The sequence below is a fragment of the Paroedura picta genome, chromosome 10 (assembly GCF_049243985.1).
Source record: "Paroedura picta isolate Pp20150507F chromosome 10, Ppicta_v3.0, whole genome shotgun sequence".
NCBI classification, from domain to species: Eukaryota; Metazoa; Chordata; class Lepidosauria; order Squamata; family Gekkonidae; genus Paroedura; species Paroedura picta.
This window is the reverse complement of record NC_135378.1, coordinates 50,273,738-50,562,095: the sequence shown is the minus strand read 5'-3', so window position 1 is coordinate 50,562,095 and position 288,358 is coordinate 50,273,738. Positions and strand designations below refer to the sequence as shown.

Genomic DNA, 288,358 nt, shown 5'->3' with positions numbered 1-288,358 from the left:
TTGCCACGGGCACCATCGGCAGCCATTATTGGGCCAGGCCCTGTCGGGACTTCCAGGCCCTGCTCTTCCACAGTCTACGGTGTCCTGGCAGGGACAGAAAATGCCCCATTTGGCTCTGCAGTGCTTTGTGGCAGCACAGAGCCAAACAGGGTGGGTTTTTTTTTACTTCTACAAAGGTAAGTTAAAGGTTTGTGTAAAGGTTAAAAAAAACACTCCCATTGCAGTGAAGTGTGGTGGAACTTTTCTGCCCTGGTTGGGTATGTACACACAGAAATTCGGGGTGGACCATGTCTGGTGGGGATAGTCTTCTGCCTTTCATACTCAAGAAGCAGTGGAGCATGCTGCCCTGCAAAACTGGCAGTGGCCCAGTGCAGCCACCACTGTGCATAATATGTCTAGGTGAGACTTGTAAGGAACTGCTAGAGCAGGAGTTCCCAAACTTTTTGTGCTTGCTGTCATCTTTTCAGAAACAGGAAGGCAAAGTTGTGCACAAAATTACTCTACTTCTGAAAGCAAGCTTGGTGTAGTGGTTAGGAGTGCAGACTTCTATTCTGGTGAGACAGGTTTGATTCCCCACTCCCCCACATGCAGCCAGCTGGGTGACCTTGGGCTTGTCACAGCGCTGATAAAGCTATTCGGACTGAGCAGTGATATCTGGGCTTTCTCAGTCTCAGCTACCTCACAGGGTGTCTGTTGTGGGAAGAGGAAAGGGAAGGTGATTGTAAGCCTCTTTGAAAAGCCTCCTGGTAGAGAAAAGTGGCATATAAGAACCAGCTCTTCTCTTCTTTTTCTCAGGAGGCAGGGAGTGAGCTTAGGTATAACTCTAATAGCAACTGTCTTGGGTCCCAGTACCTTTTGTCTCACCTGGAGAGTAGCAGACCACAAGTTGAGCAGGGGTAGTGTTTCCCACCCTGGAAAGCAGCATTCCAGGCACAAATGAAGGTCAAACCAATGTTTTATTATCAAGGTAAGGCAGTAGTTCCATTAATCCAACCTCTGCTTCAAGGCAGAAAACATCTCTTCCACCCCCCCCCCCCATCATATTACAACCTTTAAAGTTTATCCCTGTAGTTGGTTCCTCCCTTGAGCATCATTCCCACGCGTCTTCCAGACCAGTTGGGCCCTCTCATGCCTAAGGGCATGCCCTCTGGAACCAGGGCATTTGACATCTGGATCCAGCCTCACCCAACTGAAGGCATCTCAGGCCAGACCCTTCTGAGGGGGGAGGGGGTTCTCATGCTTGTGTGCTCCAGGCCATCATGAAGGTCAAAGCCTGCACCTACCCTATAGGTCCAGGACCACTTGGTTCTGACAAGCCTTCCTGTCTAGTAACCCATCAGCATTTTGGGCAGAAGCACTTCCTAACAGGATGCCCTTTAAAATGAATGTATTGTTTAAAGTACCCAGCTTGCTGGGGGGTAAACGGTAATGACTGGGGAAGGCACTGGCAAACCACCCCGTATTGAGTCTGCCATGAAAACGCTAGAGGGCGTCACCCCAAGGGTCAGACATGACCTGGTGCTTGAACAGGGGATACCTTTACCTTTACCTTTTATTGTTTAAAGTATTTTCTTGCATATACCCAGCTTACCTTCAGTTACACATTTGAGATTTTTTTGGGGGGGGGGGGGTGGGAAACTGCAAAGATTTATAAGTTAGAAATGTTAATGCTTGATATTCTTTAAAATGCCTTTTGTTCCAAGTGCAGGGACAGCTCAGCAAAGTAAATTTCTAAGAACACTATTATGGGAGTAAGCCCCGTTGATTAATCTTGAGTAAAATTCTGAACAGATCTGCTCAAAATTGCTGCCTAGGATTATCAGTGCATGGATAACAGCGTGGTTTGGGGAGTAAGTATTCAGCTTGGTTAGACACAGGGGACATTTGGGGATAACCTAACCTGGTATAAAAGAGGTGGCCCTATTTGAATCAAAATGGGATCAAGCTGCCAGAGCAACACGGAAAAGGTTATAGAGCAGCTTTTAATCTAATTCTTGAGGAAACATGACAAAAACTGGAGTGCATCATATTTGGGATGAGTCATTCTAGCTGCCATATCTCAAAAAGGATACCGTAGCATTGGAAAAGGTGCAGAAGAGGACAACAAAAATGATTGCGGCATTATAGCACCTTTCCTATGAGGTAAGACTAAGGAGTGTGAGGCTGTTTAGTTTGGATCAAAGATGATTAATGGGGTATGACAGAAGTTTATTAAATTCTGCATGGGATGGAGAAAGGATAGAAAGGTATCAGTTTCTCTACCGTCCTTAATAAAATAACTCATTATCACCCAACAAACTTGTGCTTTTTGAGATAGACAAAAGCAAGTATTTCAAAGCATAACTAATGATGGTTATTTGTATGGTTTAATATAAAACATAACACATTGAGTTACAAACACCTACTATTATTGAAAGAAGTAAGATAAGCTGTAACATGACTGATATAGGGAAGCAGAGACAGAATTTGAAGGGGACAGCAAATGGGCTGTTCAAACTATAGTGCATATCACAGTAGCATGTGTCTGTAAAATGCCTTTAATAGGAATGGGCATGAACTGGGAAAAGTCAGTTTGGTTTATGGTTTGTGACATGCTCCATTTGTGAACCACAGACCAAACTGAATTTTTGGCTTCCTTGTGAACTGGTTTGGTTTGTGGGGTGGTACAACACTCCCCACACACATACCAGCATGTTAGAGACACCAAGCTCACAATCTCTGACTGATTCTCCTCTACCTGACTCTGTTTTATGCACTTCTTAACCTCCAAAATCTGCAACTATCAAAATAGTCATTTTAACCAGTGCAAGTTCAGAAGTGTATGAAACAAATCCTATGCCATGTAAAGACATCAAAGTCATGGGGAACCTTCTCTGGATGCTCCTCTACATGCCCTCCAAGTTGTTGCTTTGAAGTTTTGTAAACAATTTGATTGAGTGGAGAAAGTCTGTCAGGAAATGTTTCCACTCATGAACTGGCATGAACCTCCATGAAGAGCTTGGAAATTCAAGGATCACTCATGATGGTCGCCCTTCCACAAACTTGACTTCATGAAGCATTAACCAGCCAAAATTTGTCGGGAACTTTAGTTCATGAGTCAGTTTGTGCCCATACCTAGCCATCAAATCACAATTGATTTATGGCGACCATTATAGGTTTTTACATCAAGAGATTAACAGTGGTCTGCCATTGCCTGCCTCTGCATAGAGACCCTGGTATTTCTTGGAATTGTCCTATCCAGCCAGGGCCAATCCTGCTTAGCTTCTGAGATATGACAAGCTCAAGCTAGCCTGGGCCATTCAAGATATATCATACAGGCTGTATGATGTCCCCTGTAGTAGCGATCCCCAACCTGTGGGCTGCGGACCACATGTGGTCCTTCGACTAATTGGAGGTGGGCCCCGAAGGATGCCTTCTCCCCCCCCCCGGCCCTTTACTTCATCCCCCCCAGCCCTTTACAACACACTTCATTGATGTGGCGTGTCTGTATCCTATTTTGAAGGGATGTTTAAACATTACCATAGCGATCAGAGAGCGTTAGGGCAGTGGTTGAAAGTAGAAGAGTAAACTACCCCCCCCCACCAGGCCTCAGTAAAAGGCGTTGAGTGGTCCCCGGCGTTGAGTGGTCCCCGGTGATAAAAAGGTTGGGGACCATTGCCCTGTAGAATATTCTTCATACATGCTGTTGAATCATTATTGCTATCTTGTTATCTTTTGGAGAGAATGTAAGATGCTTTATTTTATGTATAAAATACGTAATGGCTTATATCAGTTAGACCTTTGTGGTCCCATCCTTCTTGTATGCATCATGTACTTTCTGCTGTCATCCTTAGATAAAGGACACTTGTTAAATATTATCCAAACACTGAGTTTCAATAATGGCTAGTGAGCAAATATTTTTAGGAACTTTACAGACCTCTTTTTTAAACTGAGAATTTCAAAACATATAACTAGATTAGTAATGCAGTCATAAATGGAATTACACCGTTAGAAACCCATTGACTTCAATGGATTTAGAAGAGTGTAATTCTTAGGATTAGGGCTGCACTGGTTACTATAGTGGTTAGCTCTAGCAAAATTGGTTGGTCTTATATAATCATAATCATAATACTTAAGACAATTCCATTTTAGGGTGATTGTCAAAGACATGAGTTTTGTTAAATTACTATGATTACATTGGAGTCTGTTTTATTCCAAAATCTGATTAGAAAAGTGCTTTTTATCAGTTTGGGAGAATTAAATACATTACAGACCTAGAATGCTTCTCGGTTAAGACACCTTGAGAATTTAATTTTAGGCAGGAATACGAAGATCTCCACTAAGACTTCTCATAAATTTCCAAGATTATAGATTCCCAGGATGCCGCTGGAGAAGCCAGAACAATTAAAGCAGTTCCAAAGCTGCTTAAATTTGTGCTGGGAGATGGACAGGAGGATGCCTGCTTAGAGGAACTGAGGCACCTAATGTTTCCCTTGACAGCTCTGTTGCCTGCCGACACCAGATTTATAGACAGAACTGGAATGAGGAGCAGTGCAGTGTTCTGAAATGTACTCTCTTGTTAATATGTCAGTGTGCCCTTCCTACTCTATTAAAGGTAGTAGCAAGCTTGACCAGAGAAGACAGTGCCATGAGTAATGCCAGGACTACCATTCTTTTATCCCTCATTATGTGCCATCAATGAAAAAAAAAAAACAGAATTCCCTATAACATAAAATGTCTGCACTTAGGCCAGGCTGCCTGTTATTGTTTTGAAAAACCTCTTTTTCTCTGGCTCACTGCTACCTCCATATAAATGCAACAGTCCTATTTTCCAGTTCTTCCAAGAACTTATGTGTACAACCTATTCCTACGCAAGCAAACAGACAGCTACTGTTATTGCATACTGTTTCAGGCTGAGGACTGAGAACTTTTATGGTACCCATGAATATGCGAAACTGTTGTTCTGAACCAGATCATTGGTTCATCTAGCAGTGGCTGACAGGGGCTCTCCAGGGACTCAGGCAGAAAAATATCTGTCAGATCACTAGCTACCTGAAATCCTTTTTTAAAACTGGAGATGCAAAGGAGTGAGTCTGGGACCTGCATGCAAAGCAAGTGTTCTGCCACTGAGCCACACCTCCTCCCCTGAAGGGGTTTTGGGAATCACTGCAGCAATTTTAAGTGCCATTTCTTGGACAAGACAATCCATGGAACTATTTAACAGCTTGTGGTGTTCTTCACATTAGAGGAAGACATTTGCTTGAAAGACAGCATATTTAATTCAGTTCACATTTACAGAAGAGAACCATAATTAATAAAAGTATTATCATGTTATAAGTATTATCATATATAAGAAGATGTACATAAGAAATTACAGAGGTTAGCTACAATTCCTCCCTTCCCTGTATATTTTTATATATTAGCAAAGCATTCGGCATATTAGCAGGCTAGGAAGAAAAACAGCAGCATGGCCTTGTTTATGCATTTGCTCTTTGCTGTATCATCAAATCTCAAGGGAACATAATTTGGTTTTAGTCTTCTTTTCTCCTGTTACAGATAGCCGTGGACATATATGAAAGTGATGTAGCAGATTGTAACCAAGGACAGAATTCTGGCATTGTTCTCCAAATATTCAAGCTCTAGTACTATCTCTCTGTCTGCCAGTGTGTGCAAGTTTGCTGCTGTTTAACTGCCCCAGTGATAGTGGTGCCTCTCTCTGAATATTTTATATGTCAAACAGGGACAGCATTTGAGAAAACAGAATAACAAGGAACCAGGAGTCACTGAGCTTATGTAGAATCAAATCAAGTTTCCCCCAGACCAGCAGTGTGATTGATAGGCAGATCTATCGATGGCATCATTTCTGTTGCAACGTTTATGTATAATTCTGCTGATCTGTAAAAATCATGTATAATTTGAATCACAGTTCTATCACTCTTTTCTCTCCATCTCATCATCTTGAACTTGAAGCCAGATGGCTGGGTACTGGACTCATGGTCAGATCCAAAAATTACTTTTTCAGTTCAGAAAATAACCATATTAAAGAATGGGATATTTTCATTTAGTTTTCATCAGTAAATTACTATTAAGCACACGTAGGCAGGCCTATTTCCATGGTTTTGTTAGTGCCACTTTTCAAATGTGTAAGTCAAATTTATAACAAATAAAGACATGCTGTCCCTTTTTCAGAGCAGACAACCTTTCTTTTGAATTGATCCACAGTATTCGGGGTAAGAGGAGACAACCTTTCTTTTGAATTGATACACAGTATTCGGGGTAAATTAACATTATTTTAAATTTACCTGTAGTAATTTCAGATGAGATCACTGTTCAAGCTATTAATTTTCTTTAAAACATTTTCAACTGCAAAATTTTGGAGAAAGCGGGCTGGGAAGGTTTTCATAGTATTCTTTGGCCCTCTTTGGAGCTGAAAGCAAAGAAAAAACCAACATTCAATTATTGGACTGTTAATATGATGAATATATGGAATAGATACAGAAATTGTCACCTATTCCTTCATTGTTGAAATCTCCAATAGAGGCCTACTTCAGCAGAGTACAACAAAGAAGATTAACCTGCCTAAAATATAAAGACTTGGTGACACATTCAGGTGTGTTAAAGAATCTGCAAATATTAAATAGAGAGTTGAAATGCAATGGTTAGAATACAACCAACCCTCTTCCAGGTTTAAATCTGAATTTCCAAATCAGGCTGATGTTAAATCCCCACTTTCAGAATTTGAGAATATCCTATTTCAAGGAAAACCACATCTTTGAGACCAAAACTTTAAATTGTTTTTGAAATATGAAACAGAAACTGAGCAGGTTAAGAAGTGTATGATCAAATGGATGCCTAATATAGAGACTAATATTTCAATGGAGGATTAGGAATGTATTTGTGTTAAGTTTCCTAAACTAACAAATTGTCAAATCTTAAGCAAAAATTGGTATATTTATTTATTTTTCAATTTTTATACACTGCTCTCCAAAGGTCTCACAAGATAATAAAATACAGTAAATTCCATAAAAACCCATAAAAACACCCCTTATCACAATTAAACAGATGGCGATCACTTCCTAAAGAGAATTCTAATCTCCCAAACTCCTCCCCGTTCAACCCAAAAGCTAAGTTCTCTTCCAATGGGAGCAGGGAACTATATCTAATCCTGTATTACATTACATTAGGGGATTCTCTGATGGCAATGCTGAGACTCCACCCTAGCCTCAACCATATGCCTGGTGGAAGAGCTCCATCTTGCAGGCCCTGCAGAAAGCTGGTAACTCCATCAGAGCCCTCAGCTCTTCTGGGAGCTCATTCCACCAGGTTGAGGCCAGGACCGAAAAGGCCCTGGCCCTGGTCGAGGCCAGGCAGATGTCCCAGGGGCCCAGGACAACCAGTAAGTTCATACCCACAGAGCAAAGAGCACTGCAGGGGATATAAGCAACTAAGCAGTCCCACAGATAAGTGGGACCCAGGCTGCATATAGCCTGAGGTCCAGGTAAGTGGAACCCATGCAGCATATAAGATGTTTTACAGATGGTACATTACACGCAAAGTACTCAGTAGATTAGCCAATGGGTACAATGTTTTATGTATGGTTTTCTGTTATAATGTAAACCGCCCTGAGCCTCCAGGGAGGGCGGTATAGAAGTATGATAAATAAATAAATAAATATAATGATGCTTGTTGGAAATGCAATGACAAAGTAAGTTTTTTCTTTCATCTGTGATGGAGATGTGGCAAAGTAAGAAAATTTTGGATAAAAATTCATGATCTTTAAGAAGTGATGTATAATGTTGAATTTCCTTTGCAACCAGCAAATATGCTGCTAAGTTTAAGTCCAGAAAATTTACCATCTCAAGCAAGGAACTTTTAATTTTATGCAACGACAGCAGTGAGGTTGGTTCTAGCCAAGAACTGGAAACTATCAGAAACACTACCTTTATTGACTTTATTTTCAAACTGGCTGAACTCCTGAAAATGGCTACACTAGCCAGTATAAACAGACCCTCCCCTCCCCCAGAGATATACTGACTATCTTGCTAAATAGAGATTAGAACTGGAGCAAAGACTCATCTTAGGGGGGAAAGGAATGGGGGGTTTCAGGGGAAGATATGTACTTAATAGTCTAAACATGTTATTTTATTTATTTATTTATTTCTAATTATACACACACACCAGATTTATTATTTTTAAAAGAATAGCTTATTTGAGAATAAATTCCCAAAGGCCTCTGTAATGAAGAACCAAGAAAAGAATTCATTTGGTTTGCCTGCAATATACCTTTGTCCTTGCGGACTCCTTTTACATCTTAGTTGTTTAATGGCCCTACCAGTTTTCTGACCAGCTTCATGCTTTCAATGAAACCTTTAAAAGACTTTGCTTTGTTTATTTTGCCTTTAGTGAATAGTTCTGTCATTGATCTCTCATTGTTATATCTTGACATTTAACTAGCCAGAGTTTATGCTATTTGGATATGACTCAATATATATTTAAAACCCCGAAACCACAGCTTGCACCAGAGCATGACCTTTTGAAAGTCACTTTCTCTTCTTTAGGCCTCCAGTCCTCATCTCTTCTTGTTCTGATCTTCCTGAATAGCTCTGGTTTCTCAGTTGCTGCCCCCTTGTTGGAAATATTTAAAGATTTTCAGTGTGCTGGTTTGAGGGACCAACCTGTACCTTATGTGAGGTATCTGTGATTGTTTCTCCAGGTACTTCTTTTAACAATAAAAATGGCTGGGGAAGGGCATGATTTGGATTAGGGTCATGGCACTGAAGCAATGTAGGGGAGTCCAATCTTCTTCTCATACTATTTCTATGTAAAAAAAACCTCCCTTCACCCTGAGCTCCTAGCAGCAGTAGGGACAGGTGAGGATTCATGCTCATATCTGTCTTCTCCCCACTGTTGCTATTAGCAACTCCAGTGTATGATTTTTAGTAGGGAAATAACACAAGGGGTAGGCTGTGGGCAGGATTAATTTCCCCAACGATTTTTAATACTGAAGAAAACTTTGGAAGATTCAGTCACAATTTACCATGTAATGTGCAGTTTCACAATGAATGCTAAATGACTGATACACCATTTCATACATAGAAACCATTTCTTTTGAGTTGTCACCTACGTGCACAAGTTTCTGGTAAGGACCCAAGGTTAATGATAGCTGTAACATGTCAGTTACACATTTGCAGAGCAGAGCAAAATCAAGAAGATCATCAGAGTTCAGATGGAGAATAAATTGCAGCTGCAAGAAATTGCGTTGGAAATCATTGCTGGACAAAATGCTATTTCTACGTCTTTCATAAATGGGTCTGTTTCAGTTGGCTTGGGATTCAGTTGAATAGCCATTTCTATTTTAGATCAGAAGTCACTGAATTATGCACCATCCTTGTGGTTGCTGTTCTCTGTTTCCAGCTAATATTTTATAGTCATATATTATAGCAGTTGCCATGACATTATGCCTTTTTGCCCAGTTGGTCCAGATGTATGGGTTAGGGCAGGGGTAGTCAAACTGCAGCCCTCCAAATGGCCATGGACTACAATTCCCATGAGCCCATCACTGGCATGGGCTCATGGTAATTGTAGTCCATGGACATCTGGAGGGCCACAGTTTGACTACCCCTGGGTTAGGGTGTCATCAATATGCAGATAACACCCAGTTCTATCTCTTGATGGATTGTTGGCTGGATCTCTCCCCAGAAACATTTGCTAGTTGTTTGGAAGCAGTGGCTGGATGGATCAGGAAGAGCCCTCCAAAACGGAGATCCTCTGACTGGGTCAAAGGGTGCAGGATCAGGAAGTACATCCCCCCTGCCTGGATGGTGTATAACTGTCATCTGTGCCCCAAGCCAGGAATTTGGGAGTGATCTTGGATGCCTCACTCTCTGTGGAGGCCCAGATCATGAAGGTAGCCCAGACGGCATTTTTCCATCTGTGCCAAGAATAGCTACTAGCGCCCTACTTCTTCTTGGAGCACCTGGCCACTGTGATCCATGCAAAGGTCACTTCTAGGCTAGACTTCTATAACTCATTCCACACAAGCCTAGCCTTGTGCTTGATTCAGAAGTTACAGCTGGTACAAAACACAGCTGCACGGGTCCTCACCAGGTCATCTTGGAGGACCCATGTCCAGCCTTTGCTGAGGCAACTGTATTGGTTACCTGTCTGTTTCCAGATTAAGTTCAAGGTTTTGGTTTTAGCCTCTAGACCAGTGGTTCTCAACCTAGGGGTCGCAACCCCATTTGGGGTCACTTCCCCCACATGCGGCCAGCTGGGTGACCTTGGGCGTGCCACGGCGCTGATAAAACTGTTCTGACCGGGCAATGATATCTGGGCTCTCTCAGCCTCACCTACCCCACAGGGTGTCTGTTGTGGGGAGAGGAATGGGAAGGCGACTGTAAGCCGCTTTGAGCTCCCTCGGGTAGAGAAAAGCAGCATATAAGAACCAACTCTTCTTCCTCTTCTTCTTCTTCTTCTTCTTCTTCTTCTTCTTCTTCTTCTTCTTCTTCTTCTTCTTCTTCTTCTTCTTCTTCTTCTTCTTCTTCTTCTTCTTCTTCTGTATTTTACATGCTTGTAAAATGCTGCGAAGAGCCTCTTGTGGCACAGAGTGGTAAGGCAGCTGTCTGAAAGCTTTGCCCATGAGGCTGGGAGTTCAATCCCAGCAGCCAGCTCAAGGTTGACTCAGCCTTCCATCCTTCCGAGGTCAGTAAAATGAGTACCCAGCTTGCTGGGGGGTAAACGGTAATGACTGGGGAAGGCACTGGCAAACCACCCCGTATTGAGTCTGCCAAGAAAACGCTAGAGGGCGTCACCCCAAGGGTCAGACATGACTCAGTGCTTGCACAGGGGATACCTTTACCTTTAAAATGCTGCGAGCCAGTTCACTGAGAGTGGCACTCATACAAATCCCAATAACAAACAAACAAACAAACAAAAAAACAAAAAAAACAAATGGAGATCTGAATATATTTCAGGACAAAATGAACATAGTCATCTCTGGACACACAGCTTATATAGTTTTTTTTAAGCTTCAAAAGCTACAAAAAATTGATTCGAGGGAATAGTGGTATGAAAGACCATGGGCACCATGGACAGTGATGGATCTACCAGATCATCTTTATGCCTTTTAAAAGAACCATTTGGCTCCAACCATTGAGGGTGAGTTGCCTCACAGATCTTCATCACATGCTAATCATAAATTTAGCATGTAGACCAGCACAGCAAAAATCAAATCATGTTGTTTGCCACATTCTCTATGCCCCTTTTAGACCACTTGTAGGGCTCAATAAGATTTTTGTGAATTGTTTCATGTCTTATTATACATGCCAAGTTATAAATGCAGCTGGACAATCATTAGAACCTGTCATTTCAGAAAACTGAATTGCTTTTTATTAGCAGTCACACTGTATGAAGCCTTCCTAATTTGTTTTAATGCTATAGCCTCACATTGGACACTTAGAAATAACTGGGCTCAAGGAATATCAGCAGTCTGTTATGTAAATCATGGCTGAAATTTCATTGAAAGCCTCGACCAAGTTTACCTTTCTGTAAAAAGGAGAAATAGTTTCTTCTCTTTCATCTTATTTCCAGCCAAGCCTCTCTGTAAATTTATTAGAAACTGCCTGGCAGGGTAGTATGCAGGCCAATAACAAATCAAGCCTTTTTCTTTGGCATAAAACAGGTCACAGCTTTATTAATCAACACAAACTGAGGGTTGGCCTGGCACAAGGTGTAGAGTAACCCCTGTGCAGCCATCTGGCTGCTGACATGGGTTCAAGAGCCACCCCAGCCGGGAGTAGGGATCCCTTGCCCCTTGATATCCTCCTCTGGGAGGAGGTCAGTAGATGGTTGCCGGGCATCCACCTCATTCAACCACCCCTTCCTCCTGGATCCGAGCCCTTGACCTACCCAGCGAGGTAAGGCCATGCTTGGTGTTAGCTAGTCTCTTATAGAGACCCCCACCCACAGGGTACCAGCACTCAGGCTGGTCCCTGGCTACCTCGTGCTCCTATTTTGCTGCTTAGACGATTTAACAAGCATGCAACCCAAGAACAGGGTGGGAGGGCAGGCTGCAGTCTCTCTGCTCTTCTGTGGCAAAAGGGCCGGGCTCACACTTGTGGTGCCTTAAATTGCTGCCACCCAGAGCCTACCCCTCATGCCACCGACCGTGCGAGCTGCTGTAGCGCGCCCACTCTCCCTGCCGGGCTGACGTGGCTACGTCTTCTCTGGCCCACCCACTCACCATGCGAACTGTGGCCTCCAGTAAGTCGTTGGCCGCTTCTTAAAGCAACTCAGTGTTATTTGTAATAGCTTGACTGCATCTTCATTAGCTTTGTTATTTGTTCTTCTAAAATTTACCTCTTATTATTTTTCTTGCTGTTCTAAGCTTTGGACATGCTTGAAATGATGCCCTACACACTGCTTGTGATTCATTAGTATTCCAAGTGTTTGTCTGGTTGATATTTCAGTATCCAAAGTCTTACCCAACAAAATAGTCCAATATCACCCTTCTTAAAAGGTCATCTGTCTTAAAGCTTTGAAGAGAAGATTTTGTTCTGTAGTATTTCAGACGAGGGGCAGAGGAATGGTTTCTCCCTTTGTATTATTACCATATTGTTGTAATCCAGAGAAAAGAGTTTTGCTTTCAGATAGTAATTTTTCTATGTTTACTAATACTCTTCTAATTCTGTTGTGATGGATCACTGCCTTCAGGTTGCTTTTTCAAACACAAATCCTTACAGCTGAGCAGAAAACATGCTGTCTTTAATTAGAGCTTCTCTTTGCATCATCTGCAAAGCGTCTTCAAAACTTATGCCCTCTTGAATGCTCTTTTATTCTGTTTTGAATTTATGTTCAGATAGTGCCAAGTCACCACTGGTCTTATTTGAGAGTTAGTGAATTGAAGTCAAATCTCTGGTGAAAGTTATTACTGCTGGCAGTCAGCCTAACATGCCACGAAAAAAAAATAGCCCTATCCAGGGTTCTGGTTTCATTTCCTTTTTCCGAGGCCACACTTAGCAGCCCTGTTTTTGAGATTTCTTTCCCCCCTCTTCAGTTGTCAACAATGTGGTATGTTTTTTCTCAGTGCTGAATTTTAACTCGGTGAACCACTTCTTCAAATTGATTCCTTTTTACCCATTCCAGCTCAGTTTTGCAGAGGTATTTTCTCTCTAATGTTTCCAGTCTTTTATATCTTTATATGCTTTATGGATATACTGCAAATAGAGACTTCTGCCTATTACGCAGAGTCACCACATGAAGTGTAAGTTTTTGTTGGAATATGCAAGATCTGTAGTGTGCCTGACTTAACAGCATAAGAAGAATATCATGCAGGGGCAATTGAAGGAAATGTGTGTTGAGCATAGTTAGTTTATGAACTTCCTGGTGTTTTCCAAATAGTCTCCTCCAGTTACTGATTGGCTTATTGGAGGCTTCCTGCTCCTTTGAGCACACTTCCTGCCTGCTTGATTCCATGATAGAATGAAGACAGAAGGACAGCTAGAGAGCTACAATTTAGAACTCCCTCATTCTCTCTCCTTACAAAGTTGCCTTTCTTATACATAAAACTGTTTTGTCTTTTAAGCAACCTGGTGCTCAACACCTTTCTGCATATTTAAACTCTTCCAACATTTTTTCCTCTCTGAAGTGAAATGGTTCAGCACAATGCTACCAAAATAAAAATAAAGATTGGCCTTTTTTCTTGAATTTCTTTGATAGTACCAGGTGTGGCAAATCCAAGTCAGTGTCTCCTAGTCCAAATTAGCCCAACCATACATATGGTGTAAACCAATAAAATATTAATTTCCTGCTGAAGTCTGTACCAGATTGATTCAGTCCCTGCCCTCTACACAGAATATGATTTCCATTTGGATTTGGGGCGATTTAAATTTTCCTTCTGCAGAAAGAAGGATTGATCCAGAGTGACCCTACCTTTATTGTGAAATATCTTGGAGTGCTTTTAATGCTCAATATATTTTAAAATCTGGATTGGGAAACCAAGCTCCATAGTAGAGAACCTCTGATAGGCCACACCTGGTCACGTGACACGCTTGCCTTAAAGGAGAAGCCCCTAATTTCTCTCAACTTCTGTCGGTCCTGGATTTTTCTTCCCTCCTCTGCCTTTTTCGATCTTCTCCCCCTCCCCTCCAAGAAAAGAAAGAGGCTCCCTGCCTGGCTCCTCTCCCCCCCCCCTTCAAGAAAAGAAAGAAAGAGGCTTGGCTCCCCCCCCCCTTCTGAATTACCCTAACCACGTGCAGAACACTTTCCTGTTTCAATGGGGGGGGGGAGAGGAAGACCCGAGTTCAAAGTGATCTGAATTCAACAGGATTGACAATGGAATAAACAAAGTAACTGCAGACTCTGCCCAGGTTTGCAATAAGATGCCCTGTCCATGCCTGACATATTGGGATATAGGGGGTGAGGGCTAGCAGGAGCAAGTGAACACACTGATTCTGTACTCTGTGAGTACCTGAATGAACTAGCCTGCTGCCATTCAAACTGTTGGTCAGGAACTAAAAGTGACTCAGTTCAGTTTAGCCTGGTGGTTCCTTTAGTCTGTAAGTTTCAACAATGCACCCATATGTTGCAGAGGTCTAATGTTAGGCACTCTCTCTTTTAGAGGTAGGGAAGTCTTGACATGCTTGTTGCTGTTGTTCTGTTTCAGTTTGATGTAGTTGTGTTTTCTGTTTGTATCACATTATTTTAATGTTTTCTGATAATAAAATTCAGATTTCTATTGTGTAATAGTCTGATACTGAATTAGAATTGCCAAGCAGTGCCTGGGCAACCAGTGGGAGGAATAGCATCCTGGGAGAAAAATTAAAAGAAAAATAAAACCTCCTCTACTAATGAGATTCTGAACATAAAGGTCCTGATGATTTCAAGAAGTATCCTTTGTAAATTTTAAGTAGATCTAGGAATTATCAGGAACTCTATGGTCAGAACTTCCTGGAAATTCATGAGGTCTTAGTTTTCTTTCTGTTTTTCTTTCCATGCTCCCCCTTTTGCCCCAGTTTCCATTCACTTACCAAGTGAGCAGGGTGGGGAGCCACAATTACCTTGAGGTCTCATGCTGTGAGTGGGCAAACGGGAACCCTATACTTAACTGATTTTTTTAAAGAAAGTAATTGATCTGAAATGCTAGGTCTTTTAAGAGCCCTACTTTCTAGAGAATGAACCTTAATTCCTAGGAGATAGGTCAAGATGGGTACACATATTTGATGGTAGCAATAGAAAATGGCAAGAGTCCAGTAGCACCTTAAAGACTAACAAAATTTGTGTCAGGGCATGAGCTTTCACAAGTCACAAGATACCTGTATATTTCTTCAGGTATCCAAAGAAGTATGCAGTGACTCATGTAAGATGCCACAAATTTTGTTAGTCTTTAAGATCCTACTGAACCTTTGCTTTTAATGTCTAGGTTATTGTGGCTGTTCTTGGGGTTTTTTTGTGCTTTTGACTAGAAGCCATTTTCTTTGATAGCAAGTGTTAGAGTATATGATTATTGACTGGGCATATGGACTAGGAATAAGGCTCATATTAATTCCATTTTCTTGCAAAGAGGCCACAACTTTATTAACACCATGTGTTGGCTGGCAAGGGAATATGGAGCTCTCACACAGTTCACTAATCTCAGCAGTGCCCCGGGGATCCCATCCTGGTCCCCCGCCAGGCCCACAGATCCCCTTGCCACTAGGTATCCCCCACAGTAGAGAGGATCAGGGAATGCTTCAGGAAGCATAGACCTCCTTCCACCCATCCCCTTTCATCTGCTCTACGGGTGAAGTCCTGGCCCCTTCCCTTCCAGGTCGGCCCACACCAAACTGAGCCTTTCTAACAAAGGCACCTTATTTGGGGAGTACTTCAACCCCCCTCCCCGTCTTCTTCCCCCCTTTTTGCCAGCTCCTTCCCCTTGCCACCCCATAGTTGTGACAATTAACAAGCTTAAATAACCAGTGTAACAGCAAATGAACAACCATTTTTTTTAACATAAGAAAATAACCACAACAGAAGACTGGGTGGGAGGGAAGCTCTCTGCTTGACTGCCGCAGGAGAAGAGGCTGGCCCCAGCTCACGTGGTGCCTTATAAAGACCCTATGTGCCTGGCTTCTCCTCCCTGCTGCAGGGCACATGTGCCCTGCATTCCCTTCCCTGACACTCCACACTTCCTTTTCCACCCACCACCACTTCAATGGTGGACACCCAGTAAGTTGCAGCCACTGCAGCCCAGTAAGTTGCAGCCACTTTCCCCCTTAATCCGGCAAAAGCAACGAACAAGCGATGCTTGTTCAGCTGAAATCCCTCCACAAGCAATTGTTAGTAAAGTTTCCGAGCACAATGCAGCCCCCTGTTCAGCACTGCCCATAATTTTGACCAGAAATTGCATGGGGGAGGGAGATTTTTAAACTTGAAGAGCGTGTAAACGATTAAGTGCCAGCTCCTACACCAGCGAAAAAGGTCTTTCTGATACATCAAATGAACAAATATGCGTTGCTACTGGTGTTTTCGGGTTTTTAAAAAACAGTTTTTAAAGGAAAGCACGGACACAACAGATAATTAGCTGACGGCCAGGGGCGGAAAAATATTGCCTCCTTTGTTGCGATTTCGGCAAGACCGGAAACTTGTGCATAACAAGAACAGCCCTAGTGGGAGAGCCTTTTTTACCAGAAAAACGGCTGTGTGCGTTACCGAGACCTGCCACTATTGATTGCAGCGCTTTTCAATAGCGCTCAGATTTAGCAACATTGCCCGCTGTGTGGAATGGCCCCTAATTTTTTGCAGTTGGTTCATTAGGAAAAGTTGCTGACAGTGCCTCAGTTCCCCATTTGTAAAAGTGGCTTAATATTATACTATTTAGACTAGCATAATGAAGAATATAAAGCACTTAAATTAACAGCAAAGGATAAATTATTGAAGGGGTAGCCCAACCAATATATTAATGGTAACTTTGGATGTACTACTTACCTTTATTTAAGTCTCTGTTATAATCTCTATTTTCTTAATATGATAGGCTCTTCTTATTGTTGGTGTATTGGCACAGGAATGCTATAATTCCCAAATCCGGTGTTTCCCTTCTATTTTCTATTTTATACAGCCTGTATCAGAGGCTTCTTAATATGTACTGTGCACCGTTGTCATTTTTCATTCATGAAACCCTTCAACCCCAAGTTTTTTTTGCCTTCCAAACTGGGGCCGTGAGATTATCTGCTGAAAGTCAGTTTGGAAATTATTTTTTAATGAGGCAAATATTTGACTGTTTCACTGCAGTAAAGTTTCCAGAAGATGGCCTTGAGACACCCACCTCTCCTCATACCCACTGAGTTTCACCATGATGCTCCAGCACATACATATAAAGGAAAATAACCTTAGACAGAGAAAGGTCAGTGTATCATCCTTTATTCCTTTTGTAGCTGTTCTTAGCAGTATCTTTCTCCCTTTTTTAAAACAAAGTTTAGTTTTAGCAATATTCTTATAATAGACTTCTTTTCCCCCTCTTATTCATGTATTTTGTTGGCTTTATTTCATTATTTGGTCCAGCAGAAATCTTTGGAACAAACATTAGATGCCATTATGTGGTAGATGCCCTTATGTGGGAAATATGCTTTCAGTGCCAGTGCTATTTTGGCTCCTGTTATCAATGTTACATATATATTTTTGGAAGGAACTCCTGTTTCTTTGCAATGCTGTGTGTTTTTTCTATCTTTGCAGCCTCAGTTTAAGTTTACAGGAGACTTCTGTTGTCTCACCAACATAGATAGAGCTGCTAATCCGGCAATTTGGAAATCCAGTCTATCCCTTATAAAGTTCTTAATATTGTTATGCTCTTCCATCCTCCCCTGTGTTTACTATTCCACCACTGCTAAGTGGTAAAACTAAAGGAACATTAGAAGAACATGGCAGGATATATTTATTTATATTTATTTTTCTATGACCCCCCTCCCCCAGCAAGCTGGCTCAGGGAAGTCTACATCAATATCCCATAACTCAGAATAAGTTAAAACAATTAATTAAATTTTAAAGATAAAATTAAAACTAAACAAATTGAGCAAGAATACCTGAAAACAACTGTCTAAGTTGTTAAACATGTTCAGTTTTTCTGGAGCTAGAATACAATCAGGGGCATCAGGTATACTTAAGATGTTTGTTTGCTTCTTTATTATCAGATTTCTTTACTGCCCTCCCATATGGCTCAGGGGGGTTCACATACAACATTGTAGGGGTAATACATAGAACAGTATGAACATATAACACAGTCACAAAATAACACATCAGCAACAGTCCAACAGTGGATCTAAATCAACAGAACTCCAATAGCTTTGGTCAGCGATAACAATTACAACTTAGACAAACCCCCAGGGGGCTCAGGTTGGTTCAGGTCATGGAGGGGGTGTCTGAGGGGGGACCCATGGACATTGTTGGGCTGGTCAGACTCAAGCAAATGCCTGGTGGAGGAGCTCCCTTTTGCAGACACTGCGGAACTGTGGAAGTTCAGGTTTTCTAAATGCCTTGGGGGGAAGGGGCGGCCATGTGAAGTCTGTTTTTTGTTGTGTTGTATGGCAGCTCGCGCTATATTACAAGCTTCTTGTGCATTAGCTCCTCACAAGGGATTATTCCAAGGAAGCTCAAAAAAGGAAGACAAGGTAGGAGAAATCAGACATGTATTTATTGGAAATATAGCTTCTATGCAGAAATTACCACTAATGATCACAATTTAAAACAGTTTAGAAGATTATAGGAAATGCAGAAGTTATGGAATGGTGCTAAAGTATTTTGCATTTCAGTTTATTTACTCACATTATAGACAAACAAGACTTTTTTGCTGTTTCGAAATGTAGGTTAGAGCCTTCTAATTTCCACATAAAAGTTTATCACTTTTAGTTTTTCCATCCTGTGTCATGTGTGTTGGAATACCTGGTTACCATTGTAGAGTTTGCCAAGTCATAGACATATTGAGCACATACTGAGTGCTGTAAATAAATCTCCCAAGAAGCATATTGCAAAAAAGAGAAATTTATAATGATTCATGTAGAAGCAGTTGACATTCATGTTGCAATCAAAAGAAGAGAAAGAAGCCTAATCTAAATAGTATTGACACAAATAGCCAATTTATCTGGCATAATATGTATGGGAGTATGAGATTACAGGAGAGACCAGCAAAGATGTCTTCACAGAAAGCCTTTTGGAGCAAGAGAGAACAAGACTAGTTTAAAAGGACTGCAAAAGAAAGTGGGGAAACAGCTGAGATGCAGGGAGAGTGCTCCCTCCATCTCAGCTCTCCCCCATTTAAACCAGGTTCTCTGTATTGGGCTCACTTGTGCAACCCCTTTACATAGGGGTTGTCTAAAGGGACTGTATAGGCAGCTGACCAGTAGGGAGATGGCTTCCTATAGGCTCAGTTGTTTTTTGGACTGCGTTTAAAGAGATTGCACAAGACAGCCTGAAACTGCTGAGCAGCAGGGAATAGTCTCCCTACTGGTCAGCTGTTTTTGCAGCTTTTGCAGGAAGCAGAAAACAATGGTTTAAGTCAGTGGTCCCCAACCTGCGGGCCGCGGCCCGATGCCGGGCCGCGATGGCCATGGCGCCGGGCCGCGGCTCCCTCTCCCCGCCCCCCCCGCAGTAAAAAACTTCCCAGGCTGCAAGCTTGCGGCCCGGGAAGCTTCTTACTGCGGGAGGGCGGGGAGAAGGAATCAGGGCCGGGGCGCGGCTCGCGGCCGCGGCCCGATGTGCGGGCGCGACTCACGGGGTGCGGCCCGATGCACGGGCACGGCTTGCGGGCGCGGCCGATGCGTGGGCGTGGCCCACGCGGGCCGCGGGCCGCGCCCCAATGCCCTGCCGGTCCCCAACCTCAGAAAGGTTGGGGACCACTGGTTTAAGTGACTCTGTGCTGTGCAAGTACCAAGTCATGTCTGACCCTTGGGGTGACGCCCTCCAGCGTTTTCATGGCAGACTCAATACGGGGTGGTTTGCCAGTGCCTTCCCCATTAAGTGACTCAGAGTCCCTTTAATCCCCTGATTTCTGCTCCATCCCTGAATAACCACAAATTGCCATGAACTGTTTAAAAGTTCATGGAAGTTCATGTTGGTAGACCTGACATGAACTTTTATTTGTGAACCACGAATAGGACAAAATTCATGATGAGTTTTCTTTTGTGATTAGGTTTGTGCAATTCCCATTCAGGCTGCAGTTGAAGGAAGAGTAAGAAACCTAATCTGAAGAGTAATTTTCCTGTCACAAATGGCCAGCTTGTCTGTCATCATGTATGTGGGAATATGAGGGCATTGAATCTACAGAAGGGACCTGTAGAGACATGTGTCGCTATATAAGGTAATACAGAAAGAGACAGGATAAAGTAAGGGGAGGAGATAAAGTGTCATTGCTCACAGGTTAAGACCAAGGCCCATTATGCACGGGCCATAATGCCCACGCTGGCGGCAGCAGTGCTTCGGTTAAAATCACCAATAATGCTTGCTGCTGCCGCCAGCGCAGGCGCCTCCCATTCCAGGGCTATGGAAGGCCCGCGTTAAGTGAACACAGGATCTTCCGTAGCTTCCTGGGTAAGATGGAGCTGCGGCAGGCCCGCCCAGCTCTGTCCCTACGGTGTTCCTGTAGGGACACCGTGCGCCCTTGCAGGCTCCCCAGAGCCCCGGAGCTGGCAGGGGTGACCCGCTGCCCCCACCTGGCCTTGCGGAGGGGGCCTGCCCCCCCCACTCCCCCGGGCCATCTAAACCTCCCCCCGCCATGCTGGCTTACCTTCTGGCCCGATGTTCAGCATGCGTGCTCACGCTATGCTGGGGCAGCCCAGCGTGCCCTGCCCCTGTGTACACACAGGGAACTGCGGGGCATCCTGCCCTGCCTCAACGACTTAGCGGCAGCACGCAGTAGCTCCCGCCATGCATAAGAGGCCAAAGAGAGGCATGTAATTCAAGGAAATTATACCTGTACACATTTAGAATGAAGTGCCCCACCCCCCGGATTCAGGCATAACCAATTATGTGCGAGTCACATCACCCATCCTTAGCATCACTCCATACCCAGACTCCTATGCATTCTCTCACCTGTGTAAAGCATCAAAGAATGACCTGAACAGGGATGGACAGACCATAAAGACCACTGAGAAAAGGCCTAGTAGGTTGGTGGGTGGGGGCTGCCTCATCCCTCATGATATTATCATGGCACCAAATGAGGGGTGGCTACAGCCCTTATCCTGTGTGATGCATGTGACAACTGCTGCCACCATAGGAAAGCCAGCCTTCAGCTGGTGGCTGGTGATCTCCTACTTTTACAGCTGAACTTCAAATAATAAATATAAGTTCACCTGGAGAAAACAGCTGCTTTGGAAGGTGGATTCTATGGCATTATGTCCATTAAAATCCCTCCTATCTTCAAGCTTCATCCTTAAAATCTCCAGATATTTCTCAAACGAGAGCTGCCAACCCTACACCACCATGAATAAGTGCCACTCAACCCATGCTAGGTGGCAGTCCTTGTGAAGCCATGCCCCACACTGCATGGGGAATGAGACATTTGGGCCAGCATGGGAAGGAAGCGCCTTGTCTAGCAGAGCTTTCCACTGTGCTTTGTTGCACTGGATCAGAATCACTTGGCCTATCAGCTCTTTATCCCTCCATCCTTCCTTCCTTCAGGCATGGGGTGGGCCAGGGAGAGCCAGGGCTTGGGCCCTTTTCCAGGGTTGTGTTTGCATCCTAGTCTGCCTCTAGACATGAGAAATTGGAGTGGAGTAGTACAGTAGTACAGGGACCACTGTTGTTATATATTTCAAGTACAAGTGTGGCAGAAAGAGAAGCATCCCTAGTACTGACAGGACAAAGAGAAAGCTTATTTGAGGCAGTGGTAAAGGCCAATTAAAGAGTGGGTAATTGTTTTTGAATTTCATGTGGGAATTACCAAGTGTGCTTGTTGTAGGAAGTTGGGGATAACAATGCTTAACCCTGGTTCTCCCACCCATTCCAAACAGTCAGCCTACTTACAACAGCTACCTTTATAAAGGAGTCTGGAGAGGCAACACAAAAAATCTTATTATATAACTGAGTGTGTGTACTTTTGACAATGTATTAAATGTTCCAAAGCCTTCAGGCAGAGCCCCTCCCATGCCTGGAGGCTTTGGAACATTCAAAACACAACCCTCCCCTTTGCAGGCAAAGCTTGGCCTGTGAAGGTGGGGGCATTTAAATGGAGCCTGCTGCCTCGTCACAGCTGATCATGACTGTCATGATCAGCTGTTAATGTGTGGCTCCCATCCCTTTATATGCTTCCTGTCTGCCTTGTTAGCCTGGCAGAGAATGTTTAAATGGATCATTCTCAATGTTAAGGCTGTTCAAGACATCCCACAGGGCTGTCATAATCACCTGCAATGTAGGGGTTTGGGACCAGCTGCCTTTAAATGTTCCCCACCTACACTGGGGCTGTTATGATCAACTTTTTTACTTTTATAGCCCCCCACCCCACCTTAGCAGACTGGAGATGGGATAAGAAAAGGAGCATGGGCAGCCTAGAACCTGTTGTATTTTTTGTATAATGGGCTTTACTGCTAGTATATCTAAACAAGCAAACAGCTGAATGGCTTTCCTGCAGTATCTTGTAGTCACTCTATTCATGTGTGTTTTATTCTGCTGATCTATGACCATAATAAGCAGTTGACTGATTGAAAAGACATGGAGTTTGCACATACATTATTTTTAAAAGTGCTGAATAAAAGGAATGTCTTCCACAGTAAAATCTTCAAGACACTGCTCAACCAATTGCTCTCTCCTGTGAACACAGAGAAGTATTCACTTCACCAAACTTACAGCCAGTTCTTCCCTGAAGAGCTCTGTCATTTCATGCTGTCACTACGATCAATTACCATTTTACCAGTATAATCCTGCTGTCTTCAGTAGGATTATGTCAAGTGTGAAACAGGCCTGAATGCTCCTGACAACCTAGTTTTCATATAAAGTAGTGTACACTAACCAATAGCCTGACCAGGGACATACTCTGTCAGAACATAAATGCTCAGCTGGAGGCAGTGCATTAGAATAACTGCACAGGACATGGACAGGCCATTGATATCAGATATGCTGACATTAAATGCTTTGGTTCCACATTACACTAAAATTTGAACACAGGAGCAAGGGGAAGGTTGAGAGGACTAGCATCTAGCCATGAAATCATCTGGAATAGATATTCAGTTTTTAGCAAAGTATTGTCTACTTTCCCTCTGGAAATTACAGCTTAGCAACACAAAGATACAAGGGGGGGTGACTAAATTGTCATTGGAATGGAAATGGTCAAATAATGGCCATGTTCAAGGCAGCTGCCTCCTTAAAGACTACTTCTTGGGTTTATATTTTATTTGCTTAGTCACTGCCATTCGGATAAACAGGACCAATGCCAGGCTTCATTTCCAGGATCTGTCTGACTGTTCCAGTTTCCTGTCATCAAAAAGGAGCACTTTATAGAGCAATCAATTCCATTTCCCAGTTTTTATCTATTTAATGGACTAGTGAAAAGCAAGCTAATATGTTTTGGTTTTCTTGGTAGTGACAAATGTTTAGCTACCACATGTGACAATCAGTCTTTACTCTCTAGCTGCCTGCTTAGACATAGGTTGTAAGTACATTTATTTCTAAGACTGAAGCCTGGTGACAACATTTCTTTATTACATCAGTTCTCAGCAAACATGTAATAAAATTACTAATTTATAAATGGTACACAGGAGACAAACTCTAGATCTCTTAAGCCACGCTTGTCCAGTTTTCCATTCAGTGGACCATGGCTCTAGTATACCATATAATACCAAGCATAGGGTATCCAACAGTTCCATCCTAAGCAGAGTTATACCCTTTTAAATTTCACATCTCCAGTACTATCACATGAGTTGTAGGAGAGCCCCTGCTACCCAATCAGCCTGTAAAATTTATTCCCGTTTCCTGAAAGCCAGAATTCACTAGTTCATTATTCCTGCATGATCCATCATGGACTGAGAATGAGGGCTGGTGGGACTGTCACATGGATGCAGCTTTCCCTTATGCAAATTTTGGATGATGTATTTCTGTCCTTTTTGTCTTGCTTACAGTGCATATCAGAACAGAGCCCCTTAAAATGAAATCATATATTATAAATAATGTACTTTTTGTCTGTATAGATTTTTAGTGAATTTGTAAATATAACATAAATGGTATCATAACATAAATTGTAAAACCAGTTGCAGATATATGAAAAAATCAAGCACAGACTCCAAATAATACTGCCACCAGTCAGCAAAAAGTCAAATGGAACAGCAATGTCACACATCTCCTTTGAAAAGATAGGGTGGGGGAAAATAAAAATTTTCAACCCCTGTAGAATTCTGAAGACAGGGCAGGATATAAATCCCACAATAAATAATTAGAATATATAATCTCCTTGAGGAGGATCCTCAGAGGATGGAAGATACTGAGGGTGGGAATTCATAGAATAGGCTTTCTCAACCAGGGTTTCATAAAATCCTGGGTTTTTTTTGACAGCTCTGGAAGACCATTTACACATTAGGAACCTCACTGCCCCAGCTTCCATGCAGGAGCACAAATCAGGGGCAGATGAGGTACACCAGGCCAAATGCTCCCCTGCGTGGGTGCAGGAAGAGGTCAGGCAATCTGCCGCAACTAAAACTCCAGCCTGCAGCTCAGCATGAAACCTCCAGTGAGTAAACAGTCGAAGGGTTTCCCAAATGAGTGGAATTAATTTTTAATATATTTTTAATGTGTTAAAGTATTATTGGGTAATATGATCATATATGGTCAATCTGCCCCCACTCCCAAAATGGCCAATGATGGGCCTGTAAGAATTTGGAAAGAGGAGGGGCCCCAGGTGGGTGTATACACAGCTCTGTGCCACTTCTGGGGTTTCTCAAAGCCTGAAGAATGCTTCAGGGGTTTCACAATGGTAAAAAGTTCAGAAAGGCTCTCATAGAAGGCGTGAATTCTTTCTGCCATTGATCTTATCTCTTTAAAAAATTGTAAAGAAGGGTTGCTGACCCATTATTAACTGGTGCATGTGCACACACATATGCTTATATTTCTGTTCCTGGACATGATGGGGTTTAATGGTTAAAACCAGAATTCTAAATTGAGTCAAGGAACAAATCAGCAGCCAGTGCAAATGGCCCAGAAAAGATGGATTAATTACCAGTTCAAATTTCCAAATTACATTCAAGGGCAGCCCCAAGCAGAGCACATTATGAAAACTGTTGTTAGCAACAGTTCCTAATATACTTTTCAAAGAGCAATGCCAGACTGCCTCTAGTTTCTCTACCTGGTTACTTTTATCACTTTCTGGGTGGCATGACATACTAGGGTCACATCCATCTTATCTGATTCAGTTTTAAGTAGGGCACAAACTGGGAAAACACAGTTTGGTTCGGTTCGTGGCGGATTCCTGGTGGACCTACTCAGATGTTAAGCAAAAGCTCTTCCGTGAAAACAACTGAATCAGGACTGATATGAATTTGCTTTCAAAAGAGAGTTAATAATTAAGTGGGGGCAAATTGACCATATATGGTCATATTACCTAATAAAAGTTTAACAAATTTAAAAATATATTAAAAATTAATTCCACTCATTTGGGAAACCCTTCCAGAGCTGTCAAAAAAACCCAGGATTTAATGAAAACAGCTTAATAATTAAAACAAAAACAGCAAGCAACCAAAGGCTCGTATCACACACTGAAATACATGGGACGAGTGAAGAATAAAGTTACTTGTGTGTATGCTGTGTTGGCATGTGTAGTAAAGAACATTTGAAGAGACAGGTATGTTTTTGGTATTCAAAACTAAGACAAAAATGGAAAAAGAAAGAATATTGTCTTTGTAAAAGGGAAAAGACAGATTGCTTCTGAATTAAAAGATAAAAGCATTTTAAAAATATTTAATGATGATCTTAGAAAAGAGTGGCACTAGTGAAAGAGGAGCCTATCATTCCATACACAACAGAGGGACCCATCAGAATTTGCATCTCCTTCCCCTCCCCCACTATTTCCTTTTTGATTTCATGAAAGCCTTTGTAGTCTCTCACCTTTCCCTGCTTCCTTCTTTCCTTCTCATTCACCAGCCAATCTATTTTTATCTAGCCCTCTCTTTTCAGCTTTGTCTTCTTCCTTCCCTATGGCAGATTCTCTTTGGAAAAACCTCTTGCTGAGTTGTATGGTGCTGACTGGGCTGGGCACAGTTATGCAATAGGGAACATGTAAGGACTTATGGGAGGTACTTCACTTTTCCCTCTAACCTTCCTCAATGTATTGCCTTTTTTTGTTGTCCTGAAGGACCCCTAATCCTGATGGACCCCTAATTTTACTGCTCTCTTTTCTCTGTCTTTGCATCCATGGTCCCAGTCTCTGGATTTACATATCTACAGATGGGGCCATATTGAGAAATAGATATATATTTTAATATACAGTATTTGCTGGCGTATAAGACTACTTTTTCCCCCTGAAGAACATGCCTCCAAGTGGGGGGGTCGTCCTATACGCCGGGTGCACTTCAGTTGGGATAGACATAGCTGCCCATAGTGGCCCATAGTACTGTATTTTGAGTGGAAATGTTGGGGGGAGGTCGTCTTATACACCCAGTCGTCTTATATGCCGGCAAATACGGCACTTGCTATGATAGTTCAGTTTTACAAAACAAAGAGTTGCATCTGCAACTGCCAGGTAATAATATAATTGCCCTGGATATCCAAAAGTATTGATTACACATAAATAACTGCACATTATAGGGGTATGATGTTGTATCCTCAAGAAGGCAGTTGGAAGATGCAACTGTAGGTTATATTACCAAGGCAGTTGAGGCTTACCCTCAAAAGCCTAAGATGGGACTTGACCCTGCAAGACTAAATTTTTTCTTAAATCTAGAGGAATGGAACATGACACCCTCCCAGTTCCCAACCATTTTATTCCTTTAAAAACACAGCTCTGATATTTGCACACATAATATTCAAAATCTCAAGTTATGTCAGCTGTTTATTTTGCTTAGCTATATTTAAGAGCATCACAAACAGCTAATATAACACAAATTATTTTACAAACCTTGCTAGTTACTATTTATGCATTTAAAAAAAATTCCAATAGAGGAAATCCCAGCAATGACATAAATTGTATGTTATAATCTCTGCATAATTTCTGGTCCCTCAGTCCTATTTCACTTTATTGCCCTTGCAACTAGGCATAATCTATAATTTATTAACTGCTTTATTTTCTCCCTTTTTCCCAAGCTGAAACAACATTATTTTCCTCACTTGTAATTTTCATGGCTACATTGAGAAAAAGCAGTTAATCACTTCTTTAAAAAAATCTATAGTAGATCACATTGCAAGAAGCACTGGCAAAACTAGCAAATATTGACCCTTGTTTTAGCATACTCATGAATAATCCAACTGAAGTCATTTGAGAAGATCATGAATTAATGAACATGATTTTACAATCTAGGCAACTTCATTCTTTATGAATTTCAATGTGTGGCTCACTTTGGTGGTGTCAGAATGCACCATGGCTACCCACCAGGGCAGTTCTTTCATGTGAGGCAGGAACTTGGCTTATCCTGCCACTAAGAGCCAAGTTCCTGTCTCACGTGAAATACCTGCCCTGTGGTAGCCGCTTAAATTTGCACAGGTATGGATCTCTCCAGAAAGCCATTCATGTGCTTCAACTAGGGACATGGATTGCGAACATGTATAACATGTTTCTATTGATTAACTGGAGGCAATTACTTATATTGCAGTTTATTTTATTTATTTATATTTATATACCGCCCTCCCCAGAGGCTCGGTGTGGTTTACAGGAAACAGAAAAAAGCTACAGATAACATATGGTAAAAACATGTGATAACAGCAATAACATTACAACAACAATAACCTTAACATGATAACAACAATAACATTAGAGAATGATGGAACTGTAAAAGAGCCTCAGCTCAACTATTACTGGGACCCAGTGGGTTAGGTAAATTGGTAGCAGTTGTAGGAGGGGCTTGGGGGCCATTTGGAAGCAATGGTTTGGGTTGACCTCAACCAAATGGATGGCAAAGGAGCTCCCCTTTGCAGCCCCTGCGGAACTGTTTATTAATTGTATACAGGCTTTTAAAAATATGTCCAAATTTTTGTTAAATCACACTGTCATCAAAAAAGCAACTAGAAGCAACATTTTCATTACTTGTTGAGAGAGAACATTTTTACTACTTGTCTTTTGGAAGAAATAAAATGGTCTTCTGTTGACCATCAGAAGCAATATATAAAGATAGATAAACAGAAGACTTTCACCCACTATAAAAGTAGATAATGGTTCATTTAGGAATTAATATACTAGATAGGAAAGAGGAGATACAGAGACTGATTCTGCATGGGAGGAAAAGGCCAGGCCAGTGCTCATATCGCAACAGGGTTAATCCCTACTTCAATACAAAATTGGCACCATTCCATCCCTGACCTGGGCCTGGTATGCTTTAGGCACTCTGTTGCCCTGCAGGAAGGGAACACAGATATTTTCTCAGTCTGCCACAGAGGCCAATGGAGCCTATCCAGGTGCAAGCTCATATGTGCCATAGGGGCCATCAGGGCCTTCCAGGCCCAGCTCATCTCAGCCTACAGAATCCCAGGCAGGGACAAAAAACACCTCAGTCCGCTCCACAGTGCTTCGCAGTGGTGTGGAGATGGGGCATTTTTAAAATTTGAAAGGTGGGATTGCTTTGTTATGCAATCCTACCTTGGTGCAAATAACCCCTATTGTCCCGTCCCCCTCATGTGGTGGAATCTTTCTGTGTTGTGTGAACACAAAAATCTGGAGCAGACAGGATTCGCTGCCAAAAATGGTCCCCAGAATCAGCCTTCTGCTCCAGCACAATGCACCGGTGGTGACTTGGAGTGGTGCCACTGGTGAGGAATCAGTAAGAGATAGGTTCCCAACTATATCTCTAGCTGAGAGATGATTCAGTGTGGCACATCTGAAAAGGAGGAAATTGCCCTAAGACTAGCAATCTGCAGACAGAAAAGGAATTATATTTACTGAGAGAGAAGATGCTGACCTCACTATCCTAGCTAATTGTCTTCTTGTTGCTCCTGCTATTGGCCATTGCCACATATGCTTTAAATTTTTTCAGCACTTCACTTATCTCTTCAAATAGGTAGGTCATAGTATATCTTGAAATGTCATCAGATAAAAGTCAGCACATGTTTATTCCCAGTAAGGGTTTGAGTTTTCATTGGTCCACAAACATCACTGTGTATCAGTTCTAGGGATCGCTGCATCTGGGTTGTCTCATGCCTTTTGTTAAAACTAGGTCTCACCCCCTTTGTTTGAATGCAATGCATACATTTTCCTTCAACAGCACATTTGCTTATCTGCATGTCTTTAGTTAAATTCTGGCTTTCAAATTGATTAATTGCATAATTGTCTCTGTGTTCAACCCATCTCTGCCATAGTCAAGAGCAGTTCTTATGATTACAAAGTTTGATAAAGTTTGCTTTCTGCATGTAAGTCTCAAGAGCATATAAATTCTGATGTACTTTGTTAGTTGCAATAAACTGTCCCCTCTGTCTGATATAGCATTTTTCTCCAAAAGATGTAACCATGTCTTTCTTCACAAGTACTCTCACCGAAGTAAGTTTATTTGCCAGTTCTGGGACATCAAGGCAGTTTTTAACAGGGATTTGAGTCTCTCTACTCAGAAGTTTGTATTTTATGGTTCCTGACCTAATACCTAGTGCCAATCCATCTCCGCAACACTTAATTTCTCTTTCTTTTGTATACCTAACATTTAAAATAAATTGATATGTGAGCACGTGTGAGTCATGCAGTCACTGTCCATATACCAAATATGCCCTTTTGGGGCTCCCCATGTTGATATAAAGCATTTCTTTAATGACAACTGTTTGGAGTTTCCCCCTTTTTTTTCTATGGGAAAAGGCATCTCTTTGTTTAAAGGCAATGCAGTTCCTTCTTAATGTGGCCTGGCTTCCTACCGGAGTTGACAAACAATCCCACATTTGTAATTTACATTCAAAGCCATCTGATCAGCATTCAGTTTAAATTCGTTGTCACACAGTCTGTGTTTGTCTGTTTCCTCCAACTGATTTATAACTTCCGTGAGGACAGATTATACTTAGATTCAGTCTGAGACACTATATTTTCATATGACTCTGGCAGGCTTATTAATAGTAACACAATCAGATCTTGATCAACAGTTTTCTTTCCTGAACTCAATTGTTCACCCAACCCAATCATCTCATTCCAAAGATAACAAATTACCCCCCTCTTTCATCTTAGAGTTGACTCTTTAACAAGTCTTGTTGGACTCTGCAGGCCAAGGCCAAGAGGCTGAGAAGCAGCTCCACCTTCTGAAACCTACCTTCTGGATAGAACAGGACTCACTGCAGAATTCTCCTTCTCAGTCCCAGTCCAGAAAGGCAGTTCAGAAGTATACCATTGAAACATGTTGAGACATCCAGCAATATCAGTAGAGTTGTTCTTCCACTGTCCATTTTCTGGCACACATGACACAACAGGTGAACAACCCTACATTTTTCTACCTACACTGGTTCCCAATTTGCCTCCACACCCAATTCCAGATGTTAGTATTGATCTTTAAAATACTGTACAGATTGATCTAAAGCCCAGCATGCCTAAAGGACTGTTTATACCCTTAGGAACTTGCATGACCATTACAGCCATCTTTGAAGGTCCTGCTTCAGGTGCCTCCATCATCATCATCATCATCATCATCATCATCATCATCATCATCATCATCATCAACCTGAGAATGGGCCTTCTTGACAGTGGAACTGAAGTTGTGGACTTCCTTGCCCAGGTAGATTTTTTACTCTATCCCTATCTTTTGATTCCAGTTTGGTCTTACAGTCCCTCAGGACCCCTTGTTGATCCTCCTCCTTGTTTATGTGTTTGTGCATATGTATTTATATTTCTCTGTTTTGTTGAAATTTGTGTGTGTGAGTCTATCCTTATAATCACATCTATCAATTATGATGTTTTCATTGCTCCAGAGGTTCCTAAATTGGGCCCTCATGAAAACATTTAAATTTAATAAATGTCTAAAGATAATATAACTGAGACAGGATAGAATTCTGCAGGGGGTTAAACTAGATGACCCCGGAGGTTCCTTCCAACTCCATGATTCTATAGAAAGTTATTAATTCTTTTGTACAGCATTTCATTTTGATACCTGACCATTCTTGAAAGGCCATGGAAATGTTCCAAGGAAAGGTATGACACCAATAGTCAAATATTCTTTAGATCAACATGTGTTTACAACGAAGGAGGAATGAATGGCAAAGAGGTTTAAAGGTTGAATAGCAAAATAAGAGGAGGGATTGATCAGAGCAATGGTTCTGTGTAGACTGGATAGTGCCACCACTATAGTGCATTTTGACTGTAATTAGCAGTACCTAATGAAGATTGCCAGAAGACACAATCCACCAAGAATTGTATATACATGAATTACTTCATCATTATTCACAGGTGTATTATTATCTTGTACCTTCTTTGCTCTTTGAATTTTCTATTGTATGTCTTTGTCTTCTGTTTCTATAACCTCCTTTATCTTCTGGTAGTTCTCACGGAATGATTGCCTGTGTCTTGTCAACAGTTCTGACCTTTGTATTTGGGGGCCTCGGCTCTTGATGTGGCATAGCCCTCTGGTCTCCCCAAATTCCAGCATCTAATGACTGATCTGGTGCATCGCCTTCCTGATCTTTCCTTTCCTATTGATTGCTGGCACAGCATTTGAATTGTGACCCCAACATACCAGACAATTACTGTGTGTAGAATCCCAAAGAAAAACATATAATTTGAAAGCAGATCTATCTTTATCTCTAGACAGTAATCACAGCTTATATACCACTGTTTTACTTTTAGTGCCTGTAGGTATGATGATTGAACAACATTAGTCATCATCTCTGTCGAAAAAGTGCGTCCATGATTGTACGTATGTGTGTGATCAATCAAAAGGGCTCTGCTGTGGGGAGTTTCTGCTGAGCAGGCATTACATTATTCTGCAGTGTAACACACTGTATTTTAAAATAAGGTTAAACTCTTTGACAGTTTTACTTTTCATATTCTAAGCAAGAAAGTCCTATCAATATGCCATATTCAATTCCAATAATACTGCATGAAGCAGCATTTGTACTAATAGAACACTTAATCTTGTTTACCAGTATACAGTGAATCCTTTGAAAATTGACATTTTACAAAGAGACAACACAGGAGCTTGGGAAGCCGTAATGTAAAAAATTCACTCAGAGACTCCGGTATATTTTGTCACAAGCTTTCCAAGTTGAATTAATCCTGTCTAGCTTGAAATGATCTGCTTATTTTTCCTTTCATTTTCTAAATGCAGAGCAGATATTTTTCAAGTTCTAAAGCATTTAAATGTCTTGAATCATTTATTAAGATAACAATACTACTCCAGAATTATTAAAGCTACTTAAATAATTTACCATAAGCCATATCCTTTAACCCATAAGGGAGAAGTTATTTGTTCAGCAAAGCTATTCTAGTTCATTCCAGGTTTGTTCTGAGAGCCAATGTGATGTTGTCAAGGAGTCCAGTCTTGAACCCTGTAAGTTACCAGGGCTGGTATGCACAAGAAACAGACTTTTTAAATATGTATGTAAAATTTATTAGAACAAATTTCAGAATAATTATTAATAAGCAATACAGGTCTCTAAAAGCAAGAAGCTCCGAATAAGATTCAGGTATTGTATTGGATGGCACAGTCATACCGCCATGAAAACATAGGCCTCAGCTCAAGTCTTCTCTACAATTTGGCCCATTTGCAAATAAGCAGATCATAGTTGTGGTAGAACCTGGGGATCCTCTGGAATTATAACTCATCTCCAGACTAAAGAGAGACATTCCCCTGGAGAAAATGGCTTCTTTAGAAGGTAAACTTCATAGCATTATAGTCCACTGAGGTCCCTCCTTGCCCCAAATCCCACCCACTCCCAGATCCATCATCAAAGTCTCTAGGTATTTCCCAGCCCAGAGCAGGCAACCCTACTTTACCCCATCAGAATCCAAGCTAGTCCCTCTTTTTTCAAACCCTTAGGCCACTTACAGTTCTTGGCCACCTTATTACTCCTGATTCTCTCCCTCCCATTATGCAGCTCCCGGGTTCTCATGAAAAGAACTAGCCCCTTCCATACTTTGACCTTGAAGATAATAAGACATCTGCACATTGAAAGGCCAATACCCCCTGCAAGATCAAACATGTTAGTTACTACACACATTAACCCTTGAGGGAAGGTGTAGTATTTAAAGAGACTAGGAGCTGGAAGACCCAAGTTTGAATCCCCACTCTGCCATGGAAACCTGTTTTGTGACCTTGGGCCTGGTCACACAGTCTCAGTCTAACTTACCCAGATCTTAATATTGGTAAAGCGGGACACCATTGACTGGGGGTGTTCTTGATTAAAAATTTGGTCTATATGGAGCAATGAAAATTTTAATAGAATGCATGGACTGCAAAAATAGTATTGTAATACAGTGGTCCCCAACCCCCGGTCCGGGGACCGGTACTGGTTCATAGATCAGTTGGTACCGGGCCGCGGTTCCTCCTCGTCCTCCTCCCTGATTGCTGCCTTGGGGGCTGCCCTGCCACTCTGCCGCCAGCTCACCTTTGGTGCTCTCCAGCAGCCACCATGGCTGGGGCTTCCCCTTGGAGTGGCACTGCGCGGCTGCTGCTGGCAGTGCCCCCCAGCGGGTGGCGGAAAGTCAGGGGCACTGGCGGGAAAGCAAGTGGAGTAGGGGCTCAGGCTGCGGCGGTGACGTCCTTCAGCAAAAGACTAGCCCCCCCCCCTCCGAGCCTCAGTAAAATTGTCAAGCGTTGACTGGTCCCCGGTGATAAAAAGGTTGGGGACCACTGCTCCAGGCAACTCAAAATTGGTTTTATTCATGAAGTTTTTGGTTGACTGGCAGAGAGTTTATTTCTGGCTTTTGCATGTTGCCATTATTCATTGATTGATTTTAACATTTTTGACAATGACATTAAGCTCATTTTTGTGAATAAAGACAAAATATAAATTTTCAAAAAAAGTAAAAACTTAGAATCGTAGAATCATAGAATCATAAAGTTGGAAGGGGCCATACAGGCCATCTAGTCCAACCCCTTGCTCAACGCAGGATCAGCTCAAGGCATCCTAAAGCTACAGACACTCAGTCATTCATACTTACATTTGGTAATGTATTTATATAATATCTTCAAGAAAACTGGCACCCTAAGAATAAATCTGAAGGGGAAATTTGCAACATAAAGTTTCTAAAGAAGCAAGTCAGACTACAGAGTATTAAAATGTCTAAATTATAATGAGAAAAAGAAGTGCAGTGAATGTTTATTCAAAAGTTAGTCACATAGAATATTATGGAACCTCATTTTATTTTAGGAAATTTCTGTCTACCTGTCATGAACCAAGGCTAGTCTCTTAAAGGACCAGAAAAGTCTGAGACATTTTTTAGAAAAGGGATCAAAGTTCTTTATTGGGTCCAAGAGGGTGCTTCTGGAAATACCATGAAAGTGGAAAAGATCTATTGCTAAGAATAGCAAACTCCTACAATGCCAGACTAGATATAGGCATTACCCTAGTCCCCATCTGTAATTCAAACTCGCGCCACTTACATCTCCCATGGCCAAAAGGCTTTTATCTTCAGGTAGGATAAAATGAAAGTTTCAGTTTTTTAATACCTGGCACCCAGAAGGTGTTCAGGCATCAAAGACATAACATGCAAACTACAGCTAGTATTGCAAAGGACACTCTGCATTTCCTGGGAATAGGAGACATGTTGGCTAAGGACCTAGTAGGGGAGACAAAATGGCTGGGGGGGAAAGGAGAAAACAAGAGCTGCAGAGGCTCTCGAGACTCTGGTTCAGCATTGGCCTCAGTGAGATAGTATGGAGCACAACACAAAACCATCTTTCTGTTGATTTGTAGTGCAGGAGTTCCAAGCTAGTAAAAATGTATATAACATGTTGGCATTAAAGAGGCCAAAACTTTATTGCAAACAGTCAGATAGGGTTGGCATGGCAGGAGGTTAGGAGCCAACACAGTCAACCGGCTTCCCATGGCAACGGGTTGTTCACCTCCTGCACCAAATGTGGGAATGTGGGCCCCTGGATGTGTCCGCCCTGGATGCCAGAGGAGGTGCAAACTTCTTCTGGAACCTGCCCAAGGCTACATGCCCCTGTGAAATCTGTGCCTCGCCCAGCTGGGCTTGGCACCCGCTCACAGTCAGCCACCTCTTTAAATAGGCCCCTTTCCTGGAGAGTAAGCCATGCACGGCATACTCCCCTCCAAACCAGCTCCATCCTCTGCCAACCCACAAGTTGTGACAAGTAAATTGCTAAACAACAAGTAAAGTCCTGTGCCCTCATGCCAACAAACCCCGGCAAACAACTGCCAACCGAATACCAAGGGAGGGTGGGAATCTCCTCCACATCCTGGCCAGGAAAGAACTGGCCAGGCATGAGGTGCTTCACAGCGCCTGGGCCCAGCCTCCCCTTGGCCAATCTCTTGCAGCCACGTACTCCCTGGGCTTGGAGCTCATCTTCTCCACAATTTCCTGCCTGCCCTGCCTACCACATCAGTGATGGCTCTGGCTTAATCTGGGGTCACGAATTATTAAAATAGCAATCATAGCTGCTCAAAAGAAGATAAAAACAAATAAAATCAATGAAGAACAAAATTAGAAATTTAAGCAAGTAAAACATTAAAAAAAATAAAGCAGAAGGAATATAAACCAGTGAATGAAGTATGAGAGATTCCTCATCTATCAGCAGACATATTGTAGGAGGAGTGAAACTAACCGATCAAGAAAACAGGGGAAGGGGGAATGCTCTCTACGACAAAACTCACTTAGACAAGTTCCAGAAAGCTATGAGGAAGAGGACAAAGTAAACTTCCTGGAAGAAAGAGTTCCATGACATGGAGATAGTGCTGTGCTCTATATGCTCGAACCAGCAACATCATACTGGTGGCGGCATTTCTTCAGCCATGTAGGTTTTAAACCTCAACACAAGCACTTTGAAAGTCTCACATTTCATTTACTTCCAAGTAAATTACCTAAACTGATATTCCATACACCTGGAAATAAACTCCCTCAAAGTCAGTGGGTTTATTTCCAAGCATATATGCATAAGATTGGGTTGCTAGTGTTGCAGAATAAATCTATGCAACTCAAGAGGCCTGAACTGCTCAGTAAACATGCTTGGCACTCCACCAAATATTTTCTAGAATGTGACCAAAGTTCATGTCACTTCACTTCTAAATTTCTTTAGCTGTATATTTCTTTCATCTTTAGTAGCTCCCCCTAGGCAGCTATGTAATGTTTTTACAAATAGGGTATAAGCAAACCATAGTAAAGTGAGTAGATAAATGTCATTGAGGAAGATGTTGTTCTGTTTTATAAACTATATATTAACAGGGCTGTGAATGTCTCTTAACCTAGCCTGTAAAATGTGCATTAAAGACTTACGGATCATCCTTTCCACAACAAAAGAATTGGTTGGATTATCTTGTTACTGATTATACCCAGGTTGCATCCATGCAGGAAGAGCAACTGCACAGGATCAGGATATTAGAAATGATGCTTCCCTTGTGGGCAGCTACAATAAACTCTTGTTTCTGCTGCTTTGATTTACAGCAGCAAAAATCTCCAAAGGAATGTGCCTGAACACTGGAGGATTATATTCCATTTGCAGTACAATGGGGGAAATATTCTGAGACTCTCTATAGAGATCAATATGTGATTTCAATTTATTAACTGTGTTTAAAATGGAATCTTGCTGGAAGCAATTCAGTGAATATTAAGTAGGAGCCTATTATGGCGTACATCAGATTAGGGTATAGGATATTTCACTGTATGCTTCACCAAGCCTTCTTATCTTAGTCAAAGAGACATAATGGGTCGTGTTCATTTTTGGCAATGGATTCCAAATTCTAGATTCCAGCACGGACTGTGAGATGATAGAGCAGTGCTGCTACAGCCTCCACTGAATGATTTATAGAGCAGTATTCACATTGGCTTCAAAGCAAAGCCTTTTCTCTGCCTGCCTGGTGAACAGAAGGAACTGATGCAAACACAGGCATCAGCAAGGGGAACAAAATGGAAAACGTGACAAGAAAAGAAAAGAACACACTGCAGCTAAAACTGAGTTAAATACTTTCTCTTTCATATTGATGCAAGATTTACTTGTTGATCTATATGTAAGCCCACAGAAAATTCATAGATGTTTTATAAATCAGGCAAAAATATTAATTTGAATATATGCCCTCTTTATGCTCACTTATGCAAACTCATTTACAGTGCAATCCTACACCGCATTATACTCTTGTGAATAGGGCTGTCAATCTTCAGACCAGAGTGATCAGTATCCCTGGAGAAAATGACTGCTCTGGAGGCATTATACCTGGTTGAGGTCCCTTCCCTCACCAAATCCTATTCCCCCCAGCCTCCACTCCCAAAAGTCCAAGTATTTCCCAACCCAGAGTTGGCAACCCTGCTAGTAAGACTATTGGGCTTAGAAGGACATACCTCTGCTTAGGACTACATTGTTAGAGCTCTACATTTAGATTTCTATGTATATAAATTGACTATATAAAAATATAGATTTCTGTCAACATTTATGTGTAATGTCTTTGGGATCACTAGTTCTAAATCCGGTTACTTTTATACACATTACTGTTGTATTTTTTTTGTCTGTTCTGTCTGTGTCAAGCATACTCCCATCAGGGAGAGGTCATGGGTCACTGGTAGAACATCTGCTTGACATGCAGAAGGTCCCAAGTTGAATCCTTAGTGTCGCCAATAAAGATCAGATTGTGGATGATATACAAGACCTCAACTTTAGGGGCCATTCCGCATGACTTTAATATAGCACTAGTCTTACATTTTGTTTTCGCCACTAAAACTGCGTTCCGCATGACGTTGTGAGCAATCTGCAACACTCCTGCAACACTAGCGCCAAAATCACTTCATTGTAGCGATTTTTGGGGAATCGGGCAAAGTGGATTCACCCTCAGAAAATCGCTACATTCTTGCCAACAACCTGCAACACTTGCAAAAAAGACATGTGCGTTCTCAATGTAGCGGTTGCAACAAAGTCCTGCCCCCTGGCTCTCTCCTCCAAACTTCCGGCAAAGCGATTGTCATTTTTTTCCCCTCGGAGTGGGGAACCCAACAAACCAGCGAGGCTACATTCACCCAGAAAGGCTTTTCCGGCTACAATCCCTCCACAGAAGTGCTTTAAAGCTTCCCTAAGTCCCCAAGCACAACACAGCCCCCTGTTCGCCAGTTCCCTTTAATTTTGGCCAAAAATCGCTCCCCTGCGGGGGGGGGGATTTTTTTCCCACTTGGGGGAGCATGGTAACGATGCCAGCTCACACGCCAGCTAGATGGGTCTCTCCGTTGCAACAAATCAATGCATATTCATTGCAACGTGTGTGTGTGTTTTTAAAACCTGTGCTTAAAGGGAAAGGGGCTTTTTATCAAGAGACTTTTGTTTTGTTTTGCACATCCCCAGTAGTTGATATTGCCTATTCTCTGTGGTGCTATCAAAGGTAAAATAGCAGCTAAACAGGTAGTAATATTAACTGTAATAGGTGGAAACAAATCAGGAGAATAGAAATAAAGCTGAAGACTATAAAAGTTACAATAGAAATTATTGAACAAAAATGTAAAAAAATAAAAAAGGGACAGCAAAAATTCCCATGAAAACCATTAGAAATGTAGAAAAGAGAATCTTTTTTTAAAAAAAGGTGAGCCCTACAAAAAGTAAAGAAAGATCAAGAAGAATGAACAACTAATAATTATTCTGTTTTCATGAATACGACATTTTAAAAAATGAAACATTGAGCACTTGCCTTTGAACTGAGCACATTAAAATCCATAGTATTTTGAGTGGCTTTGTGTTATTCTTTTATTTAGATAATTTGTTTGTCACTTCTCCATAAATATGCCCAAAGTGACTTGCAATCAAAAAATATTGAAACATACTAAAATAATATATAGTGATACTAGTAAAATCCCAACATAAAATAACAGCATGAAAAGCTGAGCAAATTCAATCTGGATTTCAAAATACAACCATCTCAGCAGGGGGGTACATAGCACAGACAAAAATATTTTCATTGTTAGGTGCCAGGCAAAACTATGTAAAGAGATTCTTGCACAAGTCAAGCATTACCAGTGAGTAAACCTTGTGTCTAAGTGCCACTCACCTTACTTCAATCAATGAGGCACACAAAATTAGGCATGGTGAATTGGCATGGGCGATGTAGTTTTAAGATTGGCACAATGTGTTCTGTATAATGAGTACCCCAAAAAGCCATGCTGCTGCATTCTGTTTCATTTCTAGCAGCTGTGCAACACATCACTTTCAGCATGTCAACCAGACAATAAACTTATCTTCTTCTAGACACGTGGACCTTTACCACATGGAAGGCTCTGTGCTGGGCTGCCACCTGATGTTTGAGCTGTGGCAGGTTGCCCCAACTCTTCCTGCTCCTGCATGGGGTAGCATTTGGCCTGTGATACCATGTCCACCTTGGATGTGTGCTTCTGCATGGCAGCCAGGGTGGCAAGATTCCACTGCATTGCAGAGCAGAGTTTGCCTTTTAAAAAATGTTAGGAATTAGCAGAGCCACCTGGGGCATTTTTTGTCCCTTCTAGAATGCAGTACTCACAGCCATGGGTGGGGATGGCCCAACTCTTCCCTTCCAGGTGGTCCAGGCCTGACAAAGGCCCTATTGATGCAAGGGGGGAAGGGGATGTGAATTTATCCACTTTCCCTTGCCACAGGGCAAATGAGGATCTGAGTTGGGCCAGGCCTGGGATGGCCCCAGGCTGGCACTGACATCATGTGGAACCAGAAAATTTCCCTGCAACCAGATGATTTGGCATGGAAATTCCTGGCACGGAAAAGGTCTTCCCATGCCTCTGTCCATCTTACTTTGAGACTCCAGTACCTCTAAGGGAGGATGGTATATAAAAATAATTAATAAATAAATAGGCTGCTTCTTCCATAATATTATTCCTCTCCTTGGCACCTTTGATATTTTCTCTTCCATTGCCAAACCATAGAAGAGGATGGTATCACTTCATGGGCATCACAACCTTCATAGACATCACAAAGTAAGGTTGGCTGTATTGGGATATTTAGGCAGTGTTTTACCAGTCATAGGAGCGTGATATCACACACAATAAATAAACCTCTTAAGAACTATGTTGCAAAAGTTAAACATTTATTCAAGCAGAACAAAGTTTGAATCCACGGGCACCTTTAAGACCACCAAAGCTTTATTCATGATGTGAGCTTCTTTGTGCATGCACTGCAAATTTGTTGGATATTTTCATAAAACTGTTTATTAATTTACTGCTAATTTACTCTCTCCTTATATATGTAGTCTGTATTTTCCATTTCGTTGTCTGAAGTGTGCATGCACATGAAATTTCACACCTTGATTAAAACTTTGTTGGTCTTAAAGGTGACATTGGCCTCAAACTTTGGTTTGCTACTTCAGACCAACATGGCTATGCACCTGAATCAATTTATTCCAGTAGATTCAGTTCAAATTTAGGTTGTAGTTAAAAGAAAAGACAGAAGCCTAATCTAAAGAATACTATCTCTATCACAAGTTTCCAGATAATCCAGCATCATGAGCATGGAAGTGTAAGGGCACTCTTTCCACAGAAGAGACCTACAGAAACATGTGACTCTATGACGAATGATACAGAATGAAGAGCATAGAGGCAGCTCTCAGGTTAAGAAAAAAAGAGGCATCCGATTCAAAGAGGTAACATTTATACACACCCAGAGTTGTGTATAAATGCTATGGCTTAGGATCATATGTCATATACTAATAACCGGATGAAACACACTATTCCTCTGGTTTGCCTTACTGGCACTTGTAAACCCTCACAATAAAACACTCATAAAATATAATCAAAGATAGTAAATGTCACAATGCTGGTTCACACCCATTTGTTTATTTCACCGGATCTAAAGCTTGCAATAGATCTGGAATTATTAATAAAATAATGCATTTTAATGGTCACAGCACTGCACACTATTGCACACATATAAATCTTTTTCTTTGAATGAAGCATGAGCACATAGCATTGTGTTCAGAATCCCAGTTTATAGTAGGCAGTTTTAGTGGCTCAGGTTATCATGGCCTGCCAAACTGGAGTAGATTGAACTCAAATTGAGGTGCTTATTTACTGTTCAGAAGTATGTCTGAATATCAGTTATTGTAAGTGGCAATTACCAGTAAGGATCTAATTGGACAGTGCGTAGAACAGGATGTGGGACTTGTGGTCTGATTTCACAGGGTTCTTTTTCTGTGCCTAGTTTCTTACTGGCTGATATCAGTAATTGTTCTTTTTTCTGGGTCAGTTAGGTCACTGCTACTAGTTTTACAGTCAGTTGGCACAATGTTCCACTGAGATAAAATTTTGGTAGTTGTGGTGACAATGTCAATATGGCTGAATTTAATACTTTAACACAAGGGAAATTTTTTATATCAGTGGCAGTTAAATTTCAAATACCTTTTTCAGGGTCCTATACACTTTTACAAAATATTGTATTGATCTTTTTACACCTCAAGTGCTTGACCTTTGTTTTTCCCAGGTGGAATAACAAGCTTGGATATTTGCAGCACCTGCCTCGTACCAGTATTGATATTTTCCTAGGAATAGTGGTGGAGGCAGCAAATGGAGGTTTCCCACTTTTTTCTCTGTTCTATATATTTATTTCCCATTTGGCTCTATTGATTTATTTCTCCCTTGACAAAAACTACAATGGGAATTTTGAAGCTGTAATATCTTGTACTGATCATTGGTGGAAGATCACATGTACAGTACATTAACAGCCCTTAATCAATGGTGCATTGAATTTTTATTTTTGTCATGATGATCCAAGATGATTTTTACAAACATGTTAAAAAAATACCGACTCCCATTTTGACATCCATCACTTTGGAATATTCACTACAGGGAAATCTGAGATCTCCAGTGTCATTTTGCTCACTTGAAGGTATCTAAATTGGGATTAGGTGTCTTAGAATTCCAGGTCTACACAAACTTTCCCCCCTCTTGAGTAAAAATAATTAATAAATAAGTATTTATTTATTTATTATTTAGATTTATATGCTGCCCCTCCTGCCAAGCAAGCTCAGGGCAGTTAACAATGGGGAGAGGCGAGTAATAAATATAAATAATAATAATAATAATAATAATAATAATAATAATAATAACTACTTAGAAGTTAAAACTTTAAACAAAATTACAGCATTACTTAAACAACTAAAGCATTTCTGTAAGATTCCATTGCCACAACAATATCTGAGGAATTGCCAATAATATTCTTCATTTCCAGGGAGGTTCATCGTAGTAGTGGGCCAACTCAAAGACGATACTGGATATTGACCGCTGCCAAATGCCTGGAAGAGCTCAGTCTTTGAAACTGAGCTAACTTTTTGAAGAGCCTACGGCCCATTACACCAGGCAGGAGCCAGGTCCTGGCCCTGATTGAGGCTAAACATACCCCGCAAAGGCCACAGACTGCCAGCCTGTTGGTATTGGCTGAGCACAGTGCTTGTTGAGGGGTATAGCCAATCAGGTGGATCCCTAGGTATGTGGGGACCAGGCCACATATGGCCTTAAAGGTTAAAACCAAAACCTTGAACCAGAATTCAACCAGGAGCCAATGCAGCTGCATTAGAACAGGCCTGATATGGGCTGTCCATGGTGTTCATATGAAAACTTGAGCAGCTGCCTTTTGGACCCATTGCAGTTTCTGGATCAGGGACAAGGGCAAGCCTGCATAGAGCAAGTTGCAGTACTCCAACCTAGAGATGACCGTTATGTGGATCACTGAGGCTAGGTGCTCTAGGGACAACAAGGGTGCTAGTAGCTTTGCCTGGCATAGGTGGTAGTGCCACTACTACTCTAGTGACCTGAGCCTCCATGGGTAGTGGGCATTAAAGATCATGCCCAAGTTTCTAGCAGACTGTGCAGCCATAAGCTTTAGGAACCACATTGATCCTCAGTTTCAATTGTAAAGCTATATACACACACACATGCAAGATATACACACATTCATTATAGCATGTGAACGGGTGCTACAGTGTGCTATAGTGTGCTCCTTAAAGCTGAGCCTTAAATTACATGGCCATGTTTTGGGAGAATGAATAAATGGGGAAGAATTTTTACTTGAATCATATACTGAAAGGTTTTCAAAAAGGAAATGCACCAAATTATACCTCCTGTTGCAATATACCAGTCTTCATGTAATTTCTAAACACAGTATTTTTTTTCTTTTCGGCCCACACACTCATTTGATTTCATTTTACACATGAGAACAAACTCTTAATTTTCCATAGGAAGTTAAGTATACAGTATCAAGAGCATGTTGCTTAGCAGATTTATTCTCATCAATTTTAATCTCACCAAAAAGTTAGTTACTGAAATAGCAAATACTTTTCTCTGTCAACAGTGATACATAGGCTTTCATATCTATCTTACATGGGCAAACTGTATAACAACAAGCAGCAAGGCTGGGAAATTATGAAATAAATGTTCATTACAACACCTATTGTGGGGAGAGAAAAGGGACGCCGCTTTGAGAAAAAAGCAGCAAGGTGCTTGAGATGGAGAACACTCAGCTGGAGGCAATTAGTCAGGCTTCCGGCACTGACCATTCTGACTCCCCCTTTCCCACTTCATAGGTGCAGACAGAAACTTAGAGCGGCACTGCAGGAGAGGTGGAGATCTGCTCATCTGCAGTGTTGTTTGCAGGGCACAGACTCTGAGTGATTGCAGAAGCAATCCCAAATGGCAAATTAAATTAAATTTAAGGCATCTTCAGGAAGAATGTGTCTTGGAAGCAAAGTGCATCAACTGTGACAGCCTGACTTCACCTGCATGCCTTGAATCTTCTGACAACCCTGGGCTGGAACCCCAGTCTTAAACTTGGGAACTCCCTGAGTGGCATCTTGATTACACAGCTCTGATATGTTGGCTTGCTTTTGGACATTTCCAGCTTTGGTAATTCTCTGGTGTTGACTTCTTGGCCTGTCTATGAGTCTGCTAATATGGACACTTTTTATTGCAACCCATGGTTGATGGAACTCCAGTTACAGTTTAGCAGCTGCTCCAGCTCAAGGTCTCTCCTTTGAAGCAGCACTGCTGCTATGGCAGCAGTACACCAGACACATCTGGCCAGCTTAGGGGTGGAGCTTCAGGCGACTTTGTTGGAGTCATTCCATCATGACTCCCAGACAACTGGCCAAGGATTCTGGTGGGGTATTCAGCCTGCCACTCATAAACAGCTAGAGTTGTGTGTTGTCTGCATACTGATGACACCCTAGCTTATATCCCTGACCAAGCTGAGCTAGAGGGTGCATGAAGATGTTGAGCAGCATCAGGGAGAGAATCATGCCCTGTGGTCCTCCACATCAGAGCTGCAGTGGGATGACTGCTCTTTCTCTATAGCAGTATACCTTAAAAATTATTTCTAAAGCACTTTTCTCCAACAGCTGAGGGCCACATATAGTAAACACGGCACAAATAAAACATAAAATACAATAAGGTATAAGTATAAACACAGTGGCAGTTCAAACAAAACCAGTTCAAACAAAACCCTCAGAGTTTCTTTGTTTAACATTTCCCTGTTTAAAGAGAGCTACACTTCTTTGGGAACAGAGGAAAGCATTCTGGGTCATGTAGAAAAGTGTAGAAAAGTGCAACATGCTAGAAGGAAAACCATGATCCTGGATGGACATGACCATGTGACCCTAAGCAGTGGTAGTAGCCCAACTGTGAAACCTTGCAAAGTACATTTGAATAGGAAATGTTTTTACTACAGAACCATTCCTGCAACTCTATAATTTAACGTTTGCATTTTCTCTGAAGTGTTTTAAATAACGCTTTGAAGCTCAATGCTATAAAGGAATTATACAAAACGGAACAAACAATTCCTTAACATGTGATTCCCCCCCCCCCCAAGTTTATCAGCTTGCCAAAATTAAGCTGCTGGATATCTCTTTTATAAGGAGAAATAGATTCCCCTTCCCGCCGACTCAAGTAGAATGTGTGAGCTGCTTTGCCAGTCCTTTCCAGCGGCTCTTCATGCAGATTGCCATGCACCCAAATACCCTTCTCTAAGATTAGGAGTGACCTAAAATGCTTTCTAGGCCCACTCAGTCCAAGAGATGCAATGAAGGGAAAGAATTCGGATATTTGAATGGAGGGCTGAAACTGTTGAAGCTGCAGCTGTTGACAGGAAATTGATGTTGAGGTTGCTATTTACCTAGCAAAAATTATTCCCGTCTGATCAGCTTTATTATGAGAAGAAAAAGTAAGCAGATTCCCTCAAGAGGCTTTAAAAATGCTGACATGTAGAATATCATATGCTTCTTCCCTTGTCATTTTCCCTATACTGCTTCTTGAACTTTTAAAAAATGGTACATAGAAAGAGGGTTGTCTCACAGAGAATTTGCTAGTCCATTTTAACTTAAAACCTAAAAATGTTACATTGACCTCCAAAACCTAAAGAAGACTCTTCAAGACTCTTCAAGACCCCCCCCCATTATTTCTACCAAATGCTCCAAACAAAATGTAATTAAATAAATAATTAAAAGTACGTAACACTTCTAACTAAACGGTGATGACTGGGGAAGGCACTGGCAAACCACCCCGTATTGAGTCTGCCAAGAAAACGCTAGAGGGCGTCACCCCAAGGGTCAGACATGACTCGGTGCTTGCACAGGGGATACCTTTACCTTTACCTTTAACACTTCTAACTACACATATGTCCATGTTCTCCATGAAGGAGCCAGTATTTGTTGTCTTCAGCATTCTGGAATTATCCATCATCATTAAGTTACATTATATAATGAAGACAGTGGCGTCTCAAGGGTAAGAGTGCAGTCCACTCCAGGTGCAATTTGATGAAGTCAGAATCATGCTGCATCCTGATGAACCTCATTGCTTTTATTTTTAAAATGTAGCTCTGGCTGCAGTCAGATGTACAAGGAAGTCTGAGCATACCAAAGAACACTTTGAGATCAGCTAGACTTCTCCAAAACTGAAGCAAACTTGCTTCACAACAACAAATCCAGCATGCTGATAACTGCTACAGTAATGGCCAGCCTGTAGGTCATTTTCTCCAATAATCTTGCTTTTTTCTCTTCCCTTCCATGTACCCACTACCCAGCTCTGTCAGAGCTTGCAAACCAATAGTTAGGGTGTTGCAGCAAGACAAAACAGCCTTTCTTGATTTATCTCCCTCTTTTTCACACTTTTCTCACTCATTTACAGATTACAGGTTGGTTTACCATTGCCTGCCTCAACAGCCCTGCTTGGTCTTTAAGATCTGGCTAGATCAGGCTAACTAGGTCAGCCTATCCTGGGCTTATCCAGGTCAGGGCTGAAAATAATGTGACTGGCCCAAGATCATGCAGTATGCTTCCATGGCACACAAAAGAGGACCCAAACCTGGATTTCCCAGATCCTAGTCCAACACTAACCACTGCACTGAGATGGCTCTACTGATGGAATAGCTTTTTGGAATTTAATTTTTTTTACTGGCATGATTATATATGAAGTTAAATAAAAGTTTCACTGTCTGCCTTTCTTTTGTAGCCATTTTTATTATTCATTTAACTTATTACTGGTAATGATTTTGTCCTGTTGAGCAGGGGTAGACAACCTGTGGTCCTCCAGATGTCCATGGACATCTGGAGGACCTCAGGTTGACTACCCCTGCTGTTGAGGATAGCCCCAGGATAGCCTGATCTCATCAGAAGCTAAGCATGGCCAACGTAGAGGTAGGTAATGGCAAACAACCTCCAAATGCCCCTTGCCTTGAAAACTTTGTGACTTAAAGGCAAGCAAAGAAGGAAGGAGTTAAAATGTTATCCGCCCTAGGTGCCAAATAGGCTAGGCATGCCACTGAATAAAGATCTAAGCAAAGAGTAGCTATGCTCCAGACAAAAGTTTTTAAACATTATGACTGATAAGTACTATAAATACACCATAGAATATATACAAATAATCTTTCTTGCATATGTGAAATTCAGTTTGGCTAATTTTGAAACCTTACACAATACTACTAAGTGGGGAGGATAGCTAGTGAGGTGCAGAGTTGAAAGAGGTCTTCTTCAAATGTACAAGAAGAAATAGTAGTTAGGTTACAGTTGCTGAGTTTTTTGCTGTCAAGTCACACCTGTCTTATGGTTATCCTGTAAGGTTTTTGAGATAAAAGACAGCCTGCCTCCACATCACAACCCTAATATTCCTTAAAGGTCTCCCATACAAATCTTAGCCAGGGCTGACCCTGTTTAGCTTCCAGGATCTGACGAAATGAGGCTATTGTCATGGCAGGTTATAGCTATGTCACCAGTATTGCAGATTGAGTGGTCAATGATACAGCATACTAGATATAAATATTCATAACGTGAGTAAGAAAACAATATCTAATGCAATGAAGATGCAAAATCAGCCATAAAAGAAAATTAGCAGGAAATATCTCCAAGCAGAAACAGGCAGGCTTGATTAAGGGCAATCCTCCTCAGAAGGGAAGGGAAAAAATTCAAAAAGTGGAAGTTATAAAGGAATAAGATGTGGCTTTTCGTGTGTTATAATACAAGGGTCAACAATGTATCTGTTGGCCTCTGTAAGAGTGGGAAATGTTATGTTTCTTTAACATTCCTTCTATTCTACATAGACCTACACCATTGTCTGATTACAGCTCTTACCGGTACCTAAAGTATCTTGTTATTGCATTACATGTTTAAAGCTGCTAAACCATTGTAACCCTGTTCCATCTTCTGTTACAAGCTCTCTGAAATATCTGCAGTTTTAGAAAACACGCCTTTTCCCTGAGTGCAAGATTTTATTTCTTTGGAAGTTCGCTGTATCACACATCTATTTGGAATTTGTTACATGGCAATTCATTAAATTCAGCTGCCCAGGGACAATGAATCAAAGTTAACAGCATCAAGGGAAATGTTGCTTCAGATATGGCACACAAATGGGTTGGTTTATCCTTTCTCTGGACCTTTGCATCCTCTGATCATATTGCAGGAGACCTCTCTTAGCCTTCACGGGTGGCCAGACACAGGGAAATGTTGTCTAAGTGTATGTGTGTATCAAGTGAATGGCTTTGTCATGTACTCTTGCTGCATTTTGACAGATACTGTCCCTAAAGAAAGAAGATAAGGATGATCAATTACGCTAGTAATGGAAGATGGACACATTCTAGATATAGCCAAGTGATGTGATAAAAAGAAGGGAGCCCACATTGTCAGCCTTAAGAATGATGCATCCCTACAAGTTTTCGAGTTGTTGAAATAGTGTGTGTAGGAGGGGGTATGTCATCCATGTTTCCTAAGACATTGGAAAGTAGCAGTCTCAGTTAGGGCTGCTATCTCATAAGCAATAATGGCCCAAATTTCAAACCTGCAAGAATGAATTCTGATTTGAATATAGAAATAGAGGATTTATGTGTTTTGTTTACAAGACCCTTACACAAAACACCTTCATATGCTATGCAGGGAAGGAATCTTCCCTGTTTAATACACTTAAAGGTACCAGCTACATACTGGCTTTGTTATTTGGTTCCATACAAAATACACATACTTGTATTTCTTATCACATTTCCTGTTTTTAGCACAAATACTAGGGCTATGTGTGACATTTCTTCATCATTCATTCTAAAACACAAGGGATGTTATTCAGGAACACAGAGAAGATTACATTTGTGCCTTCTCTCATCTTGAAGAACTTGTATGTATGAGGACATGAATTGGCTTGACAGAACAATGGAAACTGGTTTCCTTGCCAACCAAAATGAATGAACCTAGGGTTAAGCATAATGTTTCATAAACACATATTCTAAATGAATGTGTATGTATGAATTCTTGGATTTGTTGGATTTGGCAGTACTTAAATTCTCCCTCTAGTTATGCGAGACCTTTGAACATACTCCTGTTAGAGATATATTGTCTTTAAAATTATCTGTGTGTGATTTTTATAAATGTACAGATGAGAATGGTGACACAAATTACAGCTAACATTCTTGAACTTTGTTTCTGAAAGAGCAAGGTATGGTACCCAATTTGTTGAGAATTCATGCCTATGCCTTATACATTCTGCACTTCACATGACTGAGGGCACCAAGTATAGTCATTCAGTAGTACTAGAAAATAACTGTGCACATACTTTAGATTTATTTTTTCTTACTCTAGTATTTTTTAAAAGACAGTTTCTGTATTGTCACTCTGTTTTAAAGTTAGTTATGTTTCTAATTCTACATTGGGCTTCTATTACTTTGGCTGGCTAGTCCTGTCACCTATTTGCTTTAATTAGGCTCTGCATTGATTACAGAGACTTGGCGTTATTTACAGAAGTAATTAATGTTCCTGAATGCCTAACTACAAGTTATTTTTTCCTTGTGTCTTCCCCAGTCAGAAAAATTTGACATGTACAATGAGTTACATGGTCTTGGTGAGCAAGAACTGATTTTGAATCGGGACTATGGCACATAGTAAGGGCTTAAGTCTCTCCAGTACCATTTTTCTGACTTGAAATGGTTCCAGAGATGTAATGTGCTCTGATGGGCAGTTCAAGTGGACTGATGGACCACACATAAGTTTCTGTAATGAGAAAATATTATCCCAATTATGTTTCGAGTTATGGATAAGACCCAGGACAAAGGCTTTAATCCCCAACTCCTTGCAAACCACGATACCAGTACAAATTGTCCCCCATGCATCTGGGAACTTTGAGAATGGAACTCACAGCATGTATCCGATCACCAGAAGCTAGGGAGGACATCAATAAAATGCATAATTAGGCCCTGAGGTTTCCAGTTGTAATGTTTATGTAGATATTTACCATCTGACAAAATTTACAAGGTTGAAATAATACCTGAAACTGTGAAGCCCACTATCTGTAGATTTGATCTTTAGCCTGCTTGGCTTGTAAAATCTGCCCAAAGTGGATTGATCCAATTACTAATATAAATAATTAATATATTTATGCCTGTACGTTTAAAGATGGTTGTGATCAAACCATTGTTTTTTTTTAATTAGATGTGCATTCAGGAATTGAAATTCTTGAAAGGCTGATATATCTCCAGGTATTGCTTGATAAGACTGATCCTTTTTCATTTTGAGTTCCAGCTGAGGCCACTCCCGCCCTCTGGAGACTGGAGCCAGCCTCAGGAGACTGGCAGAGGCAGGGCCAGCCCAGCAAGACACAAGGCGCTGTGCCTTGCTGGGCTGGGGCCACCTCTGCTATGCTTACGAGGATCCCCCTGCCCTCTGGAGAGCAGGGGAGCCTCAGGAGACTAGCAGGGGCAAGGCTAGCACAGCACATGCCAGCAGGTAAGGGGAGGGGTGGGGGGAGGGGCAGGGAACAAGGTTTATCACCCCTTATGTGGATGTTCCACAGAAGAGGCAAGAATCCTTGTTGGTTGATTTTTTTATGATGATATCACTATGACTATAAAGGGAGATCCTGTTTCTATAGTTCTGGCATGGACTTGTGTTGAAGATCCTCCTGCCTCCATTAGTCAGTGAGAGTGACTTGGGGGAGCTGAATAGGCAGGTTCCTTAATGAAATCCATGTTGTTTTTCATAAATAAACGAGTCTGGAGTGGCAGATCCAGCAGTGGGTTTTCCATTTTGCTTTCCTAGCATTCATAAAAGGCATGGGAAGGACTAAGAGGGTTTTTAAAAAACACTCCTGTAGTTAAATCTAATAGAAGAGAACAATCCTGAACTCCCAGACTATATCGCCCTGTCAGCATTTAGGAATGTAGCATTTCTCAAGAGCAGAGGAGCGAGAATTCTTATATAGTAACAGAACAAATCATTGGCTAGGCTTAAAATAAATGGATGTGTGTGACAGAGACAGGGAGTAGGACTGAGGAAGGTACACTATATCCCTTCTTTCATGAAAATTATTTTCCCCAGAAGCATAAATTTAAACTGGTATGAGACTGAAAGATGTTAAGTGGTTTCTATGGTAAATCAGTATTTTGCAGTGATAAACTGGCCTCTAGAGAGCCAGTTTGGTGTAGTGGTTAGGAGTGCGGACTTCTAATCTGGCGAGCCAGGTTTGATTCTGGACTCCCCCATTTGCAGCCAGCTGGGTGACCTTGGGCTCGCCACAGCACTGATAAAGCTGTTCTGACCAAGCAGTAATATCAGGGCTCTCTCAGCCTCACCTACCTCACAAGGTGTTTGTTGTGGAGAGAGGAAAGGGAAGGTGAGTGTAAGCCACTTTGGGACTCCTTCGTGTAGAGAAAAGTAACATATAAGAACCAACTCTTCTTCTTCTTCTTCTTCTTCTTCTTCTTCTTTACTAAGAATTATGAGATATAATCTTAAATTGGGAACTTCAAAGGCTCATGTTGTCATAAAATTCAGACTATGATGTCTAAACTAGTTCACAGAATTGTATTGTTACTGTTATGTCTGTGGGCATTTGGCCACTGATGCAAATGAGGGCTCCAGCCAGCCAAGGAACTAACCAATCAAAGGAACCTGATCGCTCTTCTAGAGCCAATCTGATTGCTTTGCCTAGGGTCAATCCGATTGCTCTGCTTAGGGCCAATCAGATTGCTCCACTTAGGGGCAAATCGGATTGCTCTGCTTAAGGGCCAATTGGATTGCTTAGATTGCTCTGCTAGGACCACTCGGATTGCTCTGCTTAGAGCCAATCAGAGGCAGCAGCTGGCTGCCTGAAAGGTATAAAAGTGCATGAGTTTGCCTGTTTTTCTCTGTTCACTAGTTGTAGTCTGTTGTTGGAGTTGCTAAATAAAAAGAGCTGTTCTGAAGACGGAGTCTGTGATCACTGAACCCGCAGCCTTAATAGTTACCCTAAATGACACCCTGAATTAGGGATGAGCATGAACCAAATGATGTTTGTGGTTCGCAAATGGGAGTTCACGACAGGTTCACCATCATGAGTGTTCACAAACCTTTACAGCAGTTCATGCACTTTGTGGTGTCTGAGTCCCTTTATTTCTGCTTTCCATGAAAGCTGCAAAAATAGCTCAGCATCAGTGAGGCCACTCAGTTTTTTTGGACTGTCTTCTGTAGTCTCTTTAAACTTTAAAAGGACTACTGACGACAACTCAAGACACATCTGTGGGACACCATATTTCCCAAGTACATGCCCATCACTACATGAAATTTCTTGAAGAATAGGTGGGCTATGGATATGTATTTTGGCAGTGTATATGCTGTTTTCCTTAGTAAATGATGTGAATAATGTCTGAAAATATAAAATTAAAAATTATAATAAAATATACCCATGAAAACAAATGAAATAAATGGACTCTGGGGAATGGTAGAGGACAGGAAGGCCTGGAGGATCATTGTCCATGAGGTCTCAATGGATCGGACATGACTTTGCACCTAACAACAACAACAACCAAATGAAAACAAAGCCACATTAACATATATTCCTCAATCCACTGAGGGCCACTGACATAAAGGAATGTAACTTTGTTTAGGATTGCCATGTGTAAACAAAAAAGATCACCAGGTGAAAACTATTATTTGAAGTACTATAGAAATAAAAATATTTTCCATTCCCCCTAGAACACCTGAAGACAGGGCACCAATCTAACCTAGAGAGAGAGGAAATTCCATAAATTGTAGATGGGGGGGGGGGGACTGAAAACAAACAACTACTACAAGTAGTAGTACTACTACTAGCTTTCCACTTAAAATAATTATAGAAATAGGAATGCTGAAGGGAGAACATTACAAAGATTTATTAATGACAAATGATATTCATATTCTTGCATTTGCCTTCCAGTTTTATATGAATATGTAAAAACGTTGACTGTGCATGAAGCACAAGATGATTTCCATAATGTGAATCTGTCTGTTTTTATTAGTACTTAAATAAGGATTAAAGGAAGGTGGCCTTAAGAAAGCTAACAGAGAGAAGGCAGCCAGGTGAAGAAAAAGAGCCTCTCTAATTCTTCCTGACATTAGATTTACCCGATTAGTGGCCACTGAACACGTACAGCCTAGAGTCCCGAGGAGATACCTTTGCACATTCTGCTTTTGTGATGCTGCTAAAATATATCTATAAAGACCTGCTTATCTGATTATTATAACATTGATTTTTATGACCATATATTCTGGTTTCCAAAAGTGGTTAATTTCTAAAATGTGCTGTAGTGGGGCTAAACCCTGCTTGGAAATTATGTCGTTTTCCTTCTTAGCTATTTTGCCAGATATCTGGGGACTAAGTGTGATGATTCCTCATGAAAGCCATTTGTCACATGCTTGAAAAAGCTCATTTTCATTTTGATTTGCCCTATTTAGAAGCTGTTACTCCAACACTCATGCGTGTTTCAAGGATAGAGACTGGATTCTCTACTAGAAGAAGTAGAAAGAACTAAGAATTAACCTACAGAAAATCAGGTGGGATCACTTTTGGATTAAGGTGGAATCAAATGTTAGAAAATTCCCTCATGTTAAAAAAAAATCCCTCCATAAAAACAACATTGTGCCTTGTGTTTTGTGTTGTATTTGTGTTTTCTGCTCCTTCTCCTTTTCCTTGTGTTTTCTGCTCCTATTCCTTTATCTTCCATTCATGTTTTAGTTTGTTTGAAGCCAGGTATATAAAAGAGAATCTAAGGACACCACTCCAGTATGATGGTAGCAGGACTTAATGCATGTCCAGCTGATTACTTCTAAGTTGGAGAGATGGGGGAACTGGAAGACTGATTTAAAATCCAGGGTGAATGTGAGGTTACGTAGAAACATTCTCCATCTCAAATTAGTAAGTTTTTAAATATGTTTTTATTAAAATATATTGTAGCTATTATTTATTTATCACAGAATAACACTAGAGCAAACATCAAAAACAGTACAGTAAAATACTTAATAAAAAGCTTGCCACTAAATTACAAAAAAAGAAATGAAAAGAAACAAGTTGTTAGCAATTGGTAAGGAAAATTGAAAAAGCAGTTTTGGCCTAAAAACTAAATTATCTAAATAGCAAGTGGAGAAATAACCTTAGCCAGTTTAATGGGGCTTAACAAGAATACAGGTAGATTTTCTCAACTTTTCAGTTCACAGAGCATGCCCTATCAGTCCCACAAACTCTATGAATTATCAGGCAGAAGTTGGCTACTGAGTCGGTAATCACTGGTGATTCATCAGACAATAGTTTGTTAATTATGACTGTGTTGTTTATATCTATTTGCCCTGACCCAAATGTCACCAGAGGGGAGATGAATCTAGCCTTAGCATAAAAGGGGGCAGCTAAGGAGAACATGCTCTAAGTCTTCTACTTGGCCAGAGTTTCATGGGCATAGGCATATATATAAACTATGACGTCCCAGGGTGGGGTTTAACCACCACCAACCAGCTGGATTGAAAACTGTCCTCTAAAATTAGTGATAAAAGTCCACATGGGTTAAAATCAACTTTAGCCAGAGACAGAAGAACATGAGACCTTCACTCCCAATTTCATCATTCCTCTCTTCAACCGGACCAAAGAATTTGCCACGAATCTGGGAGTTTGAAGACTACTCTTAGACTACTCATAGACTACTACACTTTGCTTGTACCCATTCAAGGGGGGGATAAACAGGTGGCAGGGGGACCAAAGAACACACCATAAAGAAGTTGAACAAGAGTCTTGACCTGGAAAACTTTAAGGGTGGTGAGGACACAATAACCATCCCATCTCCAAAGGAATATTATATGTGGACCTGGTTCCAAGATTTGCAATAAAATATATTAAACGTCACCAATGGCAAAGAAAGAGGAACAACTACATATCAAATATGTACACTGTTGAAAGATTTAACCATTATATACTGTCCTCTTAAGAAATAAAGCAAGGATACCAATGCTGAGTGACTTAATTTTATATCTATTCTGTAGCTGTTCCATCCTCTGTTGCATTTCTAATGATAATGAGTTCCATCTGGATACATCACTGTTTGTTTTAATAAACTGTTAATTTTACCAAAAGTGGGCCTCTTTTTCTTTCAAAGGTAAATTTTGAATCTTGAGCTTTCTTTTCTTTTCACTTCCAATTCCCACCAAAGAGGAAAAATAATAATCTGAAGATCTTTAGTGATGTCAGGTATGTAATTTATCAGTAGTCTCTAGTTTATAGGGAATTTGTTTTCCCAGTTTAGTTTATATAATCCCCCCATGCTTCCTATAACTAGAGGCATATTTGCATATCTAATTGGTGTAGTGGTATAGTAGTTAAGAGTGGCGGCCACTAAGAGGTGAGTTTTATTCCCCAGTCCTCTGTATGCAGCCAGCGGAGTGACCTTGGACTAGTCACACTCCCATTAGAGCTATTCTCACACAGCAGCTCTGTCAAAACTCTCAGCCCCGCCTACCTCACTTAGCTCACTGTATGTTTGCTGAGGGGAGAGGAAGGGAAGGCTATTGTAAGCTGCTTTGAGACTCCTTTGGGTAATGAAAAGTGGGGTATAAAAACCATCTCTTCTTCCTCTGCTGATGAAAAGTTTAAGAGCATCACCAAGAAAAGAATGGTTTGAACACTCATAGTTTTAGAAATAAAGCTATGAGCAAAGGGTACATCTCCCATTCCCGGGCTGCATTTTAAAGAAATTCAGCATTAGAACCAGCTCTTCACATAGGTCTGCTGCTGTCACATGTGGCTTAGTCCCAAATACTGCATTTTGAAAAGCACATAGATCCATTAGACCATTTGGATTAAATAGCTAGATGGATAGAGGTTATCATTTGCATTTAAAATGACTGTTTCACATGTCAGATACCCTGACAGAATTATTCAACAATGCTTGCTTGTTTTTAAAGCTACAAAATGATACATACTTCAAAAAGCTTCTTGTGTCAACTCTGAGACCAATCTTTTGGCAACCCCTGTCCAGAAGGTAACAACAAAGGAAATATAGAGCAGAGATGTAGAAAACTGAACTGTAATCAGACATTGCCCGACCAGTAGCATTAGGAGTAATGAAAATGGCCCTGTAACAAGCCAAGCTATGTTGTCATATATTGTTTGTTTGTTTTCCACTACTCCAAGACTAGCTGGCTCATGGCCGGTTCCATAGTAAAAAATAAAAACAAAAACAAAAAAAACAATAAGACCCCAAGTAAAAGCCACCCTTATAGTCACCTAAGAAAGAAACAACTGAAGAGCCAATTTGGTGTAGTGGTTAGGAGCACGTACTTCTAATCTGGTGAGCTGGGTTTGATTCCCCACTTGCAACCAGCTGGATGACCTTGGGCACTGATAAAGCTGTTCTGACCGAGCAGTAATATCAGGGCTCTCTTGGCCTCACCCCCCTCACAGGGTGTCTGTGAGACTCCTGCGGGTAGAGAAAAGTGGCATATAAGAACAAACTTTTCTTCTTCAAAACTCCCAGCCCCTTCTCCTCCCATGCACTCCTTCTCCTGATGCACCTTGGGGACCGTTTACACACTGGAACTTTCATGCCGAGCTGCAGGCTGGAGTTTTAGTCATGGCAGGTTGCCCCACCTCTTCCTGTACCCACATGGGGGAGCATTTGGCCTGGTGTGCTTTGTCTGCCCCCAATTTGTTTTCCTGCATGGGAGCTGCGACAGTGAAGTTCCCAGTGTGTAAACGGTCAGGGTGATGTTAATAGGGATTAGCCTGATGGTCTGACTATGCTGAGGAGGGGCCCACAGATTTTCTCTGCACCAACCTCAAATGAATGCCTGGTGGAAGAGCTCTGTCACACGGAACTGTACAAACTCTGACAGTGCCCTTAGTTCTTCCAAGAGCTCATTTTACCATGTTAGGGCCGGGACGAAAAAGGCCCTGGCCAATTCCAGCTGCGCTTCTTGTGGGCTGGAAACCACCGACAGATTTTCACCTGCAGATTTGCACCTCAAACGCAAAGAGCCCTGTGGGGGGCATAAGGCAATAGGCAGTCCCTCCGATGTGTGGGGAGTCTATGAATGGCCTTGAAGGTCAGAACCAGAACCTTGAACTTGGTCTGAACCATTGCATGGTCCTACCAGTGTTGAAGGGGCTGTTTACCCTTTACTTCCTCCTGAAAATGTGCAGCAGAATAGGAAAAGAAAGTTGGTTGACACCAAGGACTATAGCTGATGAAGAGTTTAATCCAAGTGGCCTCTAAAGCCCTGGAAAAGTTGCTAGAGCTTGGTTATGTTTGCTCCTGGCCAACAGCGGCCCTCCACACTGGAAAAATTTCTTGTAGATCAAATGGCTGATCCACCGCTGAATATTATGCTGAAAAATATTATGGGAGGGAACGATCTTTACCAGGCCTACTCATGTTCCTACTTAGACATGTTCATTGAGACTTACTCCAAGGAAAATGTTCTTAGGGTTGCTTCAATAAAGTACAGTGTTGGGAAGTAGGTAGCAAAAACTCATCTTTTCCCATACATGTATTTTTATCCCCCAAACTGTTATTTATATCTAGTCTTGTTCCCACTTGGAAATAAGTGGGGGGGGTTAACTTACAGAAGCATTTTATTTGCAAAATGGGCCACAAGAAATTATACAAACAGAAATTGTACAAACATGAAACAACATTGCATCATAACATAGATGACAAACAGGTCAAAAACTATAATGAAACTAGTTGGCCACTACATAAAGATTTTATTTTTAGAAAAACAAAACATATCCAGGAGAAGGATCTGGTTCCATCTGCCCACCCATTCTACACTTTAAATACCCCTCCATGTCTGCATACCTTACTATATGGAGGTTTGTTGGGAACCCTGTCCTGACACAAAGGTCTGTCATCTTATTAAGTGATGCCCCACAAATCAGAATGCAGAGGAATGTTTTGTAGTGACCATGCAGGTGTGGCTTAATGCCACATGGCTGCTAGGAAATCTCTCCGTATACCCAAGCTTAGAAAATCACCTTTGTTTGCAGAGATGAGATGCATAATAGAAGCAGCCCTGGGGGATGACGCTAGAGTTGCCCTGCCAAAATCCAGGGGGATGAAACCATTTCTGGATAAGCCAAAACTCAGCATTGCTTGAGAGCTAACCAAATCATGTGCCCAGCAGTTTTCCTTTCAAGTCTTTTCAGACTGGACTGGGGCAATTTATTTTGGTGAGGCCAGCTGAGCCAAGGCGGAGTGTGTCAACATGGTTCAAACACAGCACACATGTGGTGCAACAAACTTGAGAAGGCAACAAAAAGAGAGAAAATTACAACTCTGGCCAATGTCCAAACCTGCTTGAGATTTCCCAGCACGAGCTGCTTCTGATTGGACAATTAGCTCATTGCAGCTACTCTCTGTTAGCAGACTTCTGAATGAGTACAACACTTAATTTTATTAGCTACAGAAGATACATCCTTTGGGGATAGATGGATGCAGGGCACAACCGTTCCTATTCTTGGATAAACAGTGCTCTTTGAGTCCATTATCTTCATGCTGACAAATTCTCTCCCATATACTGTAAGTAGTTTTAATTACATCTCAGGCAGCATTTAATTGTCTGGTTTGCCGCTACTGATGGCGAGGCAGGCTTGTGCACATAATCCTTCCTGCAAGTCCTTGTGGGGGTGGTGCTGGAGTGCAGGCTGTATGTACAACATGCTATAGGTTAAATATCCTACTTGGCTCTGCCATTTCCCAAACCACTAGCAGGCTGGTTAGAACAGGTGAGAACAGCAATTGTGCCATGCAAGGGTGAGCTAATATAAAAGAGTACCAAAGCATGAAGTATAAATACACAGCTAGTTTCTGTTTGTCTTCTTGTTAGAACTGCTGTCAAAGGAGAAGTAGGGGCTTTTCTGCATGTGATAAAGATAGCGAAATGCTTACCTTGTGAAGATTCTATATTCTGGCCATGACGTCGCCAACCTCCCGCATCTAGCCAGCAAACTGCTTGCTACATTTGCTATTTCAAAGCACTAATTGGGGAATCGCATAAAGTGTATTCCCCAAACTAAAAGTACTTTCCCCAGCAAACAACCAGCACACTACATATGAAGCTCATTGTGTGAACTGGGACCAGATTCTTTCCCTCAAGGTGCTGTTAGGATAAAATGAAAGAAGAAAAGACTGTGTGTCACATTGAGCCATTAATGAAAAACAGTGAAGTGGGGGAATAAAATGAATAGACAAATACAACTATGGAGATCCCACATCCAGCCTGCACTCCAACAACTCAGCTGGCTCCCAGTTGAATTCTAGATTAAGTTTAAGGTTCTGGTTATCACCTTCAAGGCCATATACAGTCAGGGCCCAGTGTACCTGAGAGACTGCCACCCTGCCTATACCTCCTGTGCGTAATTGGAGGAGCTGGGCCTTGATGCCCGGCTCCTCCCCCGGCCTACTGCATCCCTGCAAAAACGTCTCTCACTCCTGCAGCTTTGTGGCTCCACAGAGCTGACAGGGAAATTCCCCCACATCTGCCATGGTGGGAGAGCAGCATGCTGCTTCCCACCATCCTGCATCAGGCCCCCCCCCCAGACCCTGATCCCCCTCCCCAGCCGCCGGCATAGCTTACCCGTGCTCCAGGCACTTCCGGCTCCATGTTGTGTGTGCGGGGCTGTTGCACTGCAGTGGCCAGTGTGAGACTGGGATGCCCTACCCCCATTCATACTCGGGGGACAGCGGGGCTTTTTACCCTGGCTCACTCGAATGGCGGCAGCCTGGCGTGGCTGCTGCTGTGCACAATCGGTCAAAGAGCCTTATGCTTTACCACCTCCAACTGGCTGTGGATCCCTGGCCCCAGAGAAGCATGTTGGACCTCAACAAGGGCCAGAGCCTTCTTGGTCCTGTCCCCACCTGGTGGAACGAGCTTCCTGAAGAGATCAGGGCCCTGCCCGAACTCTCATAATTTCACAGAACCTGCAAAAGGGAACTCTTCCACCAGGCATTTGCTTGAGGCCAACCAGCTCTAGACATCCCCTCCCATGAACAAAGAATCTGACTAACTGAAAGCTGCGTCAGTGTTCCTGTTTAAATATTGTTCTGGTTGACATGTTATGTTATGATTGTTATATTTGTTGAAATGATCTATGTAAGTACCTCATGATGTTATATGTAAACCGCCTAGAGACGTAAAATCTAAATAATCTAAAAAATCTAAATTAATAATAATAATAATAAAAACAACTCTGGACTCTGCTGTGATCATCCCAACAAGGATGCTGGAAACTTGTAATATCTTCTCTTGAATCTTTATAAATATAAACACTTCTGACATGGTGCAGAATGAATTAAAACAGATTAATCATAATCCCCTTAAAAAATAGTATTTATAATGGAAACTGCTACTAATCTATTTATTCTTAGACCAAGAATGTGATGAATGTGATGCATTTTATTTATATATTGCACGTTGCATTCGTCAGATTGTTTGCAGCTTAATCTCTGTGAAAGCTATCTATTCTATTTAACATTAAAGGTTACTTGGTATCCTGCCTGAATTGTAATGCAGTCTTCAGGTGAAGAGAGTCAAATGCCATGCATAGCTATGCATCACTGCATAGCTGCATACATGAAATTGTTTGTGCAGCTTGGAGTGTATTATCACCATGTCTAATGTTACATCCTGTTCCTTTTTAACAAACGCTTGTGCCTTTCTTTCTCCTCTTTGAAATCACTGCAGTCGAAGAAGGGCGAGATTGAGATCCATGTCCATGATATTTCTCTATTAAAGGTTTCTGCCTCATATACTAATAAAATGACATTTGCTCCCTTTGAATATCACACTGTAAATATATCGGTGACAGACCTTTAATGAGGAAATTGAATAAATGAAATGCAGGATGTAATTAATTATATAGATTAAGCAATAAAAATGACATACATAGTCCAATTATATTTGTTATTCTCTGGACAAGAATCTTAGGGTATAATTCTTAACAAATTTAAAAGTGAACTGCAACCTTTGATGAATTAATCAAGATGAAATTTTAAGAACACTCCCAGTTAATCAGGTATGATGATTTCAACATTAGATGGTGAACATCTCACCAATGCCTTCAGTGATGTCCAGTGCAATCCTAAACAAAGCTATATCTTCCTAGTCCTATTTACTTCAATTGATTTAAAAGGGTATCACTCATTATATTTAGGATTGTGCTGGTGGGGATCATAATCTCATTTTCAAAACTGGCTTCTGTGCTTGGAAGTGCAAGTGTTCAGAATAATGAGCACACTTCTGGGGTACTGGTTCCATATATGAGATTCTGGAAATGCTGTGCCTTGATGTTTAATAGATCCTTTAAGGGGCCTTTCTATCAACTGCAAATGAGACTGAGCTGGAAGACTTCGTGATCTTCAGTGAGGTTAACAGCATGAAACGTAAGCCCTCATTTAAATTGTGATGCTGACTGCTATGGTTCTAGCCCCTGTGATTTCCAGTATATGAACTTGCTAACACAACAGAATTAAAGGATACATACATTCATTCACCTTATCAGCTGCACTGAGCATTTCTCACGCTGTGTAGATGGGGCTGAACTGGTATACATAAAGTATAAATAACCCTATGGCTATTTTTCCTCAGAAGAAAATGTTGGCAGTGTTGGCTCTAGAGCTTTATTGCACATTAATGTATCCACTACAATAGGCTGATGCAATGGCTGATGCAATTTCATCCCAGTATCTGGCCATGATAGGCATACACTCAGGTAGTCTGGCACTTGGTATGTGGTCTTCTAGCCAAGTACTCACACTCCCTGCAGTCGGCTATTGTCTCTGTAAATTGGGGGTGATATTCTGAAAACATAGCTGGTAGGCTCCATATCCTTCCTTCCTTCCTTCCAAAAGAATTTCTCTTTAGCCATCCAAATCCACCACTCATAGAAGTCTTTATGCATATATATTTTAACAAGTAACATAGAATCATAGAGTTGGAAGGTTCCTCTAGGGTCATCTAGTCCGACCCACTGTACAATGCAGGAACTCACAACTACTTGTCTACCCACAGTGATCCCAATTTCATGTCCCAGTGATCCCTCCACCAAAAAGCTCTAGAATACACCTTGGCCTTGCAAAAATTCACCTACCATCCCACAGTAGTGATCAGTGATTCCCTGGGTACTCAAGGAAGGGCCACAAGAGACAAACACTGGCACATCCTTTCCTGCCCACCCACTCACAATCTGCCTAAGTTCATAAAATCAGCATTTCTGTCAGATGACTAAATAGCCCCTGCTTAAAATCACAGTTTTATTAAAGGTATGTTTCATAGAACATTACTGATTTTTTTTTCATTCTAATATAAGATGCATGGTAAAACCCATAGCTATTTTCTTTTCAGAAGGAATGCCACAGATGTTACAGGTTACAAGCATCATCATCATCTCTCTCTCTCACACACACACACAGACACACACACTCCAAACTATTAGGTTACAAAATGAGTATCAGCCATGGCCCAATTTAACATCAGTGCAAGGAGATGTTTTAAATTCTGGAACGGCCCTCAGCCATCTGAGACACTCATGTTGTGTAACATTTCCTTACGATTTCAGTTCTTGTTCCATGCACAGCTGTTACAAGGTACAAAATACATTTATACCATCCAGACTCTGGCACCTGTTGTTGGCAACTTGAAATGAAAACAAGTTGTGGCTACATTATAAGACATATGAGCTGTGTCCACTCAAAGGCACTTGTTGAGTGTTTCATTCAACAACAGACACTTTGCAGACATTCTCTTTCACTAATTTTTCGGTAAACCCTATTTAAAAGGTAGTTAGCAAAACTAGACTTTTGTGGTTGGTTGTTTTCTTCTTAGGTTTCAGGTTTCTACATCATAGCCTCCTTTTCCTGCGAAAGTCAACATTTATTCTGCAATTTTTAGTATCTACCCCCTCTCTCTTTTGCATTGCTAAACAGTTCTGAATTGAGTTGTCATTTGCATGGCTTGCTTGTACAAGACAGCTCTCAGCTCTTCGATAAGCACTGCTCAGTGCATTTATTTTATGTCTCTGGGCCAGGCTCACCCATTTTCTTTGTTTCTTTCCTTTAGAACATTAATCTCATGCCCTTCAGCTCTTGTGAAAGTGAGTGGGCAAGAAATATTTACCCTTGGAAGTGCGGTGGATACCCAATTAAAAGAGCAAATGACAGGTTTAAAACAATCAAAATATTTTTTATTTCGCTAAACAGTTGACTCTGCTATTAAAAAGCCATCAGTTGACTAACACTGTATTGAATTTCAAAAAAGGACTAGACAATTCGCATGGGTGATGTTAATAACAGCAGCTATTTTCTCAGCATATCAAACCCAACATACAGAGGCAATAACTGACTGCACCGAATGCAAAGAACTTGCTTAGACCATATGGTTGTACCAAGTGGTACCTACATGTGGTGTCTATAATGGCCAGATACTGGGATGAAATGCATCAGCTCATTGTAGGTGATACATTCTTATGCAATAAAGATCTTGAACCAATACTGCCAACATTTTCTTCTGAGGAAGAATATCTGTAGGGTTATTTATGTGCCAAACCCTTGCAATTTCCCCCTATATACCCATGTGGTAGTTTCTGTTGTTTTTTTATCTTCCCCGGAAGGTTGTGAGATATGCTTCAGGCAGAGGTCAGACTTTTTCTATTGCTGGTCCAGGAAGTGAGTTCAGAATATTATTTGGGGCAGAACTATATAAACAAGCTGTGGTAGCCTGCTTTTTTAAAAGCTTAGAAATGCTGTACAAACAACTAAAGGTCTAGGGCTAATTCTACACAGAAACAATGAGCCTTGAATGACAGGTTGTTCCAAGAGATCTGATTAGTTAGCATCAGCTGAGCAGAGAAGCACTTCTGAACTGGATGTTGAGAAGGATTCAATCTGATTTTAGTCCTAGCTGAGAAAAGTTAAGTACTGACAGTTTTGGCATTTATCTCTGACTGAGAGCAGTTTAACACAGACAGGAGAACTAGGGAAAGTTTGCAAGGATTAAGTGGATTGTTGATGTGAGTTTTCCATTCAGGTCAAGGAAAAGGAATAGATCTTCTAGAGAGAAAAGAAATTGCCCTACCCATCAAACAAGGTGATAACTCTAAAGACTACAAAGACTCCTGGTCTGGTGTGATTAGAAATTGCCTTTAGAGAAATTAAGAGTCGGTTAAAAACTCAAAACTAGTAATGGTGTTTCAAAAGAAGGGATTTGGGTATGAAAAGAGCCTTCTAGAACCCAAAAGAGTTGTAGAATACTCAAGGAATGTAAACTGAGATGTTTGGGGAAGACACTGGAACAAAAGTCTCTCAACATAAAGATTTAAGTCACTGTGACCGTTTACACACTGGAGGTTTCATGCCGGGCTGCAGGCTGTAGTTTTTAGTAGATATTTTTCTAGTAAAAGGATACATTGGAATATCCCTTTAATTTTGCTGCCTCAGGGCAGAAGCAATATCTAGTAACAGCATGCTAGAAAAACACAGATCTAGATGCATTTAACATTCAATACAAAATTGCTTATATGATAGCAATAAAGACATAAATGAAAATAGGGATTTTTTTTAAAGAAAGAAAAGTGAAAGTGATTTATACAATACAGGCAGACACTTTTATCTTGGCCTGTAGATCTATCATGGTCTTCATTTTTAATTTCCCCTTAGTCCAGCTTTGGCTCTGTGTATTTGGGACTTCTAAGGGGAGTGCAATGAAGAGTTAGCGCTGAAATCAGACTGATCTGGGAACAGACGCAGAAATAACATTCATGAGCAACATTATTTCAAGAAGTTCTACTGCATCTGTTGAGGCTTCTGCAGTGAAGTTCAATGTGTTGTTAGAAGAGCTGTTTTTTGTACCCCACATTTTACTACATGAAGAAGCCTCAAATTGACTACCTCTCCCCACATCAGACACTCTGTGAGATAGGTGAGGCTGAGAGAGCCCTGAGAACTGTCACTATCCCAAGGTCACCCAGCTGCATGTGAAGGAGGAGTAGAGAATCAAACCCAGTTCTCCAGATAATAGGCTGCCAATCTTAACTACACCAAGCTGACTATAGTTTATAAATTGTGGTTGATCAGTGAATTAATTGTCTGAATGCAGATGGTACAACAAGCTATTGACTTCAAATTGAGATCTTAAGATGGCAGATCATTAGTTTCCTGTCTACAGAGATGGCAGTATAGGGAAGATTCCTCACTGCTGGGAAGAGAAGAAGCAAGAAATAGACAAACTAGGATTTCAAAAGAGGAGTCCAGTAGTACCCCAACAAAATTTATTCCAGTTATTGTTACCATCCTTTGGAAATTGGGACAGGATCTAGAATGCCAGTGTCATGCCAGTGCACTGGCATTACTTACAATAAAACCCAGAAGTGACATCACTGGATGCACTAGAACTTAAAAAAAACACCCTATGGTTTTAATACAGAGTTTTGTCAGGATAAAGAGAGGGCTCCTGGTATAGCATCTGTTCTTCCAGCATAAGCTTTTGTAATCCACAGCTCACTTCATCAAATGTATGAAGATCCATTAGGCTGCTGTATTTATGTTAAAGGAGAGAAGTATGTTTTTTTTTCTGGTGCATCTAACACGGCTGCCCATCTAGAAATACCAGACTGGGTCTTTGTTGTATACCCCCTGGTAGACAAACCAGAGAATGCCATAGGTGTCATGGCTTAAACAATCCACAGCTTCTTATGCTGCCTGCACTCAGGCCCATTATGCACGGAGTGGAAGGTCTGCATTCGTGGTGGAATGGCAGTGGCTAAAATCACCAATTATGCATGCTGCAGGCGGCAACCGGGCGCAGAGTCAACATATGCTGTCGAAAAAGCAAGATGCAGAAGAAAGTGGAGCTTCCCGGAACCAGGGCACAACCAGAGGCAGCTCTAGAGTAGCCGCGTGCATAATAGGATACTCTGGGTTTTGCCGCCATTGCGTCCCGTCCCGTGTATAAGCAGTTTGCTTTGCTTCTTCCTCCTCTGCATTCTCCATGCCGCCGTTTCAGCAGCCGTGCATAATAGGCCTCAGTTCTGATCTCTCTTCTCACAGCCGTCATCTCATGACACTGCACTCCCAACTGTTCTGGCTTCCTAGATCCCAGAGCTGATTGCAGACAAGTCCTATCTCAAATGAATCATGGCAAGGCAACTCCGCACACATGTGCACTTAATAAGACAGCAAGTAAATCAGTCTTGTATTGTCCTTTACAGTTTGGATCCATTTATGGTGTTAAAATTGCTTTTAAAATAATGTGTCAATTAATGACACAGATTGGGTTGATCATCTTATTCTTTTTCAGTCAATCTGACAGTATGTGAGCTTTCCCCAAAGTCCCCCCCCCCCCCGGCTGTCTTTTTTTTAAATAGAAGCAATAGCTTTGGGTATCCATATTATTAATACCACTCATGTATTGTATTTTTTACAGAAGGAATGACACTTACTTGGCAATTAATATTAACTGGTTTTAATGACCATAAATATGCATTCTAAATGAAATATATGCTTGTGTATAATCATGCTTCAAAACACAGCAATTAATCAAGATAAGAAAAGATAATGGGGAGGGGGGCTGTGTGAACTATAATTACCATACTTCACAAGAAAGAAAATTCCACAATGTAGAAAGTGGGTTGGTCTTGTCTAGCTAACACACAGTATGATTATTTTGGGTGATCCACATCTTTTTATGTTTTGCTTTAGAATACTTGGAATGAAACAATGCTTCTTTTCCTAGCAGAAATGGAATAAATGGGTCCCAAGAGGATTTGTCAGATGCATTTGTCACTCTCTATTGATAATCTTTGTGTTTCATTATCATACCCAGCTTGCAATTTGTATGCAGACAACACAATCATTTATGTTAGTATATTGTGCTGGGTGAAATCTTAAAATTATCTTCATGCTGATTTAAATGAGCCTTAAGATCATCTGGCACAATCTAAATTACTCTTAAATATTAATGAAGCAAAGATCATGTTATCTGGCACAAAACAAAAGTTGAGTAAACTGAACAACCGGCAGGCAAAGTGACCTTGGAGACAGTTAGCAAATGTTGGTTTATAAAAGAGTTTGGAACTGGTGACTACTTTCTCCTCCTACCACTAAACGATTGATTACTGTGAGGGTTTGAAAGAAGGCCAGAAACACTAAATACCATCATGGATTTGGTTTGGGTGGGAGAACAGATGAAATTCTCTTCACACTCAGGTTGTGTTGTGTACTTTGGAGTTTGAAGGTTGCCGCAAACATTTGTTAGGGAGGATAAAGCATCTTTGTCTTGGTCCTTTAAGCAAATTTGCTTTAAATTATACATTTCATCAACACTGCCGACTGTCAGTACTGCAACAATTGAGGGGAAAATAACTAAGTGCTAATTTTTCCTGGGCATGTTATTTTTCTGCCATTGCCTCTATTGTTTCATTACATTATAGTCTCCTGCATTTTCTGAAAGTATAAATATTAACAAGGAAATTAACATTTGATAGAGGAACTCTATAAATGAACATATTTTTGTAAAGAATAATTGTATATTTTTATTCTGTTAAGTAGCTTTATCTTGCATGATAATGGACAAATCCTGGAAGGGTGTTGAGTTCTTAAAGGCAAAGGGGCTTTTCTGGAGCATGGTAACAACCGCCCATTGGCTGCTCGTTTGATTGACGGCCAGGGGTGGGACAAAGCAGGGCAAAAATCACTTCCTTTCTAGCAATTTTTGCCAAGACTGGAAACCTGTGGGAAACGACTGAAACGCAACTGGATTCCACTACAAAGGCAGGTACGTGTTACACCGAATTCCACTATTTTAAATTCCATGTTTTTTTCCCGAAAGCAATTTGCCACATTGAACCTGGTGCAGAATTTCTTGTAGTAGCAATAAATGGTTTGATCTACTTCTGTTCATGAGATAACCATTAATGGGAATAAGTTGTATTATTGTTTTATCAAAATGGCTCCCATCTGCATTATTTCCTCGGGACAGATAGGTATGCTAACCTCAGCAAAAGTGGCTCTTTCTTTTCCTTAAAAATTCCAGCTTGGATGCGAAGTTGATTTATCACTCCATCTACCATTCATATCAATGACAGCTACAACATAATTCTGGTCTTTCAGTGGAAATAACGTATCTATTACAGGCTAGAAGGCATATGTACATACTTTTATGTTGTTATCTAAGCATAGACTAAAAGAATACCAAAACATCTGATGTTATAAAAGCATTTTTTCTTATTGAAGCTGTGTACCATACTATAATCATGTTTATCCACTGCTCTATAAACTTAGCTGCCTAGACAACCTTGCAGTAGAAAGGCAGGGCATAAATGTTCAAAACAAATAAACAAGCTTGAAAATGAGTTTTGAATTATCTTTCTATTGCTTTTAATGGTTGGAAACAGATACTTTCATGAAATTGTTAGATATCACAAACTAATCGAATATGTATTTGGAAGCTTATCACACCAGGATTTTCAGGAAGATGCCGAAATAATGCATATGGTCAACTGCAATGGAAAAACTGGGAGGCTTTTTTACCTGGGTGACAAAAGGTACCCTTCTTCTACAGACTGTAAGGGAGAATAACACGGCTTTAAAAAATCTCAGTACCTGTGTGAGTTCAACAAGCTTTACTCTAACTTTACTTTCATCTCAGACCTATTTGCATGCTCACAGCCAGCATGTCTACTATTGCCAAAGAAAGGGGCAAAGACAGCCATGAACAAAATGTTTTGAATCAGCAGGTAAAAAAAAAAAATGTAGTGAAGCAACAGTCAGCTCAGGTGTTCTCTCAAAACACTACTGAGTGTATGAGATGAAGGAGTACATTATGCAAGGAATGGACAAACAAAAACACAACCTCCTCACTATGAAAATATCTTTTTCTAGCCATCTCATTGGTATCATAGCAGTTTAAACATATTGACCACTTGTGTTAAGAGGTTCTTTATTATGAATTGTACTCCTGTTTGGTTTTAATTGCTTTTTTCACCTGGCATTGATTTTATATACTTGAAGTTACAAAATCAGAGAAGAATTATTTATGTTAAGTTGAAAGAAAGAGGACAGGCCTGGGGATGCAAACAGGGATATTAAACAGCTGCTTATGTTTCAGGTGATACACTCAAAGGCAAGCCTTTTTAAATCAATATAGTCACACTGGGATTCTGCTCTTCTAAATACAGCAAAATGCAGTTAAAATAAATTCATTTGAGACAAACTTTAAACCCAGATACTGTTACTGTACATGGTGTGTTTAGAGATTTTCTTAAATAGTGCATGGTCAATAAACTGACTGGGTTCTTGACTTTGGTAATGATTTCTTGTAAATATAACTGACATGGATCCCACAGTAAAGCTCTGCTACTACAAGAAAACGTTGATTATTGTTGATCTCCCATCTCTGCTGCAGCCTTCCAGCTCCTTCTCATGTGAATCCTGAAATCCAGCTGTTCCCCAGGCGCAGCTTTTCAGTGTGCAGTGGGAGAGGACAGGTAAAGAAATCCCATGAAATTAACAGAAATGGTTTTTCTTTACTGCTGATCCAAGCCACTGAACAAACAAGTCACTCTTATATCTGTTATATGTAGGAGCTCAGCTCACAAGAATCTCAATAAAAACAAACACTCCCAAGAATTCTGGAAATAACAAAAAGTTGTCTCCCAGAATTTAGGCTGTTTCTGGTTTCAGAGAGCAGGCGCTTCCCCCAATGCCCATTTAATTCTTTTAGAGAAACATGGTAAGGAAGGCATGGCTAACTGGCTTTCTAGAATCACATTGCAACCACTGGCCCTTCCTTCTCTGGGCTACTGCAGTTGAGTCTGCCTGGGCTCCAACAGCTGGAGAATGGCTGCTGCTAAGCCACTGGGCTGGTATTCAAACTTCTTGGTTGAACAGTGTGGCCACCCAAAATTTTGTGAGGTTCTGGAAGTCTTGAGAGACTGCCAGGCTACAGATGGCAACCAGGAGTCTGTGCTAGCCCAGAGACTGGCCCCAGACAGGCTCAAAGACAGGAGCCTACAAAAGGCCAGGCAGATGAGGCAAAGATCTGTTCAGGCTTCCATATCTGGGTTTATGACAGTGAGGCCCAGCTGATTTCCTTTCTTACCACAGTTGAGTATGATGCTGCAGCTCTTCTCCTCACCCAACATCCTCTTGGTTCAACTGCTTTCCCAATTAAGAGAAAGAAGAGTCTGGATGGGGAGGTTGGAAGCACAGGGAAGAGCTGGAACTCTGAGTATGCTTGGTCTCTGAACAATGCCAAATTATGCCCCCAAATAATTCCCAAAACGAAAACAGCTCCCTGAAATTCCAGCATACCTTCTAGGAAACCCAAATAAAAAAATTAAACCAGAAGTTTTTGCATTGCACACAGTTTTTTTGTACTAATCTTTCTTAATGAACTGAAACATGGTTGTAATGAATGGGTCATTTGAATTATCCACTACCAGCATAAGACAAATGTGCACCCAAGTAATTTGTAAAGTTTTCAAGGCAATATAAATCTTCAAATTCTGCTAATGGTAACTGATTCAGACAGGCATGTGCTAGTCTGTGAAAAAGATGGGATCAAATGCAAGGGGATCAAAGGCTGGATTGGGGGGAAGTGGCCTACCTGTCTCCAGCAGCGTCAGGTCCTCATGGGCCGGGAGCTGTGGGGATGCTGGTTGCGGGCAGGCCTGAGGCGGCTGGCCACATGGTGCGTCACGGGAGTGGCGGCCAAGGTGGCAGGCCCCGGCGTCGGTGGTGAGGAGAAGGCGGCAGGCCCCGACGGCGATGGTGAATTAGTGGCAGCCTTCTCCCGGCCGCTGGAGCGGCCTCGCCGCGTCTGTGACGCAGCCGCTCCAGCAGCTGGGAGAAGGCAGAGTTGTGCGGTTGTGCGGTTGTGTGGGTGGAATGGAGCAGGGCCGCCGCGTCTTTGACGCGGCGGCCCTGCTCCTTTCCCCGCATAGAGGCGGAGGCAACGGCGGCCAAGGAGGAAATGGGGAGGTGCGCTTTGCGCGCCTCCCCATTGCCTCCTTGGTCCAGGATTGACACTCAGAGGAGTGAATCAGGAGCCGCTTTGCGGCTCCTAATTTGCTCCTCCGAGTTTTTATCCCGGACAGAGCCCGCCCTAACTCCTCCCCACCAGCCCTTACTGCTTTATTTAGTCCACGGCGCCCATGGCGCTGCAGGTGGTTTAAAGATTTTAATTTTTAACGTTTTGGCCTGTTAAAGTTTTCTGGTGAACTTGAAAACTTGCACAATGTTTTAGTAAATTTGATCAGTCTTATCACAGCATTTGAATAAAGCCACCATTACCACTAGACTCATTTATTTTAGCCTGCACATAAAAGAGTGCCAAAAGGTGTTTAGACTGATTTCTATCTCCTTACAAGCTGCTTCAGCTACTAAGGGCTTCATTGATGCCTCTCAGCCAGCAAGCAAACATGCTCCCCTCCTACCCAGCTGTTCAAGCCAATGACAGGCTAACATAGGAGCAGCCCAATATGCAAAAGGCTCAAAAAATCCTGCTTGGATCCAGAAAGATAATCAGATGATTTCCACAACATTCATAGGAATGGTAGATGGATGGCAGTATTATAGCTTTGCTTCCATTTCTCCCTTGGGTGTTCCATATTAGGCAATATGTGGCCCATGTAAAATTATGCCTCCTTTAAAATTTGGACTGGTTTAAAGCTTGGAACTGAAAATGAAATTCTCATCACAGTTAGCTGTACAAAGAGACGATCTATCATGTCTAGTAATGTTACTCATCCTCTAAAACTTCATGGTGTCAAAATATGGACAATATGGATTCTTATTACCAATAAATCCATTGGTTCATGGTCTCAGTTCACATTTTCTTATGTTCATCATTTGATAGCACTCAATTTGAATTACAATTTATTATGACACTATCACAAATTATGGGTTCAATTCAACCATCTTTTCTGCTAATTAAAAAAAGGAAGACAGGGTCTTTTTTTTGACACTAAAAAGGACATACTGGGTATTATGATATCAGTATGAGCAAAATAAATGGGATGGGAGCTGTAGTTAAAAGAGAAATTTGGCGCGATCGAGTGGGAAGTTTGGTGGGATCAAAACCTATAGCCACTATTTTGCCTAATATTTGGTGTAGTGGCATAGCTGTGTTTTTGTGCAGAATGACATATGAACCATACCAAAAATTTCATATCACTAGAAAAAAGTTTTCACATGATCATACATCACAGGAGAAAAAATTCCTTATTTTGTCATCTTTACTTCTTCCTTTTCAAGCAACCCTACAATGAAGGATATTCCTAAATTATTGCACCAAAAATCAATAGGGGAAAACAGACATTGCATTAAAATAATTATACTGTTAGCTTTGTAACAAACCAGATGTTCAGCTAACAATTATTATTCATAACTAGGAATAAAATTTGATTATTTACTGCTGCTATTCTCCCTAGACACTGTGGAAATGAGAGATTACATCTCAGAGATTGTATTCCTGATATTTTTTATTAAACCAAAAGCAAACATGGAAATGAAAATTATTTTCATATACACTGTACATTGTATGCAAGTAGATGTTTCTTGGTCGGGTAAGACACCAGAGGCAGGGGCGGGGGGTGTGATCCATTGGATGTCATCCTTTAGGGGTGATCCATTGGATGTCATCTTTGTTTGAGGGGATTTTCTACAGGCCTTGTTAGCAAGAGTACGATCTACTAAGGTACGAAGGTGTTTTTATGAGCACCATTAATATAAATGAGAGCTATCCAAGTTCATGCTAGTTTCTGTTCATTTCAAAATTTGTCTTTATAGTCCTGTATGATTTACTTTACCAATATCTCATGAAATGTTTAGAAAGTATGTGTTCATTCTAGATACCATTGGTATGCTCAATGAATTGGCAGAGATACAAGTGAGTTCTGCTGGCATGAATATATGCCAATACAGTATTAGAGGAACATGGTTGCCATAATATACATGACAATTTTCCTGGTTGTCTTTTATGAGCATTAATTCCAGTCCTTTACATATATGCTAGTAAAGTTGTCATTGCCAAACTCCCTCTTATCTGATTTTGTGTTGACAAAAGCCCAACTTTTCAAGGATTTGAAGGAGTAATCACCAAGAACTCCATCACAACAGTTACACAGAAAGGTATGAAAGTTGTACATCTGCATCTTTCCCATATACCACAGTTAAAGCTGTTAGGTGACAATTTAACAAGTGAAAAGTGACCACACTCTGTGCATAAGCCATCATTTGGTAAGATAGTTAACTATACCATTTTGCAAGTTATAAGAATTATTTTAACACTCTGCACATTCTCCTTGACAGTTGGCAATACAATACAGGTAAGAAACATACCAAATAGAGTCCACTGAAATATTTTACCACTTATTATTTCATAGGATGTGGCTCATTTCTGTTCAGAAAAAAAATCACCATAAGCTCAGTGGACAGACTGCAGCAAACTTTTATGCCTCTCTTCTCCCCTGAACATTATTTGTTTATTTCAATATCCTGTCCTCTCGACTGTTCCTTTCATTGCCTATTTATGACAATAACAGCCTCTCACTTGTGAGCTTTAAACACTTGTGAGCTTATTTATATGAAAACTAAACATTTTTCAGATTGTTGAAACTTGTTCTTTTCTATGTGGAACACTTTACTTGTACTATATTATCAGGTGAATACTGAATGGAAATGTTGCCTGCTTGTCTAAGAGCAAAGTCAAGAAGTCATAGAATAATTAAAAATCTAAATGGTAACTGAAGGAATATAATCGAACAAAGCCTTTATCAGGAGACTCCCTGACAGAGAGGGTTAATTTATCACAGCAGTTCCAATCACTTCATAAAAAGCCAGTGAGGATTTGGTTTACTTTGATGAGGTTTATTGCAAGATTCCCAAAAAATCAATTTTACTGTGAGCAATATTAGACCCAAAGGAACATAAACACTATATGTACTACACATAACTTTTTTGTTATTACTCAGTGGATCACTGGGGAAATTATATGCTTACCATGAAGAAGGGTTATTGCTACATCCATTGTCTTGTGTAATTTTCAGCCTATCACAAATGAATAAAACAAAAATGCTAACATTCCAAATCAACCCTTCACCTGTCTTCATGTGACCTGAGGACTATAAAAGCTCAGCAGTTGCGATTTGATTTCCAAAAGGTCTTTAAACAACCACAACGTGGCACACTGCTGCTTCTCATTCCTTTAAAAAAATGGTAAATGCAGGCACTCCATGCACCACGGCTAGTTCTCAAGGCACTGGTAACTTCTGCTATCTACTACAGCCTTGGGTTAATTTAATTTGATTGGATTAATACTCTGCCTTTCTTATTGGAATTTAAGGTGGGTTACAACTATGACAGAACTATTTAGTTAATCCAGAAGCCAATTATAATGAATAAAATTTGTCTAATAAAACAGCGTAATGTAGTGGATCTGTTATTAAATAACTAGCAGGGAGGGGGGTTATCCCCTATTATAGTGGTTCCCAACCTTCCTAACGCCATGACCCTTTAATAGCGTTCCTCATGTTGTGGTGATCCCCAATCATAAAATTATGCAAGTGTTCTTTCACAGAAATCAAACCAAAACTTACCAATGGTGTGAAGATCCATTGTTCATGATTGCATATAAATTGTTCCCCCCCCCCACCCCGGGTTTTCTCAGTTCAGTTCTGCCTCTTGTCCTACCATGCTGATCTCGCTCTTTTCTGCTGCTCCAGACAGATGAATGCTCTATCTTGATGTATCCCATAAGGCTGTTGTGTGGATGGTGCCCCACCCCCCGGCCAAGCTGTTTGCCCTGCTGTGACCCCTGTGAAAGGGTCATTTGATCCCCAGAGGGGTCCCGATCCCCAGGGTGAGAACCACTGCTCTAGTAGATATCTCTAACAGAGATGCCTTTTTCAGTTTGTTGAAGGATATGTCTTGTCACTTCAGCATTCTAGTGACTGTATTTAAATATTCAATGATATGAACAACTCTGCTATCCTACCACTATATATTTCTGGCAAGGGATTGAAGAAGGAGCTGTTCTCATGGCTTAAGTGCCACTCAGCGCTTAACACCCACTCAGGGCGGCTGACTTGAGTGCCTCCTCCTCCAACCGGCTTGCCTGTTTGTCCAGCAGCCAGCTAATCACTTTCTGTCCCCCACCCCTGACCATTCCCTCCTTCTTCTACTTCCCTCCAAGGCTCAGAGGCTGCAGATCCTTGGCACGTGAGAGCTGACCCTACCAGTGAGTTCCTTTCCCAGGGGCCTGCAGCCTTTCCAGGTCCTGAGGGGAGGGAGAGGCTATCTTCAGGGTTCTTCAACCCCACCACCCCAATCTAGCATCCATTGTATTCCTGAATGCAATGGGTTTTGTCCCTAGTTAGAATATAATTACATATTCAAGGACTCAGAAGTCCCAGTCACTTGTGCGAGGGGACAATTCAGCCTGGAAGAAAAGCATGTGACTGAATATTTATACTGTTCCAAGTTCCATTGGAATAATTGGGATTTCCTCTACACCTCCATTCAATGGAGTTCATGTATTTTTTAAAGGAACAGCTATGATGTGACATATGGCAATGCTATTAGAACCAGATGTCCCTTTTAAAGACATCCATGCTGCATTCTATCAAGATTCCTCAACATAATTTTCAAAGTCTATGACCTTTCTTTTGCAAACATGAAGGATTTTTATTGTCTGCTGTTAAAAAACCTACTCCAGCCATTAATTGGTATTATTTCTTGATGCAGCTCTACAGACAGCATGGATCTGAATGGGATTTTGGGGACTTAAATGAGTCATAGGGAATAAGGGAGCCAAATAATATCAGATTCTTGGGCTGGGGGGAAGTATCTGAATACCAAACCTCTATTTGAAATCAGGGAAACCGAGAACACTGATGTTTTTTTCCTCCATATTTGAAAATTACTGATTATTTTCAAACTACACATTCCTATCAGAAAATCTTTATCTGAATCTGTATTTAACCTGAGACATTTCTATGCAAGCACATGCTCTATTACTGATTACACTTAATTTAGGTTTCCCAATACTGCCTTAAGAAATGCTGGGAGATTTGAGGGCAGTGCCTGCAGGGCTAAGTTAAGGGAGAATGTGATGTCACTTCCAGGTGAAATTCTAAGCTTCCTTCCCTAGTTCCTATGGTCTTTGCTAGAGACTAGGGGAAATGCTTCATCAGTGGTTGAAACCTCCAATACTCCCAAAACAGTTTGTAGTATCAAAGGTAGCGAACTCCTATCGCCTTTCCTTATATTACTATTGTTAATATTTTAGGATCACTAGGCCATAGGCTCTGTAATGTACTGCAGGGAATGCTAGTCAACGACCACGTTTTGCATGCATCTGTTCTCTTCAATGGATAAATGAATGTACATGTATCCTTCATGATATAATATAATCAAAGCAAGAACTGACTTTAAGTAAATCACCGTTTTTCATTTGTTACCAATTTTCGCACAAAATAACAAATACAATTATGCTAAACAAATTATGCAATATCATGCACTATAAATATTTTATGTTTCAGAACCCTGAAGCCATTGACAATTCTAAGTCTGCATCGACCTTCATTATACCCAGATGAATTCAGCCCCAAATAAGTTTCTCTTTATTCTGAAACTTTACTCTTGGCGGCATTTTTGTTTTCAGACTGCTTTCTTCTATAATATTAATGAGATAGTCTCAAGGGACTTTATGCAAGACAGGAAAATAGATCCTGTACTTGGTATTCTTTCTAGTTCTGCAGAACACTGGGAAGTTATTCCCTATATAGCTTTTGAATTGATTTTGAAATTCTCATAATCCCATGAAGTGAAATGATGTGTGCAAATATAGGAATAAGTAAAAATGTTTTAAATATCTCACATGTTACAGATAAGGTGTATTTCAAAATGGCCCTGCAGGCATCTCTTTAAAGTACCAGAACATGTCCTGATATTCTCCTCTCAATAATGATATATGTGATGCAGGAGACCCCAGCTGAGGTGTACAACTGTGAGAATGCAGATTGGAGCCTGATAAAGAGGGAGGCCCATCTGGGAAAATGGAGGAAGTAATGAAAGGAAAGGAGTCTGCCATGGGCAGGCCAAGGGAAGGCTTTCCTGAAGGAAACTTGCTCAAGGAAGGAGTGGAGATGGTGCCCAAGGCAGATAGGAGCCATGGCATGAAGGTGAAGAGGATCAGGCAGTAGACAGTAACTCCAGACAGTGGTGCTCCCTAGCTGAGGTAGGGCCAACAGACAAGCTCCAATCCTAGGGAAGGGCCTGAAGACTCAAGTTAAGGGAACAATGTTCCTTAGCTATATATAAAAGAGGGAAAATAAAGGGCTCACAGCAACTAATGGCTCACTATAAGCAAGAAAGGAAGTGATGTGCCCCTGATCCTTCAGGTACCATTAGACACAAGTGTGACATTATGTATGCTAAATAAAAAACATGAAAAATATACTTCTGGTCTGGTCTGTTCATTGAGGAAAAATATTTTTTCGTGCAAATTTCATAGTTCATTGCTTAATCTCAGGTGTATGAACAGATTTTTAGATATTTCCTTACATTCCCATTGATTTCAAATATATTTCAATAAAAAGTTGCTATCTATGAGTAAATCACCCATGAAGTAATAAGACAATGTTGAATGGATGTTTATACTTCATTTAATGATATGATCATTCCAGGGGCAAGTTTCCCTGAACATTTCCAACACTTTAGGAAGTGATCTGGGTTTCTGTGCCACATTTTTCCTATACTCCATCATGATTCAATTACACATCACCCTTTAATGGATATAAAATGTTCTAGAGGGTTCTGGATGTATGTTGATATGATGAATTACAGAAAAAGAACACGAACACATACATAACGGCTGTTTTTCCCCATTCAGAATCACAGGGGGGGATTCTGTTTGGTGTGTGCATATGCATAGAAGATTTATTGCTCTTGGGTTCAGTGTTTAATAGTAGTATCTAGTATTGGAAGCTCACATCTTTACCAGTTGACCTTGAAGTCTTTGACCCTGCCTGGCCATATCCTTTTATCCAGGTATAATCAATATAACTGGAGTTGAAGTTTTAATAGTTGCATTCACTTGGATCATATTTACAAATCCTTGTTAAATGGGGAAATTGTCAATAACTAGTTTTTGTCAATTGCAAGGTTGGGTTCTGCCCATTTTGCTTGCTTTGTTCAGATTCTTTACAATTTTTAATATCATTATGGCACATATTCAGAGTTCTTAATCAGTTTGGTTGTCATTTCCATTGGTTTCAGTAGGAAAGACAAGTTCACCTAACTATTTCTCCCCCACACACACACAAGTTGGGATGAATTTCTTAGAGATTAATTTTTCACCTCTTGCTATCACCCCCCCCCCCCGCCCCTGCTGCTGGTATCCTTATGTATGCGGTGTGTGACCATTTCCACACAAGGCATTTGCCCCTGCCCAGCCTCTCAATGTTTGCGGGTTTTAATACTGCTTCCTCATGATGTCGGCAGTGGGTGGTGCAAGTTTTTTCCTTTTTGGCACATTATGAGGGGAAGCGGTAGAATCTGCTTCCCACTTTCTTGTTGTGCTGCAAATCAGGGTACAAACAGAGGCAAGCCTGTCTGAAAGGAGAAATGTGCAACAGTCTCAGTAGTGTTTTGCCCACCCTCACTTCTGCCCTCCCCTATCCATTTCTGGATTGCAACTTTTTAAAAAAAAGGCATGGTGTGCATTGCTATGGGCCCACAAAGTAATGTGCTGTCAGTTCAAATAAAATGTTCTCTTCAGTGTGCATAAAGAGAGACCATTATACAAAGAATCCCAAAAGGAGATTGAAATAAATGTTTTATTGTTGTGGCATGATATCGTAGCAACACGGAAGTGTACGTTTTTTTAAAAACCTGTTTTACTGTTGTGGCGTGTCTCTGTGGCAAAATGGAAATGTATTAAAAAAAATGTTGGGACTCAGGCGAGATGGAAGTTTGAGTCCCCAAAACCTCCACTGTGAAGGGATTGGTGGTTTGCATTGACTGACAACCTGAGGAGCTGGGGGGGCGGGACTTTGGGTTGTCCAAGCTTCCAACTTCTCTGCCACCTCATCGGGAGGCTAAACCACAACGGGACAGCAGGATAACACAGGAGGGGTCTCCTGTCAGGAAGCGTGCAAATGTGCAGTTTACTATCGCGCATTTGCAAGCAGGAGATGGCACGTGTTTTACACCTCTGTAAGGAAATGATGTGTGTACTTTTGAACAGAAACAATGAAGGACTGTAAAGTCTGTTCACATGCCACAAACTTTGCTAATTTCATTCATTTCAACATGTTTCTTTCCTCTCTCATCTAACCCCTGACTTCTAATGTAGACTGGTATTTTGTCCACATCTTCTGTAGTATGGTTCTCTTCACACAAATTGTGGGCAACAAGAGGGCAAAGGGCTTCATCGCTGCTGCTGAGGCTGCTGTGCTTAAATGTTCAGTTGCATTTAGTTGCAAAATCTGATAAGCAGCTGCTTTTGTTGCTTCACAGCAGCTATCCTGGAGATAATTAAATGTTTCTCATGGCAAGATGAGGTGCAGAAGGGCACAGCCTTTTCTTCCCTTGATCTGCATGCTTCATTAGAAAAATTAAAAATAAAACAAACCCTGTTTAGATGTGGACTGGCACACAGGATTCCCTCAGGGCAACTATTGGACAAGAGAGGCTCCTCTCATACTGTGAAACCTGGTCCTCCTTTTGACTTGCCAAGGCTGCGTGGGTGAGTGAGCAAGTGAGTGAGTGAGTGTTCCTTCCTTTGGAGAAGTAGGATCCTCATCCTTCCTGCAAAGTGGGCAAGGCGCCTGTTGTCAGGAAAGGGGAAAGAATGAAGCAGAGGGAGGATGACATATAGCTAAATATGTTGTTTGTTGCTTCCCACCCCTGCTTTTAACTAATGGAAAGTGATTTCTTTATACACTTTCTCATCTTATGGGGAGGAGCCCTATTTAACAAATCTCAGCTACTCATTTCTTTTTATAGCATTGGCAGAAGTTGTATACATGCTGTGGGTCTTCTCTTCTTGCATGTCATCCCCCCCCCCCAAAAAAAAAGGAATCCAGATTAGAAACAAACTTGTGTCTGGCACTGTATGAATTTATTCCTGTTGTCTAACCAGAGTTTGTCCCCCCCCCCCACACACACACAAACACATACATGGTTCTTTGTCCAGAATTCAGAATTGTATATCAAAAGTAATCAGTGTTAGTTTCTAACTAATAATGATTTGCTTGATTCTGTTCTAAGCAGGAAAGGATGAAGGAGATGCACAAGCTGGGCCAACATTCCAGATTCATGGTTGAGGATCCCCCAGAATTACATCTCATCCAGTGGCATACCTACCTTATTTTGCACCTGGGGCAAATGGAGGGGTGAGACTTGACATGGGGGCTAGGGAAATGCCCACCCCAAACCAGTGCCCTCCCTAGTGACTGACATCCCACCACCTCCAACAAAGGTGGCAGCAGAGGAGCCAGCCATCTTGGGTCACAAGTCCCTCAGCTTGACCTTGTTGACAGGAAGGTGGGACAGGGGCCTGGTGGCTGACAGGGGTGTCCCACATGGTAATTGCACCTGAAGAAAGGCTGCATGGGTTTGCTCTGGGCAGCTGTCTGGCATTGCACAATTTTGAGTAGTTGCTGTGCCTAGGCTGACATCTATGGTGTCAGGGAGCTAGGCTGCCCATGAACATTGCACTTGCTGCCAAGCTGTCTTCCACCTACCAGGGTGGTTATCATTGGGTATGGGCCAATCATGGGTTGTGACTCTCACAGCCCATGGGGGCTTGACAGGTCACAAAATTGAAGACAGGCAATGGCAAACTACCTCTTGCCTTGAAAACTCCATATGGCAAAAAAAAAAGTAGAGAACGGGGGTGCTAGTAAATTATCTGCCCTGGGTGCCAAGTAGGTTAAGTATTCCACTGGAAATAGTCTGAAATATAGTCCATTCCATGTCAGTACCATTAGATACAACTTTCTGGCCACAAAAACCTGGAGTATTTGGAATTTCAGCAACTGTAAGAGATTGCTTTCAGAAGAGTTGCCAAGTTAGTCTACTGCAGCCCAAACAATGAAGGCTCCTGTGGTATTATAAAAATGAATGAATTTGTTATGGCATAAATTTTCACGGCTCAGATCCCATTTTGTCAGATGTAAGAAATGGCCAGCACAGCTGAACAGCTACAATCCAACCAATCAGATCTGACCACATATACATATCTTCATTTTGGCTGTGGACAAGGGTTAAGCCTGGGTGTTCAAAGACAAATCATCAGGAACAATGGGAGCATGTCTGTTGGAAACTGGATAGACTGATTTATTTTTGAATTTCTAATCCTCCATTCCCCCATAATATAGCTGTAGCTTTTTCACAAATGTAATCTAAATACAAGAATAGTTAACCACATTACAATACCTAAAATGACTTCATCATAGTAACTTATGGTGCAATGCAGCAAATTTTGAGCATATTGTGTTTCTATTGTTTACTCTGGAACTGCTTTTGGACTGATTCATTCCAAATTCCCAGTGCAACCCAAAGAAGAGAAACATCCTTCTAAGCCCATTGAATTTGTTATTCTGCAGTGATAGGATGATTGGAGATAACCCGGCATTAACTTCACTAACTCAAAAACAACAAACTATTACACATATGCGTCAAGACCCAAATTCTTCTCATTAAAGATTTATTGTTAAACATCTTTATCAAATGTTCTTTTTTTCCCACAACACTAAATGAGAGAAAAATGCTAACACATGACAGATGTTACTCACATGGCTTAATGCACTGCTGGAAGGTGAACAGATAGTTCCTTAAAAAGAGCCATGGAAAGCATTGTGTAGAACACTGTTCCCTATAACATTAAAATGTACAAGGTATCAGTGGTAAGGGCATAATAATCAGCAAAACAAAATGAAAAATTTTGGCTGCATATGAAATATCCACACTCAAGCCAAATGCATAGTTATATTTCTGCACTGGCAGAGAGTTTTAAAGGTGCATTTATCTAAAAACTAAATTATTCCTATAGCTAGTTGTTTATCAGTAATGTGTTTAGGTGACACCTTTCTCTTTTGTACATATGTATGGGCAACACCTGAAATGAAATTTTCATCTGCTCTATTCATTATTTTCATAACCTCAGAGACAGATGTAATAGTGGCATCAAATGCATTAATGTAAAATGCTTATTCTGAATTATTAATTAGTATATTACTAGTTGGTTATAGACGCAAGGGCTGATAATGAAACTAAGATTATTCTCTCTGCTATGCAGAAGGCAATTTTGCCCACAGCAATGCAGATGCTGATATACGGGGTTAATATGTCCTCTGTGATGCACCCTCTGAACAGTCATCAAAGACTGCCCCACACAGAGTTAAATATTCAAGTATTACAAGAAATTAAGAATTAGTAAAGGAGTCTGAATGCAGCCTTTTTTACACAGCAAGAAATCTTATACAATAAAGACCTGTTGCTAAGAAACTGCAATTACAAAATGTCAAGATGAAGCATTTTAAAATAAGAAATGTTTATTGTCAAATGTACTTACCTTTGAGATATTTGCCAGCTTGTAATGCCCAGTTCTTTCACAGTATTACACACTGAGTTCTAGAAGAGCCAGAAATATCCTTAGGTCCATACAATACACATTCATTTGACTATTCTGTAACTTCAAAACTTTCAGGAAGTTTAAAAAACTGTGAACATGTACAGAAACAAAATACTTTCCCAAGTATTCCAAGGTCACAAAATGGATCTCGTATGTTAGTGAGAGGGAAACATTTATAGCTAGGACTAGCCTTATACCCTGATTTTTAGCACTGGCCCTGGGTCTGAGCCCTGCCTCAGGTACAAGAGTACCCATTGTACTGTTCAACCATAGTCCAAGGGTCCAAATAACAATATTCATGTCATGGAACTTCTGACTCCCACCTTCCCATAGCATCAAACGACCTTGGACAACCAACTTTTTAACTCAGGAGACTTTCACAAATGGTTATGTAGCATGGAGAGCTAGCCTTGAGTCGGGAGCCCTGTAGAACATGAAACAGAAGAAAAAGAAGAGTTGGTTTTTATACCCTGATTTTCACTGCCTGAAGGAGTCTCAGTGCAGCTTACAATTGCCTTCCCTTCCTCCCTCCACAACAGACACCCTATGAGGTAAGTGAGAGTGAGAGAGTTCTGAGAGAAACTGTTCTGTGAGAACAACTCTAACAGGACTGTAACTAGCCCAAGGTCACCCAATTAGCTGCATGTAGAGGAGCGGGGAATCAAATCCAGCTCACCATATTAGAAGCTGCCACTCTTAACCACGACACCAAGCCTTGGGAACTATCAGGATCATGCCCATAAAAGAGAATTCCAATCTTTGACCTCACTCCTATGGCATAACACTAGTGCATGGGATCTTATGCATGGGTTAGAACCAGCAGAAGATTTCTTATATATGGAAGCCCTTGTGCAAGCAGAAATGTACGGAATCACCCATTCTGGTAGCTTGTGCTAAGCTAAACTTATGTTTCCACTTGGGCAGGGCATTGTGTTTGTATTAGCTATTGGTCTATTTTGCAAAACAGCACTCCACCCAGTTGCTAGCTCATCCGCATGATGTGAACTCATGTGTGACCCTTCCCTCCCTGTGATCAACCACATTCAGAAGACAATTACAGGGAGGGAACACATATGCAGACTTCTCCTCTGCACATTTACACCATGCAGATGTGCTGGGTATCATGAAGAGGTAGGGGTGAGGCTGTCTCAATATGCAGAGGAGGGGTCAGGTGTATGGAGATGCTGTTGATCTATGTCCACCGCAAGAGTCTTCTATCAAAAAAACATACATGGTATTAAACATTTCAAAAGATGCATAGGAGCTTCAGCAATATAAGGACAAATTATTATGTAATCTTTGAAGTCTCCTTTAGGAATCTGACAGTGATACATAGAGAAGCATTATGCCAAGAGAACAAAGGAGACAAAGTATTGATATCTGCAGACATAGTTTAGAGATCCAACAGTTCTCCTTCATTTGAGCACAGTTTCACTAGATTAGGCAAATCACATCAGTTTTATGACAAATTACAACAATGCACTGAATGGGAAGGAACCATAGCTCCTTCTGCTTCAAGTACAGAAGATTCTAGTTTCAGTCCCTGGTATCTCTAGCTCAAGAACCTCTGGTAGCAGATTCCAGGGAAGCTTTTCTCTGCCTCAGCCTCTAAAGAGCTGTGAATAAAGATTTTGGCAGAAGGGGAGGGAGGATTGGAAACAGCTGGAGTATCTTCTCTCTCCCCCTCCCTGCCCCATACAGTAGCTTGAAAAGGAAATTACTGGGCAGCCTACTTGGCTCCAAGACAAGAAAGAATGCAGTTCTCCTTACACACTGAATACAGCACAGTCTATGAAAACTGGCATCTGTCTCTTAGGTTTGTGGCTAGTCATGAGTGTAGGTGGTCAAGTGGATAAATCATGCATGAAAGGGAAAAAGCATTATTTCAAGGTGATATGGTCTGCCTCTGGTGGTCTAAATGGACAAGGTTACGTGCTAAAAAGGTAATGAAAAATCTAGCTCCACGGCACATAGTTTAATATATAAACTGCAGAAGAACCAGCCTCTGATGAGGCATGAGATCTTCCGTGAACTGAGTGAAGTGCAAAATGAAATAATTCATGATTCTGAGGGAAAATATCATAATGAGTTATTATGCCCTGTCTAGGAAATACTATACTTTCACGTCCTGTAATCAGCTTAAGGCAAGATATAGGCGTGCATCTTAATAGCTGCAAACATTACACAAATGAGAGTATCTTGATTAAATTTAATAGAAATGTGTTACTAGCATTTTAAGAAATAAAGCATTTATCACAAAAGGACAATTTCTCCAGTTAAGCTCATTAGGAAATCACACATCAATTCATGCATAATTACAGGGGAATTTCTGCCTCTCACTACAAATCATTACCATATTAGCTTAAAGTTGAGTTAATTAATCTGTGATTTCAAAAAGGTGATATCCTAAATAGAAAGACTTGGCTTATACAAATGATGAGAGTGTCAATGCCACTTCAAAAGACGTTCTCCCCCCCCCCTCAGACAAAGGTGTGTCTTTTAAAGCTTTTGCATGAAAAGCTTGTTCTTCTCAGTGAGTACTAATGCTTTTTTTCCCCGTGTCAGAATCCCATATTATGGATCCAGTGCCAGGTACTTAATGAATCGTTGATAGTCTGGGCACGTTTACTTGCGCCAGACATACTCATTGTTTTTAATGATCGTTGCAGTTTGAGATTGAATTGAAAGAGAGAGGGAGGCTGGGAGATGAGGAAGAAGTAGTTCCGAAAGTGCTGGGAAACTAATGCCTCAGCAGTACAACAGAAAAAGAAAGTGAGCAAAAGTGTTTTGTGTATAGGCAGTAAAGCTCCTACAGCTACTGCCTTGTTACAAATGGTTGCCTTGGACAAGCATTTTCAGCCTACATTTTACATTTGTCACAAATTGCTATGACATAATTTCAAATAAAGGTTTCACACACAAAAAGGGCCAGGTCCCCAGGAGGTATATGGTCTTGCCCTTGCTACCTAGTGTATAGTCAAATTTGTTGTTGGTCTTCCATTGACTTCACATTCTGAGGCCTCTCAAAAGGTTAATGCCTCTCCCTGGCCACATACACAAACACAAACCAAAGCCAAGACAGTGTACATTAAAAATGGCAACATTTACCATGACCTCTTTCAGTATATTATAGCCTGATCTCCTAAGGCCATGGGAAGTGTAAAAATACAGAATCTTCAGGATCTGGAGTATAGATTAGGATTGCCAAATCGAGGTTAGGAAATTCCTGAAGATTTGGGGGTGGAGCAACTATTTCCTCTAGATCTCCAGATACGTACCTGGAGGCTGACAACCCTAGACTAGATCCTAGGCAGTTGCCTAGCAATGTATTTGCTGGGCAAGATTATGGATTTTCCAAATATATCAGAAAACACTGCATAGTTCCCAGAGAGTTTGAAAGGTGCCTTGTGGTCCTCCCCCCCCCCCCCCCAACAACCCAATCTGATTTTTCACTACTATATTGCTAAAAAATGCTTATGCCGCATGATCTTTTTATACTTCCTTGCTGGATAACTTTTTGGCATCACTCATTCTGAGTGATCTGAATGCTGATGGATTAGCAGCCATTTTCTCCACAAGGATGATTTGAGATAATGTGAAAGATCAGCATACATTTTTCTTTACTGTACAGAAGAGAGGAGAACAATGTGGATTTTACTCCCCAGTTCCAGTCCCGTCATGAGAGAGGTTTGATTAATTATTTCCTTCTTTTTACAGTTCAAATAAATCCTTTGAGGGCTCTGCAAGGTCCCGTAATATGTATAAACCTGTAACTCAACATTAAAGAATCTTTGTTAACATATTTTAATAGAGAATTGCCCTTTAAAGCCACCTCCAGGAATCTCATTGAAGACCAAGAGACAGGTATTCATTTATGTATAAATGTACAGATTTCATTAATGACAATTTGTGTTTAATTGTCAAAGACTTGCTGCAATATAGTGTCCTGTACTATAGTGACGTTTAAAAGCATGATAATTTTTGATAATTTCTGCAACTTCAGCCACAAAAACTCCTTACCCACTCTCAAAATTAATGTCACATACACAACTGTACTAATTTTCTTGGATCGCAGTAGTCCTTCAACTTAATTCTATCATTTGAGGTAGAATCCTGATAACAGAGGTTAGCACCCTAGCCTGGGAGTAGGTTTTTCACCATAACACTTTAAATTCAGGTCAATTTGTACTTTTTTAATGGGCTTTACAAAAAAAATAGACGTGCCTCATATTCTGTAGGAGTTCCCTGTTATTGTTTTTAACATAGAGCTATTTTTGGAAGAGCGTTCATTGACATGTCATTGCCTTTGCCAGTGTAAAGCTCATTACTCACTTATTTGACTATACCAGAACACATAATTTGATATAGCGCTCTCTATATGAGTGAAAGCGCTGTGTATTATGCAGGTAAAATGGAGAGCTCAAAAAGAATGCCTTGGAATACCACCCAAGCATCCAAAATGACAATGAATCAATTCATAGTATATTTTTTAAAAAGGCTCAGAGGTAACTGTAGCTGTGGAATCATACTGAATAATGTGACATCAGTAAAGCAGAAAAGAAATCATGTGGACTTCTGTTTTATACATACATAGGTACCTCTCCTTTGAATTGTTTTCCTCTGGCTAGGAGCACTTGTCATCTGATCTGGTGCTTTGCCAGCAGAAACCATTTTCCTTGCCCTTAATCTAACTATTTGCTCGTGGCCAAATGTGTTTGCTCTGAGAATTGCATTTAGCCCCTAGTCACGTTGCCACTTGCCTTCATCCTGCAAATGCATGCCATTTATCACCTGCAATGGCTGCAACATGCATTTGATAAAGCTGCAAAGAGAAGCAATACATCTTGGAGCAGAGGATAATGTATTTAACAGGAGAGGGGCAACTCTGGGCAGGGGTGAGGAAGTGGTAATGATTTCTAAAAAAAAAAATGCAATCCCATGAAACAAGCCGTTCACTCCCTTGTATCGAAATGAATTGGCTTTGCATAATTGATTCCAACATACTGGTAGCCGGAGGTCTAAGCTGTTCAGACCCAGAACTTATTAGCCATGCTAGAAAGACTGAAGAAAACGGTGCCATCTGTTGAAGGTTAGGGAGAGAATAACATTACCAATACACCACAGGCACTCAAAGTAGGGCAGAGCCAATGAAGTAGAACTCCGTTATACATCCATGGCGACTAGCCTCTCTCTCTCATATTTACCTTATAAATTGCACTTTGGAGCTGTTTGGAGGATACTGAACACTGAGCGGTATAATCTTTACATTTAATCTTCCCATTATAAGGATAGTTCAGAAAAAAAAGAACTGGGAGGAAAACTGGCATTATGAAGATGTCATTACAAATAACAGAAACTAAGCTACAATTGTAAAATAAATTGCACTCCATTTGTTGCCAGTAATTATTTAGGATTTGTTGAATTCGGCTGTAATACATGCATCTGCTCACCTGTTGCCAAAATATAGGAAGCCGTTTATATGCAGGAAAAGAGACACACATCATAGTCATTGCTGAAAATCAAAATTCATAGCTGGCCATTCATGCATATAGCATCATCTGATAAAGCAACTATAAACAGCCCTGACATAAAGCTGAACTGTGATTTCACAGCGAAGAGCTCAACATCCATTTCCCATCAGCTCTCTGCCTTATTTGTTTGCATATTCTTGGCTTACCTATGAATACATTCCTTAGGATGCCACAAAAGCATATTGTGCATATCATTGTGTGGCATTTCTGTAGTACTTCACAATCCACATCTTAAAAGCTGCTGTGCAGTAACCCATAGACTTTCATTTTAATATCTAGCTGGCAACATTTCACAGATTAAAACAGGGGCATTATCCAATATGAGATTTCTTTTTTTACTTTAATTCTTTTTTTAAAAAAATAGTTGCTTAATCTTACAGTAGATTTGGTTAAACTTTACAAAATGGCTGCAAAAGTAGGAATGTTTAAGGCGTTTCATAGGCCCATTATGCACGGCCGCCAAAACGGCGATTTCGGGTCACGTGGAAAACGCGGAGGGGGAAGACGCGACGCATACCGGTTATGCACGGGGCGGGGCGCGACGGCGGCAAAACCCAGAGTAACCGATTATGCACGCGCCGATCCGGGTGCCGCTTCTGGTTGCGCCCCGCTCACCCGGAAGCTGCGCTTTCTTCCGCGTTTCACTGACGCGGCTTTTTCGGCGGCATGCACCGAAGCTGCAGCCGGTTGCAGCCGGCTCCTTGCGTTATCCGTGATTTTAGTCGCCGCCATTCCACCCCGAATGTGCGCTAAAACCCCCGTGCATAATGGGTCTCAATGGTAAAAAAGTTGACAAAGACTGCAATAGTGAAGGAATCAGATAGTATTGTATTATGTTACAATGTTAGGAATAAACAACGGAGAAGTTCAGAAGACCAGAGATTCCTCATTTATCTATCTTTTCCAATATCATGGGGTGAGTTGCAATGTATGTAAAAGTTAAAAACAGAAATAAAAACATGCAACTAACTACAAAGAATACAAAGTATGGTACCAAACATTAAGACAGCAGCTACTAATACTACTACCATGTTCAGGAGTAGGCCACTGGAAACTGTTTAACAGTCTTAACTTTCAGTGGCTATTCCCAGTTTTGGTCCTTGTAAGAACCGTCTGACTTCAAAGCCTTTTGCAAAAGTCTGACCTTGAGATTTACAAAGGGTATGAAAACAATCTACATCATCTTGTACCAGGGAATCTCCTTGGAAAGGCAATGTGATGACTCATTGCTTTTTTTTTTTGTTTAGTTTCTAAACCACTTAAGCTTGCAAAATCCCTTACAACAAAGAAATTAAGTGAAGCTTCAAGAGACCCTTTTTGATAGATTTATTGATCAAAAGGAGCCATTTTTTTAAATGTCTAGCCTGTGCTGGTAAAGCCACCAATTTGCTCCTGTGTTGAGTCATGATTTTCCATATAAATGCTGACATTGCTGAAGGAGAAAATATAGGCCAGCTATGAGTGGCTTGAAAAGCATCTCAATATTGTTCTTCTGAGTGCCCAGTGGAAGCCAGACATCTGGCAGCTCGGCTTGTCTTTTGCAGCAGGTTTGACAGATAGTCAACTGAAATTACCATTAATAACAGCAATCATGACATGGTGCTTGAGGACCAGGTAGGACCTGGCATTTCAATCTGATTTTTTTTTAATGGAAAGGAGAAAAAGGACAAAAATATTTGCATGTCAGTTGATGTAGTCCACTTTTATAACATAGTGGTGGAAGGTGAACACACCTGACAAATGTACTACTTCCATTAACAGGTTGGCACTAATATGATTCAATAAGGTAAAATTCTTTTGCTGTTACAATTAACAACATGCTTGAGTATTACATCTGCAACATTCTGATTGGGAATAAGAAGTGAGTTTCTATAATAATTTAGAATCCTATAAGATTTACAGCATCAATACTATGCCACCAAAAAGCAGGATGGGGCATAGATACTTTAGCAATAATGTTCTAGCATGTGCTAGATGAAGAACATATGAAGCTTCCTTAAAACCTTATGTAATAGACCATCAAGGATTAATGCTTAAGAGTCTGAAAACCTTTGAGTGACAGGCTGTTTGAATGGATTTCTGTCATTAAGGAATTGTAGTTATTTCATTGGTTCTGGCCACATACTGCTTTGCTTTATTCCCTGATTTCTGCTTATAATTTGATGCTTTAATTTTAGCTTTTTTGTTCATTTTTGTTCTTTCCTGGGGGGGGGATTATTTCATGTGAGACCAATTTTACCCCAGTCTTTTTTCTGGAAGCATTATTTTGGTCACCTTTATCCTCCCTCATGCATAATGTTTTGTCAGTTTCCTTTGTCCTGCCCACTCACACTCACCTCCAACATACTTTTTACTGACTGGACTGTTGTCATCATCATACTACTCCCTCTCCTTTACTGCACTGAAGATGAGTGATTCATTTTCTGATTTATTTTTAAAAGACAGTACATAAATAAATAAATAAATAAAATAAATAAATAAATAAATAAATAATAGGCTTGAAAGCTCCCTCGTAAGAGCGGGCTTTAAAAGGGGGCCCTGCACCAGTGGCCCCTGCAGCCCCCCAGGGACCCCCCATGCGGGGACCTGGCCACCCCCCTCCCTGGCAAGTCCCCAGCTTCTCTGTGGGTCTCAGAGCAGACCTGCCACATTCCCGAGTCCCCAGCTTTCCTGCCGGGCCTCAGAGCAGGAAAGCCCCCCTTGCCCCCTCCCCTTTGAGTGCCCGGCTTCCCTGTGGGCTTCAGAGCAGAGAAGCCTCCCCCACCCATCCCCACCCATCCCCCTCCCGCCCTGAGTGCCTGGCTTCCCTGTGGGCCTCACAGGGCTGCCGCGTCCGAGGTCTGCGGGGAAGCCGCTCCATGCTAAACTCCAACCAGTCAAGTGAAGCACCTTCTGAATGGCCCCTTACATGACTGGCTAGAACTCTTGTCTATCTAGGTGAGGGGCCAATCGGAAGGCACTTTGCGCCTTCCAATTGGCCCCTCACCCGGACTGGCCTTGCCCACTCTCTGCTCACCTACCCCTTAGTCAATTATGAAGACACAGCGGCACACTGTGTCATGATATATTTTTGAATCTATACCCTACCCCTTCCCACAGGCTCAGGGCAGCTGATATATCATTGTAATGATAAGTTCTGCAGGTTCCATGAATTCCCAGCTTTCAGTTTTTAAAAAGTAAGCCTTTAGCCATTTTGCAGGAGAGATATGCCTTTTCCCTTATCTCTCCATGAGAATAAATTCAAATGGGTAGCCGTGTTGGTCTGAAGTAGCACAATAAAATCAGAGTCTAGTAGTACCTTTAAGACCAATAAAGATTTATTCAAGGTGTGAGGTTTCGAGTACAAGCACCCTTTGTCAGACTATGATCTTCTTACATTATATTCGCTGTCCTGTAAGAAGATCACAGTCTGACGAAGGGTGCTTGCACTCGAAATATCACACCTTGAATAAATCTTTGGTCTTAAAGGTGCTACTGGACTCTGATTTTATTGTATCTCTCCATGAAGAAAAGCATTAGTGATGTACTGGGTTTTAGATGAAAGCTAGTATATTGCTATAGCATGCCAGTATTTTTGTGTCTTTTTAAAAGATGGAGCCACAATATTGATATATGTGCAAAAAATAAAAGGAGGGTGTTGTGATGCCACTGGTGACAACACCAATGGTGCCAGCATTCTCCATTGAAAATCCTGATTCTGTAAAGCACGTGCAAAAGAAAGTAAACTTATTCAACAACTGTGAAAACACAGAGAATGAAGACATGGGGAAGAACCATGCTCAAACCAATTCCAGAGATTGTGGATCAACTGCCAAGAAAATCAGGAGTAAGTTGAGCAGGTGGAATAGCCCTAATAATATGGTTGTCCCCTTCGATTATTTTCCAAGCCATGAAATAGTATGCATGAGCTATCTACGATGATTTCCACATTCTTTGGATTTTGATCTCTTCAGTAAATGCAGTGTTGGTTATCAAGGGAGTGTGGAGACAACTGAGCGGGAAGGATATGGGACACTAATGGGCCAAGAAATGGTATGGCAAGAAAGGTGTTGGGGAAGCTGATTGTTCTAGTGGGTGGACAAGTTGTGCCCATTTCATTCTTCCATTCTCAGCTTGGTATTGAGATGTTCATAGGTTCAAAAGAGCATGGTTCTTCGCCCTCTGGTGCTGCACATCCCTAGCAAGTAAGCTACAGGCTTGGAACCAAACTATGAGGGGAGACAAGGATGAAACATTTGAAGTCACTGGTCTGTTAAAATGCCTGGTTTGTTTGATATGGGATGTGCATTCCCAAGACTCAGGGCAGACAGGAAACTGAATAGGTCTATTTCATTGCACGACAGACTGTCAGAACAAGCAGCCTGCAATATTCTCATAGTCTTTAAAAACAAAATAGAGACTCTAGAGATTTGTGAGAGGAGCTCTGGAACATATCTTTCTGACTTTTGCTTTCTTGCTGCAACCTCCTGGGTCCACACAAAAAATGTCTTTGGGAATGGGATGCAACGCAGTGCAGAGGGCTGTAGCTCTAGAAGGGGAACTGCAGAAATGACAGACTTCTCTCCTTCTGTCTTCTGCCAGTGCAAAGGGTGGTGGGTCCAGGCTAGTCCTTGAACTATGTGGGCGGTAGGTAAAGTTTTGGCAGCATTTTTACTTCCAAAAGAGTGAAGTTCTCCCTTGTGACAGTGCTTGCTGAGTTATTTCAGATGTGACAAAATCAACATTTTCTCTCCACATCAACAAAGCCTTCTTTGGGCTTTCTTTATACTGGCAGGGAAATCTTATTGTGTTTTAATCAACCACTCTCATTCACTGTCTCAGGTCATTGCTGCAAGATGGTTTGAATTCTGCTATAATTGAGATATAATTCTGAATAATAAATTTGGCACACCAGCCTCATTCTGGTGTAGCTTACATGTGCAGATATCCCAAGGTAAAAAAAGAAGCACTCTCCCTTCCCAATCTGAAAGAGGACTTAATTATTTGGAGGCGTTTCCTACTTGTTTTAGCTTTGAGTTGTCCTCGATTGCTTTAATAAACCCCAAATAGGCATTAGGGTATCACAGGTTAACCAATCATGTAAAAAGGCCTTTAAAATAACCTGCAGAGGCTTTACTATAATTCAGAAAGAGTATCACTGTTTTTAAATATGTGTACATCTGCTCGAGTAAATCCTTTTAGGCTTTTTGTGCACTGGTGGGTGAATTTCTCCTGAAGGGAAGAGTTTCTCCACTCTATCATTATGTACCATTTTATTCTACTTCAAGTTTTGCTTTGCCCATTTCAAGACAGGAAAATTGAGCTTAATAAAAAAGAGAGAGATGTGCACCCCAATTAGACTTCTGCTTCTGTTCAGAGTTTGGCCCCACACTGGCAGCTTACTAATGTGCTATTCTGAGGCCAAGACGGGCTGAGAGTCAAGCCCAGCCTCCCAAGACCAAGGCCAGAATTTCTAATTAGACAGCTCTTGCAAGGAATGGTTGGGGGAAACAAGAGAGAGAACTTTTCTCTTGCTGTTTGCTGAAGATCAGAATAGAAAGAGTTCCCCTGGCAGCAGCTGCTCCACTATTGTTTGTTATTCATCTACCCCCTTATTATTTCCTTCTTGAACAATGCAAACTCCAAGCAAAGGCATCTTACCTCCAGCAAAGACTGTAAAACAGAACAGCTTTCTCCACATGCTAAGTCACCCTGAGAAAACTGAATGGGGATTGCTAGTGGGCACTTTGCCTTCCCTTCATCTGCTTTTTTAAAAATTATGATTGAATACAAGGGGTCTAGGACCTGAAATGGAAACTTTGTGTCTTAACTTAAAGGTAAAGGTATCCCCTGTGCAAGCACCAGGTCATGTCTGACCCTTCGGGTGACGCCCTCTAGCGTTTTCATGGCAGACTCAATACGGGGTGGTTTGCCAGTGCCTTCCCCAGTCATTACCATTTACCCCCCAGCAAGCTGGGTACTCATTTTACTGACCTCGAAAGGATGGAAGGCTGAGTCAACCTTGAGCCAGCTGCTGGGATCGACCTCCCAGCCTCATGGGCAGAGCTTTAAGACTGCATGTCTGTTGCCTTACCACTCTGCGCCACAAGAGGCTCTTAACTTGGGAAGGCACAAAAGGCTAGCAGGCAAAAGCTGCCGGCATGTGACATTACCACCTCTTTCTGGTGTCATGGTTTTATGGCCATGACACAAGACATTCATTTACCTTGGCGGGGGCAGGGGGAAGGAAATAGATGGAGTTATTGAAAGCAGGTAGAAGATTGCCTTTCTTTGTACTAACTTTTGAGATGGCTTTATATATGTATATAATTAAGATTTACAGAGATGATCTCTCAATTATTATAGAACAATGTCTTTTTTATTAAAAAAAAAGTTAACTAGTTTCTGCAGCTGATTAAAGATTGCGTGTTGCAAGCAACACAGGGCTGTGTCAAGTTTATTCTTCCGTTTCATGTAGTATAAGTTGCCCATTGTCATGTCATACATTTTCCCACTCTTGTCAGCGGAGAGCCAGTGATGGGAATCTATGGGGACACGTGACAGGAGGAGGAAGACTAATTCAAAGCAGGAATGCTATTATTTATTTATTTTCTTGTTTGTTTGTTTATTTATGCTAGCTTTTATTAACCGCCACTCCCGGACCCTGCTGGTTCATAGCGGTTTACATTTGAGTCACAAAAAACCCTCATCAAACCCTCAGATGCAATTACAAATACTGGCAGCAAAATCCCATTTCATCCTCCCGCCCACTTGTCCAAGACCAGCAACAACGCACTACCACTGCCCCGGAGGGTAACTCCTGCCCAGATGGCCGGCACATAGGGCTTATACAGGGAGGGACCCGATCTTCCTGGCCTATTCTCAACTAAATGCCTGGTGGAAGAGCTCCATCTTGCAGGCCCTGCAGAACTGTGATAGTTCTGTCAGGGCTCTCAATTCTTCTGAGAGCTCATTCCACCAGGTTGGGGCCAAAAAGGCCCTGGCTTTGTTGAGGCCAGTCGTACCTCTCATGGGCCAGGGACAGCCAATAAATTCTGTCAAAGCCTTGTATTTCTTATCCTATCTATGAATTGCCCAAAGCACCTAATTGCTGCACAATATATAGACCCAGGGCCAGTGTCTTTGCCTTCAAATTAGGAACATGTTACAACACTGGACTTCAAATTAAGCTCAGTATCTGCCTTGTGAAGTACTACCCTAATGTTTTTGTACTGCCTGACTCTTGCGCATAGAAAAATAGAATTTTGTAACATCCCTAATTCTCATAGCACTACATGTAACTAGCAAAGCTGCTAAGGAATGCTTTCACAGCACAGTGGATATTCAGAAGTACTGTATGATCTTGGCATTGCTATCATTCCAGAGATATTCCCTGTAGCCCATCTCACTGTCTCACTTCCTTAAAACCTTTAGCACAATCCTTTTGAGACAGGGGTTTGTGCTTTTACCCAGGCTAGTGCTGAAAAGGGCATTTTCGGAGTCTCTGGGCCAAACGACATGATACACCAGGGGTAGTCAAACTGCGGCCCTCCAGATGTCCATGGACTACAATTCCCAGAAGCCCCTGCCAGCATTCGCTGGCAGGGGCTTCTGGGAATTGTGGTCCATGGACATCTGGAGGGCCGCAGTTTGATTACCCCTGTGATACACCTTTACAAGCTGTCTGTGGATTCACTGCTTTGATCAGTGTTGTATCCTTAATTCTAGGCATCAACATAATGAGGTAGCATAGTTTCAAACAAGAGAATGATTTAATAAATCCGGTTCTTTTTATGTTTGGACCTGCAGTGACATCAACTTCCTTTCTCCGTGTTCCTGCTCCCCAAATCCAAGGGTAGACTAGGGCTGTGAGAAACACTGGCCAGATTAAAAGAACAGAGAAAACCCTTGCTCCAAGAATATTGCTTCAAAAACCCAAGATTTTTCTGTCAACAAGTAGCATGGAAGAGGGGAAGGCTCCTGCTCTCCCACCCACCCTTTTACCTGAGCCTAAAGAACCCCTTATGAGAACTTATTTGCATAATTCTGGAGCACCAAGTGGTTAGACTACTGCACAGGGCAGCTACATAGTCATGTGAATCATGAAGAAGCGTGCTTGCCTGCAAAAGCTTATACATTGAATAAAACTTTGTTGGTCCTAAAGTTACAGTGGACTCAAACTTAGTTCTGCTGCTTCAGATCAACACAGCATACCCAACTGAAAATTCCCATTGAAGGTTATTTAGCCTCAGGCAAAAGGCTGGAGGGATACAGGAAGCCTGTCCTCTACCCATGCTGCCTATCATCAGCAAAATCAGCTTCTTGGATTTTTAAGTGACATTCATGGAGATGACTCTAATCCAAATGGTGAACCCAGAGACAAGTTGTGAATGAACATATTGTGCTATGTATCCTTATGGTGTCCAGAAGAGGCATGTGTCTGCTATGCAGGTGCCATTTCTGAGTGTTTAAAAACCTATATTAAATATAAGAGAATGGAAGTTAAAGAACAAAATATAAAGAAAGAGCTATTTAATGCACATAAATGACCAAAATCTTAGATGGAAAATCAGGGTATTGTTGGGAGAAAACAGGGATTATGAAGGGAAGGCTAACCTCTCCTGTTAGCTGTCTCATCTGTACTACAAATTGCTCCCCACTCTAACATTAATCCAGTTTCCTCATGAAATGCTCATCCTAAACATCTGGCTTGGCTGTTAGTACATAATGGTGAAAGGTGATAGAGATGAAAGGCCACCCTAGCCAAACTTTCACACATTAATCTGTATGGTTAATCTATGTCAATTTTCACAAGGGTGTGGAAGGTGATACGGCTGAGTAACTTTGAAGGCCAAATTATATCCCCTGCAGAAACTGCAACATGTGCTTTCTTCATGATGTGCTTCTACTTTACAGAGATGTTCAGTACAGCTGTGAAAAGGGGAAGAAGGGAGGATCTGAATATGCATTAGTAAGACTTCCAACATACAATAATTGCAAGTATCTCTTCTCTTTCTGCATATCTCCACTTGTGTGAGAGATTAAGTACAATCCTCTAGCGACTAATGGAAAGAACATTAATTAAAGAATGAGTGCAGAATTGCTCTTTCAGATGGGACATTCCAGTGAGCATGGTGCAACTATGTGAACAAAGTAGAAACATTATCTATGAATTTCCATTGATCGGTTACAATGAACTATTGTGCTCAAGAGGTATGCAGCAATTCACTTATCTGAAAGATACGGTTGTTAATAAATGCATCCCTTGTCCGCAAATAACTTGGATGACTTCCTGAAAAGTATCTTCCCGGAATCATTTTCATCCTAAAATGAAATTTGTATAAAGTAGCTTCCCTATGTATTGGAAAAATTTATTTACAAAGGATATTAGTACAGAATATATAGACGAAGGGTTTTTTTTTAAATACCTTGTTTTTTACTACTGAAGGAGTCCCAAAGCAGCTTACAAACACCTTTCCCTTCCTCTCCCCACAAGAGGAGGTAGGGATTGAGAGAGCTTTAGGAGAACTGCTTTATAAGAACATCTCTTAGAGAACCATGACTAGCTTAACATCACCCATCTGGTTGCATGTGGAGGACTAGGGAATGAAACCTGGTTCTCCAGATTAGAGTTCACCATTCTTAACCACTGCATCACACTGGTTCTTTCATATAGGTTTTTTAAGCACTCTGTGACCTCCATAATATTGATCCAGAAATAATTTTGAATCTTATTTCATCAAAAATAGAAATGTTGCAAATCTTTTCCCACAGGAATTGATAAGAAGGAGGCCAGCTACTAAGACCGGTCACTGATTCTTGGAAGATAAAATCTTTAGGGATGCAGAGGAGAAAAGACAAATTTTCTAAAGCTCAGTTCAATGAAATACAACAACATTCTACCTAAGCATGGGATTTTGTTTAGGAAGAAAATTGCTAAGTCCTGTCACTAGGCAACACAATCCACTTCATCGTCCACTAACCCTATATCTAGCATTCAGCCTAGAATTAACTTGTATCTTTAGTGCTGTAAATTCAACAAATACTACTGAGCCATGCTTTTTGCTAGGTATTTTCCTTGTTTGGATGTTTTGAACCTGGAAAATATTGGTATTTCCTTATATTCCCCTGTATGGTATTTGGATTCAGTAAATATTTGGGATTCCTGAAATTTTCTGTTTCCATTTTACCCCATGGGGACCTTATAAAAAGGCTTTTAATTGAAGTGGAGAAAGGCAATTATAGGGAACATGGTCCCTTTAAATGCCTTCAGCAATGGAAGGCTTACTGCAAAGTTGTTTAAAGGGCTTGCAGTACCTTTTAAATGCCTTCTTCAAGTTGTGGATTCACTGAGAAGGTGCTTAAAGGGCTCTTTAAATGTCCCCTCCAAGCTGTGGATTCATTGTGGAGGCATTTAAAGAGACTGCAATCGGTTTAACTACCATTGAACTACAATTTTTCAGGTGAAGTCATTTCAGATAGCCAAATAAATACCCCCAATGTATAGTAGTCTAAACATATATCCAGAAAATACCAATAAGGTTTTAAAAATATTTTCGGCTCGGTATTAACCAAATGCACACCGCTATTTTTTGCTGGACCTTTGTACTGGCCTTTTACTGGCCTTTGGTTGGGGCCAGTGAAACAATAATATCAACTGTACCCTCACTACTAGAAAGAGGCTTCCTGAAAACCCTCCAGTTCCAGAAGAACTATCATTAACTGGGACTGCTGATGCTGCTAGTTGGTATGAAGACCTAATACACTATTACTGCTAAACCAATTTTAACTGTTTTAATTGAAACAATGAATAGTTTTCAACTATTTATGTAAATATCTATGCTGTACACCACTCTGCTGCAAGGGTGGTTTAGAAATTAATTAAATAATAATAACCAAATAATAATAATGCTAGAGACAGATCCAAATAACTGCTGGGCTTTATGTTTTAAAAGAGAGAATATTCATCCACCCTCAACATTGTATGTACATCAGGAAAATCTTTAAGTTAATTCATTCATTAATTTATTCACTTATAAAAATAAAACACCATAAAGCTATTAGGGAGGTTTGAACATCTGCCAGTTTGGCTCACTTCCCCTCTACCCATAGTGATTGGACAATTAATCAGCAGGCTGTTGAGCTGTTCAACAGGAGCAGGTTACTTGTAATCATCAGAAGCCAACTTCCCTGCTAGCAAATTTCCTGTGTACACAGCAATTTTTTTTAAGGAGAAAGGATCATGAGCAGATATCCAGCCAGAAACTGGGCTCTTCTGATCTCCCATCCTGGAAAAATCAGCTGCTTCCCAGACTGGCTGGGTTGCAGAGAATTATGTCCCTGGAGCCAAGTTGATTTCCCTTCTCTTCCCCTTACTCCAAGATGTCTACTTGGGCTGCTGAGAAAATGAGAGAAACTAGCCTTTTCTCCTGCTTCTGTTCCCACCTGGCTTGGATAGAATGAGAATACTATCTTTTGCAATGTCACTGTGTAGTTTTTGGGTTAGAGGGCAAGATGCATAAGAACTCAACTCCCAGCTGATCTTGGATCAGTTCAATTCTAACCCAACAGGCAGCTATAAACTTTGTATTAATAAAGTATTCATACTGGTCAATGCAATCTGAAGATATCCTTAATAGGTAAAGCAAGTTCATCTATTCACTGAGAAATTTGTGTCATACCTAAAAGTTATTAACAATTTACAAACTATTAAAATCCAGCATTAAACACTGAGCATCAAAAGCCCAACATTAAAACCCTGGCCAGAGCACAGAAGCAGGATGAAACATTTAGTAGCATAAATCAAATTATAAAACAAATCTGAGACTAGAAGCAGTCTCTAAAAACAATTGTATAAGATCATTCCCATAATTAAAAACTTTGACAAAAATGAATGTTTTGGCCTAGCAACCTTAGAAAGAGGAGGCTAGATACCAGATGTGACTCATGGAAAGGACAGTCTGCAGGACAACTCCCACTCCTCAAAATGCTCTGTCTCTGGCTGCCACCCAACTCACAGAATCATAGAATCAGAGTTGCAAGGCACATCCAGGTTCACTTAGTCCAACCCCCTGCACTATGCAGGACACTCACAACTACCTGCCTACCTATGGTGAACCCAGTTCCATGGCCAAATGATCCCTCCACAAAATGCTGTCCATCTACCGTCGGCAGCAGGGGCACAGAGGGAAGTGCTTGTGGCTATTCACTGGTAGGCTGGGTGCAGTGCAGAATGCAATCAGTGCAGAATGCAATCAAGAGTCAATAATACATCCTCAATTGTGTGAGGATTTTCATTATGGCCAGAGAGAGAACATTTTCAAAAAAGTTGAAACCATAAAAAAGCTTCCATTTCTGGGAGTAGGACAGAAATTAGAGAGTGAGTGTGTGTGTGTGTGTGTGTTGGGGGTGAAATATAGGCAGTGCTGCTGCTGTCTTTTTCTTTTGGTAGACCTATATGATTATATGCAAATGTTGTCATTATTTATAGTCATGCCCATCTCAAGGCAGATTAGTTCTGGATTTGCACTTACTAGATGTATTGGATTGACCGGAGAATGTAAAATACCCGCAAATTTCTCTAGCAACTCTTTGGATGAAGTTGCAAAAGTGTGCTAGATGATTAATATTCATCTGGAATTAATGAAATCCACACTCCTGCTTGCATAGGAAGGCACTTTAGTTCATTTAAAGGAGAGGGACCTATTATTTTCCTGGATTCTGGTGTCCAACACTGATCCCTGTGGCACATCCCACACTCTTGTCTCTGGAGTGTCTTTCAATGTACACAAGGGAACTGCACTCTAAAATATACAGCAAGAAAGCTTTTTTCCATGAGTATCTAGGGGAAATGTGTTATTTCCTTGCTCTCGCTCTCTTCTTTAATTTCAGCCTTGACAGAAAAGGGCATTAAGGAAGGCTAACCTAGATGGCAAAGATCTTAATTCTAAGATGTGAGGCAGTCTTGTACTTCCACATGCCTGGCTAACAGGAATGTAGTTATACAGCTGGGTACAGGATTTTTTCTTTCCTCAGATTTACGTAATTGGTTAATGCTAAGCATCTTCACTGTTGTTTTCCATTCAGCAGAAACAAATATTGCTGCAAGACAGGGCAGTTAAATTAGGCCATGAATGTCCTGTTGCCACGTCAACCACATCCCTCATTGGTGAAAGTATTAGTGAAAGTATTCACGGAATGATGTGCAGTGATGATCAGTGCAGAATGCAAGTTCTTCCTTGTATGTTTGGAGGGAAAGGTTCAAGAAAACAGTGCTTTTAGAAGTATCAGCCTGGAGCCTTTTGTTACTAGGCTGCACGCCACTCAGCTTGAGGTGGAGTTAGCACCCTTAAAAGATGGTTTCCTGGGATTGTGTCAAATAAATCATCCCATTCTGTTGATGATGAGGTCATGGTATTTGCTATTTTTAGTCTGAGTTCCTCTGTGTCTATCTGAGAATACAGAATTCACACATGTGTAAGTGACAACAGAACAAGCACTTCAGTGTGTACAAAAGAATGCCCTTACTAAATGTATAGGAAAAGGGGAGTCACTGGAGAGTTCTTAAATAATTCAAATCTGAAATGGTAAGACTGTTAACAAAAATCTTTTGTTAAAAGCAATCACAAGTTCTGAGTGTGGAAACCTTGGAAACAGTAGATTATCTTCAGAGCATTTTTCCATATATAGTGCTAATATCGATAAAACTACTATATTTACTATGATGAGAAATGGTTATCATAACTTATTTAGATTTTATTCTATCCTTAATCCAGTGAGTTCACAGCAACATAGATGACCCCCCACACACACACATTACCATTTTATTTTGACAACAGTCCTATGAGGTAAGTTGAGACATGGTCTATGGTCATGCCAAAAGTTTATTTTTATTTATTTATAATTGTATTTGTTTACCACCACTCCCAGCCTGGCCGGCTCAAGACGGTTTACAATAAAAACATTAAAACCCACATAAAACCCAATATTGGCAGTGAACCAATATTATGTAACCAATATTGGCAGTGAAAACAATCTATAAATAGCAATTTACAAAAATTCCTCCATCCCAACCCCTCATACCCTACTGCAGCAGTCACCACTGTCCTGAAGGGTATTTACTAGCGATGTCCAGTCTGGGGCCTATAGAGGGAAGGACACAATCTTTCTAACCTGGCCTCAACCAAATGCCTGGTGGAAGAGCTCCATCTTACAGGCCCTGTGGAATGTTGATAGCTCCTTGAGGGCCCTCAACTCTTCCAGGAGCTCATTCCACCAGGTCAGGTCAGACTGCATGCTGCAGTCTGTGTTTGTTTCACAATGGACTGTAGATGTAGAGTACTTCAAGGCCAGGCGTGCCTCCGGGGGGCCGGGGACAACCAGCAAATTCATACCCACAGATAGAAGAGTCCTGCGGGAGACATAAGGAGACAAGCAGTCCCTCAGATAAGTGGAATCCAGGCCACGGATGGCCTTATAGGAAGCCAACTGGTAACCAATGCAGCTGCCTCAGCTTAGGCTGGACATGGGCCCTCCAAGATTACCGTGTGAGGACCCTAGCAGCCACATTTTGAACCAATTGCAATTTCTGGGTCAGAGACAAGGGAAGGCATGCATAGAGCGAGTTACAGCATAGAGTGAGTTACAGGTCTGGAAGTGAACGTTGCATTGATCACTGTGCCAAGTGTTCCGGGTATAGGTAGGGCACTAGTAGCCTAGCTTGGTGCAAGTGGGAAAACGCCATTTGTGCTACCTTTGTGATTTGAGTCTCCATGGACAAGGAGGCATCAAAGTTCACCCCCCAAATTCCTGGCCGCAGGTACAGCCATAAGCTGCACCCCATCCAGGCAGGGGAGGCATGCTTCCTGATCCTGTCCCCTTCTGTCCAGCCACAGACCTCTGTCTTGGAGGGGTTGAGTTTCAGACAACTCTGCCTGAGGCATCCAGACACTGCTTCTGGCAAATGTTTCCGGGGGAGAGTCTGGCTGGCCATCCATTAGGGGTTAGAGCTGGGTGTCATCCGCATACTGGTGACACCCCATCCCGAAGCCCTGGACCATCTATGCCAGAGGGCACATATAGATGTTAAAAAGTGTTTCATAGCTAGGTAGTTTTTCAACATGGGATCCACCAACATGGGATCCACCAGAGGGCTGATTGACATCCTGACCACCCTACTGGCTAATTGAAAGAAGTACAGTCCTTCAACAGCTTGTTATGCTGCCAACCAGCAAGCAAGCAGGCATCATTCTATGACTTCAGGATCTTTTAGAAACCTCATGAAAGCTACTCAGGAAACAGCAGCCATGTTTGCTATCTGCATAGCTAAAAGTTCATAGGATTCACTATTGAGAGATCAGCATGTTTTCATAAATGGTCAAAAGCCAGCCCATTTATTTTCAAAATTGATGTTAAAAGGATGTCTGCTATAAAATGAATTAGCAACAGAACAGTGACATCATGTTTAACAATAGTGGAATCATTCTAAGTCTTCATAGCATTTTCTACTATGATGTATTATTCTGGCTGGTTTGTCCAAAGGAAATAAGTTACCAAGTCCCAGCAGAATGCATCGTTGGCTCATTCTATTTGCTGTTCTGTAGGCATCAGCTATAATGGGATTGTAGTTTCTTTCTTTCTCTCTTGTACAGAAAGAGATTGAGATGTCTCCCAGGAACATTTCCTCCACTGACCTGCTGTGGAACGTTCAGAATTAATTTTGACAAGAATGTTCCAGCCTCAATGGCTGTATTCAGCAAAACAGAGATTAAAAACAAGAAGAAATGCCACTTCCCAAAGCGTGACCATAGACGGCTTGTTCTGATACAAAGCATTAAGCAAGGCCACTTTTTCTTGAAGTATCTCACTTCTTGCCCAGTTTCCTTTCTCCTTTTTTTTTGGGGTGGGGGGAAACAAGTAGGAAAGGTATCCTCTACCCTTTCCCCCCAATCCACCCCTTTTTATCTGATAGTCCCTCTGCAAAAGCACAGTGTAGCACTGATTGCAATGGAACACCCTGCAGCTTGGAGATCCCTTTCTCCTCACTCTCACCATGTTGCACTCCATGTGGAGGAAAATTTCTGTGAGGAAGGAACTTTGGGGAGAAAAAATGATTCTCTGCTAAAGAGCCAGTTGCATTCATAATTTACACAAAGTTTTACAATTCAAGTTAGTTTTAGTAATGGTCCAGAAGGCCAGACATCCCCTGTTCTTGTTTGAGATAGTCCATTCATTCCAATGAATACAGTAGAACTGAAGATCTTCAGCATCTAGTAAGGAATGGGGAAGCTATTGCAAGTGAAGCAACACTGTGGTAAATTTAGAGAGAGAAGCAGGGGACCTGCAAAGACTTGTGAGGGCCATCTCATTTCCCCACTCCCACTATTTCCTCCTTCCCTTCTTTGAAAGACCCCCCTATAGCCTGTCCCCTTTTCCTACTTCCTTCGACTAGCCAACCTACCTTTATGTAGGCCCCTTTATGTCGCCCCCTGCCTCCAACTTTCCCTCCTTCCGTCCCCTGTCAGCCTCTCCCCGGGAAATTCTGTAGGCTCCAGCCATTGTACATACTGCTCACCAGTCCAGGTGCACAGATCCAGTCACTGGGCTAGGCCCAGTTATATAGTAGGTAGCCTGCAAGGCCTTGCTATGAGTCACCCTGTATCCCCATCCTTACATTATTTCTTCTATCTTACCTTTCAGCCCCCTATACTGAATATCCCCTGCTTCTTTCTTCCCTTCCCACCCACCCACCATACCTTTACCTATCTTTCTATATTCAGGTATACTTATTTGCTTAATTTATAATCTACCTTTCTCCACAATGGGAACTAAAAGCAGTTTACAGCATTCTCCTATCTTCCATTTTATCCTCACTGCCCTGTGAGGTAGGTTAAGATAAGAATTTATACCTGACCCAAGATCTCCCAGTGAGCTGCCATGGCAAAATGGGAAGTCGGATACTAGTCTGTGTAATGCTAACCACTATACTGCGCTGGCTTTTGGGGAGTGGCTGCTGTTAAACAGTAGGTGCAGCCAGGTGAGTTGTTTAAGTCAGATGGTAGCAAGCTATGGGATCTGACCCTATGAATCTTCCCTGAAAAGCCAAAACAGCCCTGTCCCCTCTGCCAGCTTTATTTATTTATTTACAGAAGCCAAGGCTGGGAGGCTTGACAATTCTGTTGTGTCTGTGTAGTAATGGCCACCCAAAAGAATTCATTTCTTCATGCTTCAGGCACTGCTTCTATTATTGGGGGGGAGGGCTTAGCCCTCAGTTTATTTTGTTTTTAAATTTCAGATTTTTTTTTTGCCAACCTGGAGATTTTCTCAGATGTATAGAAAGGTCTGTCCTGTTTTTCCATGGCTCCAGTCTCTGGACTTAAATATACAAGGATTCAGTCATGTTGAGAATTAGATTGATAGCTCACTATATCAAGGTATCCATTTCAAAATCCCAGGTCTCAAATTCATTTTAACTTTCTTGAGAACTGGAAGAGCTGCAGTATCATTCTAGAAGATGTTAATCCATAACTTCTGATTTAATTTTGAAAGACTGACTACTGTTGTATTGACTAGGGAGACACTCTTGCTACCTTGTTTCACAATAAGCTTTTCTGTATTGCTCTGTAGCCTAGTCCTTTGTCTTCTCTTCTTTGTCTTCTTCTCTTCAAGGATGTTCTGTCTTTCATGGCGGTTTCCCACTTGCCATTCTGTAGATGCTGTGATATTTTTGCCAATCTTCGCATGCTGAAGTCTGTGTTTGTTTCACAATGTGGAGTACTTCAGGTCACCTTCCTAACCTCATCGGTCCACCCACACATGAAGCCTCACAACCCCTCTTTGACATAATCTTCCTGGCATTAAATAGATCTTTCCTTCTGTTCTCTTTACACTGTATCCCTTGCAGATTATCCCTCTCTTTTTCTCAGTATGCTAATAAACTAGTTGATAAGCAAGGGGTGAAAAAAAACACTGTTCTGAAAAACAAGACACAGTGGCTATAAATTCAAAATGTGGAAAATAAATAATGTTAACCATTTGAGTATGTGATTTACCTTGCACAGTTCAGTGTACAAGTTTAAAAAGCAAATACAAATTAGACATAAATTGTCCCATCTATTATTCACTGCGTTTGCTGAGCTGTCATTAACTGAAATACATGGTGTTTTTTTTTTTACTCTAGTAAGAGGTTTTGCAGTCAGGGCAATATTAAAATGAAAGCTTTCCATTCTTCCTCAAATGTCTTATTTTATCTTTGATTTGCTAGCCTAGATATTATTAAAGAACGTTAGGTCGGAAACTGAAATATTCCCTATAAAACAAATTAGGCCTATAGACAACATTCACTTACAGACATCCCCCCCCCCCAATATCCTTGGCTACTTGTGTAGAAGAGATATTTCACAGGTAGGCCTCACTTGTCTAAAGAATTGTCTTAATAGATGTATTGCTAAGAGCATCATCTGTAATTTATGAATATAGAAAACCCACATTCTCTCTTTTTGTCTTTGTGGTGCAGATGTGCTTTAGGGCAAGTGAGATGCTTGGATAATGGAAAGGCAGAGCACTAATAAATCTCTCAGCTATGAAGGCAATGTTACATCTTCCCTTTAAAATAAATCCAAAGCTCAATTCCAAATTACATCTTTAGAGATCACTGATGCTGTTTCTTCATGTTATTGCTATTGTTATATTGAATGTTTCCTTGGTAATATGCAGCAGCTGATGTTTGATTTAAAATGGATCTAATTAAGTGGAAAGCATCTGACATTTTTTTTTATTTTAACCCAAGCAAGAATAAAAGTAGTAAATCACTGATACCCTATAAAAATGTTCTCAGCTATTCCAGATTTGACACTGGAATAATTTTACTATCTAGGATAACAGCAGAACGGCTGAAACTATTACAATATGCTGTGAAAATTTCTTCTCTGGTATAAATAACTTGATCCCAATCTGTGCAGACTGTGAAGAAAATTAAGAACATCGAAACCGATGCAGCGGAACAGACCAATGATCCATCCAATCTCATATCCTGCCTCTGACAGTGGCCTGGCCATGGTGATCAGAGCAAGAAATACACGTAGCCAGTTGTGGGATACTGTACCAGAGGGAGACATTTTTGCTTACACCCAGCTGGTGATCAGTATCTGCTTTAAGGCATGAGGATAGATGGCAGTTGTAAATTTCATCCTACCTAGTACAACCTAAATTGGATTGCCACTTATTGTCCCCAACCTGTCCTTCACCTGTTCGTTTTGAGTGTACAGTTCTGTTGCATATTATGAAGGAAAAGATTTCTTTTCTGTCTGTGTTGTACTAAGAAAGTTTTTTTCCAATTTTCATTGCCTGATAAAAGTGGTGTAAGTATATTTAAGATTAACAGGCAGTGAAGTGGTTCCTTTATTTATTGAATGACTGATTATGTAGTTTTTTATACCACCCTTCCATACGGCTCTGGGCAGTTTACATAGAACATTGCAAATGTAACAAGTATAACAATCATAAGATAACATGTCAGCCAGAACAATATTTTAACAGGAACATTGACACAGCCTTGGTCGGATTCTTTGGTCATGGAAGGGAGGTACTTGGGGGGGAGCGGGCGTTTTTGGGTCGGTCGGCCTCAAGCAAATGCCTGGTGGAGGCCCTGGTGGAGGCCCTTTTGCAGGCCCTGCAAAATTGTGAGAGTTCGGACAGGGCCCTGATCTTTTCAGGTAGCTCATTCCACCAGGTGGGAGCCAGGAATTAAACTAAAAATAAAAACTACAATGTATATCATAGGAGCTATGAATGCTCTCTCTTCCATTACCCTACTCCCACCCAACAATTTCCTTTTTTGCAAAAAGCTCCATCACAAGGCCCTATTCTTTAGCACTGTTACCACAGTGCGGGCTAAAACTGGTTTCTTAGAGGTCAGTTAGAGAAAAGACATGGAAGGACCTTTCTCTTTAGTTTATTTTAGACACAGCAATGCAAAAAGAGAAATACGATATATCCAATCAAAAGATATATGAGATACATACATACATAACATAGTTTTGAGTTCCTGCATTGTGCAATGGGTTGGACTAGATTACCTTGGAAGCCCCTTCCAACTCTATGATTATAAGATTATAAGATTGAGATGTACTGGGCATCTTAAAAATCAAAAATAATAAAAGGGGCATTTGTAACTTTAAGCAATGAATTGCCTCAGTGGCTGTTGCCAGGCAACCCTAGCATTCCGGTCTCCAGTTTCTGCCAGTAAAAAAAGGCAGGGGAAAAGGGGCGGGCTCTTTCTAGGCTTATTTTGGCCTTTGAGGTAGGGTTCATGGGGTGAAGACTGATTGAGGTGATCAGCTTGACAGTGGGACATTCCAGAAGATTTTGAGGTAGTCTGAGGAGTTCAGGGTTTGGTGAGGGGATAGTATGGCATAGTTCACCCTCCAAAGCAGCCATTTTCCCAGAAGAACAGATGTCTGGAGTTCAATTGTAATTATGGAGGATCACCTAGATTGGCCACTCTAGGCTGGGCAACACCCTCTCATTGACTTGATACCACCTTGCATGACAGAGGGGGCAGATAAAGGTAGGTAGGCTATTGGGTGAGAAGAAGCTAAAGTTACCAAGTCCAGTTAAGGGAATTCCTAGAGAATTGAAGGATGGGGCTGGAGGAAAGTAGGGTTTGAGGAGGGGAGGGACATCAGACAGATATAATGCCATAGACTCCACCCTTCTAAGCAGCCATTCTGTTCTCAGGAACTTACATTGCCAAACTCCAGGTGGGGGCAGGAGATCACTCAGAACTACATCTGTGCTTCAGATAACAGTTCAGTTCCCCTTGAGAAAATGGCCACTTTGGAGAATGTAGACTATGGTTGTATATTCTGCTGGGATTATTTTCCTCCTCAAATTTCACCCTCCAAAATCTCAACCCCCACATCATCAGGAATTTCCCAGCCTGAAGCTTGCAACCCATTACTGCTGCTGTGTGTATGGGGGGCGGAGTATGCGGAGAGAGTGATGGGCTGAAAGAGAGAGGAAGTGACAGGCATGGAGGGGAGGGAGGTAGGCAGAATGGGATAGCTACTCTTGCAGGTTTCTTACTGGTCCTAACTGTAATTTGTGATTTGTCAACAACTCAAAACAGAGACAAAGAAGTCAACGATGAAGAAGATCAGCTTTATTCATTTGGTATTTATGTCAATCTAAAGGGCTGGAGCCTACCCAAAAGCTCTGCACACCAGAGTCTCAGCCTTCACAATGCCCCTGTGGATCCCCACCCCCCAGGAACAGAATTTCAAGAAGCAATTTGTGCTGCTCTGGGGGGAAGGATGGGAAAAACTGTGCTTCCATGCATGGAATTCAAATGGGACCCAACCAAAAGTATTGGCAGAGAGCTTAGACAAAAGCTAAAGTGTAAAGTGCCATTAATAAAGTGTTTTTTTTTAATTCCCTCCAATCCAATAGAAGAAAGTTAGGACAAATATTAACCCTTTTGCAATCTGAGACAACTTCTGGGAAGTCTTGATCACGGTATTGTCTGCCATTTAGGCACAAAACCTTGAGAATAACAATGAACATACAATATATTTTTTTAAAAGACAAAGGCCAACATGTTATTGTTTTCAACTTTAATTTATTCCTTGGTACAGCGATGTTCCTTAATAACATATATATAACATGTTACCTATATGTCATAGCATAGCCTTGCTCATAACAAAACAACATGAAACACTGTATCAAGTGACACATTTCATAGAGTTGTCTGCAGGAACTAAACAGAACATATTTGTTGTTATTCTCCATAAGTTTCTTTGGGGAAAAATATAAAAGTTACAGTATACTTTGAGCGGCCATATATAAAGATACCCTTGGAGAATTTTGTTTTTCATTACCTTGGCCTGCCTTATAAAAAGAGAGAATGGGGTTGTGTCAAGCAGAACAGCTAATAGGGATCTGAAAGGTCTAAGAAGATATCAAATGTTTGATTAAGCTTTCTTGTGAAGGGAATTGGGTCAATTGGTGTTATAGTACTGTGTAAAACATCCCACAACTCTTGGTTATTAATTTTACCTCAATTTGATTGTTTACTTGAATTAAGCATTCTGGTTCAGTTTTTAGAAGCAAACCATGTCAGATTTACCTCAGTTAACAATACGGGCTTGAGTATGCACAGATCATAGTATCTCAAACTGGTTTACCTCTTAATTTCATCCTGGGAATCCCAGTGCTGTTTATACCCACAGGAAATCTACACTTGTGGATATAGGGATCCTACATGGATGAGATGTGATGGAGGGGTGGGGAGAAGAAAACAAAACATCAAAAATCAGTGGGTTGTATCCTCTGACTCTCTTCTGCTAATTTTCCTTCAAGTAAGACCCAATTCACTGGATAATGATTTTTCTTTTGATAGTGAAAGCCTTCCTCTGATGGACAAAAAGCCTTTATTTGTCTCAGTTGTATGCTGGCTGTCACAGATCAGCTGTCACAGATAGAGCTCTCATCCCTAGGGAAGTGTTATTCTGTTAATGCAGGTCAGTTTTTCAGCTGATAATCTTATCTCTTGATAACTACCACTTCGCATACTACTGTGTGCGGTGGGCCTTAGAGCCATGTAAACTACCAAGTACCATCCCACCTAAGCTATAATGTGGAAATATGTGGGAAATTGTCCTGAATTCTTAATATTTTTTGAAAGTCAAGTTGTAGAGATTGCTTTCATCAGAAAATGACAAATAAGTGACTTTCCCGGCTGAGAAAGGATATAAATTATGATAAAAATTGGCTCTAAAACTACCTTTAACCAATTTTGGAAGACTGGGGTGGGTGGGGGTGGCATTTGTGCCTGGATGAAAGATGGGGAGCAAGGATGATTTTGGACAATTGGGCCCAGCACTTGCTGTCAGCCAGTTAACTCTCAAGTGACTACCTGTGGCTCAACCCAGAGGTTAGTCCACCAGGAAATAGGTAGGGCATGCAGACCTGTGGCTTAGAGGCTATTCTCTGGCAGTTGGGAAAGTACTTGGGCTGTCAACTGTACCCATTGTCCCCAGCCAATGCCAGGAAACCTGTAATCATTAAATTTGCAGTCTGTGACCCTTTCTGTACTTGTCTTCTGCCTCATTCTAATATTGCTCTCCTGACTGATTATTTTTTTTATTTCTGCTTACCAAGTCATTTTCAGCTCCCCAAGGTCAGTTTTCTTGCCTGATTCTTAACCATATCCACAGCCAAGAGTTGCCAGCACACATCTGCTTGCCTCTCTCCCCATGTTGTTTGAGAGTTCTGTTGACCCAATTTTTGGAATACATCTGTGTGCCAAATCTTTTATCCATTTTCCCCTCCTGTTGGCCATTTCTCAGCCATTCCTTTGTTCTGCCCACATTAGGCCACCCCCAATAAGAATCTCCACCCACTGAATCACTATGAACATCCTTCCTGCATTTCCTCACTGCTTCAATTACCATTTTGGAGTCCCAAGTCCCAGTGAATGCATGAATGAAATTCTTTGACCAGAACTAGGCCCCAGTACTTGCCTTTTCCTTCATTGTCAATTTAACTAAAAATGGTGCTTGATCTCCTACAGAGGGGCTTCCATGAAGGGATTAGTGTTCATTTCTTTACATGAATGGAACCAGTGGGAGACATGCTACAGTCTTTTAAGGTTTAGCTAAATTCTCTGCTTTGATTTGCCAGCCCCTCCCCCATTTTATTTAGAAAACTTCCACAAATAGAAAAGATGAGAACAGGAAAAATGGATGCATTTTGCATTTTGTCTTCTCTGAGAGCATTTTAACTGTTGTTTCAACACAGAGCAAAAATGGAGAAAAGGTTTCTCACTATTTATGTTCACTACTCTTTATTCTTGCAGAATAGTTCCAACAAAAGGAAGAGGGAGGTCAATGAGGATTTGGGAGGAAACAGGGCACCCCAAGTAAATGGGAAATAATGCCTATGTAAACAACCAATAAGCACTGACTATCCCACATACAAACTCCCAACCCTCAAAAACTGTTTTTCAGGTTTCTCTGCACATCCCTCTGCTATTTCTAACTGAGGTGCAGAAGAGTATACTATGGCATGGTAAGAAAGCAAAACCATATCATTTGCATATAAAAGCAGTGGAAGATGGATTGAACCGAATATGGGACGGTAACATAATTATCTATACATAATAGTGATGGAGCAAGATCATACATAAAAAATTTAAAAGGAAAGGCACTAATATACAGCTGTGTTTTACTCCTTTCAGTCCTGGGAGTTAGATTCCCAACTGGGGTATATCTAATCTGACAACTTGTCTGGGAGTTTAACTTCCCAGTTAAGAATAATAATATCCTGTCCATGTTCATGTTGGCCAATTTTGTTTCAAAGTTCTCTGGGTATGGAATCAAAAGCTCTCTTAAGATCAAGAAAAGCTGTAAAAAGGTTAGATCCCTGTCTTTCACTATATTTATTGATTAAATGAGTAAGAACAATAAAATGGCCTAGGGTAAACATTCCTTGATAAAATCCAACTTGTACAAAACCTAAAATCATGCTTTGTCATCCAGGCATCCAAGCATTTAACAGGTGCCTGGCATACAATTTCTTGTATGCCACAAAGAGCAGGCTTATTGGTCCATAATTAACTGGTTGGGTAAAATCCCTAAGAGGACAAAATATTTGTACAAACAGTTTTTAAAAAAGAAATTAAGCATGGTGGTAGAGTGAGCCCTAGAATCTGTTATCTGATCATTCAGTACATTCATCTGCCTCAACAATAAAACTGGTGAGAACTTTCTACTCCACCTAAGGTCGCCAACCTCCAAGGGCTGAATTCATATAGAATTAAAACTGATCTTTAGATTATGAAGATATATTCCCCTTGAGAAAAATAGGAGCCTTGGAGTATATCATCCTTCCCCAAACCCCATTCCCACCCCAGGTTTGCACTCCAAATCTCCGGGAATTTCCAGGTAATTCTACCTGGAAGTCACTGTAAAAAAACAAGGGATTTTGTGGTGCATTTTTTGAACAGTATTTTCTTTGAGCATATGGAACACCATGTCTCTTTTCACCCTGCCAAAAAAGAATGGCAGATTTTGGCTCCAATTTCAGATGAAATCCCAAACAGAAACTAAAATCATTATTGCAGTAAATATAGATTTAATAAATAAATAAAAATCCATAAACTCTGGATTTGGAATATATATATATATATCTTTTACTTTTTCTCCTCTCTCTGTGTTTCCTGAAAAAGCAGACTGGTACTCTTTTACTGGTTGAAGCTGCAGTTAGTAGGTGCTTTGCAACTACTTTCATTTTTGTAAGAAACAGTTGAATAGGAGACTTTGGTGCAAAGACTGAAAAGCTCAGAACTAATCTCTAGCAAGAGAGCATATTTCTCAGCCTCATTGTTGGGGGAGGGGAGGTGATAAGGTGGTCTCAGATCATTTGCAGCCTCTAAAAATGTGAAAGAAAGGATTCAAATCACTTGCTGACACCTGAAATTCCATGAGAGGCTACAAGCTAGCCACCTACATTTGGGAAGGCAGTCCAAAGAGAAGTGTTTAAGATGGCATCTGGCAGCCTGAAGAATTGGTTTAGATTGAGGATATCATTTCAGATAATGCCACCAGACCCTTTTTTAAAAGTACACTCAAGGAAATAAGATTCTTCCCCAAATAATAATTCTTTTCCATCAATGATATATTATGAACTTATAAAAATAAAAAAAAACAGGGGGATGGTCTGTAATAGCACATGTTACTGTAAATGAACATATATCCTGCATGTGTATGTGTACATCTGATTGTAAGAAATACCCACTGTGCACTCACATTGCAATTCAAGCCAAGGATCAGCACCTGGATAAATGTGAGGTTTGTGTCACACATTCAGCTGTTGATGTGTTGAGTTTAAATAGAGAATTAATTAACACACTCCTTTTTTAATTAATTAGCATACTCCTTTTTTAGAGATCAAGTGTTTCCTATACATGGATTGTAGGTGCATTCACAGGGCTAAACACAAGAAAGGAACATGTTGCCCAAACTGGGCTCAAGTAAAAATTGCCACCCTTTGTTCTCCAAATATACCATACCCTTAAATAAAGTTTCCCTGTGTGGTGTGCTGTTCTATGACTTTCTTTTCTGCTTCCAACGTGAAAGATATTTGATGGTAATGTGTCATACTTGGTGGTCAGTAGTGGATTAAAGATTTAAGAACCTATAGACTAGGGACTAACTCATAACTGCATTAGTTTTCATGTGGCATATAGGTGTTTTCAATATGTCCCTGTCACATTCATATTAGTATAAATTACTATAATTTATGAATGCACATATTGAAATCTGCAAAATTCCAGCTATACGAACACGCTACAATTCACTGTGATCGGTCATAATGTACATAAAAGATCAAATCCCATTTCTGTCCTGCTTATCCTTGAGCACCATTTGAATGATCTTATTGTAGGAAATAACCACAAGTGTCAATCTCTGGTATTTCACCTTAAAAATTAATAAGACTTCTCTGAGACAGCCTCCCTCAGCTGTCAAAACTGTAACAGGGCTGAGCGATGAGGCCTGGAGGGGGTTGAAGGTATACATTCCTCAGCATAGGTGCAATCGTTACAATGTCAGCTCAGCAAACATAAAAATGTGCTGTCAATTTTAAATATCCCCAGAGAAAAAGGGCTTCCCTCCATCATTGCACAAACATAGTCTTTTACCTGTTTATCCTGTTAAAGAAGTACTGACTTCATACTTATAACAAAATGGAGAGAGGAGAGCAAGGGAGAAATAAAGCCCAAAGGAAAGAGATTTCTCTTTCTCACAGATAGTAGTCCAGCAGTTGGTGGGAGACATGAGAAATTAGGAGGCTGGCAGTCCAGGAATCTCTGCTTCCCATGTTTTCCCCGATATTTATAGGTATTTGGTGGCCAATACCAGTTTACCACCAAAGTTGAGAAAAATGAAAGAATTTATACAAAAGTTTACCTAATTCTTGGCAGATTTGCATATTTAGGATTATAAAACACTGTCGGTATACTTCTGTGAAACCACAGAAGGATAATGATGGTTGTAGTTGAGTGTGCTCTTCTTTCAGTATCCCAAAAATATTCTTTGGAATATCACGAAAGACTTTGATTGTCTCCATATAGTTCTTTTCCAGGTCCAATTATTCTAAGATGAATACAATTATTCCATACTTAAATGTCAATCTATTTTAATTTCATAGGAAAAAATACTGCTCTAAGAGTAAATAACTAATACGATACAGCTCCCTTAAAAACAGGGTACAGAGATTGTGTCATGTGGGTCACATTATCTTCAAAAGGAAAATTGGTTTTGTTATCAATATCATAACTGGTGCCATGAAAAGGGTGGTGGACTTACCAAAGGTATGCAGAAGTAAGTATAGGCAACAGAATGAGTAACAGCTTCCACTCGCATCAAGATATAGCAAGGTCAAGTTAGAGGCCTAGAAATTTGAGAATAAGAAAATGGGAGCTAGAATATCTATAGGAAGTCCATTTTAGCCCAGTTTATGTGGTTGTTTCTTCACTGTTTTCTCAGTAATTATTTGAAGTGAAACACACAATGAACCACGTACCAGATCAACTTGTCCTTCTGAACATTTTTCATTGGACAGCATCTGTTCCACTTTTCTAAACTAAGGGTGTAACCCATTTACTTAAGAAGAAGACTCACTGAGCCCAGCAAGATTCATTTCTGAGTTTTTTGGGTTTGTTTGTTTTTAAAGTCAAGGATTGGGACAGAATAATGACATCATGGCAACCCTCCCTGCTAAATAATAGATTAAAATAAAGGCCTTACTGCTTGTTTGAATTATCCCCCACACATATGATATGGGATAATGTCTTAAACCCACTGTGCTATACTTCATTCCCTGATGCATGCTGAAATGCAGGCAATACTTTTTCAGTTCTGTGTTTTGACACAATACGGGGAAGGAGACCCATTGGCCTACTTTTGTGCATCAGAATGTGCATTATAAGGGCCTTTGACCCAAGGGTCTCAGTGGATGCTTTGAATGTCCACTATGATTAGATGGAATTTGTATGGTGCTTGCAAAATGCAATTGCTGAATAGTTTCAGCACTGATTGCAGAGGGGCAATCTTAAGTCCTTGAACACTAGGAAACAATTAACGAATGCATTGTGATTAGAAATGCAATTAGAAAAACATTGTGCCCATAATGTCCCAGGTGTCTCTGATGTAAAGATAATGTTTTTTATTAAAATCTTCTTTCAGTATTCCACACAGCAGAAGGCAGGTGCTTGCATTTTGGAACTTAACAGGCAGCTTGATGAATGGCTGGCCTACTATTCCAATCACTTTGGGGACAAACAGTGTGATGGTGTGTTCTCCTCCCATAGAACAAATGTTTCTATTAGCATAGATGTTGATGTGAGTGCCTTTGCACTTTTCTTTTGCATCAACATAAAATGATTTATGTAATGGATTCTTTATTGCAAAGTGTTTTCTAGCTGCGCACCTGATTTAATCATGTCTGTCTGATAGGTAGCAATCCTTAGATATTATATAATCTATTATTCAATATTTTCTTCAGACACCGAAATGTTATTTTGCCTCCCTGAAATTTCCAGTCTTGTTTTAATACCCGATTGGTTTTCCTGCTGATCAACCAATGATATTTTCAAAACTAAAATACGTATTCCCACCTGCAGATATGCAATTCCATTTCCCTACATTTACAGGAAGCCCATTTTAAAGAACCTTGGTGGATGCTTCCTACACTGTGCTTATAGAGATTTATAAATTATCTATATAGCACAGAAATTTAAGATGGATTGTCTGCAAACTGAGAATGAACACCTATCCTAGCCACTGTTTAGATTCCTGCCATAATCCACACCAATGATCCTAGCATGGAAAGGTTCTTGCACACTGGCAGACAGCTACATATCACTATTGCACATATTGTACCACTGCATTACATACAGTAGTGTACCACAATCACCTGCCTCCTGGAAGGAAATCTGCATTTGTCATCACATGTTATAGTCCCTGATGCTGGATCAGGAGCTTCACATGAAGCAGATCAGATGTGGATCTAGCTCAGAGGGTCTCCACTCTTTTTGAACTTGTGAGAACCTTTTGAATTCTGACACAGGGTGGTGGGCACAACCAAAAAATGGCCACATGAGAGCCAATGCCAGCCACACACTGAGATAAACCCAAGTTTAAGGGATAAGAGGAGTAAATTTTAAAAATATCTTGGGAAAGAAGAGTCAACCTTCTAGTGGCAGCTGTTGCTAAAGCATTAATTTTAATCTACACAACCAATCAGATCTTAAATGGGCAATTAGAAGCCTTGCTGAGGAGGAGTCCCCACCCACTTTCATCAAAACCCTTAGCACAGGGGTAGTCAATCTGTGGTCCTCCAAATGTCCATGGACTACAGTTCTCATGAGCCCCTGCCAGCAAATGCTGGCAGGGGCTCATGGGAATTGTAGTCCATGGATATTTGGAGGACCACAGGCTGACTACCCCTGCCTTAGCAGACACCAGGAAAGGGGTTGGTGGGAACCATGGCACCCCCAGGCACCACACTGGGAACCCCTAATCCAGCCAATGCAGTCTTTCACAATACAGCATACATGGGAGCTTGTTTCCTTTTTATGTTTTTAAAAATCTGCTAAATCAAAGGACCCCAAATATTTCAGTTTCTTTGTGTTGTTTGTCATGTTTCCCACCTCCATAAGCCCACAAATAGTGGCATAAAAAAGGAAATGCACCTTCCAATGCATCGGTTTTTGCTGCATTAATATTATATTATTTTTTGGAAATCTTTGTAAATGGTAGTTTTGTACAAGTCCAGTTTTTCTAAAGTGGGCGGGATGTTTTCTCAGAGGGCTAAAAAATAAGGAATTCTTCATTTTTTTGTGCCCTCTTGTAAGCTGCCACCAAATATAGTCACAAACTTTCTGTTCTCAGCCAGTATTAGCTTTACTTTGTGTCCTGGGCCTACCCACATAGAAGTGCCCACAACAAAACAGAATTTAAATTTTCTCTCTGCTGGGAATTGGGTTCTCAGGCTTTAAAGGCTCTATTTTTGCCCTGTTTTTGTCAATTGTATCTTGATTTCTTCTCACTCTGTTGAATGGTCATCGACAAAGGCTTATCTGGGTTTCTTTGCCAATTCTGTTGATTTTCTTTCTATAGTTCCAGGGCTTTCTGTGTGGATATTGGCATTTTCAACACCACAAAATAACACTGAAAATGAGTTACAATCTAATAAACACAAGTCTTTAAAAACAAGAAGAAATAAAGTAGGTTTCCCTGATATTTCTTACCCATGAAATGTGGTAATATAAACTAGCTGTGACACTGACTTTTGTCATGGTTTTTTCTCAGGAAGGCCTTTTTTCTAGAGAATCCCTTCTCAAGTGGTTAGCTTGGTCCTTTCCACATATGCTGGAGTATGATTTAAGTCAATTATTGGTGACTGGGAATAATTCAAACAGGCTCCTACATTTGAAGATGCATCTATGATGTAAGGGCATGACTCAGTTCCATTTCCGCTAACTGGATGCACTTCCCAGACAAAGTTGCTACCAGAAGGATGGTAGAAAGGACATACAAATAAGTAACCTCAGGCTTATGTCCACCATGGAACTCAAGCAGGAGGGCCATGTTTAGTAATTTCTGCAGTGACTGGATTTCTCAGAGGAAGCAATGTGCAGACCACAAGTTTGTCAGAATTGGATTAACAGAAAGGGCCCAATTTACTTTTATCTGAATTATTTGTTTCTAGCTGGTTTGAAGTGGGAGTTGTTTTCTGAAGGGATTATGAGAATAATAGAAAGATCCCCTTTCCTGTGTTTCTCAAGAGAGAGATACCCAGAGTTTATAAACATCTATTCACATATTTGGCCTCTGACATCAAATTGTAATGACGTGGACACATGCCAATATGAAGCCTTATTTAGTTAATTCTATCTGCCCAATAAAGAGCTCTGCTGGTAGGCTTGATGCTTTGGGAATGAGGCCATCTCTCACACAGTAGAGTAATCTGAGGACAAAACTGTTATGGCAAAATTCAAACTTACGTTCATCCAAGAGGCACAAGCTCCAACCAACACTTAGGTCCATTCCGCATGACTTCAATGTTGCAAAAGACTTGCAAATTGTAAACGCTACTAATTTGCAGTTCCGCAAGACGTCACACACAATCGGCCACACTCCTGAAACAGTCCCGCTAAAAGCGATTTGTTGAAGCGCTTAAAGGGAAATCGAGAAAAGTGGATTCACCCTCCAAAAAGCACTACACTCTTGCAAACAATCTGCAACACTCACGAAAAAGACCTGTGTGTTCCCATTGTTGCGGTTCCAGCAAAGTCCCTCCCCTTGGCTCTTTCCTCCGAACTTCCGGCGAAGTGATCGCCATTTTTTTTTCTCGGAGCGAGCAAAAAGCAACGAACCGGCGAGCCTTCATTCACCCAGCAAGGCTTCTCTGGCTACAGTCCCTCCACAGAAGTGCTTTAAAGCTCCCCTAAGTCACCAAGCACAACACAGCCCCGTTTGCAAGTTCACTTTATTTTCAGCCAAAAATCGCACCTGTACAGGGGGGGAGGATTTTTCTTTTCACTCGGGGGAGCGTGGCAATGATGAATCGCCAGCTCACACGCCAGCTGCCAGCTAGATGGGTCTCTCCGTTGCAACGAATTAACGCAGATTCGTTGCAACGTGTTTTTTTTTTTTACTTTTCTTAAAGGGAAAGGGGCTTTCCCAAAGCATGATAACAACCGCCCATTGGCTGTTCATTTGACTGACGGCCAGGGGCAGGACAAAGCACAGGAAAAATCGCTTCCTGTCTAGCGATTTTTGCAAGACCGGAAACCTGTGGGAAACGAATGAAACTCTACTGAATTCCACTAAAAAAGCAGGTATGCGTAATGCCAGGATTGCACTTTTAAAAATAACGTTTCCGCTTTGTGGGACCAATTGGCAACATTGGTCCTTGTGCAGAAATACCCTTAGTTTTAGAAATTGTATTCAATATAAGAGGTTCTTTCTAAAACAAGAGAAACAAAGGACCCTATGTATAACGCTGAACCTTATCACAGCATTATACAAGCCAGGGAAAGGGGAACAGAATGTCTATGGTTGTGAACATTGTTGGATTCCACATAAAATATTGGCCTATCAATCTTAATTTGGTTGCTTGCCTTATGACTAATACACAGATTGATGTTATGATGGCCCTGTCCACTTCCCTCACCCATAGACAAGATTTCCCCCCTGTTTTTCTTCCCCTTCCTGATTGAGCCACTTTACTGGTCAGTTTTCTTCTTACCTGAAGAACTTTGGCCATCCCACCCTGTGTCAGTATGATGCTCTATAGCTGGGCCAGCCCAGGAACCTAAGGGAAGGGTTCAGATCACCCTTTAAATTAAACCACTGAAAATGGCATTTGAGACATTTTTAAAGTTAATAATTAACACAAGAGTTTATTCAATACAGAGAGGAAAGGTCAGGTAAAATCAGGTTTGAGGTTTCTGAGGTAAAACCAGTACATGCACAGACTTTAGTTAGAACACTCTTTGCAATACCTAAACCCCTTCTCTTGAAACACTATACTCATCTTGAGTTTTTGACTGACTCTTGTTTCTACAGGCAGTTCCTAATTACGCCAGACTAGGGATCTCTGCACTCTTCAGGGATAACTCACTACTTGACGAGGGCAGAGTCTGCACTTACTTTCTTTATTCCATTGTCAATCCTGTTGAATTCAGATCGCTTTGAACTCGGGTCTTCCTCTCCCCCCCCCCCCCCATTGAAACAGGAAAGTCTTCTGCACATGGTTAGGGAGGCTCAGAAGGGGGGAGGAAGCCAAGCCTCTTTCTTTCTTTTCTTGAAGGGGGGGGAGAGGAGCCAAGCAGGGAGCCTCTTTCTTTTCTTGGAGGGGAGGGGGAGAGGATCAAAAAAGGCAGAGGAGGGAGGAAAAATCCAGGACTGACAGAAGTTGAAATTAGGGGCTTCTCCTTTAAGGCAAGCATGTCACATGACCAGGTGTAGCCTATCAGAGGTTCTCTACCATGGAGCTTTCTTTCCCAAATGGATATTCAGGCTTAAAAGCAGTCTGAGATATCGCACAATAAAGGTAGGGTCACTCTGGATCAATCCTTCTTGCTACAGAAGGAAAATTAAAATCGCCCAAAATCCAAACGGAAATCGCATTCTGTGTAGAGGGCAGGGACTGAATCTATCCGGGGTTGGAATAAAAGCTCTGTGCAGTTTACACCTGGGTAGAGAAATTCTCTTCTCTCTAGAAGATCTATTCCTGTTCTTTGGTCCACATGGGAGTGTTTGCCTACTTCCCAAACTTCCTTGCCAACTTTCCCCCAGGCTGAATTCTGAAACTCAGTACTCAATTATTCTTGGTCAAGGCAGAACTCTGACTGGCTGTCTCCTCCGCATGCAGCTGACAGGGGCCTAGCCATGGATGGGCAGGAAGAAATTTGTCCTGTCTGACCATGCACCTAGCTATTAGTCTTGTGGTTGCTCTCAGGCCAGAGTTGCTCAGTAACCAGTGCTGTGTCCACCTCATGCATTGCTGGCCTCCTCCACTGTCGCCGGTGCAGCATGAGGAGGAAAAGTCTCCCCACACAGGAATCCAGAGGTGTGAGGGGACAATACAAAAGACAGCCTGTCCTGCCTTACTACCTTCAGCCTCTGCTTCAATGTTGTAGCAGCATGATTCTTGGCCTAATCATTGCTGTGCCCAGGATATTTCAGGGGTACCAGGCTTCATTCTTTCAGTGTATACTTTTCATCTTCCTTCCCAGCTCCCAGATCCTGTCTGCTTGGAGACAGTGTAGTGCATGCATGCCCACACACAAACACACACATTTATGATCCTGGGGATCAATATCAAGAGCTCCAAGTTGGCCATCCACATTCAAGATGCCTTCCTGGCTGCTGGAAGTCTGTGTTCTGGCTTGGGAAGCAAGCAGCCCAGAGGTCTCCCTTAGACTCACACTTTGTTCTATCTGCACATGGAAGCTTCTACCTGGAATAAAACTTTGTTTAAAGGTGCTTCTGGACTCAGTCTTTGTTCATTTTGTGTTGTGTGTGTTTTTTTTTACCCAGCTTGTTCTGCCACGTAGATCCGGGTTGAAGGATGCAGTGTTTGCTATGATCCCAGGCATGCCGACCAGTACGTTCAGTGGTGCTTACTGCCAACTTAGTATGGGTAGGGTTGTTGGTCTTAAAGTTGCCACTGGATTCAATTTTTTTTTCTACTTTGTTGCTTCAGACTAACACAGCTACAGAACAGATAATGCTCCGACAAGCAAGCAAAGTTGAAATGATGCTTTTTAGTCAGGAAACACAGAAATCATTTGGTAGTCATTGTATTAACTTTTAACTGTAACTAAAAATGTTACATGAGATATAATTTGAATTGGAGGCCAAATTGGATAGTTCTGCTTTGCGTTGCAGTATTTTATGCATAATGGTTTGCTGATCCATTTGTCAGATACTTTTATTTAGCTGTATGATAATAGTAGAAAAGTGTTTAAGTGTGTGAGCTGTATAATAATAGTAGGAAAGTGTTTAGGGGTGTGTGTGGAGGGGTGTAATTTCCATCAATTCTCTCTTCCTTCTGTTTTCAATTTGTGAAACATTTTTTAAATGCATAACTCTGGCTTGCATATTGGGTTATTTGGCAAAAGTTAAATAACTTTTATATTTTCTTCTTTTAAAACGGTCAGGTTCACCACTAGAGGAAGACACCAACAATCACTTGACGTGAAGTGCAGAACAGCCAAAGAGTAGAAGTAGAAGCACGGCCATTCTGTACTGACACATAATGGGCTGCTGCCCACTTTACTGCCACATTACCAAAAATGTGCCCATCTAACAAAAAATATCTGCCTCCTACCTGGTAAGCGGATGCTAACCAATCTATCTTTTGGAGCAGGCTGTCACTCAAGGCTGCCTGTGAAGAATTAACCCTCCATAGTACAGCAGTCGTAAGATTGTAAAAAGTGTACATATATCTTCATCAAAGCCTTCAAAAGTCTTAAGACAAAAATGTAGGCTTGAAGAATTAAGCATTTTAACAACAGTTGGTCAAATTAAAAAGTACTGGCATGGATCCAAATCTCCCTTTCCATTTGAACTCATGGAAGAGAAAACAATTTTGATGCTTCACTGCAGCCACCCTTCAAACTAATGTTGTTTCTGCAGGTTCATGAGGGCACAATTTTGGGGGTCATAGAAGGCATCACTGAGAGGGGAGACATGTCACACAGCTCCGCGTGCCCTGAACAGGATCCAAACCATGTATTTTAAAAATAAGATCAAGGGAACTGTTGTTGTTTCAAGGGTGGGAAAGATCTCATCCACTGAAATGCTCAATTTCCCTTATTTCTTTGTTCTTCTTTGAGTTTTATTCGAGTCCCTGTCCTCTAATACCTTGAATGATTACATCACCTAAGCATAAACAGAAATATTTCTTTGGTAATGCAGGCTAGATTTACAATGCTTGCTGCCACTTTGTAAACGGGTCACTCATTTTCTTTCTACTAATGATACATTTATTTTCCAGACACAGAAAGGCTTCTGCCAGTGATTCCCTTTGCCTGGATCCCTATGCAAATATATTCTGTCAGAGTGTCTTACCCTTGTCTGGCTCTCTTATGACCTCTCATACTTCATCCTGGATTCCATCATGCTGTACTGTATGTTTACGTCTGAAAACAAATGTTATGGACACCACATTCTATTCTGAGACAAAGAAGTCACTCAAGAGCAGTATGATCTGGATGATCCACAAATGATCTGGATGTTATTGTACATAGTAGATTTTCTATCTTCCCTGGATTTGAAAATCCAAAAAGCAGAAGCAGCCCTGTTTTGGATACAGCCCTCTCCCTCCCCATATCTGCCTTTGTGTATAAAAATACCCTTTGAACCTGTCCATAGAGTTTTCTGTTTTTGGTAGAGGACAGGAAGGCCTGCAGGATCATTGTCCATGAGGTCGCGATGGGTCGGACATGACTTTGCACCTAACAACAACAACATAAAAATGCACAATCAAACAAGCAACGCGATAGCTGAATTCATCGTCTCTACTGTTCAGACTGCCCTGACTGAGACAGGCTAGCCTGGTCTTGTCAGCTAAGTAGGGTAGGTCCCGGTCAGTATTTGGATGAGGGACTACCAAGGTTGCTACCAGACAATCAATAGCAAACCACCTCTGCGCAGCTCTTGCCCTGACAATCCTATGGAGTCACCATAAATCGGCTACTACTTGATGGTAAAACAAAAACCTGTTCGGACTAGAAAAATATGGGCACTGGGACAAGCACCTGCATCAGAGTTCTGAAACTCACTGTCTTCTAGCTTGGTGAGAGATCTTCTGGTTTCCTGATGGGGACGAGTGTGAGGCTTTCTTGAATTCCTTTCCATACAGTGCTGCTATGCAACTTTGGGGGAGCAAACCATGAACTTTTTGAACAGGAAGGAAGGAAGGAAGGAAGGAAGGAAGGAAGGAAGGAAGGAAGGAAGGAAGGAAGAAAGAAAGAAAGAAAGAAAGAAAGAAAGAAAGAAAGAAAGAAAGAAAGAAAGAAAGAAAGAAAGAAAGAAAGAAAGAAAGAAAGGCCTTTTTCTATTTCCTGCTTTTTGGAAACAGTTTCCTTGACAGACACTGAGTGTTTCTCTCTGTCATTCATATTCCCTTTGCTTACTTGGCTGTTTTGTCACATTACTGAACCAAGCACAGCAGTATAGCGATTGCAGTGTGCCCATTAACTCATACCAGGCTGCACTGTCAATGCATACTTAAGAGGATTCCAACTGTGGTGCCTACATTTCCTTTGCTTTGAGAGGGGTTAGTCCCACTCCAGTTTTGTTAGCGACAGGAATTGCCTTAACCTTTCTTCTGGATTGATTTATTGAGCCAGGATAGTCACAGAAAGTGATTTGGTCCCACAGTACACCCCTTTTAAGTTAGCATCAAGTGTGAGTCCTTAGAAAGTTCCTCAGTTCCAGTATATATGGGAGGTACAGAAGCAGGTAACAGAGCTCCACTGAGACTGCACTTTTCAGGGCTTTTCAGTTAAAGGAAAATATCACAGTCTTACAAAATATAGTATAAAACAGGAGCTTAACTTCTAAGTACATTTTAAAAGGTGAGGCTAGCCCCTAGGGTGTGCATACACACATGATGACAAACCTGAAATAGGTCTAGGTTATGATGTCTGCGGAGAAATGTATTTTATTTAGAGATTGGCGTGATAAAACCTGCATGGGGAGTTTTAAAAATTGTACTCTTTCCCAGTTGAAGACAGGCAGGGAGAAGAAAATTAATTGGTCCCAAGCTTGAACAAATACCAACCTCAAACCTTTGGAAATGCTAATGGCCTTCCTGAACAAAGAATGAAATGGTCTGTTCATACCTTAACTGGGAATCTGACATCTAAAAGAGACTTTATCTTTCTGGAGGTTTCAAGAAATGGCCTTCTGACCCACAACAAGGTAGGAAAACAGACGAGATAAAATCCCATCTTCATTGATTAAACCTGGAGGAATGAACCTAATTCTGCCCTGATGGCTACCATTGTCATGTGGAGCAGACAAAGGGCTGACTAGACATAGATTACAAGGTAATAAGAGGCTTTTGCAACTATAACCCCTAAGTTAAAAAGCTTGCCTTTGAATAAGATCTTCTAGGTTATGAACACGGCAAAGAATTTGTGTGCAGGCATTTTACTTTTAATTTTTTTTAACTGTTTTGAAAGCTGGTAGTTGTGGTAAGATCACTGGTAGATAGACTTTCACTGTTTGAACACAATATTCAAAATTTCCACCAGGGGAAGAGTTACAGTAAATCACTGAGCATTTCCGCATGGAGGGGTAAAACATGGGTGGCTTCCTGCTTGCAAACACGGGATGATTCCCTACTCTTCCACATGTAGCCAACTGGATGACCTTAGGTTACTCACAGTTCTCTCAGAGCTGTTCTTACAGAGCAGTTCTCTTAGAGCTCTCTCAGCCATACCTGCCTCACATGGTGCATGTTGTGGGGAGAAGGAAAAGGTGTTAGTGAGGTACTTTGGGACTCCTTTGGGTACTAAAGAGTAGGGTATAAAAAGACAGCTCTTCAGCTCTTCAACAAAAATAAGAACCCTGAAACTACATCGATGAACATCTTAAGTCCTCACCAAATGGTCCAATGCATTCTAATCAGTAGAAGGAACAGTTCTGTTAGCATGCTCTTAATAAAAGGCAGAGCTACTTACCTTGCTATTCAAGTAAAGTAGAAGATCAAATCACGAGTAAATGAACTTTGTATATTCACTTGGGCACTCTATTATCTTGGCCTGTATTGGCCTGTAGCAGTGAAAATCACAATGGGATGGAGACTATAGGTTGTGCGCAGTAGAAGAAAAGTTGGTTCTGCTTGCAGAAGGGAGGGATGGCAGCATCTCCCATTCCCATCCTAGTCGACTCATACACATGCAAAGTCCTGGCTAAGTAAATTTGCCTTTTAAAGCAGCAGTGGGAGTCTTGTTCTTCTATCTCCTCTGCATTAGAATGCTTGGCTGCAGCTTCTGCATCCTCCACACAAACTTACGAATTCCCAGTTCTGTTTAGTAGAGCCTTATTTTCACTGGTTCAGTGAAAATAGTGTAAGATCGCAATAGTGTAAGATCTAGAGAAGACATGGCTTCCAGGTTGGTTGTTTTTGTTTTTGAAAAAAAACTGCATTCCTACTTAAACCTTTCCTACCGAAGAAAGGTTTATTCAAGGTTATCTCTGTCATTCCCATGAACTAAGATATGCTTCCTGCTCATGTCTATAATGGACTTTAGACCATTTTTGCTTTTACTGTAGGTTTGGCCACATTCCTTTGGCATTTCTGTTACGAACTGCCCAAATCTTTGCCCAGATATACGTGTGTTGCTTTAGGTATCACTCACTAATCAATCTTTTAGTGTCTATGCTAATAGGGATGAGGGGGAGGATAGCAATATGTTTATGCTCAGCATATCTGAGAGTTCTGCTCCCTGCAGAGGATTTGTCTATTGAGGAGGAATGAACAGAAGAGACCATGTTTATTTACTGGGGGAAAAACAGCCATGTATTTTGATTGGTCTTCCCGGAAAGATAAAATAGAGTACGCCCAACTGAAAATGTAAATGTTTAATGTACTCTTTGCTTTTAGGTTGTGCAATAAACCGTTTGCAATAAACATGAGAATTACAAACTTAATTTAAAAAGTCCTTTAGTGTCAGATTTAGACTATAGGGTCTTTAGCCATTCCTGATGCATAAGCTACAATTGGACGGGCTTCTGTTGACTCATTAGCACTTTCTCCAGATCAGACACTTGTATTTTGAAGTGTTCATTCTTTAAAGCATGTCACAGTGGGATGCCCTTGGAAAGAATCAAAGGGCTTACAAGACTGAGAACTTTCGCACATCCAATATTCTTTCTGATTGCAAAAAGACACCATTCTAAAGTGCAACAGCTCTTAACGTGCGTGGAGCTTGCAAAGTATAACTATGCAAGATGCGAATTTCAAATCATCATCTGAGCTACGATTATAAGAGAGTCTTCCTAGGGAGAGTCAGGAGCCCCTGCAAAACAACGCAGCGCCACTTCTGCCCTTTTATATGTGCTACTATTCTGCATCTGGGTGTAACCCTGCTGTGCCAGGACGGATTTGTTCACCTGCACAGTATCTTATCTGCCAGCAGCACAGGCAAATAACGTTCTTTAGGGGATTCTGTTGGCCTAACAGAAGAAAGACTGTGTGATTGGTCACTTAACCATAGCTGCCCCTTAGCTGAAGTAACCATGGGATATTGGCAGGATATTATTGCTAGTTTCACAAAAACTCAAGCGGGAAAGAAGCTTCACTGATGCAGAAAACAAATCAGCAGGTACAAAATGAAGGGACTCCGCCACAAGATAGAGTAGCCATGTATTTAATGTGCTAACCTCATTGCGGTCTGTTTATTCCTATTTTCAGCATCTTGAGTGTGTCTGTTTATCCTCCTGTACTGAGGTGCTTTACATAGTATACTTGTAAGAAGTGTATCTGTTGCAGATATCATTTTGTTAACATTTGACATATGTGTATATGTTTGTATGTACTGCAGAAAAACGGGTAGCAGGATCAGCCAACACATTTCCCAAAGACATTTCGGTTGCATAAACACAGTGTTTAAAAATGCTGCAGAATTTGTTTTATTGCCTAAACAAGGGTTGTTGGGTTGTGTGTGTGTGTGTGTTTTTGCCAAATCCTGTCCTTTAGGGTCCCTAATGAATTTCATCCTCCCCAACCCTCATTGTGTGCTCTTTCCATCTGCCTCTCAAGATGGTGCTACCTTTCCCATATGAATATTCTCAGCTGGGTTTGGGATGGGTCAGGATATAGCAGAGGAAACTTTCCCCCATGCTTTCAGTTCCACGCAGGGTTCTCTATTTGTTCTTCACTTCCAGTATGACAGATGTTCTGCTATTTCAAAACCCTGACCTAGAAATAAGCTCAAAGATTATGTGCAATTAGTGCTTATTGACCTGGGGAGGGGAAGGGGCAATAAGCATTCCCAGCACTAGCAAGGTACGGAGAGAATATTGACGGGCATTTAATATAATTTAGACCTAGAATTTTCTGCTGTGCTCAAATGAAAAAAAGATGCATTTCATGGTTAAATTTTCATGGCTGCTTCTTCCTCACTGGCCAAAGCTAGAAAACAGAATCAAGGCAAAACTCATTAATGGAAAAAGGTTCATTGAGGCAGAAAATGTATCTTGAATTGGCAGGAAGAAATGAAGGGACTCTGTCGCTAATTAGAGAGGTGGATATTTCAAAAAGGCAAAGACAAAAGAAACTCCTTCTATACTTCCTGTTTGTGTGGTATAATAGTAAAATGCCTTGCCTAATGCTGAACTGTTGGTGGTTTCACACACAGGGGGGAAAGCAGCCTGGAAAAAACACTGGCGATTCTCACAGATACATCCAGCTTCTTAGCAAGATTTATGCTAAATGAAAGGACCTGCCTTTGTTATTGTGAACTGTGGGAAAGATTCTAATTACTGTTACCACTAGCCTTTCTTTATGTATTTTGATACATGGTGATGATCGGCCAAGCCACGAGATTACTTTTGGTCATAAGGGATTGTTTCACACCTCAAAAATTAAAGATATATGCAAGCAGCCATCATTTGGGACTTCTGCCATGCATCTGGGATTTGCATCCGATTTAATACAGCTCCCTCAGTTCTAAACCATTTTTTAAAAAACCTTTCACTGAAGGAGAACTCAGCTCTACTGCCTCACTTGTAAAAATCAGGTGATGACGATTCCTGCTAATCCATCCACACATCAGTTATTTTCTCCATGTTGTAATAACAAGAAATGAGCTCAGTGAGCCCTTGGAAGGTTCTCCTTTCTTTATTAAAAATCAGCATGTTTTTGCTTCAATGCATGCAGGACAAAGTGCTCCTCAAGCTTTATGACCAAGCGATAACAGGTTTTAGCAAGTGGGGTTACTGAAAGCGACTGTAAAGTAATATTAGGAATATGACAAAGACAACAGTAGTTAAAGAGTATTAGAATCTGCCCCCCTCCCCCATTCAGCTGGGAGTTTCTCTAATTCACCATTTTGTTCCTTTGTCAGTTTGTGTCACTCTTAATATTAACGTGAAGCCTTTTCAAATTCCATTCCATTATTTTAAGGGCATTACATTTAAATCTCTTCTCAGTTTTATGTGTTCATTTGAGTCTCCTTTGCACTGGAAGTCCATCAACCAAGTGACCAAAATATATCTGACTTCAGGGTAATACATACAGAACATCCATTGGCTGAAGGACTATTGCTGTGTAAACTGTCATGGCATATTATGCATTCATAAAGAGGGTGCACTAGATTGTCTCAGGCAGGTTTTCTAACATTATTTCTAATGCACCCTGGCAGCCTGCACCATCCCAGCTGCATGATATGTCAGTAATTCTGGAAACCATGACAACTGCTTTTGTTGTGTTTGTAATATTGTGCCTGATGGTTTCCCCTTAACTCAGTGGAAGTTTTTGTAATTAACAATAGGAAGATCTCAGAATGAAGGCCATTCCGCACAATTTAAATGTAGCCAAAGTCTTACCTTTTGAAAACGCTATTAATTTAACATTCCGCATGAGGTCACAAACAAACCACAAAACTCCCGGCAAACTCCAGGGGGAAATGCAGAAAAGTGGATTCCCCCTGAAAAAACTGCTACACTTTTGAGCACAAGCCGCAACACGTCAGCGAAAGACATGTGCATTCTCAAAATAGTGGTAGAAAGAATGTCCCTCCCTAGCTCTCATCCCCGAGCTTCCGGAGATGCGATCGCCATTTCCCGCCCCTTAAACCATCGAAAGCAACAAATAAGCAAGGCTTCTCCAGCTGAAGTCCCTCCACAGAAGTGCTTAACAGTAAAACAAAGCTCCCTTCTGTAATTGTTTTTAAAGTTTCCAAGCACAATACAGTCCCCTGTTTGATACTGCCCGTAATTTTGGCCACAAATCGCGCCCATCGGGGGGTTTAACTTGAAGAGCATGTAAATGATTAAGCACCAGCTCCTATGCCAACAAAAATGGTCTTTCTGTGACAATGAACAAATATTCGTTGCTACTGGTGTTTTGGGGTTTTTAACCCAAACGGGAGCACGAACACAACAGTTCATTGGCTGACTGTTTGATTGATGGCCAGGGGCGGGAAGAAGCACGGAAAAATATCGCCTTCTTTGTTGCGATTCCAGCGAGACCGGAAACCTGTGGGGAATGAATAGACTGCTATTGGGACTTCAATATTTCACTAGAATTGAAGGTACGCAGAATGACGAAATTCCACTATTAAATATAGCGTTTCTGCATACTGCAAACATTTAGCAACATTGGTCATTGTGCGGAATGGCCCTGACAATTTTGCATTGTTACTTTCTCCTAAACTTGACCAACGTGAGTTGTGTGCATACTTGGTAGTGGGTTAAACAGGATGTGAGTCCTCCCAAGACCATCATCATGGATTATACTTTGCATGTATGGAATGCTTTGGGAAGTAGGAAGCTGTATATATACTCTAGCTCATCATGCTCAAGAGCATTATCATCTTCATATGGTAAGCAGAGTGACTGAAGCCAAGGGAAAATGGTATGCCTAAGGCTATAGCAGAAATGAAATTTTAACCAGGAGAGTCTGGCTTTTAGTTGTCTCTTAGTTACTAAACTACACTGGCTTTCCAGTAGACATTGATCTGTTTTGGCTGTTTTTCAGATGTGGCTTGAAAGGAAGTGCAAATGGCTTATATTTCTGTTAAAATAGAAGAGACATAAGTACATTCTCTGAGATCTATATATTTGGCAAAAGGAAAGGGATTCCTTTTCTAGTGGCACAAGTGAGACGGTTCAGTCTGCTACACAGGTATTACATTGACATTTATGTTTACACAACACCCAGTTATCTTTATGTCCTCTTGTTACAGAGCACTGAAGCCGGGAAACCTGCAGTAGAATGCAAGGATTCGGGAAGATACTTTTATAAGGGGGTAGGATTGTAGTCTGCTGCACTGTTCATTACGTGTATTCTCTTGTTTTTGCTGCATTGCCTTCTACTTCTGCATTGTTTATGGCATGTCTTAGCCTTTTTTGGGGGTCCACATTGTATTCCAATTTTGTAATCTCATTCCTATTGCATGGTGCTGGGTGCATTTTTAAAATGTTTTGCAATCCATTTTAAGTTACAGAGAGAAAGATGGCTACAAATGAAATAAACAAGTAAGTAATAAAATCACAGAGTCCTTTTTGTGACATCTTGTCCACCTAAATCTTTTCTTCAAATTCAACACAAATAGTTAACTTCACTTTCCCACCATACCACTGACATCCTAAAATGAGAGAAGGTAAAGTTGTGCAAATGGAAACTTAGGATATAGCAGCGTTAGGCTTTTGCAGCCCATACAGCAGAGTGCTGGGGCACTGGAAAATACACTTCATTATAGCAGAAGCTTTTGTCAGCCAAAGCCCACTTTACTGGCTGTAAAAATGAAGCCATCTGTAAGATCTAAATATGTCACAGTGTAATTTTACACAGTATCAAGATATGGCAGCCTTCAGAAAAGAGGGAAAATGGAGTATAGTTTTAATAAATTACTACGTTTTAAACTCTTTAAAGGCTCTTACAATCCTAGGGGTCTGCTTGGGGATTCCTGGACTAAACATTTGCTAATGAGCCAGCTTGGTGTAGTGGTTGGGAGTGCAGACTTCTAATCTGGTGAACCAGGTTTGATTCTCCATTCCCCCACATGCAGCCAGCTGGGTGATTTTGGGCTCGCCACAGCACTGGTAAAACTGTTTCAATCAAGCTGTAATATCAGGGCTCTCAGCCTCACCTACCTCACAGGGTGTCTGTTGTGGGGAGAGGAAAGGGAAGCCGCTTTGAGATTCCTGCTGGTAGAGAAAAGTGGCATATAGGAACCAACTGTTCTTCTTCTTCTAAATGGCAGCTCTGAGTTCATGGTGCTTTGTCTCTTTCCATCACATACAAGTGTCTGTCTGGTATGAGCTGGCATTTGTTCAGCCAACATTTCCAAAGGCCTGCCTAAAACAGAACTCATCTGTAAAACCTGATACCCATGACTGTATGGGGAGTCCTGCCTACAGAGGCAATATCTATCACCTTTAATAACATTTATATCTGATTTGCTGATTGTACAGTGCCATAGAAATATAAATATTTATTCCCTTGTGAACTTTGAAAAAGCAGAGGGAAGATTTACATAAGCAGGGTGGGGGGAATATTCCGTTTAGTATTTTGTCATTATGGCTTCTACAGAGCCTGGAGGATGGGCGGAGGGAGAGGCAAGTTAAGGCTAAAGCATCTTCTGAAAATTAGAAAAATACTAACTCTGGGTGGATCATTGCAGAGTGATCCAGCCATAAAAAAAGCACACTCTAAATGATTCCACCCTCTTTTCTTTAATACTTGCAAAGAGGAGAAACATTCCTCTCCCAAAGGTCCCTTTGGCCACCTGTTAAATTACCACTTCTTTCCCCACTGCATAATCCCCATCACCCACCTTTCTGACCTTTCTTTTCTCTTCCACGTCCCCTTGTTCAAGTGCCTTCCCATCCCGTCTCTCCTTATAGGATCATTTTTGCCTTCTTACACCTTCCTGTATTTCTACTCCATCCTCTTTTCCCCAGCTTCTATTTCTCTCCTAGAAAAAACAGCAACAAATTGTCCCTCCTCTCTGCCTATGTACAGACTTGCTGTTCCTTTGGTGAAGTATTAACTCTCCCCTCCATTCCCCCCTCCCAATATTTGTAGAAACATCTACCTCTCTCCCTAGGCAGTCCCATTATGTGAATTGTTTCACCTCTGTGGTGAGGTTATACTGGGAATTAGAGATATTTTGTTTCTGATTAGGCCAGGCATGATAAGTGGGAGAGAGAAAGCAGATAATCTGATAGAAGCATCTTCCCACTGCACTGTGCCCACTGGCTTTGGAAGGGCATCTGCTGTTCCTAACCATTTATTTTCTTTCCCACTGAAGGCTGACATTAACACACATGCTTGCAAAGATTCTTGCTGAGGCAATGTAGAGTGAAGCACACAAAGAACCCTCAACAGCATAGAATGATGCTGCTGGGGACTTAGAATCATAGAACCATAGAGTTGGAAGGGACCTCCAGGATCATCTAGTCCAACCTTATGCTGAATTCAAGAAATTCACAACTACCTTCCCACCCAGTGTGACCTCAATTCCATGCCCCCCAAAATCCTAGAATTCCTGGCCAGTCTGGCCTGGAGGAAATTATCCTCCAAACCTCAAAACGGTGATTGGCATTTCTCTGGGCATGCAAGAATGGGTCACAAAAGCCAAGCATGGACACCGTCCTTTCTGCACAGCCGTTCACAATCTGCCTAAATTCACAGAATCAGCATTTCTGTGAGGTGGCTATCTAGCCTCTGCTTAAAAACTTCCAAGGAAGGAGAACCCATCAGTTCTCAAGGAAGGCTGTTCCACTGAGGCACAGTTCTGTCAGGAACTTCTTCCAGGCTAAACAGACAAGCTCCCTCAACCGTTCCTCATATGTCTTGGTCTCCAAAGCCCTCACCATTTTTGCTTCCCTCCTCTGGACACACTCATTTGTCTACATCTTTCTTCAGTTGTGGTGCCCAAATCTGAACACATTATTCTAAGGTTTAACCAGAGGTTTAACCAGAGCAGAGTAAAGCCATACCATCACCTTGCATGACCTGGACGCTATACTTCTTTTGATACAGCCCCAAATCCTGTTTGTCTTTTTAGCCACCGAGTCATGCTGCTGACTCATGTTCAGTGTATGGTATACTAAGACCCCCAGATCCTTTTCACACATACTACTGCCAAGGCAGGTCTCCCCACCCTATAATGATGCATTTGATTTTTCCTACCTAAATGCAGAACTTTACACTTATCAGTATTGAAATTCATTTTATTCATTTTAGATGTTTTTCAGCCTGTTCAGATCATCCTGTATCCTGATTCTGTCTTCTGCTGTGTTTGCTACCTCTCCCATGTTAGTATTTGCAAATTTAATTAGCATCCCATCTATTCCTTTATCCAAATCATTTATGAATATGTTGAACAACACAGGACCCAGGACAGATCCCTGAGGCATTCCACTCGTTATTCCTCTTCAAGAATATCATCTGAATCTTTATCAAAAGCTTTTCTGAAATAAAGAACTATATCCACAGCATTCCCCTCATCCAGCAAGGTAGTTAACTTTCTCAAAAAAGAAGAGTTGGTTCTTCTCTACCCGAAGGAGGCTCAAAGTGGCTTACAGTCACCTTCCCTTTCCTCTCCCCACAACAGACACCCTGTGAGGTAGTGAGGCTGAGACCCATTATGCACGGCCGCTGAAACGGCGATTTCGGGTCACATGGAAAACACGGAGGGGGAAGAAATGAAGCAAACCGCTTATGCACAGCATGGGACGAAATGGCGGCAAAACCCAGAATAACCGATTATGCACGCGGCGACCCCGGCACCGCTTCTGGTTGCGCCCCGGTCACTCGGAAGCTGTGCTTTCTTCCCCGTTTCTCTAATGTGGCTTTTTTGGCGGCATGCACCGAATCTGCAGCCGGTTGCAACCGGCACCGTGTGTTATCGGTGATTTTAGTCGCCACCATTCCACCCCGAATTTGCGCTATCCCCCCGTGCATAATGGGCCTGAGAGAGCCCTGATACCACTGCTCGGTCAGAACAGCTTTATCAGTGCCGTGGTGAATCCAAGGCCACCCAGCTGGCTGCATGTGGGGGAGCGCAGAATCGAAGCTGGCATGCCAGATTAGAAGTCCACACTCCTAACCACTACACTAAACTAACTAAGGTTAGTCTGACATGACTTGTACTTGAGAAATCTGTGCTTCCCAGGCAGTGATCCTTGCTGTGAGAATGGAATGTTACCAGAGCAGTTTATCCTCTTGTGCAGAAATATTATTCTGTTCTTCTAGATGGGATAGGAAGAGAATGTTCAAGTATGCTTTGCAGTGGCACAAGAATTTTCTTTCTTCTACTGTTCATCCCATTCAGAATTGGCACTTCAGAATACTCCAAATGTTTTGATTTCTGCATTAAGATGCCACAATCCATAAGCACTAGACATTTGTACTTTTTATTTTGCAAAACTGAAAAAGCTAAGTCCATACTACTACTATTATAATCTGCATATCCTAGGAGGTCTCTGTTGTGCCCCATCCCTGAAGTGTTGAGCTGTCACTATAAGCAATTGTCTACAACAGAGCTGGTGGCAGCAACAGCAACCCATCAAGAAACAGACACACTGCATCTTGAAAATACGTCTTTCATGTTTTCCAGTGGTCCTTCTGAAATGGCAGGAAACTCCAGAAAACGTACGAGTAGGCTGAATAGCAAGAACATATCTAAGATTCCTTCTAGGATCCCCACCCCCCCACACATAGTATGTGAAGTGGTTCACATCCTGAACAGAATCTAACTGCTGTAATCTTAAAATGTGTTTCAAATAAAATAAATCTGTCTCTTGTATATTTCTTATATCCTTATTTTATTATTATAGTTTATTCAAAGGACAGATTTATTTTATGTGAAACACTATTGAAGTTGCTTATTTTCTTCTTTCTGCATTCATGGACTAACTTGCCTTCCTAACTTCATAATCTTAAAATGGGCCATGGGCAGTGCAAGAGCCTGCATGGATCCAGACTGCTGCTGAACGGGGCTTCCTGTGTTAATGGATGGCTGATCACATTCACAGCTTAAAGGGAACACTGCTCATGGGTCATCAAAGACATATTAATATATTAATCATGGTAGCTAAAGAAATCATACTGTTCCAACCGATAAGCTTAACTGAGAAAGTGCACTTTAATGGGCTTATACAATTTTTTGCAGTAATCTCCTCAATCCTATAGGCTTCGGGCACCATCTACTTTTCAATGGTTATCTATAAACATGAAAGCTACACCTTAGTACAAGAAGGAATGGCTCTATGCTTCCATTCTGCCTGAATTAGCAACGCCACCAGATAACACAATGTCAGTGTGAATGGAGACATGCATACTCAAAACCACCTGAGACCATATAGGGAAGATGCGGTATAAAAATGTAAATAAATTTTTAAAAGATAGAATATAACATTTTGGTGTCCTGTCAAAAACAAATTTAGTAGGATGAGTCTACTGAAAACTGAAATGAGGCTCTTCCTGTGACATTTGACAATTTAGTTGCAAACAATATATATCATGGTTAATCAATAAAAAAAATTGCCACTCATCCTTCACTTGGAAGGAGGGCAACGATTGTCCCTGTTTCACTGCAGCAAATCCAGGTTGAAGAGGATGATGGAAGTTCTCTCATGTTTTGTACTTTCTATATGGCAAAAGAAAAGTAACAATAGAAGTGTCTGTTGGAACATCGAAGACCACTGCGGAATGTTATCATGTCTTCATTTCTTTTATTTGCAAGTTTGTATATTTCCTTATTGCATTTGAGTTAATTATTGCTGCTGTTGTTAGATATTCTCTCAAAATTTGTGATAATTTTTGTAATTGTAGCCAGCTGTGAGGATGGCCAAAAAAAGCAGGATATAAATATAATTGAGAGCCTCTCAAATAAGAAATTAAGTTATAAGATCCCATATTAGAATGCTGAAAGTGTTTTGTTTTCATAGAATGCGCGTGGAGCAACATTCAGACTGCTAAATCTAATATTCAATTTTAAGAATTAAAATTACAAAGCAATAAAATAAATGGCACTAGCAGCTGGCAGTCTGAGGCACTATCCTGGAAATTCTGTTTTCATTTATGAATGGTTTCATTTATGGAAAGGCAGAGAAAATGGAAGGATTTTACAGTGTGACTACTGAATGAGCTTCTCGTATCTATTCAATAGATTTAAATGATATGAGTTCTGTTTCTAACAACAAAAACAATAACAACCACCTTGATCAACAACAACAACAGCCTTGATCTTATAGCCTGGCCTTTCTTGGTAGGGTCAGGGTGCGTAACAATCAAACATTCAAACACAATTTCAATAAAATATTAATCAACTAGGTGCTTAAATAAATTAAAAGCTGTCTCTCCTTCAATTAAAAAACCTACCGAGGCAAAGGGCTTGGCTGGTGTTAGGGACAATTTCATATAGTGTTACTTAAATTTTTATATAGGATTTCTGATAGGGAGGCCAACAGTTTGTTAGTGATGAATTCCTGGTCTCAACCATAGGCCTGGTGGAACAGCTTTGTCTTATAGACCCTCTGGAATTGTTTCAAGTCCTAGAGGGCCCTGATGTTGCTCAGCAAAATGTCCCACCAGCAAGTTTTGATCATATGCTCTTAATACTCTTGGGGAAATGCTCTCCCCCCCCCTTGACCCACTGGTCCAGCCAGAGGACCTCTGTCTTAGCTGGATTTAGCTTCAGCCAACTCCATTTGAGCCAGACAACTTCAGCCTCCAGCTAACAGACCAGAGTCTGGGGGTTTGAATGGATGGTTTATGTAAATATTCATGTAGTTTATGAAAAAATGATAAAAAATACAGACTATGGAAACTAGGCCAGTCTATAGGTCAAAATATAGCATGAAAATGTAAAGTAATATTTAAGGTGGATTGTAGAGATCAAGATGTGTCAGTTTGCAAAAGTTCTTTTTATTATGTTAACTGTGACTGTATATTTTGAGCCCAGATAGAACTGGCAGCATGGATCCATCTAACCAAGCATCAGGGACTGATTCTAGTACATTATGAAAAAATATTGTTTCTTTATTGAGAAGGAATGCTTTATTCATTTTCCAAGAATAGACATTAGATAATGTTAAAACAGAAAATAACATTTTGGGCAGGCCTTAAAAGTAATGATAGCAAAATCTTTATGCCCTTGTAGGGATTCTATAGATGAAGCCAGTGAAAGAGCTCACACGGTTTGGGCTTGTGCTTTTCTTTTGCACATTTCATAGGGGAAAAAATTCAACTGCTCTTTTAAGAAAAAAACATGATATGGGAGGTACAATGAAAATGTGATCATAGAGAATAAGTGTATAAACATATCTCCTTACAACTATAGCAATCCGTAAGAGTAAATGCACAAACTGGCACACACTGGCCTGGATTCAAGCACCCAAAGCATCAGTGGTAAAGTAGATCAGGGAAAGGTGGGAGTTCTCGATTTGTGCCTTTAGCAGCTACCTGCTAACCTCCTGAAACTGTGTTTTTGAGCTGTGGTCCCCAACCCCTGGGCCGGGGGCTGGTCCAAGTCCATGGATCAGTTGGTACCCGGCCGTGGCTCCTCCTCGTTCTCCTCCCCAGCTGCTGCCTCGGGGACTGCCCTGCCACTCTGCTGACGGCTCACCTTTGGTGCTCTCCAGCGGCCGCAATGGCTGGGGCTCCCCCTTGGCATGGCACTGCACAGCTGCTGCTGGCAGTGCCCCCCAGTGGGCAGTGGGAAGTCAGGGGCACCGGCGGGAAAGCAAGTGGAACAGGGACTCAGGCGGCAGCGGTGACGTCCCTTGGGAAAAGACTACCCCCCCCCCGGGCCTCAGTAAAATTGTCAAGCGTTGACTGGTCCCCGGTGATAAAAAGGTTGGGGACCACTGTTTTTGAGGGTTCAGAAGCCTGCAGGAAAAGCTTGGGGGCAATGTGGGGGTGTCTGTAGTGGGATGGGCACCTTCCTCATTTTGTCAATGGAAAACCTGTTCCACTGGCTTAATTCTTATTGTGATGGCAGACTAACACCTTTGGATCCAATCTCTTTGCAAGCTCCCTCAGTATAAGGAATGGTGTGAATCACCATACACAGATAGTTGTCAGCTATTGAAGTAGGCACCCATGAGATATTTATTCCTTAAAAGAAAAATTAAATATCAGAGGGGGGTGGAAACGGAAACTGTGCCATGGTTGACATAGAGAGAAGGTATCCCAGAAAACAAGGATTCCATGATGAGGAAGAAATTAAATGTTCTTAATAACAGTAACCATTTAGGAAGGACCGGTTGCTAAGTGCAGCTTATAACAAATGGATATTAACAGCAGTTTGACAGGGGAGTATCTCACAAAGGAGGTTATAGTGACAAGGTAAAAATGGAAGGGAGAAGGGGAATATAGTTCTACACAACTCACAGAAAAGCATTTAGGGCTCTTTTAGGTGATAATCTTGCCTGTAGAAAGCACCAAATGTTGAAAATGATCATGAAAGAACAAATGTTACCTCTCTGCTGGAGTGGGGTTGTGGGATTAAATGATACGTTGCTCAGAGACATGAAGATTGCAAGCATGTGCTTCTGAAGCCAAAGGTGCAATCCCAAAGGCACAAAAAGGATCTATTAGAGTACATATAACTAAACTATATATTTCTAGTGCATTAAGATATTTAAAAAGTGACTGAAGAGATTTAACCTGCACTCATTGTTTGATAGCCCACATGTACCTATCATGTGTCAGCATATACACAGTTATTCAAATCCTGCATATAGATTCCAAGTTTCCATTCTCATACAGGCGCCCTAGTATTAATCTAAGCTATTATCCAGCCATCAGGAAATATAGAACTCTCCTTGCAGAATTAGTTTAAATTTAAAAACATTATCTCTCTCTCTCTCTCTCTCTCTCACACACACACACACACACACACACTCTGGCTATTTCACAAAAGCCAGATACATCACCCTAATCTTGTAGTAGTCAAACACCGTGCATACCATTTATTCAATACACACTGATACATGTTGAGTTCATTCAGTACAAGGACCCTGTCACATATGCAGCGGTACTATAAGAGTTGCTTCCATACTGGGCAATTGCATGCTGCAGGGAATACGTCTGTATGTGCCAATTACATGGGTCATTCTCATGGCATTTCACTTGGAGGAACAATACAGATATGGTGAGAAAGACAGTGTAACAAGCCCTACCCGTAAAACCATCTTTTCCAATGGCTGCATTCTTGCAATGCTTCATTTGGAAATGATCCAAATTTCAAGAGGTACACAGTATAGCAAGAGTTTCCTCAACAGCACTCTACAGGGACAAAATTATTCTGTATATCCAACTGCCTTTAGTACTGAGGCTCAGAGAAACCTAAATTGCGTATATTACATTCCCCGCTTTAAGCAAATATTCTCCCTAGCTTCCAGCTAAATTGTACAATTAGTATGGCTTTCTAAAACAGGGTGTGCACATTCAAGTCAAGTCAATATTTCCATGGTTCAATGCACAGGTAAGTGCCAGCCCTATAGACTAACAGTATCCTCTACAGCAAAGTGTTATTTGCAAAAATAGTACCCTCTATTTGAGAAAATGGCCAGACACATTTTCTTTTTTATTATTTGCATAGAAATTTCCTTACTGCAAAAGAATAGAAATATATTCAGTCTCTTCCTGTCTTTAGGGCTGAAAGAACACTTTGGCATCTGCTTAAGGAGCAGTCATAATCACTATGAACTTATAGACAATTCCACATCTAATCTTTGCCTGTAACGCACAAGTTACCTGAGCCAGACTAATGTAACAACTGAGAGTAGCATTCTATGTAGTGGAGATTAAAACAGTTTAAGGCTCGGTCTCTTTTCAGCTACATTCTCAAACACAGCTTTGTATTATGGTCTCATAAGAATTCCATGCAATAGACAGCAATAGACTTGCAGCTTAGAAACAGAGACCAGAACTAAACTCTGATCTCGAATTGCAATACAGTTCCAGAATGCTTACAGGTGTTCCTTGTATGTGAATTGTTCCAGGGATGATTTCCAGCTTATCACAGTATCACACTTGTTAACCTTAGCAACTGTGTAAAACAGACATAATTTTTCTTCCAGATATACAAGGGTATCGACTACTGGTCAATGTATCTTAAAACTGTACACAGACTGGCAGCATACCCCTAAGGTCACAAGTGCACCTTTTCTAGACATGTATACCACTAGATAATGGTCCATTCCTTGGGTGGAAGTATTGTAGTCTCCTAGGTTTGATTGGAGTATAAATAATGTTTTTATAACTGCTTGCTTATACCAACATTTCCATTTTACTAGGCTCATTTTTAAACTGTGTTTGATAGTTTGAAGACTGTATGGCTCTTCCTGTTTTTCACCTCACATTTCTGGATACTTGTTTTAAAGACTACTCTTCCTTTGTTTTATTTTAGGCTTTGTTATTTTAATCTTTGCTAAGCAATTTCAGTCAAGTACTGCAATAAATAAAATCAAGATAACCTTTTATCTTTTTCATTGTGAGGATTTTGAGAAACGTGCCTTTGGTTTGTTCCTTGATTCCCCCCCCCCCCCCCAATCATCTAGAAGATATTACTACTACTGCGTCATATACTGAAGACAACATAATAAACTGAGAGCATCATCCCTCAGGAAAAGCCAAACAGATGCTCTGAAACAGTTTTCCATAGAGGTTCTTAAATAAGAGTCCCTAAAACTGTGTGGCATAAAGTGAAAAATCTAAAAGACTTTGAGCATCTGTTTATTATGTCTCCTTTCAATAAAATAAAATGCTTGTTTAAGGTATTACAATCTTCTCAAATCCTATGTTCAAACCTTTTCTACCTTCAAATGTATTATACTATTTAAACATTAAAGTGTGTAAAGTTACCGAAAGAAAAAGACATATTAACATGAAAAAACACATTTTATTGCACTTAAGTTATAAGAAAATAAAATTTCTAAGTGAATCAAATCATAGACACAATCCCTTTAAAGGTTGTTTTCCTCCATCCTGTCAGGTTGTTACATAACTAAAATTAACAAACTGAAATCCGATTTCTTAAAATAAAAAAAATATCAGACTATAAATAAAACAAAAAAGGAGGGGTAAAAACAAGATCGCCTAGAATACAGTGTTAAACCACTTTCACAGTTCAGCTGGAGTTGTGGCTCTTGGAGAATGAGGCAAACCACATGACATTTTCATTCTTGTGTGTGTGTGTGTGACAACTTTACCACAAAAACCAAAGCATTTTCACTCTGTCAGTTTTTCATTGCCATAAAACTGTAACAGTTATTTCTCTTCAAATTCCGTAAAACACTAAGACTGACCAGCAATTTTATTTTAATTTTTGTATGCTTTTTTAAAAAATATCTTGTCAGTTTCATTATGTCTGTTTATTCCATTCACCACAGCCCTCACAAAGAAACGTTTCCCCACAGAACAGGCTACAAGAGCTTTGTTCCAAGGAATGTTTTTTTTTTAATTTTTGCCCAGAAAAAAAGAAAAGAAAATAAGCTTTGCACACACTCTCGATTCATTACTTGCAAGCAAACTTCACTCTAAATTGTCTGAAACTCTTCCACTCTCAGCCTCTTAGAGGCACAGTTGGCTCAAGTTTCAGTGGCAAAAAAGTCTTTTTTTTTCCGTAACCAAACTAGAGCAAATTTGGAATTCAGTCTGGGACTAAAACGTCACAGCAGAAAAAAAATAAAAATAATTTGCTTTTTCTTCTTTCATTTAGCAGCATAAATAAGTTTGGCCACTGGGAATACAGTACAGGGGCGGGACAACAATCCCATAGCTGAAGACCTACTTCTAGCACCAGCATCATGTATTGACTCCATCTGAGGAAACCTTAGAACACCCCGGACAACTCGCCACCTCAGAGCAACATATGCGTTGAAGAGCAGAGGTGGAAGCAACAGTAAATAGATCAACAGAGGCTAATACTGTGATTGACATTGGCAATGGTTGGCAAAATAAAAAAGAGCTGTAAAACTGTACAAAAAACAATTCACAGTAAGGTTTTTAGCTGTTCCAAACATGAGAAAGGACTCTTTGCTGTCACAGATGCTCTCTTGCTTGAAAGACAATCAGTAACCGATATCAGAGGTATGAAGCTCCCTTCTAGATTTTTGTGATAATAGAACAGGGTTAAGAAGGGCTGTAGCAACTTTTTCAATCTCCACCGTGCTCAATGAGCACTGAGAGAAAATAAGAAAAGAAAAAGAAACAATTGCACCTGGCTTGATTTAGAAAGTAATCTTTTGCGAAGCTGCCCCCCCATTCCAAAGTGAGGCCTTTGATGTAAGGAGACAGCAAGTGCCTCTCTTGTCAGTTACAGTTTGTCATCTTTTTGTCTTCTTCCTTCTTTTGTAGCCTGTAGGTCTTTAGGATCTGTTGCCCCAAGCCAACATCCTGCACCACCAAAGGACAAGGTTTTTCTCTTTTTCGGTTTTGCAGAGGGAGGGAGGGAAGGGAGGACAGAACAATGTTTGCATTTCTGGACAAAATAATCTTTTCAAGCTTCACTTTATATCCACATCAAAGTCCAATACCAGCAGCTTGGTTTCCTCAGTTCCATTCCGGCTTCCAACTGCACACACTAGCTTCGTGTTGGAGGCTCTGATCCGCCATACAACACCTCCACTCCCTCCGCTTTCCAATGTAACTAGATTTCGGATAAATTCACCCGTTTTCAAGTCCCAAAGTTTCACAGTCCCATCATCAGAGCTGGTAATGACAAAGTTCTTGTTGAACTGTAAACAGGTCACAGCACTTTGATGCTTGTTGGGACCTGGAACAATAACAGCAACAAAATTGTAAAAACAATTTTTAAAATACAATTATCACTGGGTACAGAACTGAAAGCCATATTTTTATTTCCACTTTACTTTTACACTTCTATAGTGCTAGAATTGATAAATATCATACAGAAAACCATGCAATTTGCTAATGGCTAATAAAGCAAATGGTGTACTCAACACACACAAAAACACCTGCTACACAGAGAAGTGTTAGCTGAAAGAATGAATAGCAAGACATCAAAATAAACTGATCTAGGCTGAATAAAGCAGCCCAACTATTCTTAATTCTTAGGAAATACCAGATGCTGCAAAGTCATTCAATAAACTTTAATCCACAATGTTCAAAGGTGCTTTATAACCATATGCCAACTGCATAAAAAACTAAGGCTCTTGGGAATCAGAGTGAGGCATCCAACCAAGCAGCAAACTGTGCTTTCCCTCATGGCATCCTCTGCTAGCACAATCATTACTAGAAAGTCAGGCTTGGCCCTTCAAAACTGAGACTTGTAGCTGCCATAGTGCTGTTTGCAAACACAGCACAAGCACAACGTTGGCTAAATTCATCCCTTTTCTTTTAAGTAGGCATGGAAAGTGCTGGAACCAGTGGTCTTTCTGCAGCTGAGGAAACATAGCAGTATTGTTGCTATGTGTGCTCTCTGCATGTATCTCTTGTGGACACAGCTAAACAGAAAAGGAAACCGAGATTGGCAGAGTCGTTTGCCTGGGAGAACAGAATGATACTATTCTGATTGTTCTGTCTGTTTGGCCAGAAAAGAGAAGAGACTGGCAATCATTATGGTTGTTTAGACAACAGGCAAGTGACGCTTGTTTGCATAATTTGAGGGATCAATGCCTAAGCAACCTACACCTGCTATGAAATAGACCATGCAATTGGGTCGCTGTGCTCCTGTTATGTCTAAAGACACTGATAATGACCCCACATCTGGGAAAACTGAGGCATCAGTCTGGAAGCTGCCTTCAGTCACTGACAGAGATGGAAAGAAAGAACAGACACAGCTATGTCAAGGAAAAGGTGGGGATGAGCAGCAGCAGAACCAGTCAGTAAAACATGCAAGGTGCAAAGATAGCTTTGATTCTTATTTGCAAGTCTTCCTTACTAGAGACGTTTTCTATTTTTAGAAATATTCAACTCTTTCAAAGGATTTGATGTTAAGTAATAAGTAGATTGCATTTAATTCAGCCACAGCGTTGATGGAGCAATCAAATCTTTAAAATGTTTTCATTATTCTATGCAAAATACAGATGCATTTGGATAAAACATGAAGAGTACAGTATATATTTTTTCATAAATGCTCAAAACTGTTTCTTTGGAAAGGAGCACATGCTTATGTTTGTGTGCCCAAATGACTGAACTGTACTTATTAAAAAGAACACTTTTTCCTTCCCGCATTCTTCACATTTTAAACACTGCATATACTTTGTAATCCTTCTTCTTGATTTATAGAAACAGACTGTGCTTCCTTATCTTTACTCAATTAACCACTAGGCACAGGAATGTCTCAGGAACTCCAAAATAAAGATGCTGAATTCCTGTTATAATGATTGCATCTTTCCATATTATTGTGGTTTGTTTAATAATCCTAACTACATTTCTAGCTGTCTACTCTTGCTCACTCTAACAACAAATGCTTTAAAAAGAATAATGCTCATTCACTGATAAGAATCAGTTCATAAAAATATAGTATAGAAGAACAAAGATATGAGCAATTGTCATTAACATGTTGGATTATGGTACTGTATGCTATTTGCTGTACTTTGTCCTTTATGCTTTAATGTGTCATTTTCTGTTCTCCAAAATTTTAAGACCAAACATTTCTAAATAATTTTACTTCAGAAATCTGCAGAATCAGTTTATCAATGCTAACTTTATCCTAGATTTTGAATTCTAACACATATCCCCCTTAGAAGCATCAAAAATTGTTGGCTTGTTCTCCAAGAAATGCTCCAAGACACTCAACTATCAAGATATACATATTCATAGGAAAACCCGTAGCAGTGCACCACTAAATTGTGTTGGACAGCTACTGTAAGGCTGAGCAGTAGTGTGGTATTCAAGTGTTCATAAGTGTTCATAGGTACCAGCACCATCGCAATACTTTCCTCTTGGGTGGCAACTGAGCATGAAAATCTCCAGAAGGTACTCACATACTGCCATACGAACGCAGGTTGTGTGGTCAACTGTACATCATACAAATGGGCTCCATGCCTGCAAGGAACCTGAATTTGGAATCTTCTAGAGCTAGGCTTTTTTGCATGAACTCTTCCCTCCCATATGAGCCTGTAGTCACCATGCAAACCTAAGGGGAAGAGTCTTCAGTTTTCTTAAGAGAATGCTATAGCAACTCTACAGTGCATCTGCTACAGGTGCTGTGGGTGTTTCTTGGTAGATATGCTGAAAGCATATACATCATTGAAGGTTTCAGACATACAAGCAGTGGCAGTGTGGGATCCATATGATGAGAGTCCCACAGATGACTGAATGAGCAGTCAAACCAAACTTGTAGTTAGTGAATGCGCAGTCTGCTATATTATACCACTGCAACAGACAATGCCATGTGTTCAAATTGGCATTATGTATGAGTAGTGTAGAAGTCATCTGGTTTAGGGCAAAGCCTTTCTTGAGTCAGAAATGACCCTGAAGTTTAAACACTACACCCAAAACAGTAGGCATCCAATAGGATGGGCATGGAACTTCTAATACATGAAGAGTAGTTAAGAGACACAGAGTTATACATATACAGCAAAGAAGGATGACATAAGACAGATCTGAAAAGAAGTCAATCATCTATGTAGGGCAGGACAGATGAGCAGCACTTTGTAATGACAAAGAAGGTCTCCCACAACAGAACTAAGAATTTTCTGTCTTGTAGCTTAAATGCCATATGGAAATATGCATCTCTGAAACAGAAGCAAGTTAAACTCTGGTATGAGAAGAGGGTTCTTCTCCAAAGCCCAGGGTAGGAGGATCTGACATCCCTAAGTCCCAGTAAAGAATGAAGTCCTTTGCCTTTCTTCAGAAAGGCTGACAACTGAACTATACTGACCCTCTATTCAAGAGGAAGTGGATCTCCAGGAGAAGTATGCAGGCCGGGGAAGTCAAGTAAATTCTATTTCAGATTCTAGTTTGATGGTAATTTGGACTCCCTTTTTTATTGGTGATAGCCTTCATCACAGAGATATGCTAACAAAGACATTATGCAGCAGGAAGGATGAAAGGAGGAATCATATCACAGGCGCTTTTTGGAAGTTCCAGGAGATATTGAACTTTGAGAGCTGAACTGCAGCTTGGCTCAAGTCTGTTCAAAAAAAGAAACCAATGACTGTGGAAGTCAGTAGGATACCTGAAGGGACTGTAAAACATAAGGCAACAGCTAGGATAAACAGCAGTCCAGTTGAAGCCTTTGCCAGAGTCCAAAGCACTTACATGCCATTTTTAGAAAGTAGCCCTGAGTCAAGTGAGGTGCACATGGACACATGAATCAAAGTTAGTGCTTCTGTTCAAGATGCATGATTCACGCTTTATTATCGGAGGGTAACTTGTCCCTACACTCCCAACACCATGTGAATATTGTCTGTTCTACTATACACAATCAAGGACAGCTGAGAGAGAAAAAAACCCTTCTCAGAATGGGAGAATATTTGGCACAATATTCCAATGATAAAGAAAAAGGCAAGAAATAGCTCACAGAGAAAAACTCAGAGAAGATTATCTATGATGCTGATGTGTGTGGGAGTATGTGGTGCGAGCAGGGGGGTGGTTTTAAATCAAAAGCTTCACATTAGAGATTCTGAATTCAGGCTCTGCCTAGACTTGGACCCCATTTGTGTGATGCACAGACATCAGAAGAAAAACACGGTTTTTCCTTTGATTTCATGCTCGAAGATTTCTAGTAGCCAACTCAGCCAGAATCCAAATTACCCAGGTTTTCTAGAACATCATAATGAACGACTGCTAGAAAGAGACCATGACAACCTTTTCAGTGCTAACTCACTACAACATCACAGCATATCACAGCATATCAACTAATAAGCACCAAAAGAGGGAAGTTAAATGAAGGCAACAGACTGAGAAGATAGGGCAGGTCAGAATAACATATTCATTATTCATCATTTTCCTAGTGAACTAGTATATTTCAAATACTCAAGTATCATTCCAACATACAGAATAATAGTATTTCATTTCCCTTTGAATATTTTGGGATACGTTATATAAGCCTAGATGAAACTCACCTTGCAATGTCTGTAAACACTGTCCTGTTTTGATATCCCAGATTTTGACTGTGGAATCTGCATTCCCCGAGACAAGAATATTGTCCTTGAGTTCCATCCCACTTGTTAATGACTGGTGGCCTGTTAAAGTGTGTATGCAGTTTCCTGTTTCCACATCCCAAACTCGGATTGAAGTGTCCAGAGACCCACTCACCACATGGATACCGTCAAACTAAGGAAAAAAAGTGAACTGTATTAACATATTTTACTATTAATGTTTTTAATTTTGCCAGAGAGTGGATAACGATTTTTATTTATTCCAAAGTTAAGGATGATTACATTTCCTCTAAAAGGAGATGGCAATTTCTGCAAAAATGCAGACCCCTACTATGTTGTTCCTGAGAATATACTGACTACAGGAACAAAATTTTAGAGGACTCAGTAGGACGTGGAATTGACGGAAAACACCTCCCCATCTTAAGAAAACATAATGGCACCTGAATATTGCACAAAACATCTGAAACAAGGAAAGAAGAATTATGATTGATACAGTCTTTGTATAACTCTCTAACCTTATGGAGAATATCAGCTGCTTTCACTGCCAAGTTTTTAAAATGGCAGGATCTATGATCCCAAACACATCATTTAAATAATATATTTTAGAATACAATTTATGTTTAAAAATGTGCAAAATTACACACACACACACACACACACACACACATATGTACAGCCTAATTGTCTAAAATTGCCAGATCAACTACTTTTATTTCAAATTAGGTTTCAAAGCCCGTTCGTAAGAACGGGCTTTGAAAGGCCCCCCACTGGCGCCAAGTACACCCAGCACCCCAGGGAGGCAGCGGGTACACCTTGCGGCCCGGGGAAGCCCTCCCCGCCCCTCTCCCCCACACCAAAGCCACAGCTTCCCCTGGGCCCTTGGAGCGCACCTGCCGCCTCTATGAGGTGGTGGGTGAGTTCCGTGGGCACGGGGAAACCCTCCCCGCCCCCTTCTCCTCCAGCGAAGGGAATTTATTTATTTATGCTTAGGTTTATATAGCAGGTAGGCAATTTACATGTTACATAATAATTTAAAACCATTAAAAACAGCTAAAATTCTGGCCTGGAGGAAATTCACCTCTTGATCCCAGTGGTAATCGGCATTTCCCTGGACATACAAGAAAGGGCCACAAAAGGCACTGTCTTTCAGAACAAGCTGAAGATAATGATATAACCTCATGGCAACATGCAGGATATTGAATCTAACTGCTCCCTGCAGCAGAATGGTTATTAATAAATGTTACAGTACCCTTATGATACCAATATTACTAGATCTCGATGGGTTACCAGGTTTCCTAGGTAAATGGCAGGTACAGATACAGACTTTTAGTATCCCAGGCATTTGGGCCCAGGGCAATTTATAAACTATCTCTTGCCATGAAGCTTCTTGTGCATTAAGGTCATCGGGTAGGGCACTGATGTGTATGTTTTTCTGATATAAAACTGGCCTTCAAAAAGGGTAGAATTTTTATAGAAATACTACTATTCTACCTAGCGGTTGGGAACTATATTTATGTCTCTCTGCAATGTTACAATTATTTCAGAATTCTGTTGAGTTTTTGTCATGCATTTAGTAGTTTTACACTGTAGAGTCTTAAGACACAGACTTTATTGGAAGACATTTTTATCTGTTTTGACGAAATGTGAAAAGGATTGAGTGAATTAAATAAAATCAGTAAAATTCATGTTGTCTAGTGAGGGGATGACAATGACCATTTCTTCCACATAAACTAAGATGCCTAGCAAATACGTTTTATCATTTTGAAAGCTATTAAACAATATAGACTGTAATCCTAAGGCACTTTCCTGGGAATAACTGCAGCTGAATAACACGAGACATTTCAGAATTGGTTTGAGGAGAGCTCCCTAAGAAAACTAGAAGGGCATGGGATAGAAGAGAAAGGAAAATCTAGGATACATCCATATCATTTAACTGTAATATGTATATTAGGATTAAACTGACTGCATGTAAATATTCAGCAAGGCATCTAGAGCTATTAGTGGGATACTGGAGATTTATTATACCAGTTTGAAAATGCTTACCTGTAATGAATACACTCGGTTAGTATGGCCTTGCAAGGTGTGTAGACAGGTTTCAGTTTCTGGATCCCATACTTTCACCATAAAATCATAGGCTCCACTAACAACCCTCCTGCCATCATACTGTACACACCGGACTGCAGCTACGTGACCCATCAGAACATGTAAACACTGGCCTGTCTCTATGTCCCAAACTCTCAGGGTGGCATCTCGAGATCCACTGACAACTCTAGGAGGGAAGGAACATGGAAACAACAAAGGCTGAAATGAGTTTTCAGTGTCCATTCTAATGGTATCTGTTAGAAAAGATCAGACTAATATCTAATGTTCTGCATATGAAATTGGGCAAATAAGTTAGTCTTATTGACTGATACAGTGAACATAATTCTGGATTCTATAAAAGTTCTAAACACCTGTATTCCTTGTCTTAGAATATAAGCTTTGGAAGTTCATAATGAAGATATCCAATAATGGTTGGAACGAAGATTTACCTTTTTTCATGGAGATGCATACAACGCACAGTGGAGGTATGTCCGTATAATGTATGTATACACTCTCCAGTCTCCGCATTCCATACTTTAAGAGTTCGGTCAGTAGACCCACTGATGATTATGTTGTCCCTCATTTGAGATGACCACACTCCACCTGTATGTCCAACAAGCGTTCTTAAACACTGAAAACAAGCATTTGCCTTGGTTACCATTTAGACAAAGATGACAATTAACAAAACAGATTAACTTATGCCATGCTTTAGTCTTAAATCCTGCAGTGATATTCTATGAGTTATTAAAAATTATTAAAAACTTCTGCTACTTTTTATGTTTTATTGCTACTATATCATTAGTAGCATCACCCACAAACTGGATATAAGCTTTTATGAGCATGCACATTTTCATTTCAAATGATGAAATGTGCATGCAGATGAAAGCTTATACGCAGAATTAAACTTTGTTGGTCTCTAAAGTCAGACTTTGATCTGTTGCTACTATTTTATTTATAGACTAGAAACTAGAAATTAAGCCCGCTGTAGAAGAAAGACAGTGGGCACTAGAGAATGGGGAGGTAGACTTTAGGCAAAGAAGGAAGAAGAGGAAAGGAGGTATGGGAGGAAGAAAGGGCAAGGGGTGGTTGAAAGGATGGGTAGAAGGGAGAAAGAAAGGAAGAAGAAGAAGAAGAGTTGGTTCTTATATGCCGCTTTTCCCTACCCGAAGGAGGCTCAAAGTGGCTTACAGTCGCCTTCCCATTCCTCTCCCCACAACAGACACCCTGTGAGGTGGGTGAGGCTGAGAGAGCCCTGATATCACTGTCCGGTCAGAACAGTTTTATCAGTGCCGTGGCGAGCCCAAGGTCACCCAGTTGGTTACATGTGGGGGAGCGCAGAATCGAACCCAGCATGCCAGATTAGAAGTCCGCACTCCTAACCACTACACCAAACTGGCTCTCTGAAGTAAAGGAGAAAGACAGGAAGCAAGTGAGAGGGAGAGACAGAGAGACAGGAAGGAGATGGAGAAATAGAGTAAGAAGGAAGAAAGAAAGGCAGGCAGAGTGGTAGGTGAAAAAGGAGGGGACAGGAGGGGTGTGAAGGGTGGGGGAATCGTGGGGGGGGAATCAGGAGGGGGAAGTGGGGAGGAAAGAGGGGGGTAGAGAGGAGTGTGTGCGTGGGTGTGTGGGGTGGGGGAAGGGGTGGGAGAGCACGGTGGGTGGGTGGCTGTGTGTGTGTGTGCGTGTCTGTGGGGGCGGGGAAGCGGCAGCAGAGCGATTGTGCGGGGGGGTCGGACAGGAGGGTTTGGCTGGTGTGTGTGCGCGCGTGCCTGTGGGGGCGGGGAAGCGGCGGCGGCACGATGGGAGGGCAGGCCAGGGGTTTTGTGTGTTCGTGTGTGTCTCTGTGGGGGCGGGGAAGTGGCGGCAGGGCGATGGGGGGTGGCCAGGGGGGTTTGGCTGGTGTCTGTGTGTCTGGGCACGGGGAAGCAGCAGCGGAGCGATGGGGGGGGCAGCCAGGGGGGTTGTGTGTGTGTGTGTGTGTGTATGTCTGGGCGAGGGGGAGCCAGCAGGAGGGACTCACCGTCGGGGAAGGCTGCTTCTCCTTGTGCGCCGTGAGTCCCCGGCTGGGCAAGGCGAGACTGGGCAAAGCGGCCAATGGGGAACCGGGTTATGCGCAGCCCCCCACTGGCCACTTGGCCCTGGAGTGACACTCGGCGGGCCCAATCAGGAGCCACCCACCCTTTCTCCCCCTTAGGGTTTACTCTTTTATTTATTCCGCTCAGCAGGAGCAGTTAAAGATATGGGAGAAATATACAATGAACCCTTCCCTTACCACCACACTTCATCAATACAAATCTGGCTGATCCTTTTCAGTAAAATCCTGATACAGGGAAGAAACAATCTCAACTGGATATATATAACTTAATCATGGTATTTGCAACCATTTCCCAGGCCAAATGTTACAATCTAATCTGCCTCCATATTGGCCCCAGGGATCAGGAGTCAGGGGGGAAGCTTTGCTGCGGCCGGGCCTGCTCCTTGGGCTGTGCCGAAGACAGGGAGTCAGGGGGAGGCCAACGTGGAGGAGGCTTCGGCACGGCTGAAGAAGTAGGCCCACTGCGTCGGAGACGTGTCGAGCCTGCTCCTTGGGCTGAGCCAACGCCGAGGACTCGAGGGGGGGGAGGCTTCACCGCGGCCAGAGTAGCAGGCCTGTGCTGAAACCAGAGAGTTGGGGCAGAGGCAGGCAGGGGGGAGTCTTCAGTGTGGCCAAAAGAGCAGGCCCGCCGTGGGGAAGATGCGGTGGCCCTGCTTGGGTTGTGCAATGCTGCGGCAGTCCTTTTTGGGGTGGGGGGGCCTGCCAGGAGGGCTGCCCGAGGGCTGGGGGGACGAGAGGGGATGCTAGCACCCATTGTATTCACAAATACAATGGGCTTTCAATCTAGTTATTTCAATCTAGTTATCAATAAGTCAGATGTTTGAGGAAGATATATTGGGACCTAATTTTTGTGATCTAAGGCCCACAAAAGACAGCACCATTCTTACAGTACAGTTCAGACCACAGCAACATATATATTTTCCAGAAAATTGTCTGAATTGGCTTAACTGCTTAACAGTCATCCTCTGATTACCGTTTTCTCTCTGTCCCTTTCCTTTCTTGTTTATGCTATTATCTGTTTTAGATTGTGAACATGTGGAAGATAGGGATCTCTCTCTTTTTTCTCTACAAAGCTCTGTAAAGTCTCATATACTATGATGGCACTATTTAAATAATGTATGATGTAGTAATCAGCATCTACTGCTTTGCCATCTTAATTGCCATCTACTTAATGCCATCTACTGCAAAATGGATTCCAAGTATTAAAAACATTTCAAATGCCACATGTATACTTAAGCCAATCATGAGCAGTAACAAAGAAAAAGGGTTTGCAAAGAAAGGACATACAAATACTAGATTTAAACAGGAAGAAAACTTCACTACATTATACTAGAATTGTTTACTATATTTTCTGGTGAAGTTTCAGCAACAAAACATATAAATACTAATGTCAGCTACTCAATTGTTTTTCTAACATATTTAGTGGGAACTTCCTTAGAAGCAAATGAAGGTATTTGGCTTACCTTTCCCGTAACTGCTGACCAAACCTTTAATGTATTATCATCTGAGCCACTAACTATTCGGTTACCACAGAACTGTAGACACGTAATCACATGATCGTCATGGCCTTTGAGCACCTGATTATACACAACATGCATATAGTCACAATCAACCAAGGGATTGGAAAGAGAACAGAAATTTCAGATTGATAGCATGTTTAAGACTAACTTATCACTAATAACCAATGGGGAAGCAATTTTAATATCTATCTATATAAAAGACTTCACTACATTCTACTAGAATTGTTTACTATATTTTCTGAAATTTCAGCAACAAAACATATATATATGTGTGTGTGTGTGTGTGTGTATGTATGTGTGTATGTGTGTACCTATTTATATATAAGACTACAGAAGAAAAGATATATGACTGGAAAATATAAAATTTCAACCAAGTACCTTGGTAAATAGCTAAGTGACAAATCATGTCATGGTCCACTTTAAAATTCATTCCATCCTCCTAACCACCAATATTTCTCACCAAAACACTCTAATAATATCATGAAACACACACAGACATACACACACTCTGTCCATAAGAGAGTAAGGTGTTGTTGTTATGTGCGAAGTCGTGTCCGACCCATCGCGACCCCATGGACAATGATCCTCCAGGCCTTCCTGTCCTCTACCATTCCCCGGAGTCCAAGAGAGTAAGGTACTATTCTCTTTTCCTCTTCAGTCTATGCAGCTTTCTATAGCTAGTATTTGCTGTGGTTCAGTTTGAATAAAGAGATCACACCAGTGACCAAGAGCGCAAACGCGCATTTGTGGCGTCACTGCGCATGTGCGAAACTGTCCTGTGTGCGCGTTTGCGGCCCCGCTGGACAGGTCACCCTCTCCCCCCACCCTGTGGCAGTGGTCCACGGCAACAAAAAGGTTGCGTACCGCTGCTGTAGAGGTATCACTTTTAAGGTTCAAGTTCCTACCCTCAACCAGATAGAACTGGGCACAGGATAAGATGGGGAGAGAATCTTGCCAGTGGAGTCCACAAGGTCAGGATTATACTAAAGAGAGATTTTCTACCTTATTGACAGCTATGAGCTGGAGCTTCACTATCATTTTTGGGAAATACACCCACAGTTGCAATTAATGCCTTTTTCCTTTCCATTAAAATCATCACGGTGTGACATTTTCTAGTTAAGATTTCCCATTATGACAATGTAGTTAATTTTTTAACCGATTAAAGCCCAGACTATTAATTGGTTAAGTAAGAATTTAATTGGTAGCAAAATGTTTAACTGAAAACAAATGTGAACAATATGTTGCTAGCTAACGTAGTCCACTCTAGCACTTTCCAGCAAAATCAAAACAGAACACCCCAGGATACAGAAATGTTGACTGTATTATACATATGAACAAAAGCTATTTTTAACACCTTTTAAGAGGCTAAAGTATAACTCCTGTAGCAACCATTTACGCATCAGTTGGTTCAATAGTTTGGTTATTCCATTAGTACAGCCTGAAGATATTAAATGATATACTATGTAAAATATGTTACATTTCTATTCTATGACGCACTAGGGCAGAAGCTGACAATCTTTCTCCTTGAAAAATCAATCTTAAAGCACTATCTTGTGGTTCTGAAAACAATGAAGCATGGTGCTTTTCAATCTGGTTATATTAAAAGTCTAAGGATATAAATTACTTAGTTGGTAAGACATTAAAACTAAACGCTTCTCTCCTCCATAAAATTATGACTAACCAGAATACTATTAGGTAATTATCAGAAATGTACAGACACACCCAGGTTTGTTGCCACATGTTGAATTCTAATAATTCATGTTAATGCTTAACATTTAGTTGACTGAAGAAAGGATACTGAAATCTCTGTCAAGTGAGGGTGGAATAGATGTTTAAATAATAATAACAATTATTTTATAGCATAAAAGGAGGAACCAGCTTCTCATCAGAATGAATTAATCAGATCTTAGCTGTGGCATGTTAGAATATGCTTAATTTTAATTTCATACGTGTCACTTGCAAAATGCTTGCTATTGTAATTGGTTGGACATGAGGAAAAGAGCTTGAAAGCTGCTGGAATACAGGGAATGGACAGAAAAGCAAATGTGCTCTGTACATAGATGCGCTGCATTTCAAACAAGATTCCATGAAGGCCTGGTTACAAAGGCTTCAGGGCAGGTGAGGGTGAGAGGCCCATGCTACAATGGCATCCAAAAAGTTTGAAAGGTAATTATTAACTAGGATGAAACAAATTGGTCCAAACCTGTGTCTGGAAAAAAGTGTAGCCTAGATTGTAGAAACAAAAGATTGCAACTTTCCCCCTATCTACTCACTGGTTCCATGATTTGATGACACTACTGATCTCCAAAAACTGTTTTGTAAATGAATGGAAGTTAAGAAGGTGTTTAAGGATATACATTTATGGCATCTGAAGACTGTAGTTCCCAAATGCCAAGATGATGAAGTAAGACATTAAATTGCAAACCTCAAGAAGTGGATTGCCTTCTCACGTTATTTAAGCAATTTTAAAACATTCTTAAATGTCAGAAATTATTTGGTTATTCTGGGATGACAAGAGAATTTGAAGGAGAGATCCCACAATTTATTATACAATATCCCTAGTTCAAAGATAATTACCTTAGGAGATTTAAGTTCTCCTCGCCGCCAGTTAGTATCAATTCTGTGCTGTCTGATGTAAGCACTCTTCCATGGACTATGAATGAAGCCTGGTTTTATTACTTTCCTCCGCTTGATATGTAATGGTTCATCAATCCCTATAAAATTTTAACACAATCAGAAATCAGAAACATACACAAAGGTCAGTTTCATCCTTGCGTCAGACTTGCTTCAGAAAGCACTGGGATCATCTCTAGTGTTATATCCAATTTCAATCTTTTTATTTCAGACTTCATTTCTTCCTTACTACCTACCACTCCTTCTCTTACATTATTTTCCTTCAAAATCATGTAGTGTAATTTTTATCCTCCCCCCACCATAATTCTGATATTTTTGGAGGTATTAATGTGTTTCACGCTGTCAGAATGCCTGGAACACAAAATTTCATGCTTTTGACTCTCAATGAAAAATGTTTTGTTCTTTAATTATTTTAATTTACTTTTTTAAATGCACATCTTTCCTATTACTAAGAGGATCTTATTGTTCTGTTTTATCCTCTCCATCTTTACCCTCTGGTGCATTTCATTACTAGCTTGAAACTGTAGTTGCCAGTACATGTGGAGCAACACCCACTTCAGAACTGTTTGTTCTCCAGCCATTTGATCTGCCAAATCCTGAATATATACCAGTCTTTCTCACAAGATGTTCTAAAGTACAAGAGGAATTTTAGGATCAAGTGGTCTAGCTGAACATTAGTTTAACAGCAATCCTATACACTGGCAGACCAATCTTCAACCTATCCTTTCTTTGTTTAAAAAAAATCAGCATTATTTCAACACTCCATATATGTATCTTTACTCTTGCACACTGCAGCTACCTTCTTTTGCTCTCTCTTATTCTGCCTTTCAAGTTTTTATAAATAATTACATTAGATATAGTACTCATATTTTAAAAAGCATTTTGCTTTCCATTTTTCACCACTAAGGATGACACCAGTTACACAGACTGACAAGAACATTACGTTTCTACAATCCATCCAGGTTTTTATTCTTGTATTCTATATCATAAACAATATAGAAGTTCAGAAATAGATGTTTTAAGCTATTCCAACTTAAATTTATTTTATTTATAATCCACCTTTGCCTCAAGCATTTGGTACGAAAAGTATCCACAGAAATTCTCTTGCATTATGATCACACCTAAATTCACATTTCAATGAGCCTTACCCTCCTCCCTGCACTTCTCTCGCCACAGAAGGTTGTCCTCTGCCAGAATTCTCCAGTATCGACATGTCTGTGCTGCCTGCAGCAGATCCTTGGGTTCCAGGAATGAAAGCACGTACAGTGCCAACTTTAAATAAAAAATGAGGTGTGACATTAGCCTCATTGAGATCACAGTACTTAAAGTCATTTATTTAATTTTGGATATATTCATATAGCCTACTTCAGATTAAATACAAATACAAGTACGTATTAGTAACTTTGATCTGAATGGCCATAAATAACATTTTATTTGACTTGACATAGTATTTGACCTAAAATCAGAATGGCCATCAAATAGCCATGATCAGATATGCCACCGGGACCATCACCGCTCACCAAATATATGACAGTCACTTATCCAGTTTAACAGAATCAGGTAGATAAAAATATTTTCTGAAGTAGTGGAACCATAACTGTACAATATCCACTTATCATGAGCCAAAGTAATATGTTCAATAAGACAACAAAAGGTTCTAAGTTCTCATACTGGTTTGAAATGAGTAAGGGAAATGAAATACCTATTTAAGTTCCTCCTGATGGGGCTTTTTCTATAAGATTTAAATCAAATCCAAAGGCAATTAAGAAGAGGAAGAGGAAGAAGAAGAAGAGTTGGTTCTTATATACTGCTGTTCTCTACCAAAAGGAGTCTCAAAGTGGCGTACAATCCCGTTCCCTTTCCTCTCCCCACAACAGACAAACTGTGAGATAGGTGAGGCTGAGAGTGCTCTGAGAGACTGTTCCTTGAGAACAGCTTCTAACAGGGCTGTGATGAACCCAAGGTCATCCAGCTGGTTTCATGTGGAGAAGCGGGGAATTAAACCCAGCTCACCAGACTAGAAGCTGCTGCTCTTAACCACTACTCCAAGCCCGAAGGGGAAAAAATTAAATTGATACAGCAATGACAGGCAATGGACCACGAGGAAGAAGGAAAAGTTCATATATGCAAGAAAACTGAGGCAACAACAAAAATTAGGATATAAATATTTCACATGCAAAGAAAAAAGGGAAGAACATGTAAGACACAAGAAGTTAGTCAACCACAGAATAAGATTAAATAGCACTAAAAGTGGAAAATAAATTAAAGGCAAAGGGTGTAAATTATAGGCAAAGGGGTACAAAAGGAAGAATGCAGAAGGAAAGAAAAAGCAGGAAAAGTCAGTTCTGTTAATAACCCTTCTCCACAGTTCCATGAATTCTGTTTCTATGGGTAAGCTGCATTTAGAACATATATACAAGCTCAGTAGAAGTCTGAAGGGAATATTTATAAAATATACTAAAGAACTGAAACTCTATTATCAAAGAAAAAGACATATACAAGACTGTATTTTAGAGGAATATAAGATAATAAAGGTACACTATCAAAGACGTACATATATAAATAATGTAGAAAAAAATCCCTGTAAAAACCAAAGAAAAACATGCTTCACAAAATGAATGTTCAGCAAACAAATCATAAAAATGAAAAAAACACAGTATGAGTCTATCAAGGTTGTAGCTGGTATGCAATATGGATGAGTATTTTAATCACCCCAGGATACTTCCGATTGCTAAATATACCATATAATAACAGGCAATTTTAAACATGTATCAATAGTATTCAGAAACAAATGAGGCATGAGCAAAGTGATTACTCCCTATGTCCCTCACAGGGCACTTCACTCGGAGAATTCTAACAGGTTGGTGATCCCCGGCCCGTGTGAAGTTTGCCTGGCCTCAACCAGGACCAGGACCAGGACCAGGACCTTTAGCCTGGCCCTGGCCTGGTGGAATCAGCTTCCAGAAGAGCTACAGGCTCTGCCAGAGCTAATGCAGATCTGCAGGGTCTGTAAGACAGAGCTCTTCCGCCAAGTCTTTGGTTGAGGCCAGGCTTAGACCCCCTCCTCTAGTATTCCCCACAATCCCCATCTGGGTAGCATCTTCCTTTACCAGTGTGTGGGCAGCCAGGGGGATTCTATGGATGGGGATGGGAGAATTCTTATGTTGTTTTAATGTTTTGTGTCTTTGTTAGCTATCTTAATATTGTATTTTGGATTTGTTGTCAGCTGCCATGAGCCGACTGGTTGGGGTGAAAGCCTACAAATGAAATAAATAAATAAATATTATATAAATCACAGACTCACATGTCCATTGTAGGAAAACCCAAAACTTTTGCAAATTAACTGGCAACAAACCTCTTTCATATAATTTCCTAGGAAATATTCATCAATATAACAAACAAGTGTACTTTCACTTTCAACAATGCCGCATGACCACTAAGAACTGTATGGAAAATTCTGCACAGTGTGATTAATATAAAGCAGCTGAAAAACTATATTTAACAGGGAAATAATTGTGTGCTTCATATACAGCTGTGAAAATTTATTTCATGGGGCTTCATCTTATACTGTAATAGTGAATTCAGAATATTTTGGATAACTATAAATAGGCAAGAGCCTTAGGTTTGCAGAAAAATGTAGGCAGCTCAAAAATAAAAAATAATAATAAAAGGAGCATCTAGCTTTAAGCAGCAGATTTCCTCAGTGGCTGTTTCTAGGCAACCACAATATGCCAGGCCTCAGGTTCTTTGAGTAAAAAGGCGTGGGACACCCTTTTCTGCCATATTTGATCTTGTAGGAAGGGGTGATTGGAGCCAGGCCTAGCTAGGTCTTGTCAGGTCGTTTGGAAAATTCCTGGAGATTCTGGGGTAAAGTTTGAAAAGGGCAGGGTATGAGTGGGGCAGAGCCTCAGCTGAGTATAATGCCACAGAGTCTACCATCCAAAGCATACATTTTCTCCATGGAGGCAGATCTCTGTAGTCTGGAGTTCAGGTGTAATTCAAGGATATTTTCAGGTCCCACCTGAAGGCTAGCCACCCTAGGCCTGGAAGCACCCTCTGGATGACTTAGTTCAGTCATACAACTCAGATGGTATCAAGTCATCCAGTGTTGTGTGACTGAACTAGGTCTGTCTGCTTTCTACTGTTCAACAGCAGGTACCCTATGAAAGCCAGTGTGATATTGTGGTTAGAACTCCAGAGCATGGTCTTTGAAACCCAGGTTGCTGTGGAACTTCACCAGATTATTTTGGACCTACCTCAAAGGACTGTTATGTGGGTAAAAAGGAGGTCTGAGGAGGGGATGGACTTCAGATGGACATAATGCCATAGGCTATACCCTTCAAAGCAGCAATTTCCTCTAGGGGAACTAGGGTTATCAATCTCCAGACAAGAGCAAGTCTGTAGATTTCTTGTCTGAATAAAATGGTGCCTAGAACCATAGAGAAGAATGGGAAGTTCATTTTTCAATGAGGGGGCACTTATACAATGGAAAGAAGTTTCCCCTTGGAGGCAGTCATAGTAATTAACTTTTGGATTACTAAGGGATTCTCCCTTAGTCTCCCAGACAGGTACAGAAGCTCCATAACTCTCTGTAATTATTAAAAACATTAATTCCAATAGAAAATGATTAACTTAAGCAGTAAGAAAACAGGAAAAATAACAAAACTCCATGCTTAAGATTCTTCCTCTGGGACTCTAAATGAAGAGAGGGACTGATTGTAATTTAGAAGCAATTTAAGGGAAACCTATAGAAAGAGAGGTTTGCCTGGACAACACCAGAGGCTCCTCATCCTCCCTAGATTGGACTGTTCTGAAACTGTAGAATCTGGGAGCATTTTTTCTATATCTTTCAGAGAAGAAATAACATTGCCCTGTGGGGATCCCTAAGACTCTTGGATGAGGGGAGGGGACTGGCACATCTGGAAGATTAGCTCTTTTCTCCCTCTCCCTGCCTGGCAGACCTGGAATCAGAGCAGGACCAACTTAAACTTCTATAATTACATCTGGTTCCTCTGCACCTCCAGTGTTGTACTAATGGAAGCCCTCCAGCGCTGTACTAATGGAGGTACTACTAATCTCCTTCTGCATCTCTCTCTTAATCCAGGCAAGGTGGAAAGACTGTTGTCACCAGATAAATCAGGCACTTGTTTTTTCTCAGTAGAGGATATGTGATCTTGTGTCCTGGGGGAGGGGGTAAACTGGAAAGGAGAAGTCCATATTTCCATCAAGTGCTGTAGCATGCCAGAACTGGCTAGCCCAGCACATGTAAACATCTTGCCTGATGATGAGCAAGGCTCTGCTGCAGACTCCCAGGAGCATGGGGTGATGCAATGGGAAGCCCTTAACCCTGCTTGTTCATGCTTTGTTTGGCCAGAACTTTGCCTCGTCTTTTTGCAGTTGCTTGGGTATGAAGAAAGGTTTGCTGTGGCTGCTGACACTTTTTCATTACCCTGGTGGGAACGGCAGGAGAAGGTCCTGGGTGAAGCACAGAAACCCTTCAGCCTTCCAGGAAGAGAAAATAGAAGAGAGGATTCATCTCAAAGGGACAACCCAATGCTGGCTCCAAGTAGTAGCTGAAAGTACTCCTGGAGAGACCCTCAAATACACCAGAGAAGGTGGAAAGAGTTGTAAATAGAAAGTCTGTTGAGAAAAGGAGTCACTGAACTTTTAAATGAAAATTTATAGTTAAAAATCATCTGCCAGCTAGCCGGACAGGGCTAGAATTGGGAACCTGAGGGCCCTTCTACTAGGAGTCATCTAAAAGTTAATCCTAATTGGCTCCAGGGAGGAACGTCTTCATATTCATTGTGACTGGACACCCTGGACCACAGAAGAAGAGCCAGACACAGCACATATCAGTATCTCACCAGTAATTATGCAACCTTTGTTGCAGATTCAGAAAGTTACTTCAGGTTCTTAAGAATGGTTCAATGCTGTAACTAGCAAAGTATATGAAACTAGGTGCAGGTGTTTCAAATGCATTTCTTAAAAAATTTTTAAGCATTAATATGCTCTACTGTCTTGCTTCACATATGACTGACAAACTCACCCATTAGATGTATGTTACTCAAGCAAAAAGCTAAGGATTCTCAGCTTTTGAGAATCACAAGAAGTCTTCCACAAAAGCACCCTTCAACATACCAGCCTTGATGCTGTTCCCATCCTGGCAAATAAGTTCCCTGGGGTCAGATGACCTTCTATTGAGCCACAACTATGCATATTTAAATCCACTGACTTCAGTGACAGGCTCACCTCTTTTTATATAACAGCAGCACAGCACTATTTTCAGTCCCTGTACGCAATGAATTCTAGAGAGAGGCAGAAAGAAGGAGAACCTGAAATCTCAGCATTTTGCGACATTTGGACTGTGCAGCAGGAGTAGCTTTTGGGGCACAGTGGGAAAGGAGAATCTGACAGCACAATCTGATACATGTTTACTCAGAACTAAGTCCTACTGAGTTCAGCTGAACTCACTAACATGTGAGTTCAGTTGAACTCACAAACAGCAAGACTATGTAAACTTAATTTGCTGAATAAACATGTATAGAATCACACTTATTATCTTCCATATGCACAAAATGTGCTGCAGCGCTGGGCAATCTCACTTAGGTATGTTTGTTCATATTTAGCAAGGCATCATACTGCACCCAGTGGGTACCCCTCACCAGTTCCAGACAAATATTCCTTTGTATCCTGGACAGCTCACAGAGATCAGCAGTGCTTCTCAACCAGCACAGCCATAAAAAGCAAGACATTTTGTTCCTGCTTTTGTGTTATGTAGCAGGCAAATTTTTCTTACAACTGAAATGAGAATCGCAACCAGCTTTTCAAGCCCTGTGGCCAGGGAATTTCAATCATATTGAATTGTCCTCTTTGTTATTTTGCCCCCCTCCCTTTCTGTTCTGTCTTTAGATGGAATGAACTTCTCATATTCATTCTAGAAGAGAAATGAATGCTCCTGATTTGAAATGCTGTAACTTTCTTCCTGCAGCAGTGGCTTCACTTGACATGTGTACATCAATGTTCTCTTCTCCATTTTATCCTCACAACTCTTATACAGGTGGGTTAGGCTGAGAGAGAAATTTGTGGTAGTATAAAATTGGACCCAAACTCTATTTTTTTCAGTGTAAAAGTATTTTACATAGTTTATTAACATAGTTAATATAATATAAAACAAGATCAGTCTATAATTGCCGTAAGGTTATCACAGGTAATCTTGTGGTGGGATTGGACTCTACAGTTGCTAGCTGAAAGTAACAACTGGCTATAAGCCCAGCCACAAATTGTAGACCCCTGATCAGAAGAGACTGCTGGGGTAAACAGCAAAGTAGGAAAGAGCAGTTGTTCACATGCACAATTGTACTTGGGGTTCACTAGCTCCAAACCAGAACTGCTAATCTGAAATTATCCAATAAAGTGGCCATCAGTAATTCAGTAAAACTATTCACCACCCTAAAATCAAAGTTTGGTGAGGGGTAGTTTAGAAATCTCAAAACAAACAAACAAACAAACAAACAGGGAAGAGTGAGGAGAACAAGGATGTTCTCTCTTGCACCCCTAAAACATCACTTTTAATGCCTACTTACTTAGCAACCTTTTTCACAAAACATTTGAAGGGACTACATGGTTTGAAACTGGTTTGCAAACTTGGCTTGGAGGGGAAGAACAAGTCATAGTTTGTCAGTTTTGCTGCAGTAGCAATCTGTAGTCTGCCTTAAAATAGAAATTACTAATAGTCTTAAACTGCATGAGTTCAGGGAGGAAGTGATAGAAGAAAGCATGCAAGCTCAGGGCTTGCCCACATAGTACCAAATCATGGCAGAGTACTATGTCTCAATAATTCTTATGTCTCAAAGAGGCCTGGCACTTTGGCCAACACAATGGTGTTTCAAAAAATAGATAAAGGAATCAAGCCAACATTTGCTATAAACATACCATGCCGGATGACCAATTTTATTTTGGGACATTTAAACCATCTGTCATTCAATAGATCCCTGAGTGGCTCATAATAATTTGAAACATTACAAACATGTATAATTAATAAAATTTAAAACAATCAAACCGAAACAATAAAAATCCCATAAACAATTCCTGCATTTTTTTTGCATCTAATAAAAATATCAGTGATGCTGTAGCTTCAAATATTGGGAATATTATGATCATGATCATACTCTCCTTCATTCAGTGAAAGAAAGACCGCAGAGCAATACACTGGATTCTAGAATGATGCATCCTCTCTGTTACATTGCTATGCACTTCCAACAGTTAGCAGGAAGGAAGGGATGTGTAAGCAGCATGCTATGCAGGGCTACCATATGTTGAGGCTCCTGATGCTTACTGGCAATCTATCTTTGTGCTCATAACAAAAAAAGGGAACACTCCCCACCACTACCAAAATAAAATAGCTTCACATTATAGATCAGAGTATGAAAATAATGTATCAGCAATTTGTAATTTCTAGCAAACCCAGGTATTCAGCTCAAGGTTATGTTAATTATGAAGTTATAGTAATAGAAAAGTGAAATCACTGATGCACAGACATTTCTTTGCACAGATATGAGAACTACACTACACAACAACCTCAACTGAGTTGCATGGCAAAATTTGCCCTCTCCAGGATAGAAACAATATACTTTTAAAAACTGTACTTAAAGTGATTAGTCAACACTAAAAGTATGGCAGGATCTTCTGCATCTGGGTCAGAAAAGTTCTGCATCTGGGTCAGAAAAATGAAAAGCATGCCTACTGGATGGGGGATACGCTTCTAGGTAGCACTGTGTGTGAACGAGACCTTGGGGTATTTGTGGATTGTAAACTAAACATGAGCAGGCAGTGTGATGCAGCGGTAAAAAAGGCAAATGCCATTTTGGGCTGTATCAACAGGGGCATCACATCAAAATCACAAGATGTCATAGTCCCATTGTATACGGCACTGGTCAGACCACACCTGGAGTACTGTGTGCAGTTCTGGAGGCCTCACTTCAAGAAGGACGTCGATAAAATTGAAAGGGTAGAGAGGAGAGCGACGAAGATGATCTGGGGCCAAGGGACCAAGCCCTATGAAGATAGGTTGAGGGACTTGGGAATGTTCAGCCTGGAGAAAAGAAGATTGAGAGGGGACATGATAGCCCTCTTTAAGTATTTGAAAGGTTGTCACTTGGAGGAGGGCAGGATGCTGTTTCTGCTGGCTGCAGAGGAGAGGACACGCAGTAATGGGTTTAAACTTCAAGTACGATATAGGCTAGATATCAGGAAAACGTTTTTCACAGTCAGAGTAGTTCAGCAGTGGAATAGGCTGCCTAAGGAGGTGGTGAGCTCCCCCTCACTGGAAGTCTTCAAGCAAAGGTTGGATACACACGTTTCTTGGATGCTTTAGGATGCTTAGGGCTAATCCTGCATTGAGCAGGGGGTTGGACTAGATGGCCTGTATGGCCCCTTCCAACTCTATGATTCTATGATCTTGTTGTTATGTTGTTATGTGCGAAGTCGTGTCCGACCCATCGCAACCCCATGGACAATGATCCTCCAGGCCTTCCTGTCCTCTACCATTCCCCGGAGTCCATTTAAGTTTGCACCTACTGCTTCAGTGACTCCATCCAGCCACCTCATTCTCTGTCGTCCCCTTCTTCTTTTGCCCTCGATCGCTCCCAGCATTAGGCTCTTCTCCAGGGAGTCCTTCCTTCTCATGAGGTGGCCAAAGTATTTGAGTTTCATCTTCAGGATCTGGCCTTCTAAAGAGCAGTCAGGGTTGATCTCCTCTAGGACTGACCGATTTGTTCGCCTTGCAGTCCAAGGGACTCGCAAGAGTCTTCTCCAGCACCAGAGTTCAAAAGTCTCAATTCTTTGACGCTCGGCCTTCCTTGTGGTCCAACTTTCGCAGCCATACATTGCAACTGGGAATACCATAGCCTTGACTAAACGCACTTTTGTTGGCAGGGTGATGTCTCTGCTTTTTAGGATGCTGTCTAGATTTGCCATAGCTTTCCTCCCCAGGAGCAAGCGTCTTTTAATTTCTTTGCTGCAGTCCCCATCTGCAGTGATCTTGGAGCCCAGGAAAATAAAATCTGTCACTATCTCCATTTCTTCCCCATCTATTTGCCAGGAATTGAGAGGGCCAGATGCCATGATCTTTGTTTTCTTGATGTTGAGTTTCAAGCCAACTTTTGCACTTTCCTCCTTCACCCGCATCAACAGGCTCTTTAGTTCTTCTTCACTTTCTGCCATTAGAGTAGTATCATCTGCATATCTGAGGTTGTTGATATTTCTCCCTGCAATCTTGATCCCAATTTGTGACTCCTCTAATCCTGCATTTCTCATGATGTGCTCTGCATACAAGTTAAATAGGCAAGGCGACAGTATACAGCCTTGCCGAACTCCTTTCTCAATTTTGAACCAGTCAGTGATTCCATGTTCAGTTCTCACTGTTGCTTCTTGACCTGCATATAAATTTCTCAAGAGACAAATAAGATGCTCTATGATCTACATATCCCTTAAAGCAGTGGTCCCCAACCTTTTTATCACTGGGGACCACTCACCGGGGACCACTCAACGCCTTTTACTGAGGCCCGGTGGGGGGGCGGTAGTTTACTCCTCTACTCTCAACCACTGCCCTAGCGCTCTCTGATCGCTATGGTAATGTTTAAACATCCCTTCAAAATAAGATACAGACACGTCACAACAATGTAGTGTGTTGTAAAGGGCTGGGGGAGATGAAGTAAAGGGCCGGGGGGGGGGGGAGAAGGTGTCCTTCGGAGCCCACTTCCAATTAGTCAAAGGACCACATGTGGTCCGTGGCCCACAGGTTGGGGATTGCTACCTTAAAGTATGACTAGTATATAATGCAATCGTATTAATGCAATCGAATTAATTCACATTAAATAGCCAAATTTTGTGCAAAAACATTCTGAGGTCTTATTCTTCAGACAACAACACAGGGTTATTTTCAAAGATGATTTTCCTCCCCTACCCCACACAATACACTTAGAAAAGTAATGGCAACATTGTTTATGTCTTATTCCCTAGATCTTTCAAATGTTTTTGAAAGTGAGCTATTTGGCCTTTCCTTTTCTACATTACACAGCAATTACTGACAAAGTGCTCTAAAAATAGTTCTTTCATAAATCATTTTTACTTCTCATTATTTCAGCAGAAGACTCAATATTGTCCATTGACAACACTGTTGATGTGGAAGAGAATATAACGCATTGAGGGTTTTCCCCCCAGAAAAAGCAAATGCCATTTACATCATCATCCAGTGGGTCAAAAATGATATAAAAGATAAGTTTTTAGACAAAGTCATATCATACTAACAACATCTAATAATGAAACACACATATATTACAGATTAATTGTAACCATGATTTGCATACTTTCAGACAAGATGCTCTTGTCAACAGATACTTAAGGAAGGCATAAATAGGAAAGATCACACGCAAAATACAAGGGGATACCCCATCAACAACAAATCCATTCTTACTAACTCTAGTAGTAACTATAATATATGTCTTCTTCTGATCTTTGTTGTTTAAAATAAGAAACAGATTTGCAGAATGAAACCTTCATTAGGTTGTGCATTCTCAATATGAAACTAGAACTCCCATTGATTTTAGTCAGATTTGTTGAACTGCATTATGTTTTGTAGAAGCATCCTAGTCATAATTTTGAAAAAAGGTCAGAATGATGAAGTTTGCATTTTTCTTGGAGAATTTCTACTCTCATTATATATGGTTTCATCTGCAGATACACTTTGAACAGGGACAGGCAGTTTAAATAAAAATCTATAATTCTTCACAGAAGTCTTTAATTAAATTTTGTAAGCATATCAGCCAACTAATTAATATAATCACGGCTTGTGCCTTTCATACTGTAAACCCTTCAAAGGCAACAGATGGAGGGCAATAAGTGGAGATTCACTGATACCTTCCATCTCTGAACCAGTTATGAATTACAGATATTGTCATAGTTCTAAAGTCATAAGTTCAAAAATATACCTAACTTCAATAGGACGATATATAAAAGAATTATACATTTTATGTATCTGAAACATATTTGTATGAACAAGTCATAGGGATGTTTTACTGGCTTCATGAAATAATATGTGCCAATGAGATGAAAAGCTAAATACCAATAATCTAGAAAATGTTCAAGAGTAAAATCAGAAAGGCAAAGGTTGACAATTTAAAAGAAAGAAGCCTCTGTAAAGAAAAAAAGCAGCATGGAGCATATCCTAGTCACTGAAACAAAGTCAGTGGTATCACAAGCATACATTAATCTGAAAATTACATTATTAAATCATGGCAGTTTGTCAACTTACATCCCTCTTTAACACCAATTAACAGTGTTACGCTGACAATACTGAATACCATAATTAGCACGGAAGTGTTTAAAGGTGGCAGATGATGCATTACATAGTCAAACAGCTCTGATAATCCTTACCTCTTTGGGGAGCAAAGAAATGAAGTCTCGTTGAAATTGGGGCTCTATAACTTGCATCATATGTTTCACTTGTGTTGGTTCACAACTATCAATCAACTCATCTAAGGCAAGTAATTTCTCTGGTCCACTCCAGCTCTGCAAGAAACAAATGCATTTATTAATATGCATTTCCTAAGATTTCTCAGGTTTGAAAATTGCTATTACTCTGGCAGGAACAAATACTCAAAGAGGGGGAGCAGAATTCAAATAAGTTAACAGTCCCTAAGAGTTCCAAGAAGTATTTGCAGCTTTAAACAAAGGTAAAAATGATTTAGAACTTAGTAACAATATAGTTACATAAGGTTCATTTGGCCTTATTATTGCCAAAAGATTTTTACAGCCATATGGTACAAGCGCCACTCTGACCCATTATGCACGGGGGTTTTAGCGCACATTCGGGGTGGAATGGCGGCGACTAAAATCACGGATAACGCACGGAGCTGGCTGCAACCGGCTGCAGCTTCGGTGCATGCCGCCGAAAAAGCCGCGTCAGTGAAACGCGGAAGAAAGCGCAGCTTCCGGGTGAGCGGGGCGCAACCAGAAGCGGCGCCCGGATCGGCGCGTGCATAATCAGTTACTCTGGGTTTTGCCGCCGTCGCGCCCCGCCCCGTGTATAACCGGTATGCGTCGCGTCTTCCCCCTCCGCGTTTTCCATGTGACCCGAAATCGCCGTTTCGGCGGCCGTGCATAATGGGCCTCTGTAATCCTCCTGATTCCTGGCTCTAAACCAGTATTTTATTTTGTAAACATCATTTTACATTAGGAATCAAAAGGGAAAATTGACTTGTAATTTTCTTACTTCATGTTCTTGCTAATGGGTACCGTGAAATTTGATGGTTTTAATAAGGCACTCTGCAAATGCAGCAGATTAACAAAACCATTTGTAGAAAAAAGTTAATAACTGAATATATGGTACATCTGATAAGCATGTACTCTTTCTTACTCATCTTAGTTTAAAGACTTTTGTTAAGCAAATGCTGTTTGGAGAGCAAATAATTTTAGAAGAAAACTACAATTTAAAAGGCCTATGTGCTAATAATAGTACAACACAATCCCCTCCAAGAAAAATTGGAAAAAAAAGAGACTACCATTTTAATTTTAAATTAGATAACAATCATTCTTCTGTATTGAGATGGTAAACATCCACATGAATTATCAACACCTAGGCAGAATGTGTAAATATTATCTTGGAAGAAATTATTGTAGCACCCTAATCAGAGGGAATCTGACTTTCATATAACTGAATAATCACCTGGATTATATGGTTAACAACTAGTGTGATGCAATTGTTAACCTGTCAGACTAGGACTGGAGAGATTTAAATTAAAATCTCTACATGCATGAAATTTACTGAAATATTTTCTACAAAGAGAAAGGTTTACCTGGCTTCCTTGCTATTTCTAGTTGTGGAAACAGCCCAGTAGCAACATGGCAGATTTCCCCGTAGCTTTCCTGCCTCCTGGGAATGGTCACCACCCCCCCCCCCGAAAAAAAAAAAACACCTCAAACCCTTCTTCAGGTCTAATTTTTTTGTTAGATTGACACTGATATATCATTATAACAATATGGGAATCAGTTTATCTTGATTTGCACTTTTTGTTTTTAAATAGTAAGTCTCTATCATCTTTCATTGTGGAGATATAAGGGGAAAGGCATATCTATGCAATGGAAGACTTGGAATAAAGAAACCTGATCAACACGTTGTTATAATTCTATAATGATATTCAATAGCCAATTTTTAAAAACCCATGATGAAACAAGGAAAAAGCTACTATGGGAATGGGACAAGGAAAACAGCTGCTTTGTGGGCAGGACCAGAACAATCTGATCCTCATCTACATAGCATCTTTTCAGCTTTCCTGCCACCTTTCCTAACAAGGTGCAGCAAAGCATGTTTGGAAAAGACTGCAAAAATATCAAGAAAACTCTGGGAGGTGTACTAATGTACCACAATGTTACCGGGAAGCAGGCAAAAATGTGCTTCTAAAAGCACAAAATCCAAATAACCCACATTGACATTGTCCAGATAATTTTGGATCTACCACTACCTCAGCGTAACCTACTTAAAATATTTATGTTATGTATTAATTTGTTCCATGTATCCCCTCAGCGTAACCCACTTAAAACATTTATGTTATGTATTAATTTGTTCCATGTATCCCCCATGTTGTATGTAAACCGTCCTGAGCCATATGGAAGGGCAGTATAGAAATCAAATAGATAAATAAATAAATAAATTTGCTATGAGAATAAAATGGAGAATGGGAGAAATCATGTATATTGCTCCGAGCACCTCTGAGGCAAAGTAGATTGAAAGAGATATGCCTTTCTGCCCCCTCTGAAAATCAGTAGGTACATTAAAAAGCCACATACACTATATGTCTTCATTTCATTTCCTTTTGCAAATTATGGCTGTAACTCCAAAATGCAATTTAAGTTTATAATCTACAGTATTCTCACGGGAACACATTACCGAAGTCTGAACGAATGTACAGGTCTAAGAAATGAATTTCTATGCAGTAACTGGAGAGGACTTCCTTCACCATTTAAGGCAAAAAAAAGTGTTATCTACAGTCCAAATACCATGTATTCATATGCTTGAGACTGGAACAGGAAAGATACTCAATTTCTAATTCATATGGCTAATCAAAATACTAAGGAGACTATGAAATTATTGTTGAAATGACTTCATCTATCTCAGAAATTATGGATATTGTTCTTAATTGCTTCTCTACTTGTTGTTGGCATATAGATTATTACTAAGTGTATTTACGGCAGTACTCCATTGGTTAAGAGATAGATACATTGGAGGTGTACTATAAACACCACAATTCAGATATAAACAGTATTACATAAAAATGAATGTATTTTGTTTGCTTTATACTTTCGAAATAAAGTTTAAAATCAGGCCTTAGAATGGAAACAAATGTACAGATAATTAGTAAATTGCAAATAATAGTAGTTGCTTCTTACGGTTTTCAAAGGGAAAGTTTGATACTATAATATCCTTAGTACACAAGTCTCTCTTCAACACATAATGAAATACCAAAAGACAGTAAAACACATGAATTAAAATAATAGAGACACACCAGAGGCTCTGCGCCAAGCTGCAGGCTGGAGTTTGAGCCGGGGCAAGTTGTCCTGCCTTTTCCTGCTCCTGCATGGGGGAGCCCCCTGTCCACCCCGAATTTGCGCTCTCGCATGGGAGCTTGGCCAGCGAAGATAGAAAATATCTCCTTTGTAATGGACCCAGTCCGAGACCTATTCCAGTCTGGTTTCCGGCCTGGCCATGGGGTAGAGACAGTGTTGATTGCCCTGATGGATGACCTCTGTAGGCCAGCTGGACCGGGGCGGATTGGCGCTGCTTATATTATTAGATCTCTCAACAGCGTTCAACACAGTAGACCATGAGCTTCTAGCTCACTGCCTTGCCGACACCAGGATCAGAGGGACTGCCCTTCAGTGGCTGATCTCCTTTCTCCGGAATTGCAGAGGGTAGCATTAGGAGAGAGCTCATTAAGCTGTTACCAACTGGCTTGCGGAGTCTCCCAAGGGGCAATTCTCTCTCCAACTTTATTTAACATCTTTATGCGCCCTCTTGCTCAGCTGGTATGGAGGTTTGGGCTGGGTTGGCACCAATATGCTGATGACACTCAGCTCTTTCTCCTGATGGATGGCCACCCTGACTGTCCCCCTGAAACATTAACCAGATGCCTGGAAGCAGTGATGGAATGGCTTAAGCAAAGTCATCTGAAGCTCGACCATTCAAAGACCGAGGTCCTGTGGCTGGGCAGGAAATATCCAAGCGAGGAAGCACGCCTAACCAATCTGGATGGAGTGCGGCTAACAGTGGCCCACTCCGCCAGGAACCTGGGAGCGATACTTGATGCCTCCCTCTCAATGGAGGCTCAGATCACGATGGTAGCGCGGCTGGCATTTTACCACCTCTGCCAAGCCAAACTACTAGTGCCCAACTTGGCCCTGGAACACCTAGCCACAGTGATCCATGCAATGGTCACCTCTAGGCTGGACTTCTGTAACTCGCTCTATGCTGGCCTGCCCTTATCCTTGATCTGGAAACTGCAATTAGTCCAGAATGCAGCTGCCAGGGTCCTCACAGCAACCCCTTGGAGGTCCCACATCCAGTCCATCCTCCAGCAGCTGTGCTGGCTCCCAATTGAATTGCGGATCAGGCTTAAGGTTTTGATTATCACCTTCAAGGCCATATGCGGTCTGGGCCCAGTATACCTGAGGGATCGCCTCTCTGTCTACACCCCTCAAAGAGCCTTGCGCTCTACCTCCTCCAAACTCCTGGTGGTCCTTGGCCCCAAGAAAGCCCGCTTGACCACAACCAGGGCCAGAGTCTTTTCCATTCTGGCCCCCACCTTGTGGAACGAGCTCCCAGAGATCAGGACCCTGACAGAACTACAGCAGTTCCACAGGGCCTGCAAAAGGGAGCTCCTCCACCAGGCATTTGGTTGAGGTTGATTTATCCATCGCTTCCAATTGGCCCCCAAGTCCTCCCCTCCTACCAAGTCTGTTAACAAATACACCCAACCCCTGGTTCTCTGTACGAGTTGAGCTAAGGCTCCTGCAATTTCACCTTCCTTTAATGTTATTGTTGTTATTGTTATTATGTTAATGTTACTCTTGTTGTTACCACCTTACTATTACCTGAATGGAGTTACCTGTACTATTTTGTTGTTTGATTTAAACCTCCCTGAGCCTTTGGGGAGGGCGGTATATAAATACAATATAAACAAACAAATAGTAATTCATTACATGTGCTTCTCCAAGTATAACTTAAAATATGTATGAAGTTCCTCTCAATGGTTGTTCATATGCACAGTTAACATAATTCAATATGGTAAATGAATTAATTTTTCAACCAGTTGCTTTGCACACTGGCTCCAATATTCAATTAAATGGGGCTTTTCAAATCAATACTGGAATTATGAGAAATTAAGGAAAAGTTAAACTAGGATTAGAGGTTAGCTTTTTAGCTGAATTAACCCTATATTTATTTGTATACTACTTTTGTCATCATAGCTTTAATAAAATTACAAGGATATGTGTAGGATTTGATTTTTTAGTAGCAAATAATCAAGATTAGATTTTGTAGTAGCTATAATCAGACAATGTTATTTAAATATTAAAATCCCAACAACTGAATGGGATGGCTCCAAGAACTGAAAAAATGGTCAAGGCCAGGTGCAACTTTTTGAGAGGATCAGTTGATGTGCAGATAAAACTGATACAAAAGTATTTTTATAAACCTAAGGATTCCAAAATTGCCAACATGTTCATACTAACTTCAGGTATATTCAATGTGAAGTATAACCAAGCTTATAACCCTGGGCTGAAAGTACTTGTACTGGTAGGGTCAAAGCTTATAATCTTCACCTTCCTCCAACTATCAATGCTAATATCAGAGGTCCTATATTGATTTACAGCTTTATGCTAAGTTCATTCTAAAATAACATGTCATTTATTCAATCTGGTCTAGTTGGTATATCTTACCCTCTCTTTACTATAAAATGTTATCTGTCCTCTCCTCATTTAAAAATATTTCACCAGGTGAAATGCATCAGGTTTAAAAAATTCTAAGAATTAAGAAGTACACGACTGATTTTAGTCAGTGCCAATTTCAGCAATGTTTACTGAAACATTTTATCTGCTGAGAATTTTATGAACATATGTGTGTGTGTGTGTGTGTGTGTGTGTGTGTGTGTGTGTGTATGTATATGTCAGTGAATGATATAAATCACTGTGAATCAAATGCAACTCTTATTGCAGAACAGGACAAATCAGATATTTTGGATCCAGATATAAACAAAAACTCATCTTTCCAATGACTATGCAAAACATTCACTATATATTTTGGAGTGGAAATGGTTTCAACAGAATTCTTCCTTTTATTTTATTGTTTGGGAATCTGATACAAGGGGGGGGAGAGAAAAAGCAGATGGTAAGAAAAATGTTGATCAGTTTCACTTTGGGTTGGCAGGTTATTTTGTGCAAAACCATAATTTTTTCAGACTATCCAGTATTTATACTGTTGAAAAGCATCTATTTGCCTTCTTGCCCATGCATTTTACCAGCAACAAACATCATCAAAAGTCAATGAATGGGCTAAACTGGAAAGATTTAAGTACATTCTAAAAAAATAGTTTTGTCAAGAGCATTCATATTTATAAAGAGAATTGACAGAACATTGATGCTCTGTACATAATATATAACATTCATAGCAAACTGATCTACTAAGGCATTACCATCCGGAATTATGGACTGTGTTGTGTTTTTTATTTTAAGAAAAAGAATTCGGCAGTCATGTAATCCCATTCCCACACTATGAAAAGCTGTGCTCAGCTATAAATTTACAAGCAGCCCTGTTTTGCTGGCTGTAAGGAAAGGCAAGGTGCTACAGTCAAGCTTTATATTAAACTAATGAAAACTATATCCCATTAACGATCTGACTTTTAAAGTTTTACCAGATAATGCCAATCAGTTTGTTTGTTTGTTTGTTTATATGCTGCCTTTCTTCTTGGTTCAACGCAGCTTATATTAAAATTAAAAAATGAATTTAAAATAAGCAAGCTCCACCCCCACATAAAATGGGATGGCTCCTGCCATTTAAACCCCCTCAAAAGCCCTGGTAAACACACAAGCCTTGCAGTGCCTCCTAAAACCTCCAGGGAAAGGCCTCATTTCACCTGTGGAGCACATTCCACTGAGTCAGAGCTACGATGGAAAAGGACTGAGCCAGATAGGCCACCCTAAGTGAATAGTCAGCAGATGGCTGGCTTACAGTAGTTAGTGCACATAATTGGTGCACATTTTTATTTAAGATGGATAGAAACTTGAGTTTTGTTTGTTAATGGTAAAGCTGAGATCCTTATAAACCTGAATTTCTAGGTATTAATCCTACACTCCTGTGAAAACATGGTACACATACTAATCTAACAGCCAGTTTTTCACTTTGAATGTATTGTTTCAGAGAATATTATTGTGCCTTTTCAAAGTTTGAATGCATCTCAGATAATAGTCACATAAAATTATTTTAATTTTTAATTTGCTTCTATTGATTGTGTAATTAAGATTACATAAGCAGTTTGTTACTCTGTCCAGATCTTTTCAGTAGTTATAGGAATTATCAGCCTAAGACAAGCTTTCTCAACTAGGAATTGGTGTGGTTTCACGATGATCCAAGAAGGGTTTTGCCAATTGGGTAGAAGTTAATGACGGCCTGCAAGGGGTGGGAAAGGAAGGGGCCCTGGCAATACAAATCCTTGCTGGCTGAGACTCGTTGCATGTGGCAGCAACTGGAGTCCAGAGAGGTAACTTTAACTTAACGGTGGGTCGGTGGGTGGGTGGTCAGGGAGGGAACAGAGCAGCGTAGGCCTGCCACAGCCTTATTCCTGGTCCAACAGAATAGGCCACTGAGCTCTTCCTGGTCCTTGGGGGCTGATAAGTGGCACAGACCTGCTCTAGCCCTGTTTCTGGCATTGGGGTGGGGGTGACAGGGCAGCATAGACCTGCTCTAGCCCTGTATTTGGTAATGGGGGGGGATTGACAGAGCAGCATAAGCTTGCTCCTGCCCTGATTCTATTGCTGGGGCAGGAGCAATGGAGTGGCATAGGCCTGACCTTGTCCTGTTTCTGCAGGTTCCTGCTGCAGGCTTCCTTTGATGAAGAAGAGCAAACTGGAAGCCACCCAGACTAAAAGTATGGTTCTGTTCACAAATAATCTGAAAATATTTCTGTGCTGTCACTTCCTGTGCTGTGGGAGCAGCCTTGTGATGCTATATCTGGTGGGAGTGTCTGGGTGACATCATTTCTGGGGGCATGTGATTTCTGTGGTATGGCAGGAAAGTGTGGTCTGCTGACATCCAGTCTGGGATTTTTCGAAGCCTGAAAATTGTTTCAGGGGATACTCAATGGTCAAAAGGTTGAGAAAAGTTGGCCTAAGATACAAGGTCTAATGATGCTAATGATCATAGTTTTTGCCTTCCAAAGATTCATGCTGTGTGCTAACCAATATAATATAGACACCAACACTTAATAATGTATATTCAGGTGAAAAATCTTGCATGCTGTGTACCTATACCACATTGGCAATCAGAAAGGAATTTTCTATCAGATGTCAGACTAACCAGTAGCTGTAAACCAACTCTTACAATACCAGAATAATTCTAAATGTACACCTTTCTCTTCTGGTACCTCTAGAACTGGTATATTCTCCCAGGTTTTTCAACAATCTATACCTTAGTTTCAGAAGATGCTTTATTGTTGCATTATTTGACTTCATTACTCACAGAGGATATGCTAATACAACCTTTAACATATATTTCCTAAAGCTGATAATGATAATAACTGGTACTTTTAAGATTTAGATTACTCATTTCCATGGTAGCATATTTTCTTCCAACAAAACAATTTGAGAAAACATTTCCTAATCTTTGGCTAGAACAGCGGTTTTCTTTGGCGCGACCCCAAGTTCAGCACCAAAACCCAGCAGGGACCCAGCTGGAGGAGCTGTCAGTTTAGCGTTGTGGAGGTGCTTCTGCCAGCCCCCACAGACATGGCCATGGGTTACTCCCCACAGGAGGTGACTGGAGTGGGGTGAGGGCCCTGCCTGGGGGAGGGGGCTGCCGCCACCGCATCCACATTGCTCACTGTCCCGCTCCAGCCTGGGCTTGGGCGCACATCTTGCTCCCTTGGCTTGCCGCTTCTCTCCTTTCTCCCTTCTTTTAACTATGGGGGGGGGGATTCCATGGTGGCCCTGCTGCAGAGCAGGCAGAATGGGGCAACATTGGACCTGCGGGGGGAGGGGGTCGCTTTCCTGCCAGCTCTGAAAGAATTGAGTGAAGTGTTTTGGTGCATTCCTCAGCAGGCACCAGCACGACCCTCCAGGCAGGCTGGTCAGATGCAGAAGGAGCTAGTTGGGCGCTGGAAACACATGTGCGCAGGTGGCGTTTGCATACGCGTGCATGCACACAATAATTGAGGCGGTGTGAAGGGAGCCATTGCCATGGCTCCACTCCCTTCGGCAGCTGTCTCCACCACCATATGCCTTCACACACTGCTGCCATGGCAGCAAGCAACCTGGCGACCCCAAGGAAGGGGCCAGGTGACCTTAAATGGGGTCCCAACCCCAAGGTTGAGAACCACTGAGCTAGAAAGTTTTCATCCTGCAATGGAAAATTTACAGCCTGGTCCTATGGGCTTAGGAAGGACTGACTTTGCACAAGTTGCTCTCGTCGCAACCTACCTGAAAAAGCTGTTGAGGATAAAACATTGTCTGAACTTTTTACCAGAAAGAAAATGTTTTAAGATAATATTTGCAATGTCTAATGGGCTGGGAAAATCTGTTGCTGCATTTTGGAGTACAATACACGGATAGTTATGTTTAATTTCTATTTATAAAATCTGTATCTAGACAATATTTTAATGCTTTTTTGGGGACAACTGATCATGACACTTCTCAAACTGAAGGATAAGATTTTTTTGATTGCATAATGGGGGAACACAAAAGCCTTCCAAGCCTTTTCTCTTCTACAGCAAGAATTGACTTGATTAATTTTGACAACTACTAAGGTTGACCACAAAGGGCTTTGTTAAAAAATACTTTATATTCCAAAAATGGAGTGATAAGCTTACTACTGAAGATATACTTTTTCCATTGAATGAGAAAAGAGTCATAATTCAGTATTTTCTATGCTGGCTCATTTCTTGTATTTTTAAGTGTTTTAGAATTAGTTTTAATTTATAAATCAGTGTACAGAAGTAGCTCATTTCTTTATAACCATACTGCAGTGCTAGAAGAGCTATTTTTGCCCCACCCCTTTTTACTATCTGAAGGAGTCTCAAAATGGCTCAAAATCACCTATCCTTTTTCTCCCCACAACAGACACCCTGTGAGAAACATGACTGGCCCAAGGTCATCCAGCTGGCTGCATATGGAGGAATGAGGACTAAAACCCCTTTCTCCAGGTTACAGGCTGATGACTTTAACCACTATGTCAAGCTGGCTCTACTCAGTTATGGACTGTGAGTTAAGTTGCACTACTGATAGCATTTCAGTTTATACCATTTGTAACCAATCCAGAATTTAAGTATTTTTGTCTTGAAGGCATTTCTCTTTACATTACTGATTTCTTGTCTTAAAGAACAATGAATTATCATTCTTTCAACTGCAATGATTAACTGGTTTGAAAAAACTATAAAATAATCTTTTAATAGGTTGCTTTTAAAAACAATTACCTTTATTGATCTCAGGTAAAGACTATCCTCAAACACTATATAAAAATGTATTGAGTATTTTTTAAACAAAACAGCAATATATCCAAAATAAGTTACAGGAAATGAAAAATAAAATAAAATTGCCTTCTCTATAATGGAAAGTGGGAGAGAAAGAACAGAGTGAGGTAAATATTGCCTGTGCTGGTGGAAATGGTTATTTTAATGTGGTCACATTTCAGTTTAGAGTTTTCATTGAAGGTTGATTAAAAGTTGTTTACCTGAAACATTTTCAACCATTCCTGAAGTCCTGTGGGTGGCTGTATGGATGTAATTCGACGCCGCTGCTGTCCTTGACCATTGGCTGCTCTCAAGTCTCCAAAAGTAGTAGGTGTGGCTGAGCAAGGCACAAGCCCAGTAGTACTAAAGTAGAAAGGACCACCAATTCAGTTTCAGAAATAGCTCACTCTAGTAATCCCTAATATGTAGCTGATATGTGTGTCACCCTCACAAACTAAGTACAGGTGTTTGTATACCATGGAAACCATCAAGATAGGCAGAAAACTGCCTCCCAAAACAGAAATCTATCCTAGTATAAAATGGTCTTTCAGGAGACAGTTCAGTCAGGTATCATTTAATGGGTGAAAAAAAGGAAAATGGATAGAGAAACTGGCCTGCTCTTCCTTGTAGGGATTTATAGTATTCTGGAGAAAGTCTTGGATGAGGGGAGACTTCCCCCTTCTTTATTAACCTGTGATTGCTCTTAGGAATGTATCTTATAAACCATGACTATATACAGCAAATGCAACTCTAAATTATTCAAGCCAATTTAACATGATATGTATAATCTTACTGATTATATAATCTTACTTTTACAAACTCACCTTTTGTCTGTATGTGTGATAGATCCATGAGGTTAGCATAAGGCATACAAGCAGGAAAACTAGGTTGCACTAATTAAACAACAGAGGGTACTAATGCAGAACCTGTAGAATTATGGTGATTTCCCTCCACAGAATGGCATGTAGCCCCAACACTTAGGAATGTTGTTCCTGGGGGGCAGATTACCTCCATGAACAGCATGAAGAGACATGCTAGAATTATGCAGCTGGCGAGCAGAGCCAGAAAAAAATTTCCTCCTCTTTGACTTTTTCTGATTGATTGCTTGATTGACTTTTTCTTGACCAGGAATTATCTGCATTCCCTTCCCATGGGGCAAATGAGGGTTTGCATTGTGCCAGGCCTGGGACCACCTTGGATTGGTGCTGACATAATCCAGAAGTGGAAATTAGCTCCACAACTGGATGAAAGCAGAGCCAGTCTTGATTCCTGGTACAGAAAAGATCTTTGAGATCTTTCACAGGATCCAAGGCTGGTATCCCATAAGTTACTTTCAGTGCAAGAGGTGCATAATCACCAAGACTCTGAAGAACAGATTCCTATGACAAGGTTATTTGCCATGTGGCGTAGGGGCTGCTCATTAAGAAATCCAGTCTAAAGTCACATTGGTTTAGGAAACTAGCTGGATTCTGGCCACAAGAATTCCCAGTTAAACAGAACAATGTATTCTACTACAAAAGTGATTCTTAGTTGACAGTAGCCTGTTGATAATAGATCTACTGGACTTTTGGCCTTTTAGAAATTAAATATGTCTATACAGACTTCTCACTTTTGGGGTAAAAGGGTAATTCTTTTTTATACAGATGCTATAATCGAAACTCAATTAAAATTTCATTTTATTTAAACCATTTATATATCCCAATTTCTACTCCATCTGCATTTTTTTAAAATTATAAACTAGAATAAGAAAGGTTTTTCATTTTAAAATAATTCTAATCTCTATGGTAGACTGTTAAAAGTAGAGGCCAAGCAAAGTATATGACCTTGCTGTCTCATTTTGCTGCTGTCATTTTTCATCATGTAAAATGCTTAGTTAAAGTGTCTGACCAGTAGAAATCTTTAGCTAAAATCCTAGGCTTTTTCATTTATAGCAAGCCCTAGCATAGTATTTACTGCCAGACATTTAAAATTCTAGACATTTAAACACTTCGCTTTGGAGTGAAATAAACGTAACCAACTGAGACATTTGCTTTTATTACACATTTCACTGCACACACAGGATTATTATATGACCTTAATTTGTAACTAAATTCATTTAATGCTAACATTGATACATGCCTACTATTTTTGTTTAGGTTGCTCCATAGGTTCTCCAACTGCGTTCAAGGCAGAACTTTCATACTAAAGGGTAACAAAGATAGAGTATCTCCTTTGTCCCAGTTCAGTCCACAGAGATAGGACAGGGCTATGCAATACCTCTGATACCATGAAAAGTTACTGCAGGTTACCATAGTAGACTATATTATTAGCTTTGGTCCAATGGTCTATTTCAGTATAAGAAGTTTTATATCTTCAATAAAGGTATTTTTTAATATGAGAATTATTATTTTACAGCACTCTTTAGTGTGCAAGAACAGATTTATGAAACCTACCACCCATGGAAACTGCTTGTAATACAAAAGGAGGCAAAATAAATCATTCAATTTTATACAGCTTAAAACATAGCTTAATGAATTAATTTATATAGATCAAACTGTTTAGATATTTTGAAGTATTTTGAGTAAAGATCATGGCTGAAGTCATTTCAATATCTGCTCTCTCAGGATACTTGTGTCAGATGAACTCCATAACACACCAGTGTAATACTCTTGTAAAACCTCCCTTCAAATACCAAACCAATATTGACCTTGTCTTCAAACACTGTCTTACAAGATTTCCAAGATAGGCTTTTTGGTAGAACTTGGAAACCTCAAAAATGGTTTCAGTGCACTAAGAGAGAAATGTGAGCGCCTAAAAGATATCTTTTATTTAAACCCAAGTCCTACAATTAAGCAATAATATACACAGAATTATTTCTAACTCTCTTATGAGGAATGGAGGTATAAAACCGAGTAACTTATGTAACTCACCATTATCCATAATAAGAAATTAAAAAGATAACTGAAATGTAGTTTTGCATACTAGCTAAACAGCCTACAGAAATCAATCTACTAGAGTAAGAAAGTTTTACAGTGATGTAGATTTGAACATGACGAAATATAGAAAAGCTCCATCTAGTTGTTATGGCAACTGCACCAAGTACTGAATTGTACGCATTCCTAATATGAAATTCCTAAGCCAAGGAAATTAAAGGGTTGCTAAATTGGCTGGTTTGCCTCATGATGAACATACATCCCTTTAATTTAGAAATGCAGCTCCATGTTGTAAAGCAATGATTATTCAATGTAAGAAAGCATCAGAGTTGCATGCAACAATGCTGTGATTAATATCAAAGACAGTGGTGTTCCAATATTCCATCTGTTACAGTGGAGTGGTACATAGACTATCTGCAAATTGGCTTTTGGGGGGGGGGCACTGCTATAAAGTTCTATGAAAACAAAGAATAATGTTTATTACAAATTCAGAAGAAAGACTTTTGAAATACTCAGTCCTTTTCATTTTAAAAGTTCAGTCACATCAAGCAAGTTGTTTATGTGTTTTATTGTACATATATTCCCACAATTCTACATTATGGTGTAAATAGACAAGAGGGGAAGATGGGGATATTGATGCAGTGATGTACACTGAATTTACCTTGTATATTCTGAGACTTTACAGGGTTTCTTTCCAAGTGAGAAAGAACGGACCTCGGAGCCATGGTCCAACTTTCTCTTCATCTGAAAGTGGTAAAACACAACAAAAGTTTTTGTTAGCTTGCCAGCATAAATTAGGCCTATAATGAGTAGGGTGGTGATTTTTTTTTGCCTGTGCCCTAAGATTCTGTTTTAATAACAAATACATTTCAAAGTAGCATTCTAAGATAAAACTTCCATAATCCAAACCAGAAATTCTTCCAATGACCCAATAACTATCATAATTTGATAATTAGAAGATTTCCTGCTATGTTAAGATTTGATTCCACACATTTATTAATTTCAATACATTATTTAATTTGAGTTACAAGACGTTTAAAAGTTAACTTTTCACATTCTTTGGAATTATTTTGAATTAAAAAGAAAAACACAAGCAAGAAAACAAAATCAAATCAAACACACTTCCGTAAACCATCAAAACTATAGGTTTGTAGTTGCTTAACATTTTAAGGTACTTAAATGAAAATGAATTTAATAAAGGCATTTAATAACAACGTTTAATGAGGATGGCTTTAGGGCCACTGTCATAAAAGGGACAAGGATGGAGATACACACACAAAGTGTTGAGCTACCAAGTACAGATTAATTTAAATAAATCATTATTATTATATTTATACTGATACACAGTAGAGGGCATGTTGAATCAATCAAATCTGGTAAGAGTCATCAAGGCTTACGTGTAGTGTCAACTATACATTCAAAATGAAGCTAGTCTATACCTAAAGAGACATTTAAGCAAGTATATGTGGAATATAAACTTTTTAGGCTTGACAAGATGAAACAGTTGAAGGTCAACCACCACAATGGCTAAAGAATGTGGACTCTTCATGAACTTCAATCCAGGTTTAAATATCCTTTTTTTAAAAAAAATTAAGCACTTAAAGAGAGGAATGATTCAAAAAGAACAATTTACAATGATTGTCACCAGCTCATAACAAATATTCTCTATTCTTCAAATGCTGGTATTTTATTCAGTTTTTCTAAACAACATATTTATTAAGTTTTGCATCATAATAACATTGAAAGATACATTATATTCTTATCGTTTCCCATCACTCCACTTCCTTATTGATCACACATTATTATTCTGGACAACATGCCCTTGTAAATTATTTTGCTTATTCATTTCACTTTTGCAGACAGGAAGAAGCCTTCTCTTGCAGGCAACCTTATTTGTGTGCCCACGGCTCACATGGGACAAAACACAGCATGCTACCATACAGAACCAGAAAGCCCAAAGCAAGAAACAACCTTCTCCATTAACAACCTCTCTTTTCAAAGCAAGGCTCAGAATAAATGGAGACCATCTTTTTACCCATGTACAGGAGAATGCCAGGAAAGCCCTTACCATTCTTATAGAAGGCAAATTAATATATTGTAGACTATCTTCCTGCTCTAAATAAGTTGGCAGCTTTATAAAGAGATGCATGTATTATAAAAATTTAATCTCTCAAAATTGAATTGATTTTCCCCAAGGGTGTGTCAAATATACTGTTATTTCCTTTTTCCCCATCTATGAAATTATTTATTCAAATAACAAATTTTAGGAATTAGAATAGTAACTTCCACTTTAAGAGAAACTTCATTTAAAAAAATAGAGGATACATTCTAAACCACAGGCAATCTTTATAATTGCCTGAAATGACCAAACTCCTGTTTTCTCAGCAATTGTAGCAAACTTTTTCCATACATTTAAAATCTGGTTTGTGATATATGCAGATGTTTAGTACTTAGCACTACATCAAACTAATGCCACACTTACAATACTAAAAAGAAGTTCGCATCCACAGAATGATCTAATGTAAATGTCAGCATTTTTAGGGATTTTTGTGCAACTGAAAACTTGTTTCATAAATACCTAAGCAAACACTAGAATCCTGTAGTAATAAACTATCAATTTTCTGAAATAACAGATAATGCAGCCTGTATTCTGCATTGCTACCAGAAATATGTTCCTAAAGTATTACATGCCATCTTTAAAATGCCTCTGCAATATAACCGCTACATGTAAACACCTATCCCATTTGTATCCAAGACGTTCTGAACTAACAAAATGAATATAAAATACCTTGGCAGATACTACAAACAAACAGAAGGAAGCCTTACTTAAAACAAACATAAAGTACTCAAACGAATGTGAAGAGCCAGGTCAACCAAAGGTAAATAGCCTGATCTGCCTTTGGTTTCTCATGCAGATTCCTAAAATAAAAGGATTTTGCATTTCATTGAGCCTTTTCATTATTTTCCTTTATTCAGCGTATAGAATGTTAAGCATCCAGCCACCCACCAAAAACGAGGTGGGGGTGAGATACTGCAGCCATCTCTGATGATACAGATTTTTCCATCCTCATCACACATATACACATACATTTACACATATATGCAAAAAGAAAATCCAGGCTACTTACTTTGTAAAAAATCATTTTTAAAGTGCCATAGAAACCCATGTTGTCGGTATTCTTTCCCTTCAGAGATTCCGTGCCCCTATGTGTCCGGCTGCTTGGTAGTCTCTGACAATATAAACCTTTTTCAGGTAGGTATGTCACAGACTCTAATGTGGACATGCTCGGGCAAGTCAGAAAAGGAAGATTAGGCAGCAGAACCAGCGACCAAACTCCACTGCAAACGCGAACGAAGCTCGGTATCCAGCAGCTTCTCCAGGCACACATACATGCATGCAGCTTGTCTGAGAAGAACTTAAGGGAATAATGAAACAGGGGGGAAGATTATTGGAGGAGACTTTGCCCTGTCAAAGCCTTGACTGAATAGATTCCTCCCTTAGCGGCACGGATATCAGATTACATCTTCCCTCACGCTGAGAATGGTGCAGTCCAAGCTTCAGCAATGCAGGCTGCACATCAATTATATGGTGCTCAGCTCCAAGGAGCCTGTGAGCACACAGCATGGGAAGGACTTCGCAGGAAATTATACCATCCCCACGCCATCCTCACGCTGGCCATTGGGTTTGAGAAAATAATGCATATCTTTAACAAGCATTTCAAACCCTGGTAATTTATCTCCCCTATTTTAAGCAAACAGAGTAGCACTGGCTGCTTTTGAAGCAAACAGGGCTCATTTTCACTAATTACAGTTATACGGTGCCCCCCAGGCAAGCTAACTGGACCGCTATGTCAATGTCTCTAATAGGTGCAAAAATTGCTGCATAAAAATGCAGCTCATTGTCAAATAGTTTGAGATAAGTATTTCCTTTGGAGAACAGCCTGAAAATGTCATCTGTTAAAAAATAATAAAAGTTTCTTGGGAATATTTGATGCACAACTCACTAATGATAAAATATACAGTATCAACAATCAGGACCCCCTTCAAGGATCGCTGCCTTGTTGTGGCAAGGGGGTTTGCGTAGTTCAGTGAAGCTATGAGCTATGCCGTGCAGGGCCACCCAAGACGGACAGGTCATAGCTGAGAGCTCTGACAAAAGGTGATCCACTGGAGAAGGCAATGGCAAACCACTCCAGTATCTTTGCCATGAAAACTCTATGGACAGTTCCAATAGGCATAACGATATGACGCTGGAAGATGAGCCCCTCAGGTCGGAAGGTGTCCAATATGCTACTGGGGATGAGCAGACGGCTAGTACGAGTAGCGCCAGAATGAATGAAGCGGCTGGGCCAAAGCCGAAAGGACGCTCAGTTGTGGAAGTAACTGGTGGCGAAAAGACAGTCCGATGCTGTAAAGATTTTTATTCCATAGGAACCTGGAACGTCAGATCCATGAATCAAGGCAAGCTGGACGTGGTTAAACAAGAAATGAGAAGACTGAACATCGACATTTTAGGAATCAGTGAACTAAAATGGACAGGAATGGGTGAATTTAATTCAGATGACCATCAGGTATACTACTGTGGACAAGAATCTCGCAGAAGAAATGGAGTAGCATTCATAATCAATAAGAGAGTAGGAAAAGCAGTCTTGGGATACAATCCCCAAAATGACAGAATGATCTCAGTTCGAATCCAAGGCAAACCATTCAACATCACAGTGATCCAGGTCTATGCCCCAACCACTGCTGCTGAAGAGGATGAAGTTGATCAGTTCTATGAAGCCCTACAACACCTTCTAGAAGCAACGCCCCAAAATGATGTGCTTATCATCATGGGGGATTGGAATGCTAAAGTAGGAAGCCAAAAGATAACCGGGATAACAGGCAAGTTTGGCCTTGGAGTACAAAATGAAGCAGGGCACAGGCTGGTAGAATTTTGTCAAGAGAATACAATGGTCATAGCAAACACTCTTTTCCAGCAACCCAAGAGACGACTCTACACATGGACATCACCAGACGGTCAACACAGAAATCAGATTGACTATGTGCTCTGCAGCCAAAGATGGAAAAGTTCTATCCAGTCAATAAAAACAAGACCAGGAGCTGATTGTGGTTCAGATCATGAGCTTCTTGTTGCAAAATTTAGGCTTAAATTGAAGAAAGTAGGGAAAAGCACTAGGCCACTCAGGTATGAACTAAATCATATCCCTGACGAATACACAGTGGAGGTGACAAATAGATTTAAGGAATTAGATCTGATAGACAGAGTGCCTGAAGAACTATGGACGGAGGTTCGCAACATTGTACAAGAGGTAGCAACTAAAACCATCCCAAAGAAAAAGAAATGCAAGAAATCAAAATGGCTGTCTGAGGAAGCTTTACAAATAGCTAAGGAGAGAAGGGAAGTGAAAGGCAAGGGAGAAAGAGAAAGATACACCCAATTGAATGCAGAATTCCAGAGAAAAGCTAGAAGAGATAAGAATGCCTTCTTAAATGAACAGTGCAAACAAATAGAAGAAAACAATAGAATGGGGAGGACCAGAGATCTTTTCAAGAAAATTGGAGATATGAAGAGAACGTTTCATGCAAAGATGGGTATGATAAGGGACCAAAATGGTAGGGACCTCACAGAAGCAGAAGAGATCAAACAAAGGTGGCAAAATTATACAGAAGAACTATACAAGAGCGAGCTTAACATCCCTGATGACCACAATGGGGTAGTTACTGACCTGGAGCCAGACATCCTGGAATGTGAAGTCAAATGGGCCTTAGGAAGTCTGAGCAACAATAAAGCTAGTGGTAGTGACAGCATTCCAGTTGAACTATTCAAAATCTTAAAGGACGATGCAGTAAAAGTGCTACACTCAATATGCCAGCAAATTTGGAAAACTCAGCAATGGCCACAGGATTGGAAAAGGTCAGTTTACATTCCAATCCCAAAGAAGGGCAATGCCAAAGAATGTTCAAACTACCGCACCATCGCACTAATTTCTCATGCTAGCAAAGTTATGCTCAAAATCCTACAAGCTAGGCTCCAGCAATATGTGGACCGAGAACTTCCAGAAGTACAGGCAGGATTTTGAAGAGGCAGAGGAACTAGAGATCAAATTGCCAACATACGCTGGATCATGGAGAAAGCTAGGGAGTACCAGAAGAACGTCTACTTCTGCTTCATTGACTATGCTAAAGCCTTTGATTGTGTGGAGCACAACAAATTGTGGCAAGTTCTTAAAGAGATGGGAATACCAGAGCATCTTATTTGTCTCTTGAGAAATTTATATGCAGGTCAAGAAGCAACAGTGAGAACTGAACATGGAATCACTGACTGGTTCAAAATTGAGAAAGGAGTTCGGCAAGGCTGTATACTGTCGCCTTGCCTATTTAACTTGTATGCAGAGCACATCATGAGAAATGCGGGATTAGAGGAGTCACAAATTGGGATCAAGATTGCAGGGAGAAATATCAACAACCTCAGATATGCAGATGATACCACTCTAATGGCAGAAAGTGAAGAGGAACTAAAGAGCCTGTTGATGCGGGTGAAGGAGGAGAGTGCCAAAGTTGGCTTGAAACTCAACATCAAGAAAACAAAGATCATGGCATCCGGCCCTCTCAATTCCTGGCAAATAGAAGGGGAAGAAATGGAGATAGTGACAGATTTTATTTTCCTGGGCTCCAAGATCACTGCAGATGGGGACTGCAGCAAAGAAATTAAAAGACGCTTGCTCCTGGGGAGGAAAGCTATGGCAAATCTAGACAGCATCCTAAAAAGCAGAGACATCACCCTGCCAACAAAAGTGCGTTTAGTCAAGGCTATGGTCTTCCCAGTTGCAATGTATGGCTGCGAAAGTTGGACCATAAGGAAGGCCGAGCGTCAAAGAATTGAGGCTTTTGAACTCTGGTGCTGGAGAAGACTCTTGCGAGTCCCTTGGACTGCAAGGCGAACAAACCAGTCAGTCCTAGAGGAGATCAGCCCTGACTGCTCTTTAGAAGGCCAGATCCTGAAGATGAAACTCAAATACTTTGGCCACCTCATGAGAAGGAAGGACTCCCTGGAGAAGAGCCTAATGCTGGGAGCGATCGAGGGCAAAAGAAGAAGGGGACGACAGAGAATGAGGTGGCTGGATGGAGTCACTGAAGCAGTAGGTGCAAACTTAAATGGACTCCGGGGAATGGTAGAGGACAGGAAGGCCTGGAGGATCATTGTCCATGGGGTCGCGATGGGTCGGACACGACTTCGCACATAACAACAACAACAACAATCAGGATGTAAATATTAATTCCTTGCTGTTGTAGCATATTTTAAATTAACTACAGATTAAAACAACTGGGGAAAGTATAACACTAAAATTGAAAAAAGGTACACTAAACTGCAACTGTTCTGAAATGCACTGAATATATGAACATATGAAGTTGCCTTGAGTCAGATGACTGGTCCATCTAGATCAGTTTTATCAATCAGGGGTTCATGATATACTGGGGATTCTTGATAGCCCTAAAAGGGTTTCCCAACTGGGTTGGAGCTAATTCATTTTTAATATATTTTAAATTGTTAAACATTTATCAGTTGATATGACTAAATATGGTAATGTCAACCCACCAGTGGCCAATGATGGGCCTGGGGGGGGGGAGAAGGGGCCCCATGTGGGCATGTACACAGCTATGCCTCCCAACCATATTCTGCATAGCTGGCCACTTCTGGGGTTTCTTGAAGCCTGAAGAATGTTTCATGGGTTTTTCAATGGTAAAAAAGGTGAGAAAGGCTGCTCTAGGCTAACATTTTCTCCTATGATGGCCACAGTACACTAAGGTATCAGCAGAAAAAGGATTTCCTGGACATTTATTGCCTGATTATTATAGTTGGAACTGCCCAAGACTGAGCCCAAGTAGGGGAGATTTATATATATCTCCACCCCCCCCCCAAGTTCTTTAGAAAGGAAGTATATATAAGAACTCTGCCTGAACTTCCACAATTCCACAGGGCCTGCAAAAGGGAGCTCCTCCACCAGGCATTTGATTGAGGCCGACCGACTCGGAAAATCTGCTGGGCCCCCCTCAGACACCCTTCCATGACTGAACAATTCGATCTCCCCAGTGTTGTTGTTATTCATGTTGTGTTGTGAATTGTGTACATACATACATACATACATACATACATACATACATACATACATACATACATACATACATACATACATACATCCCATGTTCTTCATGGAGGCTAACTCCCAGGAAAGCACCCTTAGGCCTTCAGCCCTTGTTTTAAATAAATAGCAAACCTGTGTTTCTGCTGTTTAAATCTACCATAAAAGGACTCAACTTTATACTAAGGTCATACTATTGCTATATCAGACCTTGAATGTTAAAGAAGTTATCATGGCAGATTCATATTATCATTTTTGTTTCACTAATTAGGTTATTTTATTTTGCCACTTCTTACAGATATACATATGGCACAGCCTTGCAAAAGATACAACATGAAACCAACGATGTACCACAGTGTGAAAGGAATAAATCAAATATTTTCTCAAGTCTCCATTCATTTGAACCTCTATAAGTGGGGGAGAAGTAGCTCAGCTAAACACACGAATATAAAATGTCAGCTGAACCCATCAACTCAAGTGTCTTGAGTATGGTACTCCTACTATTGTTAATACACTGCAGAACAGCATTTGCGTGGAAGTATGTTAATATTTTCCCAGATGGCATTACTGCCATTAACATCGTGTCCCTTTTATTTCTTTTATTATAATAATAATATGAAAGACATTCACATGGTTCCAATTTTTTAAAATTTTTTAGTTCGTTTGTCCTACAGTGCAACATTTACCTAGCCTTTGAGAAGGGCCGCTTCAAATTTCTGTTTCTGCTCCCAAAACCAGATCCTGGGTAAAAAGAGCATTCTTTTTGTATGGGACATATATATGTACAGAAACAGACTCTTGTTTATCTAAAATGTTTTTATCCTGACTTCCCTATATAGCCCAAGGCAACTTACAAATATGACATCAAAAGCCAGCAGCATAAAAGGATGCAAAAATAATATAAAAACACAAGCTCCGGACAGAAGATCAATACAGATCAACTTATAAGGAAAAAATAATTAATATGCAACATAAGATGGCCATCCATCAGAAGATGTCTGTTGACAGTCTTCAAAACCATATACAGGACATCAGAGCTGGCTAATTTGTAGACAGCCTCTAGAAGACCCATTATGCACGGGGAGAATAACGCACATTCGGGGTGGAATGGCGGCAACTAAAATCACTGATAACGCACGGAGCCGGCTGCAACCGGCTGCAGCTTCGGTGCATGCCGCCGAAAAAGCTGCGTTAGCGAAACGCGGAAGAAAGCGCAGCTTTCGGGTGACCGAGGCGCAACCAGAAGCGGCGCCGGGATCGCCGCGTGCATAATTGCTCTGGGTTTTTTCGCCGTCGCGCCCCGTCCTGTGTATAACCGGTGTGCTTCGGATCATCCCCCTCCGCGTTTTCCATGTGGCCCGAAATCGCCGTTTCAGTGGCCGTGCATAATGGGCCGAAGTCTGTTCTACATGGCTGCCAGTTCTCCCCTTGCCACTGGCCACCAGTGGGACCCATTATGCACGGGGGTTTTAGCGCACATTCGGGGTGGAATGGCGGCGACTAAAATCACCGATAACGCACGGAGCCGGCTACAACCGGCCGCAGCTTCGGTGCATGCCGCCGAAAAAGCTGCGTCAGTGAAACGCGTAAGAAAGCGCAGCTTCTGGGTGACCGGGGCGCAACCAGAAGCGGTGCCTGGATCGCCGCGTGCATAATCGGTTACTCTGGGTTTTGCTGCCGTCACGCCCCGCCCCGTACATAACCGGTTTGCTTCGCTTCTTCCCCCTCCGCGTTTTCCATGTGACCCGAAATCGCCGTTTCGGCGGCCGTGCATAATGGGCCTGGGTGCAGCAACTTGTAAGGCCTGGAAATGGATGGAGGCTGAAAGTGCCGCAGAGTTGTCTTCTTGTTATATTACCTCTCCGATGCAAGCTGACAGCCTTATATTAGATCGGGGTTTGATGGGGAGCAATACCAGCTTCAAAATTAGGGGATTTCCCAGACTTTCTCAAAGCTTGTTAATCCCATCCCATTAACAGACATGTTACTAGTTAAAGTCACTTAGCAATACTTGAGCAAGATTGTTAACAACAGAACATTTTGGAGGTAATTAATTCAGAACGTTGCCATAAATTGGAAGTGACTTGATGACACTTAACATACATACCTCCAAGTTATAGGCTCAGATAAAAGGCTAGATTTGTGTCTTACATAACAGTTCCATCTTGCTGTTATGACTGCCATTATGCCCAAATCAAAGCAGCTGGTACTGTGTTGAACATGCTACTGCTCTTACTCAAAGGATGAAAGCTACTTAAAACCTAGTCACAGTTCAGTTACCAAAAAACATGGCTTGTATTAGACCCAGCTTTTAACTATGGTATCCCAAATCCATTTCTGTTTCCAACTGAGGTTTATTAATTCTTTTGTTTTGGGGGCACTGTGTTGAAAAATGTAGGATATAAGTATGTGAAATAAACAGAACATCGTTCTCCAGGGAAAAGAATAAAAGAACTATGCTTCAACCATTTAACTTCAGATTAAAAGTGAATGCTTTACTGGCGGCATATTTATCCATGAAAAAGATATCTTCCTGCATTCAAGGCACCTTCAGCTCTCAGAATGGCTTTCTGAGATGCCATGCTAGAGCTGCAGCGCAAGCAAAGTGCATCAAAATATTCTTTTGCTAGTGCCAGAGCTTGTGCACATGAATGCACATACAAGAATATGAAAATCACTGCAGGCTCTCACAGCATGAACTCTTGTGTGAGCATTATCACAACAGCACCGACAGCTATATGCCTTTTACTTTACTCTTCACTCTTTGAAACCAGCATATTAGAAAGGAGGCTAGGCAAGAACCCGAAACACTTTTGTCTGTATGGAATAATAGTCAAGCAGGTAAGTCCCCACATCCATTCTGAAGTGGTACAGTCCTTCCACAGGTATAGGGCCTCATCTGTATGAACCAAAGCAATGACATATGAGCCTCAGAATGAAACTGGATGTTGCAATATACCCTTAGACATGGCCAGAACCAGAAGCCTGCTTCATTCCTAACTTGTAACAATACTTGTTTGCATATCTTGATGCTGCATAGTTTATCTTCCATTTATTTTTCTCCCTTGAAGCAGGATGGAGAAAATAATATTCAGACCACCATCCTTAAGGAAACAGCACTCCAGTAACATTGCTGCACTAGAGTTTTGACTTCTAACCTAATTTTACAGTGTAGGAGGGTTTTTATCCCCATTTCACAGAGGGAACTGAGGTGCGGTGTATTCCTTCAAAGAATGTATTTAATCAAACAGCTTTTAAAAATGCTGCTGATGCCATAGCTGAAGAAAAGTAAATCTACAATAAACAGGAATGGGGGGGGGGGGGGAGACAGAAGCAGGAGAATAACATGAGTTGTTAGAGAAGACATTAAGCTCCCCCAAGCTGCAGCCTGAGTAACTGCAAATTATTGTGCTTATATATACAATCCTTTCCTTCAGGCCTTGCAAAATTGCTCATTAAATTTAAACAGGAAAACTTCTTAGTCAATTATGAAGGTGAATAGCTACATTTCAAACATTACAAGTTCTGAAACAAGCAAAGATATTTAATCAGATTTCTGAAGCTTTTATCATTAGTAAAATAAATGTAGGAGGAACATAAGACTCCAAAGGCCAATACCACAAATACAATAAGGAATTCATTCTAACCTTAAGGATCTTGAAGCTTTCTTCATGCTGAGAGCATAAACTGGCACATAACCTTTCGATTTTGGATTTTGCCTTCTGCGCATTTTTTAGGGAGAAAAGGTCCCTAAAGCAGTTAGAAGACGAAAAGTTGGTTTTTCTACTCTGCTTTTCATTACCCAAAGGAGTCTCAAAGTGACTTGCCTTCCCTTCCTCTTCCCACAACACACTCTGTGAGGTAGGTGGGGCTGAGAGAGCTCTGACAAAACTGCTGTGTGAGAACAGCTCTAACAGGATTGTGACTAGTCCAAACCAAACCCAAATGAGAGCTACAGTAACTTCAAGATATTTTATTTAATGTCTATACTGTTACTTCATTTATTTATTTTGGCTGAAAATGGATAAGTGCAAATAAACACAGAAAGTTTAATTTTAATCCTTCTGTTATCTCTATAATTCCATATGAAATCTCAGTGTGGTGAGATCCTGAAGTGAGCTAGCAAAACTCCATTTGACTGCCAGGAGTGGTCTGAGAAATGGCCTGGAACCAGCCAAGCTGAGTAGCTCTTGTGACACTACAAAGATAAGCTGCAGGGACCACTCAGCACAATCATTCCAGATGTGGGCATTAGTTTATCCATTACTTCCTCTTTCAAACAGACAGCAATGGGTGAGCAGACACCAACTCCTACTCCTTGCTATCTGAGTCGAGTGGCCTCTAAAGCAGAGGTGGCTTCCACCTGGTCGCCATTACTAATCTCAATGAAATAAGACCAAGGACAAGAGCCATTGTTTCCTTCACAAATAAAGTTTTAAAATCTCATTTATGTCAGTATATACCGAAAACTTTTCATAGTTCTTTATGGGGTAACATTGTTTCAAGCTCTGTTGCAGTTTCTCCTAATAGCAATGTAGTTGCAGTTTTTTCAAATTATTATTTTTCCACTTTGTATTTTTCCACTTTGTATTTTTCCACTTTGTTGCAACCTTTTACTAAAAACGAACATGTGACGGGGAAAAAACATGCAAGACTTAATATATACTGCTCAACAATCTACGGCAAAAGAAGTATCTTTTCAGCAAAATAAATATGTTTTATAGCAGGAATCTGTCACCTAAAATGTCAGGGTTAAGACTAACCAAGGACATTAGTGAACCATGAATAAAACAATAAATTTATAAACTGCAGAATAAGTTCTACAAAACTAAAAATTCACTCTACTCCATGGTTATTTCAGCTACCAATCAACAGTCCGGAACAAGGACACAAATCCTAGATGTGTGGCCAACCAAACATTTTACTTGGCCAAGACAATAATTATAATTATTGTACTTCATTTTGAAAAGGTTATTATGCTAACCCTGAAAATGTTAAAGGAAGTATTAAATACATCATATATTCAAAAATTATGTTTCACATCTTTATTTACAATAATGTAATGCACAATCTTGTAAAAATGCCACCAGCCAAAAGATTTTAAAAAAATGAAACAAGAAGCATAAAATCAAGACTGAAACTATACATAACAAATAAATGAGCCATCACTAAATGTTGGGATATGGCACTAGTTCCTACTGAAATAGCTGCAGAGTAAATAGCAGTCAAACAAAAACAAACCCAGGATATTTTTGATCAGCCAAAACATTAAATTGCAGAATTACATAAATCAACATAAATCATGTAGCTCCTTTTCCTCCTTTAAATATAAAGCTCTAGGCTGCAATCTCCACTGGAAGGCCATGCGGGTGGTATCCTAATCTTTCTTTTCTCCAGGCTTCATATCTCCAAAATCATCTTCCTAACAAAACCACCTCAAAAAGCCAAAAGCAGCTCCTGGGAAAAGAAATAAAACCTTGGTAGCTTCTTTAGGCTAAAAGAAAGACTACACTTGATTAAAGTCATGTGTTGTTGTAGTTCTAGGCATGCAAGAGACAAGGGGGTTTACAGCTCCCACCCAAGAAATGTGATGCATGCACTTCTCATATTGTGTTTCTACATATCTGTTCCCATATATACATACATGGTCCTCCGTTTTGATTTTCATATTGCTGGATGTTACTCAGTAAGATGGAGCTTAATGTTATTTGTTTTATATTAGAAATACTGAACTCATCATCTAAGTGAAAAAAATGGTGTCTAAGTACCTAGATTTAGTTTTATTACTATATCTATAGGAAGCCGACTGAAGCTCAGGTATTTTATTCACAAGATGGTGTCACCATTTTAGGTATATAACAAAGAAGAGGAAGGCATCCAGGAGAGGGACTTCTTGGTTGAGGCAACAAATCTCAAACTCTCTTCCTATGTTTGTCCCCTTCTGCTACTGTCTTCCACCAGAAAGTAAGACTTTGTTTCTGGTATTTCCTTGGTGGTCCTCCCTTCCTACCCCATGTTTTAATTGTTGTTCTCATGTTTTCTATGTATATTTTAGCTTTGTTTTAATTGTTTTAATTTTGTGCTTTTGTACTTTATTATGTACTTTATTATTATGGATGTTTTTGTTAGCCACCTTAGTAGTCCTGATGGAATCAGAAAGGGTATAAATTGTGTAATAAATCACAGAATCAGAAGGGGTCATGCAGGACATCTAGTCCAACCCCCTGCTCAAGCCAGGATAAAATGTTCTTGAAATTCAAGGCAGTGAGAGGAGCAGATTAATGGACAACATCAAGATAGACATCAAATTAACCACATTGCATATCTGATTATTTGCATCATTGTCGGTGGATGAAACTGTAATTATTTCAAACAAAGTTAAGGTTCTCATTAGAAGTACATAAATTAATCTCTTGAAAGTGTAGCATCTTTATTTTGGGCATCACATGAAACATTTCCATGAAACTAAGAACATTTTTAGAAGTGTTGCAGCTCAAGATAACAAGTAAGATTATAATCCCTTTTACTACTTTTTAAAATAGTAAAGAATTGTGATGGAGGAGGGGGGGAATTAAATCCCTACCAAAATCTGTCCTTAGGCTTCCTCTTCTGTTGTTTTCTAAGGAAATTGTCACTGTGTTGTTTAGCCCTCCCCCTCCCAAAAAATATTGATACATGTCTGGGATTAACATGCAATAAAAATCTTGCATCCTGTCATTTAAAAATTGTGTCATTGCTTCTTGTTTCTAGTAAAAAAAAAAAGGTATGCTCAGGAGCACTCACACATGTTAAAAGGTGTGCCTCTGTTTGGCTATCTAGTTTCTCGCCTGCATTTGGATAGATGTCAGACAAAGCATCTTATACCTTTTTGCAAGGGTTAACACCTGGTATGTGATGTTCTTTCAGTCTGCAGATGTTGTCAGTTAGTATCTGCTTGTAGCTGACTCAGCTATCATCCCAAGGCTAATGTGAAAAACCCCTGTTTTGCATTGGGAGGGGGAGGAGCAAAGGATGAAGTAATACTCTCAATGTTTCCATTAAGTATGATATCTGATTGGTCCAAACTCACTGCTGACCTCACTGGGCCAAAAATTAAATCTGAGCCTCGGTACAGGGAGACAGAAGTTATCTGGAATTCCATGTGCCCTGTCACAATGAACTGTTGCAGCTAACATAGAAAAAACTTTTTTGACTTTGGGCTTGCCTTGTCATGAATATAAGAATGAGCCAACTGATACAGGGAAGTAAATATCAAATAGTATGGGAACACTTCTTGTTTTGTGTTGTCTGCCTTGTGAGTTGCATTAAATAAAAGCTATATTTAACCTTTTTTCTAAATTCCTATAACAAACTTTAGATAATTTTAATAAAAGTTTGGTTTATTTGTACACACCGACCTGAGAACCCACAGGTCCAGTGGGCCTGTTCCTTGACAGTAGGAAACAAGTTTAATGATTGGCTTCTGGTTTAATCTTATTTTAAAAATTAAAGAGTGAATTAGAAGGGTGACAGATGCTCTTTAGATCTTTGTTTTGACTACGATAGTTGATTTAATGTTCTACTGTTCTAGTATATTGTCTATTGTTACCACTGTATTATTATTGTTACAACTACTGAGTTATCTGCATTGGTCCCTGTTTTATGTAAACCACCTTGAGCCTTAAATAGATAAATAAATAAAGCAAGCAAGCACTCATTTCTATTTTTATATAAAGTGCATGCTTAACATGTATGTATTTACATAAAAATACATACAATTAATTTTCAGTTCATTTATGAATTATTTTAGATAACCAGCAGTTTCTGTACAAATATTTTACTACTCTTCTTAATGGCATTATACAACACATTCCAGTTTAGCCAAATGCAGACATTATTTTATTATTAGTACTAATAAAGTAGTAGTAATAGAATTACTCTAAATCTTGGAACATTTAAAATCAAAAGGGTGGCAGAGCAGTTTTTAAACTAAAACTTGGGGAAAAGTTAACAGGAGATGAACGGGTAGCTGTTACTGTTCTAGAGGGAAATGGACTAAATTAACCACTGAAAGGTTGATAAACAATATTGACTGCATGACAATTTCTAGAAGACACAAGAGGAAGGTTGTGGGCCTAATGTGTCTAGAAAATTACAGATGTTTATATATAAATGTCAGAAGGGTCTGAAATAAAATGGGGGAGCTAGAATGTTTAGTGGCAGAGGAGAACACAGACACTGTGGGCATTTCAGAAACTTGTTAGGAGAAGGAGAAGAGTTGGTTCTTATATGCCGCTTTTCTCTACCCGAAGGAGTCTCAAAACAGCTTACATTCGCTTTTCCTCACCCCACAACAGACACCCTGTGAAGGAAGTAAGTCTGAGAGAGCCCTGATATTACTGCTTGGTCAGGACAGTTTTATTAATGCTGTGGTCAGCCAGCTGGCTACACGTGGGGGAGCACAGAATCAAACCCAGCTTGCCAGATTAGAAGTCCGCACTCCTAACAACTACACCAAGCTGGCTCTCAGTGAGATTCCTGAATACAAATTATATTGGAAAGATAGGGAGGAAAGAGTAAGAGGTGGAATAGCTCGTTATGTAAAAGAGACTATACAGTTCAGTAAAATTCAGAATATAAGAGAAACAGATTAGTTTACAGAAATGATATGGATTGATATAGTGTGTCCAAAAGGAAGCTTAACTCTGGAAATTTGTTATCGCTAACCAACAAAGGTTAGAGAATGATTTAAAAATGGGAAAAGAATTAAGGAAAGCAGCTAGACAAAGTGTGCCATAACAGGTGATTTAACTATTCACACATTGTTTGGTTCAATACTTGTTCAAGTCAAGAGAAAGATATTGGTTTTCTAGATACCCTCAATGACTGTTTCATGGATTAGATGGTCACATAAACTACTGGGAAGGGAGAGGTGATCATGGACTTGTTCCTAAGTAATTAGACCTGATGAGAGATGTAACTGATACTACCAGTTCCATGAGATTGTTTTGCGTTACTGAACAAAATTTCTCCTTTTGGTCAAGTTATTCAATATTTAAAGTAGATTAATAAAGTAGATTTATAAATCTTATTTTCCCACTTTCTCAGGGTTTACAGGACAAACAGCATGCTGTGTGTATGTGTGTGTGTGGTGCTTCTATCTGTTTGTGTACTCTACAAATGTAGACAATTAATTAGGATTATAAAAGAACTAGGAAAGAGCCAGAATAGCTTTTGGGAAATCTGATGGATATGTTTCCACCCTACTGTTTCCATGATAACACCAGTTGGAAACAGTGACTGTAATGCTATTGTTTAGCATTTATTTAAATACGGAACTGCCCTAAAAGACCAACCAAATTACAATTAATGTTAATGGGGTAAACTGGAGTCTGAGTTTAAAGTATGTTCAGAATATTTCCAACAATAAAACCAACATGAAACACTCACACTATGCTGTTAATCATATTTTCTCAACACAAATGTTGTTGTAGTATGCTTAGAATTAGAATGCAAGCACAGTTTCCCAATTCAAACCTCTCTTTTTCTTTTTGCCTACCTTGCTGGGCAGAATAGTGTTATCTTTCTTAAAGGCTATGATAACAGAGGGCCTAAGCACTGAAAATTCCTATTAACTCAAAAGTAACTAAAATTGTTTAGAACCTGTATTCTTCATCTGTATTTGTAGGCGGCAAACAGATTTCAAAAGTTTCATGTGAACTATGGTAAAAATGCTTCCTACCAGAAGCCCAGCATACATATGCACACGCACACACACACCATCCATTGGTATGACTGGGAGGTAACACAAAAAGCAGGAAGACCATACAATGTGGTTGTAGGGACCATATCATTCCAACTCTGGCCCATCTGTACTGGCTTTCAATTTGTTTGTGGGCACAATTTAAGGTGCTGGTATTGATTGTCAAAGACCAATGGTTTGGGGCCCACATACTTAAAGGACCATATCATTTCTTATGAACTCACCCAATAATTAGCATAATATTCGGAGGCACTGATTCAAGTGCCCCTGTGTTCTGGCAACTTGGGTCATCTCAACTCCCAAACTCAACTCTATTCCTGAGGGATTAATCTGTAGCCATCTTCTGCTAGCAGGTTTTTTTGTTGTTGTTGTATCATTTGGAATTCTGTGAATGGCACATTCTTCCCAATCAATACTTTTATGTTTTGTATGTATTTTAATTGCTTTATATGTGTTTTAATTAAACTCTTTTAAAATTGTTTTAATGATGTGTGTTTGGAAGGGTGGGTTAAATTTAACATTTTTATAATGATTTTATTATGAATGTTTTAAATTGATATCCACCTTGGCAGCCTTTGCAAGGGCAGAAAGAGAGCATATAAATTCAAAACGAGAATGATTTTAATGTTGTAATTCCCACTTTTATTCATGTGTTATACTCTAATGATCATGCCTTATGTATAGTATAGCTTTAGAGCAGGGGAAAGTGCTAGATGCAACTAAAACAACCTTTATTAGTTACCACTATTTTACATTGGATTCCATAGTATTTTCTCTCGTAAACTGAGAATTAAATTTAACTTTAATCTATTTAACCTAATACACTATTAAATCTACAGGGCAATCTTATTTGGAAAGACATCTTTAGGTGTATTACTTGCTTTAAAACATTTTTTAAGACATTAGGCTTTTTTCTGTATAACTTTGAGTTACATCTTGGTTTAGGTTGGTTTGTCATTATCACTAAAAAAAATGTAGAAAAGTGTTAAACTGTGGGCTGCCTTTACATTACTCCTTCTAAAACGTCTGCTAAACTTTATACACACACTTAACTACTTGTATCAGGGAACATTTTTGGAAGCAAAAAATATTGATTCAACAAATGTGGAAAAATATTAAAATAAGAAGCAATAGCATTAGCTCTTACTTCTTAGTTACAAAGTTAAGGCAATATAACTGCTCAGATTACAAACTAGGAAATGACTAGCTCTGAAAACATTTTCACTAAACTTTGATTAACGTGTTTAATTACAGAATCTATTCAATGTATTTACTTGAAGACTATTAGTATGAAATGAGAGCATTCATCCAATTGCCTTTACTTAGTGGTGAAGCAAATTTTCTACTGCGAATGGTATTAAGAATGCATTGGGAGATTTAAAAATTGCAGGTACTGTTGACAATTTTTTCTGCAATTTAAAACCACTTCTAAAATTGTGAATTCAATACAGGAAGTGAGGTGAAGATATAAGAAGGAATAATAAAATAAGGAAAATGAGAAAAAAACAATGCACATATTTCTCACGAAGACAGTTGTACTTAAAGACTGATCATATTTTCTAATCCTCAACTCAGCCAGATTGGTTTCCAGGTTTGGTTCTATCAGTAAACAGCAGCGGAAGGATGCTGGGCCCTTTGGTTTTTGTGGGATGACTCACTCAACAACTACTGAGTGAATTTATACCCTCCAACCTGCATGACTTACATAGCCCTGGCTGTGTGCTATTATTTAACAGCAGCCATCCTATGTCATGTAGAAGTTAGAGCTTCAGAATAGGGTCTGGAAGATCCAGATTCAAATCATCAGTCAGTCAGGGAAACTCACTCGGTGATGTTGGGCCATTCCCACTATCTCAGTCACTGCAGTTGCCCAAGGATAGGCAGTATTTGGGCCCTCCATGGTGTTCTAGTGAGGACCCAGGCTGCTACATTATGGATCAGGTGTAGTTTCCAGGTGAAGGACAAGGGCAGGCTCACATAGAGAGCGAGTATCAGTAATCTAACCTGGAGGTGATCGTTGCAGGGATCATTGTGCAGCACTTAGCTGAAACAGTCTAGGCAAGGCTTCCTCTCCTAGCTCTTTCCTACCCAGTTACTGGAACTCCATCTTGGAGGAGTTGAGTTTCAGGTGGCTCTGCTTGACCCAGACCATTACTGCTTCCAGGCAGCTAGTTAATGTTTCTGAGGGTGAATCCAGTCAGCCATCCATCAGCAGATACTGTCTCTATCCCATATCTGGCTGAATGGACTGGAATGAGTCAAGAACTGAAGCTTCATGAGTTGGTCCATGGCAGCCCTTTCTTCTTCTTCAGAAACACAAGATTTGAGATGGGGTAGTAGTTTGCCAGGTCCCATAAATCCAACTAAGATAGCTGAACCATCACTTCTTTCAGCTACCCTGGGAACAGGGGTGTTCCCTATTCTCTTTTCACTCGATTTGAGTAACCAAGAAGGGCATGGTAAAGAATGCTGGTGTCAGTGAGAGAAAGCTGAAGCATATATATATATGTTTCTTTTAAGATTATGAGGATGAGAAGGGCTTGGGGAAAGTTTAAAAGGAGCAGGTCCTGCTCCTTTCCCGGCGCCAAAGCCGGGGCATCAAGGGGGAGGGTGGGGGAAAGGCTTTGCCGTGGCGAAAGGAGCAGGCCTGCCGCATCAGAGACGTGGCGGGTCTGCTCCTTTCGCCATGTCAAAGACAGGGGGGGAGCAGAGTGGAGGAAGGGCTTCAGCACAGCAAAAGGAGCAGGCCCGCCGCGTCGGAGATGTGGAGGGCCTGCTCTTCTCACTGCCCGGAAGCCGGGACCTCGGGGGGAGGGGAAAAGGCTTCCACACGGTGACAGGAGCAGGCCCGCCGCATCGGAGACGCGCCGGGCCTGCTTCTTTTGCTGCGCCGAAGCCGGGACCTCAGGGGAGGGAGGGGGGAAAGGCTTTGGCACAGCGGCCCCAACAGGAGCCCTGCAAGGCCACCGGGCCTGCAGCACCCAGCCATTAGAAAATACAATGGGCTTTACCTCTAGTTTTTTACATAATCCTCAAAAGAGGATATTGGGTAATTCTGGCTGATTGACATCAAATGACACTTCCAATTTGAAAATTTATTTTTGTTTGATATTTGTTTGAAAGTTATGAAACACAATTTTCAGATATTTAATGAAAATTCCAATTACACATAAAGGTGGTGGTAGATTTAATTAGGGAAATGTTTACACATGGATAGTGCTTCTTTGTGTGTGCAACAATATTGAAAAGAAAACATTAATGCAGTTTTATATAGAGAGAAGATAATAGTTTCATTTTAAAAGTTTATGAAATCTAACATGAGAATAAACTTTATTCCAATACTCAATTAGCTCCCTTGGCTTTTTTTATTTCAAGAAGAACAAGTATAAAGAAAATAAAATCTGCATTGTTTTTTTAAAGGTAAACAAGATTAAATGTAGCCATATAGATCTAATCATAAAGAATTTATTCTCCTTCACTAAAAAATAAAAACGTTGGGGAGCTTATCTTTCTGTATACCAATTTTACATCTTATATTTTTCTCAAAAAACAGTTTCAGAAAACAATTAAAGGCTTGACTATCTTGATTGGAAATATGTTGAGATACTGTATATCATTGTGGAATGGCCCTTGTAAGAGAGAGGGAAAGCAGCAACTGACATTGTTGATGGCCTTATAAAGACAATTGGTTTACGAAAACAGAACTAAATGGAATGCATTTGCTGATTTGATGAAAGTTCACAGAAAGATGAAAGTAAAAGAGAAGAAAGAAGACTGCAAGGGAGACAGAAAAGTAAAAGCTCAGTAGTGGTAAAACTACCATCGGAAGAGAATTTGGCCATCAGGCTGAATCAGGGGAAAGGGGGTGGGGTGGGGTGTTAAAATATTTTAGGGTAGTGATCATCGTTTGCTTGGTTTGTGATAAGGGCTGTTTTTATGGGGGTTTTATGGAAACTATTGTTTTACATTTGTAAACCACCGTGAGACTTTGTGAGAGCGGTGTTATAAAAATCAATCAATCAATAATAAATAAAACATCACATATCCTTTTTAAAGTAATACCCCAAAGGAGGATACACTAGGCTGCAATGACAAATTAAAAATCAATACAAGAAACTAATTAGATGTTGTTAGTCTGCAACTCATTGTCATGGGCTCCAAGGAAATGTTTTTAATCCTCATGAATTTCAGTGTTCTTAACTTTCTGTTACTGTTCGCTATCTAATAAAATCACTCCACAATTACCTTGGGATTTGCCTACTTGAATGAAAGAGGGGTGGGCCAGTACAAAACTCTGGCTCCCTCTTGTAAGCACCACCCCTTACTGCAGGCCCAGTCAGCTGATTGGCTCCCCAAGAGCTGCTGGGGAAAACATTTTCCCTCTTGTTTGCTCTCTCAGACCTGTGGCTGCAAAGCGGCCCTGGAGTAAGCCTGAGGACCCTGGCTTGTTTGCAGCTTTTTAAAAAAACAAACTTACCCTAAAATTAGCATATGCCTTTTCACTGTGCCAACATAAAAACAAACTTCAACTGGAAACATGGACACAACACATAACCAGGAAACTGACAAATCACTGTTGATCACTAAGCCCAGTATTATCTGCTCTAGCAGGGTTTGCTAGCAGAGGTTATTTAAACAGAAGTGCTTGAGCCTGAACTCAAGATACTGTAAAACAGAATATGTATTCAACCAATGAGCTATAAAGGTAAAGGTAAAGGTATCCCCTGTGCAAGCACCGAGTCATGTCTGACCCTTGGGGTGACGCCCTCTAGCGTTTTCATGGCAGACTCAATACGGGGTGGTTTGCCAGTGCCTTCCCCAGTCATGACCGTTTACCCCCCAGCAGCAAGCTGGGTACTCATTTTACCGACCTCGGAAGGATGGAAGGCTGAGTCAACCTTGAGCCGGCTGCTGGGATCGAACTCCCAACCTCATGAGCAAAGCTTTCAGGCGGCTGCCTTACCACCCTGCGCCCCCATAAACGTAACCCTTTATAATGATGATAAAGGGGACAATTCAGTAGATGCTTCAAGAAGAAAGCCATTAAAGGAAAACCAAAGTAGTGGCAGGAGGAATCTCTCAACATTTTGCAAACAGGCCATTTGTCACTTTCATGTGCCGGGTTAATTAATATTCTAAAAAGGGTTTCTAAAAGCTGAATACCTCTCAAGCTCTGAATTCATAGGGCTGACCTTAGACTTTCTCAGAATGATTTTTAATGCAGTCTGTTATCAGCAAAACCCGTTCAAAACACATGCCCCATCTGCCAGTACCCCAGTTGCAAAAGAACTTCTTATACTTGCAGACAGTGCAGCTTCTGCCTGCTTCCATCTCTTCTCTAAATACCAGCTGTATGATAATGAGCACAAACAGCTGAAAAATACTGCACAGTAACAAAGCTGGTACGAAATGGGCAGAACAACGCTCCCACTCAAAGAAGCAGTTGCAGCATGAACTTTGCAGATTAGCCATTGAACAGAGGTGGGGGAGGACTGGAAAAAGAAAGGGGCCTGTACAGATAGTGAGAAAATGAAGAGAAAGGGTAAAAGCATCTAATGAAAACCTTAAATTCTAAAGTACTTTTGTTAAACCACATGAACCAATTCTTTAAACTTTCTACAGCTTATTCCTCCTGTACTAATGATATGCCAAGTGCCATTCCAATCATCTGCAAGTTCAATCCATTTACAAAGACATCAAGTTGTTAATGAAAGTTTTCTATTCATTAACAAAGCTTTCCATGAGCTACAGGGGTTTATGAATTAGCACACATTGTTTCCTCTCTTACTTAAATTTCTGCCACTTCCATTGGTGTGATCAACAATTATAGTCTTCTCTTTAACTTTCCATGGCATCATCTTAGTTTAAATCGCTCTTTGTACAGCATGTTCAACAAGAACGGTGGCACCATTGCAATTTTGTGATCAGGCAGCAAGAAATTTCAGGCTAGATTTTCAAAACCACAATTGCAGGTACACTGGATTTAGCTACCTGTTTGAATTTTATGTAACCAAACAATTTTTGCTTTGTTCCTTTTTCACCTGTTATATTTTAAAAACATATTTTGAAGTGTTCAGCACATGAACTGCAGACCTATCTAACAGTAACAGAATAAGGCCTATTGTCAATTAATTTCTGTTTTCTACTTCAAAACAATTTTCACACAAAAATGACATGGAACCAATTAGAGCTCTGGATAATCTGGGACCTTTAAAATTTAATGGGAGTTCCAGATAGTCAACAATTTTGTACATTACCAGAATTCTTTATTCCAACATTATGAAATATATAAGAGAGAAACTCATAGCAGAAATGAGTTAGAATACATCCTATTTCTGCAGTATCTACTTTTAGAATGCAATATTAAGCTGAAAATAGAGTACTTAAAAGCTATACTACAGTGCCCCTACATGTCCAGAGATGGAAAAGCAGCTCAAGAAAACTGTCAACTGAAAATAGCTTATTAGACCTACTCCCAGCATACAAAGATACTAATTAAGCATGTTAATTTATGTAAAGAAAAAACCCTGAAACATTCATTGTTTGGAAAATAGTGCAGTCTCTGGATACTAATCTCCTATATATTGCTGCCAGAGAATCCCTACAGTCTTGCTGGTGCCTGAATGAAACATTGTCTGGGAATGCTATGTACACAGAATAGTATGCTTTAGAGTGCAAATAGATAATGAGGAGAAAACCAACAGATAAACAAATCTAGAAACTGCCTATTAACAATAAGGCCCAACATGGCAATGACCTCCCTCCCATATGAACCTCCCTCCCATTGAACCCATATGACTGAGATGACAAACCATGGGTCTGATGACTGAGATGACCAACCATGGGTCTGTTGGATTGTTTACACTGTTGGAATGTTATCTTCTCTGTTTATTGTTATTATTATTACTGTTGCCTTTCATTCATTATAAACACTGAGTCTGATGTACTGTTTTTGTTTACGTTTCATGTGAACCGCCCTGAGCCTTAGGGGAGGATGTAATAAGAGAGAGAGAGAGAGAGAGAGAGAGAGAGAGAGAGAGAGAGAGAGAGAGAGAGAGAGAGAAAGAAAGAAAGAAAGAAAGAAAGAAAGAAAGAAAGAAAGAAAGAGAGAGAGAGAGAGAGAGAGAGAGAGAGAGAGAGAGAGAGAGAGAGAAAGAAAGAAAGAAAGAAAGAAAGAAAGAAAGAAAGAAAGAACTGAACAGTCAGTTTGAAAAACAGTAAGATTTCCAAAACTCTGGTGAACATGAATTTAGAAAATGCCGAAGAAGAAGAAGAAGGAAGAAGGAAGAAGGAGAAGAAGAGTTGGTTCTTATATGCCACTTTTCTTTACCTGAAGGTGTCTCAAAGCGGCTTACAATCACCTTCCCTTCCCTCTCCCCACAACAGACACCTGTGAGGTAGGTGAGGCTGAGGGAGCCCTGACATTACTGCTCGGTCAGAACAGCTTCATTAGTTCTGTGGTGAGCCCAAGGTCACCCAGCTGTTTGCATGTTGGAGAGTGCAGAATCAAACCCAGTTTACCAGATTAGAAGTCTGCACACCTAACCACTGCACCAGCTTCCATGGTATAAGGATACAAAAATGTCCAGGTTACAGAGAACTTCTCACTAAGCAGACATGAGGTTAATTCACAGCATGAATTCATACAAAGCATACATGAATAGCAGAAATTTAGACTACTCTAATAAATGGTCTTATGTTCTTGAAATTCAGACTTGACTAAGATCAACTGCTTTTGCAGTTCATAGACACTTTTTACAACACTGCTTAGGATAAAGAAAGTCACCAAAGGAATGTTCACGTTAGGAGAAATGCTATAAACAACAAAGTTTTGTTCACTGTCATGTTAATTCATTAATTATATTAATGACTGTAGTATAATACAGATTCACCATCTAGTTCACTATTTTAAGGTACACCAGATGCTACCTACACCTAGTGGGTATAAGTTGCAATTCAGCACTATTAATTACTGTGGTGATTTGTCAATGCTACTCTTTTGTTTAAGATGGTTAGAAACTTTTAGGAGGAGAGGGATGACCAAAAAAGAAATCCAGAGAATGAAAACGCTCATATATAAGTTGCTATGGCTGGACAAAGTCATACAAGAGTCCAGCACAGGCTGGAATTGTAGGCATATCCCAGGTACTGCAGATTAAATAGTATTAATCTGAAAACAAAAGCTTCCAAAACAAGAAGTTTCTGATATTGCTGTGTTATTTTAATTATATGGTTATTAAACCATTAATATAACTGCTGGAGGCAGCAAGTGGGTGGACGTTGCAGTGTCCCAGGCTCATAATCCTGGGGGACTTCAATGTCCATGCTAAGTCACCGGCTCCTGGTTCAGGCTCAGACCTGGTGTCGACCATGGTGACACTGCGGTTCTATTTATATTCGTATTTATTAGCCACCACTCCCGGACCCAGCTGGCTTGTGGCAGTTTACATAAAAATCTATCCCCCCCCCCACATAAAACAATGCAACCCCAAACAACCCAAGACAGCAGCAAAATCTCAATCAGTGGAATATCCCACTTCACTTCCACCCCCCCAATCCCCTTCCACAACAGCCATCAATCCCCCCAAGGAGGCAACTTCAGGCAATGTCGGCCCAGCAGGCTATACAGGGAGGGAGCTGCCCTTTCTAGTCTGGCCTCAACCAAACGCCTGGTGGAAGAGATCTGTTTTACAGGCCCTGCAGAACACTGACAGCTCCATCAGAGCCCTTAGGTCTTCTGGGAGCTCATTCCACCAGTCAGAGGTGGCCTGGCCCTGGTTGACAGGAACTTAAAAGTTGAGCTGAACGATAAAAATAATGTAAAACTTGTTAATTATTTAACAAGTTAAATTTATGCACAGTTAAAAACAGAATAAAAACATCTTAAAAACTTAAGATGTTTTTATTCTGTTTTCCATTCTACCTTGAATGGAATTAACTTCATATACTATTATATTTTAATTATCTGCTATTTGCACTAAAATTAGTGTAAAAACTGATATCAATTCTTGAAATTTATGTAACCATAAATACAGACTTAAGATGTTTTTATTCTGTTTTAACTGTGTACTATAATAAATAATTAACAAGGTTTACATTATTTTTATTGTTCAGCTCAACTTTTGAGTTCCTACCTGTTAAGGTTGGGTTTTGTTCCTTTTTTGGTTTAGCTGGCCCTGGTTGATGCCAGGTGCGCCTCCCAGGGACAGCCAGCAGATTCCTATCCACAGAGCAAAGAGCCCTGAGAGGAGCATAAGGAGACAAGCTGTCCTTCAGATAAGCAGGGCCCAGCACATGGATGGCCTTAAAGGTAATACCTTCATGAGTACATAGGTATGTTCCCACTCCCAGTGTAAATATATTAAAGACAATGGACATTAGATTCCACAAGGTTTCAATTCACATAACAGAGTCACAACTAAAGACCACTCTAATCTTCTTGTTGGCTACTTCAACTGATAATGGTATTTTCCCCTAACACCTATTTGTTCCACAGAACATTTATCTTCTTTGATGTCTTTATGTTCTCTTTCCTTTGAAGATTTGTCTTCTGACAAGATACATATTTTAGAGACATTTGGAAACAGTTGCATTTAGTGTGTATCTTTTCTTAAAGTTCAGCTTGGTGTAGTACAAGGGTTGTCAAACTGCGGCCCTCCAGATGTCCATGGAGTACAATTCCCATGAGCCCCTGCCTGCAAATGCAATTCTTCTTCTTCCTCAAAACATCAGGTTGGAATCTACCACTCTATATGTCTGATGGAAGCCAATTCCATTCAACCTTGAATGGAATTAACTTTATATACTATTTTAATTATCTGCTATTGCACTAAAATTAGTGTAAAAACTGATATCAATTCTTGAAATTTATGTAACCATAAATACAGATTTATGCTGTATATCAAAAATATTGATAAATATTTGTCTGCATATTGAAGTTTGTAATATAATAGAGCTTTTAGAAATAGTACTAAAACAGCAAACAAAATTTCACCAAGTTAAGGCAGTTTATAATAGTATGCAGTTTATAATAGTATGCACTTGATTCTCTTGGCTCAACACAAATATCTACATCCAGAGAATTAGACAGTATATCCAACAAATATTAAAAATTCACATCCCAATGTTATTCACTGGTCTCCATTACAGTTGCCACATCTCAATGCTAAGGGGATTGCACAAGCCATGTAATTTGGCAGTTAGGGCACTCCCCTTCATTTTGCACCCCATTGTCTCCTAGCTTCTAGGCCTCAATTCCCAGCCTTCTTCAGTTTCTTTTTCTCCTACACATCGTTCCCTATGTTCTTGCATTTTATATCAGTGCCTACTTTAGTCCACTTCTTTTAGATACCCTGTATTGTGACTATTCTCTCACAGTGTTCCACTCCCCCCCCCAATCCATAACATTCCAATTCTAAGTACTACAAGGTTTCCTCCCTGCCCCCCTTCTTACTCTAATCATGCCTTCTCTGACTTTTTCCTCATGCTAGATTCAGGTGGGCATACATGTTACTTTCAGGTTAAAGCACATGCCTTATACCTTGAACAAAACTTTGTTGGTCTTAAAGGTGCCACTGGACTCAAACTATGTTCTTTTTCATCAAATGTCATTCAATACCTATCCCTCTATCCATGACCCTGCTTTAGTCCAGTAACTACACTGAATCATATCATTCAAACCTCTGTTTCGGGGTTCCTTGCTCCATAGCTTCCCAACTTTCTGCTGAAGTCCATAGCTCACCAACAATACCCATGTCCAAAAGGAGGGGTCCTGTCCCCACCATCATGGTCATTTTTGGTCATGCTGAGTACCTCCAAGTTACTTGCACATGTATAGATAACCTGCTTCCATTCTCTGAAGCCCTGAAACAAATTCTTGCCTTACTAGGCTTTACACTTTTCAGGAAAGAGTGACCCCAAATAAACTCTTGTGACTGAAATATAGGGATCAAATGGTTTAGAAACTCAACAAAAAACAGAGGAAAGGCTATCTGCATTGCCACAGGCCATGGGGTAGTTAGAAGAAGGCTCCATAGCTGCACTGGCTCACTCAGGAAGCTATCAATTAAGATAGCTCAAGGAAAGAAAACAATAGATGAGAGATGGAAATAACTCTTTTCTTGCTTCATGAGGCCAATGTTGAGAGGTCAGTAAAATAAAAAGAATACAGCAGCAAGTTATCCCAAGTTAAAGCAAGTAATTTTATTCTAGTACAAGAGGAGAAACAATGGGGTAAGGCAGAACTTAAATAGCAACCCATCCAGGGCAGTAGTTTAAAAAGACTTTGTCAAAATACATACAATAAAAAGCGAGGAAAAACAGAGTTACATCAGTTAAAAGGCTTTGTTCTCCAGCAATCTAAAAGCACCTTTTTGCCAATAGAATAAAAACCTCTCCTTTGCTCCCTCCCCAACATGGTCAAAACCAAAAGATAAGCCACATTATATTTTAAGAAAAATACCCACACGTGATTTTAATTCTACTCACAAATAAGAAAGCAGTAATCAATGCCACAACTTATTTTTTATCATTTTTTATCATTGCATATCAAGTGATCTCTATACCAGGGTTTCATAAATTTAAGTAATCTAATTCACTTTTCAAGTCTATTCAGCAATCTTTGACTTCTGCAAGCTCTTTATCTGAAAGTGTGGAATGGTGTGCATGTTAACTACAATTTTACAGGTCTATATAAATGCAGCCTAGGATTAACATAATTTGGATAAATTGTCCACTTCAATTAAAACACAACTTGACAGTAATGGGCAACAGTTAGATATAGGTGAAGAAAAACTACAGCAATGATGAAAGCTTTGCACCAATTCAGACAAAGTAAGTACATAAAAAGTAAATTAGTTATAACAACTATAAATAGAATTTAAGACCTGAAGAAAAATAGCAAAGACATTCTATTAGCACAAAGATTCACCTGCTTAAAGAGAGAAATTGGAGCTAGGTGAGGATTTTCTGTTCTTCAACGTTATTTTTAAAGATCTACTGAAATCTAAAAATCTTTTCCTACATGTACCCTGAAATTCTGTGTGTCAATTTATTCTTTGTACTTGCACCACCCTAACAGAGAAGATAAAACTTTCAAAGAATAAAAGGTCTGTTTTAATAAAAATGATCATAAAGGAGCATAAATTGCTTACATTGCAGTTCTATTTAACTTTAACTTGGCAAGAAATCAGATTCCTCATAATTTTTTATTTAGTTTCAAACTCCATGTTTGGATCAAATCTGTGTTACTGATATATACTTGCAGTTTACATGAGAAAAATTGCCCAGAGGCTAGTATTATCACTACTAGGAAGAATAAAAGGTAGGTCTACCCCCATCCCCAAGAACCGAAGGGGGAGATATCCCCTAGGAAAAGAATGAATGCATATCAACTTCAGTATTGTGATGATGATCCAAACCTCTGTCCAGCTAAGCCCCTTTAACATTAAGAGGGATTTTAAAAATTAAATTGTCTAGGGCAGCTTCTATACTATCACATAGTGTTCATTTCCTCATGCTGTATATACTTTTTTCAATTAGGCTAGGCTGTTTACAGTCTGAAATTTATGTTGCCCTTCTTCCTGACAATTGCATGGTCTTTTTTCTTCACTGTGGTTATTAGGTTAGCCTAGGTCTATGAATCACAGCACTACTATACTCATGCTCCATTCTTCTAAAAGCCTTGCCTTCTGCTAGCAAAACCTAATTGACTAGCTCTTCCACAAATTCCTGAAATCAGCTATTACCCTCACATCTTAATGGGCTCCTCCTTTAGTACGTTCAGCACCCTTGATAAAATTCACTGTAAGGTATGTAAGTGCCTGAGTACTTTTGTTTTAGAATTCAGTTTTTAAAATTTATTCTATACAAATCCAAAGCAGCCATTCTGGGAAAGGGTAGCGCATTAACAAATGGGATGCCATGTTTGCATAGGTAACATGAAGATGATCTGGACTGAAATCCAAAATCAAATTAATTGCAATGAAGGCACTGGTAAATTGAGGCCGTGAATGGGAGAAGACCACCTCCCTTCAAGTAATAAGGTATTTTCATAAAATTTGAGAAGTAATGTGCATCTTGAGGAACCTCTGAAATTATGTTGCTAAGAACAACATGCTATGAGAAAAATGTGATTGGAATGCAGTCATAGTAAATCAAACAGCAAAGATTGTCTGCATTCTTGTCAGCTGTTGGCATTATCATGGGGGGGTCTGCAGTAGTGATATTAATAGCAGCCTGCCTTTGGGAAAGTTTGCTATTTGTAGTCTCAGAACAATAAGAAACACGGATTCGCTGAATCAATACTAAAATGGTTAACATTATAAGCCCAGCATGTTATAACAGTTATTTTCAGGCTAGGATCTAGGCAATCCAAGCTGAAATCCCCACACTGCCATTGAAGCTTGTTGAGAGATCTTGAGCCAAACAGTCTCATGTCAGCTTAACCCACCTCACAGAGTTGCTTCAGAAATAAAATGGATAAGGGCAGAACAACGTGAAAGCCTCTTTGCTGCCCATTGGGGAGAAAAGCAAGTAATAAATACGTAAGTAAATAAATATAATATTCATGCCCTATATTAATATCAATTTCATCTGAAATTCAAACTGCTAGTTGCCAGACTTGTGCTGTTTTGCAGTAAGATTGTTTTTAATTCAGTAATCCTTTATATTTTATCGGTTTCTTTTATCTTCATGTGTGGTTTTATTGTGATGTAATCTGACCTGCGTCTCAAGAGATAGGGTAGAAAACAAGTATATAATGATATAGTATAAATAAATAAATAAAATACTACCATGTAAAATATGACAGGACTTTTCCTGCCTCAGCACAATGTGAGCTTTTCACTTGCAAAATCACCTTAAAGATCCTCTTCCAGCTAGATGACAGCTGGGATAAAGATTACTGGATGGCCCTCCAAAGAAATAAGAACTTGCCATTAGAGCGATATGAGATTGTTAGACTTTTAAAACATAATATTGGATTTTGGGTACTCAGTTATCTGTTTAGTTTAAAAAATTCTGAGTAAGGAATTAATTTCCACAATAGTTTAGAGATTTCAGTTGTACAGACATCTACAAGCCAATGCCACACAAAAGACCAAATAGCATACTTGAATAATCAGCAACTCTTTCACCGCAAAAGTGAAGCATGTTCAGTTTAAAATTACAACAATTCAACTAATTATATACAAAAGGGTAACCTTTAAAGTTTGACAATCTTTTTTATTTTTCAACAATTTCAAGGATTTAGACGTTAGTGCAAATACCATGTGATTTATCCACGTGATCAGAAAAACTTCTGATTTTTGAAAAATTGTTTTGTATTCTGCACTAAAAACAGCTTTAAAAACTTTCCAAGAGTTTCAAAACTTTCTTCTCTGAAATCAAAGTACATGAAGCAAGCAGTGTGGTTCCGTAATCCATGCAGATAAAGATTTTCCAGGCTACCTAATACAGATTATTTTTTGTCTACTATACATGAATGCCTTTTTGTTGTGACATTTTTCCTTTGACACATGAATCAGAAGAAAAACACTTGGGACCAGAATAAAAATGGCCACAACAGCAATGAGAGCCTTTAGACTTAATAAAGTGCCTAGAATATGAATTTTATTTTAATCAAGTCATTTGTATTTCAGTTCAAGGCAGGATATATTATAGGCTTCTAAAGAACTGATATAACCCCACCATGTGTTAAATTGATACTTTATAATGTTTAAGATTCTTACTAGGGACAGGATCTAATCTAATAGTTCCATTTTGCTTACTGAAATGTTGTCCTCTTACAAAGCAACCCTGACAGTAGAGAATTACTGGGTTCTATCCACTGACTTCATTCTCAAGTACAGAGCAGAACATTTTTAAATTTTATTTCATAGTAATAAAGCTGATTTATATTACTTAGTTTGTGCTGGTTTGTACTTTTGTTTTCAGACAACATCCTTGTAACTTTTGTATCCAGTCCTTCCTCTCACTAGCTCAAAATGGCATTCACATTTTTCATCTGCATTTAAATTATCACAAACCTTCTAAGATAGGATAGCAAATGAGAATATGTGCCTGGTGCAAAGTCACTCTGTGAGCTTCATGGCTGAATGGGGATTTGAACGCTAATTTCTAAAGTCCTACCCTGACACTATCAAGTATGCTGGCTGGTTCTCCAAAATCTAGTCCCATCTTTATCCATTAAGTTCAATCTGCAACTAAAGGGTGCTACAAAAGGGAATAGGCACAGAAACATAAAAACTATTCACAGAACAGTTCTACCATATGAACAAAGGAGCATGGTCAGATGCCAAAGATATAGTTGCGCAGACAGCAGAATGTAATATATTGTGATGAGCATATGCTGTACAGGAAAAATGAATATAGAAGTGTAAGAAATGAGTCTCTAGAAATGGCTTCCATTCTATACATTTTATTAGTGATTAATGATGGCGTTCTCTAGGTCAGTGGTCGCCAACCCCCGGTCCGGGGACTGTGACCGGTCCATGGATCAGTCAGTACCGGGCCGCGGCTCCTCCTCATCCTCCTCCCTGGCTGCTGCCTCGGGGGCTACCCTGCCACTGGCTCACCTTTGGTGCTCTCCTGTGGCCGCCATGGCTGGGGGTCCCCCTCGGTGTGGCACTGTGCAGCTGCTCCTAGCAATGCCGCCCAGCAGGCAGCAGGAAGTCAAGAAAGCAAGTGGAGCAGGGTCTCAAGCGGCGGTGGCGATGTCCCTTGGCAAAAGACTACCCCCTCCACCCCTGTACCTCAGTAAAATTATCAAGCACTGACCGGTTCCCAGTGATAAAAAGGTTGGGGAGCACTGCTCTAGGTGGTGCTTGAGATCTCATTCTATTATAACATTCTATTATAACGCCAGTTACCCTGGATAAAATGATTGCTTTGGAAGGTGGACTCCAGCATTATACCCCACTGAGGTCCCTCCCCTCCCCAAACCCCGCCAGAATGCACTCCCAAAATCTCCACATATTTCTCAACCCATAGCTGGCAACTCTGTATTATATAGATACAAGCTACTGCTGCCAAAAGGAATACTGTATCGGTACGTGCAATCTTTATTGCATGCTTAAAATAAAGGGCAACTGATTCATATATCTGAAAATTGAAGTCATTTTAAATTGCTAGTGATCTAAGGGAAAGTTACACCTTCCAAATTCACTGAAGGAAACAGTGAACTACCATTAACTCTGGTGTGGTAGCAGCACAAAGGAAACATGAAACAAAAGGGGAAATAAACCTCATTGTAGAGCAATGTTGTTTTTTTAAAGTGAATTCCCATAGCCAAGATAAAGTATTGTAATTAAGTTCAGACTTTTGAAGCCTGGAAATTAGATTCTCACTTCCAAGTAAGTTGCAAAACCACACATTTCAATTTGGTATCAGAGAGAGTTTTCAGGTTAAATATTTTCTTATTAAATAATTTTTGTAATAAACCTAGTACTCTTCATTAAGGGGAAAGGGTAACTGGTGTCAAGCTTCTGTTTGTATTTTGATAAAAGTAATAAAATATACAAATGGCAAACTGATATTCTATGACCATGTATAGTCATGTGCTCAGAGTCTGAATATAATGAATACTGGAGATGTGTAAGTGATAAACTGTCAGATCTCGCAACAAATGTATTTTTACTCAACATGATTATTGTATACATTTCATATTTGACTACTACATAATTGAGTTCAATCAAGAAGAAAGTATCAATCAAATTACAGTATGAATAAGTAGAGGATTAAAAAACTGAGTTGTTTCTAGCACTTTACACCTAGTTTCCAAATTACTTACAATTTAGCATACCATTTAATCAAGAAAAATATTTTATTGTAGATTAACAGAAATAACACAAATGTATTCCATAAAGCTTGTCTGAGATCAACAGTTTCTATTTTAAATCAAACTATAACACACATTTAAATACTCAAATGACTCAAGCCTGATCTGGAGTGCATATATATGGAGAGGAGCAGAGAAATCTCTCTCTCTCTCCCACTTCCATAGAAGCAAAGAAAAATATATTATTCAGGCCAAAATAATTATAAATTTGTGTTACAAACTCCCTAGGAGACTATACATGAATTCTATTAAAATTAACATGGCAGACTTTCAATCCAGTCCTATAATCATATACATCTAATAAAAGAACAGATGAATACAGGACATATAGGGAAACATTTATTAGTATATTATTAAAGCTATTGACAAAATACTTTTACATTTATGTGTAACAAAACCTTTTAGATAACAATAGAATATCAGTCTTAAAATTACTGTCCTATTCCTATTGCACTGATTTTCAAAGTCATAGTTTTTAATAAATACAATATCAAGTTGTACTTAATATCTCTAGCATTTTTAATTCTTACCAAATACAATCTTAATTTTAACATTTATGTAAGAAGCTTCCCAAGCAGCACTGACTTTCACTGCATTAGTAGTGCTTTACACAGTACAATATATTTTCATACAATATACTTCTAACACATCTAAATTTCTATCTTCAAGCTCAACTCTATTAAGACCAAAAGGATCTTTTATGTGTACCGTCCAATGTACTATATGAACAAAACATTATTTTTTAAAATAATATATATTTGTGGGTTTTTAAAATTTTAAATTATACAAATTTCACAAGAAAATCCTAGAGATAATAAACACTAAACATGTGTTGCTTGTTTACTAAATGCACCATAATTAAACTAACGGTACTTAAAGTCCAATTTTGGGAAAGTGGGCCTTTAGGTATACAAGGACAAAATATTATCACTTACCCGTCTACGGCAGAAAGGGAGGCCTTGGGCTATGATGCTGATACTAAATATCTTCATCACAGTTTGGTGGGGTAAAGGCTCTTTTGTACTGGGAAGATCAACAGGAACCAAGCCATGATTTATGGAAGCTTTCCCTGGTTTTGACATTCTGTAGTTTTACTTGGTCCAGAATTATTTGCAGTGAAAGAGCATTAATAAAAAGCTTAACAAAAATTAATATTCTGAAGATTTTAATGTAGGGATTTGGCTTCCCAAGGCTTGCTTTGCTTTTGTCTTTCAATCTTCTCAGCCTCTCCTACCAAACGTCTTGACCTGTCTGCTGCTTAGAGAAGTGCAAGCTATCCTAGTATAGACCAGAATTATAAACGACTATGCAGGCAGACTGTCCCTGCCAATCAAATAGCTAGCTATTGGCCCACCCGTTCAGTATCACTAACACATTCACTGTGGAAATAGGTGATACGATTTCTTTAAAAAAAATCTACTGGTTAGAAATAAAACAGCCAAACTTTAAACACACATCAAAATGATACTGGAGTGAACTGGTTTTGATGGGAATGTCTTTAAAGAAGTGGCAAAACATTAGTCTAATATCTCTATTGCAATAGCTGCAAAGAGAACAAGAGCATGAGTAGATAGGGGTGGTGGGGGAGGGAGAAAAGGGTCCGCTCCACAGCAGAAAGGCCTACTGGCCTGCCATAACTTTGTTCCTCACCATCCTAAGCTCCAAGAAGCAATGGGATGTGTGGCGGGGGTGGGGAGGGAGGAAATGGCCCACTCTATCACAGCAAGGCCTGATAACCTACCATGGCTTCGCTCCTCACCCAGCTGGGAGAGTGCTCTCCTCCACGCCACCAGAAAGCAGCAAGTGGGGGAGGAGACCCTGCAGCCCTCCAAAGCAGCTGCTTTCTCCAGGGGAACTGATGCCTGGAGATCAGCTGTAAATCCTGAAGATCTCTAGGACCCTACCTGAAGGATGGCAATCTAGCTGGCTGCACATAGTGTGGGACCAAACCCAGCTCTCAAGATTAGAGTCTGTCACTCTTTAACTACTACATCATGCTGGAGTGGGGAGCAGGGGGGGGTAGAGGGGAGAAAGTGAGGCATCTCCTAGTGGCTAAGTGCTAGAAAGTATTAATAATTAAGTACAAATTAGCAGTGATAGAAAATGATGCTACTGTATTGTGAGTTTGAACTGTAAAACGTACAACCGCTTGAACTTGGTTAGTAAGTTGGTTGGTAAAAGTTCCAGCTTAATCTTACTTTCCCATAGCAGGAAAAGGACTACAATAGTCTTCCTGCTAAACTAGAAAGTATTTGAGCAATTAAATGAGTTCACAACCATGTACTTAAGTCTATTTACAAACAGGAGTAACAGAAGGGTGGAAGCAATACTGAAAGACACGGGAGTTGTTTTTTGTCACTCACATTTCACTCCAGTACCAACTAGATATTTTATACACCATAACCCACAACTAGAATATAGACATTAATAAAGATCAATATCATTACTTCCACTATGGAAATCGGATAAACACATAGAATATGATTAGCACTGCTCTGCTTGTTTGTTTTGTTTTGCTGTCAAGTTGGAGAAGACATATGGTGACACCAGAGGGGTTTCAAGGCAAGAGACATTCAGAGATGGTTTGCCATTGGCTGCCTCAGCATAGCAAGCCTGGATTTCCCTGGTGACCTCCTACCTATTAAACAAGGCTGACCCTACTTTGCTTCCAAGATCTGAGATTGGGCTAGCCTAAGCTATCCAGGTCAAGGTTATTTTTTAAAACATCTGAAATTTATTCTCTTTTTTTCAATGTGGGGAGAAGAATGCAGGGGAGCTCCATACACCAACTAAGCTCTCTGCTCTCTGGAGGATGTCAGGTGCTATTCTATGGCTGAGTTCTACTCAGAAAAGTGGTGCAAAACAAGCATGGCAAAATTGACAGTATTTGCTAGAAAGAGTTCTTCCACATTCCACTCTCTGAATGCAGAAGGGATTGGATATCGCTCATAATTGTGTACATGTCAAGAATAATGCAGAAATTATTTACAGGACATTTGGTGAATATATTTCATACCTGGAAAACCAACAATTTAATCCTTTCTTAACTATTTCAGAAAGTATTTCAGATATGCAACATAAGCCCAGCTGCATCATCATGCAGCCAAAAACATTCTAGAAATGTCAGTCCAATCCTTATTGGCTATAACATGATTAATCTCCTGATTAAGTTAAACTTTTACATGTCTCAGGTTAGCCTCAGCTGTTAAAGTCCTACTACATTTGATCTTCAAGAGTTCAGTTCCGGATTGCTTATTTATTTAAATAAAAACATAAATAAGTTACACTGTATGGAAAAAAAGAGAAACACAAAGATTAACAAATAAGTTACATATTTATATACCACTTTAATAAACAATCTTTACTTTGTTCACACTTTACATACTTACCCTTCTGATTCTTGTTGACAACTTTTCTGAGGGCCAAACCAGCTAAAATACTTAGAGCTTGATAACCAGTTCCTAATTTAGTAATAAATTAGGTGTATGATATATCTCATTCTAACCTGTACAACAGCAGATATGTTTAAACCTTTTACTTCCATAATGTTTCCCTGATGTTAACCAGTATTTTATCTTTTGAAATAGGCAGAATGCTTTTTAAAACCAGACTATATTTGAATTGTGTACTGTGGAGATTTTAATCTACAAAACTTTATCTTATTTATACGTCATCCTTCTCAATGGGACTCAAGGAGAATTATGACATAAAATAAATCAATGCAATCAACATACTGGGACATTCAAAAGACAATGTACTAACATTTGAGTTACAGAGATCTGAAAAACCAACCAGAGATGAAACACAAAGTAACTATTATCATGACATGTTAAACAAACACAAAAATTAGGAGCCTACTTACAGCAACAGATAATAAAAACTATGCATAGGGTCCACACTCCCCAGCCTTCCACTCCAGGCGTCCCGTCTGAGCCACACTGTTACACTGCAGCCCAATTATGGTCCCAAAAAGTCACCTTGATAGCAGCTTTGCACAGGTTGTGAAAAGCACATGGGGCCACATTAGAGAATGCACATGTATGGGCAAGTTCTTGATTTTGCCTGTTTACAAAGTGGTACCCATAGACTTCTGGAGATTTTTGGTGTGTGTGTGTGGGGGGAAATAATTTGGGCATGAAATCAGGGTCACTGTGTAGTTGTGAGTTCCTGCATTGTGCAGGGGGTTTGACTAGATGACCCTGGAGATCCCTTCCAATTCGATAATGCTATGATTCTAAGACCCTGTTGAAGCTGTTGTAGCAGAGCATAGAGGGGGGAAGCAGTCCTGTAGATATGAGAGACCAAGGTCACAGAAGGCTTTGTACATGACAGCCAAGATCTTAAATTGACCCTCATAACTGATGGCCAGTCAGTGAACTGACTGCAGAATGGGAGTAATGCTCCATCTAGCTCTCAATAATATTATTTATTTGATTCATTGGTACCCCACTTTCCTTCTGAAAGCAACTTATAGTGCCCTCCACTTCTATACTGCCTTCCACTATTATCCTCAAAATAATCCCATGAGGTAGTTTAGGATGAGTTAATGGCCCAGCAGGCTTCCATGGCTCGATAACTAAGCCGCAGCATTCTGTACCAACTGGATTCTCTGTACTGACTTTGAGGGAAGTACATTACAGTAGTGTAGTTTTGATGCTATCATGTCATAGATCCAGGTGGCCAGATTCTGTACCAACTGGATTCTCTGTACTGACTTTGAGGGAAGTACATTACAGTAGTGTAGTTTTGATGCTATCATGTCATAGATCCAGGTGGCCAGATCTTCTGTACTGAAGTAAGGGGCCATCTTCCAGGCTAGGGTGAGTTGGAAGAATATATATTTTTGCAGCGACATTAACTTGTTTCTCTAGCACTCCTGAGTCCTCAGAGAGAGGGTAGAAAATAAATGTAAATATAAATAAATATTGGACCCAGTCCCAAGGCTTTAATCAAGTCAGCTGAACACCACCAAAAGTGAGAAGCATAATGACCTTACAGACCTCCCCTTTCCAAGAGAAATTATTTCTGTATTTCTAGGGGTTCAATTTTAATTTATGTTCTCTTAGATCAGGGGTAGTCAAACTGCGGCCCTCCAGATGTCCATGGACTACAATTCCCAGGAGCCCCTGCCAGCAAATGCTGGCAGGGGCTCCTGGGAATTGTAGTCCATGGACATCTGGAGGGCCGCAGTTTGACTACCCCTGTCTTAGATGATGATAATCCCTGTGCATCATATAGACTTTAAAATGTATTTTTAGGGGAGGGTGCTGTTTAAATATGACTAATTTTGTCTACCGATTAATTTGAAATATTTCTATGTACCATATCTCCATAATAGTTCATGCACAGGTTAAAAAGACACACCTATGTGGTTTTAATAAGCTATTAAAGATTCCAATGCTCTTATTAAAGGTACATGCTGCCTATATTGTATTGTTTTCCCAAAACTGCTTTCTCTCCCTCCCTAGCCCCCTTAAAAAACCCTGGAAAAGAATTCCCCCCCACTCAACTTCCAAATCAGAAAGTCAAAAGCAAAATACAAACTATGAAATTTCATTAGGATCAACTAAAAAGATTGACCAATTTGAATCTGAGCCAGTATGGCTACAAACAATTTTTATTCAAAATTGTTACATGAGAGGTCATTCGCACTCAAAAATATTCTATCAAACAAACTATTACCATATTTTCCTTGTTTCCTCAAAGCTACAGAAAGCGGTGAAACATTTTTTAATGACAAATTCAACATCTTATTCATTGCAGAATGCACAGCTGAGTCACTGGATATTAGTTATACCACTATTATTGTTATATATTATTAAAAATCGGAAACTAATGATTGTTTTCAGTGCACATGACATATCAGAAATAAAAATATATCAGAAAATACAGATATATATATACAATATACAATGCAAGAACCAATTGTTACATGGTATTCATGTGGTTGTGGCAGTTTAAGCTGCATAATCCTGTTCAGCTGGCAAAGAGCATACTGTAAAGGAGCGAGGTTATTAATAATAGTTCAAGATATGTGACATAAAGAATGCTTGAGTGGAAGAAAAAGCAGGTAGTCTGAGGCAGGCTCACATTCCTATCCGTCTGCCTGTTCTTACATGCTTAACTGTTCCAAACAGGTATGAGAAACATCTGAGGAACCACCTTTCCCAGTATGCCCCCGGAAGAATGCTACAATCCCCTAATACCAATATGTTGATGGTCCCTGGCCCGAATGAAGTATGGCTGGCCTCAATGAGAGCCAGGGCTTTTTCAACCTTGGCTCCAGTCTGGTGGAATCAGTTGCCAGCAGGGACCCAGGCCTTGACAGAACTACTTACGTTCCGCAGGGCCTGTAAAACGGCACTATTACACCAGGCTTATGATTGAGGCCGTAAATAAAATCTTATGGGCCTTCCTCCTTTCCTCTTCAGATCAACTCACCACAGAACAAATGGCTGAGAAGTGGGATAGTCAGAGCATTATGAGCCAAGCTGCTTGCCCTGCCACAACCCCTGTGAAAGGGTCGTTTGACCTCCCCAAAAGGGTCCCAAACCCCCAGGTTGAGGACCACTGGTTTAATATGTGGCCCTCTTTAGGCGCTGGGCACACTAATGCAGCCACCATGTGCCAAAAGGTTGGGGACCCCTGCTCTAAAGTTTAGTTAATACTTTGTGATGTTTTAAATGGTCCAAATATAAGGTGCTTTTTACTGTTTTATTACTCTTGCTTTTATTTTTTATTAATGAGCTCTAAGCCGCCTACCTTTTTGTGTATTTGCAGCCTACACTAGCTATTTTCAAGTAATTTGCATTAGCTAGTGTTCCACATTTTTCACCCAAAATTCTCACCGATTCTCACTAAATTGCAATATTATCATCCCACAAGCCTCTGAGATATATTTACACCATAAAAGAAACAAGAGAAGTCTTACGTCTGTCTTGTTTGCAGGTAAGTCCATGGCTCACAGTCAAAGCCAAACTTATAAGCACAGTCTTTACTCATTCAATCATGGCCGCTCTGAGATCCAGGCTAACTCCTAGCGTCTGAGATCCCCTAGCCATATCTTTTTTAAAAAATTACATTTACAATAATTAAATAAGACACCAAAGTGTAACAAAAATAGTTTATCAGTTAACAATTATGTCTTTCGCCAAATATAGCATAGAAAATTTTGAGTTCTCAGCTAAGAAAGGGTATCACATTCTAGTCCACTAAGAATAAGAACAAGCTACAAAACATAAATGCCACAATATTAACAAGATGGGTAGCTGTGTTAGTCTATATATAGTAGTACAAATGAGCAAGAGTCCAGGTAGCATCTTAAAAACTAACAAAAGTTGTGGCAGGATATGAGCTTTTGTGAGTCACTGTTCACTTCTTGAAGATTAACAAAACTGAAAAAGTGAGCAGTTACTCATAACGGCTCAAACCCTGCATAAATGTTATTAGTCTTTAAGGCACTACTGGGCTCTTTCTCTTTTCTACTGCTATAAAATTAGCAAGATTCAAGGTTTATTTTAAAAATCATAAATCTAAAGTGGCATAGTGCTAAGGACAGACTGATTTGTCCTTCTTGAACGAACTTCAAAGATTTTGGTGGTCCCCATGCTCGATACAGAGTTTCCTGTGTTTTGTTAAGAAAACAGAATGTTTTTCATAAACCCTAGATATTTTGGTAGGAGCAGCTTTGCATTCAGAAGCAATCAGTGTTGGTCACAGTGAATGGGTTGTATTTGTCAGCAAAACAATAACAACTAGCAGAGGACAGCTTCTCAAACTCAGCACACAGGATAACACAAAGGAAGAGTGAGACTGATGAACATGTGATAAGGTAGACTATGAAACTGCTGATAGGAAGGGGAGCACATCTTGTTTACAAAGTCTTTTAGAAAATAATTATATTCTGCTTGCTCTACTGAACCCTGCAAGTATTTATAGTGAAACCAGAAAATGGCAACTTCTCCTTCAGTTTGGAAGATGTTTTTGGCAAGTTGAGAATGTAGTAAAATGGAGTCAGAGACAGAGTCTTCAGACCAGAAATCCAAGACAAATCAATTGCTCTCATGGACACTGGGGGTAACGTGGGTGCTGGATAGTAACATTATATCTACTAGGATTTTCAAGGAAACTTTCAGTGATTGAATTTGATGTCTACCATGTGGGAAAGAAGAAAAGATTCCTCATAAGAAAAACACAAGTTGGAGATAACAAATAATCCAAAAATATAATGGGAAATTTCTCCACTACTTCTGCTTGATCTGACCAAACATCTAAACACCTTCCTCCACATGTTTCAACTTTTTACAGATGTTAAAGAAAGTCCTCCAAAGATCTTTGGGCTTTTGTAACATACCCTTGCACAGTAAAGCCCCAAGGTCTTTGGAGGTCTTTCTTTTTTGGAGGAATTTAATCCCATTTTCATTTGGATGAGCACCAATGGCTGTCTGAGTGAACAATTTGTGCCTATGTGTTGTCTGCTGCAAGATGATATCATCTTCACAAAATACTTTTGTTTTAATCTTGACAGAGCTGAACAAATTTGGTGCAGAGTGACTGGTCAATGCTTTCTTTAAGAATTGTGAATATTGTGTGGGATATCAAACCCCCTAATGCTGTTGAAAGTATGTTTTACGTTCTTCTGAAGATTAGCTGTACTCTGTGGACCTTTCAATCCTGTTAAATGACAAAGGCTGCTTTTCAACAGCATAAGTTATATTTTCTATCATATCTTTAAGCTCCACTTCATTAATGGCTTGGAGGGATTCTATAATATATTTAGGCACCTCAGTGCAGAAGAGCAGGCTGTGTATCTTAAAGGCGCAACTAACTTTGCTCTTCAGCTTCTCTGCAGCAATCTCGTGTAGTTTGAACCCCAAAAGCCCCACTGTTACATTGCCTCATCTCATGCTGGGTCTCTGTGGCTGGCCAAATCTTTCTGCTCAAGTAGGAACTGCCCAGCTGTATCAGGACTACAATAATGGCAGTTAATTTAAACAGAGGAGATACTTGGTCTATTCTCCCTTGCCAAAGTGTCAACCATAAAGATAGATTTAAGTGGCTAGCAATATTGGACTGGAGCAATAGAATGAAGCCTGAGTCCAGTAGTACCTTTAAAACCAAAAAAAAAGTTTACTCCACACATGCACACAAAAGCTTATACCGAGAATGAAACTTTGTTGGTCTTAAAGGTGGACTCAAAGAGTGTTCTATTACCAAAATGTCATAATTCCCATCATAAATCTTCCCATTCTGTTCTTGACTAGAGGCTGTTCTCCTCCTTTCCCAGTACAACCTCTAAAAAGCCTGTGGAATGTTCTCATTATTATTACTATACTACTACTGCAGGAGCTGCAGGAGCAAGGCCAATTCCAACTTGGACAACCAGACACATCCCACCTCCTAGGCTGTTTCAGAAATATATAGAGGAACATAATAATAACAATAACATGAGAGAATAACGGAACTGCAAAGGAGCCTCAGCTCAACTCTTACTGAGACCCAGTGTAGATTCACAGCAATTATAGGAGGAGGAGGGGGGCTTGGGGGACAATTGAATGCTCTATGTAAATGATCTACAATGTTTTATGGAAACCGCCTAGAGCCATAGGGAAGGGTGGTATAAAAATCTAAACAAACAATTGGAAGTGATGGCTTGGGTCGACCTCAACCAAATGCCTGGTGGAGAAGCTCCCTTTTGCAGCCCCTGCCCTCTCCCCACAATAGACACCCTGTGAGGTAGGTGAGAGAGCTCTGAAACTGCTCTATGAGAACAGTTTCTAACAGTTTCTAACTAGCCCAAAGTCACCCAGCATGTGGAGGAGCAGGAAATCAAATCCAGCTCAAACATTAGTAGCTGCTCATTTTAACCACCACACCAAGCTGTGTAAATTGCCACTGCCTTAAAGAGATATAGCTAGAACACAGACAGAAGAAAGTGTTTCAAGAGGATGGTGTCTTTTTTATTTGCTCATTGACTGTTAGGGGATTCTTTTCCTTTAATATTTGGACCTTCTGGCCAATGGCTTCTCAGAGCAATCCAAGGAAAGAGATACTCAGATATTTCCTAGATGAAGTAGTGATTGTGTGGTTAATAAGGCTTGCTAATGTGAGAAGGAATGCTTCTGTCTGCTGTGTTCTCTGTGTGTGTGTGTGCGTCCATGCATAGAGGGGAGTGCTGCAACCCACCCAACCCCATCCCAAACACCTTTTTCTTCCAGGGGAACTGATCTCTGCAGCCTGGAGAGCAGCTTTCATTCTGTGGGTTCTCCAGGTCCCACCAGGAGGCTGGCACCCTGAAGATCCCACTTCTGGGGTTTCTAAAAGCCTGAAGTATATTTCAGCGGTTTCACAATGGTAAAAAAGTTGAGAAAAGCTGACATAGAGATTGTAATTGAGAAACCTTCTGTTAGTTCTTTGCCAACCAATGTTGTCATGTTTAATTGTAACATACTTTTTTTTAAATTTACTCTATCGAATTGAACTGAAGGACATACAGATTGAATGGTTTTCAGTTCTCAAAGCAAATTTTGCTATCAATTAAATATTTTTGGTTCCGACCTGGAGCCTGGCATCCCTCTACCTCCGTGGGCTTTTCTCCAGGGGGACTGATCTCTGTAGCCTGGAAATGACCTGCAATTCCAGCGAATTCCCAGGTCCGAACCTCTCCAATCCTGCAACCTCTCTGCCACAGAGTTCCTGCCTCCCAAACAGCATTTTCATCTCCAGAAATCTGAAGATGAGTTATTGTTGTAGAGTCCCCCCTGGGGAGTTCATCCATTTCCGCCTAGGGAGTTCACCTTGATAGTCCAGGAGATTTCCAGGCTGCAACTGGAGGTTGGTGACCCTGGGTCAGGAATGTTCCTGGAGATTTGGAAGTGGGACCTCAAGAGTCCAAGGGTGGGCAGGAGCATTTGCCATGTAGCCAGCCCCCAGGAAGGCCACACTGCAGGTGTGCATCCTAGTGCCCACTGTATTCTTGGGTACAACAGGCTTTGTCTCTAGTTCAACCCATAACAACATGACATGTCACTTTTAATACTCAATCAGGAACCATTGGTAAGGTGTTAGCAATCTGACATTCCTTGACCTGCAGTATCAAGGTCAAGCTCTCATGACAGCAAGGCTGATGCTAAGTGGAAGATGCTGGAAGGAGCCCTTATCTTCAAATGTCCATTCTGAGGACAGACTGAGTTTGAGGAGAGGAAATAGGAAAGCCACAGTGCAGGTGTGCATCCTAGCACCCATTGTATTCCAGGGTACAATGCACTTTGCCTCTTTGTTGTTATGTGCGAAGTCGTGTCCGACCAATCGCGACCCCATGGACAATGATCCTCCAGGCCTTCCTGTCCTCTACCATTCCCTGGAGTCCATTTAAGTTTGCACCTACTGCTTCAGTGACTCCATCCAGCCACCTCATTCTCTGCCGTCCCCTTCTTCTTTTGCCCTCGATCGCTCCCAGCATTAGGCTCTTCTCCAAGGAGTCCTTCCTTCTCATGAGGTGGCCAAAATATTTGAGTTTCATCTTCAGGATCTGGCCTTCTAAAGAGCAGTCAGGGCTGATCTCCTCTAGGACTGACCAGTTTGTTCGCCTTGCAGTCCAAGGGACTCGCAAGAGTCTTCTCCAGCACCAGAGTTCAAAAGCCTCAATTCTTTGACGCTCGGCCTTCCTTATGGTCCAACTTTCGCAGCCATACATTGCAACTGGGAAGACCATAGCCTTGACTAAACGCACTTTTGTTGGCAGGGTGATGTCTCTGCTTTTTAGGATGCTGTCTAGATTTGCCATAGCTTTCCTCCCCAGGAGCAAGCGTCTTTTAATTACTTTGCTGCAGTCCCCATCTGCAGTGATCTTGGAGCCCAGGAAAATAAAATCTGTCACTATCTCCATTTCTTCCCCATCTATTTGCCAGGAATTGAGCGGGCCGGATGCCATGATCTTTGTTTTCTTGATGTTGAGTTTCAAGCCAACTTTTGCACTCTCCTCCTTCACCCGCATCAACAGGCTCTTTAGTTCCTCTTCACTTTCTGCCATTAGAGTGGTATCATCTGCATATCTGAGGTTGTTGATATTTCTCCCTGCAATCTTGATCCCAAATTGGGACTCCTCTAATCCCGCATTTCTCATGATGTGCTCTGCATACAAGTTAAATAGGCAAGGCGACAGTATACAGCCTTGCCGAACTCCTTTCTCAATTTTGAACCAGTCAGTGATTCCATGTTCAGTTCTCACTGTTGCTTCTTGACCTGAATATAAATTTCTCAAGAGACAAATAAGATGCTCTGGTATTCCCATCTCTTTAAGAACTTGCCACAATTTGTTGTGTTCCACACAATCAAAGGCTTTAGCATAGTCAATGAAGCAGAAGTAGACGTTCTTCTGGTACTCCCTAGCTTTCTCCATGATCCAGCGTATGTTGGCAATTTTGCCTCTAGTGGTTCATTTAAAAAAAGGGGGGGGAGAGGTACAAAGGGAACTAGTTTCCATCCAGCAAATCCAAATCCTTTTTTGATACAGTAATCAGTAATTGCAGATGTGCCACACACTAGATTGAAAATATTTGGGTTAATAAGGAGGTCAGTCTGCTGCACCTGCCATATAGGCAAGAGCAATGGAAGGAACAAATGGCTGATTGAAATAGAGTTCTCTTAAACTCGTTTCAAGCAACTTCTTAAGCACAGTGAAAATATTCGTGGTATTTCCCAGGCTCATTTTTGTGATTCAAACATTAGGATATCTTGTTACCAGTTTGTTTCAAAGCAATAACCACTTGGGATTTTAAGAACTAAGTACACACACATTCACTGTACGAACCACAGAAGAGGTAACAACCTGTCCAGGGGACTTAAATGACAGCTGAGGTTATTACTGATGGTCCTGCTCTGTTGACCCCCATTTTTAGAAACTAGGTGGGCATGCACCCAGAACAGAGCCTCGTGAATGGTGGCGTCTATGCTATAGAAGTCCCTCAACACATAGCCCCAACCCGTCCTACCCCTGAGATAAGAATCTATGTTTTTAGATGTCAAGCATACATGTTCTTCTGAAATGATTTTAACTAGTCATTCTCACATCTGTGATATTAAGCTAAGGTATACAGTCTATTTTAATACTGGTTTAGGGATAAATATAATTTAGTTCTACCATTTAAAATATTTCTGCCAGTTCTATTATTTGGTTGTGTTTTTCATGGTCTCAATATGATTAGCACTTGGCATATTCTACCATGGCCATAGAAAGTGAGATAAGCATAAAAACCTTTATATAAATACAGTGCCGCTACTGCTTCCCTGACATTTTGGAACTATAAACCCATATATTTCTGTTCCCAGAAGAAGCAACATTCCCTGATGCATGCAAAAAGGCAAAATACCTTGAGACATGCTAAAAAAACAAAAGAGTAGATTCAACATTTCTGAGCTACTAATTCTGGGGCATTCTTCCAGCCTAAGTAAATTTCTGCCAGGAGAAGACACTATAAAGTGTTTTCCACCTGTGGTACTATTATCAATAAAAAGAGGTAAAATGGTACATTTCTGTCTTCCAGAATTAGTTTTCTAAATTTATCTAAATTCAAATAGACTAATTCCAAGCTAAATTATTAAATCAGCTATGTTTCATTACTTAAATGACAATTCTATTTTTTATTTTTGGATGACAGCACTAAATGACAGTTCTAGATGAATTTCATGCAAAACTACAGTTCACAGACTTGTGGTTAAATATCTAAAATTCAAAACTTGTTGAAAATTATCAGAATATATTCATAAGTACATAAAATAGTAACAAAATTATTTTGATCTCATATGTAAATATTGCAAATATTGCAACTTAAGCCCAGTTACATATTATCTTTATGAGATGCAGTCTATTGTATACTACAGCAAGATTCCCCCTTACTCACTTTGAATTTAAATAATTAGTTAATACTTCAGACTCTCACTGCATCCAGATATACTTAAGACTTTCGGCTCACATGCTCTCTCTGTGTGTGGCTTACAGACTGAAGATTTCCTAGTTTACAACAAACCATAGTTCAGCACTGTAGTCAAATTGCAAACTATGTCTTGTTACCTGCCAACAAACTGTCAGCAAAAAGACAAATTAGTTTGTGGTATGGGTGTGATGTAATGCAGTTCTATGAGCAACAATTACCACAGTCCAAAGCCTGCTGTCATTGATGCCATGTTCTTATTTTTCTTAGAACATTTTGAAATTGACCATCTTCAACAAGTACAAGAAAACAACTAGATTGTACATTTATTCAAGACTTCAGCAGCCAGCTAGCCCTAACCCTTATTTTACTTTCCCTAGAGGTGATTATTTGTTAGAAAAATGTATAATACTTTTTGTTAATTCCAATGACTTTCCAGCGTATTACCTATTCAGACATTTGAGTAATACGTAACAACTTTCAATGGCTCAACAACAAAACAAACAGTCAAACAAGTACAACGTTTATTCAGGGGGGAAACAGAAGCCACACATATGAAAATTAATACCAGTGGCATTCTCATTTTCATGTTTTATGCGCAACATCATGTGTATTATGACAGTAACCCAAAAGCCAATTCAGCAAGGTAGAACCCATATTACAGAAATGGTCGCTGTCAGTTCCCAGATAAGAGTGTTCATGTACAATGGACATGGAGAGTTCAGGGTTCTATCAAGATAAATTACATTACTTCTGGATACAGATGCTGAGGTTTGGGTGCCATCACAAAGAAATGAATTAGTCAGCAATACAACTCACTAGTGTGAAAATCGGGCTTCAGCCACCAACACAACACAGATCTTAACACAACAGTTAGGGTGCCATGCTGAAAACTATAAACAATGTATGCTTTATCTTACTCAGATCAACCTCTATGCATCATAGAGGTTGATCTAAGATAATGTAGAAGTTAATGGAAGAAAACATTTAAACCAGTGTGATGTACCAGCTCTGAATGGGGATACCTATCATACCTTCAGAAGTCTTAGTTTTACAACACTGATTAATATATGTGCCTAATGAGAAAATAATAGGGTCATGGCTTACAGCATGGGTGGGAAGCAGTACAAGTATAGGTATATATCCCACCCCTTTCCACTGATTTGCAGCTGCACATTATAACTTCCCAATAGCCAGTGGGTTAGACAAGGTAATCAGGAGGGAACAGGATGCTCAAAATTGCCATGCATACCAGATCTCTCTGCATAATCACACACAGTCACAGGGATCTTGTATGGGGATGTCAACTGGGTCAGAAGCAGCATATGACTCTCACAATCTATTTTTAGTCTGCCTGATGTCACGGCTTGTAGTAAGCTGGAGCATGTTTCAACTACATGTAGTTCAGCAGTACTAAGCAGGCTAAATGCAGATGCGAGAGCGTCATGCACCACTTCTGACAGAGCCAGCTATACCATGCAATGTGAGAAAACAACCTGCAGTACTAAGGAAGGAATGACAAATGTTGAAGACAGCTGGGGCTCAATGGCACCACTCAAGAGGGCAGATATGGTCCAAATGCTTTCAGCTGCCAAACCCTACAGGGCTTAAATAGTGCGATACCACTCCTATGAGAAAATGTTATTTACTAAAATACTTATACCCTACCTTTCCTTCTGGCTTAATTACAAAGGGACAGCTACTTAAGTTGGAGGAACATTCCTTAGGCTGGAGGAAGGTTACTTGTAGGATGGTTGGATCCCTATAACTGGGAGGAGTGGGGAAGAAAAGAATGCAGAATAGGTCCTCTCAAAATCATACTGCTATAAATTGAATTTATGTAATCTAATTATGAATAAGATAATAGCTGTAAAAGATACAGAACTTAATAGCAAAATGCTAATAAATGCCACATAGAAAACAAACTGTGGAACTTTCAAACATATAAACCCATCATTGAATTCATTTAGACAGGTGACAATAATAGTTTAAAACAGTGGTTCCCCAACCCGCGGGCCATGGCCTGGTACCGGGCCGCGAAGGCCATGGCGCCGGGCCGCGGCTCCCTCTCCCTGCCCCCCCTGCAGTAAAAAACTTCCCAGGCCGCAAGCTTGCGGCCCGAGAAGCTTCTTACTGCGGGAGGGGAGTAGAGGGAATCAGGGTTGCGCATTGCGCATGCGCGGCCAAACGCGCGCATGCGCGAAAGTGCCGCGCCTGCGTGATTTCGGCCGCACATGGCGAATGCACGTATGCACGGCCCAGCCTCAAAAAGGTTGGGGACCACTGGTTTAAAAGATAACTGGCTAATACCACCTCCAAAAAGTATACATGATCTTCAGCTCTCCATCTCCTATCCCTAATGCAAGATACAGGAAAGCTTTAAGAAGTTCTAATGAGGTAGTATCTTGGTAGCCAACTTGTATCTTGCCCAGCTGATCCAACAAAGATTGAATTATACTTACACACATTGTAAGCATAAATACGAAGGCATTACCTCGAAGATGGACAAAGACTTTTTCCACAGGTAAGGAGGCTATGGAATATACTTTTGGTCCAACATTTTAGCTCTACAGAATATTTGCCTTTTCATTTGAGGTTCATCCACTTAATCCAAATTCCCTCCACTCTCCATACATTTGTCACATTAGTGACTTCGGCTTCAAATAAGCAAGTTGGTGCTATTTTAGCAATAATTTAGAAGCCTAATGAATATGTATGACCTTCACATGTTTCACTGCTGGAAAGCACATGACTTTTGCCATTCTGGATTCACAGAACCATATTTATAAGACCCACCTTGGGGGAAAAAAAAAGAATACTTGTGGTCACAGCCAAAGCATTAAATCCCTAGAAATTAAATGGACCACCAAAGTCAGTGTCTAGTTCAGAACTATACAGAGCAAACATATACAAGACCTATGGGAAAACTGTACATTCAATATTTCATTAAACAGCAGAAATAGCAAACTGTGTAGCAGCATCCACAGACACACACACTCCATACAACTATAGTGAAGCAATCAAAGTGATTTAGCTTAACACTTTACTTCTCACATCTTCAGAGGCAGTGAAAACAAGTTACATAATGGGAACTAGCCTGGGCAATGGAGATTTAACATTCATGGTCCAGCTATTTATACACAATGTATAAGTACTTCTACAAAGCAGCAGCATCATTAGTAGTATCTAAGTTAAAACTGATCTTAGCTGAGAAACAAAACATTTTTTTTATTTATTTATTTATTTATTTATTTATTATTTATTTATTTATTTATTTATTTATTTATATTTATATACCGCCCTCCCTGTGCACAAATAGTGTTCAATGTCTATCAGGTAAAGGTATCCCCTGTGCAAGCACTAGGTCATGTCTGACCCTTGGGGTGATGCCCTCTAGTGTTTTCATGGCTGACTCAATACGGAGTGGTTTGCCAGTGCCTTCCCCAGTCATTACCGTTTACCCCCCAGCAAGCTGGGTACTCATTTTACCGACCTCGGAAGGATGGAAGGCTGAGTCAACCTTGAGCCGGCTGCTGGGATTGAACTCCCAGCCTCATGGTCAAGAAGCTGACTAACCTTTGAATATTAGAGGTTTGCCACTGATGCTTGTGAATGTTTAACATAATGAAGTAATACTGCTTAACTGCTATCTTAACAACATATTTATAATTGACCCACATGAGCATTCTACAACTGCTGTTTATAACAGCAGTTAAGTAACTGATGTGGTGCAACATAAATGTGAAAGTTTGAGATCACTTTATTATTTTTATTACATGGGAGGAATAATATGTGTTTGGCTAGTTACAAATATTTGGCAGTAAACTTTGTTTTATTTTTATTAAGCTATTGATGTACTACAATTGAAATGTGAAATGTTAGCTTTGAAGAAGAAGAAATTGGAGTAGATTTGGCTCTCCGTCCAATCAGCATCTCTTTGCTGATTACTATGAAGATTTACATTTCTCAGAAAATTACTGGCAAGATGGATTTTTAAATTACCAACTTATTGTGTAATCATTTGTACTGATACTTTGTGATATGTGAATATCCCTAATTTATTTCTCACAGTTATAATAACGTCAGCACAGTGAAATAAATTTCTATAATAATAAATCTAATATAATAATAATAATTTAAATAGGTTTTTACATGATAATCTTTTTGTTGGATTGTAGTGTGGCTCATCTACTACTATTTCCACTAGTGTTCAATGTCTACCTATTAAAGAATATTTTTAATGCATGGAACAAATTGTTCAGCTCAATGAAGTAGGTCTGCATTTTGCATGCCATGGCAAAAATAAAATTTGGTAACCTTACTAATCAGAACATGCTTTAGTTCAGCCTTTTTCAACCTTTTAACCATGGAGGAGCTCCTGAAATAAATTTTCAAAATTCAAAGACTCCCAGAAGTGCTGTCAGCTGGCCTCACCTCCCTGCCATAACCCAGAAGTGACATTTCACTAAAAGTGACATCACCATCTGCACCCTTTGCCTTCCTTTCGCTTCTTCTCCCTGCCTGTACGACACCTATGGTGGCTCCATCTCATGTAGACCAGAAAGAAGGACAGGAACTGAGAAGACAGCCTGGACACCCCATACCATAGCTCAACTGACTCCCCTCCATCAATTTTTACATCCACAGCCTTCCCACCAAGCCTTCAGGTAGGCAGGTAGGCAGTTTCCCCTCTTGAGGCCAAATCCATTAAGGCAGGAAGGAAAGACTGCAAACCCCCTCTGGAGCTCCCACAGACCACTGGCTAGGAATCTCTGCTTTAGTCACTAACACCACAAGCTTCCTCATAGCCCTGCCCCACAGCTGACCTTGATCCTAAGACCTTGTGTTTCAAAGAATGAGCAGAGACAATGGTTCATGAGAAATGAGATTAGACACAATTCTTCCACTATCTGGATTGGCTAGAGCAGGGGCACCCAAACTTTTCAAGCCTGTGAAAACTTTTAGAATTCTAAAATAGGGTGGTGGGTGGGTGCTGCCACCTAAAATGGAGCCAACAAAGAAATGTCAAAGAGTGAGGTTAAGCATAACTCTAGTGGTAACTGTTCAACATTTAAGCAGAAGCTCCTTTTTACAGGATGCCTCTTAAATGGACGTACTGTTTTAAAATATTTCCTTCCATACACACAACAAAGCATTGGAGGTGCTGTGGATGAAGCTGTTACTGAAGCAACTTAAAAAAAATAGCCTGTCAGATTTCCAATGGTCAATCAGAAGCCACACCTAGCCCTACCCACTTTCTAAAAACAGTGTGTCTAGAAAGTTGATATACCAGGAAAGATGTCAATATGTGTCATGGCAATTATAGGCCCCACATTGGGGACCCTTGGGCTAGAGCTAGGTTCAAGCAAGAAATCAAAGTACTTTCTTTGGTCACACTCAACTGCTGCATGCTCCATCTTTTCCCTGGAACACTTGAAACTGTGCTGCTACTTCTGTTCTATCTCAATTGGCTATAACTAACTAGTGAGAATGGAACATCAACCTATTAAGAATGGATGAATGCAAAATCCTATTACTTGTAAACATATGTTGGCTGACATGTCGTTCTCCAGCGTATGAATATGACAGAAATATTAAAACTTTTTTCTTTTTTGGAAAGATAAACAAAATCTTACTTCCTGAATACTGTTAATCTTTCATTTACCTGGACATCTTCAAGTAATACAAAAACCAGTTGTTTTAAAATTTACTCACAACTTGTAAATCCTTTCACTTTTGAGAAAAATAATCATGAAGCTTCTCGTGTTACTCAGCACACTAAGATCAGAACACACAAAACAGGGAGTGCTGTTCTAGTTAATGTTACAATTAAATCCTAAGGAGATATCTAAATTTAAGGGCTTAGAAAGGTGTAACTCTATTTAGGATTGCATTTCCTAGCTTCCTTGTTTCAGACTCACAGCAAAATAAAGTACAGTTAACTAAAGGTTCTCAACAGACAACTTTATAGAAATACATTAGCCTAGTAAATGCATCTCATTATCCTAGAGCCTCTTGTGGCGCAGAATGGTAAGGCAACAACATGCAGTCTGAAAGCTCTGCCCATGAGGCTGGGAGTTCAATCCCAGCAGCCGGCTCAAGGTTGACTCAGCCTTCCATCCTTCCAAGGTCGGTAAAATGAGTACTCAGCTCACTGGGGGGTAAACGGTAATGACTGGGGAAGGCACTGGCAAACCACCCCGTATTGAGTCTGCCAAGGAAACGCTGGAGGGCGTCACCCCAAGTGTCAGACATGACCCGGTGCTTGCACAGGGGATACCTTTACCTTTACCTTTTTAGTAAATGCATGATTTTATATAAGGGATAATAAAATTTCAGGGGTCTGCTAAAAATAATGCAAAGTTACTCACCTTTGACTTTATGTAGAATGGAGATGACTGCTGATGTATTGCTAAGTCCATGATACTATTTGAATTTGTAACACTATTACAAGTGGTGTGTTCATCATCTCTGCTGCTTTCATCAGACTGATCAAAATCATCACTGTCCTGGTCCATTTCTTCCTCTTCCTCCATCTCTTCCTCCTCCTGTTCACCAGCATGTTCATCATCTTCCTCCTCTTCTTGGTTGCCAGAATATTCTTCATCCACTGCAATAAACCTGTTGTTGTTCTCTTCTAACTGTTCTTGCTGGGATTCATTTCTGTGGCAAAGTCCAGGTTCCCCTCCACCTATTTCTCCATTCCTTGCAACACGTACATCCTCTTGTTGCCGTAACTGTTGCTGCTGCTCCTCCTCCACAACTCGATTCATCTGTTCCTCATCCACTTGGCTGGAGGAAGCATTACCACGAATAGACCCACCAGTTCGCCGTCTCTTGCTGCCAACAGACAGCAGTTCCTGATTCATTTCCAAAAGCCAGCTTGCTACTTCTTGGACCTTCGCTAGACTATCTGAAGATGCAAATGTTTTCACATTCTAAGGAGAAAGGAATAGAAAACACTATTACAAGGAGTTTATATATTATTCACATCTTATTTATACAAGGAGTTAAATTACTCATTTTTTTCTGACCCAGAACAGTCCAGCTTTTTAAAATCTGGAGGTATAATGTGGTCACTGCAATTTCAAATTAAGTCCTGTTCCTATTCATTCTGCAATGCATAATTAGTTTTATACATTTAGATTCATTCTAACATAAAATAGTGTGAACACTGAACCACAAATGCCTCTCATTAACAACACAAAGTTTTTTTGTGTGGTTTTTTTGTGGTTCATAAAATCTGAATTAGGCACCCCGGGCAGTGTCAATTATAACAAAAATAACATAGATAATGAAATTGATTGTATATGTAAAGGATTTTTGTCTTCACAATTTGTTAGATAATGTATATTCCACGGTAATATTAATAATTTTATTTTGCAATACATCTTAAGCAACATATACATGCAAACAATACATGATAAATGACAATCTGATTGGCAAACATGTTCAAAATCAAATAATTTGAATAGAGTTTTTGTTAAATATTGAAGGACGTTTGAGGGCTTTGGAAAGTTTATAGAATCTGCAACTGATAAACCTTAAGTTACGTGAGCAGTTATGCTCTGATCTGATGGAACTATACCCCTATGGGACATATGACCAGGGAAAAGAGATCCTAAACTCTGTCCCAGCATCTCCTTTGCACTCTCCTTTTCATAGATGATCAGTATTCTTGACTGAAAGTATCTTTGACAAATGGAAACTACACGCAGCAACTGAGATAAAAATAATGTTATGTTCTTGAGTACTTAAATTTAGGGCCAGCGCTATCTATCAGGAAAATCATAGTACAGGTCCTATACATAGTTTCATAGTGCAGTTGAAAAATAAACACACAATTTTCAACAGAATATGAATACATGACCAAATAGATGCATAATAAAATCAGCAGATCAGAATGCTACCATGTCCTATTAATACATTTTATATACATGATTTAAAACTAATAACACACCACTAATGATAAATTGAAATAATCTGGCGATTACAGTTTGTCCTACAGGAGTTATTACCACAGAAGCAACAGTACTCGAGCTGGTTAAGTATGCCCAGAAATTCCCAGCACAAAACACCTCTCAGTCACTAGATGATCTTAAGAAAGCCTTTTCTCTCACCCTTCCCCTACCCTTCATGTGCAGTATGAATATAATATCATTATACCTTAATAGGATAGGATGCCATAGATATTACTAAGAACATATCCAAAAGCGAAAGCCATGAAAATCTATTCAAAACCTTTCACTAAGGCCAACTAAAAGGACTGCACATGGTGCTGCAAGCTTCTGAATTCTCCAGAGCTCTTCCTCATGCTGGATATTAATGGTATGATGATGAAGACTTTTTAGGCCATTTTCTCAAGGCCTCTTTGTCTACAGCCCATGCAGGATGCCTTGCTGACTTCAGCAGGCATAGAGTTTCACCAAGTGCCTGTGCCCATGTGTCTGATTATTTTTCATCACCCAGTTTAATGAGAAGCTCTATGTGGTATTATTTTGGTTGGTCTGAATGAAAGGAGTTATATAGCTTTTGTCTCTGGATTCTGCTGTGGAACAAGAGTGCCTACTTCTTGATATCTATCTAACAAATGTTTTTAGAACATTTATATAAATCCATGTATATGTTATGATGAATATAAAATGAATTTGTGAAAAGTGCCTCATGCATTTTAAAGCACGAGACATTCTCTCATTCTTTCTCATCCATGATATGAAATCATATTCCATCATGGAAATATTGTAACATGTGAAGTGGTATAGTGCCGATTAAATATATTCAGGCATTGTAATGGTAATCATTGTTGTTGTTAGGTGCGAAATCATGTCCGACCCATCGCGAGTAATCATAGCATACAATTGATGTCCAAGGCTAAAAACGAAACTATTAAATGAATTCTCATATTATTCCACTAGAGGGCAATCCTTCCTGCTCATCACTGGTGAGAACAACCTATGAGAACAACAAAAAATGCTCAGGCTTACAACAGTGTTTATTTTACCAAGTTTGGGACCTCAAGGAATTTTGTTTTTCATCTGAAATGAAATGCACACATTTACAATAACCCTATGCTCTCCGTTTACACCATCTAGATCCAATGAGCATTTTTCTAGGGCAAGTTGAGACAAGTTTAAAACAAAAAAAAACATTTTGTTGTTCAATTTCTGCTTTCATATTTTAGGCTTGGAATAATTTCAGAGCAATAATTTGGAGGTTGACATGAAATCTTATTAACTCAGTAGAATTTATCTTCAAACAAATAGATGGACTGTTCGTAACGAATTTTAAATACTGTGCGGTCACCATTAGTGAAGAATAATATTAAAATCAAAATCAGCATTCATATTCAATAAATTCTCACACTTTGGCCTTTATTTTAATAGTATATGGAATCCAACACCAAAATTCAATAGGACAGAAGAAATATAACCCTCCCCACACACACACCTTACTTTTAATCCTGAGTTTCACATTCTTCTCTCCAGTTCCCAGCCCAAACCTTCATGCCTTGTAAAGAGTATTACAAAATATATTATATTTAAAATATTTTAACTACAATGTAAATTAATTTCTTTTTCGTGCCTCTGTTACAGAACAATTTATGAGAGATGTAAAGGAATCAAACATTTTGACAGACACTAAGGAGACTCAATTCCTGGCAGATTTCTGCCCAATTATATTGGAAAAAAGGAAAGAGAGTTATAATTTTTGCTATTTGTTAAGTAAAAGAAAACAGGCATTATAAACAGGGAATAGATTTATCTATATTTAAATTTAAATGTCAGTAGACATCAATTTAGACCAAACAAGAAGTCGAGATATTCCTTTTATAGTATCTAGATAGTCAGCAACTAAAAGCTTTAAACAGCAAAATTAGTACAAAGAAACTAAGAGAACTAAATCAGGGACACCTGGGCAAAAAACCTGTGTATTACTGCTATGTCCTTCAGGTTTTTGGGAAAACTTAAAATCTAATCCTATATTATCTAGATCTGATATGGCCTAATATTTTTAATTTTGTGGAAAATTTCAATGAAATATTAAAAATGATGTTTAATATAAATTGACTGAATGGCCCTGTGAAAAGGAAAATGACTGTATACATCCTTTAAAACTTGGACACAGGCAGAAGCTCTTCACACAACCCAGAATGGGCCCATTCACCCCCTCTTTGCTTCCTCTCCCCTCCCCCTACCACTCTCACACTCTTTGATTTCTCTCTTCCATGTCTGAACTTCCTCTTTCTTTCTGTCCCATCATAATTTCTTCTCTCTCTTCCTGCCCCCACCCAATCATTCTGTCTTTCTGCCACCATCCCATCTGCTTCTCCATTCCCAAAGCAGCAGCAGCTCTCTAAGAATCACTATGGAACTCCCAACTATAGAGAGGAAGCTGTAGTAGTGCTGGTTTTTATACTTCGCTTTTCACTGCCCGAAGGTATGTCAAAACAGCTTACAATCACCTTCCCTTCCTCTCCCCACAACAGACAGCCTATGAGGTAGGTGAGGCTGAGAGAGCTGACAGGACTCCCTGGTCAAAGAACCAGGTCACCCAGCTGGCTGCATGTGGAGGAGAAAGGAATCAAACCCAACTCACCAGATTAGAAGCTGCCACTCTTAACCACTACACTAGCGATCCCCAACCTGTGGGCCGCGGACCACATGTGGTCCTTCGACTAATTGGAGGTGGGCCCCGAAGGACGCGTTCTCCCCCCACCCCTTTACAACACACTTTGGGTGTCATTGTCTCCCATCACTCCCAGATAGGAGCTGCAGAGAAACAAGCTCAGGGTTCCCATTGATTTGTCATTGTCACGAGTTAAAATTTCCATCAAAATAAAATGTTCCTTATGTTCATTGTTGTGGCGTGTCTGTATCTTATTTTGAAGGGATGTTTAAACATTACCATAGCGATCAGAGAACGTTAGGGCAGTGGTTGAGAGTAGAGGTGTAAACTACCCCCCCCCCCACCAGACCTCAGTAAAAGTTGAGTGGTCCCCGATGTTGAGTGGTCCCTGGTGATAAAAAGGTTGGGGACCACTGCACTACACCACACCGGCTCTCAGTTCCCCTAGCAGTGTTACCAGCTCTAGGATGTCCCTGGAGATTTTGGGGTGAAGCCCTGGGATGGTGAGGGCTGGGGAAGGGATGCAACCTCCAGCAGCAAGCAGCCAGGCTTACTTGAGCTATGCAAGTCAGGAGGTGTCAAGTCTCCCAGAGGCCTAGGATTGACAACCTTCAAGTGGGACCTAGAAATTTCGCAGAAATACAACTGAACTCAGATCTGTCTTCCTAGAGAAAATGACTGCTTTGGACGGTGGACTCTTGTGGCATTACATCTGTCAAAACCCTGGGAAGCACACCCGTTATGACCCCAAAGCAAACACAAATTTTCTGCAGTGTGGAGTCAAAGGTAGATTTATTGAGATTCAAGGGGAACAACTACAGAAACTTGCCATTATAGGGGGGTCATTGCTGAAGACACCTCATAGACAATTTCAGGAACAGATATATTCTCAGCCCTCAGTCCCCCTTCCATGGGATTTGCACACCAAAAGGCATTCCCAGAGAAAGGCAGTTTTATCTAAACTACAACGTGAAACAATTCTTCAAATGTGTTAGCACCCAACCACAAAGAGCTAGGCAAGGCTATTTGCATTCCTTACAATACCATATACTACTGACCATAAAAAATAATTGGAACAACTTCAGAGGGCACAGGGAAGGGAGGCCAGGAAAGCCATCCTGGGAAAAGCAGGCTCCCTTGGCTGAAGTAATGTGCCCACGCTACGGGTACATGACAATATCTAGCTGAGGCCTCTTCCTTCCTCAAACACTGCCCTCCTCAACCTCAGCCATAAAATCTCTAGGAATTTCCCAACCTGGAGGTGGCAACCCTTGTCAGGCCTGGCCCCAAGGATCCCTCCCACAAAGGCAAAATAGGCCTGGAAAAGACTCTATACCCTGCCCCCCCCTACTTTTTACTGACAGAACCCAGAACTGTTGCTTAGCAATAACTACTGAGGGAATCTGTTGATGTTTTTAAGCTATAGGCACTCCTTTTATCATATTCATTTTTTTTTGAGTCCTCAGTGCATTATTTTTCTTTTTAGGATTTTATGTTTTTCTGCAAACCTGGGCTCTTTTCAGGTTTGTAGAAAAGTCCATCTTACCCATTCAAAGCTCCATTTATCCAATTTAAGAATCCAAATATTTGGGAACTTGGCTTTTAGACTATAAGATAAATACCGATCACACAAATAACAAATCTCATAAAACAAGAGATTTAAAATTCCTCAAGATTTCAAAGCTGAAGTGGGCAATGTTGGAATATGCAAGATCTGCAGTGTGCAAGATTGAGCAGAACACAGAGTCCTGCAGGGGGCATCGGAGATGTGTATTTGGCATAATTAGGATAGGAACTTTCTGATGCTTTTCAAATAATCTCCTCCAATGTACTGACTGGCTCAACAGAGACTTCCTGCTCTTTCAGGGATGCTTCCTCCCAGCTTCCCTTGAGTGATCAAACAGAAGAATTGTTGCAGGGATTTTTCTCTTCTATTTAAGCAGTCTGGTGCTCCACTTCACTCTGCATATTGAAACTTTGCTAACAGGAATAAATATATACAATACCGTTTCTTCTTTAGAAATATAAAAGGCATCATTTTATATAAAATACAATATTTCTTCTTTAGAAATATAAAATGCAACACTTACTGTTTAGTTAACCATATAAAACTGAATTAACTAGCATTATAACATCCTTCGTTTTCTAAAACCAAGCTGAGAATACTGCCAAGACTAGAAACAATAACAATATTAGCTTGTTGCCACATGTTTGTAGTATCTGGGAGAACACTCCCTTGGTGGAGGGTCCCTCTTCATCCCATTTCACCATCTCCCAATAACTTGGTCAAGGGTTCACACATTTCAAAACAGGGAGAGGCTACCCTTAGACTCCCACTGGTAATCTGCCACCAACCCTGATTCTGTCCCAAGGCCTAGGCGGTCCAGAAGAAATCCCTAAGGTCTGTCTGGGAACAAAGCAGGGTGTCTTTTTTGAATTGCTCACTGACTGTTAGGGGATTCTTTTCCTTTAAGATTTGTACCTTCTAGCCAACGGCTTCTCAGAGCAATCGAAGGAGGGCGACACTCAGGTATTAATAAGGTTTGCTAATTTGAGAAAGAATGCTTTTGTCTTCTGTGCTTGCTCTCTGCCCTTCCCCTCTCCTCCCCTACTCCCATGTAGAGGAGAGCTTTAAAAGCGCCACTCCCCCCACGGTCCCTATCCACAGGGACTGATATCCTGCTTCCACAGGAACTGATATCTGCAGTCTGGAGAGGAACTGTCATTCTGTGGGTTCTCCAGGTCCCACCTGGAGGCTGACACCCCTGACAAGTAGCAGGGATGCTAGCCTCCAGCTGGGACCTAGAGATCCCACTTCTGGGTTTTCTAAAAGCCTGAAGAATATTTCAGGGATTTCACAATGGTAAAAAAGTTGAGAAAAGCTGACATAATGGTAGTAACTGAGAAATCCTCTGTAGATTCTTTGCCAACCAATGTTTAATTGTAACATACTGTTTTTTTTTATTTTCTCTGCTATTGAACTGAACTGAAGAATGTACAGACTGAAGGTTTTTCAGCTCTTTAAGCAAATTTGCTATCAATTAAATATTTTCATTAAAAGAAGAAACTGTGATAAGTTAATGAATTATTTGATGTTCATTGTTATTAGCAAATACTACTACCTAGCATTTCTCTTTGTTTCCCACCTAGAGTCTGACATCCCTGTACCTCCATGGGATCCAAAGCCAGAGCTTTTCTCTAGTGGGACTGATCTCTGTAGCCTGGAAATGACCTACAATTCCAGCAAATCCCCAGGTCCCAACCACTCCAATCCTGCAATCTCTCTGCCACAGAGTTCCCCCCTCCCAGGCAGTCTTTTCATCTCCAGGAGCCTCATAATGTGTTGTAGAGTCCCCCCCTCCAAAACAGCCATTTTCCCCTGGGGAGCTGATCTCTGCAGTCCCATTCCAGGAGATTACCAGGCTGCAGCTGTAGGCTGGTGACCCTGGATCAGGAATGTTCCTTGAGGTTTGGAAGTGGGACCTCAAGAGTCCAAGGGTGGGCAGGAGCTTTTGCCATATAGCCAGCCCCCAGGAAGGCCACAATGCAGGAGAAATAGTTTTAAAGGAACATCAGAGAACAGGCCCATAAAAAGTAGGCCACAGCCTGAACCAAAGTTTTACAGTACCTAAGAACGAATATGCTGGTTCTCTACTACAATGTGACCTTAGCAAATGTGTCTCTGAGCCACACTGAATGTGGCAACATTCTCTGGTCTGACTTGCAGACGTTGCCACTGCCACTTGAAGCAATTTAAAAATGCTGCAAGGCACAACATGGTAGATTGAGTGGCTCTTGTTCCTCACACACATGCGCGCACGCACACACACACACACACACACACACACATGCTTTTTGTGTCGAAATCATTGCACACAAACACACATTTCCTTAAATGTCATCCATCATTCAAGTGCAATTTACTTTTCCTCATTTTTTTCTTCCATAGATAATAAATGTTTTATGTATCTTAATTCAGAATCTTATACATTCATTCTGGAAACACAGTACACTTAATGGATCATAAGCAAGCAAGTCTAGCATCATGTTCTTAGACAGAAATACTTTGCTCTGTATAATTTGAAGAGATGGCAATGCTTAGACTACTATTTTAATAACTCCTAAATATTTAAATGGCTTTATTTACAAATATCAAAACAGAACACTAGTCTTTCCACAATCTGTAGAAAGGAAATCACATCTCTGTCTGCAGAAAACCTAAAGGTTAGAGCTAAAGATGTTCTGCTACTGGCATAACAGTACTGCAGGAGGATGAAGGGAGGACAATTTCTGCTAAATTGAGAGCCAGTTTGGTGTAGTGGTTAGAAGTGCGGTCTTCTAATCTGGCATGCTGGATTTGATTCTGCGCTCCCTCACATGCAACCAGCTGGTTGACCTTGGGCTCACCATGGCACTGATAAAACTGTTCTGACCGGGCAGTGATATCAGTGCTCTCTCAGCCTCACCCACCCCACAGGGTGTCTGTTGTGGGGAGAGGAATGGGAAGGCGACTGTAAACCGCTTTGAGCCTCCTTCAGGTAGGGAAAAGCAGCATATAAGAACCATCTCTTCTTCTTCTAAATGGAACAGAATGCAGCTAGAGAAAGGTGCAAGTGACAGGTGGGTTCTCTTTAACAAGAGCTGAACAGAGAACTTTAGGAGGAGCTAAGGAAGAAAAAGGGAATGTTCAAGAAATGCAGAAAGGATAGACTTCTAAAGAAGAGTTTCTGCAGGTTACTAGGCACTGTCGGTCAGCCATGAGAGACGCCAAAGCTGGGAGTGTGGTGAGACTGGCCTGGGAATCCCATTCTAAGAAGAAAAGCTTGTTATAATGTGAGGAGCAAACATAAGGTAAACAAGGCAAACTTTGGGTGAAGATAGAGAATCTCTGACAGAGGACCAAGAGAAAGCAGAAAGCCTCAGTACCTATTTTGCCTCTGTATTTTCCCAAAAGAATATGGACACATCTAAGGATGGCAGTAGGCAAGGTAGACTGTCTGGGTGGCAGGCTGACATGGACAGAGAGGTTGTTGAAAGGCACCTGGCTGCACTGAATGAGCTCAAATCCCCTGGGTCAGATGATGTGAACCCAAGAGCGCTCAAAGAACTTTCTGGAGAACTGGCAGAACCCTTTCCCATCATTTTTAGGACCTCATGGAGCATTGGAGAGTTGCCAGAAGACTTGAAAAAAAGGAGGAGAGCTGATTCGGGAAACTACAGGCCAGTGAGTTTGACCTCAATTGAAGGGAAGATAATCAGGCAGTTTTTAAAGGGAGTGATCTGCAAACATCTGGAGAAGAATTTGTTGATCCAGGGATGTCAGCACGGATTTGTCTCCAAGAGGCCTGCCCGAGCAACCTGGTTCCTTTCTTTGACCGAGTGATGGGATTATTAGATCCTGGAAACTCAGCATTTGTTGTTTACCTAGATTTCAGTAAGGCTTTTGACAAGGTTCCCCATGTTCTAATAGGTAAACTGGAGGACTGTAGACTGGGTTTTTCAGATGGTTGTGTGGATAGGGAACTAGCTAGAAAGCCGCACCCAAAGAATGGTTGTCCATGGTACTTTATCAGAGTGGACAGAGGTGAGTAGCGGAATGCCACAGAGCTCAGTATTGGGTCCAGTACTTTCCAACATTTTTATCAATGATTTGGATGAGGAGGTGGATGACACCAAACTGGAGGAGTAATTAAGATAAAGATAGAGTTCAATTAGATCTGAACACGCTGGAAAAGTGAGTAAATGAGAACAAGATGCAATTCAATAAGAAGTGTAGAGTTCTATATCTCAGTCATAAAAATGAGAAGCATGCATACTGGATGGGAAATACACTTCCAGGGAAACAGTGTATATGAACATGATCTTGAGGTACTTGTGAACTTTGACCTAAATGTGAGCAGGCAGTGTGATGTGGCGGTAAAAAACACAAATGCAGTCTTGGGCTGGATCAATAGGTATCACATCAAAATCACAATATGGCGTAGTCCCATTGTAAACTGCATTGGCCAGATCCCACCAGGAGTTCTGTGTGCAGTTCTGGAGGCCTCACTTCAAAAAGGTCATGGACACAATTGAGAGAGTTCAGAGGAAAGCCATGAGAATGATCTAGGGCCTGAAGGCCAAACCCTATGAGGAAAGGCTGAGAGACTTGGGAATGTGCAGTATGGAGAAGAGGACGTTGAGAGGGGTCATGATTGCTGACTTTAAGCATTTGAAAGGTTGTCACTTAGAGGAGGCGAGGAACGGTTCCTGTTGGCAGTAGAGGTTAGGACCCACAGTAATGAGTTTAAACTATGTAGAGAACAATATCAGCTAGATATCAGTAGAAAGTTTTCACTCAGAGTAGTTCAGCAGTGGAATCAACTCCCCCTCACCGACCAGATACTTATCCTGCTTTAGGCTGATCCTACATTGAGCAGGGAGTTAGACTAGATAGACTACAGGGCCAGTTAGACTAGATAGCCTCTATGGCCCCTTCCAACTCCATGATTCTATGAATGTTATCCCAATCTTCTATGATCCCCATTTTGCTCATCATGCTGTTCCTGAGTTTTCTTCACCTTCCTGGGAGCTGATTTTCAGGGACAGTGGGATGGAGCAAAGGTAGAGGTGAGGAGTTCCAATTATTTCAGATCCACTTAACTGACAGCATCTGGCATCCAACCCATAAAATCAGATTTCTTCCAAAATTGAAATTCAGCCACTGTCATTAAATTCTAACCATTAATGTAGCCAATGACAAATGCTAGCAAAGATATTCCTGGAATTATGTGACCTTTAAATTAATCATTGGTCTTTAAGAAGTATTTTTTGATGTTTTTGCAGTTTGCTTTGTTTATTTAAAGTGTTATTTAAAAAAAACTGTTTTGAAAATGTCTCTAAACTGCTTTGGGTCCTTTGGAAGGAAACATAGCAAGGAAATAGAAATCCAAATAAATAAATGTCCTAATCAATAAATAACTATAAGCCCATCCATAGCACTGAGAATATGTTAATCAATTGCAAAGAAAAAGATAAATATCTCTTCCATATTAGCCCTATATCTTCATTTACACTACCTCCCAATCTCTCCCCAAGAGTCAGTAACAAATGAAATGGAAAGCTCAACTGATGCTAGATTTAGTTACCATAGCAAATCACTAACATGGAGGTGCTTATATTTTCTTATATGTTTACTTAGGAAGCAGTACAGAGCTTTTCCCTTACCTCAGATATGAAGTTTTTAAATTATATAAAAAAGCAGTTGAATATAACAACTGCACCACCACAAAATTGAAAAGGATTACAGAGGGGAAATTTGCTTAGCAGCATGTTATTAAACTATATCAGGAATTCTTATAGTTCATATGAACACACCAAATGTTTCTGATTTACTACTAGAAGGAAAGATTCAGATAGGGAGTTATATTTGTCTGAAGCAACAGAACAAAATTTGAGCCCAGTGACACCTTTAAGACTGAAAAGTTTAATTCCAGATATAAGCTTTTATGTGCATGCACACATCTAAACTTTGCTGGTCTTAAAGAAGCCACTAGACTCAGTTAGTTCTACTAAAAGGAAAGATTATCATAAATTTCAGAAAACAAGAATATGTGGTATGAACAATATTTCTTACTATTTTACACAAAATAATGAACTCTTGTATTGCTTGTTAAAATTTACTATGAATGCTACCTTTCAATTAGTAGCCTCCCTATAAACTTATTCTCCTAACATCACATAAACATGAGGACGTTCCCAGGATTACCCAAAGCTTACAGAGGTCCTTATGCAAGCTACAGTCTGTTCAAATTAGCAGTAGTAAAGTGATCCTTACACAGAAGCTATGATTAAAAGAATAACAGAGGACTCCCAGACAGACTCCAGGAACTAGGGAAAATAAGGAGATTTCTTGAGAGACAACATGCACAGCAAACTTTACTTAAGTCTGTTCCAACAAGAGTTTGGTGCAAGTTTTGGCTCATCATGCAGATCATGCCCATCCTTGTTAAGGATTATCAGGAAAGGGGGGGAAAACAGCCAATATAATGCCCCTGTAAAGATCTATGGCACAATCTCATTGAAAATACTGTGTATTCTGGCTGAACGCATCTCAAAAAGGATATCATGAGCAGGCAGTGTGATGCAGCAGTAAAAAAGGCGAGTGCCATTTTGGGCTGTATCAACAGGGGCATCACATCAAGATCACAAGATGTCATAGTCCCATTGTATATGGCACTGGTCAGACCACACCTGGAGTACTCTGGAGGCCTCACTTCAAGAAGGACGTGGATAAAATAGAAAGGGTACAGAGGAGAGTGACGAGGATGATCTAGGGTCAAGGGACCAAGCCCTATGAAGATAGGTTGAGGGACTTGGGAATGTTCAGCCTGGAGAAATAGAGGTTGAGGGAGGACATGACAGCTCTCTTTAAGTATTTGAAAGGTTGTCACAGAGCAGTGGTAGTCAACCTGTGGTCCTCCAGATGTCCATGGACTACAATTCCCATGAGTGTTTGCTGGCAGGGGCTCATGGGAATTGTAGTCCATGAACATCTGGAGGACCACAAGTTGACTACCCCTGAGAGAAGGGCAGGATGCTGTTTCCATTGGCTGCAGAGGAAAGGACGTGCAGTAATGGGTTTAAACTACAAGTACAATGATATAGACTAGATATCAGGGAAAAAATTCACAGTCAGAGTAGTTGCCTAAGGCTGCCTAAGGAGGTGGTGAGCTCTCCCTCACTGGCAGTCTTCAATCAAAGGTTGGATACACACTTTTCTTGGATGCTTTAGTTTAGGATGCTTTGGGCTGAATCTGCGTTGAGCAGGGGGTTGGACTAGATGGCCAGTGTGGCCCCTTCCAACTCTATGTTTCTATTATTCTATCACAGAGCCAAAAAACTACAGAGGACAACCAAGATGATTAAGGAGTTAAGGGTTTCCCTATGAAGAAAGGTGGAAGAATCTGTCTTTTCAGTTTAGAAAAGAAACAACTACAGTGGAAGCATGACAGAGATTTATAAAATTATACATGGGGTGGAAAGATGTGACAGAGTTTTCTCCCTCTCCCCAAATACTAGAACTCAGAAAACAAGAATATGGCCATTCAATGAAGTGGATCAGCATTAGGTTCAGGACAGACAAAAGAAATACTACTTTAGAGTGTGTGGACTTTGCATTCTGGGTAGACAGCCAGGCTGCCAACAGGGCCTCTGCCGACACATGGCCATGTGTTGGTAGACAATCCGTGTTCAGTGCCGGGCCCTCCTGATGTATAACCACCCAGCACCTTTGTGTGGCTGCAGTGCTCCAGGCCGCATGGGGGAAACGTTGGCAGGATGGTACTGCACGTGGCAGTATGAAACTCCAGACCACCTCCTTCCAGCGGAAACTCCAGCAGCAGCCCGACATTACGCCATCTGTGAGGAATCAGCCTATTTGACCACCAGATGTTCATGCTAGTGAGGGGGAAAGAGGAATTATATTCAATAGTAGCAATTTATATGGTATGCTTCTCTAGACACTGGACCCCCTGGAAGACACTACCACCATGCTAGATTATCGCTGTTGGCAGGAATAGTCTGCTTGGTGCACCGAGAGGTAGCCGCTACATACTGGGGGTGGGGGTGGGAGATGATAGTTTTGCCGCTGGGATTTAATGGGGATTTTAATCGGTATATTGTATGTTTTTATAAGGGGTTTTACCTTGTAACCCGCCATGAGATAGTTTGCTATGAATGGCAAGATATAAATCTAATAAATTAATAATAATAATAATAACACACATCAAGCATAAAACACTAACCAAAAGGAGTCATTTTTTTGTGCAACAACTCTCAACTCCCTGAAAAAAAGTGTTCAAGTTACAGTGCAATGACAACTGCGCCAACACAATGACTATTTATTTATTGGTTTTGTATGCCACCACTCCCAGACTGGCCAGCTCGTAGCACTTCACAGAATGATAAAATCATTAAAACCATAAAATGGCAAGCTATGCCCTCTTGCTGACAATACTAGATAGAATACAAAACAGTAGATACAATACAAAATAGAAATACTACAAGAATAAAACAAGATGCTGAAATTACTACTCTAATTGGCCCTCATTCCTCAGCTCATCTGTTCCCAGTTACAACTAAGAAGCTGTAAATCCAGGGATGATGGTTGACCCTGGGGGTGTCCAGATTGTACAAGGATGGGGAACGGACCTGTTCTCATAGCCTGGTATTTAGCCCAGCCTCAACCAAAAGCCTGGCAGAAGAGCTCCATCTTACAGGCCCTGCGGAACCCAGAGAGCTCCAGCAGGACCTTTAGCTCGTCCGGGAGTTCATTCCACCAGGAGCCAAGACTGAAAAAGCCCTGGCTCTGGTCAAGGCCAGGCATGCTTCCCAGGGTAATGGGACTGTCAACAGATTCATACTCTGCATAGCAGAGTGCCCCACAGGGGACATAAGGAGATAAGCGGTCCCGCAGATAGGTAGTACCCAGGACACATACAGCCTTAAAGGTCAAAAACAATACCTTGAACTTGATCGGGAAGCAAACCAGTAACCAATGCAGCTGTCTCAGCAGCAGCTGGACATGGGTCCTCCAAGATGACCTAGTGAGGACCCGTGCCAATACATTCTGTACCAGTTGCTGTTTCTGGGTCAGGGACAAGGGTAGACCTGTGTAGAGTGAGTTACAGAAGTCTTACCTGGAAGTGACAGTTGCATGGATCACTGTGGCCAACTGTTCCGCAGAAATGTAGGGCGCTGGTAGCCATATTTGGCGCAGGTGTAAGAACACCATTTGGACTACCTTCATGACCTGAGCCTCCATAGTTAAAGAAGCCTAAAAAATCACCCCAAAATTCCTGGCCATTGGTTCAGATGTAAGTTGCACCCCATCCAGGTAGGGGAGGCATGCTCCCTGGTCCTGTCCACTTCTGCCCAGCCACAGGACCTCTGTCTTGGAGGGGCTGAGTTTCAGACGACTCTGCCTGAGCCATTCAGCCACTGCTTCCAAACAACTGGCAAATGTATCTGAGGGGGAGATCTGGCCAGCTGTCCATCAGGAGAAGAACTGTGTGTCATCCGCATACTGGTGACATTCCAGCTCATAATTCCAAACCAGCTGGGCCAGAGGGCGCATATTAAAGAGTTAAAGAGTGTGGGGGAGAGTACTGCCCCTTGTAGTACCCCATAAGGGAGTACAAAGGGGGCTGACAATTCTTCCCCCACTGCAACCCTCTGTGACTAGTTCGTAGAAAAGGAGGTTAGCCACTTTAAGGCAATGATGTGTGCTGTCATTACAGCCATCCCCTATTAATTGTGCTAAGAAGCAAGATTCTTGCCTTACACTAGTGATATCAGCGTTTAAAGATTAATTACATGGCAAAACATGTATAGGAACCTGGACAGACATAACTAGATAAGGAAAGTCAAAATAATTTAAATCATGGCAGTGCCTACAGAACTAGATATAGAAAAATAAGCAGTTAACATGCTAGTAGTAATGACAGGCATTACCACTTCACTTGCTTTACACTGGTAACATGCACATGGTGTTTTTGTCTGTGATATGCTTTACCTTCTGCCAATCATCTTCAAAAGATTATGAATATTACATCAGAATACAGTATGAACTTGAATTTCAATTCAGTCAGTGTGATCCCATAGCCATCTGTAAGCTTTCTGTGTATAAAGATTTTCCTAGCCTGCCTTTACCCAGCAGGATGAAAAAAACTGCTTAAGTCCAAAAGCACATCAGCAGCCATTCCAGCAAACCAGAACCATTCGAACAAACAGGAACAATATATACAAAGGGTCTAAATAACCTCTTGCAGCAGCATTATCAACCAGGGCCAGAGCTTTCTCCATCCTGGCCCCACCTGGTGGAAAGAATTCCCAGAGGATACCAGGGCCCTAATGGAACGTAAACAGTTTCATAGGGCCTGCAAAAGAGAGATTGTCCGCCAGGCATTTGGTTGAGGTCAACCTGAACCGATTACTTCCCATTGGCCTCTAGAGCCTCCCTCCTATGGGATTCACTGATTCATCCAACCCACAGGGCCATCAATATGCAATAGTTAATATAATAGAGTAGAACAGTAGAATAGTAGAACAGTAGAACATTAAATCGTCTATTGTTACCACTATATTATTATTGTTACAACTACTGAGTTATCTGTATTGTTCCCTGTTTTATGTAAACCATCCTGAGACTTAGGGGAGGGCAGTATATAAATATAATACATTAAATAAGTAACTGAGTGATAAGTTCAGCTATGAGTGGGTTAAAACGGAAAAACCTGTAAAAACAGCAAATTAGCATAAAGATAATATTAATAGGTAGTTAAATACATGCAAGAACTGAGAGACTTAGCCTGAGTAGTTTGATAAGAATTCGATATCAGTTAGACCTAACAGAGTTATCAGATTCTTATCTCACAACACATGCTAAGTCATTCAGTTCCTGTATCTGTTCTCTTTTATTATCTGTATATGCTAACTTGCTACTGTTCACAAGTTTTGCCAAATGTTTTAATCCAATTTTAGCTATACATATCACTCATCTATTTATGCATCTTGACTCCAATTAGCCCTTCCTGGCAACCCACAGCCCACCTAACATGTAATAGTTGGCAAAGTTTGTCTCAATGTATCAAAAGAAGCCAATAAATTACATTGATTTAATTTGGCCACAACAGGATCAGTATAGCATTCACATCAGGTCTTCCATATACCCATCTTAAGCACCTATTTTATGTGTGTTTTTCTTGAACTGTATAAGACAGGAGTGGTCAACCTGTGGTTCTCCAGATGTCCATGGACTACAATTTCCATGAGCCCCTGCCAGCATTTGCTGGAGGTGCTCAAGGGAATTGTAGTCCATGAACATTTGGAGGACCACAGGTTGACTACTACTATAAGATATTGCTCAAGAAAGACAACTAAAGTTTTATCATTTTGGTCACTATTTATTTCCATCATGATAGTTTTCTATAATTTACTGACCAGTAGCACTTCAGAATTTAAGTCACTGAATGAATTTAATTAGCTAGAAAAGTAAAATGAAGCAGCTGGATATATTGAACATAAATGAGGAAGTTCATAAATAGGAAATATATTATTGCTACACAGCTTTGAAAAAGATTGCCCAGGAATAAATGTTCTTTCGTACAGTATATCATTCTTATATTTAGTAACAGCTGAAACAGCAATAATAGATGCTTCACAGAATTAACTATATTACTTACTGTTTCAAGGTAAATTGGTCTCTCTTCACGAAAAGAACAGAACGCTATCATAAATGCCACCAATTTAATTTATTAATGTGATGAGATTTAAACTTTCTAAAGGAGAGAGATGAAAGTAGTCCAACCCCCCCCCCAGAAATCTCAGTCATTAACACAAAACTTCTACAGCCAACAGACAAGCTTTGTGACAATTTCCAAAACAGTTTTATTTTCATTCTAGCAATATTGATGGCTTCCATATTTTCATAGCAAGAGTCTAAATCAAGGATCCCAGAAATACAAAGCAGAGCCTGCCCCTTACCAATGGCCAAAGCGCTGTTCAGTCTCTCACCTATATGCGATCGTCCCTTAAGTATTTCCCACACAGTTGTCTTTGTGGGTTTTCATTTTTACTTGTTTAAAGCTTAGTTTGTAACATTAATTTTGTGCTTTAAGCCCTTTCAAGACCTGGACTAGTGAGACGAGTTATAAATACCTGAGAACAAAAACAATATAAAATATAATATTTCGATTATAAATTAATTATAGGCTGTTCAGAATCAGATATTCAAATACAGCTACCACTTTCTTCCTAAACTTTGAACATTTTATCTTATTCTATTCACAACCTGAACAAAATGTCATCACTATGATGTTATAGAGACTGTTATTGCTCCCACCCACTATACTTGGTATCATGCTAAACAGATAATTGGTAATCAAAAGCAATGTTGAAACACTAAATGCAGTTTGACAGCTCTCACGGTCACCCATTAGGGTGCCGAAAGAGGGAGTGGGAATAGTAGGTGACTAACAGTGCCACCCTAAGCAGGTCTACTCACAATCCTGCTCAGAACTATTAAGCTTTATTAAGGTTTATCCTGAAGACAGTATTTTCAAGACTACAGTGTAAGTAAAATCTGATCTGTCACTTAAACAATGCTTGCCACCCCTAATTGTCTAGACCAGGGGTAGTCAAACTGCGGCCCTCCAGATGTCCATGGACTACAATTCCCAGGAGCCCCCTGCCAGCATTCGCTGGCAGGTGGCTCCTGGGTATTGTAGTCCATGGACATCTGGAGGGCCGCAGTTTGACTACCCCTGGTCTAGAAAAACATGCTTTGGTAGCAGAGGAGGTCCTAAAAAGGCATATTAAATGACCATGAGACAACGCAACAAGATTTTAATATCATGCTTTGGCAGATACTGTGTTTCCCCGAAAATAAGACACTGTCTTATATTTATTTTTCCTCAAGAAGATACACTATGGCTTATTTTCAGAGGGTGTCTAATTGGTATTTAGAAAAATCGATGCCATCATCAAAGGTGTTTGTGTGGGGTGAGAGAGACCCCCAGACTGTTGCTGGTCAGTGCTGGGGAGCAGCAGCTTTACTAGTGTTTGTGGGGGGTGAGAGACTGGGGCAGCCAGCACCGTGGCGTGGAGGGTCAAGGTGCCAGCTGGCGCACTGGTGCTGGCTCCACCCCTCCCTTCCATGCCACAGTGCTGGTCGCCTTGGACATCTGTGGACACCGAAGCAGCTGCAACCCTACCACAGACTGTTGCTGGTTGGTCCTGGGGGAGAGAGACCCACAGTGCTGAGTAAAACGGCAGCCACAGCTTTACTTCTATGGCGTATATTGTGCAAACACTTAGAAATCCTGCTATGGCTTATTTTATGGGTATGTCTTATTTTCGGGGAAACATAATAGTAATTGAACCAGAAGACAAGAACAATGTGGTGCTCAGAGTCACAATTCGGAAAAAGAACAAAGATGTAGGGGGAGGTGGGAGAGCATTTTCTTGGAATGGGTACCAAGTTCAACCCCCAGCATCTCCAGTCAAAAGGACCAGGCAATAAGTGATGTGAAATACCTGGAGAGCTACTGCAAGTCTGAGTAAAACTTGATAGACCAAGGCAGTGTCATGTGTTCATGTACTCTTCTTAAAGAGGTGACAAGAAATACACTTTCCACACCTACCTCCTCTGACTTGTCCCCCATTTCTGATATATTGACTGATAGCTAAACAGATCCATTTGTAGCTTGTGTCCTATTCTGATATCAGAGTAACAAAGTCCCCACCACACAGAGACCATTTTCGTATACTGAATGAGATAGTTAGCAATTCATTTCATTTTCAGTAATTCTGCAGCATTTGTGTCTTTTGTCATACATTGATTTGGCAGCATGATCTTCTTATTATATTTGAAAACTGGGAACTGCCAGAGAAGTCAATGTTGTTCTTTGTAGCAATTTGTGGCAAACAACCTGAACTTGTGACCCATCTTGCATCCTTCAGCTAGCATACAAAATTACAGGTTGTCACAGATGAAGTTGCTTTCAGCCCATCCCATTCAGCCATTTGCTTGATGCATTAGCTTACAACTTACAACATCTAACTGTAAGTTGTTCTCCCAGACAACATCTGCAATGACAACATATTGTAAAGAATGGCAAGAGGTTCTGGGTGAAATATGATATCCAGATGGGATAGGTTTTTGTATACATTAAGGTATTGCCAGGAACTCAACTTAGTATAGCATTAATGAAAGACAGGAAAGAGAATCAGGTAGGGAAAAGGGTACTAAAGTACAAGCACCACTGGGGAATTAGAGAAAAACAGCTAAAAGTTAGAAAAAATGGTGGATAGAAGCCAAGTACACGGACATCCTACAGATCTCACAGCCACCCCTCAGGGTGGCGAGATGTGGCTCAATTAAAAAATCGCCATTTGAAAAGAGCCGACTTACCTCATATTTGCGTGTCTTTTTCAGGGTTGAAGTTCAGTCAACACACTACAAAGGTAGCAAATAAACCAATGTGTTTTTCAGTGCTCAAGGATGCTAGTGCTAACACACTACAGCATGTTCTTTTCTTTTAAAAAGGAACTTAACACAAAAAAAGGCAAGTGGCTGAAGTTCATTAACAAGATTTGGGCATTTCCCTGTTCCATGCTTTTTGTTCTATTTAACATGTTACTGTACACAAGCATGCACATGGTTCAGTGGGGTCTGATGAGTACATGGAGTTCTGATTTGTAACAGAGAATTGAAAGAGGTATTTAGTCCTTTCCTGATGAATTTCACTTTCTGATATGTGACTCAAAGTAGTAGTAAGTGACAAAGCACAAATATCAATTAAAATAATGGCAAAATGTCATCAGAGGAGCCTTGCATCACCACAAATGCATAGCCTGAAATTTCAGAATACAACACAGTAACAACAGTTGCTAATTACCGTATATCACATATAAACTGACCCGGATATGAGCCAAGGCACCTAATTTTACCACAAAATCTGGCAAACGTATTGACTCGCATATAAGCCGAGGGTGGGGAAATGCAGCAGTTACTGGTAAATTTACATTAATTGAGGCACCAATAGGATAAATGTTTTTGAATATTTATTTCAAAGAAAAACAGTAAACTAGCTCTGTCAGTGCAAAAGAGGGCCAGCAAACCAGAGCAGAACAACAGTACCCGAAGTTGGCAACCTCCTACAACAAGTACAACAGCTACCAAGCTGGGAGAATGGACTACTCTAACTACAGCTACAGTGCCCCCCCAGAACAAAAGACTGAAATAAAGAACTGTAAAACTCAACACTGAAAGAAGGAACTGTAAAAATCAACTTTTAAAAGAAACACAACCCCAAGAAGAAAAGGCAAACAATGCTATCCCTCAGAAAAAAGAAATAAACATTAGGAGAAACAGTAAATCCCAAAGCACCCCCAAAACCCACCTCACCCCACCCACAGAAACCAAAAGAATAGTTTGGAAGAAGTAAAGGCAAAAGAAAAAAAAAAGATCAGAGTCCCTCACTCAAATCATTGCTGTCCTACAAGCAGCCAGAGCAAGCAAGCTTCAGCTTGCACCAGGTTTGCAGAAGCAATGTAACGATTGACTGACTGGGAGCAGAAATTACCGTATATACCCGTGTATAAGCCGAGGAGGACTTTTTCAATGTGAATACTGTGCTGAAAAACTTGGCTTATACACGAGTATTTACGGTAGCTCATTAGCGCTCCTCTAACATTTTGTTTCTGTTCCTCCTTACCTGCTGCTCTAAACTTGAAACATCCTAGTTCTCTCATGCTATAACCTGTTGGTGCTACCTCCAATTTGTGTTGTTCAGAGTTTTTTGTTTTGTTTCATCTTTGTACTTTTGGAAACTTGGAAAGCAAGATGATCATCATATTATCAACTGCAACCTCCAGCAACTGAAGCGAAGAGAACCTTGATAGGTTTTGAAAATGAGGAAACTGTTTTTGGAGCTTTTTCAGTATAGTGCACTTCTTAATATCAAATACATGTAAACAACTGCTCTGGTAACAGACTGAAAGCTACCTGGATGCAATCAGGACAGAAAGAAGTGTGATTTCGGTAGTGTGTCCCCCACAGACTACACACATTCAATCCACTATGAAACCCCTTAGGCTTGCCTGCATGAAAGGAATCCTGTTTTTTATAACATATACATAAGGTTTGAGAGGCTCTTGGCAATCTCATTCACTTTCTCTACATGATTTCAGTAAGCCTTGATCTGTTCGCTTACTGTACCGTTGAGTGAAAGTTAAGGTTCTCAGAAGTTCAAAATGTGTGTTACCTCATTCAAAGTAAATCCGAGTCAAAGCAAAAGGAAACTAGTACAGAGGGGAGGGGGAGTCCACTAGTACTAGCTGTGCTTTCCCCCCTTTATCCACCAAATTGCACTCAGACAAAAGTTTCTCAGTACTTCTCTACTTTAAGAAATGTGGTTCCAGTAAACAGCAGAACTATTTTAATTTGATAATCAGTGTGAAGTTGAAGTGATTTTTACTCTAAACCAGCTCTGGTAAGCAGAATTTACAGTTCTTCTTAAAGTTGTATAAGGTTGAAATTGTATGACAAAGGAGCTCTTAAATTGAGGCATGCCAACCAAAACAACTCTCCTCACATAAAAATGCAAGTGACATGAATAACTTCCCCTTTGCAATGGAAGCTGGCTGGTTAGCCTAACCTCAGCCACTCTTTGTAGACCAATCTCTAATGTATGCTAAGGAAACACATGCAATATTCAGGCTAACTTAGGAAAAACCAAATAACAGAACACAAGGAATTGTTGTAGCAGTAAATATACATGGAAATCCTGATCTGCGCGTGCAGGATCTTGACACTTTCTGTTCACAGCTTTCATGTCAATTTCTATCTTATGCTATCAGAAGACATAATTCCATGCACATAGTTCTAAAATGCTCTTCCAACAGAATGCTTGGCCGTCTAATCAACTAATAGAGAATTGGCAACTACCAGAAGGTTATAAATATTACATACATACAACACAAATTCAATCCGCATTCAGAAAGAGATTTCTGTTGCGGAAAACTAGCCAAAGTTATTCTATACCAGGGAACTGAACAACACCGTACAATGAATGAAGCAGTTAATACTTGGCAAAGTGTGGCTAGGCCCTAGATCATAACCACTGAATGAGTGCCACACACCTAACTATTTTTTTAATTTTATTTTGTGTTATCCAGAAGCTCATCGTGCCACACACCACTTTTACAGCCAAAGAACCTTTCAGAAACAGTTGTGATATGGCCTGGGGATCTTCTATTTAAAAGAAAAGTAGTATAAAATTCCACTGGACATCTCCAAGACTTCGCATAAGCCTGAGTAGCAGTTTGGATTCCACCTCATTCTCTACTAGTTCTACATTTAACACTTGTGCTTCGTTCCATTTTACCAATACTGTTCCTTATTTTTATTTTGATAACTGCATGTGAAATTGCAGTATCAATCAGTAGTCACAAAGTTTAACAGCTTACTCCTACCAATAGAACCTATTAAAGTATTAAACTGTAAAAAGATATTCTAGATCAATTTTACAGATATAAAGACAACAGCTATGTTTGCTGTTGAGTTCCTTTAAAAGGTACTAATTATAATAAATATTTTTTTTCAAAAAAGATGCTTTAAATTCTACATATGACATCCTATTTTCATCCTTTTTAACCCACTGAGGTCACTGGGGTCAGACAAGAGTAACTCTACTTAGGAAGGAACTGTTAATCTAAAGGATGCCACCAGAATTCTAGTGGTAATGTAGCTGCTTTATTTAGTACCATAACTGGACTGAACAAGTTAAACAGCTTAGTGCAAATAAGAAATTCTGCATCATTTCTAAACCTCGAGCACTTCCAGAGCAACTCCAGGCTGCAGTCACAAACATCCATTAGACTGTTCCACAATTCAGAGCAAGCAAGTGGTTGTCAGTGCAGCCAGTAAATCACCTGATCCTATTACAAAATCAATTACTGCAGCACATTTCTATTGCTACACAACCTGATGATGGTAAGAGGATATTGGAGAGCTGCTGCAAGGTCAAAAATCCTAAAAACGTAAGAAACTGTGTCTTCTTAAAGTTCATATTGTATCTACTTTAAAGGAAATATTTTAAATTTAAATAAATTTGTATAGTTACCTTTTTTGGCTGACTGGGACATTCGATGGATAGTCTCTGCAATTGGTCTGACGTATGGCTGCAAGATAGAAGATCGGAGCAGCAGGTCGAACGGCCCAGCCTCTTCATTAGAGAAGAAATAATGCTGCAGCCACAACCACACATTGACTTGCTCATTGGATGAGTATATTCCTTAAGAAATAAGCACTGGTACTGGCCCACACACAATCAAAATTGGCCGATTGCCTCATTCTGCAGCTCCCTGGCAAAAATTGACACTGATAAAAATAAAACAATGGTGTTCCTCCAAAGCCAATACCAGCTGCTATTGCCAAGCAAAGCTTACAGTTTCAAAGTGCATCCATTTGGCTATACTCTCAAAAGGCAAGCCATACTGATGCTCTCCACTGTTTTCTAAGAGTCTATACTTTGTCCTGTTGTAGTAGTTCAGGTTTGGTAGGATATCCCCTATCCAACCTGTTCCCCGCTCTGAAGGCAGAGTCTTCCAACAGCCAACAGAAAAGAGCCACACCTCTTTGTGTTCTCTTCACCATTCAATTCAAGATCTGTTCAGTATGTGAAGGAGGACTGTTGCTGCATTGCTGACTGTATCAGAGAACAGCTTCCCGGTGGAACCTGACCAAAGCTGCTGAACCTTTAATTATCTAAAGTAAACTGCCTGGGTAACCTGCCAATTACAGTTAAGATATGGGGGGGGGGGGGGTATAGCTTAAATTTGAAATTTTCTACAGAAATATGGATGTACCCCTCACCTCAGCACAACACTTAAAAACAAAAAAGGAAGCTGCCTTAGATGTTTAAAATCCTTAGGGGGGTGTTGTAGTATCATCACAACTCATGTCCCCTTGCACAATAACAAGGGAAAACGCGTTCCAACAAAACAGAGACCAAGCCAAAGCAATGGCAAACAAAACATGAATTTAAAACGCAAAGAAAAACTAATTTAGAAACGAAAGTCCTTCAACTCTTTTCATTCAATCTGAGACTGAGAGAAAGATGGAGTAAACATGAAAGTAAATAAAATTATCTGTTTTCAGTGTCTGTGGAAGCAATGGTATTTTTATACTAAAACTAAGATTTCTTCAGTAATGTGGTCAGGTTTCTGTTTTTCTGATTATCAATTTAAAAGCAAAACAAAACATTCAGATGTCTCCCAAGCAGCATAAAGTGCAATAAGTAGGTATTAGAAGATGACATGCTGGTCCCTCAGTTATTAAAGGCTGTGCATTACTCATTGCAGCCATGCACTAGAACATCCAAAGCAAAAGAGTTCATATTAGCATAGATGCTCAGCCTGATTACAGGGTAATCTGCCTTGAAATAATTGTCTCTTACCCTGATAGAATTATCACCAGTTGTCTACTGACTAAGTTTCATCAAAGGGTTAAGAGAAAGCAAGTGCCATGACAGCAGCTTAAGCATAAATGTTGAAGCAAAACTTCTTGTTTTCACTATGCATCAAAAAGCTGTATTTCCTCTGTCTCCTCCCCCCCTCTCCTAGCCGTGGTACACAGCTACACTGAGCCTGCTCTGCCTCTTCCTTCAACCTTGCTCTGCCCTTTTGATATTCACATTTATATTAAATCATTTCCTAGTAATATTTAAATGCAAGCAACCAATGCCAATTGAATAAAAAGCCTTTTGTAGAGAAAGACTGCATGCAAACAAGCAAATAATGCAGTAACCTTTTACTTGCCTGCTGGAGGTACTGTCTGCTGCATAGAATTTTAAATCCTCATCTGCAGATGCAATTGAGCTGGTATTGCCAAGGACTTTGCTCTTCCTGTGCTGATTCTACACAGCTATTCATGGGGTGGGGGGGGGAGAGAACATTACAAGGAAAATGTAAAGTAATATCAGGTGAAATTACACAGAGGGCCTAAAAGAGCCAACTTCTAAAAATCAGCTGTTGTCTTGCTCAGTCACATTTTTCAGCTCATAAATAAGTCTTACTGCTGGTGTCTGCTTGCTACCGATATTGCAGGATAGAAAAAAAATCGCAGGAAGCTAATAAAAAAATTAATACACAGAATTAACGTGCAGTGCTCACCCTTACCCTTATAACATCCCAGTGTCTTCTGAAGCAATTACATCGCAAGATGAAACAGCTCATACAACCAAGTGAGACTTCTCTCCCTGCTCCACCCTTCACCCTCCTCTGGATCTCAGTTTGCAGAATGTTAATAAAAACTATTATAATCATGCTGTATATTATGCCAAACCAAAAAACAAACAAACAAACCTCTTCTTCGGTTGTATAGCTAGCATATAGTGAACAGCCAGTGTTTCCTTAATGGCCTTTAATGGTTCATCATGCAAGTGGTTGGATTCCTTTTTTTATTGCTCCAACACCATATTTGTCAAGAAGGCAGAGATTGAAAGGAAAAGTCTATTTGGCCAGAAAAGAATAATACATGGTTCTAAGTTTTTAGAGTTCAGAGTCCTAGGGTTTAATTTTTTGGAATTCAGAATGCCAGAGGCACTATACCATTAAGATTTCAGGGACAGATGCTGTTTTCAGATTACTGCTCTCTCTTTATGCACAGACTTGTTTCCTACCTGTTCAAGATATTTCAATATCTTGAATGACTCTTCCCAAAGAAAACTGATCTAGAAGTTCCCATTGTTCAAGGAAGCTGGGAACACTAAACAATACTCTCATTTGTGAATAACTGTTCTAATTTAAGCTTTATTTGTCCTTTGATTATATCAAACTGCCTATTAGTGTATCCAGGACACAGCTCTTGTTTATAATTAGTATTTATGGGTTAATAATTAAGTGTTATATTTGATACAAAATGCAGATAATTCAGTGAAATCTGTATTGCCCTTAACAGGAATGAAACACTAGCAGTAAAGGTTGTTATTCATTATTTATGTACTCCCCCCCCCTCCGAATCAGTTTCCTTAATGTACTATTGATTCTCAGGATGCATAAAGACGGAGCCAGTGACAAACCATGCACAGGGCAATAATCCAGGAAAGTAAACATAGTGACGGTTTGGGTAGGTATTTGTCCCCACAAAATTCAAATCAGACTTTATTGACAAATATACAAACTAATCCTGCATTAAATATTTCAAGAAAATCTCTTCCACAAAATACAAAACATTACCTGATTGCAATAAACTTATTTAGCCATGTGTATATTTAGCCTATTTGATCCAAACAGTTAAAATAGTCTATTCTACATTTTTAAAATGCTGATCAAATTAGTGAAATATCTGTTTATGCAACTGCTATTTGTGTGCAAATAATGTAATGCTACAGAACAAGAGATTGTTCATTTCTACTTCACTAAATCCTTGCCATACATAACATACTTCGCCAGCACATTACAAAATTATTGCTATTAAAGTAACTACAGGTATTACTCTTGCAGGTATTTAAGATGTAGAAAATAGCATTCCTTTTCATAAGAAGCTCACAAAGTCAGTTGTCTCATTACACTGAAAATGCAGCGCTATTTCATAATGATATAATATCAGTGCTTTTTTCTGTTGTTTTCCTTGTTTTTTAAAGATTGCCAGTGGTTATACAGAAGTTTGCAACAATTTCCACCAATTCCCCTCCAGGACTCAGGAGAGCCCCAAAAAGAGGGGCCAGTGACTACCATCACAAAAGCACCTGATACCTATAAATCAGCCACAGAATTCAATTGTCCCTTAAATTTAAAAAGTTAATTACAGTATTTGCTGGCGTATAAGACTACTTTTTCCCCCTGAAAAAACATGCCTCCAAGTGGGGGGGGTCGTCCTATACGCCGGGTGCACTTCAGTTGGGATAGACATAGCTGCCCATAGTACTGTAATGTAATGTAACAAACTATATTTTGAGTGGAAATGTTGGGGGGTCGTCTTGTACACCCAGTCGTCTTATATGCCGGCAAATACGGTACACGATAATTAACTAATTCAACTGTATAGATGTTAAAACTGGAAGACAGAAAACTTAAATACCCATAAACATTGATGGCATTCTTTTCTAGCTACAGAAGTTATCATTAAAACGATATTAAAAGGGGATTGAGATTGGAGAAAATCAGTGGCAAAAGGCCAACTTATATCCCATAATGCAAACGTCACAAATTATGGATATAGTAGTTGAAGGAAGTCATAATAAAGATTAAATGCTGGAAATGCTGCAGAGTGAAACAAATGACTGCAAACCATTTTGCCAGCCATAATGCAGCACCAAATTCCAATGCTGCTATTTTTAGAAGTACAGACCCTGCTAGCTTTTAAACAGTGTACAGTTTAAGAAGTGGTGTCTTCCAAGCAATGAAAACAGTCTTCTGAGACAGTAAGCCTATGATTAGAAAGCACATGATCAGGAGAATGCATCAGTGTGACATTTACTGGGCTCTACCTTTTCAGATTGCAGGTGAAGGATTATATATTTAAACTCTCATTCCCACTAACAGAGCTATAATGGTCTAGGAAAGATTATAATTTTTCCTCTTGACATTCTCGGCATTTATTTAATAATTATTTGGTTTCTTAACCACCACTCCCTGACCAGGCTGCCTCATGGCAGTTTACAATAAAATTCCAGTAAAACACAAATAAAACAACAATTCCCTGGCAGCATAAAATTTTACTAAATCCCCTCCCAACACACCCATCCAGCATGGACCAACACTGGCCCACTCCTCTACCCACCACCTACAAGCCTCAGGAGACACTCCTCCGGACCTACATGTTCAGGGCATTCAGAGGAGGGACCAAAGATCTTCCCCTGCCTGGCCTCAACCAAATGTATGGTGGAAGAGCTGCATCTTGCAGGCACTGTAGAACTGTGACAGCTCTGTCAGCACCCTCAGCTCTTATGGGAGCTCATTCCACCAGGTCAGGGCCAGGGCTAAAAAGACCCTGAACCTGGTTGAGGCCAGGTGCACCTCCTGTGCAACTTTGGAACAAGAGATCTTTGTAGAAATAGTTCTATGGACAGCGCTGTGATTTCAGCTTCTACCTTTCCTGACAATCAAGAGAAAACAAATGGAAAGCACCATCCCTAGTCTTAATTTTGATAAATCTAGAAGTGAGAGAAGAGAGTACCCCAGAATTGGAGTATTTATGAAGAATTGGAAACAAAAAATCCCTGTAAGTGGAAAGTGAAAGACAGGTGACAATGTCATGCAAATTCTCCCTGCATTTTGTACAAAATCAAAACGTTAGTGCAAAGAAAGGGCTCAAAAAGTTTTCATTCATCCCTTGCTGACATGATGGGACACTGAGTTCACTTTAAAAACAACGAAGTTTATTCAAGGAAAGTTTCAAGGAAACTTTTCATAGGCACACACTTCCTCAATGTCTGGAGAAGTATCTCTGCACACCAAATTTCATAATTTCTTCTGCTTCTTCAGACCAACACAGCTACCCACCAGAATCCATAATACATAATTATTCTTCCTCAAGTTTCTGGACACTTTTCAATGGTATCCTTACCATCTGCACACACAAACCTTAATCTGAAAATTGTCTTAATCTACTCTACAAAAACTCTTTCAAGTCTAGTTCATTTACATGACCCCAGAATCTTAAAACACACTTCTGGAAGTCGACACAAGAATGGCTAGAAAGAAAACTGCAGTAATATATTTCTAAGGAGACTTGCCAGGCTATGATCAACAGTTTTTTCAACGTGTGCTCATGTGGGGGAGTGTTTGGAAAACACTGCCTCTCAGCATAAAGGTTTTAAATAACTGTGAATAGCTTAAGAAACTCACATTATCCTGAAGCATAAGAACTAAAGGCTGTGCATGTACTGATTCTACCCCAGAGTTATCTATATGATCAAAGAATACCTAGCATCACTCTGAGTTTAGTACATTGAAGAAGCCTCCAATATCCAGACTGATTGGCTTACCAGAAGTTGCCACTGCTTGTCCAATCACCTTGCCCAAGAACACTAAGTGTGAAATTGGCCAATAACTGGCCAGGTCAGTGGGATTCAGCTCTTGCTTTTTCAAGAAGGGTTGCACTACTGCCTCTTTCAGTCTCTCTAGGAAGGTCCCTGAAGCAATTTCAAGTGAGTTGGATCTGTTGATACTAACCGTTGGCTCTTGTTTTAGATTCTGATCTGTGTTTCTTTGGTGATCATTCTGATAAGGACCTAGTTGGAGCCTGTTCTGGTATCCCAGAACATCTATGATTGAAATCCAATTGGACTGAAATCTCCAATGGAGAATGAGACATGCGGTCAACAACTAGTTTGAGGGCTGAAAAGACAGATTTGTTCTACTAGGGCAGATGTTTAACTTCCAAGTTAACAAAGGTGGATAAAGCCTTGTCCCAAAAGGCCATCTAAAGGCAAGAGGCATGGTCCTCATGAACTTTCATGGTAAACTTCTGGCAGATTTTAAATATTGCTATATTGTGGTTTTCCCCAAGGCACAAAAGACATAGTGCTTTTCTGTAGAGTTATCTTCTGTAGAGTTATCTTCATAACTCCATGAGCAGGAAATGGCCCCAACAACACTGATTGGGAGGGGCAGGTGGTCTGGCAGGTGGCCTGTACAGACCCATGTGGGACTGCACAGAAAAATGACAATAAAGTCATATGACAACAGATGCTGGAAAGCACAGGCTTGACTGTCTAATAACGGAGCCTTCAACCCAATGGAAATTAATTACAGCAAATCACAACATGAAGAAAGAACGTGGGAAATCAAAACCACAAATGATTATTGTCTATTTGTACTTATCAAGGATATACATCCAATTTTATAAGTTAAAAGGGTGGCAAGGGAGAAAAACGTTATCTGACCTGTTGAATTTGGATCAACAACCAACTGAAAGTGGAAGTCTGTTAAGGCTATAAACCCATCCATTACATTCATTACAAGGCCAAAGCTGATAGTGAGGTAAGATTGGCCAGGGAAGCCCATTGTAACAAGAAACGATTTTTCAGTTATGTGAGGAGCAAATGTAAAGTAACGGAGGCAATAGGCCCACTGTTGGGTGCGGATGGACAAACTCTAACGGAAGATGCAGAGAAAGCAGAAAGGCTTAGTGCCTATTTTACATCTGTTTTTGCCCACAGGTCAAAGTGTTTAGGCACATCTAGAGATGGCCGTAGCCAAAGGATAGTGTCTGGGTGGCAGGTTAACATGGATAAGAGAGGTTGTCAAGAGGCATTTAGCTGCACTGGATGAGTTCAAATCCCCTGGTCCGGATGAAATGCACCCGAGAATACTCAAAGAACTTTCCAGAGAACTTGCACAGCCCTTGTCCATCATCTTCGAAACCTCTTTAAGGACTGGAGATGTCCCGGAGGACTGGAAGAGAGCAAACGTTATTCCGATCTTCAAAAAAGGGAGGAAGGATGACCCGGGTAACTACAGACCAGTGAGTCTGACCTCTGTTGTGGGGAAGATAATGGAGCAGATATTTCCTGATATCTAGCCTATATCGTTGTACTTGAAGTTTAAACCCATTACTGCATGTCCTCTCCTCTGCAGCCAACAGAAACAGCTGCAAACATCTGGAGGACAATTTGGTGATCCAAGGAAGTCAGCATGGATTTGTCTCCAACAGGTCCTGCCAGACCAACCTAGTTTCCTTTTTTGACCAAGTAACAGGTTTGCTGGATCGGGGAAATTCGGTTGATGTCGTTTACTTGGATTTTAGTAAAGCTTTTGACAAGGTTCCCCATGATGTTCTGATGGATAAGTTGAAGGACTGCAATCTGGATTTTCAGATAGTTAGGTGGATAGGCAATTGGTTAGAGAACCGCACTCAAAGAGTTGTTGTCAATGGTGTTTCATCAGACTGGAGAGAAGTGAGTAGCGGGGTACCTCAGGGCTCAGTGTTTGGCCTGGTACTTTTTAACATATTTATTAATGATCTAGATGAGGGGGTGGAGGGACTACTCATCAAGTTTGCAGATGACACCAAATTGGGAGGACTGGCAAATACTCCGGAAGATAGAGACAGAGTTCAACGAGATCTGAACACAATGGAAAAATGGGCAAATGAGAACAAGATGCAATTTAATAAAGATAAGTGTAAAGTTCTGCATCTGGGTCAGAAAAATGAAAAGCATGCCTACTGGATGGGGGAAACGCTTCTAGGTAACACTGTGTGTGAACGAGACCTTGGGGTACTTGTGGATTGTAAACTAAACATGAGCAGGCAGTGTGATGCAGCGGTAAAAAAGGCAAATGCCATTTTGGGCTGTATCAACAGAGGCATCACATCAAAATCACAAGATGTCATAGTTCCCATTGTATACGGCACTGGTCAGACCACACCTGGATTACTGTGTGCAGTTCTGGAGGCCTCACTTCAAGAAGGACGTAGATAAAATTGAAAGGGTACAGAGGAGAGCGACGAAGATGATCTGGGGCCAAGGGACCAAGCCCTATGAAGATAGGTTGAGGGACTTGGGAATGTTCAGCCTGGAGAAAAGGAGGTTGAGAGGGGACATGATAGCCCTCTTTAAGTATTTGAAAAGTTGTCACTTGGAGGAGGGCAGGATGCTGTTTCTGTTGGCTGCAGAGGAGAGGACACGCAGTAATGGGTTTAAACTTCAAGTACAACGATATAGGCTAGATATCAGGAAAAAAAAATTCACAGTCAGAGTAGTTCAGCAGTGGAATAGGCTGCCTAAGGAGGTGGTGAGCTCCCCCTCACTGGCAGTCTTCAAGCAAAGGTTGGATACACACTTTTCTTGGATACTTTAGGATGCTTAGGGCTAATCCTGTGTTGAGCAGGGGGTTGGACTAGATGGCCTGTATGGCCCCTTCCAACTCTATGATTCTATGATTCTATGTTATCTTCAAATTCATAAAATATGCATCTAGCCTTAGTTATCACATTAACCTTATTATCAAGAAAAGATACTGAAGTGAATCATGTGAAGACCAGCCACTGTCTTGCTTCCTTTTTCTTCTCACCATTACCACCTTGATTAAAGTTCAGGCCCTCCCCAGGCTCACGTTGCAAGACAATATAAGTTCAGCATGCCATGTTGCCACGGCAAATGGGTAAACAAATGTGCAGACTCTCTTTAATTAAACTACTTTATTCCTATAAGGCACAGGGTGCTATAAGATGGATCTAGGTGAACTAAGCAAAATAAACAAAAGTTATGAACTAGGTACTTACAATCCATGGCCTACCTGGTCTTTAGTTGAGTCATGTGCCTCCTCCATGGGTACATTTCTAGTCATAATTAGCATCATTCTCTTTGGTCACCCTTTACTGCAGATGCACACAAGAGAGACAGCCACAAACCATCAATGAACCCCAAAACAAAGGAACACCTTTCCTTGTCAACCCCTCCCCATATAGATTTTTGGGCCTTGACCTGGGTCCTTGGTCCAGGGAGTCAAGCCCAATCAGAACATGGATCCTCCAACCATTTAACTTCAGAAGTCACATGATTAATTGGGAGACCAATTTTTTTGTCCAGTAACACCTTTAAAACCAACCAAGTTTTATTCAAGGTATGAGCTTTCATGTGCACACATGCTTCTTCAGATACAATAATTAGGATTCACCAACATACCATCCAAGTGGCACATGATCTGCCACAAGTTGTCTGTATAAATAGACATGTTCTGAAAGACCCTTAACACTGCAGCACCATTAAGCAAGCAACATGAAGACCAAGGAACACTCCAAACAGGTCAGAGACAAAGTTGTGGAGAATTATAGATCAGGTATGGGTTATAAATGAATATAAAAAACTTTGAATATCCCACAGAGCACCATTAAATTCGTTATAACAAAATGGAAAGAATACTGCAGCACTATAAGGCTACCAAGAGAAGGCCACCCTCCAAAATTCACAGACCAGACAGAGAGGGCATTAAACAGAGATGCAACAAAGACACCAACAATAGGTCTGAAGAAGCTACAAAGATCCACAGTGGAGATGGGAGTATCTGTCTCCAGGACCACTTTAAGCAGTATACTTCACAGAGTGGGGCTTTATGGAAGGCGGGCTTGAAAAAAGCCATTGCTTAAAGAAAAGAATAGGAATACACATTTGGAGTTTGCCCATCATGCTGTGGAGATGTTTTTATTGGCAAGGACAGACCTGTTCAAATTTGAAGAAAAGATGGATGGCACTAAATACTGGGCAATTCTTGAAGAAAAACTTGACGATTGATATACATCAACACTACCCAACTAACTTCAAGGAGTTGGAGCACTTTTGCCTTGAGGAATGGGCGAAAATCCCATTGGCCAGATGTACTAAGCTGATAGAAGTATATCCCAAGAGACTTGCAGCTATAATTGCAGCAAAAGGTGACTCCACATTTGGAGGACAAATATTTATATAGTCATGATTTCTATTTTTCTTGTCTTAAGTACTGTTTGTGTCACAGTAAGAAAGATTTTGCACCTTTAAAGTGGTAGGCACATTGTAAGAATCAAATGATGCTAACCACCACCCCAACCCAACTTAGTTCCAGACTGCAATGTGACAAAACAGGACAAACACTGGGGGGGGGGGGTGGAATACTTTTGCAAGCCCTGTATTCTAACAAGCAATGATGCCTACTAATTAATGGTGGGAATACTCTGATCATTCTGAAATTGGGATTATACAATTTCATTATAATTATCATATGAAAGAATAATCAGTCATATTGTCCAGGAATATCAAAAGCATAATACTCCTAATACAACAACTCTATTATCAGAAGTCAATCTCATTTTGTTTTCTTAGCTAAGGACTCTGAAGACAAGAGTACAACATTAGCTTGATATTTCTTCCACTTAAAAGAGTTCACAATCCTACAACTAGGTAAGCATGTTCAGAAACCTAACAAAGGTCTGTCTGAACACAGGAAGACTAGTTTTAAGTTGTTTAGCTATAGTCCAGGAACTGTATGGCAGTTTTCCTTGTGCACTTTTCCTCACAAAAAAACTTTTTATTGTACTTTAGTAGGAGGTCAATGGCTATCACTTCACTACTTGAGCACAATGGTGAATTGAAACAAGAACTCGTAGCTGTTCGGACCGACAAAGCTACCAGTATGTCTAAGCCAATAAAGCGATTTGTTCATTAAAGCAATAATAAAGCAACCTTTTGTTAGTCTATGAAACATCAGAAGCCTCAGAGAATGCATCTCACTGCAATATTTCTAGCATTCCCACCAACTCTACAAATGTCTCTTAAAACTAGTTTACTTCTTTGAATGTTTAGGCTGAAGTGGAAATGGTAATTTATTACTAAAAAACACCACCAGCAACACACAGCTAAAATGCAAAACCGGTCAGTACAATCATCACAGGTTATATTAGTCTTTTACACTTAAAACAAATTCACACATTGCAAGGCTGGCCACTGCAAAGAGTTGTGAGGGAAGCACAAACACACTTAGCTGCTGCTTGACCAATTTCATGGGAATGTTTATTTGCCAGCAGGCAAGAAGCAACTTGTATTAAAGCAGCGTGACACAGACAGCTTCCCAATCTCTGCCCATCCCATATTTTCTGACATATGGACTAAACCAAAGGGATACACCCAGATTCATTTTTCTACTTATTTATCATGTATATATTTGTCAGATATTTTTATTCCATTCACTCAAAAGCTTTTAGGAATCCATAGTGCAAATGAGAGAAAAGTGGTAGTAAAACGTACATGTAATACCAGATTTAAGAGAGAGATGGCAGTTTACTCTCAGAACAAAGTCTATGAAAGCTTTACAGATTCAGAGCAAGGCAATATGGGCATTTTCATGAATTCCAGTTAAGAAAATCTTATTTAAACAGAGTTTAAACATTCAACAATAAATGCTAAGAACTCACCGATACATAAATCCTCATTTCCCTTATTGTGGGGTGAAGCCAAGTAACAGTATATTACATGCTTATTTGAACATGTTAACTTCCTGGCCATTAATGTAAAGCCATCATTCTTTTCAGGAATGGACTGGGTGGTCAAGAAGTAGTCAAACAAACACAGTACAATCAAATTTATTTTTCCATGTGGAAACAACAGTCGGGGGAGCGCAAGAGATCCCAAAATAATGTTATACAGTTTTGCCTAGGACATAATGGGCACTACTTCAAACAAATTAGTGCAAAGAAATTCCCTTCTATCACATGCATGCATGCCCATGTGAGCGTATGTATAGAATGAAAACAGCAAAAGTTAGCAATTTTAAGAACAGAAAGCAACAGGGTCTGGGAAGAGAAAGTTACAAGAGCATGCATGCTCTGATGGGAAATAATAACAATATTTTATAGCCTATCCTTCCCAATTGGCTCAGAGTTGGTAATACAAATACAAGCATAGAGGAAGTGGTAAGAAAAATATCTATTTTACTATGAGTGGTTGAATTACAGATATTAAGGCTGGGGGAGTCAAAAATAGAGTCAAAATTCTCCCGCCTTGGAAACAACAGTAGGAGCCCTTGAAAAATTGACAGGCACTACAGGTTACTAATAAGAGTGGCTGGATAGTAGCAACATCATCCGTGACTACATTGTCATGGACACCAGCGCCAACATTCTACCAGTGCTGAAGGCTGCACACTTCAAGGGCACACACTTTACAGTTTAGTGAAGGATGCCCTGGGGCTTGGAAGCACTATCAGAGACACCTGAGACGCTACCATCTTCGAGATGTAGACATCACAGAAGACCTACCAGTGCCTGGCCACCCACTTCTCACACAGCATAAAGTCTTCCTGTCTCCTGCACAAGAGGCAGGGGAGAGGATGAACTTAAACACTGGTCCACCCTGGACTTACCCACCCACTGGAACTCCACCTACACTGTAATTCTGTGTTTACTGGAGCAGATAAGCATCGTTTCCCTGATTTGAGCACTGGACCAGGCTCCAAGGGGACACCTGTTCTTCCACAGGTCAAGACCTCAGCAAAGAAGTTGCAGCTTGGCATCACCATCAGCAACAGGTCAACAGATGGGGGCAGAGGGAATAGTGGATGGGAGAGGCCACATCCTGGCACCTCTGCTTCAAAGACCACAACCAGGAAGAAGCCCTGCTACTGGTTGACAGTAGTGAACTAGGAGGTCAGCAATGACTGGATTGCCAGGCATGCCATGGCAGAGGTGATGGCAATCACCTCTGCCTCCACCGATCTCCTGGAGTACTGGTCACACAAGGCTATCACCTGGCACAACCTCCTCTCTCATTGTCTTACCAGTGTCCAGATCGAGCTGGTATTTTCCCGCCTGGGAGACATTCTCAGCCTCTACCACTCTCACTTGGACCCACTCAGCATGGATGATGAGCTAGCCTTACTCAAGGTCAGTCTCCCCATGTTGGGCTGCCTTTCCTTGGACCTCAAAGGGTAAGATACAGACCTCCTATTATGCCCCTGTGCATTCCCCCTTTTTCCATCTCTCTAGGTGATCCAGCCTATGGACTGAGCCCTTGGCGCTTGGGTGGGTGGATGGCTGCCTCTGCCATTCCCCCAATTCATGAAGCAACACATACTTCATAACATAACACCTACCTCATGGTGGGCCTAGGGGTTCCTGCCAAGCTGACATGAGGTAACTTTGGTAACTATATCATGATCCTTCAGAACCAGCTTTTGGAGACTTTGAGGGGCATAGGGGGAAGGGATACTTGCTTGTTTTCCACTGACTGGCTAGAGCGGGATCTGTCCAGGTAAATTTTCCCCATGAGGTTGGTGTTACTGGTTTGTTCCTGAGCCATTCCATAGACTCATGTAACTGCAGCTGTCTTTTCCACAGACAGCACTGGAAAGATCTTCCCTGCAGGGCCCATAACTGTGACCGCATAAATGTAATCCGTCCCCAAACTGGAGAGACTGTAGAAGATCAAGTGGCAGGGTGAAGTTCCCTGTGCATTTGGTGTCTGTAGCCTACAGGGAATACATACACTCTATACACTTCTGAACCTATGCCTGATATTTCCTCAGTTCCACACATTTCTGAACCTCCTGAACCTTCACTTCATTTCCCCAGAAAGCACTTTCCTAACACCATCTTTGGGGGACCATAACTTGGGCCTCATAAACCCAATTATCACCAAACTTTGAGGACAGGTACAGGAAAGCCAGATTGAGACCTTTGTGAGTTTGGTGTCTCTAGTATGCCACAAGGCATTCTACTATGTTACTAACTTCATGAACTGAACCAGTTCATTTAGCACCCAAAAATTAAATGACATTCCGTGATTTACGAACAGTGCATACCACGAACCAAATCACATTCTTCCTAGTCCATGTCCAACCCTACTCATCTTGTCTTGATATATCAATAAAGTAAGTTTAGGTTTGACAAGAAAGTGAGCATTAGATACATTCACTGTTTCCAAAAAAGAAAATGTTTTTTCTCCACATCTTTAAAGTATCCAGACATTCTATATCTCTACATTGAGTAATATATTTACTAAGGAGAAAATTCCACTCAACTCAGTGGAACTAAATTGAAAGTATGTACAGGAATATATTCAAGATAATAAACAGATACAATGTGAGCTTATTCATATTGGCCACGAGGGACCAAACTGTAGTTCTCCAGGTATCCATGGACTACAATTACCATGAGCCCCTACTGGCACCATGGTATTATAGCCCTCTGGAGGGACACAATTTGGCCATCCTTGATATAGGCTTATATCCTATGTTATACATTAGACAACAGCTGAATACATGAAGTGACAATCCCAAATACTTTATTAAAAATTCAAATTTCAGGGACACTAATGAGAGAATTCACCCTAGAGATCTTACGAACAATTGCACTAAACTAAATTTTGCTTTTGCAGCAATAGACTAATAACATTGTCTGCATGGAATTCATCAGCCAGCTTCTTCATATGGGAAGACATTTAGCCAGAATTTCTAATAAACAGAAGTACCGTTTAGCTAGGGAACACTGGACATAGCTGCTGAATTTCAGTAAGGATTTCTTAATGACAAGCTTCAGACTATAGGTTGAGGTTTCTATTGTCAGAGCAGGCTACCTGAAATAAAGTTTTGTTTTATTGACAAAATTAAATCACCCATTCAACACCGCCTAAATCCTAGTATTTCTGAAGCAGAATTTGTATAAACTAGCTTTAAACTCACAGTTGTTTACAAAGAGTGTTTCTTTTCTAAGAAGACTACAAAAATAACCTCGCAGCACAAAGACTGCCATTTTCATAAAGGCAGTGTGCCTTAGTCTCTACACAGAAATCCAAGTTAAAATCCCCTCTTAGGGATACATCAATTGAGATAATTATGTGGCATGAAGTTCACAAGCCGGCTTTGGGAAAGTCAGTCTCTCTCAGCTTAACCTACCTCAAAAGATTCTTACAAAGTCTAAACATTGTCCTGAACTCCCTGGAGGATGGGAAGAACATAAATAGAATACACACATTCCTTTTTTCCAAAATAGTTTACTCAGTAATGAAGATTCAAATATAGGAGTACAAACTAAAGCAAAATAGGGCCTTTTCTCTTATCTACCCACACTAGTAATAACTCGAATGCTAAATACTTTCATAGCTTCCCAGCATATACTTCTCTGTTACTATGTGGACTACAATCCTAACCTCAGTCAAAGCTATATTATTTAACTGAGCCTCACTCTGAGCACTAGTATTTTCTGGCCTGCTTTTCATTCTTGCACCCTTTTCATAAAGTCAGCTTTCCCTTCCAGTCACAATCTCCCACCCATCTCATTGTATATACTGTTCTTGGCTGGCTTCCAGCTTTTCTCCAAAACCCTTCTTGACTGTCTGGTTCCCTCCAGCAAATGGCTATACAGTCTCACATTTTCTCCTGTGGAAGGAAAAAAGGGTTGCCAGTAAATTCAGCTTGTTTTGTCTTTATCTTTAATATAAAAGCAAACCTTGAAGCCTGCATTAGAACTCAAGAGTTCAGAAATCCAAAAACATTAAAGAAAGATAACTAAAAAGTATTTGAGATTTATTTTTAGCAGTAAGGACAGAGAGTGGGACAAGTGTCCCACATTGGATCACACTGTTACAATAGAAGCGTTCTGTTAAACCAATCACAGCTTAACAGGTCAAATGAAAACAAGATTCAAAATATGAAGGAAAAGAATCTGTTGACTCACACAGGAAACCAGGTAAACCTCATACATATTGGGAGATGGGTCACATCTGCCCTATATTTGTGCACACAAGCTGCTTACGTAATATGTCAATCTCCACCCCGCTCCCTGACAGGTACACATTATGAATTGGATTCTATGATGCAAAGCACTTGTAGAGACAGATATCTTCCCGCCTCCCTCCTCAACAGTCCCTTACCTGAAGAAGCTAATGTTGGAGATCAGAAGAAACCCAAGGGCCAAATGTCACGAATCATGCAGTGAGGAGGGGAATTAAGTAACTGACATACTCCTGCTTCATCTAATGGAGCAAGTGTAGCAGTTCAAGTGTTCCATTACTGCATCCAAAATGTTGCAATTTTGCCCATATTTCCCTCCTCAGTGCAGCCCCCTGTGCCTTGCACCACTTTACTTCATTTATACCTAGTCCCCTCACCCAACAAGCAGAAAACCAAAGTAGCTTACAGAATTCCTTCATTTCATCCTCACAACCACCTGATGAAACAGAACAGGCTGATAGGACTGGCCCCAGGTCACCCAGCAAGCTTCCATGGCAGAGTGTACATTCAAACCCAGGTCTCTCATATCCCAGTCTAACGTTCAAACACTACACCACACTGGTTCTAGACTCCTCCAATCCCCAACAATGGGTTGCGGAAAGAAGCCATTGGCTGGGCTACTAGGAAAAGATGGAGGAGAGATGCACCTTGGCACCTCTGGTCTTGTTTTCACAGGATCCAGCTCTATGTATCACCAAGCATGCATGTAATCTCTGCTGGAATCTCTGCTCTTGACACCAACATGACAAAAAGTTACCTATCAGTTAAAGCTAATTCGCAAATTATTTTCAATAAATCATTAAACACTATTCCAGTCAAGTCCCAACTTTAAACCCATATTTTTTAAATCTCATGGAAGTTCAGAATTGTAATCACATTACTCTGCCGTTAATCAAGTTCAAGAATGAATTTTTCTGTACTTTTCTCTGGAATGCATTATCACCAATGCTTTTTTATTTTATTGCTTGAGATTGTCTCATTTGAAAACAATTTTCACTTCTCACACTGCTGACACTTCTCAAAGTGCAAGCCCCCAAATAGGACTTTAAGGAGAAAAATTGTTGCCAATATTCAGGGCTAAAAACTGAAATCAATGGCACAGTGGTTATCTTTAAACCAAAGATAAAGGGAAATTGTTCAGTGGAAATGAAATGTACATCAGAGTAAGATCCTGAAATAATCAGTACTCAAAGTATCTTCAAGATGCAAAGTATTATCTTGAGATTGCTCCATAAAGCAACTACACATTTCTAGTCCACTGTTTCCATATAAGAGTTAATAGCAAAGAAATGTACCTGCATTTAAATCAAGGGGGTGGATGAACATGACAATGATGATGGGAAGAGGAGGCGGTGCAGGGTTGATCCTGCACCAAGAGCCTGATGCTGCAAGGATGCGCTTCCAGGGACTATGCTTGCAGGCTGAGTGTGGCAGAGGTTGGTTGACAATGGCACACAGCCAGCCACCACCTTCTCTTCCCCCCCCCCCCATGCCGTACTGCGGCTATGTGAAGACTGAAGGTGCTAATGCTTTGTGGCTAGCGAGGGTGGTACTTGGGATGCAAGAGGAAAAGGTTGCAGCGAGAATCCCATAGCCCGGGACTCTGGGTGTCTATGGGTGTCTATGGATTGCAACTGTCATGAGGCCCCTCCAATTGGCTCTGCTGGTGGGGGATCATAGACGTCTGGAGGGCCAGTCTGGCCATCCCCGTCATAAAGGGTGTCCTGCCTCTTCTGGAATACTGAAGGAAGCTTGACCTATCCAAAGAATGAACTCCCATTACCGTGTTCAAAACAATTGGCAAAAGGACTGTGAAAATGTGTAAAGTGTGGGACTTTAAGACGAGATAAGGGCCCTGACAGAGCATCAACAGTTCCACAGTGCCTGCAGTAAGGAGCTCTTCCTCCAGGCATTTGGTTGAGACCGAGCGAAACCAGCAGCATCTACAGGGCCCCTGCTCCCTCCCCCTCCCCCTCCCAGAAATCCGTTCATGCATTCCACCCCTGGACCTGTTTGTACTTTTAAAGTTACCTCTGTTGCAATTATTAATGTTAATATTATTATTGTTGTGGTTATCTATACATTATGAAAAAACTAAGTTGATTGTATTGTCGTCTATGTTCTATGTAAACTCCCCTGAGCCTCAGGGGAAGGGTGGTATATAAATGCAACAAACAAACAAATAAAACAATTATATTTAAGATTGTATTTTACCAATTGGATGTTACCCACCCTGAGCCTTATGAGAAGGGCAGGCTATAAGAATAAAGATTATTATTATTTATAATAAAACCAAACCATTGATGCATACAGTCCTACTACTAGAGTAATTTCTTTTCAGAAGACTGAAACTCTTGCTTTCCTGGTACATAATATGGCTCTATAAAGGTGCTGAAATCAAGTCCGTAAATATTCTGTCTGCATTTAAAATATACCCGAAAAAGGCTTCTCTGTCTGTTGTTTATAGCAAGATGCAAAGGGGACCACTGTACTGCTGAGCATCAGAATACTTAGGACACTTCCATAAGATTCTTCCTTCTCTCACCAAGCTTAAGTATTAAAAAGAGAACATGAACCAAATCACATGAAGGAATGATGACAGAAATCTGTCAACAGGCAAAAAAATTAAGAAGAAAGCTGAAAACCATCGAAGAGTAAGTTCACTCCAGAACCTGAAGGCAAAATTCTCAAGTCGCAGTGCCTCAGACACAGCTGTATAGCCCCCCTGTCCTATGGAAGTACTACTGAAAGTTATCTCTGTAAGTAACTAGAAATGCAGTTCCTTCAGAAAGTAACAATGCAATCCTATGCAGTTACTCCAGTCAAAACTTCCTGATTTGGACTGGAGTTACTCTGAGGATTGTGTATTCCAGCAGAATTACATCAAAATGTATAATATTTCAGAGCACTAAAAATTAGAAAGTCAACTTTAGAAAGTTTAAACTTTAAAACTTAAAAAAAAATTAGAAAGACAACTTAGATTTTAATCAGACTGGTATACTAACTGAGGCACTTTGAAGACACCTCCCTTATGGGATGTAGAAACAGTTGTTCAAGAAGACAAGGAAGAAACTGGAAAGTTTCATCATAAAGGCAGCTTTAAATACATGCCTGTATAAATTCTCCACTTTACAGCAGAAATCAAAAGTAGTTGCAGGGTGGTTCCCCGCTCCTCCATTTGATCCTCACAACAACCCTGTGACTTAGGTGAAGTTCAAAGTGAGCGACAAGTGTCGCCTAAGGTCACCCTTCAAACATACATGGAAGAGCAGCAATGCAAACATCGGTCTTCCAGCTCCTAGTCTAAGACATCAACTATAACATCACATTGGTTCATTACTTTAAAATCTGCCAATTTTCACTTTGGAATATGATTTATCAGTCTCGAAAATAATATGATGGGGCATTTTTAGTGAAGTGGATATCGAAAAATAATTGAAAAATAATAATAGTATCAAGTTTAGCCGTGAAGGTCACAACAGAAACAGCAGAAACGCTAGAAGGCCATACTGCCTATTTTAACCACTTGTGATTGTCATAGTTTTCCATCAGATACCGAAATATGGCTGACTGATATGTCCCATTTATTTTAAAATTTATTCTGACAGACTGAGGAATACAGCCGCATAAGCAACAACAGAAGCAGCAGCAGAAGAGTCAGATTTTACACCCAGCTTTTCACTATTTGAAGGAGTCTCAAAGCGGTTTACAATCTCCTACCCTTCCTCCCCCTGTAAGGCAGGTGAGACTGAGAGAGCTCTGAGAACTGTGACTAGCCCACAGTCACTCACTTGGCTGCATGGGGAGGAGTGGGCAATCAAACCTACAGAGGCCTCCCCTGTTAACCACTACACCACACAGACTCTCCAGAGTTGAGTCCACTGACACCTTTAAGACCAACAAAATTTTATTCAAGGTATAAACTTTTGTGTACATGCACACTTGGTCAGGTACAGTGAAACAGAATATCGTCAAACTTTACATATAGAGTGGGGAGGAGGTTAATTGCCAGGAAGGGCTGACTAGATTGAAAATGCATAAAAGATAACACCAGAAATCTGATTGAGGCAGTAATCAAGATCAAGACCTGTGAATTGCCGTAAATAAGCATACAATGCAAGGGTTAACAAATAGGCATGAAAAGAAATTTTAGTTTGATGTCAGCCCAAAGGTCCCAAAGGATTGACTTTTGGGTTGATGTTTCCTCTCTTCTCATTTCTTTTTATGAATCTTCACTCTAGCCAATGTTTCCTGACAATTATCATACACCCGCCTTCTTTCTATCTGTATGTAATGGTTGAGGATATTCTGTTTCACAATGTCCAACCAAAGGACAAAGGTTTTTTATCTCACTATGCATGCTAACCTTATGTAACTTTTGTTTCCACATTCCTCACAATTTATTTTAATTGGGATTATGTGACTTATTACAAAACTCTATACTATGACATACCCAGGACTCAATAGAGACAAAGGCTTTTATTTAATTCATGCTAATTCTTGTTCAACTTGTGTATCCATATTCCTCACTATGTATTTTATTTGTGATAATATGACTAGGATATGGCATTGTAATGGAATTTTGAGATTGACTCCCTGGCCTTGGGAAGTGACCAGCAATTCCCTGGGAGGAATGTCTCACAGTTGTATGGAGCAAGCAACATATGGAGAGGTGATAGCCTTTTATCTCTCTACCAGCAACACTTTGGTTTCACTTTGTAAAGTAAACTAAATTCTAGGGGATTCATTGGCTGTTTTGACAAAGGATTATCATTGGCTGTATCTGGTTATGACACAGATGTAACAGAACTGATTTTTGCTATATATTCCCTGTCATGTAAGAAGATCATAGTCTGACGAAGGGTGCTTGCACTCGAAAGCTCACGCCTTGATTAAATCTTTGGTCTTAAAGGTGCTACTGGATTTTAATGTCCAACCAAGTATGCATACACAGAAAAGTTTATACCGTGCACAAAACTTTGTTGGTCCTATCTGAAATAGCTATCCACAGAGTAGAAAGTTTCAGATCTTGAAAAAAAAAATCACAAAAGCAATTCAACAGCAGAAGCCTTTTCTTTTTAAATTGAGTTTTTATTTAATTGCTTGATTTACTGTTACACTGTGAAAGAAGAGTTGGTTCTCATATGCCGCTTTTCTCGACCCGAAGGAGTCTCAAGTGGCTTACATTTGCCTTCCCTTTCCTCTCCCCACAACAGACACCCTGTGAAGTGGGTGAGGCTAAGAGAGCCCTGATATTACTGCTCAATCAGAACAGCTTTATCAGTACTGTGGAAAACCCAAGGTCACCCAGCTGGTTGCATGTGGCGGAGGAGCAGGGAATCAAGCCCAGCTCACCAGATTAGAAGTCTGCACTCCTAAACACTACGCCAAGCTGACTGAACTGTTCTTTCATCCACACAAAACAGTATTTGCTTTAAAGAAACAATCACTCTAGTTGCAGGAAAGAGGTACATACAAGAAACATACCACATACTTCCATGAAAGAGAAAGAATACACATACTTCATGAAACATCCAAACAACACATTCATATCATTAAGTCTATGCGGACCAAATCATTATACATTTGAAGATTGTCTATTTATCGGATCAGTGGAACGGAGACAGAAGGATCTACTGTCGTCCTGTACAGTAGCAGTAAAATAACTTTACAGAAAATTTTAAAAAATGCTTTTAATTAATGAGGTTGAGGTAGCAGCAACATTTTTGTTTTCTGACTGGTATTTAAACTTTCCATAAAATAAACACAAATGTGTGTGCTGATGTTCTCTGAGAAGTCTAGGAGATAAAACTGGCATATTGATGTCAGGTTCTCTGTGGTCACCCCATGGATAGTCTAGACCAGGGGTAGTCAACCTGTGGTCCTCCAGATGTCCATGGACTTCAATTCCCATGAGCCCCTGCTTGATACAGCAAATTCTTCAATCAAGAATGCAGTGCGACTGTTTGATGGGGCCGTTTTTTACTTCCAGTGGGATCGGGTGGCTCCATTTGGTCCCACTAGTGGGGGGCAGCTCTCCAGCCAAGGCATCCCAGCACCTCGGTGGGGTGGCACAGTAGCAGCACGGACAGTGTCTGGGTTCTAGCTTTTCAAGGGTGATGGAGAATAGATTTTAACATTGGTAAAGCGAGACACCATTGACCGGAGGGGGTTCTTGATTAAAAATTTGGTCTATATGGAGCAACAAAAAGTTTCATAGAACGCAAAAATAGTCTTGTAATTATATATATGTGTGTGTGTGTGTGTGTGTGTGTGTGTGTGTGTGTGTATGTATGTGTGTGTGTGTGTGTATAAATTTCAACATAAGTACAATTGGCCTGGAACCCCCAGATGTCCCTCGAAAAGTGGGACAATCTGGTCACCTTACCCTAAAAGCTTAATTCATCAGGGCTGCTTCTTGATATACAACTACCCAGACAACACTGACAAGTTAACCATTGCGGCCCAAAAACATCTCTGACTAGCAGGGTTTTCCAGGATTTCAAGAAAGGGTCTCCCCTAGAACTATTAGATGAAATATTTATCTATGGAGACCAGGAGTCAAACCTAGGACTAAACCAAAAAAAAAACACATACTGTATCATGGTGCTGCAAGTAACTATATTTTATCAAGTAGTTTTGTACAACTCCTCAAATGACCCTAGCAGTTTTGAACTTGCCAATTTTGAACACTTTTTTCCTGTGTTTTGAATAGCATGCTTGAAGATGTCAGAATCATATGAGGAACCAGTCACAAAAACTGCCTGCTTTCATACAGCTATGTGGGTATAACTGACTAAGCAGCTACTATTCAGAGGTTCTTTCAAGAAACTTCAATAAGAAGACTTGGTTTTTATACTCCACTTTTCACTATCTAAAAGAGTCTCAAGGACACTTACAATCACTTTCCATTTCTCTCCCCACAAGAGACACCTGGTGAGGTAGGTGGGGCTGAGAGAGCTCTGATAGAACTGCTCTGAAAACAGCTCTAAGTTGACTGAGACTGGCCCAAGGTCACCCAGCCGGCTGCATGGGGAGGAGTGGGGAATCAAACCCAGCTCTCCATATTAAAAGTGGACACTCTTAACCACTACACCCTGCTAGGTATACATAACCAATGGATCAGTCTTTAACCCACAATGTAAAGATGATAGTTTGTGTGTGTGAGAAAGAGAGAAAATATCTGATCCCTTCCACCACTGTCATCACCATTTCACAGATTGTAGCAAAGAGGGTCACTGAAAGAGACAAAGCCAGGACCACAGCAGTGTGATAATGTCTTTTATGACTAGACAAACTATTAGCCAACTAACTGTTCATTAATTTCCATCACAAAATTAAGGTATTGCAAATTATGCTTTGAAATCTCATTGTAAGCTACCCTACATCAAAGAAGTGACAAAAGAAGTTTTGGGGCCTGATTTGTCATGGTTGAACCTGCTTTATCAGATAAATTTCATAGGTTCCTGTCAGTAAAAGCTCAGCCCACAATAAATGTGTTAATCTTAAAGACAGAACTAGACTCTCTGGCTCAGTTGCAACACAACAAGCTGTGGATTCACATACTCCTGCTTATCCTTCCCTTGTCCTGTCGACTCCATCCCTAACTTCTTAATTTGCAGAAAACCACCATTCAGTACTGTATTTTAACCCGGCAAGCCACCGTCTGTGCAACCAGAAATGGAAATCACATACTATGGTTTCCAATTCTGGTTTGCCCAATTCAAATATAGCAAGAAACTATGGTTTAAAATATGTACAGCAGCCAATAAAGGCTCCAAAGTAAAGTATCAGAGTCACTTAATGTAAGAAGATGTCTAGTTTTCAGTCATTAGCTTTCTTCCAAAGGCTGCCCAAAAATTTCAATGGTGTTTTAACTTATTAGTGCATATATTGCAATGAGTGCAGTTAAGATTTTTTAATAAGAATTTCAACAGAGTACAAAGAAAATCATCAGAACTTATAGTCCGATCCCAAGAATGCTTTCTTGCTGAATAGACCCAAGTAGGATTTTGAGGAGACCTGCTTATAACAGCACTCTTACACACTAGCACAAAGTATTTAACTCTGATGCAAGAAATAAATATTAAGTGATGCACTATTTGCTTTTGATAATCCTTAAGGACAGTTCAATAATCATAGTGTGAAGATAAAAAGTACCCAGAGATACTAAGAGGAATACCAGATGCAAAACCCAAGTAAGCAACACTGCTGTCTTGAATACACAAACTGGAGGATATTTCAATGAAGACTCAATTCTCTCAATTCTAGCTGTTGAGATAAGGGGGGAATGAAAGCCTCAAGCAAATTGACAACTAATGTACAGCACAAGTCAGTTGGATTTTTTAAAAGTCTGTTATCTGTTTCATGGACCACTAATTCATGCTGTTACATTTAACACAATTTTGTTTCTCTACAGCAATCCCATTCATTTTCATGTAATATCCTAAAGTGTATTATGTAATTACTTAAAATAAAATCTGGCATTTTCAGTTCAAAGAAAAATAGCAGAAACTTTCCAGCTGCCTTCTTCCTACCATTTAAGGTATTGTGAATATCAGAAGTTACCCTAAACCACATGAATCATAGCTTCTCTTATGTGTTTTTCCCTTCATCAAGTTCTACTCTTACAGACCAAACTGGGGATTCAGAATCCTACTAAAACATAACAGTCCAGTTTCACATTCAATAACTGCATGTTACTTTTGGTCATTCTGCTTTGATAGATCAGTTTCACAGAGGCAAAGCAGTAAAACTTGCATTGAGTATTTTGGCCTGAGAATCAACTCAATGCTTACTACTAAACAAGGACTGAGTTGATTGATATTTTCTGTGTGGGGGCATTTAAGACTGCAGCATATTGTAAAGCTGCTTTATTCAGTTAAGCATTGTTGTACTTTAGTATGAAAAGGCTGGGGACAGGCCAACATTCAAACATGTATGTCAAACCACAGGAGTAGTATCTTTGATTGTACACCCACATTTACTCAGACCACAAAGCAACCTTCCAAAAGAAGGCTTGCTTAAGGAAGAGAAACAGTGACATTACCAGCCTCTTAAAATTCCCCCCAAAGCAAGTCATTGTTCACTAGAGGCACGGATTTGAGCATTCTAACCAGCCACTTGCCAGGAAGGCAAAACGGGGAGACAGAAAACTCTCGGCTCAAGTCTGGTGTGCCAAGTCGTTTATCGATTGGCGCTCGAGAGCTCGCCCCGCCCGCGGTCTATTGAGATACCCAATTTAAAGCTCCCTGAAGATACACACCAATCGTTTCCGCCGAGCCCGAGAATAAGAGCGAGAGAAAGAGGAGGAGGAGGAGGAGAAGGCGGCCGGGCAGGCAGGTTTCCTTGCCGCGACTAACAGGGAGGATCACTTAGCGCAGCAGACCGTGCAGAGCGCCCGGGGACGTGAGGCGCATATGAAACAAGGGGCAGCGGCTGCCCTTCACGCCGGCCCAGCATCTCCTCGAGCATCCTCCTGACTGCCCACCCTTTCCCTTGCACCGGAACGGACAAGGGGACACGCGACCACGTGCAGCAGCCCCTGCAGGGTCCCCGAAAGGGCATGCCACCGCGAACGCCCGCCCGCCCCTCCCTCCCGGCCCCACCGGCGGGACTCACTTTGGGAGCAAGAGCGGCAGCGTCCGGCCGGGCTTCCTGCGCTGAGCGCGCCTGGCCCGGGAAGAAGGGGGTGGGGGGCCGAGGCAGCCAGAACTCGGGGGCGGCACAGCAAGTTGGGCGACGGCAGGGAAGCGTCGGGTCGCGCGTCTTTCGCCCTAGGAGTCCCGCAGGGGCCACCGCCGCTCTCTCGCCGCCTCCCGGCTCCGGGGAGCTCCGCAGCGCGTCCGGGGCCGCCTCACCTGGAGCCGCCGCCGCCGAGCTGCCCGCCGCTTCCCCCCGGGGCCGGTCCAGCCACCCCGGCCTTGGAGGGGGAGGCGGCGAGTGGGTCGGGCCGCGGCCCCAGCCCAGCTCTGGCTCTCATACACTTGCCCAGTGGCCGCCGCCGGCACTGCTAGGGCCCCAGCCAGGCGGAGGCAGCGCGGAAGCGGAGCCGGGCGGCCAGGCTCAGCGCCGCTCCCGCCCCACTCCCAGGCATGTGGGTGCCTGAGTCTCCGCGTGCGCTCCGGTCGCCCCGCCGAGCAGAGGCGGGAGCGGCAGAGGGGCCGGGCGCCGGGGGAGCCGCTGCTCTTCCGCAGGAGAAGGACCAGGCGCGGGGCCACGGCGCGGTGCGGCTGCCGGACGCGCTCGCGAAGACGCTTGTTTTCTGTCCCTCGCACAGTCAGCGGAGGGAGGGTGGAGGAGAAGAAGGGACGGCCTGTCGGCGGTGGCGCACAAGGATGACTTCAACGTCGCCTGGCAACCGCCCCCCTTCCACCCGCCTTCTCGTGTCTTCTGCGGCGCATCGTGATGACGCACGGAGGGCGGTGTGCGGATTGGTAGTGGAGCGTAGGGCGGGACGCGGGAAATGAACCCCGCCCGGTCACCCAGTTTTGCGCAGTCGCAGTTGGGTTAGGCGTTCGGGAGTCTGTTAGCGGACCTTCACGGGTTATTGGGCAAATATATTTATTTTTTCTTGCGGAGCGGCGAGGGATGTGGTATTAGATCGGGGGCTGCGAAAATATAATGTTTTCGTTGAGTGTCGAGGTGGGAAAGAGACGGTATGCAGCTGAACCGTTGTGGACCATGAGTTTCCGTAGGCTAGACTAGGGCTAACTTCAGATGCTTGCAGCGGCTAAGCAGTCTGCAGAAAAATGCATAAGGGGGTGGGGGGCAAGACGGATTAAAGCGCCATGAAATGCAAGAGGCGTACTTCGTGACGTATCAATGGGGAAGTATACACGTGAATTGCGGCCATGTGAAAAGCGTGAGCT

At 40.6% G+C, this 288,358-nt stretch overlaps 1 protein-coding gene across 6 annotated transcripts; it reads right to left on the bottom strand.

The window, feature by feature from the left end:
- Window positions 1-142,249: 142,249 nt before the first annotated feature.
- FBXW7 (F-box and WD repeat domain containing 7) lies at window positions 142,250-287,830 on the bottom strand. 6 transcript variants are annotated; one of them, XM_077300087.1, is made up of 13 exons: window positions 287,109-287,830; window positions 263,100-263,205; window positions 237,482-238,048; window positions 183,118-183,200; window positions 179,766-179,907; window positions 169,208-169,342; window positions 157,921-158,044; window positions 156,716-156,852; window positions 154,082-154,195; window positions 150,973-151,154; window positions 150,485-150,710; window positions 148,406-148,616; window positions 142,250-144,144 (listed from the first exon to the last, which is right to left on the bottom strand). In XM_077300087.1, exons 3-13 carry the CDS (start codon window positions 237,977-237,979, stop codon window positions 143,876-143,878), a joined length of 2,121 nt encoding a protein of 706 aa, XP_077156202.1. In that variant the 5' UTR covers window positions 237,980-238,048; window positions 263,100-263,205; window positions 287,109-287,830; the 3' UTR covers window positions 142,250-143,875. The 6 variants fall into 6 exon arrangements, with proteins under 6 accessions (XP_077156202.1, XP_077156201.1, XP_077156200.1 ...); XM_077300086.1 differs by lacking the exon at window positions 263,100-263,205 and having other exon boundaries at window positions 287,109-287,829; XM_077300085.1 differs by lacking the exons at window positions 263,100-263,205; window positions 287,109-287,830 and adding an exon at window positions 261,404-261,595.
- Window positions 287,831-288,358: the final 528 nt, after the last annotated feature.

Bases quoted from the DNA above. Each gene is read 5' to 3' on its own strand.
- FBXW7 (XM_077300085.1), bottom strand. From the start codon at position 261,559: ATGAGCAAGTCAATGTGTGGTTGTGGCTGCAGCATTATTTCTTCTCTA. The intron at 183,201-237,481 runs GTGAGTAACTTT...TACCACTTTCAG, and splicing joins CATTCTACATAAAGTCAAAG to ATGAAGAGAAAGTTGGACCA. The intron at 144,145-148,405 runs GTGAGTTTCATC...TTATTGTTCCAG, and splicing joins GTGTTTACAGACATTGCAAG to GTCCCAACAAGCATCAAAGT.